At 43.6% G+C, this 288358-nt stretch overlaps 2 protein-coding genes and 2 long non-coding RNA genes across 7 annotated transcripts; 3 read left to right on the forward strand and 1 right to left on the reverse strand.

Annotated features, from left to right (window-relative positions):
* Positions 1-21629: 21629 nt before the first annotated feature.
* SLC27A6 (solute carrier family 27 member 6) lies at positions 21630-82299 on the forward strand. 2 transcript variants are annotated; one of them, XM_053291791.1, is made up of 10 exons: positions 21631-22650; positions 28744-28950; positions 33703-33861; positions 35359-35483; positions 54717-54911; positions 64277-64367; positions 68002-68200; positions 72915-73012; positions 76998-77128; positions 79370-82299. In XM_053291791.1, the coding sequence occupies exons 1-10, from the start codon at positions 22167-22169 to the stop codon at positions 79544-79546; spliced, it is 1866 nt and encodes a 621-aa protein (XP_053147766.1). In that variant the 5' UTR covers positions 21631-22166; the 3' UTR covers positions 79547-82299. The 2 variants fall into 2 exon arrangements, with proteins under 2 accessions (XP_053147767.1, XP_053147766.1); XM_053291792.1 differs by lacking the exon at positions 33703-33861 and having other exon boundaries at positions 21630-22650.
* Positions 60932-98086, reverse strand: LOC128343191 (uncharacterized). 3 transcript variants are annotated; one of them, XR_008315377.1, is made up of 6 exons: positions 97728-98086; positions 77090-77297; positions 74260-74372; positions 67966-68058; positions 63069-63188; positions 60932-61932 (listed from the first exon to the last, which is right to left on the reverse strand). It is a non-coding gene; the product is annotated as an uncharacterized LOC128343191 (long non-coding RNA). The 3 variants fall into 3 exon arrangements; XR_008315379.1 differs by lacking the exon at positions 97728-98086 and adding an exon at positions 97613-97714; XR_008315378.1 differs by lacking the exon at positions 97728-98086 and adding an exon at positions 80777-80875 and having other exon boundaries at positions 60933-61932.
* Positions 98087-98105: 19 nt separating this feature from the next.
* On the forward strand, positions 98106-115767 carry ISOC1 (isochorismatase domain containing 1). The gene is made up of 5 exons (XM_053291794.1): positions 98106-98754; positions 105504-105623; positions 105734-105937; positions 106271-106387; positions 114057-115767. Exons 1-5 carry the CDS (start codon positions 98299-98301, stop codon positions 114201-114203), a joined length of 1044 nt encoding a protein of 347 aa, XP_053147769.1. The 5' UTR covers positions 98106-98298; the 3' UTR covers positions 114204-115767.
* Positions 115768-117594: 1827 nt separating this feature from the next.
* On the forward strand, positions 117595-157032 carry LOC128347385 (uncharacterized). The gene is made up of 4 exons (XR_008317543.1): positions 117595-117841; positions 153774-153834; positions 155044-155571; positions 156836-157032. It is a non-coding gene; the product is annotated as an uncharacterized LOC128347385 (long non-coding RNA).
* Positions 157033-288358: the final 131326 nt, after the last annotated feature.

Consider the following 288358-nt stretch of genomic DNA (forward strand, 5'->3'; position numbering starts at 1 on the left):
AAGACAGTTTAGAACATCTTCCATTTAGAACATCTCAAATTGGCCCAGTTCTTCAGCTGCTAAACCTGAAAAGCTCAATTCCAGAGAGGGTATATGGTCATCAGTATCTTCCGCCATGAAGACAGATGCAAAGAACTCAGCTTCTCTTCAATCTCATTACTAAGCTTCTAGTATTGTAATTTTAAATAGGTTCCATGCTTTCTGGAGTGACTTGACCCTCCTGACTTTCCCTTTCAACTTCCTTTTTAACAGTACCCTCATTTTTGAGAAGTTTCCTCTTCTGAAATCCAACACATCTGGATTGACAATTCAACACTTCCTTGACAATTCAACACCTGAGTGTATCCTGAAATGGATCATACTATGGTCACTGCTACTCAATAGTTCTGCAGATCTGACATCTCACATCAGGTCCTGGGCACCACTCAGGATTAAGTCCAAGGTCACCATCTCTCTTGTTGGTTCTGCAACTAACTGTTCTAAGGCATAGTTCCAAATGTCTAGAAATTTGTCCTCTTTTTCATTACCTGAATATGAATTTACCCAGTCTATGTGTAGGTAGTTGAAATCACCCATTATTACTGCCCTATCTCTTTGATGCCTCTCTTATTTGCTTCTCCAACTCCAGTTCACTCTTAGCAATAATGGTCCATAATAGAAGGCCTTATTTCATATTAAGCTTGTACTATATTTGAACTTTGATGAAAATAAAGGCCCATATATAATTCTCAGAAAATCCATACAGAAAAGATAAAACATATTGACCAACATATAGAGCCAGGATTCATCGGTGCAGCAAGAGAGCAGAGCAAGCTATCAGAACTTTGCGACTAAGTTCTGAAAGTTGGGAGTTTCCACTTATCAAGTTTGGAAAGTTGCACATCCCAGTGTGGAAGGTAGGGGACAATTTCTGATACACTCTCCTTCCCCTGGAAATCCTGTGAGCCACTCCTAAAATGTTGCTGAGCATTGCACGGCCCTTCCTGGGGAAGGAAAGGGCACAAAAAATTGCTGCTTACCTGCTGTACCAGTGCATAGAGTTGGAAGGTTCTGTTAGGCTGCTCTCTTGCTGCACTGGTGCATTCTTGCTCTGTATATTGGCCATTTACTCTAGCATCCAAATCCTCCTACCATGTCCTTTCTTGTTCTTGAAGGAAGGATGATCATGTAGGTTATCTGCTGGGCCAAAAATAGTGTATATTTCTTTAATGGCTCTAGAACAGAGAAATATCTTATGGAAGCAATTTCTCACATCCTGGTGCTGTAGCAGTTCCCCTGGCTTCCTCCCCTGGCAATAATGCAGATAAAAATATGCATCTGCATTAGTCTAAGAGTGGGAAGCAGAGTGCAGGCAGCTAGACTGCTAGAGCATTAGCATCGGTAAAAACATTTCAACCAAATTAGATCCAAGTCATGTATTAATACTTTGGCCATTTCCTAATGGTTCAAATGAGTCCTGTATCACAGGATAAATAATGAATCACGTTCCTGATCAATGTTATTTGTTAATATCTAAGAGGTTTACTTAAGATACAGATTTCACCATATTATCAAGACTTAGTTGTCATGACAAAAGTTATAGTTAACAAGTTGTTCTAGCAAGAACTAATCAGCCTACTTTCCTTTCACTGTCTCTACAACTGGACTAAATATGGTTCAAATTGAGGTCTACAAGTTGCACCTCAAAAAGTTCATGCAACCACCATCTTGGATCGGTGTGGATGACATCATCACAAACTATGCCATTGAGGTGTCCCTGTGTATCACTCACTGTAACTGTACCCAATTTGAAGCAAATTGGTTAGACAGTCCACAGATTTGAACCTCAGATGTCCACATGTCCACCATCTTAGATTGGTGTGGATGACATCATCACAAACAATGCCGTTGAGGCATCCCTATGTGTCCCTACAGCTGCAGCAAATTTGGTTCAAACTGGTTAAGCGGTTCACTTGTGCCTCAAATGTTTATACATCCACCATCTTGAATCGGCATGGATGACATCATCACAAGCTGTGCCATTGAGGTGTCCATGTGTGTCACTCACTGCAACTGTACCGAATTTGGTTCAAATAAGTTAGGCAGTCCACAAATTAGCCCGCTTGCACCTCAGATGTTCATGTGGCCGCCATCTTGAATTGGAGTGAATGACATCATCACACACCATCCCTATGTGTCCCTAAAGCTGTAGCAAATTTGGTTCAAACAGGTTAAGCAACTCACAAGTTAGCCCACTTACGCCTCAAAAGCATCCACCATCTTGGATTGGGGTGGATGAGATCATCTTAAACTATGCCATTGAAGTGTCCCCGTGTGTCACTCACCTCAGCTGTATCAAATTTCATTCAAACAGGTTAGGCAGTCCACAAATTAGCCCACTTGTGCCTCAGATGTTCATGCGACCTCCACCTTGATTTGGAATGTATGACATCAACACACACCATGCCATTTGGGCATCCCTATGTGTCCCTTCAGCTGTAGCAAATTTGGTTCAAATCAGTTAAGCGGTTCACGAGTCAGCCCAATTGCGCCTCAAATGTTTACACATCTGCCATCTTGGATCGGGGTGGATGACATCATCACAATCTATGCTGTTGAGGTGTCCCTATGTGTCCCTACAATTGTAACCACCTTGGTTCATATTGGGCCAGGTATCTCGTAAAGTTGATGGGGCAGACACGTGGATGCACACACACACACACACACACACACACACACACACACACACACCCCAGGATGATCTCATAAGCCTACTGGAAAGTAGGCTAAAAATAGTACACAAAAAAAGCAATGACAATGCAAAAGAGAACTAGAATCATGTATCATCATTCAGCTACATCAGGGAGTGTTTGTCTAGGGACTTTTGGGAGAAGACTGTGATCAGCTGGAACCTATTGGAGCTTGTCCTTGTTCTCTTGCCTCCTAGGCAAAGGCATATATAACCTGTAGTTGCCAAGGCATGCCTTGGCATGCAACTCAGCATCGTGCCAAGTGCATTGCTAAGTGTGCCCTTGGCGATGCACTTGGAGTACTGGAGGCTTGATCCTTTTTGGGTTTTTTTCCTTTTTAATATTTACTCTGCTTAATTCCTATCATAAACAGCAGTAGTTCAATGAGGCTCTTGTTGGAAGTGAAGGATTATGTGCTGTCTCTCGTCTCAATGACATAGGAGGAGAGACTAGTGAGTCAGAGGGATAGAGGGTCAAAACATTGGTCATCCCTTCTCTACTGCTCTGACACTATCCCTTTGATATGTAGATTGCTAATCTTAGAGACTTCCTTCCTTCCAGCCACTTCCTTCCTCTTCCCTTCTCTTCCCTTCCTTCTGCCTTGCAGCATGCAAGCTCCTCTCCCCTGCACCATGTGTGCAGAGATGCAGAATCCATCTGCATCCAGCTAGCTAGCTAGATTAGAGATCCTAACTCCTCACTTTCCCATCTAGAATGGAGCTCTCTAATAAATATCATTTATATTGATTTGAAACTATGAACTCGCTCCAAGTAACTTTATTCTCAGCATACACGCATGCCTAACTAAATTCTGCTGTGTTATGTCTCTGTGCACTCTGCTAAAATGAAAAAGCGTTTCTCTTACCAGAGAGAATTCCCAACAGCTCTGAGGGAACCTAATTAAGGAATACAACTCTGAAGATTGTTAGAGCTATGAACTCTAGGATAATAATATCACTATCTCCTGTCTGTCGCTACCGATCATGCTCTGAAAGTATTTGAAAGAAAATTATCAAAAAGTTCAATATTTTGTTTTATGAGTTTTGATTTATATGCATATTGGTGTGATATAACTATAGCTTAAGGTTATTATGGTGGAAACTGGATCTCAGAAAAACAGATAAAAGTTGAATTCCACCTCATTTGATCACAAATCTATATTAGATTTCTGTTTACCTCTGGAAAAAAGGAAACTGGATAATTACTATACCTCCAAGAATATTGAATCTAGGAACTGTAACTCCTCTTAGCTTAGATGGCTATCCTCAGTTGATTAGCTAAGAAAGTGCCAGACAACAGGGGAAGCTGGCAGCTTCTCAGAATGACAAGCAGATAGGTAGTTGGTCAATGGACCCAGCTTTTTAAAAGTAATTTAATATTCTCTGATGTTTTGAGTCAAATAAGTACATCTCAATCTATTCTAACCCTCAAACAACTGCATAGTCCTATGGATAATTCTCTACCTGTTGATAATGAAAGGCTTACAGATATGTTTCTGCGGAATCAGTGCTTTCTTTCAGTACAGGTCTATAAGAAGATATTTAACAGACTGGATTCATTAGGAGAGGAAATATCAAGGCCAACATGAATATGATGCTAGATCGTAGTGAAGCAGGAATACTTACAGTTGCTCCCTCTACTGAGACCTTTGATAATGACTTAAATAACTTCCCTTTGGATTTTGGACATGGACATGCTAATAGTTCAACTCTTAATCTACAGATACCGAGGGCAATCAAATGAAATCATATCAGACCGGGAGATGCATAGGGAACAGCATAAGCCAAAAGTTAAGGCTATAGTTTGAAGGAACTCCTTAAATAGTGTAGATCTGACATTCTAAGACCCTGACCTGATTATTATAGATGCGTGGCATGAATCCTCCCCAGATGAGAACAATAAAATAGACTCAATGATAGGATTGGTAGGGGAAAGAGACGAGGATTCCCTTAAGGGGGAGTTAACACAAAGTTATGAAGACCAGGAGCCTGATATTGCATTGGAGAAAACTGGTCCTCTATTGGGCTCTCCCCTTTGTATTTCAATATTTAATTGGCCACTGAAAAGGCTAAATGGCTTTTGGAGAACTAGAACTGAAGTCCAGAGAGCCATATTGGCCAAGGTTGGGAAAACTTGGGATGATAAATGAGACCTGAAATGTTCCTATCCTGCTAACTCCAGGAAATCTAAGGATATTGTAGAGTTGTTTCCCCCACCCCCAATACAGACTGTATATGTGCCTTTTGGAGCCTGTTACATCCTTGTCGGCTTCCAGTTAGTCTGCTTACATGGTTTTCTTCACTTTGTGAAATGTCAGCCCATGCTCCCCGCAGATGAGCAGTGAGTTTGCCTTGGGCAGTCGGATCAGCTGCCCACACCATTACCAGCTCCGTGACGGAGCCAGTAGAGGCGGTGGCAATTGGGGGCCACCTGGCACCTGGAAGTCTGAGAATGCATTGCATGAGTGTGCGGGGCATTCTGGGGAGACCCCAAAGGCAGGGAGGCTTGCTGTAGCCTCCTGGTCAGGGTTTCTTCGTGAGTCGCCAGTGTGGAGCTGCATCACGCTATCTCATGATCAGGAAAATGGGATTAGCAGAGCATTCGCTCTGCTAACCTCGTTTAACGGGGGTGGGGTACTTAGTGAGGTTTGCTGCCGGGAACTGCACGGCTCTTATTGCAGCACACGACCACAGGAAAGTGGGCTGGGCTCCTTTAGCCTGCTTTGCTGCAGTCATGAGAATAGCCTCTATATATTTTTTTCATAGGAATTTATTATCTCAGATAGTATGTTATAATATCCTAGATAGACCAGAAAGTGATCATCTACCTGTAACTCTGTCCTTCCCCCTATCATGCCCTCATTTACATAGGAACATAGGAAGCTGCCATATATTGAGTCAGACCATAGGTCCATCTAGCTCAGTACTGTCTACACAGATTGGCAGCGGCTTCTCCAAGGTTACAGACAGGAATCTCTCTCAATCCTATCTTGGAGATGCCAGGGAGGGAACTTTGGACCTTCTGCTCTTCTCAGAGTGGCTCCATTCCCTAAGGGGAATATCTTACAGTGCTCACACATCAAGTCTCCCATTCATATGCAATCAGGGCAGACTCTGCTTAGGTAAGGGGACAAGCCATGCTTGCTGCTACAAGACCAGCTCTCCTATCTCTTTGCAGACTTTTCCAATGGATATCACAGAGGGTACCATTTTTAGTAGACCACCTTAAGTGGTGCAGCAGGAAAATGTTTGACTAGCAAGCAGAAGGTTATCGGTTCGAATTTCCACTGGTACTATATTGGGCAGAAGCAATATAGGAAGAAGCTGAAAGGCATAATCTCATACTGCCTGGGACAAGGCAATGGTAAACCCCTCCTGTATTCTACCAAAGAAAACCACAGGGCTCTGTGGGCACCAGGAATTGAAATTGACTTGACGGCAGTAGGGATGTGCGAAACGATTTGGGTACAAAATGATTTGTATCCTAATCTGACTGATTCGGGTGATTTGTAGACAAAACAAATCACTCCTGTCCTCAGTTGCCCAGATTTGGGTACAAAACAAATCACCCTTAATTTGGATATGAAAAATTCAGAGACTTGGACCTCCATTTTGTGGCCAGACTGGGTTGGGTGGTAGTTCCAAATGGGTGGAAGCTACCACCCACATTTCAAAGAAATTGGCCAAAGGGGTTATTTTTAAATAATTTTTGAAGTTTACGCATCTTTAAGCTTTTCACCATAGGGAATGATGGGGATTTCAGCAGCCCCATAACTCCACTTGTGGGGTACCAGGGTGGCCCAGAGAGTGTGGTGGTATAGTACACATAAGGTGCCAACCACCCTCAAACCCTCAAGACCATGGGGCACTGGGTTCTGTTGTTTCTGACCCAGAGCAGGGGGAGCAGGCTGAAGCTCTGGCTGGCTCAACGGAGCCAGAGCTGACAGGCTTGCAGGCCCCTCTGCCTCCCTCCCTCCCTCCTCCTGATGTTCCTCCGAGGCCGCTGAATGCGAGGTGCCTGTCCCAGATTCCCGAGAGTGACATTTGGCCACAGTACAGGCTCAGAAGGAGGAACACCGTAGGTCAGAGAGGCTAGCCAGGAAGAACAGGTGTCCCAGCTCTGGCCCAGCCATATCTCCTTGATAAGACCCAGCTGCAGTGATGGGTGGGACTCTCAGCACTCTGCCTATTTAGAGCAGCCTGGAAGCTGGGTCCGTGCTGGAAACAACATCTGTAGTGACCAGCCCTACCATGAACATCCTTGACTCTGTTTTGTGTGTACCCCAATCCTGTGGACTTCCCAGTTTAGACCTCTGGCAACGTTTGTGACTCTCCGATCGTCTGGTGTTGACTCCTGTCTACGTCTGACTTTCTGTTCCTGTCTCTCCTTTCCAGCTCTCCATTCCCCTCTGAAAAGAGTGGCTTTTGCAGCTGCTGGGCAGTCGGCCAAGGCAGGTCATTACAGCTCCCCTCAAAAAATACATAAATGTGAAAGAAAGGCATTTTATGTCAATAAGGGAAGCTTTCACATCTTTGTCTCAGCTAACAAAATAATTGTTGTTCAAAGCGGCTCAATTATTGTTCAATTAACCTTCAGTAAGAATAGCCCCACCTTTTTCTTTCGTCCTTCCACCTCCCAGGGCACACTCTGACACCTCACGTTACTACCACCGTCACCCCAGCTGCTGTTTGGGCTTTACACATCATACGATCCATCAGTACCTTTCCTAGTGGGGGGAAACAGGAACATGCAATGCTGGGGAGATGGTGGTGGTGATGGTTGGGCCAGCAAGTGAATTAGCTAGTTGTTGCTGCTCAAGCAGCAGTGCCAGCATCAATGGGTCACAGAATGTACAAAGCTGGAACAGCAGCAGTCACAGAACATCTCTAGGAGGGCGAGGAAAGAAAGAAAAAAGGGGTGGAAGCCATTTCCCAGTGGGGAAAGAACACGCAGCCCAGAACTTCCTCTTCTCCATGTAGCAGCAACAAGCCTGGCTGTTCACATGGCCACTTCTTTGCTCCCTCTCAGCTAGCAAGTGTGTGATCTCCTTCCACTCTAAAGCTGGGTCTGTTAATACATCTTGCCCAGTGCTATCCACTACAGCAGGGGTGCACAACTCAAATGTCCCAGTGGGCTAGAAACAACCATGATGACGTATGGGGGCCTGAAGTCAATTTTCAGTGCATCAATCATTGCAGTAAAATTAATTATGAAGATAAATATTAAAGCAATTACTAGGTAGTTGTGGGTCCTTATCTTCCCCACACCAGGGGTCCACAATTTTAACCGAGGATAGTGGCCAGAAAATAAACCCTGTCCTTGCTCAGTCAGTGGGTACCTGACTGTTCCAGCCCCACACAAATGCCAAATTTTGGGGCTCCTGCTGTTGCAGGCTACCTGAGCCATCAAAAATGCCCCCGCAGGCCAGAACTGGCCCCCGGACCTTATGTTGTGCAGAGCTGCCCTGCAGCAAGGAGCCCTCATGCCTACAAAAATAAATAACTAATAAAAAAAATACATTAGCTGTTGCTGTTGAAATCTGACTGCTTCTTGCAATACTTCTCCATGCAAACAGAGAAGGAGGGCCATTTGCTTATGTGATGAAACTGCTGGACATGATGAAGCTGGAGCCAGGAGGACTCAGACAAAGAAAAGAGGAGGCAGGAAGAAGGGCAGTGTTAACAGTATAGAGGAGGGGGGCGGTGACAGTGGACTCTTGCCTAGGGGAATGGCTATGAAGCAATAATTCAGCCAATTTTCTCTCTAGGTGCCACAGTTAAATGATCAGGTGCCATGGTTCCTGGGATTTGTCCCCTCTCCAGGTTAGAAGCTTAAATACCTTTCTAATGTGACAGAGCTACACAATTTCAGCCCTCCAACTGTTGTTGGACTACAGTTCCCATCATTCCCAACCACAGTAGTAGCCAATAGTCTGGGGTGATGGGAGATGCAGTCCAACACCTGCAGAAAGGTTGACATTCTATAATCCTGTAATATGGAATATATACAAGTTCAGACAGATAATTTTAAAAAACAACATTTTTCTTAAACTTATGTATCTATCACACACACACACACACACACACACACACACACACACACACACACACAATACAAGTAAAACCAATAAAATTTGCAAAAAATAAAATACAAATTAAACCGGATCAGTCAGCAGCAGATTGTCATACAGCCCCAAAAAGTTACAGGAAAGACAGTTTTGTCCATTTTCAGAAAGTAGCCAATGACGGGGCAAAGAGCACTTCCTATGGGCTAGATTTTGTAGGGGAAGAATGGCAGTTCAGTCCTCAAATAGCAAAGCAAAACCAGTTTGGTGAGATAGCAGCAAAGCAAGAGGTCTTGAGACAGTTCTTTAGTATTTATTTTTTATTTAAAGAAAAGGTTACAAACAAATGTGAAAACCCTGCAGCTTAATTTCAGCTGTAGCTCACAGCTGAAGAGAGAGAACAAAACAAACAGCCATCTTTGAAGGACAAAATGGAGGCTAACACTGGAAGAACAAAGAGGGGAAGAGTCAAGCACTTTTATCCATGACACTAACCCCGCCCCACAGTGGTCACTATGAGAGCTGGTGCTGCCAGGGTCATAGCTCCAACAGATTTCACATTGTTGTACTAGGAAGGCACTGGTCTTAGTGAAAGCCAGCCAGTCTGGCATCTGTTAAATGGAACTCTGAGCATGGCCTCCCTGGTACAAGTGTGGGGTAGTATTGTATATAGGAAACATTCCCGGATATACTCCAGACTCAGACTATAAATTTAAGTATTTATAGGTCAAAGCCACAACTTTGAATTGAGCCTGGAAACATACTGAAAGTCAGTACAGTTGTTGGAAAACAAATGCAATATGTTCTCACTAGCTTGTCCCAGACAAAATACGGGCAACAGTCTGTGGCATTCTATCTAGTAGTTCTTTATGTTTTGTTGATTGGAACTTTGTCCCAGTGGGGATACTGTAGAGAGTGTGTGGGGTGGATCAGAAAGAAAAGGGAGGGAAAGGAGAAGGAGAAAATGGAGTTGTTCCTGGAATAGTCTTAGTTAAACAAGCATAAGATTACTTTGTGTTTATGAGGGAAATAGCTATAAAACACAGTCATAATGGGCAGCCCTATGTAGGGTGCATTAAAAAACACTACCAAGGCATGAATGGCTATCACCAAGCCACTGGAAACAATTTTAGATTTTCCTGTTAACAGTTTTGTAATGTTCTTGCACTGCTCCCAATATTTTCAGTATGGCTTGTGCAGGAGAACTTCCCAGTAGATTGTACTCATAAAGCACTATTATTCAAATGCCCCTCAATATAGCTTTTCAAATATGTAAACAGTATAATTATTTTTAAAAATAACTATAGGATGAAGGAGACATGGAAGGTTTATATGGGGTGGGGGGAATCCTCAAACATAGGGTTATTAACTCATATTGATGTAATGAATCTGTACTAGGTATATGGAAGTGTCCAGACAAAGAATGGACCAGGATTTCCTATGAATGTAGCACATTTTGAAATACAAGTACTTTTACAAAAGCAGTTTTATATGTTAAGTGTGTGTCAATTTTTCAACATCTTGACTATTTTGCTCTGGAATTTTTCCTTGAGAGTAACACATCAAGTGACTCTTGGCATAAAAGACACCGTGGACCATGATAATTCATGAACAATACAAATAAAGTTATTATACCAATTCCAAGTGAAATTCTTTGGCAAGCAAGCATATTTTCAAAATAAGAATGTAGCTATTTATTCATAATGTAACGCTAATCCCTCAAAAATGCATACAATTGCTCTATTGTTTATGCTATCTTCATTATTCCCTTGTGATTCTCATTTCCTTGTGGCTAGAATTAAAAGGTATCTATAACATTTTAATCCACCCATATCCCAAAACTACTAGAAATGTGCAAAGTAAGTGGAACTTAGAATAAGGACTAAAAAAAGAATTCTCTGCATTTTAAAGTGATAAAAAGAGAGCTTGGATTTTTCTAAGCAAGGAGCTACACGCAGTTGTAAAGTTTTGCCTCTGATTTGGTAGAGCTGAAGCTAATCAAAAATCTGCCCCTCATTAATGAACATACCCTTTAAGATCTGCCATCTTGCAGCCTGACCCTATGTATGTCTACCCAGAAATGAATCCTGCTTAGTCCAATGAGATTTTCTACCACATGTTTGCATAGTCAAAAATATGTTGTAAGTCTAACAGTCAGGGCAAACAATTTATGAATCGTGGTCAGTACCTCTAACACTAACTACTAAAGTGTCAAACAAAATTCTATTTGGTGGATTTGGACTTGCAAATAATAATAATGTGTTCAAATGGCTGCTGGTCAACCAAAAGATACCACAGCCTACCTGTTTGTTTGTTTATTAAAGATTTCTTATATACCGCCTCCTCCAAAGACTCTAGGTAGTGAACAACAATACCAATAACAACAACAACAAACAACAACAACAACAACAACAAATAATAATAATAATAATAATAATAGTAATAATAATAATAATAATACTAAGGGCAAACGCCTGGCAAAACAAGTGGGTCTGTAGAAGGGCTTTAAAAGCAGTCAAGGAGGGGGCTGAATGAGTTGGGGGGAGGGGGGAGTGTTCCAAAGAAGAGGGGCAGCCACTGAGAAGGCCCTCCTGCGGGTCCGGGCACCACACACTACACCAGGGCCTGGGACACTAAGGAGGGCCAGCTGAGAAGACCTCACAGGCTTTGATACAACTGACTGAGAGAGGTGATCCCAGAAATATACAGGTGCTAAGCCCATAAGGCTTTTGTAGGTGAGAAGCAGCCCTTTGAATTGGATCCGGAAGTGAACAGGCAACCAGTGCAGTCAGTGACTGCAAAAGAGGTGTGACATTATCAAATCTACGGCCATCCATGAGGAGGCGGGCTGCTGCATTCTGGACTAGTTGAAGCTTCTGAATCATTTTCAAAGGCAACCCTAGGTAGAGCGCATTACAGTAATCCAAAGAGAGGTAACAAAGGCATGAGTTACTGTTGGCAGGGCCTGCTGGTCGAGAAAGGGCAGAAACTGATGAACCAGCCGAAGCTGGGCAAAGACACCCGTGGCCATGGCCTCCACCTGCTGTTCAAGCAGGAGCTGCGAGTACAGAAGGATCCCCAGATCACAAACCGTCTCTCTCAAGTGAAGCGTAACCCCATCAAGAGATAAACTCACACATGGCAATTGGCCAGATCGCAGACTGAACAAGAGCAATTCGGTCTTGGTGGTTGATACTGTCTGGTGGGGTGAATGCCCATTGTGATTTTTGACAAGGTCTACACCCCTAGAGATGGAAAATAGGTGAAAGCATTACCGTACTTTCAGTTTTGAGTATGTAATCATGCTTTTATTGTCCTGACCATTGGGCCTGCAGCAAACAAATTTGCAGTGGTGTTTTAAAAGCTATTAAGTTTTAAAAACACAAAAGCTATTATCAAATTTTATGGACAGTCTCAGAGGAATGAACATGAAAATTGGTATGTATGTCCTCTAACAACTACTCTATGGAGAGAGTACAACAATTTGTTCATTGTTACCCTAACCCTGTTCCTAACCTCTTCATTTGTACAAAAATGACTGCAGTTTTACCCTAGTCATTTGGGAGTAGGGATAAAAAGGGGTGATAACACAGAGAAAGCTGTAAATGCAACAATGCTATCACCTATATCGCATCTCTAGTGAGGTGATTTTTGTCCAAAATCAATATGATCACTCGTACCAATGGCCAAAAATTGAGGGCCTGGTAATGGAGCAAGCCACAACCCTTCTACAAAATCTACATTCCAGTACTGCATTTAAGGCAATAAATGGTATTCCAGGAAAAGGGTATAGGTTGCTAACTTCTGAGCTTTGCAGTCCAGCCAAAATCATACATGTTGGACTAGTTCAACATGATGCAATAAGCCACAAACCTCCTAAAAAAATCCACATTCTGTTTCCTGATCCAGGTGATAAACTGGGTAATAAAAATAAATAAGTTGCTTCTTTGTGGCCTTTGTGCAGGCACATGTATGCGTTCTGTTGGCACAGAGAAATTTCAGAACCTTCTGAACCTTAAGCCCACATATTTGACATGAAAATTCCCGCCTCTTAAAATGTATGTTCTAATGATCATATTCTAAGAGCAAGAACTGCATTTTCCCAATTTGCTTAACTCCTCAGCACACTCTATTCCTTGTTTGTTCCATTTTTAGTCACCTCTGCTCAAGATGTGAAACTTGGCCCTACGGTTCCAGAATTAGACATTCTAATAAGCAACAAATCAGTACCTTCAGCTTTTGCAGACTATGCTTCCAAAGCAATGGTGAAATTGATTAGAGTGACCATAACCATAACTCCATAATGAAGAACTGCTTGCTTGCTATTATTTGCCTCAGATGGACAAGATTGTAAAATGGCCCTGCCTGCCACACCTGCTCCCGGTGCTCACATGTAGTCTCCCATTCAAATGTAAACCAGGGAGGACCCTTCTTAGCAAAGGGGGCAATTCATGCTTGCTACCACAAGACCAGCTCTCCTCCACTGTGGGTTCCAAAGGAAGCTTATTTTCCAAGCTTAACTGTTTTTGTCAGGGCCGTAGCATGGCGGGATATTTAAGAAAACACACAAAAAAACAATATTCGGGGGTAAGAGAACCTCTGTAGGGGGGTAATAATCCTTGCCTATCTTACCAGCTGGCAGCAAGGATGGCAAGACAATGTATGGGCAACCTTTTGGACCCTTTAAAGCAGGGGTTGGCAACTTTGGCCCGCCAGCTGCTGTGGAACTACAACTCCCATCATCCCCAGCCACTGTGGCTGAGGAGGATGGGAGTTGTAGTTCTACAACAGCTGGAGAGCCAAGGTTGCCTACCCCTGCTCTAAAGCAGAAACAACTTGAGCTGGTCTTGTGGTAGCAAGCATGACTTGTCCCCATAGCTAAGCAGGGTATGCCCTGGTTGCATATGAATGGGAGACTTGATGTGTGAGCACAGCAAGATATTCCCCTCAGTGGATGAAGCCGTTCTGAGAAGAGCAGAAGGTTTCAAGTTCCCTCCCTGGCTTCTCCAAGATAGGGCTGAGAGAGATTCCTGCCTGCAACCTTCGAGAAGCTGCTGCCAGTCTGTGAAGACAATACTAAGCTAGATAGACCAATGGTCTGACTCAGTATATGGCAGTTTTCTATTTTCCTAACTTATATTTCTATTTAAGGGACAGCTAAAGCTTGCTGTTTCTCTTTCTAGCCCAGTCCCACAAAATGGTGCATTTATTTTGTAACACATGGTTCATGGCTGAGTTCCTGGATGTTTCAATAAATGGCAGGACTGATACTGAAAATAAATGTTTAAACATTCCTTGTAAATGAATAAAATAAAACAAAGGGCTGCTAATAAGTTGAACCTAAGTTTCAGGGAACCTTCTGCAGTCGATGTCTCAGCAGTAGTTAGAATTCTCTCGCCTTCCTGCTTGGCATGATTTCACCCTCTTCTGGAAAGCTAACCAAGGGGCTGTGCATCAACTAGGGTGGCAAACTTTACATTTTATATATATCTATATCTATATATCTATATCTATATCTATATATCTTTATTTTCCCTCTTTGAGCTGGAGCCTGCCTGATTCTCTCCTCCTCTGCCCAGCCCTGATAATGGATCTACCTATTATCTTTACACAACATCATGATCACCCCCTCTATTTCCACTTATTACTGACTCTGAGCTGCGCATCATGTGATTTGTCAGGCAAACTCCTCTCAGAACTTTCTGTTGGCAGAGGCTGGATTTAATTGCTTGGTTTGCTGTCTGAAAGCAAAGCCGGATGCACGCTGGCTGACCTAAACAGCTGATGGGAGTGGGGAGAGCGAAGGAAACGTCTAGCAACAGGCTGCTTAGCTTGCAGAGCTAAGCAGCAGCAGAATAGGGTGACTCATGGGCAAGGGGGAGAATGGCCTTGGGGGCCCCTGGGGGCCCCTCAGAGCTGTTGGGCCAGGGGACATTTGTCCTCCCTTGTCCAATGGACCCCACCCCCATGCAGCAAGCAGTGTCCTTTTTTTAACCCACAGCATCTTTAGAATTCATGCTTAAGGTGCATGAGTGGATTGAGGGTAGCACAGGTGGCATTTGTACTGGGGTCTCCTATTTAATGTTTCATTGAAACAATCGGAAACAAATTTGTTTCATTGAAACAATTGGGTCAACTGGAGTCATCTCTGTGTTGTTTGGGGCTCGAAACAACCCTATTGGATATTTAACAAGTGAGTGAAAATGTACTTTTTCAATTTCTGCTAATCAGTTGTTGCTGTGGAGCAGAAACGTTTCGGTGGGCGGTGAACAGTAGCTTTAAGAATGAGGCATGCAGGTCTTTACCTGCTCCTTCGCCACCCCAATTCATGCACATCCTCTCTAATAAAACACTTGGTGTCCGTGCCTCCCTGGGCTGTTCTGGGCATGCGCGAAGCGCATGCCCAGAACAGAGCAGGGAGACACGACCGCCAGCACCCGGCGGCCATCTTGGGCGGCCAGAAGCGGCCGCCCCAAGTAGCCGGGTAAGTGGTGGCGGGGGACACTGGCCGAGGCGGCGGCAGAGCCGCCGCCTCACCCAGAGGACGCGGCACGGCCAAGGCCTGGCCGCGCCGCCGAAGCCGGGCGGGGGGAAGAGGCAGTGGGGGAAGCCGGCCGAGGTGGCAGCAGAGCCACCGCCGAGGCCTGGCGCCGCCGTTGGAGCCAGGCGGGAGGGAGGAAAAAATGCTGCCGCGGCCGACGCCGCCAACCTACCACCCTCCCTCCCAACTGCTGGGCCCACCTTACCCCGGCCCGTGTCAGTCGGGCGCAGATAGACCTTAAATTCAGAGGCAGAGAGAAGCTCGCAAGCAGAGCTCCTCTCTGTGCAAAGCCTCTTCCCGAAATGGCGTTTTGGGTGCAAAGGACGCCTACTGCATCCTTTACGTCCATGCTGCCAGTTCCGGCACAGCCTTTGCACAGAGAGGAACTCTATTTGCAAGCTCCTCTCTGCCTCTGAAATTAAGGATTATCTTCGCCCGACTGACATGGGCCGGGGTAAGGTGGACTCGGCAGTTGGGAGGGAGGGTGGTAGGTCGGCGGCAGCGGCTGCATTTTTAAAAAGGATTTCTAAGGCCTCCGCTCCACCCCCGGTCCTGGCCTCAGAAAAGTTAAAAACAAACAAACAAACAAAAAAAACCCTAAAATGCGTGAGAGAAAGCTAGCGCCCATTATCATAACGGGCTTAAAAATACTAGTGCCTAATAATCATGGCAAAACAGTTGCATTCCTTTTAAATATACAAATGAGTGGCTAGCCTGTCAGATTATAAGCATCTCTCTGTTCTAGAACAGAAATTTGTAGTGGATGGAGGCAATTTGAAATCAAGCAATCCAACAACAAAGCAAGTATTTCAGCATCTCTAAATGCCCAATTATTTAACTTCCTTTCTTTGGCTTTGACAAGGCTTAGTTCTAGAGACATTAGGGGAAGATATACTACCTTGCCTGGTGAAAACCGCTTTGTGATCTTTGGTTGAAAAGCGGTATAGAAGAAGAAGAAGAAGAAGAAGAAGAAGAAGAAGAAGAAGAAGAAGAAGAAGAAGAAGAAGAAGAATCTTCACCCTGGAAATTGACCAGGGTGAATTTTCAATTAAATAGAAAACAGGCAAATTGATAACAGTAAGACAATTTTCATTTTGGGAATAATCTAGAAAAGCTAAAGCAAAAACAAAAATGTAGATTCTGCCAAGTTTAAGAAAATAAACTCATAATAAAAATTGTGATGTAAGGACTCATAATAAAAATTGTGATGTAAGGAACATAACTTGTTTAGAAAAAGGGAAGTGAAAAACTTGAGGTATTAACATCACCAATACAGAGGTGAGTGCTTTATTGCTCAAGAAAGCAGCCACTTGGTTTCTTTCCTATGGAATGAGAGACAACACCATCACAACATGCTTCATTAGCAGGAAATGTGTATCACTGGACTTTTTGTTATAAGGTTTCTTAAACTGACTGAAAACCATGCATTTCAAGTCAAGCCATTGTTCGGATATTGGTTCACTTGTTGATTTTTAATGATTTTTTAAAAAGTTTCTAAAGCTATTTAAAAGTATCATAACTGCTTGCTTCATGGCAAAAAGTTACAATAAATTTTGAGTTTAATCTCCCACTCTATCCATCTTTTGAGCAAAATTTAAAGGAAACTGCTCCTTGTCTTGTTATAAAAGGAGTAGTACCTCAGTGTTAGCAGCCTATAGTTACAGTTACCCCTGCTAACTTGGCAAAGAGGCACTTTTTAACGTGGTGATTCTCTTTATTTAGCAGGGGGAAAGTAACTGGCCCTATCCACTGCCAGCACAGTACCTCCAGTGACTGTTGCTGGTGCTTATGTTTCTTTTTGGGTTGTGAGCCCTCTGGGGACAGGGATCCCTCTTATTTATTTATTATTTCTCTGTGTAAACCACCCTAAGCCATTTTTGGAAGGTGGTATAGAAATAGAAAAAATAATAAATAAATAAATAAATAACTCCAGAATGACTGGGCATAAAGTTCCCAAAATTCATATGGGAATAACACATGATGGTAGCATGTGTGGAAGCTCAAGGACATCAGTCCACTCATTGCTTTTTAATGAATGATTTAAGAAGCCTTAAAAATATTTAAAATTAATTAAAACTCAACAGGTAGCCTGATCTTCTTGAACATCCACATATTTAATGCTATAATCTTGTAGGAACACCAAGTGGAATTTCAGAGCTTTCTGTCCAGCCATTCAGAAAGTGTGTTTGTTTGTTTATTTGTTTGTTTATTTAAAGATTAAATATATCGCCCAATCCACAGACTCAGGGTGGTGTACAAGGCAAGAACAGCATCCGAGATTTGAAAAAGAGAGAGGAGGGGGGGCAAATGCCCGGTGGAAAAGAAATGTCTTCAATAAGATCTTAAAGGCTGAAAGGGAGGAAGCAGACTGAATCTGGGGGTGGGGGTGAAAGAGAATTCCAAAGTGAAGGGGCAGCAACAGAGAAAGCCCGTCCATGGGCCCTAGTACTATGAGACTATGGTCTCTGAGACCAGGGACCGAAAGAAGGGCAACGGGAGAAGATCTCACAGGATGGGACAGAACTGGCCAGGAGAGGCGGTCCTGAAGGTAAGCAGGTGCTAAGCCCTGTAGCGTTTTAAAGGTGAGAACCAGCACTTTGAATTTGACCAGGAAGCAAATTCTGAATTGATTTTAATGGTATTTTAATGCAAACTACCCTGAGCCTTTTGGAAGGGTGGTATAAATTTTTTATAAATAAGTAAGTAAGTAAAAGTAAGTAAGTAAGTAAGTAAGTAACTAAATAGGTAACCAATGCAGCGACTGCAAGAGAGGTGTCACATTATCATAAGTTATTGTTTTATTTGAGTTTCCCATTGATCCCTATGGGGAAGTTACAATTTAAATCAGAAAATTAGGTGTGGTTCCCCCTAATGGTGTCCAGAAAGAGAGGGGGAACAGGTATAAGGGGTCAGAAGCCCCCTTGTCACCTAGGCTGTCGCATGTGATGTAACCCATGTGACAAGTCCCATGTGACCCAGGCTGTCGCCACTCCTGCCCGCATTGCACCCTAAGTGGGCACTTAGCTACTTAGCAGGCAGGCCAGTCCTGAGTATGACTATCAGTAGCTTGAAGGGTAGCAGGGCTGATTTTAGGTTCAGTTATACTATTAACAAATCTGACAGTCCAATTCTATGCAAGTATATTCAGAAGACAGTGTCCATAACGTGGCTTCCTACCATATATATGCAATAGGAATTGCTGTAAAATAATGCTGAATAGCAATGGCAGTGTTACTATATATATATTTTTAAAAAGATAATGCTTTTCAAACTTCTAAACTACATCAACATATCCATCTTGTCAGCTTCAGGCTTCCAGAGTGTACCTTCTGCATCCTTCTACACAAAGATGATTTCCCTGATATCATAGGGAAGCGAGAACATTGAGGACCCATGGCCTAGCAGTTGGGTGTAAAACCTGTGGTTCCCAACCTGGGGGCCTCCAGATGTTGCTGAACTACAACCCTTATGACCCCCAGCTACAATTTATTGTAGGTGGGGATGATGTAGTTCAGCAACATTTGGAGGTTCCCCAAGTTGGGAACCACTGGTGTATAGACCATTACCAACATACTAAACCCAACTGCCTACACTAACCAAGCACTTAGCTATCTGACTAAAACAGATACCTTCTGGGTCATTTGAATAAAATATCAGATATCTGAGAGAAGAAAAATATATGAGGCATCCTGGTTTTAAGTTGTTAGCATTTATGACTTGTGTAGAGGCTTGACATCACTTTTTCATACAGTTGAAGATGGTTAAGAAGGCGAATCAATTCATCCTATGTTTATTTGTGGTGTAACAGGTTTTTTAAAATTTGTTTCAAAGACCTGCAAAATTCATTTGACCAGAGGTGACAGTGGAGAAAAAAGAAACACATACATCCACTACTGGAAGCTAGGGATGTGTCCGGAACCAGCAGAGGCCGGTTCGATGGTTGGGGTGGGATAACTTTAAGGGCAGGGGATGTTGGGGTGCACACCCCTCCCTCTGCTTCCCCCATGCCCAGTGCTCACTTGAAAACTGGTCTGGCGGGGCGGCAGCATACCTCCCTGCCACCCTGTCTGCTCTTCGGACTGGAAGTAGGCGGAAGTAGCTCGCGTGCATGCGCATGTCGGATTAATGTTTTTGAACTTTGGTGCTGGAGAAGACTTTTGAGGATACCATGGATAGCCAGCAAAGCAAACAAATGGATCACAGAACAAATCAATCCAGACTGTTCAGTCGAGGCACAAATGACCAGGCTCAAACTATCATACTTCGGACACATTATGCAAAACCATCAGCTCCCTTGAGAAGTCTATAATGGAAAAGTGGAAGGAAAGAGAAGAAGAGGATGGCCAGCAGCAAGGTGGATGGACTTGATTACTCAAAGACATTGAAGAGGTGGATATAGCTTCTGCCTTTTAGGATTGACCATCAACAGTAAAGGATCCAGAGGTCAAGAAATTCGCCACAGACTAACACTTGGTAGGGCTGCAATGAAGGCCTTGGAAAGGATATTTAGATGCCCTGATGTGTCTATACCTACAAAAATTAGAATCATCCCAAGTCTATGGTTTTTCCCATGAGACTCTATGGATGGGAAAGCTGGACTTTGAAGAAGCAAGATAGAAAAACTATTGATGCTTTTGAACTTTGGTGCTGGAGAAAACTTTTGAGGATACCATGGACAGCCAGCAAAACAAACAAATAGATGATAGAACAAACCTATCCATAATTCTCACTCAAGGCACAAATGACCAGGCTCAAACTGTCATACTTCGGACACATTATGTGTAGACCCAGCTCCCTTGAGAAGTCCATAATGCTGGGAAAAGTTGAAGAAAAGAGGAGGGACCAGGTGTGGAGCCTGACCGCCAGTGGCTCGTGTGCAGCCGCAGCGGTGGCCCAGCTGACCCCACCCCCCGCATCTGATGTCAGACCCCCACAGTTGACGTCAGATGTGAGGGGTGTGGTCTGACTCCCAAACGGAGCCTTGAGGCTCTGCATGGCCCCTTCGGGAGCTAAACTAAGGCTGGCACTATTTTTGTAGCACAGCCAGGAGCACCTCTTCCCTGCAGGGAAGAGCCGCTCCTGGCTGTGCTGCAAAAGCAGCGCCAGCCTTTTGGCTCCCGAAGGGGCTGCGCAGCCCCTTTGGGAGCTAAACTAAGGCTGGCGCAGCATTTGCAGCGCAGCCACACCGCAAACACAGCAGCTACTTAGGCTGGCACTGCATTCTAAGAGTAGCCAGGAGCAGCCATTTAACTCCCGAACAGGGGCTAAAACAGCACCCCCGTGTCTGATGTCAGACGTGGGGTGCCTGTCGGGGCCATGAGGTGTGGCCCCTGATTGAGCACGGCCCGGGTTCTTTAAACCCATCGCCCAATGGTAGCTCCACCCCTAAAGAGGATGACCAGCAGCAAGGTGGATGGGCTCGATTATGACAGCAGTGAATGCACCAGTGAGAGAACTTAAAGGCCAAGTTGAAGACAGACCATCATGGAAAGAATCTATGTGGTCACTAAGAGTCAACCTTGACTTGATGGCACTTAATTGATCCATCAAAATTGAGTTAGTGCTACTGAATTGTGAGATATTTACTGTGTATTTTTGAATTATAATTGTATGTCATATTGAGAGGCTTTAAAAAATATTAATAAAATGTGCCAGTCAGCCTTGAAGCAGTTGAAAGTTTTAGAAAAAGTTGTGTTGCAATTTCCTACCAGGAACTAGGAACATCATTATTGATGAGGAGATGATGCTCCAGGGATGAGTCCTGCGAGATCGTCTGTTTGTTCTCCCTTAGACGATCTAAGGGTGTTGTAAAAGGAAGCTGGATTTTTACTTTTTGCCTCTGACTTATGTACTGGCCGTATGGACAAGAGCACATGTCCCGCTCCCAAGCCTTAATGTGGCACTATTCAGGGGGCGAGGGTGGATGGGGCAGGAAGGAATGCGACGAGAGGCAGCTTTTTTGCACGTCGCCTCAGGTGCTCAAAAACTTTGGATTACTCCGGCATGCATGATGAAAACGTTCTTTGAGAAGCTGTAGCAGTGCCAGAAAGTTGGAACGTCTAGTTAAAAGTTAAACAAAGGCCCTCTGGCGACCGGCAAAGGAACAACGGAGGAACAACACGCCTTGCTGGGGGGCTGCGAGGTCGCTCATTCCAGGGGCCGCTCTGAATTCCCAGAGGGTTGAGCTGTCCCCTCCCTTACCGAGGCGGGAGGCGGGCGGTATCCCGTAGCGTAGCAACAGGAACCAACCCTGGGGGCTGACCGCCTCGGGCGAGAGGCGGAGCGAAGCCAGGCAGTCCAATTTGACGCCTTATGCAAGGTCTGAAATAAGGAGGACGCGCGCATACTGCCTACATAACCTCGTTTCCACGTATTCATAGTCCAGGCAGGCAGGGCTTTTCCTGAAAGTGCTCAGTTTCTCTGCTAGCGGGACGAAGGAGCGGAGAAGTCGTTTCCTGCTGGGTGGCTTCAAGAAGGGAAAAAAAGGCTCGCTCTGTTGCTTTGCGGAGAGAAACGAGTCTCTTCTAGCTTGGGCACAGCGAACCCTGGGCTGTTAGACGCCTCACCTGCTCCCCTGGGCACAGAGGTCTCCTCTCCTGCAGCCTGTTGCCTTCCTTTGAGCGGCGTTCTGTGCTCCTTCGGGACTCTTTTGCGCGCTCTCTCCCGCTTTCCCGCCGCTTTGGTGCTTTGCATTTGTTTGGGCTCCTTTGCGATGCTTCTAGCCGGCTTGTTTTGACTGGCTTCTTCCCGCCTCAGGAGAGGCGGAGGGCGTGCGGATTGTTGGCTGGAGAGTTGCCACAGTGACCAACTCGGTTTTGCCCCAGCTGACCCAATGTTACCCTCTTGGGTAGCGGGACTGGCAGCTGGACTCGTCGTCTCCCTGCATCTCCTCCAGAAACTCCTCTTCCCTTACTTTTGGCTTGACCTGAAGTACTTGCTGAAAGTGGTCAAGTATGGGCTGACGGTGGAAGTCTACAGGCTGCGGGGCAGGATTTGCACCGTGCTGGATAGGTTTGTGTATCTGGCGGAGAGGCAGCCTGACAAGCCGTTCATCGTCTATGAAGGGAAGGTTCACACCTACCGGGCTGTGGACAGGAGGAGTAACAGGATAGCCCAACTTTTCCTCAAGGAAGGGACACTGAAAAGGGGAGACACCGTAGCTCTGCTGATGAGCAATGAGCCTGATTTCATCCACGTCTGGTTTGGACTGGCCAAGATAGGTTGTGTGGTGGCTTTTCTCAATTTCAACATCCGCTCCGGGTCCCTCTTGCATTGTATCAGCAGCTGCGCGCCCAAGATGCTGGTAGTGGGAGCAGGTACAGTATAGACCGGCGTTTGGCATCTCCCTTCTCTTGTCGTTCTCCATTCCTTCTTTTCACGTGTCCTGCAGCGTATACAGAGACTCTATCAATTCAGATGACAGATCACTGTAGCATGTTTGAAATACTCTCAAATGAAAAAAGCTCTCTGAACATAGAAAATAAGCCTAAGGAGAAGCTTAGGGTGAAGCCTTCTAATTGGCAGTCCAATTACTGTATATATGTGCAGATTTTTTTAAGTGTGATGAAGCATGTGATTTGCCCTCCTCTTGCAGTCTGAAGTACAGTTCTAAAAAACCTACCTCTTGATTCTATCCAATGTATGAACATCGCCGGGGGTGGGCATTCTGAATTAGAAACATTCAAGACCACATTCTGCTAGATACTGGATACGACATATTAGATTTATTCAGATGTTATGTTGTATGTGTGTACAGATGTCTGCACACTCATACATGTTTATCTGTGGATGACTCTACTTGCATTCATTTTGAAAGTGAACCTGGTTGCATGAAAGTGAACCTGCTGTACCTATGTTTGATATAATGTGTGAAGAACTGTACCTGTGTACAGGTCTTTACCTCTATGCACTGTACCCTTGTACAAGTGTAGAACATTAAGTGTGAATAAGGCTATGACATTTCTCATACTGTAAGGGGTTTAGGGCCCATTAATTAAATCACTGATGTAATTATTTATGCTTAAGTCTAGAAATGAAGCAGGTAAAGATAAATAGGCAAAATTTCCCTACATCTGATTCTAATCCATATTGTTGATTGTAAACATGGAGCAGCAAGTGATGGTTTGTTTTACCTGTCAGAGCAAACTATGCGTAACTTAACCAGGTATGTGTTCTCTGTATTCCCAAATAAGGTAATGTAAATGCAAATGTAATGTGAATGAAGGGGGGCATTTGTAAAAGTGAAGTGTGCGGTAGTTTGAATGTGGGTTGACTGATGTTGCAATGCAGAAGGGACACTGATTATTCTCTGATGCCTTCAACCATCTCTTTAGGATTGCAGCTCTTAACCCATTCCACTTGCCACAAATGGGAAATTTGGTGCTCATACCTCCCAAGGGTTCTTAAGCAGGCCCCTTATAATGTTTGCAGAATCCTCAATATACTTGCCTCTACACCCAACTTCCTGCTTGATGGAAAACCTCCAAGTATTTCGGAATATGACCAGCAAATGATATGCTAGCTTTTATTGATGAACTTACTTGTTTAAGAACTACATTATGTGCAGATTATGCAAAATGTTTTATCTTGACTCACATTGACCAGGGCCATAGCAAGCTTGGAGTGGGCCCTGGCACAAAAAGTCAAGATGGCCCCCCGCCCCTGCTTCTTCAGAGAAGCATGGGGGGGGGATAAAGAGCAAGCTGTCACCCACTTAGTGGCCCCCCTCCCTCAGGTGCCCACATGTCTGTCCTTACCCTCCCGACCATGTTCAGTTATAGCTCCGTCCCTGATGTTGAGTATTTTATATGGTCAGGCTTCCTTGTAATAACTATTGTCACATGAATAACATATTCCTGAACCATCCTCTAGCTATTTAGTAATCCTAGACAATTAGTTTAGTAATACCAAAGACTTCTATAAATCAGTCACCAGTCAAAGCTCTTCAGAAGATGGGTATAGTATTTCACATATCCTGAACATAGTGTCTCAGGTCACTGCAAAGACTAATTTCTTGCATGCACTTCTGTTCCCAAAACTTTCTATACCCCACACATCATGAATCCCATATGTTATTTGCTACATGTGGTAAACACACATTTTGTCATAAATTTAGTCACTGCTGGTATGTTTCCCAGCACCTATATCGGGCAGCTTCAGGTAGATGCTGAAAGGCACCATCTCATGGCAATGGTAAACCCCTCCTGTATTCTACCAAGGACAACCACAGGACTCTGTGGTCACCAGGAGTTGACACCGACTTGACAGCACACTTTTACCTTTAGAAAGTAACAACTGATGGTGCTTTCCAGCTACTTGATGAGCTTCAGGTTCCTATTTGAAAATGGACGATAGAAGAAATTTCTTCTTGTGCAGAGTGGTTTCTTATTGATTGGGCTTAACCACTTTTTGCTTAATAACATTAAGCAAAAAGTGGTTATTAGATAGTCCAACGTTTGTTTCTAATTCTGAAAGCCTGCTATGAAGAAGATGATGGACTCAAATATGGAGAGAATGTATTTTTTAAAATCATCAAATATTCTGATTTGAAAAATGCAATTCAGTAAATATTAGATCTAAACAGGAAGAACTGAAAACTTCTGTAGGACTCCTGCCCGCAGACTTCCAGCAGCATCTGGTGGGCCACTGTGTGAAACAGGATTCTGGACTAGATGAGCCTTGGGCCTGATCCAGCAGGGCTGTTCTTATGTTCTTATGACTAATGTTGGGTGAGTTGCACTATAAACAAGTGCAATTCACCCAACATTAGACATCTGGACTTATATTTGAATAAACTATTCTTTTAGTATGTTACAATTTAATATTTCAAGTTTAAAACCTCAGTTCTTCCTTTTGAAAGTTGCATTAGCCCGCATATTACCAGCTGAACGTGACTGTCTTAAATTAAAGATTGGTGGGAAGAAGATCTTTCATTGAGGAAATTCATATTGCAAAAATAAGAAGCTGAATGAATAATTTCTAATGTGTGTTGAAATCAAGCAAGAGGAATTTTATTTAACAAAGTCAAATATTCTTTAAACAGTTAAGTATCTAAACAGTTTATGAAATAATGAAGTACTAGCTTAACCCGCGCAGAGCATCTGTGCACTACTTGATTGCTCCCCTCACCCCCTGCCACAGCCCCTCTCACCTTAGAGATCTCCTCCTCCTCCTCCTCCTCCTCCTCCTCCTCCTCCTCCTCCTCCTCCTCCTCCTCCATCCCTTTACTCTATCCCTCTCCCCACTCTTGGTCGCAGCTGCAGCATTGCTGGTGCCTATTGGCCACGCTGCAGCCCCCTATCCCCATAGACCTCCCCACCCTCCCCGTGCCTGCTCCTCCCCACAGGAGCAACAGCAGCAGTTGATGAGGCTCTTCCTCGCCTCCGCTGCCACCACCATGGATGTTCGTTCCCCTGAGACAACTGACAGGCCCGGGCTCGTCCCTTGCCTGCCTGCCTCCCTCTGCCAATGGCCCAAACAGCAGCAGCACTTGACTGGGCCCTTCCTTGCTGCTGCTGGCATGGCTGCTCATTCCCCTCAGGCTGCTGACAGGTTCGGGGCCCATACCTCGCCCTTCCTTCTTTATCTGTTCCCCTCCCTTTCTCTTTCTTTCTCTATCCTCCACTCGCTTTCCCCCTCTGTCTGTCTCCCCTTCCTCTCTCACTCTCACTCTCTCTCCCTTCCTGAGTTAACAGATCTTGTTCATCTTGTTTCCTCATCTAATTCACACAAAGGGCAGCCTCCTTCTCCTGAAGGGGCTCTTTCCTCCCTCATGACCCTTCTCTTGCAGACCCCTTCCCACTATTCTCTCTCTCTCTCTATATATATATATATCTCCATATATATATCCTCTACAATCAAGAACATCTTCCAACCAGCAACATTTGCATTCCAACTGACTATTAGGGATGTGCGAACCGGTTCAGATCCAAACCGGGGGCGGTTCGGAGGTTTGGATCCGAACCGAACCGAGGGTGGTTCGGTTCGGACTGGTTCGGATTGGTTCGGACACCTGAAAGTTGGTGGGATGGTAGCTGGAACCCAGGGGTACCTGTCACCCAAACCCCAAAGCAATCGGACACTCGTACGATTTTTAATGAATTTTTGAAAATTATTTTTATTTTTCTCATAGTATATAATGGGACTCGAACCAGGCCATTATTCCTTATTGTGGAGCACCCATGGGTGCCACCAACCATGCAAACCCTGAAGCAATCAGACACCCCTGTGATTTTTTATGAATATTTGAAATATTTTTAATTATTTTTCTCATAGAGTATAATGGGACCTGAACCAGTCCCTATCCCCTATTGTGGAGCACCTATGGGCACAAAAGCAGGGTGGGTGGTAGACAGACAGGGCTACCTACCCCCCCCCCCCAAATCCCAAGGTGATTAGACACTCCTCTGATTATTGGTGAATTGTTAAAGTATTTTTGAATTCCTCATAGAGAATAATTAGGATTGCAGCAAATGTATAGCTTCACGTCGGGGGGAAAGGGGTGTCATAGAGTGGAGTGTGGTGGGTGGTAGTTCCTAGGGTGGGCAAGGAAGCTACCTGAATTATTTGAAAGGAATTGGGCAAAGGGGTGATTTTTAAGTGATTTTTGAAGTTTACGCGTCTTTAAGGTTTTTCTCCATAAAGAAGCATGGAGGTGTCAGCAAATGCATAGCTTCACGTCGGGGGCAAAGGGGTGTCGTAGAGTGGAGTGTGGTGGGTGGTAGTTCCTAGGGTGGGCAAGGAAGCTACCTGAATTTTTTCAAAGGATTTGGGCAGAGGGCTGATTTTTGGTTAATTGTTGAAGTTTACGCGACTTTAAGGTTTTTCCTCATAATAAGTTATAATGGAGCTTTCAGCAGCCCCATAAGTGCAGTTGGGGGTGCTGGGGTGGCCCAGAGCGAGTGGTGGTGTAGTGCACATAGGGTGCCAACCACCCCCATGGCTTTCTAACCCATGGGGTACAGTGTTCTCTTGTTTCTGAGGTATTGAGTGTGGATTCTATGATAGCAAATGAGATTTTCAATGAGACACCATGAATCCACTCTAATATGCTATAATATGGGTGACAGGTACCCCTGGGTGCCAGCTACCATCCTACCAATTTTCAGGTGTCCGAACTGGTCCGAACTGGTTCAGATCCGAACCGAACCAGGGGGTGGTTCGGACAAAACCAAAACCGAACCACCCCCACCTGGTTCGGACCCGGTTCGGATCCGAACCGAACCGGGCGAACCGGTTTTGTGCACATCCCTACTGACTATAACCATCACAGGCTCCTCCTTGCTATCTGCATATGGAATCCCCACTGCCCAATCACCATGGTGCTTCTGCTCTCACAGGCTCCTCCTTCCTTATCTGCATATGTGTTTAATTTAGTTTAAAGTATTTACGGTCATTGACCAAAGGACCTATCTCTATATAGAATCCCCACTGCCCAATCAGGTGCTTTTGCTCACGAACTCTCATGAGAACTGCCAGACACAGGATTAGCTATGGGTATGCTTTAGGGAATTAAATATATAGATGGTATAGAAATATAATCATTGGCTGACATTCAGATTAAGTTTCTCTCTCTAACTATTTTTTAAAAAATTAAATTGGTTGATTATCAATTTTAAATGTCTTCATTGCCCAGGGCCCCTCCTAGGATGAAGGACAGTACAAGAATTTAAATAAAGAATACAACTGAAGAGTTATTTTAAAATATTGCTTATTTTCACTAGGACTTTTCCTAGCAGATTTAGTCAGGATGTCAGCCACTGGCTTCAGAGGCCTGATAAAACGTCAGTGAAATCTGGGGCTATTCTTTCAAGAGAATTCTGTCAAGAATTCTGTCAAGAGAAAAAAACAGCTGTAAACTGCTTTTGTATGAACTGATACACTAGCTGGTGTACTGTATAATAAATATCTGGAAGATTTCTGAAAAACCAGTTTGCACTAAATATTTAGAATCAATATAATTGCTTACAGTTTTATTGCACACATAGATTACTGGTTCTGTGTGTGTGTGTGTGTGTGTGTGTGTGTGTGTGTGTGTAGGTTCTGCTTCTTCATCACACTCTTGTGCAACCCAGAAATGGAATCCAAGGTGGGGCCACACAATTCAAAGGATGGGGCTTTGAAGATGAAGCTGGGCTTTTGTTCTCAGTGGCTCCATTTGATCTGTTGTAAGAGGATTGTTAAACTAAGAAGATTGTTAAAGTAACATTGCCAGGATTGCCCAAAGTAAAAGGACATATGGAATGCGGGGGCAAAATATATCCCTTGTCCCATGCAATATGTAGCCCCCTTTTCCCCATGAGAATGAAAGCCATTTTACTAGTGTGATGCGATTGCAAAATATGCATCATTTGAGTCAATATTTGAGTCAATAATTGCATTTAATATATTACAACATTATTTTTCTTAAGATATGCTTGGGACTTTAGAAGAAATTCTTCCCAGCCTCCAAGAAAATATTAAGGTTTGGGTGATGACGAGAAAATCTGCTTTGCCCTACGTTGATACTATGTTAGACAAGCTGGAAGTTGCCCCTGATGATCCTGTACCAGTTCATCTCTGTATTGCAAATAACTTAAAGGACCCTCTGCTCTACATTTTTACCTCAGGAACAACAGGTACAACATTTTGTAAAATAACACAGGTATGGAATGTGTAGTCAATTTGTAATGAAGAACTGACTTTTTTTCCTTGTTAATGATTATGTAAATACACTGCAAACTATGTATTAAGGTCTGAAAACACTGCTTGGAAAGGCTGCAAGAAAGGCGTAACTTGTTTCAAAGGATAGTTGCACACTGGATTCTTCTGACTGTGATCTAAATAGTAGCAGCCTTGTCCTTTTGTCCAGATGGCCAGAGTATTATACTTGAATAAACAACTACTAAATTATTACTTTCACTAACTTTGAACACTGCAAGAAAAAACAAGCAAAGTATATTTTCTTATCATGTAACATCATGCTCTCGATTTAGACTTCCTAAGTTATACATATATATCTTTCTAATGTTATACCACTCTTCCCTGCCCAAGTTAACTGAGCCAACAGGTCATTGTAAAGAAAGAAAATAGGATTAAGTTACTAACTAGCCTTTTAGTTTTGAAACAGATGGCTACGTTTATTACAATTGGTACAGATGCTAAGAAGTTAAGATCTTTATGTATTTGTTTTGCAATACTTATTAGAGGACATGAAACAAAGCCTAATATAGTTAAGTATTTCTCATTCAACTCTAAGTCAATGCTTTTTTTAAAAACAGTCCACTCCCACTACATTGTTTATTATTTCTTATATTTTAAATAATGTATAAAATTTGATAGTTTTCTATTTTTGTTTTTAAAACATTTAAGCGACACTATCTGCCCTTGCCTTATATACTGTTTAAAAGCAAAAGTTGTTTGCTTTTTCAAAGGTATAGGAATGGAAGCCTTTGTGTAAATAGATTTCTTCTTCTTCACAGTGTTCTTTGCTTTGAAAATCTCTTCGTTTTTTTCCTTCTAGAATTCCCTAATAAGTGTTAGATATGTAGAGCACATTCATAGGAAGGGTATTATTTAAAATCAGTGGGATACTTATATTAGGTGTGCTTAAATGTGGGCATGCTGGAATTTTTCTTGATGATTCCCATAGTATTCTACACATTCCAAAGAGAGTATTTTGAATACTTAAATTTATTTAAAACTCAACAGAACATCAAGAAATGTAAGCAACTGATCAAAGTAAAAGGAAGAAATATGATGTTATCCTCTATCTGCCATGTTCATTAATTTAAATGAATGCAGATTTAAAATTATCCTTGTCTAACATTAAGATTGAAAGTGAAAAAGGCCTCAATTAGCAAAAAAGAAAAGAAAAAGGGGAAAAAAAGTCTGAGCCAGTAATGTGGATTATGATTTTTCAGTTTTGTTTGTCTTAGGGTAAACAATGGATTCACAGCAGGGGCGTAAACTTTGAGGAGGGGGTGGAGCTCAAGCTCCCCCCCCCCTCCGCCCCATGGGGGTCGCATCAGCAAGCTTTCATGCTGTCAAATTCATCAGTCAGCCCTGTCTTCTCTTTGTAGCAACTCAGCAAGCTCTTACAAGGCAGGTTGCTTGTTTTGTTTGATAAGACAAACAATAAGGCAATGATAAGATAGAGAGGAGGAAGGCAGAGGGTCATACTGCCTGTGAAGAAACAATGGCGAGATAGCCTGGGGGAAGGGAAAGAAAGATTAACAGAACTGGTAGAATCCATAAGAACAGTCCTGCTGGATCAGGCCCAAGGCCTATCTAGTCTAGCACCCTATTTCACACAGTGGCCCACCAGATGCCTCTGAGAAGCCCACAAGCAAGAGGTGAGGGCATGATTTCTCTTGCTGTTGCTTCTGAAACTGGTAATTAGAGACATCTTGCCTCTGAGACTGGAGGTGGCCTATAGCCACCAGACTAGCCCATTGATAGACCTGTCCTCCATGAATTGTCCAGGCCCCTTTTAAAACCATCCAAACTGGTGGCCATCACCACATTCTGTGGCCGATAATTCCATAGATTAATTATGCACGGTGTAAAGTACTTCCTTTTGTCAGGCCTAAATTTCTTGGCTTTCAGTTTTATGGGATGACCCCTGGTTCTAGTGTTGTGAGAGAGGAGAAAAACTTCTCTATGTCTGCTATCTCTACTCCGTGCAGAAGGTTCCAAGTTCCCTCCCTGGCATTTCCAAGATAGGGCTTAGAAAGACTCCTACCTGCAAACTTGGAGAAGCAGCTGCCAGTCTGTGTAGACATTAGATAATACCGAGCTAGATAAACCAATGGTATGACTTGGTATATTGCAGCTTCCTGTGTTCCTATCATGTCTCCGCATAATAACTTCTTTTCCAAACTAAAAAGTACCAGATGCTGTAGCCTTGCCTCATAAGGAAGCTGCCCTTGGCCCCTAATCATCTTGTTTGTTGTCTTCTGCACTTTTTCTGGTTCTACAATGTCCTTCTTAAGATACGGTGACTGTATGTAGAACTGTACGCAGTATTCCAAATATGGCTGCACCATAGGGCGTTATAATATTAGGGCGTTATAATATTAGCATTTTTATTTTCAACCCCCTTCCTAATGATCCCTAGCATAGAATTTGCCTCTCCATTTACCAGTTTGGGGACCTCAACTGCAGACCTGCACTGCAAGCAGAAGGACAGTTCTTCTTTGCTTGAGAATGGTTGGATTGGATAATTTCTTTACTGCAGCTGAATTTTTAGTGTTGGAAACTAAAAACTAGTGTTGGAGGGATTCCAGTACTAGACATGTGGATTAACTGAGATAGTTTAGTCTACATGTTCCCCTTCCCTGATCCACAGCAAGCAAGGCACAGCTATAGGGAGGAGGCCTGGAGGAAGCTTACACTTTGGAGGATTGACTGGCTGCCTGTAAGTTTGAGCTTCCCTGCTAGCTAGCTTGTTTGTGTTTGTGTGGAGGGGGAATGCAAGCCCTTGCTTTCTGCCCCTCTTTCTCCTTTCTCCCTACCCCTTGCTTTCTGCCCCATTTTCTGCTTCCCCCTCCCTGTTTTCTCTCCCCTTTCTGCCTTTTGCCCTTGCTTTCTTCCCTTTCTGGCTGCTGCTGCCTCTTCACTTTCTTGATTCTTCTTTTTGCTCCTGCTTTCTGCTTTCCCCTGCCCTACTTTCCTCCATGTCAGTGGGCTTGGATAAATACCCTCACATGGAGGAAAGTGGGGCAGCGAAATCCTGTCTCGGTGACTGGGCTCTCTGCTATTCCTGGACCCAGTGCCCACTACTACCTGCAACTGTATGAGATTTAGGAGATGCCCCCATTGCAATTCCATCTATAAAGATCAACGTTATGTATATTATTAGCTCTGATGGATGACATTGCAATTTGTCTATGAATAAGTGCATCCTAGTTGAAAGGAGTATAGGAGCCTATAAAATAGTGTGTTTAAAAACAACAACACAGCAAACATGCAGGATCACACTGAAGTGAAGGCTAGTTTGAACCATGTAGCATATAGAATTGAGGTGAGTCTCACGATCGGTGAGACTCGCCAAAATGAGGTCAGCGGACGATCACCCGCGGAGCCCTGGGCGGCCGGATAGGGCGCCCACATGACTGTCAGCTCCGTCATGGAGCCGGTGTGGGTTGTGGGGATCAGGGGCCATGGGGCCCCCAGAAGTTCCAGGATGCCCTGTGCAAGTACACAGGGCATCCTGGAGAGACCCCCAGGGCCAGGAGGCTTGTTTCAGCCTCCCGGCAGGGGTCTCCTCATATGTTGCTGCGGTGCGGAACTGTGCCGCTGCAATACACGATAAAAAAGAGGGGGTGAGTGGAGCGCTCGCTCTGCTAACCTTGTCTAAGGGGAGGGGTAAGTTAGCGGGTTACCTGCCTTGGAGAAACCGGGCTCACCTGCGAGCCCACTTGTTCTCACGTTCTGCCGAAATCGGGCTAGCCTCCCTTAGCCCAATTTTGGCCGATCTTGAGACTAGCCTCGTTGTCTCAAATTTATAGATTTAAATTCAGCCAAAGAAAGCAACATTCTCCTCATCAGGGTAGCCAGGGAAAGAGAAGCTCTTCCTGCAAAGTCTTTTCAAACATGTTTATATGGCCCAAACTACATGGGAAGCAGGGGCATATCGACAACTGTACAGCGGGGGGAGGGGGAATGTCCCTGAGCCCTGAGGGAGGGAGGGGGCCCTGCTGGCTGGGTGACAGCTTGCTGTCAGTGTGGGGGGTGGGGGCCTCTTCACTTCTTGTCTCAGGGCCCATTCCAACCTTGCTACTCCCCTGATGGGAAGTTTTTGGTCTGGGAGATTTGTGTTTAGAGTTTCTTACTTTTCTCCCCTTTTATTCAAATGGAGCTATATGGGGAGCTTGGGCAGCAGCAAGAAGGATGTGGTGTTTAAAAGAGGGTTGCCCTGTGCTGTGTTTCTAATCTGAATTTGCCCCAAAGCTGCTACTAAGCATCTCAGGAAACAATACAGATGATTACATATTTAGATTGTGAAAATAGAATGGGGTGAAGGCTTAAATAACTCCTCCTCCCCACTGCTGCCTGAGCAAGTCCACAGCTGCATCCAAGTAAAGGTGAATCTACCAGGAGATCCTATCATGAATGTAACATGTCATGTCATGTGGAGGCTGAACTGTTGCCGTGGCTAATGATTTGCATGACCAGGAGGGAAAAATTTTTAGTTTCTTACTGCTTTGAATAATTTATTATCTGGATACACTGACAGAGTGGGTTTCAGTAGGAATGACTGGCATTTGCACTTATGATGTTATGTAATAATAATAAAATTGGCGGGGGTGGGAATTAGATATTTATATCAATTAAACCATTTTGACCTGCATTTAAAGTAAATGTGTGTGTATGTATTTCTGTTTCAGGTTTACCAAAGGCTGCAGTTATCAGTCAAATGCAGGTCCTAAAAGGGGCTGCTGGATTATGGGCATTTGGTGCTACTTCTGATGATGTAATTTATATAACCCTCCCTCTTTATCACAGTGCAGCTTCTCTCCTTGGCATTGGTGGATGTATTGAACTGGGTATGACAATCTTTAACAGTACTGATGGAAAGTGTGTATTGTGGAAATACATTAGGAGGTGCAGAGCAAGTGTTCCAGAAGGCGATAAATGGTCAGATTCTATGCTGAAATACTGAGAATCAGTGGTGTGGTTGCAAATTCAGAAGTGCAGGTGCTCTCCATGACAGCCCCCATAGCCACACCCACCCCAGTGACCAAACCCCCACTTAGATTATTTGGGGCTGTTAAATTGACAAGAAGTCAAGGATAGTTTCTAATCCTACAGAATTTGAACCTCATGTGGTTATTCACCCAGAACAGCAGTCTGAATTGTCACTCATGAAGAATACTCTTTGTAACAGAAGACAGGAAGAATGGCAATAAAATCAGTTGTAGTTCAATATTCAGTTATGTGACAAACTGTTGGACTGTAAAGAGCAGCATATTATTTCCATTTAGAAAGCAAGGGGCTTTGCATCCATGCTGAGACAGACCCTGGAGTTAAAAAAGGTGCTGGGACTGTATCCCCATCCATCCCTTCAGCACTGCACCCCTGCTTTGAATGAGCAACAACCTCTCCACAATAATAATGATTATAGCACTGGGAAATGTCCTGCTAATGTAAGCCACTTTTCAAATCCAATTACGCTCTTTTTCTGGGGTACCTGCTAAATTTAGCACATACACTGGACATTCTGGTTGGCACCCTGATTAATGAAGGCAGTGCTTTAGGATGGTCTGCGGGGATGCGCTGGGAGCCCTTGCACAATCCCCCCAATCCTCCATTACTCATGTTATTGTACTAGAGGGTTAATACTTGCAAATGCTGTTCATGTTCTGAAAGCTTTTGATGGTCACATCCGGGATGTATAAATTTCTGAGTTGTGCCAGCAGTGGGGTTTCATTTATGCCAGGAAGGCAGCTCATGCTGGTTGAAGGGCTTTAGTCATGACCAGGAGCTTGTGGGAGACTGAAAGCTTTGTCTCAAAGACTGTCTTTGAGTGTCTTTCTACAGAACTGCAGAGATTCCTTCTAATTCCAGTAATGACCATGGTGGCCAACTGGGTTGTTGGATACATAGACCAGTGTGTACAGACCTAGTAAGCACTGTCAGTTCCTGGGATACAACCTTATTTCTTACACACACACACTCACTCTCTCTCTCTCTCTCTCTCTCTCTCTCTCTCTCTCTCTCTCTCTCTCTCTAAGGGCTAAAATGACCACTCCAGTTTGACTTGCTCTCCCTACATCAAGGACTGCTTCATGGGCTACCAACAATATGGACCCGTTTATCTTAGAGCTATACCCACATAACCCAGTTTGTATGGGGAAGGAACAATGGTTAGATTCCAGATACAGACTCTGTGTGCATGTGCAGTGTATATATCAGAAAAGTCCAAATTCAAATATGTGCAGTATACTAGACCTAGATAAGATTGCCTTAACAGTTACAGTATAGAGAATCACACAGAGTAATGAACATTAATCCTTAAAGTATGGTTTTATTTCCCGCCCAAGGTGCAACCTGTGTGTTACGAAAGAAATTTTCTGCTAGTCAATTTTGGAGTGACTGCAACAAATACGATGTTACAGTTATTCAGTATATTGGGGAACTGTGCCGCTACCTTTGCAAGCAACCTGTGGTAAGTGCAATACAAATATTAGTGCTAAATTTTGCTGTTTGCTCTAATTATCGCTAACTTCTTCAGATTGATTAAAAAGTGAATGTGATCATATATTAAAAAGAAGTCATGTCATACTCCTGTTCTCTATAGTTTCTTCATGAGAACTCATGCTTAGAAATGGAACATGTGCCATCAGGGGGTTCCAGCAGCAATTAACCATTTAAAATATTCAATTCTATAACATCAGTTCTTGTGCTGGCCTGTGTGTCATCTCATGAAAATACAGATGTTTACCTCTTTGCCCATCTGCTCCCAGTGTTACATTCCTTTCTACATCTATCCATAAACCTTGTTCCCCTAGATACAGCCCATCACCTGTACCATTCTTTCCAACAAAAATGAAATAATATAGGGCAAGTACTATTATTACTGCCTTCATGCTGTAGTTGTCTTCATTGCTGATCCCAAACTATAGGGGAAGAGAATTGGTGCTGAAAGCCAAAGGCTGATGTCCTGGCTAATGCTGTGCATGTCACCAAAGGAAGCATGTATGCAGTGGTTGTATTCCCAGTGTTTCTTAAGGGATAGCTCAATCTCTCTGAAACTATAAGTGTATTTTATTGAATCACTGCTATAACTTGTGCTTACATGGCAAAGAGGTTATCATGGGATGCTGTCTCTAGTTTTGTCAGTCACTTCTGCCTTTTGTTACAAGAAGCACTGATGCAGATTCACTCATCTCAGCTGACATCCAGACTAATGAAGCATGCATACAGTGGAGCATGCAAGCACTGTAGGTGTTCATGTGAAGGGGGCAATTTTTGCTGATCTCCCTTTCCTGCAGAAGCAAAACATGTCCCTGACAGTTGAGCAGCCCTCAGTTGTGGGTTGCAGAGTTCTCCTAGAGGGAGGGGAGATTAGTGAAAATTGTACCACACCAGCACATGAGTGTCCAAACTGCTGAAGCAGGAACACAACTGCTGCACCTGTCTTCCTTTGGCTGCACATTTTAATCAGGATTTTGGTCAACAGAAAGTGTGGGTGTATATCATCTAAGTTATGAGTGATCACATGTGAGACTTTCACATAGCTCTTTACTGCTAACATGGTTAGCAAGTTAAGATGGGAACCCAAACTTACAATTTTATAATTTTTGGTACATAAGTGAATTTGCAGACATCTTCTCTTGAACCAAAGATATTTTAATTATAGAATATACATTTTTAAAAAATGAAATGCACTGAATTATGTTTCATTTAGCATTAATTTGTATGTAATTTTTAGACACTTAATAGGATAATTATATGCATATATTGTAAATGATTGGGGAAACTACACCTGTTAAATTTCTGCCTAGTTCTTTACTATCACACTCCAGACTACTTATTTCCACCATGAATACACAGAGGATTGATCAAGCAGTCCTCTGTCAGTCAGAAATTAATTAGCTGGATATAGGGATGTGCAAAACATTTTAATGTCAAATTTTTTCAAGTTGCAATGAGGCCTTTTGAGTGTTTCAAGCTCGAAACTGCTCTCTAAATAAAGAGCCTGTTTCAAGCTCAGAACAAAACAATCCTGTTTCGATTGATATGATTCAAGCATCATTTTGGAGGCCTGTTTTTCCCTTGCTGATTGGTTTTCTGGCACTGGCTTCCAATTGGCTTGTGATCTCCTTGCTTCCTTGGCTGACTTGTTATCCTACAAATCAAGTGTTGTCATGGGCAACTGTGCCCCCATTGGCTGGAGGGAGACAGAGGGGAATACAAATGGATGGAGTTTCAAAATGTATTCAAAGGGACTGGAAGCAGAAAGAGCTCTTAAACTGTGCCTCTCTTGAAGAGGATACATCAGGAGGAGAGGAGCGAAGAATCAAGGAAGGTTTGGTTTTGTGGCTTTCTCAGCACCAAGTATAATATGCTGTGCTATTGCTGCTATAAGTATCTGATTTTGCTGGATCTCAGATTGACAAAAGCAGAATGGGTGCCTGCCTTACTTGAATTGTGGTTTGTTTTGTTTGTGAAATAGTTTTGTGGTGAGAAATGGACTCGTGAGTATGTGTGTGCGTAGAGAGAAAGAGAGAGCGAGAGCTGCTTCTTGGTGATTGCAGTGATGAGCTCCATGTCTGGCCTTGAAACTAAGTTATGCTTCACTCACTGCTCCGATCTGCTCAACAATCTGAATTGCAAGGTGAACTCAGTTAAAATGTCTGAGCTTATGTCTATGCTTGCTGCTAAGTAAGGATGAGGCTCTGGCAGCTGTTCAGCATTAAGAACTAACATAAGGAGTCATAATTATGTGTGAGAGAGCAGCTTGTGCCAATGATGTTACTGCAGCACAGGCACTGTGGCTGGCAGTGGATTCTAGGTCAGTGATTCTCTTTTGGCCATTTTTGGACTGTGTTTGAAATGTGTATTCTGTGTTAGGAGAGACAGAGTCCCTTTTACTGTGTGCTTCTGCAGTGTATTTCAAGGCAAGTTTGCAAAATTTATTACAAATTGCAATGCAAAACTTGTGTGCAGTGCACTCTGTGAGTGCAGCTTGTTCCGGCCATAGGGAACAATGGGGAAACTCAGAACACCCCATTGTTCCCCATGGGTAGCTCCCAGGGACATCAAAGTGGGTTGGATGATAGGGTATGATGGGTGATACCTATCACCCAAGCCACAAAAGAAATGGGCAAGGGTCCCAGTTTCCAGGCTGTGGGATACTTGGTTGATTTTTAATGATTTTTTTTTTAGTTTTTACTGATTTTGAACATTTCTGCCATAGGAAACAATGGGGATTCAAAGTTGCCATATCCTAACCCGAAAATGGATATCCAGCTTTCTTTCCTGTTTTTTTTTTTTAAAAGCTAAGCTCTAGCCCTTGTAGAAGTGGAGTTATGGAGCAAAATGTGCAGTCATTATTTGTTGTTTGGATTCTTTGGTGTATAATAACTTTTCCTCATAATGAATCCCTATGAGGATTCATTGCATACCTTCATTTTTTCTGTTCATTTTGACTGTCACTGGACAGTACCAACTGCCATGTGTCAACTGCACACACCCACACAGTGGAGTACTGTTTATTTTTTAGGTATCTATGAAGTGTTTTGATTCTTTGGTGTCTTCATTACACACCCTCATTTCTTCTGTTAATTTTGGCCCCACTGCTTTGCAGGTGGGGAATTAGTGGCATCCCATGTGCCAACTACCATGCAAACCACAAGCTACTGGGTACTCAGTTTATCTTTTAAGAATTTCTGAAGTGTTTAGATTCTTTGGTGTGTAATGAATCCTCATAGGGATTCATTATGAGGAAAGGTTATTGGACACTAAAGAGCCTAAACACTTGAAAAAAAATCCTAGAATATAAACTGAGTAGTACCCCACTGACTTGAAGGTGGGAGTGGGGTGTAATTGTCACATGGCAGTTCACAGTTGGCACTGTCGAAAAGACAGTCAAAATAAATAGAAGAAATGAAAGTGTGCAATGAATCCTCATAGGGATTCATTGAGGGGAAGTTATTATACACTAAACAATCCAAACACTTGAAAAATAGTGACCAGACATTTTGCTCCATAACTCCACTTCTACAAGGGCTAGAGTTTAGCTTTTTTTAAAAAAAATCAAAGCTGGGAATCTGGGGTAATTAATAGGTGGGATCCAAATCTCGAATCAATTCAAATCAAATCAGGCGTGATTTGATTTGGACCCATATTTAGCCAATGGACCACACGCGTGATTTGTCTTGTCTCCAAATCACCCAAATCAGCTAGATTTGGGTACAAATCGATTTGTGCCCAAATCAGTTTGCACATCCCTATCTGTCTCTATGCATCCATGAACATTTACTTGGAAATAAGCCCTATTAAACAGAGTAGGACTTGCTTCTATGAGCCCCTGGTGGTGTAGTGGTAAAACTGCTGCCCTGTAACCAGAAGGTTACAAGTTCGATCCTGACCAGGGGCTCAAGGTTGACTCAGCCTTCCATCCTTCCGAGGTCGGTAAAATGAGTACCCAGAATGTTGGGGGCAATATGCTAAATCATTGTAAACTGCTTAGAGAGCTCTGGCTATAGAGTGGTATATAAATTTAAGTGCTATTGCTATTGCTATTGCTATTCTATGAACACGAATACGACTAATATTTATATACAGTTTTTCCACAAAAGTTCTCAAAGCAGTTTACATAGGTATAAATAAATAAACAGCTTCCTGTCTAAAAGGGGCTCTCAATCTTAAAAGTAAACATGCATATGAATATACAGTGAGGGAAATAAGTATTTGATCCCCTGCTGATTTTGTCCGTTTGCCCTCTGACACAGAAATGACCAGGCTATAATTGGAATGGTAGGTTTATTGTAGCTGTGAGAGACAGAATAACAACAAACAAACCCTCAAAAGCCCAGTGCCCAAAAGTCAGCGATGGATTTGCATTGTAGTGAGGGAAATAAGTATTCGATCCCCTACCAACCAGCAAGATTTCAGGCTCCCAGGTGTCTTTTCACTATATGCAGGTAACGAGCTGAGATGAGGAACACCCTCTGTAAGGGAGTGCTCCTAATCCCAGCTTGTTACAGTACCTGTATAAAAGACACCTGTCCATAGAAGCAAGCAATCACTCAGCTTCCAAACTCACCACCATGCCCAAGACCAAAGAGCTGTCGAAGGATGTCAGGGACAAGGTTGTAGACCTGCACAAGGCTGGACTGGGCCACAAGACTATCACCAAGCAGCTTAGTGAGAAGGTGACTACAGTTGGCACTGTACTCGCAAATGGAAGAAACACAAAATAACACACAAAAATAACACACAAAAACACACAAAAACTCGCAAATGGAAGAAACACAAAATAACTGTCAATCTCCCTCGGTCTGGGGCTCCATGCAAGATCTCACCTCATGGAGTTGCAATGATCATGAGAACGGTGACAAAGCAGCCCAGAACTACACAGGGGGAACTTGTCAATGATCTCAGGGCAGCTGGAACCATAGTCACCAAGAAAACAATTGGTAACACATTACGCCGTGAAGGACTGAAATCTTGCAGTGCCCGCAAGGTCCCTCTGCTCAAGGCAGCACATGTACAGGCCCGTCTGCAGTTTGCCAATGCACATCTGAATGATCCAGAGGAGAACTGGGCGAAAGTGTTGTGGTCAGATGAGACCAAAATCAAGCTCTTTGGCATCACTCAACTCGCCGTGTGTGGAGGAGGAGGAATGCTGCCTATGAGCCCAAGAACACCATCCCCACCATCAAACATGGAGGTGGACACATTATGCTTTGGGGGTGTTTTTCTGCTAAGGGGACAGGACACCTTCACCGCATCGAAGGGACGATGGACGGGACCATGTATCGTCAGATCTTGGGTGAGCATCACCTCCTTCCCTCAGCCAGGGCATTGAGAATGGGTCGTGGATGGGTATTCCAGCATGACAATGACCCAAAACACACAGCCAAGGCAACAAAGGAGTGGCTCAAGAAGAAGCACATGAAGGTCCTGGAGTGGCCCAGCCAGTCTCCAGACCTTAATCCCATAGAAAATCTGTGGAGGGAGCTGAAGGTTCGGGTTGCCAAACATCAGCCTCGAAACCTTTTTGACTTGGAGAGGATCTGCAAAGAGGAGTGGGACAACATCCCTCCTGGGTTGTGTGCAAACCTGGTGGCCAACTACAAGAAACGTCTGACCTCTGTGATTGCCAACAAGGGTTTTGCCACCAAGTACTAAGACATCTTTTGTGAAGGGATCGAATACTTATTTCCCTCACTACAATGCAAATCCATCGCTGACTTTTGGGCACTGGGCTTTTGAGGGTTTGTTTGTTGTTATTCTGTCTCTCACAGCTACAATAAACCTACCATTCCAATTATAGCCTGGTCATTTCTGTGTCAGAGGGCAAACGGACAAAATCAGCAGGGGATCAAATACTTATTTCCCTCACTGTATGTATGTGTGTGTGTGTATAAATGTACTGTCCTGAAAGTCAAAAGGAGTTAAATTTGCTTTACTCTGGCTGGATCATGTGAGCCCAGAGTTTTTAGAATGCAGTAAATATTAATTACTCTAGTGTGGAACTTTCGTCTGTCAAATAGTCGTTAAAGACATAGAAACGCTACCAGAAATTCAATAAGTGACTGACATACTGTGCAATGTTCAGTATGTGTTATAATGTAACATTTGTGCATTTGCCCAAGTGTGCTCTTGCATGAACACAAAAACTGCAGACGGAGTTGCACAATGGTACATCCATTGGAAATCATGGCTGTACTATTGTTCAACTCTGCACAATGTTTATGTTTGTGCAAGAGGACACTTGGGCAATTGCATGCATGTTGCAATGCACATGGAACTTTGCACAATATGCCAGCCAGTGGATTTATACAGGTGGACATTGTGACTTGTGATCTTGACACCCACAGTTTTGCATATCTGTGGCTAGGCAATGGGTACACGACCTCAGTATATGTGGGTTTTTTAAAAATGGGTTAAAAATCCATATGCTCATGGTTCCTAGATGGCTGTAAATGACTTCTAGAGTTATTTCCAACCACCATTTTGCACTATAAGCCATTTTGTGGTTCTTTTGTTCTTTTTTTTAAAACGCCTCTTTTTTTGCAGAAAATTGGCTGATTTGGGGGGTGTGGGGGCATTGCTGGACAACTAGAGATATGGAAAGCATGGTACGGTGCTTTTTTGCTCCTATTTCTGCCTTTTTTTGCCCTCCAGGAACCCAGTCACCCAATTCCCATTCATTCTCTCTCGTTATCTGCGGTTTTGTTATCTGTGGTTGTAGGGCAGAATGGAACCCCTGAGGATAATGAGGTCCACCTGCAGTGCAGAGTTCAAGCACATGTGTGAGGCATAATTAGGATAGACTTGCCTGAAATATGCATTCTTTTAGGGGGGAAACTAATTGATCTGCACTGTCACAGGAAATAAATGTTTTATTTGAAGCAGCCATTCAGCTGTTTCAGCTATAGCTGTTTCAGCTACTTCAGTATGAGTTTAACCATTCTTTCAAAGAGGCTCTTCTCATGATTAGGGGGTTTGCTTAGCCCGCTTAGCCCGCTCTCCCTGCAGACGAGCAGCAGTCTGCTCTGGGCGGCCACAGCAGGCGCCCACACAACTCCCAGCTCCATCACGGAGCCTGCCGGGGCTGGGGAGTTTGGGGGCCGCATGGCCCCCAGAAGCTTCAGCATGCTCTGCACGAGCATGCAGTGCATGATGGAGAGACCCCTGACCCGGGAGGCTGATTTCCAGCCTCCCGGTTGGGGGTCTGCTTATGAGTTACTGCGGCACGGAGCCACACTGCAGCAACACATGAGTAAAAAAACTGGGTTTGCAGAGCGCTTGCTCTGCAAACCTGGTTTAAGGACAGGGGTTATTTAGCGGGTTACCCGCTTAGGAACCACCGGGCTCACAGCTGAGCCTGGTGGTTCACACAATGGGAGGAAAACGGACTAGCAGAGGCTAGCCCGATTTCCTCCCATCATGTGAATAGCCTAAATGCTGTTGTTAGCCTATTAAAGCCTATATGAAAGCTTGGCAGCTGCCTCCATTATCTCACAGTATAGCAGCAGTAAGAAGACTTCCTGGACTGTCTAGCTTTTCTTTGCCAGTAGTGGGAAACCACTTTTAGAAAGTCAATGACAGAAACATTCACTGGTGCAAAATGTATTCTTTATTCAAATATCGCAATTCATATTAAGCAGAAAGCCAACAGAAGCCACTACTTAAAACAATTACACTAGTGTAAGAACTATACAAGTAGTATAAATAGTTTGTCAGCTGTCCACAAATTATTTAAAGAAGTTATTCACATGAGCAAGCAAAACTGGGCTAAGGGAGCCCAGCCCAGTTTTGTTTGCTTGCGTGAACTACTGGGATCACGCCCGATCCTGGTGGCTACACGGTGGCAAACCCACCTAAGTAGCCTTCAGCTTAAATGAGGTTAAGGGAGCAAGCGCTCCCTTACCCTCATTTTTAAAATTGCGTGTCTGCTGCAGATGCTTGCAGCTGCGGTGGGCATACTCGGGGGGTAAGGGGGCTCCCAGTAATGTACCATGCACTTGCACGGGGCATTATTAGGGCTCGAGGGGGTGGGGCACTTTGTGGCGGTGCTTCCCTGCTCCCAACCCCCAGAGTGGCCAAGTGAGGCATGGGCGGATGGCAGGAGAGCCGCTGCTCATCTGGGTGGGCGATCTACCCGCCCAGAGAACAATTACTGTTTATCTGCAGGGAAGTTAAGGCTAACCCTTCTTCCCCCCAGTTAGCCCCAAAGGTCTTCCCAGTGATTGTGAGAAGAGCTTCAAAGAATAGTGTCTTCTTTTCAGGTCTTAGGACAAAAATGAGAAATTTTGAATATTCCAGCTGTCTAGGTTTCTAGCCTAAGAAAGCAGATTTGGATTTGTCCCAAACTATTACAAGAATGTAAATTTATCTCTTGAAATTAGATGCTATAAGAACTTGACTTGTGCTGAATAGGTATAAATCTCTAAACTCAGGGCCCTCCGTCAAATATATTTTGAGACTATTCCAGCTATTTGAAATGTTTGCTTGCTTGCTTTGTTATTGCTTCTAAAAATAAATGTTGATGTTTAAGTGCATTGTAACACTTGGTTTTAAAGAAACAAAATTCCACTCTAAAATAATTATTAAGGTACTACACGTAGCTTCGAGTGTTATTTTTTTTAAATTATTGCCTGATTTCCAAGGTTTTTAGCTGTTTAATTGGTTTTATTGTGTTTTAATAGTTTGATTTTAATTGTTAACTTGTTTTAATTGTTTTTATTGTACTGTAAACCGCCCTGACCCATTTTGGAAGGGTGGTATATAAATCTAATACATAAATAAATTAAACATTTTGTAAACTTTGTATGTCACCTTAAGTGGCGCAGCGGGGAAATAAATAAATAATAAAATGCTTGAATAACAAGTAGAAGGTTGCCAGTTTCTTATCCCCACTGGTACTATATCGGGCAGCAGCGATATAGGAAGATGCTAAAAGGCATCATCTCTCACTGTGCGGGAGGAGGCAATGGTAAACCCCTGCTGTATTCTACCAAAAGAAAACCACAGGGCTCTGTGGGCGCCAGGAGTTGAAATCGACTTCATGGCACACTTTACCTTTACTTTAAACTTTGTATAGGCTAATTTTTATCCTTTCACAGGAAGTACATATGGGTAGTTTACCCAGAAGTAAGTCCAACTGAATTCATAGGTCTTACTCTCAAGTTTGTATAGGATTGCTGCTTAAAATTTGATTCTAAAAACACTTCCTTAATCTATAGCTGCAGATGACACAGATTTGAAATACATATCCATCATTGATTGATTAAGTGCTGTGTCAAGTCAACCACACAGATAGATTCTCTTTGCGACCACATAGATAGATTCTCTCCAGGATGATCTGTCTTCAACTTGGCCTTTAAGCTCTCTCAGTGGTGCATTCATTGCTGTCATAATCGAGTCCATCCACCTTGCTGCTGGTCATCCTCTTCTCTTTACTTCAACTTTCCCCAGCATTATGGATTTTCAAGGGAGCTGGATCTTCACATAATGTGTCTGAACTATGATAGTTTGAGCCTGGTCATTTGTGCCTTGAGTGAAAATTCTGGATTGATATGTTCTATGCCCCTGGTGGCACAGTGGTAAAACTGCCGCCCTGTAACCAGAAGGTTACAAGTTTGATCCTGACCAGGGGCTCAAGGTTGACTCAGCCTTCCATCCTTCCGAGGTCGGTAAAATGAGTACCCAGAATGTTGGGGGCAATATGCTAAATCATTGTAAACCGCTTAGAGAGCTCCGGCTATAGAGCGGCATATAAATGTAAGTGCTATTGCTATTGCTATTGCTATGATGCATTTGTTTGTTTTCCTGGCTGTCCATGGTATCTTCAAAAGTCTTCTCCAGCAGCAGAGTTCAAAAGCGTCAATGCTTTTTCTGTCTTGCTTCTTCAAAGTCCAGTTTTCACATCCATAGAATGTCACGGGGGAAACCATTGTCCGGACGATTCTAATCTTTGTAGGTGTAGACATGTCACGGCATCTAAATATCCCTTCCAAGGCCTTCATTGCAACCGTACCCAGTGCTGGTTTGTGGCCTATTTCTTGACTGCTGGATCCTTTACTGTTGTTGGTTGATCCTAAAAGGCAGAAGCTATCCACCACTTCAGGTTTTCAGAACGGATGCTTTAAAATAGAGCTGGGGTCAAAAACAGAAGGGTGTTTTTTGGATGTTTCTACTACTGAGCCCTTGATGCCTCCACTACCTGCGTCTTTTTTTTCCAGTGGAGGCATATTGGTGACTGCAAAGGATGGTCTGTCTAGACCTGTTTGCAGAACAGGCAGATACTCTGTCTTTAACTTGTTTCTGTTGTAACAGAGTTGTTGATTGAACCAACACAGCTAATCAACAAAAAAAATATAATTTCATGTAAATATTAAATAGGATTTTCAGTGTGGAAAATATTGTATAGTCTATGGTTGAAGACATTCATAGTATGAAAATGTGGCCTTGCTGCACCTTTGTCAACTGTCCTGCAAACAAAGTTTTTCACTGAAAGAAAAAATACACATCAGGAAAACAAATGCTGTTCCAGCTATCAATTTTGCCCTTATCTGCTTATTTGCCTACCTGCTTCTCTGGGGAAGTTAACAAAGCTCCATTCCTGAGATGGAATAAAGGTATACTTCTTCCTTTCTTTGAAGCCCTTTACAAAGTGAGAGGATTGTGCCTCCCCACTCCATGTACCACTCTCAAGGAGAGCCTAATTTCTTATTTAGTGTAAGACTCCAAAGAGCGTCCTCCCATCTTAAATACCCAGCTTCAGGTTGCTTTACCTTTCTCCATCTAGAGGAGGAAGAGCCAGCAGCAGGAGTAACTAGCAAGTTGGGGGCAGGGGATCAAGCTATACAGCTGAGCCAGCATTTGATTCATTGGAAGGCATGTCTGCCTTTTCAGTTGCAGAGTCAGATTATGACATTGTGGGGCCCTAAATTAGGTCAAGAGTAAGAAACTCGTTACCATTAAAATAAAAACTGACAAAAGGAAGCTAATACAAATTTACCCTTAAGTTCACCTAATGGACTTAGGTCAAGTAGATTTTAAGATCTACTGGACCCAGATCCATATGATGATCATTTTCAAATGCTAGTCATGTTAAGCATGGCTAGTGTGTGAAGCACAAACAGCAAAGGCACTAAACACAGTTGTGCATACCTACATGTAGCTTAAAAGAACATACTAGTGATTAAGAAAAGAAATAAAAACAGGAGCAAAGAGCAGAGATGCACCTAGGTAATTCTGGAGCCTGGACCTAAAGGTCTTTGGAGCCCCCCCACCACCACCCTGCACATGTTAAGCATCATCCCCCTACACACACTGTGACATACACACAGTATTAACATGTGGGTTCTTGAGGGCACAGACAGCAACTGAATGTATGAAACAAGTATATGTATAAGTATAAACAAGTTTTATAAGAATATAAAATAAGTATATTTATATAAATATGCATTAGTGGAAACATTTCAACACACAACTTTACATATTCCCATCCCACATATTTATTTCCCCCCTCCCCCCTCTGTCTCTAAAACACCCATCGCAGGTCACAATCACACTCAGCTGCCAGTTGCAGTGCAGGCCGGCGGCATGGCACAGCAGCCACACCACTCAGGACAGACTAAAGAGGATTTGGGGGCCCCCAGGGGGTGGGGTGACCCTAGACTTTGGCCCCAAAGATCAGGGGTAAGAGCACCTCTGGCAAAGAGGCACTAAACAGTTGAGTGTATTGAACCATAAACAAAAGATGGCAGCCTTCTGACTATTAGCAGCCAAGAGGAATGCTATGCTTGATGTCACCTCTAGAATTAGTCCCATATGAACTTGGCAAGATTGCTTCATGACATTGCTGTCTCCAACCTCATATTTCTCTCACTTATATTAGCAGTGCAATTATGTATTTGAATAAGTTATGAAGGCATGGTCAGAATTTTACCAGTAGCAGTTGGCCAACAAAGCTGTTTTTTTAATGTTTTAAGAAGGCCTGGGGTGGATTAAGCCTTTTGCTTCCCATAGTCCCTTTCTGGGTGCCTATGGGCGATGGCTTCAGCAAGTGTGTGTGGGTGTGTGAGAGGAAAGTCCTCCCCATTTACCTTTTAAAATGCCACTGTGTGTTGCCGGTGGGATGGGGCAGCAGCGGCTGCAGTGGGGAGGATGGTGGTGAGGAGAGGGGAAAGTTCCCCCTTTTAGCAGTGCCTGCTCCTGTGTGGAGGGAGAGGGCAGTGCGGGAGAGCTCCTTCCAGCTCCCCTCCTCCCTCTGAAATGACTGCACACCCTGGCTGCAGTTCGTTATGGGCCTTTCGGAGAATGTGATTCTAAAAATGGGAGAGAGACCCCATCCCTCCATGCAGCAGTGGACATTGCTAAAAGGGGGAACTTTCCTCTCACCCCCACCACCACTCTCCCCACTGCAGCCGCTGCCGCTGCATCCCACCTGCATCACATAGGTAATGGCATTTTAAAGGTAAATGAGTGGGACTTTCAGTTTGCCCCCCGACACTCGCTGCAGCCACCGCCACTTCCAGAGAGGTGCAGCAAAATTTGAGGAGTAGCAAAATGCCGCTCCTCAATTTTTGCTGCTGTAGGCAAGTGCCTCTTGTGCCTCTCCTTAAATCCGCCACTGGGAAAGCCTCTCATATTGCGAGGCCTTAAGCTTAGTTAGCTTATGCCTTATTCTTAATTGACAACATTCTATCTTATACACAACCCTTACATTGAAACTCTCTTTTCCTTTCAGTGAGCATGCATAGACATCAGACATGCTTATTGCAGTTCAGTCAAAGCAGGGCTGTGGCAGTTAGTGAAAGCATTTGATGAACTGTGCATGACTTATTCCTTTTCTTGCACGACTCTAAAGAGTTAAGTGTTGTTTGTTTGATGAGCTGTGCAGTCCTGATGAATATATCATTGTTTGAACAAGGGGCAGCCACATCTTTGTAAATATGTCTTCAGACCTATGACTTTGCTTTAGTTTTAAGAGTGAACTTTCACAACCAAATGCAACAGAAATGCTACAAAGGTTAAATATGATAAGCTTTCAGCCACGTAAACACCTAAACTGAAGAAAAATGACTACTCTTTAGAGATGAAGGTGGTGTGATAGAGCCACTTTTGCGCTTCCATTGGGCACTACCACTCACCACAACCCACTCTGGGCCACCCTGGTGCCCCCCCCCAGGGGAGTTATAACTAAGGCTGCTGAAATCCCCATTATTCCCTATGGGGAAAAGCTTAAAGACGTGTAAACTTCAAAAATCATTTTAAAATCACCCCTTTGCCAAATTTCTTTGAAATCTGGGTAGTAGCTTCCATCCATTGGGCACTACCACACACCCCACTCATTTGCCCCCAGGACACCTTTTTTTGCCCTGAATCGATTCAGATTTAGAAAATTTGGGTACAAATTGAATCTGGGGTGATTTGGGGGGCAGATTCAGACCCAAAACATATCGGAGGTGATTCAATTTGGGTACAAATCAAAATGAAAAAATTGATTCATGCACATCCCTACCAGAGATGCAAGGTTTGGGGAGTATAAAAATATGTTAAATAAAATAAAATAAAATATTCCAGCAAGTAAATAATCCATTAGGAGGGAGTGCTGCAACAATCGCTCCCACCACTACCCACTGTTCCTCATGGGCTGTGAGACAAGAAAGAAGCACAGCTAGTTTCCAACTTCTGTGTGTCCCTGAAGGGTTTCTTCCATTGTTGTAGAACTGAAGGTAATGTCAGCCAGAGTTTTTACCATTGTCCCTTAGCTAGCTAATGTTAGTTGTGGTGACTGAATTCTACTGAAAGCAATAAACCTGAGTTTGTTTTCACTAACATTTTCCATTGGTTATAATGAGACTTACAGCCTATACATGTTTACTCAGTATGCATGTTTATTTAAAACTAAGTCCCACTATGTTCAACAGAATGTGCTCCCAGTTAAGTGTGTATAGACGTGCAGCCTTAGTCAGAATTATATTTATCCAGATCAGGGCCATTGTCTCTGAAACTGAGCAGAGAAGGAGTTTGTCTTTGTTTTTTCTTGTTCGCACATCTCAAACAGTGTAGTTTTTGCTTATTTATCTCCAAATAATGCACTAAAATAACTTGTTTTAAGCATTTACTATATTAAAAAAATTAGATGCCTTGCTTTTATTTGCTAAACTCAAATTAACATGTCGGCCACAACACGGCAGCTACCCTTTACTGAGGTCACTGAATTCTTCAGTTATTCAAATGTAAATCATGGTAACACCAAACTAAACATAAAAACAAAGAGACTTTTATTTTGACCTTTTGTTCAGCAATGAACAAAGAAGGAGTGGGGGAAGCCCATCTCATCTGAATGGCTCATTCATAGGAATACAAAAATTGAAACTCTTTAGTGGCCAATACAGGTAAACTTTGTTTCCATTTATACTTTCCATGAACAAAAGAAAGCTTTGTTGACTGCAATATCCTACACAAGGAACCTGATTAGTTCAAAGTAGCTGTTGCATTTTTTTCAGCTTTCATAGCTTATGAAAATCACAGTTATTGTCACAAATCTGGTACAAAGTAATCCTAAACTAATTGAAGCAAATCTCAAAGCAGAAAATAATCTGAGGCCAGAGCTAACGAGTCAGATCTGTTATAAAGACTGTAGATTGAAGAAACGTGTTTGAAGCATCAGGAAATCTCAGTAAACATCTTAAAAGACACCTTGGTAACATCACAGAAATCTCATACAAATTTGAGAGCTAAGCAATCTGCAATGTGGTCCATCCAGGTCAGTTTTGTCTTCACTGACGGGCAACTGCTCTCCAGCATTCAGGAAAGAGTCTTTTCAATCCCTATCTGAATATACCAGAAAGGAATCTGCATGCAAAGCTTGTGCTCTACTACTAAGCTACAGCCCTTCTGCTACTATTAATACATACTGTAATGGCATCACCTTCAGCAGTTATGATGGGCCAAGTGAGAGGTAAAAGCTGGCTTTGACACAGATGAATGCTCTGAAGCACATGCAGTACATTATGGCAAAAAAGATAAGGGAGATATTGGACTATTCAATTCACATTTAGCAGAGTATGCAAAAGTGAACAATCACTGAGACTGCTTACTATACCAAGGAAATGGTATAGTAAGCCAATATCCACAAGTAAATTATGATCGATTCTAGATATCTTTCAGTCCAAGCAGGCCCCCCATCAACCATTATGAATTCTTGGGACATAACAGCCTTTGGTGTGCAGGTGTTACTCCCAGAGTAGGACTTTAGTGCCAGGTCCTTAAATCTCAGGGCCATATCTGGTATGAGCATCATATTAAAGCACTAGTTTAGAAGTAGTTTTGCTGAAAACGAATATTTGGGGAGCAAATTCATCTATCAATCAATTCTATACTACTAGACCAAAATGAGTGTTTTGTTAGGGGAAATAATCAATACTATTGATTTCTTTTGTATGAACCTATTACATAAGAGCTACAGTATGAGTATAAAAAGAATCAGGGGAAGGGGGTTAAGAGTGCATTGAGGATCATTGCTTCAACCACTAATGTAGCTTTCAAATGTTTAGAACTCATACTACATTTACTATGAAATTTCAATGGTAATACTGAACTGTCAGACTGTGTTAAAGGTTGCAGAGAAAAGCCACCATGGCCCATGGTGTGTGTATTATTGATTCTACCTTCACCTCTGATAAGCATTTAAGAATTTCTGAAGTTTGTGTGTCTTTAAGCTTTTTCCCCATAGGGAATAATGGGGATTTCAGCAGCCCCGTAATTCCACTGGGGGGACACCAGGGTGGCCCAGAGCATGGTGTGGTGTAGTGCACATAGGGTGGCAGCCACCCCCAAAACGACAAGCCCATGGGGCACTGGGTTTTGTTGTTACTGAAGTGTTCTGAGAGTAGATTCTCTGGTAGGAAATGAGAGTGAATTTAATGACAAACATTGAATCCACTCTTATTTCCTACCAGAGAATCTACTTCCAGAACACCTCAGAAACAACAAAACCCAGTGCCCCATGAGCCCATGAGGTTTTGGGGTGGTTGGCATCCTATGTGCACTGCACCACCACTCTCTCTGGGCCACCCTGGTGCCTTCCAAGAGGAATTATGGGGCTTCTGAAATCCCCATTATTCCCTATGGGAAAACGCTTAAAGAAGCACCAACTCAAAAATTCTCTAAAAAATCATCCCTTTGGCCAATTTCTTTGAAATTTGGGTGGTAGCTTCCTCTCATTGGGCGCTACCACCCAACCCACTTTGGTGGGTTGGGTGGTAGGTCCAAATCCCTGATGGAGGTCCGAATCCCTGAATTTTTCGGGTCCCAATCTGGGGTGTGTGTGTGTTTTGTACCCAAATCTCAACAACTGAGGACAGGGGTGATTTGTGGCCAGATTCGGGTACAAATCATTTTGTACCCAAATTGTTTCACATATCCCTGGTCTCTGGGCAGTTTACAACAAAGTAAAAACAGAAGAAGTTAAAACATTACCATTTAATTTTTTAAGAATATATATTTTAAAACAGTGTTAAAACTATTAAAACTGTATTTAGTTAAAAGCCTGGGTGAACAGATGCATCTTTAAAGACTTTTTAAAAGCTGTCAGAGATGGGGAGGCTCTCATTTCAGCAGGGAGCATGTTCCAAAGCCTCGGGGCAACAGCGGAGAAGGCCTGTCCCTGGGAAGCCACCAGATGAGCCGGTGGCAACTGCAGACAGACCTCTCTTGATGATCTCAATGGGCGGTGGGCTTCATGACGAAGAAGACGTTCTCTTAAATATCCAGGGCCCAAGCCATTTAGTGCTTTATAGGTAATAACCAGTACCTTGTATTTTGGCCAGAAAGTTATCGGCAGCCAGTGTAGCTCTTTCAATACAGGAGTAATATGATCTCTCCAAGATGACCCAGGGTGCTGCATTCTGAAGCAGCTGTTGTTTCCGGACTACATACCTTGGTAAGTAATCTTCAAGGTCTCTCCAGAAATGATTTATGAGCAGGTGTAGATGACACCATAGGCCCTTTTTGCATAGTTCATATTGTATGAGTTCATATTGTATGAACTGGACTTTTTATCAGAAAAGTTGCCCCTCTTCAAAGGTAGAAAAAAGATAGGGGAAAACATGTGGAGTGGCCTCCTTCCTCTGTCAGCATGGTTGCTGTATGTTGACAAGATTGTCTACTTCACTTTGTTTTATTTTCTATTTTACTTGGCACAATTAGAGACTGCATATATTGTGTAAAGAAAGCCCTCCTCAGACATTTAAAAAGGTACATTGTATTTGCCTACAGTATCCTGAGAGTGTAGCCGAAGCCCTGTCCTGTCACTGACTTTTCAAAAAGGGCCACCCACCTGCACTGTCCATGATTGCTTCATATGTCTGAAAGAGCAAACCAAGGAGATTGATTATTATTTCCTACCAGAGGAATTTGGTAGGAAAAATTGGTAGGAATTTGGAGATTGATTATTATTTCCTACCAGATCAGAAGACTGGAGCACCATGATCAAAAGACTGGAGCACTTACAGTGTTTACCTTTTCAGACAAATGGCATAAGGTGGATAGTGCAAGGTGAGGCTTTTTGAGTGCGTTGGTTGTGCGGGGCTTCTGGACATGTTTTTGGGATGCAGCATTCCTTTTTTCTTTTAATGTCTGAAGAGAGCTAAGGGATGATAGACAAATGAAACTCATTTTTAAATGGGGGATACCAGCAAAGGGCAGCCACGTCTCTGTAAACATCAGCCTTCAGACCTATGACTTTGCTATAGTTTTAAGAATGGACTTTGCTATAGTTTTAAGAATGGACTTTCACGGTCAAATGCAGCAGAAATGCTACAAAGGTTAAATTTTGATAAGCTTTCAGCCAGGTAAACACCTAGGTTGAAGACAGATGACTACTCGTTAGAGATGAAAGCAGTATGATAGAGCCACTTTTGCACATGCTGTATACATACATTTCTTTTGCCTCACTATCATCTTTGGTCAAAGAGATTTTTGAAATACTGAAAAACATCTATCAAACATGCTTATCAGAAGTGAAGATAGAATCAATAATATGCACACCATGAAACATGCTAGCTTTACCACCTTTAATCTCCCCCTCCTCAATGTTGTTTGTCTCTAGCATCAGGGCCAAACCAGACATTATATTAAGCCCATTACTGGGGTGAAAGTCCTTGATTTTTACAATTTAAATAGCAGCCATGAGAGAGGGTCTAATCAGGATTGGGACTATGTCATGGGGAAGGGCCTTTAGCCCTTTGGTCCTGCTATGGTCCTGATTAGGATTGGGGTCACCACTGCTGTTGTTTCCCCTGGGAATGAAGTTCTCTTTGATACCAATAAGAGCTTCTCTTGTGTGGAAAATGACAGCTGTTGGGGGCCTGATCAAAATCATGACCATGGTAGAGGCAAAGAGTTAAAGCCCTCTCCTTATACCTATTGCTGATCTCTGTTGTGGCTGCTATGTAAGTTGTAATCATCAAACATGACAGCCCCCAGCATGGGTTTAATGTAACGAGCCTTTCTCACGATCAGGGAGAAAGGACTCCATGCTGCAGGGGAGGAAGCCTTAAAATGCTTACCCTCCCATGCAGACTATGCTTGTCTTCTGGATGGGCACATGAATTGCTCGCTCAGACATTTGCCGGTTGCTACTGACAGCTGGGAGGTTTGGGGGCCATGAGACCCCTGGAACTCCCAAATGCACCCCATGAATGCACGGTGCATTATGGGGAGCTTCCCAACACAGGCCAGGAGGGCGGCACTGACACATGATCACTTAGTCAGGGGCAAGAGCATGCTCATGCCCTTTACCCTGGCTGACAGCTGGAACTCCCTACAGGGTTTGCCGCCATGCCACTGCCAGGAGCCGCACAGTTCTCACGCGGTTCTCATGCTCCTGGCAGTTCTCACACACAGGCAAAACTGGGATGGGCTTCCCAATGTGTAGCTTCACCTTCACATTGGGGTATGAATTATATTTATTATTTATTTTCTGTGTAAAGCACTATGAAAACTTTTCTTGAAAAGTGATATATAAACGTAGTAGTATTAGTAAGTGGATGGAGAAAGAAGGATGTAGACTGGATTCCATTATGCAAAAATAGTAAGCATGGATGCTCAAGGCTTGGGGAAATGTTTAACAAGTTTAAAACCTCTACTGTAGGCTCAAAAGTGGTTTTTAAGCATTTGCTTGTTGTTTTAAAATATCTTTTAGAAAGAGGGAGAAAAGGATCACAAAGTTCGCCTTGCTGTTGGAAATGGAGTAAGAACTGATGTCTGGAAGGAATTTTTACATCGATTTGGTGACATCAAGATATGCGAATTTTATGGTGCAACAGAAGGAAACATCTGTTTCATGAATCATATAAGCAAAATTGGATCTGTGGGCCGAACCAATTTCTTTTATAAGGTGACTATTTACATGTATGATGGGGTGACAGATTAACTTACTTATAGTGCAGTTGTCTAATCAGCTAATCTAGCATTTGAATAACTCACCAGGAAACTGCTGCTACCTCACAACCCGATCAAGTGCTAAATGTTCTAAACTAGTTATTACCAGTTAATAAATTGTTAGACAATATAAGTTACTCTTGCAAGATATTATTTGAACTTGCTTGTGCACTTGAAGCTTTGCCTCATCATGCTTCTCAATCCAATTCCTTCGTGACCAAGGTCTATGTGTTTGCCATTTTATTCTGCTTTTTTATAAAACAAAAATGTTTTGAGCAGGAATGCTTCATGAAAAAACTTGGTTTGGAGATCGCACAACAGTGTTGTATACCTTCTTCATCTTGCTTGTAAGAAAGTGGGTATCAAGTAGCTGAGCCATGGGCAGCAGTCTCTAGGGAGCATGTGCCAGGTCTGGGACAGGAGCTTACTAGAGACCATGCCAGACAGACAGGCAGGTTGCCACTCAGTCACCAGAGGGTCAGACAGAAGTCAGGAGTCAGGAACTCATCAAAGGTCATAGCCAAGTAGTCACCAGGAGCCAGAGGGCCAGGCAGAGGTTAGGAAGAAGCCAGGGATCACATATCAGGAACAAGACAAAACAAGAGGTCCTTGATACCAAGACAAGCCTTAGCCAGGAAGAGTTTTATACTTGCTGCTACAGAGAGAGGCCAATGAGTAGTTTCCTATGGTGGGCCTTGCTCAGGGCTTCAAGAGTCTAGGATTCTGCTTGCAATGTTAGCAGGCTGCCATAAGAGCCAGTGAGCTGCAGGACTGCAGAACAGGTAGGGCATGACACTGGGAGTTTGTTTACAAATGTGTCTACTTCTGGATGTTCACACTTCTCTGAAATGCCTCTCAGCCAGAGTCTGGCTAGGCCCTTCACTCGCCTGCCCCCTTCTCCCCTCTTCCCACCGGCCAGCCATTCTTGTTGCCCCACCAGTTGTCCGGCCATTCCTCCTCCTCCAGCTGCTGCTGCTGCTTGTTCTGCCATGACAGCCAGCTCCTGGGCCTTACTGCCACCTCCACTGCTAATCCTGCTTCCCACCACTCATTCCCATCCACCCCCGTCACATGCCAGCTGGTGGGAATGGTCCAGCTCATACTCAACCCCAGCTGGCTCCTGGGGTGGTTTGGGGCCTTCTGCTTCCTGCTGCCCCCAGAGCTTGCTGGGAATGGTGGACATGCATGTGGGGGGGGGGGAGAGCAGCAGTGGGGAGTGGAAGCAGCAGCGCTGACAGGACCTAGGAGCCAGCTGCTGCAGGCAGTGAGAGTGACAGTGCAGGCAGGGTTAAGTGGGCGGGGAGGGGGAGTAAAAGACAGGCATCAGGTAAGCGGGAGGGGGGAGCCTGTGTTCAAGCCCATTGCTCACCGGGGTTTATTGTGTGTCAGTTGCCAAAGGATGAAACAGCACAGCAGCATGACTCCTATGGGGAGTACTACAGACAGCTTATAGAAAGAGGCTTTTGTGTGGGAACCTAAACACAGAGTTCTCAGTACTTCTTTCTATGCTGTAATGATTAACAGTCAATACCGTGGTCCTACTGTGCTGGCAGCTGCCAATCCAGGGCTAAGGCCAGTGTAACATGGTCATAATCATATGTAATTCCATCAGCAAAGTAAGAGGCACGACATCCACAAAATCAAGTTTTGTAGGAACACCAACAGCCTCTCCCACAGAGTCCTTGGCAACCTGCCACCACCCACTAATCAGAACAATGGTAGCTGATGCTGCCTCCGTATTACTCATGCATGGAAGGCACCAACAAACAAACAACTGGAATAACATTACCCAGTCCAGTCCATCCTGTTCACACGCAATATTCAAACAGGCTGCCAGGAAGCATCCAAAGCACCTCTGCCAACACAAACCTCAGTGGTATAAAGGTTAGAACAGCAACTGTCACCTAAAGCCACAAGCTGCAGATTTTCCTGAGATGAGGATTCAAATCTTCTTGGAGCCCAAACTCTTTTGCCAAGGAAAAAAACCAAGCCGGACAGGAAAAGAAGGAACACTGTTTCAGTCCCAATAACCAGCCAACTCTATAGCCTTGCATGGAGATTTTTCTGATGGTGAGGAGATATAGCTCAGTGGTAGAGTGTATGCTTTGAGTGTAGAGAATGCCAGACTCAATCCCTGGCATATCTGAAGAGGACTGAGAAAGGTATCTGTTTAAAACCCTGGAGAGCCACTGCCTGTCACTGTAGACAGTACTGAACTAGATAGATCAGTGGTCTGACAGTGTCATATGTGCTAAGCCACAGGATGTTCAAAAAAAGAGTTTTGGGCTGGCTGTGGTATCAGTGCTGTCTCATAGAAAATTCTTGTGCAAGTGCATCTAACACAGCCATTTTTAATGTCTTCTGTATAATGGAAACACACATTTTGCAAGGAAGAAGAAACAGGGCAACATAGACTAGAGAAATGGACCGTACAGCAGCAAGCAAGTTATTTTTGATTGAAAAAGGGAAGACCACAAGACTAAAACCAATTTTCCTGTTCTAGAGAGTGACAACTACACAGCCCCTGCAACACACAGAAGAAGGATTCATGATAGGGTGTTGTGGTGGGGGGCGTCAGCTAACTAATAAGATAACAGTGGAGTAAGTGGGGAAGTGTGGCCCCCTGTCTGGCCATCCACACGTGTGCACAGGTGCACCCTCCTCTATGGTCCCTACAGTCAAGCCAGCTGCCCTGGGGTGGGGGAAGCAGAGGAAAGTGCCCTCTTCCACGATTTCCCACTTATCTGCATATGGCACACAGATGGAGTGGATCCAGGATTTAAAAACTTGTGTAAATGTGCTGTCCTGTTGGCCCACTCCACAGCTGTCCACACGGCTGAGGGCTGTCAGGATGTCCTCTCATGTGCATGCAAGGCTTCAGAGGGATTTGGGGAGAGGGAGGTAGTAGCAATTTCCCCCCTATTTTTTAACAAAGAGGGTTGGGGGCCCAACTAAAGTGGGAGGCCCTTGGATTTTCTGGTGGTTACGTGGGCTGGCTATTCATGTGAATAATCCCCCAGGCATTATTTTAAAAGCTGTTCTGTGACCTTTTTTATTTTAAGCACCAGCAGTCTGGTTCTTGTTGAGCCCATCCCTTTTGTACAGGCTTTGCTTATCCCAAAATGTATCCCAGAGCCTAATAAATCTAAACCCCCTTCTCCCAGCACTACCATCTCATCCAAGCATTGAGACCCCCTCAGCTCCGCCTGTCTCGCTGGCCCTGTGTGTGGAACAGGTAGCCCTTCAGAAAATGCTACCTGGGGTCCTGGATTTCAGAATGCTACCTAGCAGCCTAAATTTGAATTCCAGGACCTCTCAACTGCATTTTCCAACACAGTTGGTGCCAACATGTAACATGATGCTGGGGAGGGACATGTATGACCATGTCCCTCCCCAGCACTGTCCAACATCCTATCTAGATGCTGTGTGAAATCTGCAACCTTCAGCCCTACAGTATATCTTACCACCAAGCCTAAGTCAGTGATAGGGCCTCTACGTATATTTTTTTATGCCCACTAAAACTTGAAATTATCTGTTCTGAAAATTTGGCTCCCAAGTCCTCTTTCTGTGAACAAGAAGAAGATTCCATTCACTTTTGCAACAAAAATGTAGAAATCAGTTAACCGTAGTGCTCTCCCATATGACTTCAGCGTATGTGTGTATGTGCACATATGTGTACATACACATCACAACCATGTAGGCAGTGCTGGTTGTATAAGTCCATCCTAAATAATGAGTACTTTGGTTGGAAGGGGGATGCTATTCAGGTGATAAGGCGCATGTGATTAATCTTGCTCTTATAGTTGTGGCATTCACACATGCAGGCATGAGGGATAGCAACCATTTGCCTCGATGTGCATTTGAAAGGGGCCTGAATAAAACAGGCAATGGGCTGTATTGAAGCAGCTTCTGTTGATGAGAGGACAAAAGCTTTAATGTTTCAGAGGCCTCCTTACAAAGTGGCTCAATTTTGTGAAGCTTGAAAGACTACACACTGAAAATATGTTGGTCAAATAGAAGTTTCTTTTTTGTGCTCTCTTTCTCATATAAAGGAGTTGGAAAGAAGCTATTGATTACATCAGTAACACACTTAGCATTCTGGCAGTCTTGAGTTCCTGAAGTACTAGAAGTCTTTTGAGCATAATTACTCTTCTAGCTTTCATTTTGGACCTGTTCCCAGTAAATTCATTTTGTTGTAAGCTGTGAAGGTCTAAAAGAGACAACTAATTGCAGAGTTTGAAAGACATGGCCTAAACTTAACACAAATTGCTCCTTTGGAAGACTAAATGGAACCTGAGAAAGCCTATGCGTCTTAGACAAACATGCCTGTTGTTAAATACACTGAAGCTGTTCTCACGAGCAGCCAAGATCGAGCTAACGCAGCCAAGCCTGCACTTGGTTGCCCTTGAGAACTGCTGAGATCCATGCAGATCCCAGCAGTGCTGCAGCAACAAACCCACCTACACAGCCCGCCAAGTAGCCAAGGTTAATGGTGCAAGTGTGCCCTTAACTTGGGCTCACTGCTTGTGTACGAGCGCCGGCTGCTCCCAGCTGGTGCTGGCACAGCCCGGGGCGGTCGAGGGAGATCCCCATAACACACTGCACATTTGCGCAGTGCATTGTGGGATTCCCAGCAGCCGAGATGATGCATCTCAACTCCCACACCTTCCCCGCTGCCTGGGGCAGCAGTGGATTCATGTGCCCAGCAAAATCTTGGTAATCCTCTGTGGGGAAGGTAAGGTTATGCAGCCTTTCTCCCCACCCGCACTCCTAAATAGTCATGTGAATGGACCCACTGCTTAGTAAATGTGTACTATGTGTACTAATTGCACTATAAGTCTTTAACTCTTTTGTGGAAATAAATGGCATTATAAGTTAGAATTAATGAAACATATTTTTGAACTTCAGTTTTCAGAGTTTAAAAAGCAAGTATGCCTCTAGTCTTTTCTTAATGTGTAGGAGCCTTGAAAATGTTACTGGTGTAGCATGCCTTCAACTCATTTCTGTTCCAATGAGCTTCTTATTAACCCAGGCTTTTGGACAAGAAAGAAGGCAGTGGAAAAGCAAAATGAGCAGATTGTAAGCTGTAAAGAGCAGAAATTACCCTCAAACAAAACAAAACGTTTTCAAGTGCAATTTAATTAGAAGAAAAATTGCCATCGTCCCTCCCCACCCCCACCCCCCAGAGCAAAGCTCCTTGAGTAATCAGAGGACCTGAGTGGGAAGCTTCTTGTGGGGAGCAGTGCATAGGAGAGAGGCAAGCACTGTTGCACTTATAAAGTTTTGCAAAATGTCACACTTGCACTTTTCAAGGAGATATCCCATATGATACCTAAATCTCCATTATGATTCATTAACTTGCTTTGTGTTTTTGTACATCTACTAACTGGCTGAAAGGGAAAATGATATTTCCATCTACATAAGCCTCCACAGTCAAACTTCACACACCTGGGACTGTATTTCTTAGAAGATGACTTCTGGACAGCCTGCAGTCCTAACTGGGAAATTATTCAGTTTAGGGACCTAGAATCCAGGATTCTACATTCTTATCTAGATTGCTAGATAAAGTGTGAGGTGTGTATGCATTATTTGGAAAATGAAATATGTGATTTCTTTCAGTCCTTATGCACCACTCTGGTTTGCTTTAATTAAAAAAAAATGGCAGATTGTTCCAATTGTAATCAGGGAGAGCACACCCACTGAGTTCACTAAGTGCAAGATCAGAAAACATCTGAGTTTTAGCTTGCTTTCTGATGGAAAGAAGCTTATAAGATCACCACGTACCCATATGTGTTCAACTATGTGTTTGTGTCCCACAGGTAACTTTTTTATTTACAGTCAGATATAAACCAAATTCACAGTACATGGGAGGAATTCTAGGAAAACCCAAGGTGTTGGGGTTTTTTGGGTTTTTTTGCTGATTGTAGACACTCAATATATAGGCAACATTCCTTGTAACTCATCTGCTGAAAATTGGACAGAAACCAAATTTACAGCACACAGGAGGGGACTCCTAGGTAAGATTCACCATGTTAAAAGAATTGGAAGGCAGGTTATGCATTTAAATTGTGTCAGTTTTGAAGGTTGTTTTGCTGGTGTTAGGTAAGAACTTCTCATATGCCATAAACATTTAAAGCCTTTGCATTCCAAGCAGAGAAAAAACCCCACTCCCTTTTTTACATTCACTAAATGATTTTTTGTCCCGTCCTTTGATAGTCATATGACATGAGTTAACCAGTTTACATGAGAAGGCCATCTGTTGCAAACCACAGAAGTGGTTTCTGATGAGACAGTGCTCTATTAAAACATAAATTATGAACACTTTTGTTTATGTTGATACTGGAATGATTTTAATAACAGCATAAGGAAAAGGCATTTGAATAGCATTTGCTATGCTCCCTAAGTACCATTTTGACATTTTAAATATTTCCTGCTGAAAATCATTCCCAAGCTGCTATTTACCCCAAAAGTATTTTCTGCAGCTTGGGTTTGGGTGATATTTGATGAGAAAATGGCGCAAGATTAAAAAACTTAGGGTTAACCCTGCTCCTACATGGTCTCAATCCAGACCAGGTCCTCCACTGATGCTTTTGGAGAGAAAGGGGGTTTCTGGTTTGATTTTTAAAAAAATCTATGGGAATTATAAATAGAGGTAATGGATAGATAAACCTGCTATGTCTAAACACAAATGCTCTCATGGTCTGGTAAATGTTGTATATCTTTTAATACTGCAGAGCTAATCTGCAATGGAAACCTATTTGTCTAACTTAATATTATTATTAAATATTATTAACTATAAGTAATAGTAATTATAAATAATAATTTTTATTTATTAACTAATAATAATAATTATGGCTTGAACAAATTCAATTTACATGCAAAACATGTCCCTCTTACTCTTTAGGCTAGTGGCTGCAGCCACCCTCCCAATATCTGTTGGCATAGTTCAATCATTCTTCACTTTACTTTCCTGTAAACTAAAATAGAAATATAAGAATTATTTCCTTCATTTTTGAATTAGTTGGTTAGTCAGTTCAAATCTGGGAACATTAATTTGTGTCAGCTGGGGCTTTCCATTAATTGCAACTTAAGTTGTCATTTGAAAGAGTTGTTTTGTTTGAAAATATTAGTAGCAAGGCACTCTTCGGTGGGAGCCATATTATTATTATTTAATCATGTTAGGATCTGATTCCTTGACTTTTTAATAACTATTGAACTTCAATAAAAGAAAACAGTACAGTATTGTCCACCTGCACTATGCATGGACTTGTTGGCTGACATCCTGACTAAATTTGTCAGTATTACTACTCGGGGTTACTCTAAAGGACTACTAAATTTCGCTAGGACTTCCTCTAATAAATTTAGTCAGATCAAGCTACTTCTTTTAAAAAGAGAAGAAAGCAAGGTCTTCCTGCTGGGTGGGAGGGCTGGCGGGGAGGCAGGCTCTTACTTAACCCGCCTCCCCACACAGCCTGGGCTTGGCTGCCCATATGAATAGCCTCTGTGGCTGCTGACATCCAGATCAGCACTGCACTGGTGCATCAACACTAACCATTGTGCTGTCATGTGAGGGAGGAAGGGGTGATTTTCACTCCTCTTCCCTCTGAAGCCCGTTGTGGTTCCCAAATACATGTCCCTTAGGGCTTCACAACAGTCAGTTTCTAAGGGTTTAAATATTTTCCATATTATCATTAACACTTTTAATGCATTACATTCTCTCTACTGACAAAAGGTTACTTTTAGAAAAGGATAACGATTCTCTAACCATTCCATTTCAGTAAATGGGGCTGGGATTTGACCATGCATGTGCCCTCCTGCCCCGTCTGGTTCAGCAGGGCAACATTGACTGGGTTGTAAGGACACACCCGTGCATGTTCCTATCCTCCATGTTGAATTGGGCAAGTTTGGAGTATCATCCCAAGAGGCCAAGTGTTAAACATGAAAGCTGTGAATTGCAATCAAACCAGTAATAGGACCTGACATGATGCAGACTCTGCTAGGCAATTTTTGATCGGGTTGTATCTGATGAAATTTTTGCCCAATAAAGAGATAAAATTTGATACAATATCATTTTGAATGGTTTCCATCTGCATCAGTGGTGGGGAAAGCTTACCTAGCAGGTGAGCAGCAGGCTCTCTTTCCTTCTTCTAAGAAATCTTCAGTCCTATCAGCAGCAGCAAGTAGCAGAGTTTCAAAATGCTGCTTTTCTACCTGGCAAATGGACCACAATGCCCTAGAAAAGGAAGCAAAGTCACAACATTAAGGCTATTCCCACAACAATCACTGGAAAGTGGGCTACGGTTGCTTAGCCCGCTTTCCAGGAATCGTGGGGACCACTGGGCTCCCAGGTGAGCCTGGTGCTTCCAAGGCGGCTAGCCCACCTAATTCCCGCCCCCATTAAATGAGGTTAACAGAGCAAGCACTCCATGTAACCTCATTGTTTTGCTTGTGTGTTGCAACGGTGCACGGTGACACATGAGTAGACCCTCAACCAAAAGGCTGCAGCCAGCCTCCCGGGCTTGGGGGTCTCTCCAGGATGCCTTGTGCAGTTGCACGGGGCATCCTGGGACTTCTGGGGGCCACGTGGCCCTTGATCTCTGCAGCCCCTACCAGCTCTGTGGTGAAGTTGGCAGTCATGTGGGCAGCCTATCCAACTGCCCAGGGCTGCACTCTGATCATCTGCAGGGAGAGTGGGCTTAGCCCACTCTCCCCACAGACCCGACAGAAGCTCTTCTCATGGATCGTGAGAAGAGCTTCATTGTATCATTTCCCTGATGTGTTTTGGAAGGGGGATAACAATACCCTGTAACTATGAGGTGGCCACCTCACCCCATAAAGCACCAAGGAATGGACACACAATAGTTGCTGGGCAGAATGACAACATTTTGAAATGCTACTGCTTGCTTCAGCTAGTAGGATTGAAAAGTTCTTAGACAGAAGGAAACTGAGCCCACTGCTCACCTATCAAGTAAAGCACACCTCCACCCCCACCAGTGTTCCATTTAACAGGGATTCCCAGACGTTGTTCACTACAACTCCCAGCATCCCCAGCTGTAATGGCCCTTGGCTGGGCATTATGGAAGTTGTAGTCAACAACAACTGGGAATTCCTGAGGGAACACTGGCCCCCACCAATTTAGTGGATTGATGGGATGCATAATCAGAATCGAGTTGGATCCGACTTGATCTTGATATTTTTGTTGATGCACAACCCTATTAAACACAGTCCTTATGAATAACTAATTTAATGAGCATTATTGTATGTTACCACCAGATGTCACTGTATAAACATTACTGAGGTCATTTTCCTTTCTATTTTAAGCTCTTTTTCCCTTTTGAATTGATTAAATACAATTTTGAAAAAGAGGAGCCAATCAGAACTGAGCATGGATGGTGTGTAAGAGTTAAGAAAGGTAAGATTTTTATAATGACATGTCCTGCATTTTGATGGTACAAATTGTTTAAGCAATTCTGATGCTTAACTTAAATGAGCACTGGGGACATGCATGTTTTTAGCCACTTTAGGATGCAGTATTGGTAACTGTGGTAGAAGTAAAACACCCTGAGCTGAGAGTTCTATCTGCAGTATCAAAAAAATAGTGAAGTCCACAAAGCATAGGGGAATAGGGGCTGTGTGATTTCCCAAAGGACATGGAAAATATGCTCATTACTGGCATAAGACTCAACTTGAATCCAGCAGATTACAACATAGAACACATTTGGCTCTACGGGCGGCAATGAAGCAATTCTTTTCAGCCCCTATTGCGTCTGCAAGTTCACATCCAGCGGAGTTGTTCAGGGTTGTGAGAGGGCTAGTAAGTGCCCCTCCCAAGAATCAGAATTTGGAACCATCTATTACTCGCTGTGACATGTTTAAGGATTTTTGTGTGGATAAAATCTCTCGTATTCAGGTCAACTTGGATTTAGACCACACAATTACTGCAGTGTCTGAATCGCAGTTGTCCAGTGACTCCTCTTATGTGATCAGGCTGGATCAGTTTCACTTTGTGACTCATGAGGATGTGGACAAGATACTTGAAGCGATGTAGCCTACCACCTGTTCTCTTGACCCTTGCCTGACATGGCTAATACTATCTGGCAGGGAGGTTGTTGCAGAAGGCCTAATAGAGAGCATAAATGCTTCTCTAAGTGAGGACAGGATGTCTCCTTGTCTTAAGAAGGCAATTATTAGACCACTTCCGAAGAAGCCTGTCTTGGATTCCTCAGAGATGAGCAACTATAGGCTTGTCTCCAACCTTCTGTGGTTGGGCAAGGTGACTGAGAAGGTGGTGGCCTCCCAACTCCAGGCAGTCTTGGATGAAACTGATTATCTAGACCCATTTCAGACTGACTTTCAGGTGGGCTATGGGGTAGAAACTGCCTTGGTTGGCCTGATGGATGATCTCCAATTGGGAATTGACAAAGAAAGTGTGACTCTGTTGGTCTTTTTGGACCTCTCGGTGGCTTTTGATACTATCGACCATGGTATCCTTCTGGAATGTCTGAGGGTGTTGGGGTGGGAGACACTGCTTTGCAGTGGTTCCACTCTTACCTCTCAGGCAGATTCCAGATGGTGTCCCTCGGGGACTGTTGTTCTTCAAAAATTGAGCTTCGGTATGGTGTCCCTCAGTGCTCTGTATTGTCTCTGATATTGTTTAACATCTGCATGGAACCGCTGGGAGAGAGCATCAGGAGATTTGGTGCAGAGTGTTATCAGTATGCTGATGACACCCAAATATTTGTCTCCATGTCAACATCATCAGGAGAAGGCATAACCTGCCTAAATGCCTGCCTGGAGGCAGCGATGGGCTAGATGAGAGGTAACAAGCTGAGGCTGAATTCAGATAAGATGGAGGTACTTATTGTGCAGAGTTGGAACTTGGGAGATGATTTTGATCTGCCTATTCTGGATGGGGTCACACCTCCCCAGAAAGAACAGGTACACAGTCTGGGGGTGCTTCTGGACACAAAACTCTCCTTGGTGTCCCAGGTTGAGGCAGTGGCCAGAGGTGCCTTTTATGAGCTTCGCCTGATATGCCAGCTGCATCCATTTCTTGAGAAAAATGACCTCAGAACAGTAGTACATCTGCTGGTCACATCCAGACTTGACTACTGCAATGCACTCTGTTGGGGGCTGCCTTTGTATGTAGTCCGGAAACTGCAGTTGGTCCAGAATGCAGCAGCCAGGTTGGTCTCTGGGTCATCTTGGAGAGACCATATCACTCCTGTCTTAAAAGATTTACACAAGTTGTCGATAGGTTTATGGGCAAAATACAAGGTTTTGGTTATAACCTATAAAGCCCTAAACAGCTTGGGCCCTGGGTATTTAAGAGAAAGTCTTCTTTGCAATGAACCACACTGCTTTTAATTAGATACTGTTTTAATTGTATTTTAAATAGTTTTAATGTTTTAAATTTTAATTGTTGTAATGTTTTAATCTTTTTATCTGTTGTTTTTATTGTTTTGTTGTAAACCGCCCAGAGACTTGTGTTTTGGGCGGTATACAAATGTATTACATAATGTATTCCATAAACCATGTTTATGGTTGTACAGTGACTCAGTTGTACCACGCAGATGCCAAACATCTTAGATTTAATTTTAAGAGGTAACTAGACCTCATGGTTGCAGAAAATCATTAAAACTTTAAGAGTGCTATTGCTAAAGATGAAGGCAAAGTAAATATTCAGAAACTCACATAAATACTGACATAACTGCATGAGTGCTGTCCAGTGGCAGGATATGGGATACCAGCAAAACAGTCAGGATTTTTGTAAAAACACTGGCTGACATCCAACTGGGCATGTCTTGCAGTTGAATATGTAGTGCGAAGCAGTCATATGATTATGCACCACTCAGCCAACACTGAGTACTGGTCAGTTTTCAGGGTAGAAGATCAGAGGAGAAGTGAGATTTAAGAACATAGTGAAGCGATCCTCATAATCGCTGCAGCAGGCTACCCCCTTCTGCAGTGAGGAAGCCTGAAAGCACTTGTCTCCCTGCAGACAATTACTGCCTCCTCTCTGGGCAGCTGCATCAGCTGCTCACATGACTACAGGCTCCATCATGGAGCTGGTAGGGGCGGTGGGGATTGAGCCGGTAGGGGTGGTGGTAGGGCTGCCTGGCCCCTGGAAGTCCCAGCATGCCCTGCGTGAGTGCACAGGGCATTCTGGGGATACCCCCGAGGCTGGTAGGCTGGTTACAGCCTCCCATTCAGGGGTCTACTTGTATATTGCCACGGTGTGGAGGTGCGGCATGGTGGCACACAATCAACAGAACAAGGTTAACAGAGTGCTCGCTCCGTTAACCTCATTTAAGGGAAGGGGTTGATAGGTGGGCTAGCCGCTGGGGAAACACTAGGCTCACCCACAAGCCTGGTGATTCTCACGATGGGGGGAAACTGGGCATCGCTCCCTTAGCCTGATTTTACCCCATTGTGAGAATAGCCTCAATGTCTTCTTCACATAGTGGCCAGCATCCTAATAGTACACGTATGCAGCCAAAATAATAATGTGTGCAGCAGCATGTTTCTGCTTCTGAAGCACAGGCACCCATGTTCAGGGTGCTGATTTTTGTTGATCTCACCTTCCCCTGATAAGCTTCACCACCTGAAAATATGTCCCTGAGGGTTGTACTACCCTTAGGATTGTGTGATCATCAGGGACATATTTTTGGGTCATGAAGGACCATTCAAAGGAGGGAAGATCAGTGAAAATTGCCTCCGCTGTGTGATATCCACAGCTGCATTAGGAGAAGCCTTCCACTGCACGGGCACAACTCATCAAGCACACATGCAGCCTTAACATATCAGCCACTCTTTCCTCCTAAGAACATAAGAAAAGCCCTTCTGAATCAGGCCCAAAGACTATCTAGTTCAGCATCCTGTTTCACACAGTGACCCACTCCTCTTTTCTAACTTTGTAGATCTTTGCTTCAAAGGGGACATAGTCTGCTAATTTTTCATCTTCAGAAACATAGCGTAATACAAATTTACTTGTGCAATGTTTGACTAACTTGCATCTTTGTTTCTCTTTACAATTTTACACACAGGTGAAGCTGGCCTTCTAATATCCAAAGTCAATTCAAAGAATCCATTCTTTGGCTATGCTGGGAATAAAAGAGACACAGAAAAAAAGTTACTCTGTAATGTGTTTAAGAAGGAAGATTTTTATTTCAATACAGGAGATCTCATGGTTCAGGATGAAGAGAACTTTCTTTATTTTTGTGACAGGACAGGGGATTCATTCAGGTATAGTCAATAATAGACTTTGAATCATCTGCTCCATCTAAATATATATGCATGACTAGCACCAAGTAGGGATGTGCAAACCGGCTTGACGTTGAACAGGTTCGACGTTGAGCCGGTTCAGTTCGACGGTCCAGGGTTGAACTGAACTACCCCATTAGGTCCGACCCTGGACTGAACACCCCCCGACTGTTTTGGGGTTTGTGAACGTTTATTTATTTACTTAAAAATAAATCATACCTTTACTCCCTTCAGGAGAGTTCCTTGAGGCGGGGGGGTGTCCACGGAGGTTCCCCCTCCCCCCGCTGGCCTCAATGCAGCCTGAACTGGCCTGTTCGGCTGGCTCTTCGGCCCATTCGGACCTTCCCCCTCTGCACAGTGGCCATTTTGGAGGCCGCCATGCCTGCATAATTGGCCTCTGAGGGGCCTGGGTCATGCCTCTCAGAGGGGCCTGGGTCATGCCTCTCAGAGGCCAATCCCTCCAAAATGGCCACTGCACCGAGGGAGAAGGCCTGAATGGGCCAAAGAGCCAGCCGGTTTGGGCTGTATTGAGGCCAGCGGGGGGAGGGGGAACCTCCACAGACATCCCCCCACCGCCTCAAGGAACTCCTCCAAAGGGAGTAAAGGTACATTAAAAAATTTTTCTTTTAAGGTCTGCGAACCCCACCCCAGACCAAACCAAATTGGGGGTGGGGTTTGAGGGGCTGCCGGACCGAACTAGCCCAGTCAGGTTTGAGTCTGGTCTGGACTCGAACCGGGCCAGCTGGTTCTGTGCATATCCCTAGCACCAAGTTGTGCTGGGTCCTGGCTCATGTTCCCTGTAGCCCTTCGACAGCAACTTCTTCCCTTCCCATCAGCCAATGGGTTTTCTCCCAAATGCCCCAGAGCTGTTTACACTCACTTTTATGATCCTCTGCTGATTATACAAGAGGCCCTCTTTATTCACAAGGGTTCTGTTCCAGCCTATTGCTGTAGATACCAGAAACACGAATAAAGATATCTTAACACTATGGGATTGGAGGGGTTAGGTTCCTAAGCACACTGAGGTGTACTAAAAATCACCAGAAAAAGGAGGAGAACAGAAATAAGCACAGTACTTGTTCTCCAGTGATGTCCACAAAACCTCAAATTTTTGCCGGTTTTTGGAGGGGGGAGGGGTTAAGAAAAGAGCCACAAAATGGCTCTGTGATCCAAAATTGTGGCCTGAAATGACATCATAAATTATTTCTGGCCACTCAGGAACTGGGGTTAGGCAAAAATTGCCCTATTTTCACCCCGTGATTGCAGAAACTGGGTCTCTATGACCGATGATGGATACAAGAAACCAAGGATGAAGAACCAATGAATAAGGGTCTCCTTTATTCTAAGTTTGGGCCCAAAGACTTTTGTTTTATATTGCTTCTTTGCTGAAAACAGACATTTTCACTTATCTTGAGGGAATGTTTTACAAGGAAAGACGCTTGGATATTTCTAATTGCAAAAGGAAATATCCTTCTTTGCAAAAAGAAAATATGTTGCCTGGATGCTAAAAATCCTAAAATATATTATAGGCATACTTTGTGTTTAGGTTTACTAATTAATTAATTAATTATTATTATTATTGTTATTGTTACACACAAAGCTAGAATTGTTAATTTCATAGCATACCTTCTGTAACCTCAGTACTCAAAATTCAAATTGTAGCAAATAAAATTTGCGAATAAATAAAGCAAATAAACAATAAAATCCATATGTAGCAAATAAATGTAGCATACATAGCAAATAAAATAAAATCCATACATCTGATGGATTTTGCACCCCCCGCTAACCTCCCCTCCTCCTCCTTACTTCTAGTGAGTGGGGGAAGAGGAGAGGGGTGAACTTGCTCAGCCCTCTCCTTTCTTTGCTCTGGAGTGTACCTTCTGCAGCTTGAGTTTAAAAGGAATGTTTCCCAGAAGTATCTACACCACCCCCAAATCACTTGTTCTAGTAAGAACTAATCAGCCTGCTTTCCTTTCTCTGTCTCTACAACTGGACTAAATTTGGTTCAAATTGAGGTCCACAAGCTAAATCTCTTGCACCTCAAATGCTCATGTGTCCACCATCTTGGATCAGAGTGGATGACATCATTACAAACTACACCATTGAGGTTTCCCCATGTGCCTCTATAGTGGTAGCAAATTTGGTTCAAATTGGTTAAGCAGTTCATAAGTTAGCGCACTTGTGCCTCAAAAGCTTATCCATCCACCATCTTGAATCAGGGTAGGTGACATAAGAACATAAGAACAGCCCTGCTGGATCAGGCCCAAGGCCCATCTAGTCCAGCATCCTGTTTCGCACAGAGGCCCACCAGATGCCGCTGGAAGCCACAGGCAGGAGTTGAGGGCATGCCCTCTCTCCTGCTGTTACTCCCCCGCAACTGGTACCCAGAGGCACCCCACCCCCGAGGCTGGAGGTGGCCTACAGCCCTCCGACTAGTAGCCATCAATAGACCTCTCCTCCATGAAGTTATCCAAACCCCTCTTAAAGCCATCCAGGTTGTTGGCTGTCACCACATCTCGTGGCAGAGAATTCCACAAGTTGATTATGCTTTGTGTGAAAAAGTACTTTCGTTTGCTGGTCCTAGATTTCCTGGCAATCAATTTCATGGGATGACCCCTGGTTCTAGTGTTATGGGAGAGGGAGAAGAATTTCTCTCTATACACTTTCTCCAGAGGCTATGCCATTGAGGTGTCCCTGTGTGTCACTCACTGCAAATTTGGTTCAAACTGGTTAGACAGCCCACAAATTAGCCCGCTTGCGCCTCAGATTTTCACGTGGCTGCCACCTTGAATTGGAGTGGATGACATCATCACACACCATGCCATTAGGGCATCCCTATGTGTCCCTACAGCTGTAGCAAATTTGGTTCAAATCAGGTGGTTCACAAGTTATCCCACTTGTGCCTCAAAGGTTTACACATCTGCCCTCTTGGATCGGGGTGGATGACATCATCACAAACTATGCCATTGAGGTGTCCCTCAATGTACCCAATTTGGTTCATATTGGTCCAGGCATTGCGAAGTTGATAGCGGAGGGACACACAGAAAATCGGGTGATCTCATAAGCCTACTGGAAAGTAGGCTTAAAAGGGGGGGGGGATCACTTTCCATCCAAGGGAGAGAGAGAGAAAGGTCCTTGATTTGCACTGGTGGGATGGCTGAAGCCTCAGAAAAAGCTTCATTTCCCAGAAGTACCTGCACTACTCAGGGACCTAAGTTAAAGAAAAAGATGTCCCTTTTAAACTCAAGCCACAGAAGGCAGATGTTTGAGTGCTCCTTCTGGAGGGAAGAGGAAGTGATGCAGCCAGACCCTGCCCCAGGTAAAGGAGGGGGAGGAAGACAAAGATGAGGAGAGAGCAGTGGGAGGGGACTATGTCTTACAGACATGTTGGAGTTCTGCAATAACACAATACAACACAATAGCTGGGGGAGATTTAGACCCTCCTGACAGTGAGGGGTGGTATTGTTGTATCTTGTTGTATTGTGTCTTGCCATAATCTGACATTTTGGGCAATGCATAGGTCTAAAAGTTACAGCTGTATATGTGTGGGCTCCTCCATATGATCAGGATCTCCGATCTCAAAGGATTTCCAATCACATGGAGTTGCTGATGCACACATAGCTGTATACACATAGAACCCCTTTTACACTTGTGCTGAATGCCTGGAGACCTGGCTAGTGGACACAATCCTACTCCTACTCCGTCCTTATGAAAAGGACTAGAGAGAGTATTGTACAGGAAAGTCTAGGAGTTGTAATTTGACACAAAAGATGTGCCACCCTATGTGACATGTTCTCTCAAGTAGTACAAGTCCCAAGACCTGTTCAGGCATTCTTTTAACTATATTCAGTGTACATGGTTACAATGCCAATTGAAGTCCCACCCGCACATTTATGTGTTGTAGCCCCTCCTCCACTCAACCACTGGAATACCTTTTCTCTGAAGAGAACAATGTACTCATGGTCCGCAGGGGACAAGGCTATGTCATGAGTTGGCATTTTAAGTGAGCTTCAGTTGACATTTTAACCATGTACATTGTACATGGTTACAAGACATCTGAACGGGGCTCCAGATTTCTTTAGTTCTTGCAGCATATCCTGTGCTCAGGCAGGAGGAGCTAGCAGCATCTAGCAGCTGAATGGCAGCAGGAGGAAGGGATAAGCACCACAATAATAGTAAGAGATAGTGAGAAACTGGGAACTGTGGAAAGCAGTGCTCTTGATAGGATTTATGGGCCCCAGAGAGAACATGTGGGAGTCAATGAGTTTTACGACAAAGAATATTTATATACTACTTTTCAACCAAAGTTCCCAAAGCAGTTTACATAGATAAAAATAAATAAATAAAAAGGCTCCCTGTCCCCAAAGGACTCACAATCTAAAAAAGAAACATAAAATAGTCACCAGCAGCAGCCACTGGAGGCCTACTGTGCTGTGGATGGATAGGGCCAGTTGCTCTCTCCCTGCTAAAATAAAGAGAATTGCCAATTTTAAAAGGTGCCTCTTTGCTCAGTTAGGAGGGGATCAGAGTTAGACCACTGATCTCCAGAGTTCACAAAAGAACAGGCACTAGGTCCGAGGGACAGGGACATGTTAAAAGAGCATTTATCACTCATGTAAAAATTAGTATCAGGACCAGAACAATGCAGCTTGAGCCCTGGGCACTGTATATATTATCTGCACAAATTTTGTTTTAGATGGAAAGGAGAGAACGTTGCCACTACAGAAGTTGCTGATGTCATTGGTATGCTGGATTTTATACAGGAAGCCAATGTTTATGGGGTTTCTGTGCAGGGTAAGAAAACATATTTCTTGTTTTACTTTGTAAATATAGTCTGTGCAAAAGGTGTGTGTACATTTCACTCCTTAAAAGCAAGCTTTTTTTTAAAAAAAAGGTTGTCTGATGAAATTTGAACCTCTACCTTAAGATATAATTATGAAACTGGAAAAAACTTGGTGCCTGTAATACAGATAATTAATAATTAATTAATACATCAATTAGACTACTACCTGCTGTGGGACTTCATCCTTATTTTTCAAAGAGAAACTTCCCTGTGCTACAAAAAGGATTTCTAAAGCAGTCTTTGATGTAACCTAATTTTGGTTGTGTTGGGAGGGGGCAGAATTTATGCTTTACAAAGAAAGCAAGCCGTGCACACAGTGTGTATAAAAGAGCTTATTAGATCACAACTGCTGTTAAAATCAAACAAAATAACACAGCAGAGAGAGAGGTGTTAACATCTAAATAATTTTAAAAAGGACCATCTCCTTTTAAAATCTGTAGTTGGGAACTATACCTCAAGCCTATTTTGGCTATATGTACAGCTTATTATCTTTGTGTCTAAAAGGAAACTGTCCATATAACAGTTTTACAGGCAAGGGGCAGGGGTTGCTTTTGGCATTAGCAGTACTACACTAAGCTCCTAATGACCCAAAAGAGCACTGGATAACACTGCAGATGCAATGATGGCAGAGAAGTATGATTTCATTACTACCATTACCATGTAATGGGTTTCCATGTGGACTTTTACAAGTTTTTGGTCAGACTCAGGGTCTTTTGTATGTAACTTTCACTCTAGCTTTATTCTATTGAATCATTGTCTGTATCTCTGAGAAACTTTAGCAATTTTGTGGGGTATGGGGGTGGGTGGGGGCAGACAGCATTCTTCATATCCTTTGTTGTGTGATCTGCTTGACAGTCTGTGAAACATTAGTATATTTTCATACTATATTTATTCTAATTTGAATATGTAAAGGGAAAACCTTGTAAAAGAGGTGTGGATGGACCATGAGCGACTTGTATAGGAGTGATTTTTAGTGTAGGTGGTGATGCAGTGGAGGGCTGGCCCCACCACGGGATATAATCTTCATAACCCCTCACTTCTGCACTTTTAAATGCACTTTTCCTCTGGTTCTCACCTTGTGTACTCCTTCCCCCCTCCGAAATGGAGGCCAGTTTAATATTACAATATTCCCCCCCACCTATAATTTTGATTTACTTTTTTCAGTTTCACTCTTAAATTTTTAGGGAAAGAAGTATACCTCCAGTGGCCCACCAAAAGCTTCTTGCTTCTCTGTATTCAATGTTGCAGATAAGCAGAATCCACTCTAAACCACATCAAAGCGACATTAGGAGCACTGTTTTCTGTCTGATCCTAGATTGTGGGGATTTAAATGGTTAAAAGTCAAGCCTCCAAACTTTAAAGTTTCTATGGACAAAACCCTTGACTTCACAAGGAAAACCATGCATGAAATTTTCACCCACATGTTTTCCCTACTTCATTAAAATATCAATATTTGCGCTATACTGCTTATTCTCCCACCCCCCACCTCAGTAATTGAAAGAATGAAAGTGCAGCAATTTGTGGTCTCAACAGCAGAATAGATACTGTATATGTTTACTTGGAAGGCAGTCCCACTAAGTTCCATGAGACTTTCTTCCAGGAACGTGTGCATAGGATTGCAGTTAACTCATTAAATTGGGCAGGAGGAAAGGAGAACAATTCAGTGGAATTTCAGGAAGCAATTTATTAAGAGATCAGCAGAAATGTCCAGAAAACCAGGAGACACATCAAACATGCTTTCTTCCATTCCTAGCTGCACAGGAGTTTCAACAGAAATATGTGTGTGTGTGTGTGTGCGCGCGCGCGCGCCGAGGGATGCTACAGATGTTTAGTAAACTAGAAGTGCACAAACAGAACTGAACAATATTTAAATTAAAAAATAAATAATATCTTACTTCTACACATGATCACATTTAAGCATTGGGAGTAGTTACAGTGGAAAAGACAGGGAACAGTATTCACCAGTGTTCTTCCCCTAAGTGAGACGAGTTAGCATAGGAACTCCTATGTGTAGATACCCAGCAGTTACTCTGCATGCGGTTCATTGTGTAGGCTCAAAGAAACTCTTGAGAAAAAGACTTCCATCACTCCCAGTACATCTACAATGTAATGTGCAACATAATTGTATGAGTAGACAGTGAGGTTATTCACACGAGTGTGCAAAACTGGGCTAAGGGAGCCCAGCCCAGTTTTGCACACTCATGTGAACTACTGGATTGGGCCCAATCCCAGTGGCTACACTGAGACAAACATGCCTAAGTAGCCACCCTGTTAAATGAGGTTAAGGGAATGCACATTTGTGTAATTGTGTATCAGCCACAGCTGGCACATTTGGGGAGGGGGGAATCTCCATAATGCACAGCACACTTGCACAGTGCATTATTGGAGCTCCAGGAGACAGGGCAATGCACAGCGATGCGTCCCAGCACCCCAACCCCCGGAGCTGCCGGGAGTGCAGCCGGTCATCTAGGTGGGCAATCTGCCCACCTAGTGAAAAAAGCTTGGTCTGCAGGAAGAGTGAGTCAAACCCACTCTCCCCGCAGACCTCCACAGATATAGATGCCATTGCATCTTTTCCCAGCAAGTGGAGCTAATAGCAGCTTCTGGTAAGGAAAGGAGAGAAAAGGATTTCCTGTGGAAGAACCACTGGATCTCTCACATCTGGAATGTACTGCACTTGTTCTAATGTCAATTTCCTTCTAGTTTTAGTTTGTTATTCTAATTCAAATTGATTGGCATTCCTCACCATCAGAGCACTTGTGTGGCTTTTTAAATATTAAGAAACAAATGTCAAGCAATAGCAAGAATATCATGTTTCCAAGTATTATTATTAACACAATTTCATGAACTTTTTTCCTTCTTATTTTCTTTTATTGTGTTCTGCCCTACTCTTCAAACTCTGGATCACACAATGAGGCACAATCAAAAACCCGGTATTCTACCCAGGTTTGAGAGCTGTGTGTGCTCCCAATTTTTGGTTGTGTAGAAGCAAGGTAAGAGGAAAACCTGGGTAGATGAGATTGTGTGGAAACAAGGTAGGAGTTAAAGCTTCCCAGGTTTTTCTCCTATCTTGCACACACAGCTCCCAAACCCGGGTAGAACACAGTTTTTGATTGTGTGAATGACCTCTTCATATGTAAAGTGCATGTTTTAGCTCTAATAGAGGAGCTATTCAAATGACCTAGTGGCCAGGAGCAGGGGAAGGTTGTGCAAACAGGCGATCAGTAAAGATGCACTGGGAGCGCAGACCGTGCTACCAGATGATTGACCTGTCCCAGCTTCCAGGTATCCCACAATGCACTGAGCGTGGTGCATTAGGGGATTTACTCAAGAGATGGGTGCTCTAGGCACTCATCTCTGTGTCTCCTTAGGCTGTGTGCAGCCTGAGGAGACACACGATCACAGAGCCTGGGTTAAGAGTGTTCTATCTCCCTTAACCACGACTAACAGCCGGGTTAAAAAGCTGGGCTAGGTGGAGTTGCCCCACTGGTATCAGGCCTTATCCCAGCCGTTCTCACACACAGCCTAACCCCGGCTAGGCTTCCCTGTGTGTGAGAACAGCCTCAGCATAACCTAGCATTTTTTTGGAATCTGGAAGGTCATAAAGGAAAAAGAAAGAGAAGTTTTACATATGGCTGATACTATTGTACAGGGGTCTACAGTGCATTAGCAGCTTGGAAACTGCTGCAGAGGTGATTCACTGTGGTAGGCACAGATTTAAGTGACCAATCAAGGCTTGGGATGGGGAACTGAGAAGATAAGTTTGAACAAGTGGTCTGGAGATTTCCTTAATTACTTTTTCCAAGGTAGTGTTTTCTTTGCCAAACCAGCAACATGCCTTATTCATTTAAAATATTAGGATCATTGAATATATCACTTTTGATAACTTGAAATTTTTAATGGATAAAGTATTAATCATATTATGATTTTCCACAGGTCATGAAGGGAAAGCAGGCATGGCCTCTGTCATCTTAAAGCCTAATAAGTTCTTAGATTTGAAACAACTTTATGAACATGTGGTGACATACCTGCCCAGTTATGCTTGCCCACTATTTTTGAGACTGCAGGTAATATACGTCAAGCTCTGTACATGCATCTTCTGTCATTATGAGAAAAGCAGCTCAGTGTCCTATTATGCTATTGTTGTATCCTGTCTAGTAATATTGTATGTTTTGTTGTTGAGAGGTTTGTCCCAGTGAGGATCCTGTAGGGGCGGGGGTGGTGGTAGCGGCAGTGCTAGAATGAGAAAGGAAAAGGGAGGGAAAGGAGGAAGAGGAAAATTGAGTTGTTTCTGAATAAACTCTTAGTTAAATCTACGTAAGATTACTTTTTGTTTATGAGGGAAGCAGCTATAAAACAGCTAGGCATACTGAAAAACAGTTAAGTGATGAGTTAGAGGGAGCTATCTAATGGATATTTCAGAGATCAGTAGTACATTTAGTCCTGCTTACTATCTCCATTAACAAGCTGGAATTATATGAGATACTAATGAAAACTACAGATTATACTAAACTGGGAAGAGTTGTGTACCCCAGAAAAGATAATATAAAGAGATTAGAGAGATTAGAAGCGTGGGCTGGAAATAAAAGTAAAGCAGTAATGTAGGGATCCTCCATCTAGAATAAACAGCATATTAGAAACTGCACTAGAGCATCACGTTGTCTTGAAAGGCGAAGTTAAATTATAAGGTTGAGTCTGTAATGGTGACTTCCTGTTCAGAGGGGCAGGGATCAAGGCTTCCCAAAATGTAGGCCTCCAAATTCCTACAAGTCTCAGCTGAGATCCCTGAATCTGTGGGCTGATATATTCTGACACTGGATGGTTCCAATGGGAATGCAGACCTAGGAGATTTGGTGACAAGTCCCATAGATACCAGCAACTGAATACAGGAATTTGACAGGGATAGTGGAAACTGGTCTTCTCTGGGGTGAAATTATAATATACATATTGAGAATTGAATATTGCAAGACTTTGACCTATTCCAACCACTGATAGTTTTGAAAATCTCTATTCTGCTTGCCTAATGTACACTTGTCCTGCTGCAGTCCTGTTTTTGAATGTCAGCAAATGCATCGTTCTCTCTTTTCCCCAGCAGTATTCGCAGAGGCGTATCTAGGGAAAATAGCGCCTAGGGCAAGCACTGAAATTTCTGCCCCTGTCCAAATATCTGGCACCCATCTTTCAGATAACTTTACCATAATATCAGCTCAAAAATACAAGTCAAGCTCGTTAATCTTTTAATATTTCAAAAACTATTTAGCAGTGGACGTAATCAGACCAAAAAATGCTGGGAAACTACAAATTTCAGTATGCTGGGGCTCATGAAATACCCAAATACTATGTGGAGGTGTTTTTAGAAAACTAAACAGAAGTGCCTGTCTAATTCTCTACTATGCATTGTAGGATCACTATTACATACGTTTTAAAAATAAATGGAGAATTTGGCTTTTCCCAGATACTCTGAAAATAATTAATGGATATGCAGAGTAAACTGTGTCACTGCTTGGAGTATATTCTAGTCTTTCAGAAAGACAGTTAAAATGAGAGAAAGAGAGCAAGAAACTCCCAGCGGCCTTAATACTAAGGATTTCACACTGATTCAAAGACAAACTCACCATTAGTAGCCATATTATTAAGACATCACATTTAACTCAGTTGTCACAAGAAGCAAAGTAAGAGCAAGTGAATACAATCCTAGCTCATAAGCTTCAGCTCAGTATTCACAAGCCCTGATTCTCTGTACATAGTGCCAAATTGAATATGTGTGCAGTGACTTATATTATATAAAATTTAATAAAAATTACCTGTAGCCCTTTCAGGGGGCTTCCTAAAGGCTGGGGATGGGGTGTCTGCACCCCCCTGCTGGCCTGAGTTGTCAAACCTGATTTGTAGACTTAAAAACATAGTCAATTACAGCAGATCTGGATGCTTTGTAGAGCTACTAGTTATGAATCCTACTTCAAAGTTACTGGCTGACCTCTAGACTAATGTTGGAAAATGTTCCACACATGTAATGTAGGGTGGGGCAATTTTCACTGATCTCCCCTTCCCTCTGCAGCTCACTCTGCCTCCCAAAAATATGTTTCGGGGGGTTCTAGGACCCTCAGAAAAACATTTTGGAAGGTACAGTGGGCTACAGAGGGAAGGGGAAATGAGCTAAAAACTTTAGTAGAATTTGAGTCCATTATCACAGGCGGGTCTTAAGTAACACCATTATAGAAGTTCTAGTTAAGTAGAAAGGTCTGTTACTTACTCCACAAGTCTAATTTTCTACCATACAAAATAAAATTATTCTCTTTTGTCTGTAGGAAATAATGGAAGTTACAGGAACTTTCAAGCAACAAAAATTTCAGTTGGTGGGGGAAGGATTTAATCCATCTGCAATAAGTGATCCACTTTATTTTTTTGACAGTTCTAAAAAGTCTTATGTTTTATTAACCAAAGAACTACATGATGAGATCTTATCTGGGCAAGTGAAACTTTAATGTTTATTTATTAACAATGATGTATGCAATTTGCTGCACAAGATCAACAAAACTTTAACAAGGTTTCCTCAACTATATCAATATGGTCTACTGGGTAAGAGTGTAAAGGTAAAGTGTGCTGTCAAGTCGATTTCGAGTCTTCGACTCCTGGCGTGCACAGAGCCCTGTGGGTTTTTTTGGCAGAATACAGGAGGGGTTTACCATTGCCTCCTCAAATTTTACAGTTAATATTTTGTGGAATTACTTTCTACTCTCTTTCTCCATTTTGACCATCAGTACATTCTAATTGTTTTCTACCTCTTAGAATATAAAATATAGCTGCATATTCTTATAAACATTGGTTTTCTGGTTTTCATGTGAATACCATCCTACTTAAACATTCTTCATAGAAACAAAAGATATTTAGAGAAGAGAATAACGAAGCTACATTTTTAGAGAAGAGAATAACAAAGTGCAGCCATCTTATGCGCTTATGCTAGTTATGTTAATCCAAACAGCTCCTTATACTGGACAAAAACTGGTAACTAGTTGCAATAAGTGACAGTTGCGCTTAATCTTCCCCACACAACTATAAGTGATTGTTCATTTTAAAAAAATAAATAGATGAAAGGTGGAGAAACTAAGTTGTAACATTAATTTATGAACTATATAAGGACACACATTTCTGACATACCTAAGGATTACCACATTATTTATTTTACTGAAGCAAAGGTTTGTTATATTCTCTATTTGTTTCTAATTCAATCAATTTCCCAACTATAATGTATATATTCTATACCACATTGGTATACTTTATTCCAGTGTCCAGACTCCACTTAAACTGGATCTCTGAAATAATATTTTTCAGTTATCTTAACCAAACATGAATAATTCATATTATATTTTGGGGCAACAAAAATCACACTTATTTTTCCACAGGTGTATGGGAGAACAAACTTTTGTGTGCAATCATGTGAGAAGTTCATGTGTAGAATCATCAAGTTCTACACATGATGGGAACCTGCTGCCAATAGGAACTTCCCAATGTGTGTACATGCAGTAAAATAGGAATATAAAAGGATTGTACATCTGTGTACAAGATTTTGTTCTACCTTCATGTAGGAAAGCAGGCCCTAGATGAAGTCTTTCCTAGATATAAATCAAGACTGAAAAGTTTCTATCACTCTGCATCCTGGCACCCATTTCCATTGTCATGGAAATCCTCTGTCTGATCCTGTATCTGAGATTTACCTTGGAGTTAAATTTACCAGGGTGCTACCTGGAGAGGGGTTGTAGTTGTAGAGCACATACATTGCATGCAGATAGTCACAGGTCCATCCTTTGCACTTTCTGGTTGGGATGAGAAAGACACATTCCTGAAACCCTGGAAAACCACTGGCAGTCAACACAGAGAGTACTGAGTAAGATGGACCAGTGGTATGACTCAGTATAAGATAGCTTCATGTGTTCATATATGCAACCAACATTCACATATGGTGTGACAGAGGATACCCATGCCCAGGGTATCGAATGAGAAAATTGCTTCTTAAATATATAGAGTACACTAACCTCACTATGCATTTCTTTTTCACTTACTATATGACAGCTGCTCTGCAAGCCCTTCAGAACAAGGCATGTCATTAAAAAAAACTTAACACATTCATGAACTAATAATTTTATTGGATCACAAGTGCCTGGAGATTCTCTGTCAGTGGTGAAAAAAATGACCCTAAGATAATGCCATAATAAACTTATTGCCGTAAGTTTAAAAATAACAGTCCTGCAAATGCTCTTCTTGACTTAATCACAAGAATGGTCCTTTCTCAACATATTAATTATATTGTTTAGAAACAGAAGGCTGAATATATAAATTTATTTAAATTACAAAATATGTTAACATGTTGCTTTAATGGATAAATATTAAAGAACCAATGTTTCAGAAAATGTAACATATTTCTGTTTCAGTTTTATCTAAAATAATCACACAACTAGGATAAATTTACACCAGCTTATTTGCCAGGATATATCCCTGGATCAACTGATACAGTTCACCATTTCCAGGCAAGTTGCAAGGAAAGTACGTTTCTCTTAAAAACAGGAACATACTTCCTCTGAGATGTCTGAAGAGGAATTGTTGTAATCAATGTCTGAAGAGACACTAGCTGACCACTTGACTAAATTACTCAACAGAAGTTATCATGACTAACTTGTCCTATTAATTTAGTCAGGATGTTAGCCATTGTATAGGATAAATTCTATTGATTCAAATGAGAGAGATCTGAGCATGGACTTAACTGGCCTATTAACATGGATGGAGTTTAAAAATGCATAATTTCACCTGGAACACGTGCATACTGTTTTATTCAAATAATTGCAATTCTACTATTTGTCTACAGGTTGTTTGGTGGTGTATATTTAATGGATTACTTCTCCCTACTTGCTATGATGGTTATTCCTCTATTGCAATCCATTATGTCTACAAGTGAAAGCTAGGAGATAATCTCATTGATTTCCACTTAGTATGTGAAATAACTGCAGACACACTGCACCGGCTATAAAATACATTTGTAGCCATCTCTTCTGTAAATGCTTCATTTTCAGTCCTAATCTATTAGGGAAGTGGTGTTTCCCCCCGCCCTCGTTTTAATGGGATGGCCATTTTTACAAACATGGCAATAGGCCTGGATTACCTCAGCTCCTTTTACTTTTCAAACTGGCAGAACAATAAAAAAGGGCAGATTCTTAACAAAATACAAGCGTAGCCCTCACACTGAGCTTTGTCTGTTGTTGTTGTTGTTGTTGTTGTACATTATACCAAACAAATCAGATGAAAACATTTTTGGCTGAATACTTACTGTAAGGAATACAACCAAAATGCATGAAGACAAATGCATGAATGGAAACCTTAAATATTATAAAAACAAAGGATTGGCATGGAGGACCTCTGGGTATGCTAAATACTAAATTGACACACTGTTTAAGAGAGACACCAGTCACCAAAAGGCAATGTTTTCTGCTAATTTATGTGTCAAGCAGGATTACATACTAAAAAGGCAAATCAAGTTCAGGATCTGATATGAATCAGCAACTTGTTTTCTACACTAAATCCCTAAAGCAATTACCCTGCTGCTCCCAGTTATAATGAATTCTTGGAGACATTAAGTCTGCTGTCAAATTTAGAGTTGTGCTTTCCATATTCAAAATAATATATTTTCTTTTATGCTTGAAATTATGTATAGCATTTAGGGATGGCATAGAATTATCATAACATATAATTTCAGAAACAATTTTGAAAATTTCATCCTTTCATGTATTGGTCCAGTCCAACTGAACTCCAAAGGGAGAATCTCGTGGTTCTGTGAGGGCCCATCTTCTTCCCCCAGGGTACTCTGTTGCTGAGCATCACTAGTTAGGGGAAGTAGGTGGGTGGTGGTAGTCGTGGTGGAGTGGCTGTGGTGGTCCATAAGAGTAACATCTCCCCTTACCAGGATCCCTTGTGAGAGAACTGACTTATATTGAGTGTGTGTACCTCATTTTGGGGACTTAGATAGATTGGGAATTCTGGTGGTGTACCATCCACCCTGCTGCCTAACAGACTCCATAACTAAGCTGACGGAGCTGGTCACTGAGTTGGTGATGGAGTTGCCCAAGCTTTTGGTGCTGAGTGATTTCAGTGTCCACTGGGCCTGGCTTGTCTGGTGCTGCTGAGGAGTTCATACTGGTCATGTCAACTATGGGCCTATTCCAGTTAGTCTTAGGATCTATGCATGTTACTGGTCACATGCTGGATTTGGTCTTTTGCTCAAATCAGGGGGGTGTTCCGTGGGTGGGGTCTACTGTAGTTTCGGGTCTACTGTAGATGTGACTGACCCCTTCAGGAGTGGTGGAACTATTAGAATGGTCTGCCCAAGAAGGCTGTTGGATCCAGTAGGATTTCCAAGGGCCTTAGAGAGTTTTGGAGTTGGTTCTGCTGGTGATTCTGTCGATCCCCTGGTGGATACCTGGAACAGGGAACTTACCAGGGCAGTACACATGATTGCTTCCAAGCATCCTCTCTGACCCGCTTCAAAATCAGCTCCATGGTATACAGAAGAGCCACGGAAGCTGAAGTGGCAAAGTAGATGACTGGAGTGCCAATGGAGGAGGACTCATCTTGAATTCAATAAGACACAGCATAGAGCCCATTTGAAGGCCTATGCTGTGGCAATATGTCTAGCAAGGAAGCAATTTAATTCTGTGCATATTTCGTCTGCAAATTCTTGTCCAGCAGAAGTGTTCTGGATTGTTAGGGTTTAACTCAAGCCCCTTCTGTTTCAGAGACAATGTCTCACTGTGATGCATTCAAGGAGTTCTTTGGAGATAAAACCTCTCACATTCGGGCTGACCTGGAGTCCACTATTTCTGCATGGCAGGTTAGGGAGGTGTCCAACAATCCCTCTTGCAAGATTAGATTGGATCAGTTTCAGTTTGTGACTTCTGAGGGTGAGGACAAGTTGCTTGGAGCAGTACGGCCTACCACTTGTTCTTTGGATCGTTGCCCAACATGGCTGATTTCATAATGCAGGGAGGTTTTTGGAGCTGGTTTAATTGATATCATTAATACCTCACTGAGGGAGGGCAGGTGCCAGCTTGTTTGAAGGAGGCGGTGGTTAGACCCTTTCTTAAGAAGCCCACTCTAGCCTCTAATTATCCATCACAAGGGGATCCAGTCTCCAACCTCCCATGATTGAGTAAAATGATTGAGAGGGTGGTGGTTGACCAACTCCAGGTGACTGGAGGAAACTGATTATCTAGACCCATTCCAGACTGGCTTTAGGGCAGGCTATGGGGTTGAGATGGCCTTGGTCAGCCTGATAGATGGACTTCATCAAGGAATAGACAAAGGGAGTGTGACTCTGCTGGTTCTTTTGGATCTCTCAGCAGCTTTTGATATCATCGACCATGGTATCCTTCTGGATTGCCTGAGGGATTTGAGGATAGGAGGCACTGTTTTACAGTGGTTCTGTTCCTATTTATCAGGTAGATTTCAGATGGTGGTGCTTGGTGACAGTTACTCTTCTGAACAGGAGCTACTATATGGAGTTCCTCAGGGCTCCATTATGTCACCAGAATGAAACTACTCGGTGAGGTCATCAAGGGATTTGGAGCTAGGTGTTATCAACAGGTTGATGATACCCAAATCTATTTCTCCTTGTCATCATTATCAAATGCCTGCCTACAGGCAGTAATGGGATGGATGAGGGATAATAAACTGAAGCTGAATCCAAGCGAGACAGAGGTGCTCATTGTTGGATGTCGTAATCTGCAAGATGGGATAGAACACCTTGTTCTGGATGAGTTTACACTCCCCCAGAAAGAACAGGTTCATAGCTTGGAAGTGCTCTTGGATCTGGGTCTCACCCTGGTGCCTCAGGTTGAGGCTGTGGCCAGGAGCGCTTTTTACCAGTTCCTTGAAGAGAGTGACCTGAAAACAGTGGTACACCAGCTGGTAACCTCCAGGTTGGACTACTGCAATGCGCTCCATGTAGGCCTGCCTTTGTATGTAGTTCTGAAACTTCAGTTAGTCCAAAATGTGGCAGCCAAATTGGTCTCTGGGGTATCCTGGAGAGATTATATTATGCCTGTTCTTAAACAGTTGCACTGGCTGCTGATATGTTTCTGGGCAAAGTACAAAGTGCTGGTTATTACCTTTAAAGCCCTGGATGGCTTAGGTTTGGGTTGACTGAGAGAGCGCCTTTTCCTACATGAGCTCCATCACTCATTAAGATCATCAGGAGAGGTCCATCTTCAGGTGCCAACAGTTTATCTGCTGGCAACCTGGGGTAGGGCCTTCTCAGTTGATGCCCCTAGGTTGTGGAATGCGCTCCCTGTGGACATGAGAGGATTATCTTCCTTGGATGTCTTCAAAAGAGCCTTAAATACTCATCATTTTAGCCTGGCTTTTAAGAATACCTCGTTTTAGTTTTAATCTGGTTAAAATGTTTTCATTTTATTGTAAACCAGCCTGAGCTATTTTAGGAAGGGCAATATATAAATTGAATAAATAAATATCATAAAACACTTGTCTGTTGAAGGCTTCACAGAAACAGATTGTGGTTTGTATTTTAGTTGAAATAGGTGTTTGCATTTTCCAGACACTTTTGTCTAGTCCAGAATCCTGTTTTAAATAGTGACCAGCCAGATGCCTCTAAGAAAGATGACGAGTAGGCTTTCCTTTCCTTTTTTTTTGTCCCCAGGATTTTGTATTCAAAGTTACATTGCCTCTGCACATAGCTATGATAAACCTATTCTCCATGAATCTGACGAATCCCCTTTAAAGCTAACAAAACCAATACCACATATTTTGAGAACAAATTCCATAATTCTAGGTTTTGTTGGATGAAACTAATTATACTGTCAGTCCAGTTTACAGCCTGGTTTGGGGCTGAAAATGCCTTGGCAGTTTCATTTGAAAATGAATAGCGGCAGGTGCAGAGCGGGCCCGCCGGTGGCTCATGTGCAGCCGCAGCAGCAGCCCCTCTGACCCCACCCCCACATCTGACATCAGAGTGGGGCTAGCCATGCCCCCACGTCTGACATCAGATGTGGGGGGCGTGGTCTGGCTCCCAAATGGAGCCTTGAGGCTCCGTTCGGGAGTTGGAGTTCAACTCCTGAAGGCCGTGTGGCCCTTTCGGGAGTTAAACTAAGGCTAGCACTGTGAACGCAACACCAGCCTTTTAACTCCTGAAGGGGCCGTGTGGCAGGGAAGAGCTGCTTAGCAGGGAAGAGCCAGTCCTTAGTTTAGCTCCCAAAGGGGCCACGCAGCCCCTGCTTGGGAGCTAAACTAGACCCCCGCGTCTGACATCAGATGTGGGGGGCGTGTTGTGGCCATGAGACGCGGCCCCTGATTGGGTGCAGCCCGGGTTCTTTGAACCTGTTGGCCCAATGGTGATTCCGCCCCTGAATGACAGAATGCAACCCTGTCAGTTCTGGACCTCCAAGTGGCTTTTGATACCAGCAGCCATGATTCCTTTCTGGAGTACTTCTTAGGGATGGGTTTGACAGGTGTGGTTCTTCCTCCAAGGGAAAGTCCGGAAGTTGGTGCTGAATGACTTTTGACACATGGGGTGCCACAGGATGCACAGTCTGAAAAATCTTGTCCACATCCTCAGGAGTCACAAACTGAAAGTGATCCAGTCTGACCACATAAGTGGAGTTGCTGGATACTTCCATATCAGATTCTGCTGTAATTGTATAATCCTGGATACGAGAGATTTTTTGTCCATGAAAAACATCATTAAAAGCACCACAGCAGGTAGCAAATGGTTCTAAATTTGGATTCAACGGGGAGGGGGCTCATTTTAGCCCTCTCACAATCCTAGACAACTTGGCTGGACATGAACTTGTGGATGCAATGCAGCCAGAAAAGAATTGCTTCTTTGCCTCACATATTGCCAGAGCATAGATTTTCTGATGTGCTCTATGTCGTGACCTGTCAGATTCGAGCAATGTCTTTCTCCATTGACTCTGTAATTGTTTACCTCACTGCTTCAGCTCCCGTAATGCTTCAAAAACGGGGCTAATTTTGAAGCAAGTCAGAGAGGCAACTTAGGAGTTATTGTATCTACTACCCTAGTACATTCATTATTACAAGTTTGCACCAGAGCATTGACAGAATCATCGGCAGAGCAAATTCGAAACCCTTCCAAGCGTTCTTGCAATCTCATTGGATCCAATAACCTTCTTGAATGGACCAACCTAATAGGTTCTTTAACCCTACAGAGTTGGGTTGAGAACATGAACATGAACAGAGGTGAGCATGAACATCTGAAGCTGCCTTACACCATCAAACAATTGACTACAGTATTGTCTAATATGACTAGCAGCTGCTCTCCAGGGGCCCTTCCTATTCCTACCTGGAAATGCCAGCTATTCAAACTGGGATCTTCTCTATGCAAAATGCATGTTGATGACATCCAGTGCTAACTCTCATTTGCATCTGCTACTAGACAAGAGCAGCTTTGGCTGCTATGTATCCTTTCCCTGAGAAAGAAACATTGGACTTACCGTGAAGGGTTCTTTTTCAGCTATAGGGAGGTCATCCTCAACGATGGGTTAACATCTATCACATGCTCCAAGAGAGGGCCAGTGAAATTTTTGATAGGCTAGTCACCCAGCATGCACCTATCCCTCAAGCCCCAGTTCCGGGATTGTCGAGAAGAGAAAGACTAGAGAGATAAACAGTTATGAAAAAAGAGAGGAAAAATACCAGATAAAACTAGGTTCCTTGAGAGTCTGCGAAAAGAGCAACCCAAACTGGCAACTCCTTCCCATCCGTGGGTGGGTTGGATGATCTCCCTATAGATGAAAAAGAAGCCTTCACAATAAGTCCAATGTTTCTTTTTCCAGCTATAGGGAGGTCATCCTCAACTATGGGACATGCCCAAGTGGAAAAAATAGAAGGGAGGGGAGCAGATGGCCTAGTCCACCTGCTGCAGGGACTGTGTGAGCCATAGCCACCTGGGCTGCGTGGGACAATGGAATCTTGCCTTCTTTTAATCCTTGGTCTCCACTAAGACTGGGTCCAAGGACTCCTTGAATAATTTGCCCCCAGGAAGCAAGTAGCTGCTAGGGTAATTTTTGATTTAGAACCTTCCTGCCAATTTTTTAACCAGAAACCCCTGCAAATAGAGACTCCTGAAGCTATAGTCCTGGAAGCATGTTGCAGACAGTCCAGACTAGAGTCAGCTATTAAGGCTGCCACCTTTGTCAACTTGTTTATGCCCTGGCCCTGCTTTGTTATCTGGTGGAATGAACTGGACCAGTTCTTTGGCCCAGTGTATGGAAACTCTCATGAAGATGAAGTTTGTTTGTTGCTGCCGCCCCAATGACCATGGCTGAAGCATCATGGACCTTTTTAAGGAGGTGATCTGCCTTGTCCTCCTGGGGCTTTAGTTGTTCATCCCCTTCCTTTTTCATCAAATCCCCCAACACAAATTGGGCAACTGGCGCATCTACCAAAGGAACAGTCAAAAGTGACATGTCATCAGGTAAGTTATAAAGTTTCTTTGGGAAGGACATAACAGGCTTTAAAAAAACAGGAATCCCCTATTCAGCAAGCGTAATGTCTTTAAACAGCGAGGGGAAATGCACTGTAGCTACGGCTGCAACTGTGGACAAGATAACCTCTTTATCCAAAACTGAGAGTGTCTTGAGTTTCAGGATCTTTTGACACGTCCTCGATGGCCATCTTAGCCTTAGACAGCAAGACTTCAAAATCAGGGGTGATAAAAAGACACAATGAGTTAGGCAATGCGGGTGTGGCCTGTTCATCAGAAAGTTCACCTAATCCTCCTTACCAGATTGAGATGATTCGGAGTCTGAAGACACAGGCTTATGCTGTGGAACCACACCTGCTGGCACCACAGGCATGGGAGGTGGAAAGCACTGGCAGGAACCACAGGAATAGGTGGGGGCAGGGATGGAATGGGAGCTTCCGGTGGGGGCCGTGGCTTGGCAGGAAAAGCCCTCCATTTGGTAAGTCTGGCCCCTTCAGACGAGGATGGGGAAGTAGATGGAGATGCCCGTCTCTTATGTGCCAGCCTCCTCCTAAACCTAGAGACAAAACGTCCACTCTCTCGCAAAGTAACTGCATTTCTGGAAGGGCTGGTATCAGAAGAGGAGGAGAAGGTCAGGTGGGGAGGTCGCCTGGAGGGAGTAGGTATGGGTGGAGTGGGTACGGGTGGAGGGGCAGAAGGACCCGGTAAGGAAGGAAGTAAAGGCAAGGGAACTAGCAAAAGGGGGGACATGACCACCATACATTGCCTGGTGATGAAGTCTTTTAGTCAGTTTGAAATGTCCACTGGGATGGCTAGCGCCTGTGGAATTGCAAGAGGAATATCTGGCTGGGCAGGCATGAAAGGTGGCAATGTTGCAGGACTCACAGGTGCCACAGGCAGAATTGGGCTCCCAGAAAGAGCAACTGGCAGGATCGGGCCCTTGGGCAGCACGGCTGACAAGATCAGGCTTTTGGTGGTACAGCTGGTAGGATCAAGCCCTCAGGAAGCATTCCCTCCAAGCAATGGTTGACTTGTAGCAATGGATGACTTGTATAGTTAATGAATCGCACAGATTGATGAGCGGGAAGTCTACATTTACTTAATTAGATGTAATTGGATTGTTAAGATATTGTAAAAACCAATAAAAAATTTAAAAAGGAAAAAAGGAAACATTCCCTCCAGAGGAGTAGTCTCTGCCAGTGTGACCACGTCAGGGGCTAGCAAGCTAGACCGCTGATCCAGTATAAGTGGCTCGGTCAGAGAGCCCTGTTGGATTGGGCCCATTAGAGCAGAGGCATTCAAAATGGTCACCAGCCCCAGAGGAGACAGGAAAATGGCGGGCTTGTGTTGTCTACACACAGCCTGAGGTTTTGCCCACTACTTTTTCTTAGGAGGATCTGCCTCCTTCAAGTGCTTTTTTTTCTTCACCGCCTTTTTGTGTGGCTTAGCAGAAACGGTGGGAGAAACTACCAGAGACACCACCAGAGCTAAGGTGTCCACCTGCTCCGACTGCATAGCGACGGCTCTCCCGTGAGGTGGAGAAACCAACTGAGGTATTTTTGGCTGGGGAAGGTTTCCTAATGGGGTCTCTACCCCTGGCCTCTGACTTGGGTCCCTCAGAGATGGAACCCACCAGAAAATTCCTGAGATGGGAAGCCTCCATAACTTCCCTTAATGGTGCCTCAAATCAGAGGGAGATTCACCCAGAAAAACTCAAAGTATAGAAACAGAAAGCAATAATTTTAAAAGGCTGGATTTAAATGAAAAACAATCAATTTGAGCAAAGAAAATGACTCCCTTCCCACCCTGGCACACAGGAAAAAGGAAAGTAGAAAAGACGAAGGACTAGCCTGTAAATGTAAAATAGTAAATCACTGAGCAAGAGCTCTGGTCTGGAACACCATCTCCGGAACAAGACAAGACCAGAACTGGGGCTTGAGCGATAGCTGTATGCTGGGGATAGCTGTATGCCTATCAAAAATTTCATTGGCCCCCATCTCAGCGCATGTGATGGATGTTAACCAATCATTGAGGATGACCACCCTATAATTGGAAAAAGTGGACCAGTGTCATTCATTTCCTAGTTATATCCAGATGACATTGTTGCAAAGTGTTCTACTTGGGGCTGCCTTTCAAAAGTGTTTGGAAAATTGTTAGTTTAGAATGCTGCAGCAAGTTTATAATCTTGTATTATGTGTTCTGACCATTTCACTCAAATGTTGTTTCAGCTACACTACCAATTTGCTTCTGTACATGATATCTATTCTGTACATGATATCTTCTTTTTAACCAGTCCATTTTTAACCTTTTTTAACCAGTCACAGCTAGTATGCCAGCTATGACCCTACTGGAATAAATTGGATACTAACACTCCCTCAGTCACCCATGCTTTAGTTTAATCCAGAGGGGATTACTGCATGCATTCTGTATGGGATTGCCATTGAAGATCATTTGGAAGCTTCAGCTGTTCCAGAATGCTGCCACAAGGATGTTCATGAGTGCTAGTCACTTCACAAGTATGTGCAATTGTAGAATTAATAGTTTAATGAAATAGATATCATGTACAGAAGATATTCACATACAAACTTAGCTGGGTGGTCCATTAAACAGAGGCCCTGCTGATGGTGCCCCATCATCTGAAGTATGGTGGATCAGAATGAGAGGCAGGGCTTTCTCAACTGCAATATCTAGAATGCAGAATCCTTTCCCAAAGAGGTATGTATCTCCATGTCCACTGTTGACTTTCTGGTATTTGACCAAGAACTCTCTAGGAAAGCAGCTGGGCTTATTTAATGTGGAATTATTTGAATATTTTCTCATGGAAGGGCTGTCCTTCATTTATAAATGTTTTAATAAATGCAAAAGTTAATTTTAAGAACACAAAGGTGTCCCCAAAAAGAGAATACATCCACCCTGCCTGAAAGGATATATAATGCATAAAAATAAAAATGCATCAATGGTTTAGACAATATTACCATTCACCAGAAATTAAATAAAACAAGTATATATAGCTTAGGAGCTATCAGTGAATCAAACAATGGACCTAGCAAAGCAAATATTAGGAGATTTGCGTATAAGTTTTGTGGAAATAAACTTTCAGTTATAATACTGTATATAACTTAGAACTTGGGACACTGAAGAACTAATTTTTTTAAAAAAATCTTGTTTTGTAGAATTAGGCTTGTTGAGGAAAAATCTGACACTTCTCCAGAAAGTGCAGACAAAATGAGGATATCACTTCAGAGTTCAGCTGACAATGAGTGATGTGATAAGGAGGTTAGAGTGGTTCAGTATAGATAAGCCCAGAATAGCAAAAAATTCTGAAACTAGAAATGAATGCATGGACGAAAGGTGAGGTGAGAGGTTGCCATTTTCTCAGTAATAAGTCTGCAGGGATTCTTATTGGGTCGAGAAGTAGAATTTGATTCCAAGGACTGCCTCTCTCAATTCTCTTTCATAGATATCTCTTCTATGTTGAAAAATATTGTGTACATTCAGTAATCCAAAAACCCTTATTTTAAGATGAGAATTAAGATGCTTTGAACTTCACTTGTGTTCTAAGAAGCAAGGAAATTGCAAATTAAAGTGCTTGTCTTAACCTCTGTGTGATATAAAACGTAAAGACTTTGAACAGTGCCTTGTAGAGATGCATCAAGCACCTTTTGAATTTCTTCCTGGCTGCAACCCTCTCTAGCCTATTCTCAAGCTGAAAGGCATGGCAAAGTGCAGGGGCTTTTCTAAAGCCAGAATAATATGACATTGTAAAAACAATTTACCACTAATATGGCATGATGGAGACTAAAATGGGCACCTTAATTTGCAATTCCCAAACTTCGAGCATGAGGGAACATTTAAAACATCTTAAGTCTCATCTAACCACTAAAAACAAATAAGATGTGTTATCTGATGTAAAAAAAGATAGTTGTTTTCTAGAGTTTAAAGGATCTGCACCAGATTTCGAGGGGTGGTGTTACTTATCACTCTATTGATGTCTGCAAATGTTCAGGCAGATTGGAGAGATGTCTTTTATTTTATGACCAATAGAATGTTCAGGGCTTATAATATAATGGCAGAATGTTGAAAACTGACTATATGATGACTATACTACCACTACCATGCCAATATAATCTCTATTATTCCTGTGCATACACACAATGGGAAGCCAGGTTCCCATAAAATGTATATATGGCAGTCAAAATGCACACTTTCATTACATATGATGTACATGTACTTTCCTATACAGAAGTGATAGCCAAAGGACTTCATGAAGCAACCTCATTCCATCATTTGCGAAGTTGTCAAACCAGTCTCACTTAATCTAAACTGTTTTAAATTCAACCACTCACTTAAATGACTTGTAGGAAAGGCTGTTAAAAGAGAGGGGGGAGATTAAACTTTGGGGACAGCAAAGATGGATAAAGATATTCTATAGGGAAAAGATTTAGTGCATGTCTTCAGTGGACAAATACTGAGCTAAAATGAATGACAAGTCTTCTCCCTGGAATACACATGTATATAGGAATGCTTGCAAAGGGTTGCTGCTATGCCCACCCTTGAAATGGTGTAGTTAGTTGGAATCCTATTCTGTATGGGCCAAAAGTCTTATCTCTACATACTCACATTCTTTAATTAATACTTGCACAGGTACAAAATACCTTCTTCCTTACTGTAATCTACTGCCAGTGAAAAGACCTTGGTGAACCTGGCAACAGCTTCAGTGAGACATGTACCCATCTTCAACATCTTCACAACCCCCCCTTCTTCTATCCCAGAACATGGAACATCACAGTTCCTTGACCTACATTGCTGCTATTCCCTTTGCATATGCTCCTCTTTGTAGACCAAGTTATTTGCGCATTTTAAATATGCCAACTTCACTCCCTGATACTTTCATGAGCTGGTCAGCTTAACTGATTTGAATCAAATTTTTGAATCAGTTAAGCTTAACCACTTAACTGATTTGAATCAAATTTGCTACAGCTGTAGGGACACCTCAGTGGCGAAGATTGTGATGATGTCATCCACCCCAGTTCAAGATGGCACATGTGTTTACTTTTGAGGTACAAGTGCACTAACTTGTAGACAGTCTAACCAATCTGAACCAAATTTGGAACAGCTGTAGTGAGTGACACACAGGGACACCTCAATGGTGCAGTTTGTAATGATGACACCACCCCGATCAAGATGGCAGACACATGGATATTTGAGGCGCAAGAGATCTAACTTGTGGACCTTGATTTGCACCAAATTTAGTCCAGATGTAGAGAAAGTGAAAGGAAAGTAGGCTGATTAGTTCTTACTACTACAACTTGTTTTTAAAGTGGGAGGGAGGAGGGCATCTTGCTGCCTTGCTGGTGCCCAAATAATCAGCTATCTGAGCTGTCCACTTCATCTTGCTCATGAAAGGTCTTCCCATGGAAGTAAGTGATCTAGTCCCATCAGATTATGACACTGCCTGCTGTAATATGGAAGTAATCACAGCAGTTGCTTGGCCCATATAAGTGTTTTCTACAGATAGTACAAGAGCAGTTCATGTAATAAATTGGCCCTCAGTGGTGAGCCACTGATACTTACCCAGGTAAGTTGACCACAAGTTAAATATTCCTGCAATCCCTGTGGAAACAATATTGCTTCATTGTAAGGGGGTTCTTGGGCTGACTAACATGGATTGGATTATTCTTAAATTTACTATATCCCTATCCTCCTTCCAGGTTATGCTCTGTCTGCTCACATTCTTTCAATGAAATTTCTGCTATGATTTGCTGTTTTTATCTGACATTCTGTGTTTTATCTTGTAGCAGAACTGATGCAATATATTACATTTATACTTTTCCTAGCAAAATGTAGAATGTCATTGGGCAGGGGGTAGGGGGAGATAACAAAATGAACAAATTCAAATCTATTTGGCAAAAACAACAAAATCTATTTCACTGTTCATTTGAAATAATTTAAAAATACATGTAGCATAAACTGCAAAGCATTGAGTATTACTGTGGCTTTGATGCTAAATGACTGCTTTGTTGTCCATGGCAAATTAAGACTGATTAAACCAAACAAGCTAAATAGGATTGACATTATCACTTTTCATTTAGAAAATTGGAATCAATTCAGGATGGCTAATGCTCATACAACTGATCACTTTGTAAGCTTCTGCAGTAACACCATTAAATGACTAGATGGAGTCATGAACTCAATCAGCATTAGGATAAGCCTGGATGAATAATTAATCTCATGAATAACTGGCCACTGGATGTGGCTTTGTTTGTGGCTGTATGCATACAACTGGGTTATTGAAATAACTTTCACACACATTCCCAAGATCTTATCCCCAACCACAATATTGTAGATGATGCTTTGCCACATTTCAAAAAGGATATTATCCAGAAACCAGAAGCAACAGACTGAGATACAGCTTCATGTAACTCTGGTGCATGAGACAAAGTGCAGCAATCTCTGTAACTTGTTTAAATGGAAATGTGTATTTGATATGCAGAGGGGTTCAGAATACGTGGATATTTATTACATTAAATTATCTAGGAATATACCAGTGTGGAGCATGTGTTTGCCCACTTTTTTCCTTTCACAGGATTCTGAAAATTTCCTGAAACTTCAAGTACAATGAAAACTCCCTTATCACAAGAAAGCGAGGCAGTGGCCATCTTCATAGTTATGCCAGTGTTTGCTTTTGTAAGAGCAAGACTGGTCACAGAACATAGCAGATTGCAGTTAAACAGGCACATTTGAGGCCAAGTTGGCACAGTTGCTTCAGCTTAGAATATACATGTTCTTACTGTGAGGGGTAAATATTATTCTGGAGAATATTAACTGAATATTTTAAGTTGCTCCTGAACTAGCCCTTAATAAACGTATAAAAACTGACTATCTGTTTCACACACACAAACCGCATCCTTATTTGTAGGGATGCTATCAGGAATGTGAAGGCTCAAAATGCGCTGAGGTTTTCAAGAGATGCCAAAAATAAAATAAAATAAATAATAAATAAAAATGAAAACAAGATTTTACGGATATGTTCAGAACAGGAGGAGAGGTAAAGGAAGCTGTAGGTTGCTGGTTGATGAAGATGAAGGAATGGCATACGGTGACAGAGAGAAGGTATAGACTCATCACCTATTGTACATCTGTTCTCCCTCAAGGCAAATGTGGCCCAGCTGGATAACAGACATGCAAATAAAGAAAAGAAGAAAGTGCTCCTCAAGGTAGCTAAGAGAACACTTTGTTACCTTAAGTGAATTTTAAGTCTCCTGGTCCAGCTGAATTACATCTTTGAAGGAAGGAATTTGCAGATGTGATGCCACAGTCTGGCAATAGTCAGTTCTGTGAATACGGGAGATGTCAAGCAAACCAACCTCTTGTTTCTCCCACTTTTTGAACTTTATTGGTGCCACCAAGTATAAGTCCTTTCACCCTCTACCAAGCAGCCCAAAGTATCTCCCAACTTTCAACAGGTGCAATAAGATGGCAAGTAAGTGTGGAGTGCAGAATAGTGTGGAGGCCTTGGAGAAGCCCCCTGGAAGGGGTAAGTACATTAAAAAAAAAAAAAGATTGCAACACCCCCAGCGGGTGGGGGGGTTCAGTCTGGAGCCAAACTGAACCAGGGGAGTTCGGTTCGACACCAGAGCATTGAATTGAACAGGTTTGATGTTGAACCTGTTCGACATCGAACCTGTTCACACATCCCCATAAGGGAGTGCTCACTCCCTTAACCTCATTTTAGAGGTCAGCATGGTGTTGCTGACCACACAATGGCCTCTACGCGTATGCAGAGGCCAGGTGAATGTCAGAACAGAGGTAGCTGCTATGTGGGATGCTGCAGGGCACCACTTCTCATAGCAGCTTGCAGGTGCCAGTGGTACCACTGGTGACCACTTTTTAAAGGTACCTCTCACTGCCTGCCCCCCCACCCCCGTGCTGCCCTCACTGGCCACCACTGGAAGAACTGTTACAGTACATGTTCAGGTAGGTACCTGCAAAACTATCCTGAACTGTTCAGCTAAGTAAGTTAAACAAAGCAGAACACACTCCACTCCATCAGAGTGATTATTTTTTTCATGGAAGCATCTCTTTACAGTAGCATAAAGCACATGCATGGAAAGTAAGCATGCTTGGAAGAGAAACCAGGCAAAGAATTGTTAGGAAAAACAGCACTAAATTAATCTTCACTTTGAATTGGAACATCATAGTGGAAACAAGCTTCTAGTAAGAACTAATCTGCCTACTTTCCTTTTACTATTCCTACAACTAGACTAAATTTGGACCAAATCAGGCAGTTCACACGTGAGCCCACTTGCACCTCAAACATTAATGCATCCACCATCTTGAATTGGTTGGAAGACATCATCACAACCTATGTGTCTGAAGTGTCCCTATGTGTCCCTACAACTGTATCAAATTTGGTTCAAATCAGTTCCCCCTTGCACCTCAAGGTCCCTGGGACTTTTGCACACAACAGGCTTTACTAGGAGGCTTTACTGATAACTCGAAATTGTCCCGAAACAAATAATGGATTTTTTTACCCCAGATATAAATCGGGCTGCACTCCAATACGCTGTGAAAAACCCAAGTAGAGCTGTGTGAGCTGCTCCCTGATAACTCACAGGGACTTCAGGGTAAATCTGGCCAATATGTGAATGCAACCCCTCCATTCTGGAGAGATGCGAGTTAAAGGGCTTTAAAAGCCCTGTGTAAAAAACTTCTAGGCAGGTTTGGGGAAAACTCCTTCCTGAAACCTTGAAGAAACTGGTGCCAGTTAATATCAACAATACTGAGCTAGGTGCTGTGTTTAACTATTTATATCACATATGCTTTTTTCATGTAGGCACTAGGTGAAGACTTTCATTTTGAGATACTTTTTCTTAAACAATTTTATGATCTTTTACTGCTTCTGCCTTTGGCTCTGTATTGCTCTTGGGAAAGTAATTTCATCATCATTTTTTAAAAAGTGCCTTGATTACAAACTGGAAAGATGGAGGTAATTTTTTCTTGAAGAACCTAACAGTAGATCCACATTGAAATGTGTATATATACCTACCATTTTCTCAGTTCATTTGATGTAAACGCTTGACTGACAAAACCCATGCCGTAAGATGGCACAACGCAGCACCTTTTGGAGAACAGCACCAGATGCAGGATGCGAGGGGACTCACCCGAGGTGTGTGGTGCAGGGGAGCGGATGGGTTCAAACCCTCCGGCTCCCCAGCTCCTGAGGGCCTCCACCCCTCCTTCTTTTCTTCATTGTCTCCCTCACTCCAGGGGACCGCAGGGAAAGGAGTGGACGCGGCTCCGCTCCCCTAGCTATGCCCCTGCATGGGTGGTAGATTAGCCAGGAGAGAGAAATGAAATGAAAGGGAACATTGAGTCCTGGGGTGGGGAGTATATTTCCTTCCCAGGCCCAATTCCCCTTCAGACTGCCAGGGCTGAGCAGACTCGGTTCCCTGGGGCCGCTGCCTACTGCCGTCATAGCCCACCTGGTGCCTCCACCGCGCGGCTCCCTCGCACCAGTCAGCACAACGTGTGCGCTTTGGCGACCCCCCCCCTCCCCGCTTCCTCCTATTCTGTCAGGGGATAAAGGGAAGGCGGCTGTAGCTGGAGGGCTCCTCCGCTTGCTGCTGGTGCTGCACTGAGGCGAAGGGCGGCGGCCGCCGCGGCCCCCAGTCTCCACCTGGCAGTCTCTTCTTGACCTGGGCGGCGGGGCAGCACAGCAGGGGGCTGGATCCTATGGTGAGAAGGAGGAGCAGGAGCCGGGATTGGGGGCCGCCGGCGCTTCCCGTCTGGTCGGGAGGCGGCAGCGGTAGCAGCCGGAGGAGGAGGAGCTGCAATAGCGGCGGCGCGGAACTGGAGCGGCTGCCCGCGAACATGGCGGCGGCGGAGCCCGCGACCGCCACCAACGCCGCCCCTCCTCTCCTGCCAAGTGGCGGCGGCGGCTTGTCTTCGGGATCGGTGCCGGTGCTCTTCTGCTTCTCGGTGTTCGCCAGGCCTTCGACGGTGCCCCACGGCTCCGGCTATGAGGTGCTGATCCAGAAGTTCCTGAGCCTCTACGGCGACCAGCTTGACATGCACCGCAAGTTCGTGGTGCAGCTCTTCTCCGAGGAGTGGAGCCAGTACATCGACCTGCCCAAGGGCTTCGTGGTCGGCGAGCGCTGCAAAGTGCGCCTGGTGCCGCTGCAGATACAGGTGGGTGCGAGAGAGACACACACACTCGCTTGGGAGCAGGAGACACCTCCGAGGCAGCTGCCCAGCCAGCCCTTTCTCCCTCCCCGGGGAAAGCAAGAAAGGGAAGCCTTGCCAGTCTCTCTTCGCACACACCCCACCTCCAGTCAGGAAATCGGGAAGGTCCCTTCACACACCCATAGAGTCCTCCTAGGCTAGCGAAGAAGGATATACGAAATCTCCCGACTCCTCCCAGATTGACAAGCTGCTCCTTACCCTTCTCCAGCCAGCCAAACTGGAATGGGCATGATCCCCTTGCCTCCCACGTTCTTTCTGCAGAGATGGAAAAGGCAGCCACTTCTCACAGTAAATAGCCATCAGGAGTACTTATAGGCTGCTTTTGAATGCTTAGAGGGTGGCTTTCTGTACAGTATCCTCAGTAGACCATACAACAAACCTACAAAGTTGGACAGTTCCATTATTGCAGATGGGGAACTGAGGCCAAGACGTAGTGCCTTGCCTAATAGGAAGTTCATGGTTGAAGTTCTGGACCAGAATTTTGGGCTCACACTCTTGGCCGCAGCTAGACCAAATCTCATAAAATTCAATCCTAGCCGTGTTTATTCCTTAGTAAGCCCCATTGATTGCAGTGGACCTAATTCCATACCCGAGCCACCTAATGGTGCAGTGGGGAAGCAACCTGCCTTAGCAAGAGGCTGTTGGTTTGAATCCCCACTAGTGTGTTTCCCAGAATATGGGAAACTTCTGTATTGGGCAGCAGTGATATAGGAAGGTGCTGAAAGGCATCATCTCATACTGTGCGTGCGGGAGAAGGCAATGGTAAACCACTCCTGTATTCTACCAAGAAAACCACATGGCTCTGTGGTTGCCAGTAGTTGATACTGACTCCACAGCACAACCGTTCCTTTTCCAAATTCCAGGCAAACACTTTCACTTTTGCCTTCACTTGATATCACAACCAAGGCAGTAAGGAAGCAGGAGAAACTGAATTTACTAATCCAAAAGGGAGATTCACACAAATTGCTGTTTGTGAACGGACTTAACTCTCCTCACAAGTTATCTCTAATTATTAGTTGTTACGCTCTTTACATCAAGCTAGGACCTGGAATCTAAATGTCTCCCATCACCATCTGAAAACTACGTGGTGATGTGCTCAAATTTTGGTTCCTTCAATGAGTTTGGGGAGACTGTTTCAATTTATATATAGGTGTTGAGTGGAAATTCTGATCTATATACCAGTGCTCAGTATGGCATCTGGCACAGGTGGTACACTCAGTTAATTCAACCAGAAGAAAGTGAGAATTGGCAATTTCAGTGAAAAACATATTCACAACATTTTAAGAAAACATTTAAAATCAACTAGCGATGTGAGAAAAATCACAAAAAGACAAATGCTGAGAAATATCCAGGGCTAATGTTAGATTGTGAAAGGGAGAGTAGATTGCAGCATGTGTGTCCTAGAAAGAGAATGTGTAAGAAAAAATAACCTCGGTGTACAGAGGAGGGACAATGGCATCTTTTCAGCATCCACCAAGACACACAAGTAGGTGATTGGTACAGACAATACTTAGGAACATAAGAAGCTGCCATGTACTGAGTCAGACCATAGGTCCATCTAGCTCAGTATTGTCTACAGACTGGCATGTAGGGCTCCTCTTTCTCAATGATTAAGTTCTGGTTTTGAAGCATAATAGCAGCCGAATTCCATGTAGAGTTAAGTGTGCCAGCTCTGCATAGGATCAGGTGGTTAGATAGAAATAAGTTCTACTTAAAATCTCTTGGATCTCAATAAATGTGTTCCAAATAGAGATGCAAGCATCTTTGAACTCTCCTGTAAGTTCTAACAATATGCACTTTTGCCAGTATGTGAGTTTGAACTGAACAGAAGATTCTTTGTATCCTACCTATGTTCTATGTTTTATGACAACCATTTTTCTGTTTTTTATGACCACCTTTTTGAACTCTTTTCTCTAAATTTGTAAGATTAATATTTAACATGTATTTTTTGTCATTCGTCTTCAATTAGATATTTGGATGATTTTTTTTTGTTATACATCCCTTTTCATAGATTAGATAAAATTAATAAAAATAAATTACCAGTTGCTTTGATCCAATATGTGGTGTTCTTACTTCTAAATGTATTTACTTGGAAACAAGTCTAATTGATTTCAGTGGATCTGAAATCAGCTAAGCATATGATTTAAAATAACTGTATTACTTGACACATTTGTGTTCTGTGACACTTGCTTTAAGATTGCAGTCTTCAGCACACTTATAGCGCCCTTGAATTCAATGGGACTGACTTCTGAGTGAACAAGTTTAAGATTGCATTGCTCTTGTACTGGCTTTCAAGTATATCTGAGGGAAGCTTCATTCCATGGTTGAATAGAACTGAGCAAGGTGGGAATGAAGTGTAGCAGATGCTAATTGTGTACTGTTTAGAAATATTTTGTTTTATTAAACTCTGTGATCTAATGACCTTCATGGAAGAGCTGAACTGTATATTTTCCTACTATCTTTGGTCCCTTTTCCCTTGCAAATGATGCTGCTCAGCCATTATTTTAAAGTGGAAACTGCCTTGAATGCATTGGCAGAAGGGCAGTATATAAAAAGAATAATTAAATAATAAACATAGAGGCTATGGATCTGTGTTATGCTTCAAACATGAATTTCCCAGAATCATCCTAATATATTATAAGCAAATCATTCTGTTAAATATTTATTAATCTGTATATTTGTTCATCATCTACCTTTTAAGAAAAAAATTAGTTAGGTAATTAAGTTTAAATATCTTGCCATATCACCAAAACCTTAGCACCAGTACCTTTTTTGAAGACAGCATCAGCTATCTAGAGCAGCAATCTCAGGGGAGAGGCTGCTCTTAACAGCCACTGTCTTCCTGAGCAGCGGAATGAACAGCTCTCCCCTGCCTCCTGCTGTGCAACCCTCAGGGATGCATTTTTGGAAGGCAAAGAGTACTCAACGGAGGCAGGCGGAGCAATGAAAATCGCCCCCCTGCCTGTGTGCTCTGATGCTCAGGAAGACTCTCGCTGAGTTAAGAGCAACCTCTGTGCAGGCACATAGCTCTGGATATAAGCCACTGTGAGATAACTTAAGCTTTGATAAAAGCTACTACTCCTTGTTAGGAGACAAACTCAGTCTTCTTTTTAATTTTTTTTAATGAAAGTAAATACCAGAGCCAAAATTAATATTAAAAATACACCCTGCAGTTTCAGCCCCACCAATTAATATGTGCCTCCATGGATTAAAAATTTATTGCAGCATGATGGTGGTGGTGGTGGTGGTGATGATGATTACATTTATATCCCGCTCTTTCTCCAAGGAGCCCAGAGCGGTGTACTACATATTTGAGTTTCTCTTTCACAACAACCCTGTGAAGTAAGGTAGGCTGAGAGAGATGTGACTGGCCCAGAGTCACCCAGCTAGTTTCATGGCTGAATGGGGATTTGAACTCGGGTCTCCCCGGTCCTAGTCCAGCACATCAAACTAAAGCTTTATTTCAGTAATTTAACAATTAAACTGGGAAGACTGGATTTTCAGCCCTTGTATACAGATGTAAAGAGTTTAGAATAATGGTTTACTTTTTAAGATATCTGCTTTCTATAACAGCCTATTTATATTTGGACTTGCAAAAGAAGTATTTGGTACCACATTTTTAAAACAAGCTTGCTCTCAGTAAACTTGGAAACTAGATATCTGTAATCCATTTAATTCAGTGTATCTGTTTTGCCTCTTGCTGATGAGCTATGTCTCTGTGTGTGAGAATTCTAAAGATTGGCTTAATAATAAATAACAACTTTATATAACCACCTCATAACAAATTGTTCCCTGGGTGTCTTACAAAATAAAAATATTACTAAAGTACATATTCAACACTTAGTTTTATTGACATGGGTAGGGAAAAGTGCAAAAAACAGATTTCTTAGTAAAGTTGACATGCAAGAAAACATGAATAACAGATTAATTATTCAAATTATTTCTTTGACAACTGCATCAGCTGGACCTGGGAAAACTCTATTGCATTATTTCAAAGATAACTAGTTTGTGATACGATTCAGAAATAAGAAAAATGTGTTGGGGCAAGCTAACAACCATGACTGAATCCAGAAAGGGCTGTGCATGCACACAAATTCCTTTCAGATGTGTATAGTGTGCATTTGTGTGTGCAGATTAGTGGCATGCACAGAACCGGCGACTGCCAGTTCAAAGGTGGGTGGTGCACGATTTCCCCACCAGCACTGTGGTTTTAAACAGTCCAGTGGAGCGGCAGCATACCTCCTTGCTGCCCTGGTGTACATCGGACCAGAAGTAACAGGAAGTGGACTATTCTAAACCACAGTGCCGATGGGGGAAATGCGGAGTGGGTGAGGGTGTAAGAGCACCCTCCCTGGTCCTTAAAACTACCCCCCCTCACCTTTGAACCGGCCGAACCTCCGGACTTTTGAACCAGTTCAGAGCTTCATAAAAGGACCCCCAAACCGTTTCATGTACATCTCTAGATGACTGATTTTATCTTTTCGCAGTAGCTGTTTGCAGTTGGTGGGATACTACTTCAGAGTGTCCGTTGATCTCCTAGGAGGGGAATGCAGGGGCATGCAGGAGTAGGAAGGAGCTGACAAGCCCCTATTTTTGGATCTTTTCTGAAAATACTTTCTATTATGAAGTGCAACATAAAATCACATTTGAATTGTCAAATCTGAAACAGAAAAACACTTTATTACTAAATGTAAACTGGTAACCTCTAGATCTTAAGTTACTTAGCAATGCCCTTGTAATCTGCTGAAAACATTGTGTTCATGATCTGATTTTCATTTAGCATCTTGTATTTACTTGAATCCACAAGCTTTTTTTTGTCTATTGAGATAGTGTTCTCATTCTTGCTTGTCTAGTTTAGTCTTCAAGTGCAAACCTCTCCTCTCGGAAACCAACCATCTTTATTAATGTTGGCTGATCAAACACTAAGTTTTGCTGTGGCGATCCTGAGGCCAAGGGTTGACTGTGCTAGTCAATGTTGAAATACATTAAAATTCATGCCTAAAGAGTTACTTGACCTTTAGTCCCTTAAAATGATCTATGTAATAGTAATTGTAATTTCACACAAGACTTTTTTTTAACCCAGCTGAAGGGTTTCAGCCAATGTATATGTTTTATCCCTGTAGATATATAGCTAACACAGCACCTTTTAAAAGTGTCAATTGTCTTTATTTAGCAGGGGGAGAGCAACTGGCTCTATCAATCCCTACCACAGCATCCCTCCAGTGGCTGTTGCTGGTGTCTGTCTTTCATTTCTTTTTTAGATTGCGAGCCCTTTGGGGACAGGGAGCCATTTTATTTATGTCTATGTAAACAATTTTTGGAACTTTGGTTGAAAAGCGGTATCTAAATATTCATTGCCCTTGTCTAGCAGTCCTGGTTTCTGGCCTCCTTGGGTCCTCAGAGGTTCTTTCCATTTTAAGAATAAAGGTAAACAGCATTTTAGGAATACTGAGGGTAGACCTCCAAGCACATACACTTATCTGACAGATCTCTGTCCAATTTCTGAAAGGGGGAAAAAGAACTCTGTTCTGCAGATTTCAGTGTCATTTCAAGGAGAAGCTAACCATGATAAGTGCCTCTTAGCTAACATCTATGTCATCATCAGTGCACCTCCTCTCTCTCTGAGAGCAGTTTAGCACTGTATTTTTAGTGAATTGTTTTATTAAGGTGAAAGATGAATGTATAAATTTATATGAAGCACATTTTTAAAAATCGGAAAAAGAATAATATGCGTTGTGCAAAAAGGGTGAGTTGATGCATCTCCTTAGCATGGAAAACAGGTTGTCGATCATTCAACTTAGTGTTCTGGATGCAAGCTGTAAAACTGGGATCAATGTGTGGGTAATGAACCTACTGGGATCACCTTTGGCATGTTAACTGTCTCCACCGCTATGTAAAGGTAAAGTGTGCTGTCAAGTCAGTGTCGACTCCTGGTGACCACAGAGACCTGTGGTTGTCTTTTGGTAGAATACAGGAGGGGTTTACCATTGCCATTTCCCGTGCAGTATGAGATGATGCCTTTCAGCATCTTCCTATATCGCTGCTGCACAATAGAGGTGTTTCCCATAGTCTGGGAAACATTAGCATGGATAAAATCATACTGCTTGTCTCTTACCTTCAAGTTTTTATTTTATTTTAAAATTTGGGCTTTTAAAATGCCATTTGTAAAGTGTAATATTTTCAACGTATCTTGAAATTTGTTGTAGATCTGTTTATAAGAATTCAAGGTGTTTGACATTGCTGTATTAACCTCTCTGCTTGTCATTCCTTTCTTTAATCTCTGTCAATGCCTGCTGCTTTTTGAAAGTCAATTAGATCTTGAAATACGTTTGGATTGCACTACTGTTACCAATTTCAAATACAGCAGGTTATATGCAAGAGTTATTATATAAAGGTAGTGGCTGGGATCCAAAGAACTGCGTAACCAGTCCTGAACACATGAGTGGGATTTGGACTTCTTTCTCAAACAGCAATTCCTTATCCTACATAGCAAGTTGTCTATGAAACTGAGTGTTTGTGATACAACATGGGAGTGTGCTGTTCCAAGAAAAAGTCAAATATCTTACTGGGCACATATAGCTCCTGTCGTTTACCTAAAGTGGGTTTTTAGATCCCAGCTAATATAAAATACATTTTTGCCTTAAATATTGGCTTTTGGTACTGAATCTCTGATTTTTCTCCTCCCTCTTCCTCAGATAACTACATTGGGCAATCTCACACCTTCAAGCACTGTGTTTTTCTGTTGTGATATGCAAGAACGATTCAGACCAGCTATCAAGTATTTTGGAGATATCATCAGCGTAGGCCAGCGATTGGTAAGTACATTTAATATCTTAGTATAACAGTTGCTACTATCAAGTCTTTACTATCACTGACTCTTTTATTGCTTAAATTTTATTTTTGTATTGCTTCTTCCCATTTGCAGCTTCAGGGTGCAAGGATTTTAGGAATCCCAGTTATTGTAACAGAACAGTATCCTAAAGGTCTTGGAAGCACAGTGCAGGAAATTGACTTAACTGGAGCTAAACTTGTTGTCCCGAAAACAAAATTTTCTATGGTATTGCCTGAAGTTGAGGCTGCAATAGCAGAGATTCCTGGAGTCCGCAGTGTTGTTTTATTTGGAGTAGAAGTGAGTATTTTATTTATTGCAAGTTTATCTATTTTTCTATAGAAGTATTACTGTTTAGACAAAGCTTTAACATTATTTGTAAAACTAATTTATGAAACTTGCCTTAAACAAACATAATTATTCACATTTATGGTGCTCTTTCAGTGTCTTACTATGTGGAAAATATTAATTTTTTCAATTTATATTACTTGGCAAAAAAGTGTTCAAAGCATTTTACACAATGCAAAAAAGAAAAATAAAGAACATACAGAAGTTACAAATACTCTTGTTGTGGTGTCTTGGATATTATGTTCATGTAATTGTTAAAAATATACATTTTGTTTTTGTTCCAAGACTCATGTGTGCATCCAACAGACAGCGCTGGAATTGGTGGGCAGAGGTCTGGAAGTTCACATTGTAGCTGATGCAACCTCCTCAAGAAGTATGATGGACAGGATGTTTGCCCTAGAGGTAACTACTTTTAGACAGTCTTGCTTGTAGGATTGACTCTAGTAATTGATAGAAGAAAAGTATATGCTTTGTGTCAGATGGATTATTCCTTCATACTATGTGGAAAGATGAGAGGTAGCTGAAAGCCATCTATTCTTCTGCCAAAGAAATAACAAAACATCTCAAAGGCTTTATTTTCACTAACTGCTTTGATATCCTCTACCTAAAAGTTCAGAATATCAGGATTAAAACACACACACACACACACACACACAAACACTCGTAAGATGTGAAATATTGTTTATTTAAATGTTAAGGAAATTAACAAGGCCAGCCAGATGGTCTTCTGCAGAGAAACAATCCTTTTTTCAGATATAAAATCTTAGGGAATGATAGCTCCAGCACCCTAACGCACTGGTTGTGGGGAAACCTAAATAAAAAGTAAACTTTTCCTTTTCTGTTGGGCAGGGGGGTAGAATCCTTAAGGCTAATTGAAAGTTGATACTTGGTTAAAAGCCATTACACTGATTAAATGCAAGCTTAATGTAATCTTCTGTATAATGCTTATGATGCAAAAGGAATATATGTAACAGACAATCTTAAATGCAAACTAGCATGGTAGTACATCTCACATGTATGTTGCACCAAAATATACTTTCTACTTTGTCTTTCTCCTGATTGTGAAGGACTTAATTGAAAAATAAGTAGAACAAATAGGGTACAGGTGCCCCTCATTATCCAAGGAGTCCATACCTGCAGTTTCACATATCCATGACTGGGTCTTAGAGACCCAGATTAATTATCTGTGGGTAGAAAAAATAGGTGAATTCACCCATCCACGATCAAGTGGCCAGAAATAATCTGGAAATGACTTCCAATGCCATTTCTGGCCACCATTTTCTAGTGGAGTGGGGGAGTGCGCATTGCTGGAGACCTGGAGAATAAGGTACTGTATTATTTCTTCTTCTTCTTCTTCCTTTTGCCCACCTTGCTCTTTTGTCACCCCCCCTTTTTTTTGCTTAGGAACCTAACCCCACATTCCCATTTACTGAAGGTTTTGTTATTTGTGGTTTCCATATTTGTGCCTATAGGTGAGAATGGAACCCCTGCGAATAATGAGAGCCACGTGTAGTAATTTACCAACAGATGTATATTCTGGGACCTCCAGAATGGCTAATAATAAAGTCACTAACAAAAAGTGGTGACTCGCTTATATTTAGCACAGGGAGAACAACTGGCCCCGTTTGATCCCAAGACAGCTTCCCTCCATTAGCTGTTGCTGGCATTTACTTCTGTGTTTCTTTTTAGACTGTGAACCCTTTGTGGGATAGGAAACCTTCTTCTTCCATTCAAACCAATTTGTGACCTCTTTTGCTGAAAAGCGATCTATAAATAGTAGTAATAGTAATTAATGAAACAATAGACCACAGCAGAAAAGGAAGAAGAAAGAAATTGAACTCTTGTTGCCATTTTTAGACCTGGAGATTCTGTCTAATTAAAAAAAAAAGCAGAAAAGACAGTGCATTGATAACCACCAAATGCTAAAATTGAAGGAGAAAACTAAATGTTTTTTATAAAACATCATGCATGTACATGGCACTTTACAAAAAATGAGAGAACAATTCCCTGCCCCAAGGGGGATTGCAATCTAGATTTCACTGCAGGGTAAACAGAGGGTGTACTTCACTTTAATTATGGTAGACAATGCGGACTAAGGCATTTTGCTCAAGGCTTCATGGAAAATGCCCTGCCTAAGGCAACATACTCAGTAGGGCAGCCTGCTGATGCTAAGAAGAGCACAGTTGCAGAGTTCCCCAAAAGTGTCAGATAGTCCTGGTTTGTGGTGGAGCTAGCAGCTGTAGAGCTGAACACTGAGGGGTCAGAAATGGGGAAGGCTCAAGAAGGACGAGTACCTTGGCAGTGAGGGCAAGTAACTGGAGTTACAGGCAAGAGCGGGACTTTGTAGCATGCAAAGCTGTTATTCCAGCAGCTATCTTAGGTTCCTAGGAGATTTATAAAGGCTTCACTACAAACTCAGGGTTCGAATTGGAGTCTCCTCAGTGCAACCTTGGGTTGCGCTATGGTTGGGACCGGAGGAAACTTCAGGTCCCTGCAATTCTGGTCCCCCATTACATGCACATGTGGCCATGCACTACATCATTCATGGGCCTTCAGTCTGCCAGCCACACCACACATGTGGAAGAGTACCTTGGCAGAGTTAGGAATATTATTTCAACATGGCAAACACAGTGAATCCCACATGGCTGCAAACCCAATTTAGTAATTTAAAAGTATGCTATTCAGAAGCAATTTAGAATTATCTTGGGTATAATAGTAAACCTAAGATACAGAACCATGTTAAGTGTGCATCATCCTGTGAAAAGCTGTATATGATTTTACGAGATGGTGTATGAGATTTTAATCCATCCCTTCTGATGTGGTTAGACTCTTTAACAGGCAGACTAGACATGTGTTGGGCACAGTATAAGGTGGCGATCTCACTTTGCACTGCATCCAACACACAGCTCTAGTCTCCCTCTTGTTAGTGTGCTGATTTAGGCCAGCAATAGCCTTGGCTCCTTATTCAAACACAGTAGCAGTGACTCTGTTTCATATTCAAGAAGGAGCATTCCGGGAGCTATGAGTTAACATCTACATCCCTCCCAGACAGACCAACACCACAGTTGGGACTGAGTTTGTTTTTGTTTTGTTTTTTAAGATTGTTAGCCCCTTGGGGACATTACTATTATGTTTGTTAATGTTGCGTGCTGCTCAGAGCCCATGGGATATACCATATTGTCTGGTGGAAATGCTGTGGCGTGTATGTTCTTAAAAGTTATTTTAAGGCACCTGCAGTGTTTACACAGCTGTGGTGTAAGATTCTCCTTGCCAGAATTGATGGGCAAGGTAAGGAGGTGCGGTGGCAGCACAACAGGACCCTCCGACCAACAATAGGCTCGATGTGGTCGAGAGGGCCTGAAGAAATGGAGGTGGCAGAGTAGGAGCGGCAACAGTGTAGTTGGGCCTTCCTGGCCCTAGGTTTGCATGCTCTTCCCACCTTTCCATTTCCCATGGAGTGCCATTTACACCCCACATGGGGGCATTTTGGCCCCCTTGCTCCCCCCACCCAAAAGTGTTTGCTTGGGTGGGACTGGCCAGGTTGGGCCCACAGCAAGGCCATGGCCATATTTAGCGGCCAGTGTGGGCATCGCGGGGGCGAGTGGGCAGCAGGAGGCACCTTTAAGTGGAAATTAGAAGGTACTTACCTACCTGTATTGCAGGCCCTGAAAGCTTTTCCTAGCAGCAGCAGCGGATCAACTCCGCCACTCATCTGCAGCCACTTTTCCAAGCATTGCGTGCCCCAGCTGAGAAAGGGAAATGGAAAGGGGTGTGTGTACTTGGAGCTTTTGCTGCAGTGTTTATGCCGATGCAGTGTTTCTGATGGGATTGTAAAACATTTCAGCTATTTTTCAATGGTGCGGTGTTTACACTGATGCGGCCTTTCTACCAGAAAATACGGTAAACAAAATAAATACCTAAAAATGCTTCCAGCCCTGAAATATGCAAGAGATGAAGTTTTCTCCAGGCAAGGGGTTCTGGTAGACCCATAATAAATGTACTTAGAGTACCTCATCTGCATCAGTGCTGAAGACAAGCCCAGAGTTTCCACAACTTTATTGCATGGAAAGATTTTGCATAGAGCTTTAATTCTGATGGTAGGTTAATTTCCAGAGATATCCACACCACAGTAGGCTTCTCTCATATCTCAGTCAATCTTTATTTTGGCCTTAGACCAGCATAAAAGCAATTTTTAAAAGAGAGGGGGGAAAGGACATGAGATACAAGCAGGGAATAGGCCATACAATATGAAATATGGAACTTTAAAAGGGGAAGGTAGTAGTAAGATGAAGGTAAATTTAAGAGTTTAAATATATAATGTATAAATTGCTAAGCAAGTCTACAGCCTAGTAAGCAGTAGGCCTGGAGGGCTCAATATATAACAATACAGTATTTAAAAATAGTTTAAAAATAATTAGAATATTTAAAAGTACATAGAAGAAATTAAAAATAAGTAATTAAAAAGGGGTTGCAATAATTTATGTGAGAACATAAATTGAAACTGAATTTATGTAGGCTCAGCCCACAGTCCCTCTAGGCAGAAGCTGTCAGGGCCCTATGGATTTTGCACGCTGCAGCACAGAACTTTGCAGTATTGTGTGTGATGGTGGATCCTTCATCTGAGAGCAGCAGCAAAGTATAAAATTTACTTGAGCAACCAGGATGTCTGTGGAGTACTGGTGAGATGATCTCTATAGAAGGGTGCAGTCATCTTTATAGAAGGGGCAGAAGAGGAGAATATGTGCTGTGGTTTCCACCTGCCCTGTGTCGCAAGGACATAATCTCTCCACAAGGAGGATCTTCCTGTACCTGCCTTCTAGAATGGCTGTAGGGAGGCCATGACAACGTGCCAAAGGAAAGGCACTCCTGTGGATTGGCATGTCCAGTAGTGATGGGTATGTGACAGGAGAGAAGAGGTATCTCAGACCTTCTGGTGTGGTAAAGTTTGGGATCCTGACCAGGTCTGTTTGGCATTCTATGTCCATTTTTGGCATTCTATGTCCATTTTCCTTTGTTTAAGCACAGATTTGGCCTGGTCGTATCGCATAGCTAGTAAAAGGGGAAGGGAAAATCCCAGGCTTGACAGTTTGGTCTAAATAGCTCTTTTCCAAGAGGATAGAAAGGAGTCCTGGAAAGTCAGTGATGAAAGAGGACTCTCTCAGATCTGTAATGCTAAAAATATCAAACTGGCTGCCTTAATCCATCTTCAAAGTTGTGTTTTATAGCTTATTAAGGAGAGAAGATTTACCCAGTCATCCATCTAGGTTTTTATATATCAAGAATTGTGATATTTGATTTGAGTCAGCATATAGAATGAACCTCTGAGGCTGGAAATTGTGGTGTTCTATCAAATTCACTATGTCAGTTAACCTTTTATGATGGTAGCTGAAGAGCAGCATTGAAGCAGCAGAGCTTCTAAAAGTAAATTTCCTGTAGCCAGAGGCACTCTTAGCCCTTGATTTCGGGGCCAAAGTCCAGGGCCTCCACAGCCCCTGGGGGCCCCCAAATCTGTCTTTCCTCGGTGGTGTGGTGGGGGGGAGGGCTTTAAAGGCTCCAAAATTACCTAGGTGCACCTCTGGTTGTAGCTGGCCATTCCCCCACCCCCCACACACTTTTCTTTTGTTTGTCTGATAACTGCAGCTGAACTTACTTTAGCTGGTCAATTTTGTGTTTTGTAGTCTGACTTTCAGATTTATTTTGTCACTTATTGTGTAATTGAGATAATAAGCTTGTTTATAAATGGCAAGTACATTCCATTCCATTCCATTTCCTTGCTTTGTTTACTGAGTTCACTTGTGATAGACTTTTTCCTTCTGCTTAGAATCCAGAATAGTTGTCTTGAAGGTCAATAGTATAAAATGCACATTATATATATTTTACAATGTTTTTGCCAGTTGCAGAAGTTGATGTTACATAAATGTGCTAATTCAGAGGTTTTCAAACTTGGGTCCCCAGAAGTTGCTGGATAACAACTCCCATCATCCTCAGCTCCACCAGTGGCCTTTGGAGCTGGGGATGGTGGGAGCTGTAGTCCAACATCATCTGTGGGACTCAAATTTGAGAACCCCTGCACTAATCAAACCTGCACATAGACCCACACAATCTCTCATATTCACAATTCCAGTTTTCATGATCTGTCTGGTGTGCTCCATGTGTTTTGGCATTTATGCATTTCCAGGAGTTAATTCCTGGATCTGAAAAATATAATGTAACCTGAAAAATCTGTCATTTTAAACATGAATAGTTTTTACTCCTACAGTATTCTCTGTAGATGGCTTCTGTGTAGGCTGCTTAAGGATAAATGTAATATGCCCTACATATGTATGCAAAATCCAGCTGCATTCTATAGGGCATTTTAAAGTCAAATGTGGAAATGTTTGTACAACAAAGCACCTCATTATAACTTATAAGCTGTTTAAGGTCTGTTATAACTTACCACAATCAACCTGTAAGTCAATGCTGCAAAGCTGGTTTAGGATAAAATAAATGGTTTAATGGAGAAAGTACTTTAAGGAAGCTCATGGTGGCATGCAAGAAAAACTGGATGAGCATCCATCACAGATTATTTTCCATCTTGGGGAGTTGTCATTGCAGGGCAGTTGGATTAAGTAAAGTATTTCTCCCCAGATTTTTCTGCCTCTGTTGTGGGTATTGCAATAATGACAATGCTACTAGTGAACTATTTTCTATACTGCAGTCATTTCAATATCTGATTCACATACTTTATGGGAATAATTTAAAACTCTCAATTCCCATCTCTCTGCCCCATTCAGTTGTGCCCACTGCTACAGAATATCAGCTTCAGTGATTTTCTGGCTGAACATCCATGTTTTAATGGCTCTTGTAGGACTCACTGAATAACAAAATATTAGGAGGTCTCATTAAACTTAATTTAGAAAGTTAACTTTTTCAGACTAGTCATAGATGTGTACTTCATTTTAACCGTCATAAAACAGACATAATGCCAAACTGCTGCTTCTTATTCCTGTTTCATTACAGAAATCCATGTTTTTAGCCTACTTTCCTCAGGGAATGTAAGCTTATGAGATCACCTGGCATTCAGTGTGTGTGTGAGTCCATGTGCCCCCCCACCATCAACTTCACAATGCCTGGACCAATATGAACCAAATTAGGTACAATTGCAGGGACAAGTCAATGGCATAGTTTGTGATGATGTCATCCACCCTAGTTCAAGATGGTGGATGTGCAAAGGTTTGAGGTGCTAGTGGGCTAACTTGTGGACCGCCTAATCAATATGAACCAAATTTGCTACAGGTGTCGGAACCTATAGGAGTGGCTCAATGGTGTAGTTTGTGATGTTATGCACCCCACTTCAAGATGGTGGATGTGTAGACATTTAAGGCTGAAGTGGGCTAATGTGAGTATGGTAATTATCAATTAAGAGTATTTTGAAAGGAAAGTGGCAAATTCAATCTTACCAGAAAAACTTGTTTTTAGTTTTGATTAGCTTGTACCCCACAATCCAAGTAATGGCTGAATCTTAATAATAGTGATCTGAAGAGTTTCCATTGGGAATACATTTTTGTTATGTGACCTTTTAGTATTGTGCATTTTTTCTCTTCAACTGTTTCATCATTGTTTAGATACACTTTGTCTGATTCTAGTCCATATAAATTACACTGAAAGAGAACTTCAGTCCCAAACTCCTAATTGATGTGTCCCTCTGTTTTCTTCAAATTAACTAGATATTTAGTGACATGAACAGCAAAGACAATGGCTGACATCCTAATGAAGGTGCACATAAGAGGGGTCACACTGGGAGCCCTTGTGCACTCCCCCCGCCCTCCCCCGCCCCCCAGTAGCTGAGGAAGAGTAACATTTTTCTAATCTTACAGAGTGCTTCCAGAGTGCAGGGCGTTCTCAAAACTCTTATTACTCTTGTGCAACAGTACACATACAGCAGGGAGTTGCTCGAAGGTGCCCAATGTGTCGTTGCAATCCTGATTTAGAAGCATGCTTCATTGATCAGAATGTCAGCCAATGGTTCTATTGCCGAGAAATTACTTACCAGATAGACACCATCCTTAATTGTCTACTTCTTCTGTTTCAGCGTCTTGCTCGCACCGGGATTATTGTTACCACAAGTGAAGCTATATTGCTACAACTGATAGCTGACAAAGATCATCCCAAATTCAAGGAAATTCAGAACCTCATTAAGGCAAGTGCTCCAGAGTCGGGGCTTCTTTCCAAAGTATGAAGATTACATTCTTGCAAGAAACAGGGCAATGAAAGAAAATCTAAAGGTGTAAACACACACACACACACACACACACACACACACACACACACTGGGATAACCATAAAGCTACAGATTGATGTATTTGTGCTTGCCTTAGCAGAACTTGTTTAATTATTCTGTCCAGGTGCCAGTGTATTTTGTTAGTCACAGCTCTTAAAGCCTTTGGGTTCCATAGGATCATTTTGTGGTCAGAACACACTTTAAAAACAGATGTGCCTGTTCGTCTGTACAGTACCCACTGATTGTAACACAGCTCCAAAAAAGTGCATATTCTGTGAAACCTTTCTTGATTGTACAAATGTACTGTGGTATTGTTTCACTCTTTGTATTACTAATACAATATAACATAGATAAATGTGATATAACATATTTTAACACTCTACAATGGAATCATATTTTAAATGAAGTAGAATATATACATTTTTGGAAAAACTGCTGCTTATAATTAAACAAGCTAGAGGAACAAATACTGTAGATGCATTACTTTAGGTAGCTAAGCATAGCTTGGTTGGTTCTTGATTATTCAAGACTTCATTACTGAATGCTGTTCCACAGTCATTTTATGGGCTGACATCCAGAGCAGACTGATGCGGATGGTGCTACCCACTCACCCACCCCCATTGCTGTGGCCTTGCAGCAAAGTGCAGACGGTTTTGTACAAGTGCTCCCAAAGGTTTTGCCTGTGCTCCCAAACTGCTCCTTAGGCCAGAAACACACCACTGATGGTCAAGTGGTGCTTTCTCATCAAGGAGTGCTTCCAGAGCAGGGCAAGCTCCTCAACATATTTGCACAAGAGCATCTGCACTTCTCTCTGCGAGCCTGTAGCAGTGGGAAAGGATTAGCACTGCCTGTGTTAGGCTGCTCTGGATTTTAGCCATTGTAAAGTTATAACTGGAATGAGTCTAAAGGTTAATTGACTTTCAAATCCTAAACTACTCTGTCAACTTATTAATTAGACTGTATGAGTGATTGATGATACTGAGGTGGGAGATGTTAAATCATGTGTAGACAATTTAGAGGAAAATGTTTAAAGTGTTAAGTACTAAAATAACTTTTTTTTCTGGATATGTTGGGGGGATTTGTTTTTAATCCCTGTATGTCTAGAATTAATGAACTCCATCTGGCTTTTGCATTAGATCAAGCAAGGTTTAGGGGGAAAGCAGCTTCTTAAGTTTATGCAGTATGTATGCTGAGTAAGCTTTAAAAAGATTCTGGTGTGACGGCATTTTGAAAAGGGCATCTATAACTTGATGCAGTATTTTATAGCTGGAAGTAAATTTGAACAATAGTGCTGTTACTGCAGTGAATTTAACTCAGGTGGTATGATTAAAATTGATATATGGTTTATATGAATAAAATACTTGAGTTTTTAGGAAGATTTTGCAATAAGACCCACAGTACTAACTGGTTTTGTTTTGTTTTTTAAACAATGCATTATTGATAAGTTCTTATATGTCCCACAACCAATGACTCTAAAAGGAATTATCTTGGTCTGTTGAAATAAATGCAGATGTTTACTGTGTCTTATTGTTGTGATATAAAAGTTTGGTCTTCAGTTTCTAATTCCTTTTGTGGGCTTCTAAAATTCTTGTTTTTTCTGTGAAATTCCTATCATTGTAATGGGAAATTGGGTATACTTATCCAAATATAGTACATGGATTAAATTAACTAGCACAGTATGTGACTGGGCACAGAAAAAGAAGGGAACAAATTGAAGAAATAGTTGTCCCACATTAGTGACCTACTTTTGATTTCTTTTCTTCTATATTAATCATGGAGTCAAGCACAGCAAAGTATAAATTAACTGCGATGGGGGGCAACCCTCCTATTTCCTGATATACAGGTGGACCTCTGTATTTGCAAGGATTCCATTCACAATTACAAAACAAAAGTGAAACCGAGAATACAGAGCAATTAAGTCTATGGGTTCTCAGGGGTTAGGTTCCTGGAGGTATGGAAATCTTGTACAAAACTATCAAAAGGGGTAAAATAAAGTACCCTGCCATGCTCTGTGGGCCTCCAGTGATCCAGAAATACTCCCCAGAAGTTCAAATTACTTCTTTTTGCAGAAGAAAATATTTTTAAAAAACTAAATGAGCCACAAAATGGTTTCACTTGACAAAATGGTCAAAATGGCTTCACTTGACACCCCGACCCACAAATATGCAGATTTAACCCTCCCCCACTTTCCCCTTGCTTATGCCACGGTCGGGTGTCAGTTCCCAGACTGTGGATATGCAAAACTGCAGAAGTTGTATCCATGGGTAACAGGTTTGGCTGTATTATACCATGCTAAAGAGAACTGTAGTCAAAAATTCAATTGGTTAGTTTAAATTGTTCTCTTGGGTCCAAAGAGGTAGTGCACCCATCCTGTGCCTAGCTAGATTTTTTTTACTCTTTTTATTCTTCTTTAAACAACAAGTTATATATCACAAACTGCTTGTAAAAGTCATCTCAACTTCAGAAAAGGATTGTCATGTGACATGATTGAGAAACACAAACCAGAAGTCCTGGGGGTGCACAGTGCTAGTGGTGCTACTCTTCAGATTGGGCTAATATGTAAATTCTCTCTCTTGCTCTTCTCAGTCCTTCCCATTCCAGTCTAGTCAATTTCCCCATGAGCTTCCATGTCAGCACAGCATCTAATAGCTCAATGGATAGGTAGGTAGGTAGGTAGGTAGGTAGATAGATAGATAGATCAAAAATGTTGAACATTAGTCAGACATGACTAAGCCTCACTGAAATTAATGGGACTTCTCTCATTGCTTTCAGTGCTGCTTTGTCTTGACTAACTAGTCTCAGTTATGCCCACAGTATGTTATGAATGGTGCCTGTTGATACTTGATCAGATGTAACATTGTTTCCAAATACCCTTTTACTTCTGCTTTCAAATTCCTGTGAAAAGCCATACAAGACACTTACTTTTAGAGGGAAAAAGGTACTTAGGCCTATTGAGTCTTGTGGAATTTACATTCTGTTCATATGTCTATTTATGTAAAGCATACCCCCTTGGTTGCAGTAGAATATATTTCTAAGTAAATGTACACAATTGAAAAAGAAAAAGTACAGTTTCATTAGTTCATTTAACTAGGTGTAGGATTGCAGTGTATCATATTTACAGATGAGAGTAGCAATCAGATCAGTTTCTCCTGCTGCTTTAACAGTTTAGCTGAAGAGAATAAAAAAAAGAACCTTTATCCTTAAACTGTAACCCACAGCTCATTTACTCCAGCCCTGCTCTGCAGTGTGATTTATGAATTGGAATTGCAGTTTATTATAATCTCTCTGTCAATAATGTTCAATACCATAGTAGCAAACTTGCTTCTTTTTACTGCCAGGGAATGCCATCTCTGAAGGGATGAAAACAGCACAACCAACCAGTAGCTTCTAACCTTGGCAGGTCAGGGAGTACAGTACTTGGAACAGTTCTACCTTTAGGAATAAGAAAGCCTATCTCTTCTTCAGTCTTTGATGCTAGCAGTTCTTCTCCCTGTTGGCTCTGTCTTCCTCAAGCACTGGAATTGTGTGCAGAAGAATGAAGGTGCAGAGGAGGGCAACAAAGATGATCAGAGGGGCTAGAGCACCCTCCTTGCAAGGTAAGGCTAAAATACTTGGGGCTTTTTAGTTGAGGGGAAAAGTGACAAATGGGAGACATGATAGAGGGCTATAAAATTATACATGGTGTGGAGAGAGTGGATAGGATCTTGCAATTCTAGAACCACGGGTCATTCCATGAAACTGATTGCCAAGAAATTTAGGACTGACAAATGGAAGTATTTTTACCACACAGCACAAATCAACCTATGGAATTGTCCATTGAGGAATGTTATGATGGCCACCAGCTTGGATGACTTTAAGTGGGGCTTAAACAAATTCATGGAGGATAAGTCTGTCAATGGCTACTAGTCCTGATGGCTATAGGCTACTTCCATGTCCAGAGGCAGGATGCCTGCAAATTCCAGTTGCAAGGGAGCAGCAGCAGGAGAGGGAGCATGTTTTGATCTCCTGGTTGTGTGGCTTCCCAAGGCATCTGGTGCACCACATTGGGAAACAGGGTAATGGACTAGATGGGCATTGGGCCTGATCCAGCAAGGCTGCCCTTATTTAATTTTGAAAAAGCAATTGCTGTTCTTATTTTTCAGCTCATTAATGACACATACACAGACAAATGTTTAAAAGATAAACCACATCAACAGACCTTTTAAAATGATATAGTGAACATCAGAAGTAGGTATGGGTCTTTTGGCATGGAAAATGATTGTGGAAATCTAATTTAAGAAGACAGTTTCAATATGACAATACATATATTCTTAATGACACAAGGGCTGGTTAAAAATGTGCTATGCTAATGCTCTAAGCACTTATAGTCAGTGGCTGGCATCTACATCTTGACTACTTAAGTGCACATGTAAAGAGGGACTGTGGGAATGTGACTCTCCCCGCAATCCCACGACACATGTGCTTTTGCACAAGCAGCAGAAACATACCTACTCTGCCTATACTCCTGAAACACTCTGGAAGAGTGGAAACATGTTGATGACCATCAGCAAAGTTTCATTTCTCTTCCAGAGCACTTTTGGAGCAGGGCAGAATGGAGATGTTTCTACCACTTAACCAACTGCAAACATGTAGAAGGATTTATTTATTTGTTCGATTTTTAGACTGCCCTTACAAAATAGCTCAGGGCAGTTCACAAACATCAAAGGCCCATTAAAACAATTCAAGAGCACTGGAAGGCCAGGCTGAACAGGTAGGTCTTTAGGGCTCTCCTAAATTCCAATAAAGAATTCAAATTACGGATGTCTACAAGGAGCGCATTCCACAGTCCAGGAGAGGCTACAGAGAAGGCCCGCCTCTGGGTCGCCACCAGACGAGCTGGTAACTGGAGCCGGACCTCCTCAGATGATCTTAGCATGCAGTGGGGATCAGACCGAAGAAGGCACTCTCTAAGGTAACCTGGACCTAAGCCGTTCAGGGCTTTAAAGGTAATAACCAGCACTTTGTATTTTGCTTGGAAACATATCGGCAGCCAGTGCAGCTGTTTCAAAACAGGTGTAATATGGTCTCTCTGGGTTGCCCCGGAGACCAGCCTTGAGGCCGCATTTTGAACTAACTGAAGTTTCCAAACTACGTACAAAAGCAGCCCCACATAGAATGCATTACAGTAGTCAAGCCTGGAGGTTACCATCTGGTGCACCACTGTTCTAAGGTCATTCTCCTCTAGGAATGGATGCAGCTGTCGAATCAGCCTAAGCTGATAAAAAGCACTTCTGGCCACAGCCTCCACCTGAGATACCAGAGTGAGGCCTTGATCCAGGAGTACCCCCAAGCTGTGTACCTGCGCCTTCTGGGGGAGTGTAACTCCATCCAGCACAGGGAGATCTAACTCATCCCTCAGATTCTGAGCCCCTACAGTGAGCACCTCCGTCTTGCTTGGATTCAGCTTCAATTTGTTCTCCCTCATCCAGCCCATTACTGCCTGTAGGCAGGTATTTAGGGAATGAACCCCATTTCCTGATGAAGCAGATGAAAGAGGGAAGTAGATTTGGGTGTCATCAGCATATTGAAAACACCCAGCACCATATCTCCTGATGACCTCACCTAGCGGTTTCATGTAAATATTGAAAAGCATTGGTGATTGGTGGAGTCCCCCTGAGGGACTCCATATAACAGCTCTCGTTGAGAAGAGCAACTGTCACCAAGCTCCACCATCTGGGATCTGCCCGAGAGATAGGAGCGGAACCACTGCAGAGCAGTGCCTCCTATCCCCAACTCCGCCAGGCAACCCAGAAGGATACCATGTTCGATGGTATCGAACGCCTCCAAGAGAACCAACAGAGTCACACTCCCTCTGTCGATTCCCTGGTATAGGTCATCCATCAGGCCGACCAAGGCTGTCTCAACCCCATAGCCTGCTTTAAAGCCAGTTTGAAATGGGTCTAGATAATCAGTTTCCTCCAAAACCACCTGGAGCTGGTCGGCCATCACCCTCTCAATCACCTTGCCCAACCAAGGGAGATTAGAGATTGGCCTATAATTATCCATCACTGAGGGATCTAGGGAAGGCTTTTTAAGAAACAGTCTAATTATTGCCTCCTTCAAGCATGGAGACACCTTACCCTCCCTCAGCGATGCATTTATGATATTCACCAGGCCTCCTCAAATAATCTCCCTGCTTGATCAAATTGGCCAAGTCGGACAAGGCTCCAGAGAACAAGTGGTGGACCGCACCGCTCCAAGCAGCTTGTCCACATCCTCAGGAATCACAGATTGAAACTGATCCAACCTAATACTGCAAGAAGGATTGCTGAGTTGCTACATTAGCCCCACAGTCCCTCCGTACACATGCACTTGGGCAGTCAGGGCATCAGCCGGTCTGTCTGTGCCATGTGCATTTTTATATTTGGTTCACCCAGATCATCTACTTCCTGTAGTTTCCTGTGTGAAATACTGTGCTTTTCTTCCCTGACAGAGGCAAAATTTATAACTGAGTGTCTTATTTTACCAACTGGAAATTTCATTTTCTATCATAAAATTAACAACACTAATGTTGTTGCACAGAAGACATGCTGCTTAGATGAGCAGGGAAAACGTACATGGTGCCTTAATACCGGAAAGAACACTGGAGTGAACATGCATAATAACAAACATACTCCCAGTGCACATGCACTCGTGCTCAAACATGCAAATTTAACAAGATGGGGCTAGTTAACGTGTTTCTACACATTAGGCAACAGGGAACATTCAAGAGTGAGCAATAAATAATTCAGGAAGGAAATGAACCCCTGCTGGCTTTGAGTCACTCTCAGGTATAACTGGACAAAATAAGAGGTAAGTGGCATAGACTTACCTGAGAGTAAATCATAAATTGAACTTGTTTCTGAGTAAACATGTATAAGATTGCACTGTCAGTGAGGCATTGCCTGAAGCAATGGTATACTGGCTGAAATGCTCCACAGCATAATGCGGGCAGTATAGACAGACCAGTGTACTGTGGGGCTCTAACTCAGGAGTGGGGCTGAACAAGAGGGCTGTTCTAGTATATCTCACCCCAGGGCAATTGCAGGTTGCCAGCATACACTTAAAACAATTTCAGTGCCTAAATGTGAGGGAATGCAAAATGGAGCATTTTCTACTTTTAGTGATGCAGCACGCTGATTTTGTAAACCATTCATTAATCAGGCATCACGTTTCAGAGTCACAAATGATTAATCAATATCTTGGTTTGGAAATATGCAGTCCCTTCTCATTTAGTTTTCTACCTGAAAGTTAAATTGCAGGGAGTTATCTGAAACATTTTCACACTTCTCTGTTTCACACAGGCCTGATTCAGATGTAATGCAGCTAAAACAAGTTTTATCACTGTGTGAATGAGCTGAATTGTTCCCCTCCCTTCTGCTCACTCTCATGCAATAGGAAAGGAGTGGAAATATTTGCTTTCACTTTAGGAACAAGTTGTTCTAGTAAGAACTAATCAGCCTACTTTCCTTTCACTGTCTCTACATCTGGACTAAATTTGGTGCAAATCGAGGTTCACAAGTTAGATCTCTTGTGCCTCAAATGTTCATGTGTCTACCATCTTGGATCGAGGTGGATGTCGTCATTACAAACTGCACCATTGAGGTGTCCCTGTGTGTCATTCACTACAGCTTCCAAGCTGTGGAAGGGAGCTATGTGTGTGCTGCGTTTGCTCCCTCTGGAGTGAAGATGAAGCAACGCAATCTTTCCTGCCTCCACCTACTTACAGGGAGACGGGGAGGAGAGGGCAGGGGTGGGAAGAGGGTTCAACAGAGCTGTTAGATTTCTGACACAGCAGTTCTCAGAGGCTGATATGGCACCACCTGACAGTGTCACATGGGTCAGGTTGGAATCCAACATTTTTGAAGGTGTAGAGGCCTAGTAAAAGACTTGATGCATTAAAAACACATAGAGAGGTTATTAAGTATTGAAATCTTCATGATGTTTCATTGGGCTGGAGTGGGAAACTCCAGATAAATAGGCAGCCAAGCAGAAGAGGCAATTGATAGAGAATGCAGGCTCTAGTGATTTGGAGATGAGAAGAATAGAGTCATGTCACTGGGGAGCAGGAGGAGTGGAGGCCAAATAACATATTTAAGGATGGATATGATTTGGACAGACTTAAACAATTACAGTATGGGGAGAGAAGCAATAGTAGAAGCATCAATAGTAGTGCTGTGGTTTGAAGTACTGTGTTCTCTTTCACTTAAGAAATAACAAAGGTTTTATAAGCTGAGGAGCCCCCAAAGAGCAATTGTATTGTTTGTTCAGTTTAATAAGTACTCGGGAGAATACTGTGAAGACTCACAGACAAGAAGTGTATGACTTGCTTTACTGTAGTCCAAACCTGGTATATACTGTAGGCAGAGAGTATTTGCTTTATTTTACCTTTAACCTTATAAATGATAACATATAATGATCATAAATCAACTTGAAACACCATCAAACAAAACAAAACATCAAAAAGAAGTGGGATTTTGTTTTGATGTTTCTATTCTGTCTTGAGTTTGTTTATAAGGTAGGATATCAATTTTAAAAATAAAAGTAAGTAATTGAGCAAAATTAAGTGTATTTTGTATGCGGTTTGTATTTAATATATTGAGTACTTTTACTAATATCATGCTTAATTACTTTTATATGTATGCTGCAGTAAAACTTCAGTATAATGCTATGCTATTGATATGAGTTTGTATGGGAAATATTTACAGAGCTTTCAGTTTGGTGAAGTTCATACAGATATTTACAGTGCTTTCAGTTTGGTGCAGTTCATACAGCCAGTGGCATAATTGTACTTTTTCCATTTTTTCCATCACAATTGGCCCTTAATGTGTAACATAAATGTCTTTTAAAAGTTGCACTTGGCTGGAGTATTGAAAATGGTTGTGTGGTATACTCTGGCATTTTTGCAGAGCTCTGTGAAGTAATCCTGTGGATAAAGCGAAATCATACAAACATCTGAGAATTGTGGCAAAAAAGTCACACACAAGAATAACTGAATTTTTTTTTTAAATCAACAGCTATACCAATTTACTTGAAATTAAATACACAGAATCCTGTCTTCCTCCACTACTCTGTGTGAAATTTCTGAGTTCTCGACCCAGCCATTTCTGCAGTATGTATTTTTAGCCTACTTTCCAGTAGGCTTATGAGATCAGTTGGCATTCTTTGTGTATGTCCATGTGTGTGTGTCATCCCGCCATCAGCTTCGCAACACCTGGACCAATATGCAACAAATCAGGTACAGTTGTAGGGACACCTCAACGGCATAGTTTGTGATGATGTCATCCACCCCAATCCAAGATGGCGGATGCATAAACTTTTGAGGCAAAAGTGGTCTAACTTGTGAACTGCCTAACCAATGTGAACCAAATTTGCTACAGCTGTAGGGACAGCTCCAAACCAAATTTGCTACAGCTCCATTGAGGATTCCCCTTTACAAATTAAGGGGTGGTGGAATCCACCAAAGGGTGGCAGGGGAGTGGCAAGAAAAGTTGTCTAAGGTTCTTACCAGCCCAGCACTTACCGCTGCTTTTACCACTGAGCCCCTGGTGGCGCAGTGGTAAAACTGCCGCCCTGTAACCAGAAGGTTACAAGTTCCATCCTGACCAGGGGCTCAAGGTTGACTCAGCCTTCCATCCTTCCGAGGTCGGTAAAATGAGTACCCAGAATGTTGGGGGCAATATGCTAAATCATTGTAAACCGCTTAGAGAGCTTCGGCTATAAAGTGGTATATAAATGTAAGTGCTATTGCTATTGCTATTGCTTGCCACCCCACATCCCAATTGCTGCTTTTTATCATGGTTGCCCACATGATGGCCTGTTTTAAAGAGTGACCTGGCAGTGACTGAGAGGTACTGGGGGATGGGAAGCTGCATCGAGCAGCAGGGAGTGACAAGCCAGTAAGTATGTTAGACAACCTTTTTGCTGCTCCACCATTGCCAGTCCGCTCCCCTTCAATGTCCAGCCAGTTTGCATTGTACTGGGCTTGGTTTGGCTCAGTTATGGAATGATCCAGCCCTTGTTCAGTTTACGACTGAGCTGCTGAACAACCTGGTTTGATGTGAATTGGTTCAATATCAAACAGTTCATGCATACTCCTAGCATCCAACTAGTTCTGAGCAAGTTTTGTTCTTAATTAATATGCACCTGGGAATTTTCAAGTCACATGAGTTGACTCACACACAGCACAAGGGAACGTGCATGACTTGAGCACATGCATGGTCAGCACTGCCTGTGTCCCTGTGCACTTGTAAACGCTGATGGGGCTGCATTACAGGGCAGAGTCACTCCATTGTAAGGGTTGGAAATAATGGGTGTTGCCTCATACAGCTGTGTGCTGGCGCCCTTATGACAGAGCGGGGCTGCTGTGCAGTGCAGCCTCACAATGGTGCTTATTAATGTGCAGTGGTGGTTCTCATGCTGTCTGCATTCCCTTGCACTTTATGTGAACCGTTGTGTCCAGCCAAGTAGGTCACAATCTGGCTGGCTTCACTAGGATGAGGGACATGAATACACAATGTTTTCACTGGTTAGTAGATTCATTTCTAGAGTCTCCAGCTGATACACACTGTGTTGAAATTATATTGCTTCTGGGTGATACAATAATGGGGGAGCAGAATCCATGTTGACCCTGCTGTTGGAATGCTGTGATTATATAGCAACATCTATGGACATGTCTGGTTGTAATTCAGGTCAGCTGGATCAAGGACAAGTGACATTCGATGTAAAAGGGTCCTTGTGGTTGTTAGTTTTATATTCCACTTTTTGACCATCAGATTCTCAAAGTGGCTTACAACATTTTGAAATACATTTCAAACTATTCCCAGGGACCAAAGTAGGAAGGAGCTGGGTGCCTTTCTGCTCAATGTGCCTTCTGTGGATACATATGGAATGGCAATGCTTGGATGATGTGCTCTCTACTCCTTTCCTTTACCATGTATAATTGTAAAGCATAGTAGAGAAGCTTCTTCTCAGACCCAAAGGGAACCTAGATTGTTCTCAGGTCACTTCCAGACCTGTATACATTATATAAATCCAGGGGTGTAGCAAGATTGGACTGGACCCTGGGATAAAAAACTGGGCCCTGGGAGAATAAACTGAAACTGAATCCAGATAAGACAGAGGTACTTATTGTGCGGGGTCAGAACTCTAGAGACCATTTTGATCTGCCTGTTCTAGATGGGGTCACACTGCCCCAAAAGGAATGGGTTCGCAGTCTGGGAGTGCTTCTGGATTCACACCTCTCCCTGGTTTCTCAGGTTGAGGCAGTGGCCAGGGGTGCTTTCTATCAACTCCGGCTGATACGCCAACTGCACCCGTTTCTCGAGATCAGTGACCTCAAAACTGTGGAACATCTGCTGGTAACCTCCAGACTTGACTTTTGTAATGTGCTCTATGTGGGGCTGCCTTTGTACGTAGTCCGGAAAATTCAGTTGGTTCAGAACACGGCAGCCAGGTTGGTCTCTGGGTCATCTCGGAGAGACCATGTTACTCCTTTACTGATAGAGTTACACTGGCTGCCAATAGGTTTCCGGACAAAATATAAAGTGCTAGTTATAACTTACAAAGCCCGAAACGGCTTGGGCCCTGGGTATCTAAGAGAGCGTCTTCTTCGTTATGAGCCCCACCATCCATTGAGGTCATCTGATGAGGTCCATCTCCAGTTAACGCCAACTCGTTTGGTGGCTACACAGAGACGGGCCTTCTCGGTCGCTGCCCCAAGATTGTGGAATGCGCTCCCTGCTGAGATACGATCCTCCCCATCTCTGGCAATTTTTTAAAAAGACCTGAAAACCCATCTTTTCACCCAAGCTTTCTCAGCTTCCTAAATTGTGGAGGTTTTAATTTCTGGTTTATTTTAAAATTCAAAACCCGATTTCGGGGTTTTTAATCACTGTAATTGTTTAATTGTTGTTTTAAAATGTTTTTAAATTGTTAATTCTTATGTTGTTTTTTTAATTTGTTTTAGCTCTTTACTGTTTTAGTGGTTTGTTTTAATTGTAAACCGCTCTGAGCCATTTTGGAAGGGTGGTATACAAATCAAATAATAATAATAATAATAAGAAGAAGAAGAAGAAGAGGAGGAGGAGGAGGAGGAGGAGGAGGAGGAGGAGGAGGAGGAGGAGGAGGAGGAGGAGGTGGTGAAGAGGAGCTCCTGGCCCCTTCCTTGTCTTCAAAGAGGCAGGAGGGAGAGAATAAAAAGAAAGCTAATGCTCAGCTGCAGGACCCCCTCTCCCTCAGGGGCCCAGGGACATCTGTCCCCTCCTCCCATTCAGTTATTAGGGGTGTGCATGGAACCAGCTGGTCCAGTTTGGTTCAAGTCTGAACTGGACCCAAACTGGACTGGGCCAGTTTGTTCCAGCACCCCCTCGAAACCACCCCCGCACTTTGGTTTGGTCCGGGGGGGGGGAGTTGTGAGCTTTTAAATTTTTTTATTTTTTAAAAAAATTTCAAACTTGCCCCTTCTGGGGGAGCAGTGGAGGCCCCCCTCCCCCACCGGCCTCCCTTAGTTAAAAAAAAAACCCAGTCATTTGTCCGTTCTTCAGCCTTTCCCCCTGTCACAGCAAAAAAGCTTGCGAACCCCCTGAACTGGCCAGGGGGTGGGTGGGTGAGGGATGGGTGGTTCGGTTCAACCCTGAACAGTCGAACTGGACCAGTTCAACGTTGAACACGGGCGACGTCGAACCTGTTTGCCCATCCCTATCAATTTTAGCAATGCACCTGGACAAATCCACAAGCACTGTCATATTTTTATTTATTGATTTACAGATACCCTAGTCCCATTATTCTAGAAACATTTAGTTAGTTGCATCTCATTTTCCTACTCTTCTTAATAACTCTTTTGTCAGGCCTCTGCTGACATTTCAAAAATACTTGCAATCTTTTAATTCTAATATAAACTATTTTACCAATACAAGAGTATAGAGATCATGCACATATGCTTTTTACAACTTGTTTTTCTTTTTCTTTTTCCTAAGTGGTTTGCTAATTGCATAGAAAATGAGAGACATTATGTCTTTAAACTAGATTGTTACTATGGCTTTATTTGTAATTTATAATCTCATTAGTGGTGCTTCAATTTCAATTTCAGTTTCTAGAGGGCAATAAAAATTACGGTTGTCACTTGCAAGTATCTTAACGAATAGATATGTGCTTTTGTGTTATTTAAAACCCTCTATTTATATGTATTTGTTTAATTAGCCATATGTTTTGCATTGCTTATCCTCTTAAAGGTGAACATGGGTTCTTACATGTACAGTTGCTCTGTTGACGGCTACATGATGATCAGGGCTATACTTCATACAGTGATATTAAACTAAGCATTCCCCCAATAATGTATAATTAAGTACAGTGGTCCCTCGACTTACGTAATTAATCCATTCCGAATGCACGTTCGGAGGTCGAAATTTTCGTAAGTCGAAGAGTGCACCACGGAAGTCTGGAAACATTCGTAAGTCGAGGAAACCGCATCTAAAAATTCATAGGTCGAGTAAGCTGAATCTAAACTGGCAACTACTTCCGGTCTTTTTTGTCGCTCGTAACTCGAAAACATCGGATGTCGAGTAGTTTGTAGGTCGAGGGATTACTGTACATGATTATCAAATAAATATTGTGCAAGTAATGACTGACATCCTAGCACTGTGCTTGTGCAAGGATGCTGTGCTGGCACAAAGCTGTTAGGCTAGCTAATTTTGCTAAATCTACAGCTTGAATTCCAGACTAGGGTTCACATGTTTTACATAGTGTTTGACATGGTTGTACTAGTCCAGGGCTGCAAAACTTAGGCCCTCCTTCAGAGGCTGGACTACAACTCCCATAATCCCTGACTAATTTAATCCCTGGGAAGAAGCCTGGTGTGGCTACATTTGCTCTTATCATTAAGCCAGAGGCAGCAACAGCAGGAGGTCTCTCCTCTCTTGGTTTCATGGCATCTCCTTCCCATGCATGCTTGGAGGAAAGGAGACTCAGTGGAAGCAAAGGAGGAGAGCTCTCCTGTTGTTGCCTGCTACCAGGGCAGCATGGAGAAGCCTGGCAGCCTCCTGCATGGTGGTGATGATCTGCTCAGCAAAGAGTTGCACCTGGGCTTGGGTGGGGTGGGAATACCAAGAGGGTTATATCAGCTCTTGCTTGGGGAGGGGGAGCCGGGAGAGAGGCATTTCATCTGCTTGTCTCAGGCACATAAGCTACCTGATGGGAGGCAAGGGGAGGGGCGGAAGTGCATTCTACTGATTCTTCTGGTTGGGATACAGGGGTGTAGCTATAATTGAGCGGATGGGTTCAAAGAACCCAGGCCCCTGAGCTCCTGAGGGGCCCCTAGCTCCACCCCTCCCTATCTTCTTCATTATCTCCAAGGGGCTGCTGGAGAGAGGGGAGAACATTGGCCCCCTTTCCTCTAGCTACGCCCTTGTTGGGATAGAATACTCTAATTTCCTCTTGCATTTACAGTACATATTATGATCTTCTGTAAGCTCATTTTATTTGTCATCTACTGGGTGGGGTCCATTTTTTAAAGCAAAAGGGAGGTGTGAGTGAGTACAAAAAGTCCTATCACACCCACAGATTACCTCCCTGAAGGCTGTCCACTCGGATGCTTTTCTCCTCATCCAAACTCTGATACTGGAAGTGTGCTTGGCTGGACAAAAAGTACTTGTGGGAGGAGCTATAGAGTCCTAAGTGGCAGGATCAGGTAGGAGTCAATGCTCCTTATGTGTGCAACACTTTTGCTCTTAAAATCATTCCACTCACACCTCCTTTATGGGCAGTTCCATGTTCCAATGCACTGAATTACACCACATCTATCACATCTATTTTGACACCAAGCAAGACATACACAGAAATAGGCAAATGCAGTTATAACAGCTGTCTGATTCTATGCATGTTTATTTGAAAGTAAGTCTTGCTGATACTCTCACATAAGCATAAACAGGATCGCAGGCTACATTTTGCAAACGTTTCTTGTCCCCACCTTGCAAATCCTATAAAGTTATGGGATTTGCTAATAAATCTTTCCATTCATTTTTAGCCTACTTTCTAGTAGGCTTATGAGATCACCCGGCATCAGGCGCGTAACAATGATAGGGCAAGGGGAGACAGTTGTCTGGGGGCCCCACTGCCTGGAGGGGCACCCCAGAGGCACCTCATGCGACTCCCCATTGCCCCCTGCCCAGCCCCATAGCCTCTCAGCCACTTGCCCTCTTCGCCGTCTCTCCTGCTTGTTCTGCTGGCCGCAATGGAAGCAGCAGGCAAGCTGCAAAGAGCTCCTTTTCTCCTGCCTCTCAGCTGATCGGCGGGTGGGCGGGGCTTCCACGGAGGCCTCCGTGTAGGCCGCAGTGAAGCCTGAACTTGAGTAGGGCCCAAGCAAGCCAGGAAGGAGGAGGCAGCCAGAGTGTTCTCTGCGGCAGAAGACCCCTTGCTGCCCTGCTCAACCCAGACCAGCATTTGCCAGGTAGAGTGTGAACTCCTTTTTGTGGTTACCTTTCCCGCCCCCCCCCCCCCCCCCCATATATAGGGATCTGCTTGCCATAGGGCTTGGATATGGGGGGGGGAGGGACCGAGAAGTCTCTGAATATTTATTTTGAAACAGCTTGGAAAATTTGCTGACTTAAAAAAAACTATCTAAAAAGTCCTATAAGTGGCTTGTTTCATGGCAGAAAATTGCAAAAACTTCTGGAACAGTATTTTATTAATTTTATTCATTCATTCATTTATTTATAAATGCACTTATGTTCAAGTTGTTTTGCAACCCAGAAGGTCTGAGTGAGAACTGTGAAGCGTGTGTGGTGCTTTTATTTTATTTTTCTTGTGTGTGAACTGCTCCCCAATAACTTGCAGGGACTTCAGGGTAAATCTGGCCAACATGTGAATGCAGCACCTCCATTCCAGAGGAGAGGTGTCTTAAAGGGCTTTAAAAGCCTCCTGTGAAAAACCTCCTGGAATCAAACTTGACTGAATTGGTTCAGAATTCTGAGAAAACATACATAGGCTCACCCTGCATGGATGAAAGTCTCCTTTGCTAATCTGCAGCAAGGGGGCCATTTTAATAATTCATCTTTCTAGTGTGTTCTAGGCATTAAAAGTAATACAAATGTATAGTACTCAATGTATATCACTATATATTGTGACGTGTGTGTGTGTGTATTCAGTGAAATGTATTTGCAGGCAGCATACTTATTTTGGAATATCAGACTTAAATCCTTGGGGGCCTGGGGTGTGCGGAGGCCCTGGACTTTGGGGGGGGGCATTTTAAAATCTTGTCTCTGGGCCCACTCCAACCTTGCTACGCCCCTGCCCGGCATTCTGTGTATGTGTCTATCCTTGTGTCCATCCGTGTGTCCGTGTGTGTCCCCCCCACCTATCAACTTCGCAACACCAGAACCAATATGAACCAAACCGGGTACAGTTGTAGGGACACATAAGGATCTCAAAGGTGTAGTTTGTGATGATGTCATCCAGCCCAATCCAAGATGGCGTATGCATAGACTTTTGCAGAGCAAGTGGGTTAACTTGTAAATTGCCTAATCGATTTGAACCAAATTTGCAACAGCTATAGGGACACATAGAGATGCCCTACTGATGTGGTGTGTGATGATGTCATCCACTCCAATTCAAGATGATGGCCACATGAACATCTGAGGAGCAAGCTGGCTAATTTGTGGGCTGTCTAATCAATTTGAACCAAATTATGTACAGTTACAGTGAGTGGCACACAGGGACACCTCAATGGTGTGGTTTGTGATGATGTCATCCACCCTGATTCAAGATGGCAGACACGTAAACATTTGAGGCGCAAGTGGACTAACTTGTAAACTGCTTAACCGATTTGAACCAAATCTGGTACTACTGTAGGGACACATGGTGACACTTAAACAGCGTAGTTTATGATGATGTCATCCACCCTAATCCAAGGTAGTGGTCACATGAATGTCTGAGGTGCACGGCTAATTTGTGGACTATCTAACCCATTTGAACCAAATTAGGTACAGCTGCAGTGAGTGACACACAGGGACACCTCAATGGCATAGTTTGTGCTGATGTCATCCACACCGATTCAAGAAGGTGGATGTGTAAACTTTGGAGGCACAAGTGGGTTAACTTGAAAACCGTTTAACCTATTTGGACCAAATTTGCTGCAGCTGTAGGGACACATAGGGATACCTCAATGGCATAGTTTGTGATGATGTAATCAACTCCAATTCAAAACGGCAGACATATGAATGTTTGAGGTGTAGGTGGGCTAACTTTTGGACTGTCTAACTGATTTGAACCATATTAGGTACAGTTGGAGTGAGTGACACACAGGGACACTTCAGTGGTGTAGTTTGCAATGTTGTCATGTACCCTGATTCAATATGGTGGAACCATAAACATTTGAGGTTCAAGTGGGCACCTAGAGACATCAAGATGGTGGGCACGTATTCAAGATGGTGGGCACCTAAATTTCTAAGGTGCAAGTACACTAACAAATTTGAACCAAATTTGCTACAGCTGTATGGATACATAGGGATGCACCAATGGTGTAGTTTGTGATTATATCATCCACCCTGATCCAAGATGGTGGACGTGCGGATGTTTGAGGCACAAGTGTACTAACTTGAGGACTATCTAACTGATTTGAACCAAATTTGGTACAATTGTAGTGAGTGACACACAGGGACACCTCAATGGTGTAGTTTGTAATGATGTCATCCACCCCGATCCAAGATGACAGACACATGGACATTTGAGGTGCAAGAGATCTAACGGGTGGACCTTGATTTGAACCAAATATAGTCATGTTTTAGAGACAATGAAAGGAATGTAGGCTGATTAGTTGTAGTAGTGTGCACGGACCGGTCTGGGGCCATAAAAAAGGCCTCCGGATCGGTCTGGAATTCCGGCGGTCTGGCGGTTCGGCAGGGGCGGAGTGTGTCTTTAAGGGAAGCGGTAGTACTTCCCCCCCCCCGCTTTTCCCCCTCCGGTCCGGGACTTTCCAAAAACGTTCTTGGGGCGGCAGAGTTCCTCCCTGCCACCCCTGCCCCCTTCGTTGTCTGCAAAGGGTTAAAGTAGAAAAAGCTGGTGGCACGCATGCGCCTTTCTTCACCGCTGGCGCGCACGCACCGCATACGTCATGTATGTGGCGCGCGTGCACCAGCAGCAGAGATGAGCGCGCACCCCGCAAAGGGTGCGTGCGCACTGCCAGCTTTTTCTGCTTTAACCCTTTGCAGACAACGACTATTTACCTGAATCCAAGAGTAGTTTTATTCCAAGTTTTTTATATTAGAAATCAGGAGGTTGTCTTAAACCTCCTGTTCCTTTTGAGTAAATGCGGTTATAGCCTATATTTAACCTCTACTTCTTAAGTGGGTCATTTTTAAATTCAGAGTCCTCTACAATTAGGGTAAATGTGGTAACTGATTTTAACATAGCTTATTTGCTATACACAGTGTATATGGATTTCAATTCCATAGTGCTGTGTAAGCAACTTGAGTGCTGTGTAAGCAAAATAGACTCTTATTGCAAATTAGGAAGTATTTTCATTTGTATCAATTAATACATTTGATAAAGCAGAGGCTTTCACTTAAATAGCTTCAAAACCTAGAGCTGTGGCCCAACTGAGACATATAATGAAATTGCCCTGGAGACATGCTGACATCAGCATATGAGCTGTTTAGGAGGATTCTGCTGCTAACTGGCCTAATCAATGGTTGCACATGATCAAGCCATGAGAACAAAAGCTCCATATGTTATGTAATAACTAAGCCTGGGGGAAGGTGTAGTCTGGGGCAGGCACTGCACTAAATAGATATGCCTGTGTGGGAATGATTTTTGATGGAGCATCATAAACTTTCCATGCAGATTCTCCCCATTGTTTTGGTAATTTGAGATTTAAAAAAAACAGATAAGGTAGAGCAAAAGAAGTCAGAACAATTTGAGCATACACTGGTAGAAAAGAACTAGGCTAATTTTGTTTCTTATTTAATTTATTTAAAATATTTGTATCTGGCCTTGATGAAATGACAGGCTATCATTTTTTTTGTGTTGAAATATTACAAGGTCATGATATGGCTTTGCTACGATGATGTGTTTAGGATGTGAGCAGTCATTAATAAGCTGCTGCTCTGGGACTGGCACTATACTGAGTCAGACCATTGGTCTATCTAGTTCAGTATTGTCTTCACAGACTGGCAGTGGTTTCTCCAAGGTTGCAGGAAGGAATCTCTCTCAGCCCTATCTTGGAGATGCCAGAGAGGGAACTTGGAACCTTCTGCTCTTCCCAGAGGCTCCATCCCCTGAGGGGAATATCTTACAGTGCTCACACTTCTAGTCTCCCATTCATATAAAACCAGAGTTGACCCTGCTTAGCTAAGGGGCAAGTCATGCTTGCTACCACAAGACCAGCTCTCCTCCTTAGTTGATTGCAATGTATTTATTATTTCTTTATTTGCATTTATCTCCTGCTCTTCCTCCAAGGAGCCCAGAGTGGTGTACAGTATGTGGTTATGTTTATCCCCACAACAACCCTGATAGGTAATCTAGGCTGAGTGATAAGTGACTGGCCCAAGATCACCCAGTGAGTTTCACAGCTGAATGGAGATTTGGGCTTGGTTCTCCTCACTCCTAGTTCAGTGCTCTAACCACTATATTATGCTGACAACAAAAAGAGAGGGCATAGCTTAAGATGCTTGTAAATGTACAATACTTTGTATTTTATTGAAAGCCACTCTCTTTGGGGCAAATATGCTGTTTCAAACTCTTACAAGAGAGTTCTGTGAAGAATACTGGTTTTTTTTAAACTTGAAACAAGCTTATTTTAATATGCATTTGTCAGGATGCCATGTTACCTGGTTGCTTGTGTGGCCCTATGGATACTGGAGAAGGGTGTGGCATCCCTCCTGTGGGGCTTTTGATCCCTTCAGGGAGTGGTAGGGATGAGAAGGGTCCAGGATGGTTGAATCCCAGTGGAGTTGAAAGGGCAAGGCAGGGAGAGCTGTGGGAGACAGCTAGGTTGGGTGAGGCAGGAAAGAAGAAGCAAGGTCAGAAAAGGGGCTGGGGCTGGAAGTAGGCTTTAAGCCCTGTCAGCTCTGCACTGGGGCATTTAAAGACAAGGCAGCTGATGATGAGGGGCTGCTTCTGAGTATGGGAGCCAGAAGTTCTCTAAGAGAGGGAACTGGCTGAATGTAGCAAGCCAGGAGGAGGACTCAGGTGACAAACTAACCTCCTCCCCTGGCTGTTCCTGAGGTCAACCCTTTCTGTATGTGTATGCTTACCCAGTCATTCTGGAGTTCAAAAAGGGCTAGGAGCCCATCTCATCCCCTGGGAGTCTGACAGTATTCAAATTGCTCATTGAATGAAAGGGTTCATTAAACTGTATATTACATTTATTCAGCTATTCTGTTTTTTTGCTCTTTTTTGTGGATACAGAGTTTCCAGGCTTCTTGTACTGAATCTGTAGAGAACTGCTGAGGATGGGTAAAGAATCTTTTCAATAGTTCAGACATAACACTAAACCATGGTCTAGCACAATGTGAACAAACAGGGAATTGTGGATTCATATCCTTCCTCTCTCTTCTCCCCCTTTCTCATATGCAGAAAGAGGAGAATGAAGCCACAGTTCCACATTAGGCACCATCTGAGGAAATTGTGGTTTGTCCTAGCACAAGTCTGTCAAGAACCCAAGATTTATCTCACATTATTTTAATACACTAGACTTAGAATAAAGCACAGTTTTCAGAATTTGTATAGAACTGTTAATGGGGACTTGGTGGAACCCCAAGCTATGTTTTAGGCTTGTGTGGGGGAATTAGCTATCTTAAATGTAGTCCCACTCTCATAATAATTTTGTTCAAAGCTTTGGTCACAGAAAGACCTGAATGGAGAGCTTAAAAGTTCAAAATAAAATGATGTTTATTGAAGGCTTTTTTAGGGGTAGAGGAAGAGAAAAATAATGGTTATTACGCAATAATGTATAACCGATATGGACTAGCAATAAACCTTGGACTAAGATTTGGTTCACAGAGAGTTAATTTGAGAGTTAATTTGGCTTGAGTTTTCAAATTAGGTTCATTCAGGGCTGGCTAGAGAGAAATGAAAAAAATTGAATTTTAGGAGAAATAAGGAGAAAGGTAAGTAGAGTTTTAAGGATAGGGGTTATATACCAACTCACTCCTTACAAGAGAAATGGGTCAAAACCTTGCAGCTCAGTCTTTACTGAAAGGCTTCTCTCTCCAGGAGGTTATTCACACTTGGCTTCAGGCTTCGGGGTAAATGTTGAGCAAAGCCACTTCAAAGTACACTTGCAGCATTGAAGGAAGAAGCCCCTCCCCTCTGCTCTTGGGTTTAGTTTTCGCAAGTACATATGGCAGGCATCAGTGTTTTCCTTCCTAGCCAATTGGGGGAGGGGAGAGAGAGTTCCCTGCAGAGATAGATCTGCATTTCTGAAGAGATCATACCCCTTATCATACTAATGATTCTGTGTCAGCACCTCTTCCTGTTTGCTCCAGCGTTTTCAGAAAAAGTAGCTTAAAACAAGCATTTTTAAAATCTGGATATACCCCAAGATAAGCTAGAATTCACATCACAAAGCCTGACTTGTGTGTGGAGTGGGTCCAAGTATCTTATCAGGAGTTTGGGGTAAGTTTAGCTGGTATGTGAATGCACACACACTCTCCTGAAGGAGATTCGGGGCAGAAGTCCTGTGTGTAAAGCCTCCAGGGCAGGAAGGTGGCAACAGGGATCTAGAGACCAGGCAGAGGTCCAGGAACCAAGAATAAATCCAAAAATGAATGGGGCATTGCAGCCACAAGTGCTGGGCAGACTGGGTTAGGAAAGGTTAGAGGCCAAACGAACATATCAAAGTTTGTCTCTCATGTCTGTCAGAATATCTGTGAGTAACTAAAATGTAAACAAGCAAACTTCCAGCAACCTGAGCTAGCCTTCACATGCTCCTTAGCAAAGGAGATGACTTGTTGCTTTCTTATCACTCCTTTCTGAGAAGATCCTATCTTGACTTAATTCACTGTGCCAACATAGGGAGAATACTTGGCTTATTCTTTAAAGAATAGCTCTTGATTGAATCATGTTTGATTCAACTTCTCACCTGTTGAGTAATCAGGGGGCTATCATGTGTAGGGAGGCCCTCCTGAAGTCTTTGTGCTTTGAACTTGACCTAAGAGTTCCTTCTTCCAAGCTGCTTGCCAAAGTGACATGCCCTTTGAGTTAGCTACAGGCGAAACAAAGTGGAGATCTCACAGTCCCGTGAAATCCACACAATGGTAACTACCGGCTTGTAGTTCCAAATATAGAGGGGTGCTCCTTGGGGGAGCCCCTGAACACACTCTCATGGTAACAGAACACAGAACTGTTATATACAGAACGGAAAAGCTTTCACTCTTCTCCTTTTGCACACAAAATGGAAGAAGTGAGGGGGGACATTTTAGCCCATGGTTCTCTGGTGCTCATTCATCTAGTGCTAAATTACAGTTTAACATTATGTCTGAACCAGGCAGGCCAATGCATTTGGAATTTAAATCCGGTCATAAACTTGTAAATGTCTTTTTAATATACTGAACGACACATTAAATATCATGCTTTGGATTATCATTCCTGCACTATAATTTTTCAGTTTAGACTGCCTTAGTAACTGTTGTGGGTATAACTTTTTCAGTACATAGAAGTTCCCTCTTCCCTCTCTTCCTGGTCTTCCTGAATAAAACACAGACACTATAAAAGTGAATTCAACACCAGTTGGGCTGCTAAAGTATTAATATGCTGCACTGGCATACTTCCCTCTTCCAGCTGGAATATTTGGGAAAATGGAAAGAATACAGTAAGAAAATTAAGAAAAGGAAAGCAGTATAGTATAGAAGAAACAGTTTTTACCGTTCCCTTGCTGTCAATATTCTCTACTGTCTCATCGCTTTAAAAGCTCTTGCACATCTTTTAAACTATAAGTGCTGAGTTGCAGTCTAAGAAGGGTGGATTGGATAACTTAACAGGCAAATGTGCCTAGTTACCAAGCTCAAGTTTTAAAACCATTATTTTTTTAAAAAAAACTTTCATTTTTAAACTAGCACAGTCTAATGTAATTATGCAGCAAATTGGCCAGCAGGCGGTAGTAGTGTTAAGCAAATAAAGCGAATATGTGATTACTTTATAATATGGGACTTTATGAAATACAGAGTGATTTAACTCGTTTAGTCTGCAGTTTTAAGTCAAGTAGGCTTTGTCTTGCAGGACATCATAGCTATAGCCACATCACCTTTTTGACCACATTTTGTCCACTTTTTTGTCCATATCACATTTTTGTCCACATTGTGCCACATCACCTTTTTGTCCACATTTCATCATGTCAAAGCTTCAATTTATATTCATCGGTCAACATGTAGTGCAGGCTAATAACTGCATTTCCCATCAGCCTATGCTACTTCAGGTGTCTAAGGCAGCATCTTGTGAAGGGCAAAACTGTGCAAAGTCTTAAAGTTGCACACCTGCACTTTGGGAGTGCAACTCACACATTAGAAACAATGCAGGTTGCACTCGCAAAGTGTCAGGGTGCAGCTTTAAGAACTTGTGAAATTGTGCTCTTGCGCAAGAGGGCTTAGATGTCCTCAGCAGGGGCGTAACTATAATAGGGCAAGGGGAGACAGTTGTCTGGGGGCCCACTGCCTTGGGGGCCCACTGCCTTGGGGGCCCCCCCATAGGCAAGTCACATGACTGACTCCCCCAGCTGCGCACTCGCCCGGGCTTCCTTCAGTTGTATTCATCCTCCAAAACTAATGTGAGTGTTAAGACTTGGAGCTACTAGAACAGCATGTGTTTCTCTAGTGCCATTAAATGACTTGCATCGTCCACAATTTACAAATCTTTAAAAAAATAATTTAGGATGATGCTGTATTGTGGCACATAGGTGTTATATATATAATACACATGCATATGTATATACATAGACAAAAAAAAATCAATATGTTTTTTGTTACCACTATTCAGCCTCATTTAAGATTTCTTTACTTCATGAGCTGAGCTTCAGTGGGGAGGGGGCATTTTAAAATCTTGTCTCTGGGCCCACTCCAACCTTGCTATGCTCCTGGTCCTCAGCAACCTGGGCTGATGGGAAACACAGGCATAAATAAGCCTGTGCAACATATTTGCCACTGGCAAGAACCTTTTTAAGAATTACAGTTGCCATAAGAACTTCAAAACTCAGATCTAGAAAATCAAGGAAATGTAATTTAAGCACAAACATCTTATCTATCTATATATTTCTCCTGGGTGTGCCATGGAATGTGCGTCCTGGCAGCCCAGCTGATTGGCTGGGCACCCAGCGGCACACCCAGGAGACCAAAGGCCAGGGAGGCCAGAGGTGGTGGCTGCGGCAGCAAGCAACATCGGTGGGCATGGCCGGGGAGGCCAGAGGCGGCAGGGGGCCAGGCCATGGGGGCAAGTGGCGGTGGTGGTTGATTTCCCCTGGAGACTTCCCTTGGAGACTGGGGCAGAAGGTGGGGGTTGGGGAAGATGTAGCCAGCCCAGAGAAGGCCGGCCGCAGAAGCTGGCAAGTGGTGGCAATGGGCCACGGAGGTGGCACTTGGTGTGTTGGGCCTGGTCGCAAAGGCGCCACTCCACCCAGCGGTGGCCCAGGCTGCTGAGATGCTAGGCCCGGGCGTGGAGGCACTCTTGGCTAGCGGCGGCGGGACCGGCCACCGAGTCCAAGTGCCCATGGGAGGCTGGGGTGGGAGGGAACCGGGTGGCGGGACTTCCCTGTTCACTGCCCGGGAGGAGGAGCAGGGCCCTTTTTGGCTGCCCGCCATCAGGTAAGTAGATTAAAATTAAATGATGGGGGAGGGCAAGAGATGGGGGAGGGGGATGGGGATGGGAGGGCAAGAAGGAGGGGGAGGGCAAGAGAGAGTGGGGGAGGGGAGGGTAAGAGAGAGTGGGGCAGGAGGGCGGTCAAGAGAGAGTGGGATGGGGTAGGGGGGCATGAGAGAGGATCAGGGGGAGGGAGGGCAGGAGAGACAGGCAGGAGGGTGAGAGAGGGGGTGGGAGAGGGAGGGAGGGCAAGAGAGAGTGCGGCAGGAGAGAGGGGAAGAGGGGCAAGAGTGTGGGGCAGAAGGAAGGGGGAGGGAGAGTGGGGCAGGAGGGAGGGAAGAACAGCCAGCCCCAAAGACCACACAGATGCTCTGTGTGGGTTGGCTAGTTTGTTATAATTGTGCATTGCAGTCATTGCTGAGGTTTATTTATGATGATGTTATTGATCAGGCAGCTAAAGGCAGAAGACCTTACTGTAATGCACAACTGGAGTATGCTACAGCAAACAAAAATTGTTATCAACAAGCAAAATGCAAGGTTTTCAAACATCTAGCACATCAGATAGAAACATTTTTTAAACTTTTCCCAACAGCAAGTGCTCTTGATGCTTTATTTAAGAGGGTTTGTTTACATAAAATCCCCACTGTACCACATGCTGGAGTGGAGAGGAAAAACACTTTGCTTAGTAAACCTCTGTTGTGCTACAGTGTAGAATGTAGACAGGCTTTCCAGGACTAAATGTATAGGATTCAATCTCGTTTTCTGCAGAATTTTTGATGTATAAACAACTAGGCTTTTTGCTTAGTGTTGGGCATAACAAAAATATGTTCCATGTTATTAGCACTTTGTTTTAAAATTAAGCATTTTAAACTGACTCTGTGGCTTCTGGCTTGGTGCCTTACCACCTGACTGCTTTTCTAGTCTGAGCACAAACAGCAGATTCAACTTCACTTTTTCTCCTTTTGTTTTATCTCCATATTTCATAGAGTAAGTAGGCTGTAGATCCAAAGTGACACATGGTAAGCTGTAGAAACTGAACGCAACACACACACCAGCAGCTTGACATATGTCTATCTCCACCACACTATGCAATGGTGGGAGAGGTAGATACAAGTATTTTGCACTTTCTGTTAACACATATTACATGATGAGGAGTAATGTGGCCAGATTGAAACAAAGAGGCATTTCACTTAGGATATGTCAGATTTTTCTTAAGATTGCTGAGAATCTTTGCAGAATCTTTGCAGAATCCTTCCATCTACAGCATTGCAGAAACTAGGGCAAAGACAGATGTGACCCAGGAACACCGCTAAGGCTGCATGGCACAAAGGCCAGAGCGATAGACATGTAAGATCCAAATCACTTTGGAATTGCTACATAACTCTCAACTCTCTAAGGACACACTTTGAAGGAGAAGATGCTGGGAGCTACATGCTTTTTCATCTATCTCCCTCTCCCCTTTCCTTTTTGGCTGGGGAGGTTTGGCTGAAGGCTTTGCTCGAGGCTTCCTTTCCCACCATTTCTAGGGATGTGCACAAACTGATTTTTTGATGCAATTTGTGCCCCAAACAAATCACCCCTGATTTGTTTTGTATCCAAATATACCCCCTCCAAATCACCCCAGATTCGCTTTCTATTTCCTTCAATTTGATTTGGATTTGGACTGATTCGGACAACTTAACAAAGTCCTGGGGGCACCAAATTTGGGTGGTGGGACACCATGGTGCCACCTACCACCCAAATTTCAAGGCAATGGGGCACTTGTTTGATTTTTAATGAATTATTTTAGTTTTTTATTATTTTGAACATTTCCGCCATAGGAAACACTGGGGATTCAAAGTTGCCCTATCCTAACCCTAAAACAGATCCCCAGCTTTCATTAAAAAAAAAAAATCTAAGCTCTAGCCCTTGTAGAAGTGGAGTTATGGAGCAAAATGTGCAGTCATTTTTAAAAGTGTTTGGATTCTTTGGTGTATAATAATAACTTTTCCTCATAATGAATCCCTATGAGGATTCATTGCACACATTCATTTTTTCTGTTCATTTTGACTGTCACTGGACAGTGCCAACTGTCAAGTGTCAACTACACCCCTCTCTCCCCACACACTGGGGTACTCAGTTTATTTTAAAGGTATTTTTGAAGTGTTTAGATTCTTTGGTGTCTTCATTACACACCTTCATTTCTTCTGTCCATTTTGACCCCACTGCTTTGCAGGTGGGGGTGGGGAATTAGTGGCATCCCATGTTCCAGCTACCCCGCAACCCACAAGCCACTGGGTACTCAGTTTATATTTTAGGAGTTTTTGAGGTGTTTAGACTCTTTGGTGTGTAATGCATCCTCATAGGGATTCATTATGAGGAAAGGTTATTAGACACCAAGGAGCCTAAACACTTGGGAAAAAAATCCTAGAACATAAACTGAGTAGTACCCCACTGACTTGTGGGTGGGAGTGGGGTGTAGTTGGCACATGGCAGTTGACAGTTAGCACTGTCCAAAAGACAGTCAAAATGAATAGAAGAAATGAAGGTGTGTAATTAATCCTCATAGGGATTCGTTAAGGGAAAGTTATTATACACCAAAGAATCCAACCACTTGAAAAATAATGACCAGACATTTTGGTCCATAACTCCACTTCTACAAGGGCTAGACCTTAGCTTTTTTTAAAAAAATGAAAGCTGGGAATTTTGGAGAATTAATAGGCGGGGTTAGAATCTCGCATTGAGTCAGGCGTGAGTCGATGTGTACCCGAATCTAGCCAATGTACCACAGGGGTGATTTGTTTTGTCTCCAAATTACCCACATCAGCTAGATTTGGGTACAAATCGATTTGTCCCTGAATCAGTTTGCACATTCCTAACCCTTTTCCTCTTTGGCAGCTCCTCAGCTATACTGCCCTCCTTAATTGCTCCAATACCAGGCAGATAGTCCCATTCTGCCCTATAAGGTGAGTGGCAATCACCTGGTGGGGTTTTCTCCAACTCCTGGCCCTTAAAAAGGAGGGCAGTGCCAGGAGCACAGCTTTTGGCACAGCTTGCTGGCAGGCATGCTGCCAAATGGGGCCAGACTTTGGTGGTGGCCTTCAGACAGGGGACTGAGGGCCGGGGCCAAGATGCTGTTTTGGTCTTCTACAAAGAAGAATCCTCATTATTATTTTACTATTGTTGTCTAGTATAGGCTGGGCCTGGTACAGGTATATGTCATGAGTTGTCCAGAGATGGGGAGATGGAAAACTCTGGGACAGCTATTCCAGTGGTGATGGAACCAAAGAAGGTGTGGCACTGGTAGGTCAGCAGGTCATTATAGAAGGGAATTCAGAAATGTAATTGCTGTTTAATTGTTGTTTCCCCTTCCAGCAGGCCTACCATCTCTTTGACCTTGGAGAGCAATGCCAACAACCCACAGAACCTCACCTTATTGCTTTGTAATGCCAGGTCAGTCCAAAATAAGTCTGAGATCATCTGTGACTTGATTATTGATGAAGGAACTGACCTGGTGTGCCTTATGGAGAATTTGTCAGGAGCGGTTAGTGATCTGGATTGGTCACAGCTTCTCCCAATGGGTTACTCCATGCTGCAGCAGGTGAGGGGATGTGGGTGGGGAAGTGGGGTGGCTGTGATTTATAAGAATAACATATCCCTTACCAGGATCCCTGTCAGGGAATTGGCCTATGGTGTGTGCCTAAGTTTAGGGACCAAGGATAGACTGGGACTTCTGCTGGTGTACCAATCACCTGCTGCTCAATGGAGTCCCTGAGCTGATGGACTTGGTTACAGGGTTGGCATTGGAGTGGCCTAGGTTGTTGTTGGTGGAGGACTTTAATGTTCATTTTGGGACTGGGATGTCAGCAGTAGCTCAGAAGTCCAAAGCAACCATGACATAAGAACAGCCCTGCTGGATCAGGCCCAAGTTCTGATCGGAGTGGTGTTCCATGGGTGGGGACACCTGTCATCTCCCCATTGTCATGCACAGATTATTATCTGGTTAATGTAGGACTTGCAGCCACAAGCCACCTCTGCAGGGTGAAGGACCCATTAGGTTTGTCAACCCAAGAACGTTATTTAATCCAATAACGTTCAAGAAGCCTATTGCCCTCAACTCCTGCCCATAGGCTTCCAGCGGCATCTGGTGGGCCACTGTGTGAAACAGGATGCTGGACTAGATGGCCCACCGGTTGTCGCTGGAAGCCGACAGGCAGGAGTTGAGAGCATGCCCTCTCTCCTGCTGTTACTCCCCTGGAACTGGTACTCAGAGGCATCCTGCCTTTGAGGCCTGAGGTGGCCTATAGCCCTCCAACTAGTAGCCTTTGATAGACCTCTCCTCCATGAAGTTATAGTGAGTATGTATGTATGTATATATGTATGTATGTATGTATTTGAAACATCATCATCATCATCATCATCATCATCATCATCATCATCATCTGGCATTCACTCCCAAATGCCTGCCTATGGGCAGTAATGGTTTCTGTACTAGGGGTGTGCAATTTGGATTTTCAGTGTTTCAATTAAGATCTGAATTGAAACACCCCCATTTTGTTTTGGGGTTCAAATCTGACCCATCCAAATAACCCCAGATTTGATTCAGATCCAAATTAATGCAAATCTGAATCGATTCAGATCAAAAAATGGGTCCAAGGGCCAAAAGAGTGGGGTGGGGTGGTAGTGCCTAATGGGTGGAGGCTACCCCCCCCAATTGCAGAGGAATCGGGCAAAGGACTGATTTTTGGTGAATTTTTGAAGTTTAAGTGTCTTTGGGGCAGATATGGGGCAGAAATTGGGCATCTGGGGTAGAAGAGTGGGGTGGGGTGGTAGTGCCTAATGGGTGGAGTCTACCACCCAAATTGCAGGGGGAATGAGCAAAGTGCTGATTTTTGATGATTTGTTGAAGTTTACGAGTCTTTAAGGTTTCCCCCATAACGTATAATGGAGGGTGTATGGCTTCACTTTGGGGGGAAAGGGGTGGCTTAGAGTGGTGTGGGGTTGGTGGTAGTGCTCAAAGGGGGCAAGGAAGTTACCAGAATTTTTTCAAAGGAATTGGGCAAAGGGCTGGCTTTTGGTGATTTGTTGAAGTTTAAGTGTCTTTAAATTCCCCCCCCATAAGGTATAATAGTGGTTTCAGCAGCTCCATAAGTGCACTTGGGGGACTGGGGTGGCCCAGAGCGAGTGGTGGTGTAGTGCACATAGGGTGCCAACCACCCCCATGGGTTGCTAACCCATGGGGTACAGGATTCTGTTGTTTCTGAGGTGTTCTTCTGAGTGTGAGTTCTCTGATAGCAAATGAGAGTGGATTCATGGTGTCTCATTGAAAATTTCATTTGCTATCATAGAATCCACACTTTCTTCTCCTTTGTTGCTGGTAAAAGTTGATCACCCAACGGAAGGCCCAATGCCCCATAAGGAGAATACTGTGGGAAAGGAACCATCCCCATAGGGAAACCCTTTCTCCCCAATCTCCAAGTATCGCCCAGTAATACTTAGAGAAGGTGATACTAGATAAATATGGAGCAGTAGAAAATCCTAGCCATGATTTTAAAGGTCTATGCAGTTTTGGGAGAAGGGCAGTCTCATTTTGTAGCTCAGTATCCAGAAGATGTTGGTAAACCAGAGCCTTTGCACCCTGGAGGCCCAACTCCAACAAATAACCCTATTGACACCAGTTTGTTGAGTATCCTTTCAGACCAAGAGGGATGGGGGGAGATAGCAAGAAAGAAAGGTATTAAACCTACTGGCTGCAAATGAATCTTCAGCCAGTAGTTAATAGTAATTCTCCAAACCCTAGTTTTCACCTTGGGTAGCCCGGCCTCTTGACTCAGTACTGCATTAGCAGTACATTTGGGACTACTAAACAAAGCTCTAAGAAAACCCGATTGTGTTCTTTCTAAACGAGTGAAATTATTATAAAGGCCTAACTGGGCTCCATAGGTAAGTTGTGATAAGGATTTAGCTGTAAACAACTTGATGGCTGCTAGAATAAAGCAATTCCCTTTGGTTCTAAAGAATCTAGGGATAGCAGCAGAACTGCTTTGAGCAGAGTCTGCCACTGATTGGATATGAGCAAGTGGTATCCCATTATACTGATAAACAACGCCCAAATACTTAAAACATCACACCTGATCAATTTTATGACCATCAATCTTCCAGGATGAACTTTTTAATTTGTTGTTAAAGCACATTATTTTAGTTTTATCATAATTGATAATTAGACGCTCCTCATGACATTGATGAGCCAAAGATCTTAAGGCTCATTTGAGACCAATCCTAGTCCGTGATAAATTACTGCATCACCTGTGTACATAAGAATTAGTAACTTCTTCCCTGCTAACTTGGGAGCATGGGTATCTAATGCCTGCAGATGTTTTATAAGCGAATTGATGTAAATATTAAATAAAAAAGGAGCCAAAAGACACCCTTGCCTCACACCTTTGTGGGTAGGAATTACGTTTGACAAATGGCCCTCATGACTGAATCTTACACAAAAGCTAGTATTCTCATAGATCTTAATAATCAAAGCCAAAAGACGTTTATCAATTGAAGAGGTGGCCAATTTAGCCCATAACTGTCTCCTAGGTATAGTATTGAAAGCTGCTTTAAAATCTACGAAGGCTGCAAAAAGAGAGCCTTTTGCAGAGCGAATATATTTCTCTATTAGATGATATAAAATCAAACAATGGTCCATAGTGGATCTGCCTTGTTTAAAGCCAGCCTGTTTATCTTCCAAATACCTTTCCTCCTCTAACCAGTCACATAGTTTATGACAAAGATGTAAAGTATAAACCTTACTAATGATGTTTAAAAAGCTTATGGGTCTATAGTTAGAAGGGTCTGCCTTACAACCTTTCTTATATATGGGTACAATAATAGCTAAACCCCAATCTTGGGGAATTTGAGCTGTTCGATCAATGAGTGAACAATACAGCCAAGATTGGGGCCCACCAATCTGCATTCAGTTTTAATAGGTCAGAGGGGACAGAATCACTACAGGGTGCTTTCCCCCTCTTTAACTGCTGTATTAGAAGTTTAACTTCAGAGATAGTGACCGGCAGCCACAAGGGAGTGGAATCAAGTGAAATATTTGGCAAGTTGATTGAAGGCTGATCATTACAAAGGATGGAAAAATGCTGTTCCCAGACCTTAGCAGAAATTGTATTAGTCTTATGGTTGTACGTTAAGCCAGAGCAGGAGGACGTTAATTTCCAAAATTCCACAGAATTGTTGGACTCAACTGACTTAATAAGAGCAGAACAATTTTTATTGGCCACAGCTCTTTTTTTATTTCTTAAGAGGATTTTACATGCCTTATTACTCTCTAAGGCTCTAAGTTTTGTAGCTGGTGAAGGATTTTTTAAAATTCACTAAAGTGTCATAGCAGATCTCTTTTAGTGGCCACACAATCATTATCAAACCATTTATTAGATGAAATTTTCTGATTAGGGTGGATTAAACGAGACCTAGATAATAATGGTTGCATAAAGTCAACCATTATTATCTATAATAATATAATAGATATAAAGTCCTCATATATACCCCCGCCCCAAGAATAGTGTTATTTGAGTAATTTAAAAGTTTAACATACATCTCTTTGCCCTGGGGTGAATTTACCCATTCAGAAAAAGTATTGTTTAATTGCAAACTCCATCTGATTTTGAGTCTCCCTGGTTCAACTGATGAGTCTAAATGAGTATAAGAAGAATATCACACCAGCTGGTTTCCAACATCCCAGCAAAATGTAAGCGGCAAATGATCCCTTTCAGGCCTTTTAACAATAACAAAGTTCTTTACCATAGGAGCCAAATCTGATGAAACCATCAAATCTATAGTGGATAGTTTGGATCCATACCAGAATGACAATTTGCTGGGGTGGTCACCAGGGACAGCACCATTGAGGATAATTAAACTTAACTTGCTGGCTGCCGACATGCTTAGCATGTTGAAGCAGGCACGTTGGTGAGGTGCCACCTTTTAGGACAAGGCTTTCCCAGATTGTAGATTTTTGGACTTCTGATGAAGATTCTCACGAAACAGTTCATTACCTAGGATGTCTGTCAGCTCTACTTTCAAGATCACTGTGCTTGGACTGTGATTCCAGCGTCATCTTCAAGATTCTCATGCTTCATATTCCAGCTTCATTTGCCAGATTTTTGTGCTCAGCCTTTAGGCGAAGAGTTGCTGGGGTGCAGTGCTACACTTTGCTTGGGTTTTTTTACCACATTTCCACATAGCAACACTACCCCTGTGCACGACGAACTTCAGTGACTGTGGCTTATTGTACTTATTATATTGTATGGAGCGTATTCTGCCCTTACTACTGTATTTATCTTACTTATCACAGGGGTGCCTGTGATTTTTTGCCATTACACTTCCATACCTTCCACGTTGTGCTCAGTTTTCTAGTGCCTTGGTGTTTTCGCATGGGTTACTGTTCATAGTTTTTGGCTGCCTGTATTAAACATAAGCCAGCAAAATTCACCACAGGATTTAAAGAGCTACAGGTAGGAAAAAAGTGACCATCCTCATTAAGTCCAATCCTCGCATTAAAATCACCTCCAACTATCAGCAGGGCAGCTGGATATCTTTGGGCTAACTGGGAAACATAAGTCTCCACTTCTTTCCATTGGGTTCTAAGTTGGGTATGTGACCACTGTGGAAGCAAATAAAGGTTATTTCTATCCCTAAGGCGTATGTGGTGATGGGTGGTAATTTCAAATCTAGGCTCAGTTCTGATGACCATACCCTATACACTCAACAGAGGGCCTATCCACCCAATCCTGAGGCAGATGGGCCCCTCTTATCTGCCTTTCAAAGGACCAGAGGTCAAATTATGCAGGTCTCTGACTGAGTCTAATGACCACCAGACTTAACCTCTTCATTTTTAACGACTCACTTGAAAATGGCCATCCCACCTAGTTCACCTATCTGGCTGGCTCCAGAATGAGCCTGATCTACTACTTTATCGCTTCATGTACCCTGCTCCCTCTGGTGGAGAGATTTGAAGTTACCCCCAAATTTGACTGACCATCTTCTGATTTCATTCCTTTTAAAGCCCTTCACTCACCAGTCCGACACAGAGAATCGTTATAATTTCCCCAATTCAGATTTTGATCTATTTGGACCACTTATAAAGGTCCTAGGGGCACCAAATTTGGGTGGTGGGTAGGTCCCCATGGGTGCCACCTACCACCCAGATTTCAAGGCAATGGGGCCTTGGTTGATTTTTAATGATTTCTTTTGTTTTTACTTATTTTGTATATTTCTGTCATAGGAAATAACAGGGATTCAAAGTCCTATCCTAACCCTAACATGGATCCCCAGCTTTCATTTAAAAAAAAGAAAAGAAAAAGCTAAGCTCTGGCCCTTGTAGAAGTGGAGTTATGGACCAAAATGTGCGGTCATTTTTTTTCAAGTGTTTGGATTTAGTGGTCCCTCTAATTTTTTTCATCTCTGAGTGGAATGGATTTTGTTCTGTGCAACAGAATCAAGGCACTGTGTGTGCACATGCATTCAGAGTGGGGCTTTCCTAATTCAACCTGAGCGGGATCTAAAATTAACTGAGCATACATCAGAAAACTTGTGAGCGTGTACAAGAAAACAAAACAACCAAAAGGACAACTCCCAGGCAGTGCATGCAAAATGCATGTGTTAATTTTGTAAAAAATTAACACAAGAAAACAAAACAACCAAAAGGACAGCAAAATGAATGTGCTTTAAGTAACATTTGACAAAATGAATGAAATAATTATATATATATATTCATAATAAAATGAATAAAGAAAATTAATAGGAAAATTATAAAAATGCATGGCCCCTAGTTGATTCTGATAGAGCCCAGAAATCATGACAGCACACTGAAAATCACTAATGCTTGAACTTCCTTACCATCAGAAAATTGACTAATAAAATAAATATCATGACTTGAATGCCAAGTGGATCTTAATGTGGCATTCTGAAGGCTGGTATGAGCTTCATTTTAGGGATGACCAGCCAACTCAGGCTGAAATAAGGAATTATGTGGAGATCATCTATATCAGCAAGGAGGTTCCTTTACACCAATAGGCCAGAACAGGTCAGAGAGTTTTCTCTGACCCCATAAAGGCATCTGAGACAGGATTCTTCTTCTTCTTCTTCTTCTTCTTCTTCTTCTTCTTCTTCTTCTTCTTCTTCTTCTTCTTCTTCTTCTTCTTCTTCTTCTTCTTCTGTTATTAATTATTATTGTTGTTATTGTTATTGTTTGTTATTTAATGCTTTTCAACAAAGCTTCACAAAGTAGATTACATAGGACTGATCACGAGTTTGATCAAGGAGAAGAATGCTGCTCTTGATAGATATGAACCACCTGCCCCCCCACCTCAGCGAAACTCCTGAAAACAAATGATTCACTAAGAGGGGGAAACTGGTGGAGAACTTTCACTCATCTGTACTGCTAGTACTTCATAATAAATGTTAGACTAGTCTGCAGACAATAACATTTTTGCACATGATTTAAAATGTACAAAATCCAGATGTTCTACTTTCCAGGAAAGTCGTACTGATAAAATACTGAGCCATATCATTTCATGTTGGAGCTGGAGCCCTAGATCTTGTTTGTTTGTACATGCCAGCCAAGAGACAAACTGAAGAACTCTACAGAGAGTATGAAATGTATATGAAGTGAGAAGCTATGAAGTGATAGATTAGGTCATTTATATTGCTCACTGATAACTTTCTAATGGGCTTGACATTCTCTTGGCACACACATTCATCAATCCAAGCCCAGTCATGCCACTATAGCTCACCCTGGGCCACTTGGTGCATTGAGTTGGTCCTAAGTCTAATCTAACATTTGTTACAAACTGCAAGAAGTTTTCTTCCAGAGAAGGGAAATCTTAGGATACAAGGAGGGGGAAGGAAACCTTATATAGGAACCTTATATAGAAAGCCAGCCCATAGCCTATTGAAAAGCCAAATAACATTCTTAATACTTAGCTGTTGAATCAGAGAAAATTAATTCCATAATGAAGAAATGTCCCTGGCTAGGCCTCATGCTGTGAGGAGGGTTCTTTGTCCCTGTTGGAGATGGAGTTCCAGTGCATCAACCTTTTGCACCAACTATCCTAATGACCACTAGGGAGCATTGGAATTAGAGGTAGTTAGTGAGGGTCTCATTCATTCATTCATTCATTCGATTTCTATACCGCCCTTCCAAAAATGGCTCAGGTAATGACTTTACCTGTCCCAACTTTCCTCTGCTCTATGACCCCTGCCTTGACTCCTCAGGTACTTCTTGTAGTGCAGGGGTAGTGGCTGGGGATGGTTGGAGTGGTAGTTCAAAAACAGCTGGAAGGCCAAGGTTCCCCACCCCTGCTGTAGTGAGTCAGTCCTGTTCCTTTCCTCCTAGAGAGAAGATTGAAACATCTCTCTCTCCCCCTACCTATTCATTATATAGCTGATAGATAGGATAGAACTTTCCTATCTCAAAGATGCTTCACCAATAAACTATTTAAGTAACTTTGAACCTACAGTGATCTCCATGCATGTTACTTAAATAGCTGCAACAACTAAACTCTGCACGCTGTAACTGGAGCGGTAGCTTCCTTGGTGCTTTGCTAAATAATCACAAACCCCAACAGTCCCATCCCCTCACCAGACAGCCCCAAGATCTCCCCTGATGGTCAGGGGTTGTGATGGGGGTGGGGTCCTTGTTGCTTGGGCAGCTCCCTGCTTAAACTCTTCAGTTTGTTCGATTGGTCTTCTAGACGAGAGCTCACTGTAGCAGCTCCTTCCATGCAGCTTCGCTGGCCTTTAGCATTTGGCTGAGTGGTGATGGCGGTAGCTTGGACGAGGCCCCGGTGGGGGCCTTCCCCCCCCCCGCTCTGCAGTGAGGAGCACTGAGAGAGAGCGTGGTGCAGGACATGCTTGGAGGTCTGGATAGCATGGCAGCAAGAAGTGGCAGAGCATGGTTTGATCAGGCAGCTGCCCAGTGCTCTTGGGGAGTCACGTCCAGGGTCTTCCTGGGGCTTGGCAGTGGGTGGTCAGGACCTGCCTGGGGGCTGTAGTTGGGATCTAGAGGGCCCTTAGGCCTTGGGCAGTGTCAGGTTCAGACCTGCTGGGGAGCGGGGATCTGCGGCCTGGGAGTGGTCATCTGAGGGCCCAGCTTTTGTTGGCCTCCATTGCATGGGGCTCCTGGGCATAGGAGTGGCCTCCTAATAGTGTTACTTTCCCCCTTTCCTTTTGCATTTCTCTGTTTTTTATACCTGTTATTAGCCCTTGGTTTGCCATTGCCTTTGGGCTATATTTGTCTGGGTTCTTCTGGGCCCCCTTTTGGGAGCTGAATAGTGCCAGTTCCTTGAGGGGCTGGTGGAATTTTAGGCATGATCCTGTCAAGAGCAGAACCATGCCGCCTAAGAAAGCAAAGGAGATGATGGGGGGGCATAAAGCTTCCTAGATTACCAGCTCCTGTCTTCGTCATCAGATGAGGAGGGTGACATAGGGCAAATTAGGGCCCTTATTCAGAGGATGAAGCACCCCCCCCAAGCAGGAGGACGCTGGCCTGGGGGTGCAACCAATAGGAAACATACTAGGGATGCTGCTGGGGCAGAATTGCTAAAATCTTTATCTGATAGGCTGGCATCCTTGGAGAAGGATAATGAGACACCAATTCAATTTCTTTTGGAGCCCTCTGGTCCTGATCACCAGCCTCCAGTGGCACCACTGACTAGCAACCCTCCAGCTCCATCACCTGTGGCCCCTGTACCTGCGGATCCTGCACCAGTCAAACAACCTACGCTTACTCCTTCAGGTGACCCAGACACACTGAAGGATGGTACCGGTCAGTGGCCAATGTATCCCTGGCTGCTACTGCCTTATGGGGGCTGGGGCTTTAACCTCTTCTGGGCTATGCCTTCACAGCCTTGGGCTTCAGCAGCCATTCCAGGGATGCCTGTAGGATCCTCCACCTTACATGGGACAGCAGAACAGGTTTGGTGGGGGTTGACACCACAGAACACTACAAATATGACCATTGAGGAGAAAGGGTTTCCCTATGGGGGTGGTTCCCTTCCCACAGTATTCTCCTTATGGGGGCATTGGGCCTTCCGTTGGGTGATCACCTTTTACCAGCAACAAAGGAGAAGAAATTAAATGGGGAATATGAGGACATTTTCAGCCTTTTATTTGGGAGCCTGATGTGAAGCCTAAGGAAGGGGACTCAGGCAAAGAACACAAGGTTCCCAAGCAGAAGCCAGTCAAAAGGACCTGGAATAACTGGCTCTCTGGCTTCAGTATTTATATGGGCATCACCCATAGGGCACAGCCTGCTAGCGTTCTAGCTCTTGTAAAGTACTGGATATTACCCATAGAGCTATGATGGATTTTGCAGGGACCTCGTGGGCTAAATATGATTTTTTTTAAAAAAATCATCATATGTTATCTAAGAATCTGGCTTCTGCCACTTCAGCTAATACCAGCCAGCAGTGGGTTCAACGCCACCTGGTATGCTTAGAATTCAACAATGGGTGGTGCTGTACCAGGTCCCTGTGCAGGTTCTGCCATGCATGTATCTTTTGTGCTGCAAGGCACCCCAGCTCCACAGGGAAAAGGGGTAGAATACAGAGTTCAAGAACTGCCTGCCAAATCCTAGGAAAGGCAATCCCCCTTTCCCCATCTCTGGGGAAAGGGCCCCATCCCAATTAAGCTGGGGATGTTAAGTCAGTTGCTTCAGGCTTATCCCAATCATTTTGGGGGGAGGGGGTTAGGTTTCCTTCATCCTCCCAATGGGTGACTTTTATTGCAAACAGTCTTTTATCAGTGCTAGGTAGGGAGTGGTTCATAGGAAGATTGGTAAGAAAGTAGCAGCAGATTGAGTCCATGGCCCCTTCGATACTCCCCCTTTCCCTAACTTTCAAGTTTCTCCTTTAGGCGTGGTTGCTAAGAAGACCCCTGGTGAATTTCGCCTGATACATCATCTTTCTTATCCGAAGCAGTCTTCTGTTAATGATGGGGTCCCAGAGCACCTCTGTTTGATGTGGTACACTTCCTTCAATGAGGCAGTTAGGGTGGTGAGGGGTTGTGGCCATGGGACACTTCTAGCAAAGTGTGACATCAAGTCTTTCTTCCACCTCCTGCCCATGCACCCTCTAGACTTTGACCTGCTAAGCTTCGCCTTCAGGTGGTGGGGGGAGATCTACCTTCCAGCTTTCGGTTGTAAAGGTGACTCTGTTAATAAAGCCAAGGTTATCCCCATTCAGAACAATTGCTTCATGATGCCCTGCAATATCTTTATAAAATAAGCCTGCTGAGACTTGAGTAGATAGAGTGCTCTCACTGTAATTCATAATCACTTCAATGAATGCCCTGTAGGGATAGATACTGCTGCTCTGACTGAAAAGTTGGTCTCCCAGAGTCACATTCATCTGTCTAAACAGGGCTGCAATTAGATAATTCACTAGCCCCACAGCTGTATTCTGTGTTAGGTAGGTTCCATCCTCGATTACAATTTTACAGCATACATATAAAAGGGTGTTGTTCAAATCCAGGTAAAAATCCCCAGTCCCAGCAATGAAGAAATCCAGGGGGCAGTGTCTGTCAGAGCGGTCAGGGGTGGCACCTCAACATATAAACTTCTCTCAATACTGGTTTGCATAGTGGCAATTTGGAACAGGTCCAGTTCTGATTTTGTGCACTCTTCAGAGCTGCAGTGTATAAAAGCCATTGTAGCTTAAACAATTTCACCAACAGAGCACTTCCTTTTTCCCTTAGGCCTTCTCTCGTGTGCATCTGAGGCATCTGCTAGTTCACGGCCTTTCTTTTAAGAGGGCAGGTAGGTCCTGATAGTTGTAGACATTGTGCCTTTCATGTTCTTTTGATATACATCAGCCCTTTTCCTCCTTGTGAGGAAGAGGCCTGATCCATCTTATTCAGAACAGCTTGGGAGGCATGGCCCACCAGGTCTTTAGCAAAGCCCTGAGCTGCTGTTTTAATGTGTGGATTAATGATTTCCAATCCCTGCCTCAAAAGAGTGGCTGCTTTCTGGAAAAGGCTCTGGAATAGGCCACCAATTCCTGCCCCATATGTGATAGGGGCACCCACATAGACCTATCCTGCCTGGGCCCTATAATAGTTATTGTAAAGGGATGGGTTGCCATAACTTTTCGGAACTGGCATTTTTAAAGTTGCAGTCCTCTCTGGGGTGAAAGCTTCACAATCACCTTGTCAAAACGGAATGGCATGTTTTTGTTCTGGTCCATCTTTATCTCCGCAGTGATTATGTCAATGTAGTACTTGCTCTCAACAATATAGTGTGGCTTGTCATAAACAACATCAACACACTTAGTGTTCTTCCCTCGAAATTGAATGTTTTGCAAAAGGAGCACATGAAGGTCTCCCACTATCTGCTACACTATAATGTCTGTATAAACAAATAGTTCAATGCACTGGTTATGTCTACAGGGAAAGGGAATCCTTTGGTGGGTGTGTAAAGCACAAACAGAGGTTTGAACCCATCATCTATGTTCACAGTGGAAGGCAACATTTTGGGGGGGTGTCAGGAAGGAGTCCTAATATGTTGGCTAGTTTAGCTCCTGCAGAAAAGGTGAAAGTGTTGTTAGGACTCAAACTGAATTTTTCTAGTAACTGGGTCATAAAGCAAGAATGTTCCCCTTACGGTGCTCTAGGTGTTTGTAATTTTCTTAATATCATGCAGAAAATCTGTAATGGTGGAATAATACCCCTTTCATAAATAGAAGGTTGATTTATTTAACCCTTTGGCATATTGAAAGGGGGTATCCACTGTGATGGATACAAGGGGGTATCCAAGTGTGTGGGTACCAGTTTATTTTACTGCTCACCATCAGTAACATGAAATGCAGGATACATTGACATCCCCGTTGTGGGTGTTCTCATAGGCATGGACTTAAATAAAAGAAGGCAATGTTTTAATACTACAGGGTAAAAACAAACTATGCAAGCAAATTAAAACACATCAGGCGTACTAGATTCTCAGGCTCCTCATTTGGGGTTTGCTCTTCAGGTTTTATAAGCACACCATCATCCATGGCTTCCTCCTCCTTCCCACTGAGATGATGAAGAAAAGCATACTGTCCTGCAGTAAGATGACCTAGAGCTGCATGAAATTGGCATCTGACTATCAGACGATGATCAGTCTTCACTAGACCTGCAGCACGTATTGTCGCACTCAAAATCCTGGGGCCTGGTTGACAGAAAAGAATGGCAGCTACACTCCACATCTTCAGAAAAAGTCCATCTGAATTTTGAAAACAGTAGTCATAAAACCAATAAAACTGGGGCCTCTTCTTCACCCATTCTCCCCTGCTTACCCATGCAGCTTTTGTTTCACAGGAGCTTTTGCTTCAGAATCTGATGAACTCGTGTTTCTGGTTTTTTAGATAGTAGCTGGAGGCTCTCTGGCTTTAGTTTCCACAGCAGAAGCAGGGTTGGTGTTACAGCACCCACAATCCCATTCTTGTTCATCATGCTTGTTCACCAGGAAGGTTGTTTCTGGATCTCGAACCTGGACCTCAATAAAAATAGCCACCTGGTGAGTTTTCAGGCCTGTTGGAGGGTTGGACACTCTCTTCAATGTCATAGGCTTAATGTTCACAGGGGTGCCTAGGAGAGGAGAGCTGGTCTTGTGGTAGCAAGTATGACTTGTCCCCTTAGCTAAGCAGGGTATGCCCTGGTTGCATATGAATGAGAGACTTGATGTGCGAGCACTGTAAGATATTCCCCTCAGGGGATGGAGATGCTCTGGGAAAAGCAGAAGGTTCCAAGTTCCCTCCCTGGCTTCTCCAAGATAGGGCTGAGAGAGATTCCTTCCTGCAACCTTGAAGATGCTGCTGCCAGTCTGTGAAGACAATACTGAGCTAGATAGACCAATGGTCTGACTCAGTACATGGCAGCTTCCTATTTTCCTATCTTCCTATGTGCCTGAGGCAAAGATAGGGAAAGGTAGGTTGCAGAGGAGCCCTGGCATCTTCCAAGGTCTCTGTGGAACTGTAGAACAGCCAGATCTGAACACACAGTCACAGGGCCTGTACTTAGAGGGGTCTCTTGACCCCATTTTGGCCAATAAAGGTACACAAAATGGCTCCATTATCATGCCTGTGCCCTCAGGTCTTTCCAGGCTCTGAAAACTGTTTGTATTAGTCAAGGATGGTGGGGCATGTTCGTAGAGTGGTCACATGCCCACCTTCAGGACATGCCCGGGCATATTCTGGGGTGGGGTTGGTGGGTTGGGAGCATAACTTCCAGGGTGAGGGCACAGTTCTTGTTCTGATCATTTCTGGTGATGTAGAGCCCCCCTGACCATTTCCAGTGATGTAAGCCCCTCCTCTGACCATTAGCGGTGACATAGGCCCTTCTGACAGTCCTGCTGATGTCAGCACCCACATCTTTCAATCATGTCACCCAGGGCTTTTCTAAGGGCAGGGCAAGCAGGGCAACCAACCCAGGCCATGCTCTTTTAACTCCCATAAATTTAACTGGAAGGGCCCCCCACACTGGCTGATTTTGAGTGAGGCCCCACACCCTGTGAGGGCATGGGCATACAACACCTGTCATAACTCCAAAGCCACGTGCTTCTGTTTGTAAGCAAAAGCACATGGTTTTTGACAGCAGGTATATTTCTTAAACTACTTAGAAGCTTTGGCAGCCAAGATAACATTTATTTTTAAAAATGAGACTAGTAAAGTTGAACAAACCTGAACAGTAAGGTGAAACCTTAGCATGTTAACTAATATGAGTAAGTTTTATCACAGTCATGGACTCAGTGAAACTATTGTGATATCTCCTGTTCCAAGCAGAACGTGAAAATGTTCAAGAAAGAAAAGCATTAAGAAGAATGGGGCACCTCACATATGGCTACATTCGTTTGGGGACTGGCAACATCATTGTTGCATCATTGTGTCTGTGAGCCTTTGGTTGAACCACCTGTTTGATTTGCTCATATACATGGCTTTGTGAAGCCAGACTCACACATTGTGTATGTGTATGAATGTATGTGGACAACTTGCTGCATAGTTGCATCTGTTGCCACCCTATGGGCAACAGATGATAATATGTAATGAGAATGGAAATAAAACAGATGTTGACAATTACTCTTTTCAAAGTATGACTTTTCACAGATCTTTGAAGGAGCAGTCTTTCTGAAACAAAGACCACACATTTTAATGATGTTAGTTTGCCAGTACTGCTATTTTAAACAATGTAAAACAAAACTTAGTGGCTTTGCCGTAAAATTGTGAGTTTGTATAACCTTTGTGACATCTTGGTTAGGTAATAACTGTGGTAATATGAGGTGCCAAGAAAGAACAATTAGCAAAACCTAAACGAGGAGGCCATCCGTGGCCAATCATTCTGTTGTTTGACATACAAGAAACCCAAACAATCTAGTTCGATTTCAAAGGACAATCTTTTAAAATAAAAACAGGTAGTAAGGGGGAAAAAAATAACATTCCATTAACAAAAAAAGAAAAGAAAGATAAATCTGTTTAATCCTCAAAACTGTTCTCAAACAGCACATCCGGGATCAACTTCCTTGAAGATAGGCACGTAACTGAAAATGTTATTTCAGTAGTATAACTTGTTTCTGTAACCTCCAGCTCAGTGTTTACAACACTGTTACAACACCTACTGCCATAATTGTGCTCTCCCTCCCGAAATTTGGCATGAAGTAACTAGGTAACAAGGGTCTCAAATGTCCAGATTTTATGCAGGTCTATTGAGAAATGTTCAAGATACAGAAGTTTTGAAAACTGCCTGAAAATAAGTCAGTTTTCATATTCCCAACCTGTTTACAGCAGATAATAATTCATTCTTTTTGCTTGCCACTTTATATGGGTTAAAATTTTTATATCAACCATGGAATGTGTTCTTTTGTTGTTTTGAAAAATGCGGACCTTGAATATTGTACCATTTGCTTTACAATGCAGACCTTGACTATTAAATCATTTGGATCATAAAATTCAAACCACTTCTCTAATCTGTCTGAAATTTGGCAAATACTTGTGAGAAGTGCCACCACTTTTCTGAATTTAATGCAGATATGTTAAGAAATGATTCCAATACAGAAGTTTTAACTTACGCCAAAGAAGAAGCTGATTTTCACAGATTTATATCACAGTTCGAAGCATGTTTATGCAGGAATAAGTCCAGCTGAGTTCAAAGGAACTTCGTAAGCTTGAATTTAATCAGTAATCTTAGAGAACTCACCTTGGAAGGCAGACATATTTGTAATCTCCCGTCCAATGAAGATTTTATCCATTTTATATTTGAATGTGAGATGTACAAAGCATATCCATCCATTGTTGGCTTCAAAGATGGCATATTCTCTGCAAAATAATTGGGGGGGGGGTGTCAAAAGATACTGCAACGTTTGTCACATTTAGGACAGTGAGAAAGCAAAAATGAGAGACAAAATCACAAGGTACTATAAAGCATTTATTAAGCCCAATGCGTTTCAGACACAAAAGGCTTTCTTCAGGGGCAGCAATTTACAGAGGCTGTTCTCGTGAGCAGCCAAGACTGGGCTAAGGTAGCCAACCTCAGGCTTGGCTGCCCATGAGAACCACTGGGATCCACATGGATCCCGGTGGCACTGTAGTTGCAAACCTGCCTATGGAACTCGCCGGTTAGCCAAAGTTAAGGTCACAAGTGTGCCTCTAACTTAAGTGAACTGCTCATATGAGAGCACCAGCTGCTCCCAGCTGGCACTGGCACAGGAGTGGCTGTCACCCCTGATGGCTGTCACCAGGGGGATCCCCACAATGCACCACACACTTGCACAGAGCATTGTGGGACTTCAGGGGGGCAGGACAATGCACCCCAATATCCTCACCTCTGTGCTGTCTGGGGCAGCAGTGGACCATCTGGGTGTGCGATCCATGCGCCCAGCAACATCTGCAACAAGGTAAGATTATGCAACCTTCTACACCACCCACCCTCCCACCCTCCCAAATGGTTGTGTGAATTGGCCCATCATGTTCCAAAGAAAATTCTACAAGTAATTCTTTGTGAGAAGGCAAAGGATTACTTGTAGATTTTTCTTTAGAACACTATAAACTGCTGACCCTGAATAAATCCTTTTGTGGGTGAAAGACGTTGGGCTCAATAAATGCTTTACAGCACCTTGATCTTTTGTCTCTCATTTTGCTCTTTGGCTGGGTGCTTCCTGCTTTTTTCCATCTACATTAATGACAGCAAAATTTCTTGCTCAAGCACTAGTGCATTCTAAAGCTAAAGAAATAGCATAAGAACATCCCTGCTAGATCAAGCCCAAGGTAGGGATGTGCGGACCGGTCTGGCGGTCCAGAGGTTCGGTCTGGAGGTTTTGGGTTTTGGGATCGAACCGACCCCCCCCCCCCCCCCGTTCCATCTGGACCGGAACCAAACCTCCGGACAGGTCCACATTTTTTTTAAAAAATTAAAAAGATTTTAAATACCTGTAGCCCCTTCGAGGGGCTTCCTGTAGGCCACGGGGAGCCCCCTGTAGGCCATGGGGGGGCTTCCTGTAGGCTACGGGGAGTCCATTCCCATAGTCTGGGAAACATACCAGCAGGGATTCAAACCGGCAACCTCTGGCTTGCTAATCAAGTCATTTACCTGCTGCGCCATTAGGTGGCTTGCACTCTCTGTACTCCATGCATAATTTTATACATCTCTGTCATGTCTCCCCATAGTCTCATCTTTTCCAAACTAAAATCCCCCAGAAGTTGTAGCTTTGCCTCATAAGGAATGTGCTCCAGGCTCCTCATCATCTTGGTTGCCCTCTTCTGCAATTTTTCCAGTTCTACAATGTCCTTTTTAAGATAAAGTGACCAGAACTGCACACAGTATTCCAAATGCGGCTGCACCATAAAGGCATTGTAATATTAGCACTTTTATATTCAGTCCCCTTCCTAATGATCCCTAGCATGGAATATGCCTTTTTCACAGCTGCTGTACACTGAGTTGACACTTTCAACGAGCTGTCGACTCCCACCCCAAGATCTCTCTCCTGGTCAGTCACTGACAGCTGACAACTTCACATATACACCCCATCAATGGTTATGTGAAGTTGGGGTTTGTTTGCCTCAATGTGCTTCACTTTACACCTGCTTACATTGAACCACATCTGCCATTTTGTCAGCCACTCACCCACTTTGAAGAGTCACAATCTGTTTCGGATTTCATTACCCTAAATAGTCATTTGCATATTTGGCCACATTGCTGGTTACCCCAATTTCTAGATAGTAGTGTGCTATCAGTTTGGCCCAGGGGCGTAACTATAATAGGGCAAGGGAAGACAGTTGCCTGGGGGCCCACTGCCTTGGGGGGGCCCCCAGAGGCAAGTCACATGACTGACTCCCCCAGCCACTCACCCGCCCAGTTTTCCTTCAGATGTATTTATCCTCCGAAATTGATGTGAGTGTTAAGACCTGGAGCTACCAGAACAGCATGTCTTTCTCTAGTACCATTAAATGACTTGCATCGTCCACAATTTACAAAACCTTTTAAAAAATAATTTAGGATGATGTTCTGTGGTGGCACATAGGTGTTATATATGTATATATCTATTTCTATCTAGATCTATATCTGTATATGCTTTTTGTTACCACTATTCAGCCTCATTTAAGATTTCTTTGCTTCATGAGCTGAGCTTATGTGAGGGGGGGGCATTTTAAAATCTTGTCTCTGGGCCCACTCTGACCTTGCTATGCCTCTGGTTTGGCTGGTTTGGTTCAAATCTGAACCAGATTTTAACTGGATGGGCCTGGTCCAGTTCTCTCTCTCTCTCTCTCTCTCTCTCTCTCTCTCTCTCTCTCAATCTCAGATGCTGTTCTTGCCTTGTACACCACCCTGAGTCTGTGGATTGGGCAGTACATTAAATCTATCTATCTATCTATCTATCTATCTATCTATCTATCTATCTATCTATCAATAAATAAGGATGGGTCTGGCCTGGCCATCGAACTGGGCCAAAGCAGTTTGGAAGATATGCTTGTAAAGGCAAATCCAGGGTGGGGGACCCTTTCAGGGTAAGGGGAGGCTGGGCAGGGGCAGCAAGCAAGCAAAGTGCTTACCCGGCTGGCACAGCGGCCAGCTCTGCTGCTTGCTGCTGCTCACCCTCCAGGCGGCCCCCAGCAGCACACTCCCCACTCTTTTACTGAGCCACTAGCTTAGTGGAGGCTTGGTGCAGGCCTCCGCGCATGCATGGAGGCCATTTCTGTAGCATCCATGCATCCACAGAGGCAATTTCTATGGCCACACAAATGCCATCCACATATGTGCAGGCACCATGGAAATGGCTTCCGTGTATGCTCTGAGGCCAGAACCGAGTTGCCGCCAAGCTGGAAGCTTGGTAAAAGATGGGGGAGCATGCTGCTTGGAGCTGCCGAGAGGGTGAGCAGTGGCGAGTAGCAGCACCAGTAGCCACACCGGCCAGTGAACTTACTTATTCACTTTCCACCCCTGCCTGGCCTCCTAATTATGCCAAACCAATTCATCCAAACCAGGCCTGTTTTGGTTCAATCACAAACTGAACTGCCCCTGATTCAGTCCACAATCAAACCAATGAACCGGCTACGGTTTGTGGCAAACCGGTCTGGTATGAACAATCACCATGCACAATCCTGCTTTTAGATCATTTATGAACAAGTTAAAGAGCACTGGTTCCAGTACAGATCACTGGCGGAACCCACAGTCACAATTACTTCCTCCATTGTGAAAACTGTCCATTTATTCCTACCTTCTGCTTCCTGTCGTTCAACCAGTTACCAATCCACACATGAACCTGTTCCCTTATCTTATGACTGCTACTTTTACTCAAGAGCTTTTGGTGGGTAACTTTGTCAAAAGCTTTTTGGAAGTTCAAAGTATACTGTGTCAACCAGATCACCTCACAATGCCTGTCGACATTCTAAAAGAGCTCCAAAAGATTAGTGAGGCAAGATGTGCTCTTGCAGAAGCCAAGCTGGTTCTTCTTCAGCAAAGCCTGTTCTTTTATACATTTAACAATTTTGTCCGTAAGTATGCTTTCCATCAATTTACCCAGCACAGAAGTTAAGCTGATCAGCCTGTAATTTCCTGGATCTGCCATGGATACCTTTGTGAAAATGGGAGTTACATTAGTTACTTTCCAGTCCTCTGGTACAGAGCCTGATTGTATGGACAAGTTACATATTTTTGCTAGGAGATCAGCAATTTCTCATTTGAGTTCCTTCAGAACTCCTGGGTGGATGCCATCTGGCTCTGGCGATTTGTGAGTTTTTAGTTTTTAGTTTTTCAAGACAGTTTAGAATATCCTCTCTTGTCAGCTCAAATTGGCCCAGCTCTTCAGTCTCCAAGCCTGAGAAGCTCCATTCCAGAGCCGGTATATCGGCAGTATCCTGCACAGTGAAGACAGATACAAATAATTCATCCAGCGTCTCTGCAATCTCCTTATCCTCCACAAGAATCCCTTTGTAGTGATCAGTCACTGACCAGCCCCTCCCCTCCCCTCAAGAGTTAACCGGAAGTGAACCCTGTCCTGACTGACAGGCTGGTGAACTCCAGGGCTCAGCCAATCAGCACACCAGGTGTGTGGGACCTAGAGAGCCATGAGGAGGAATAGAAGGTTCCTTTGTTAGAAGCTAGGCTGGAGGTGAGGGAAGCTCGGGCAGAAAGGCTTAGTGAGGAGCAATGGAGTTTTGCTCCCTCATGGTCAGGAGCTAGCCTGGAGATTTCGCTCATGGAAGGACCTCTGCAGCTCCTTGAAATACAGGACGGGAGGAAACTTACTTGAATTTTCATACAGGAATTGGTGAGTTTCAAGTCAAAGGATGCCAGGACTCTGGCTTCTGGAAGTTTAGCCTAGGGAACAGTTCGTTAGATTTTGTGTAAGAAACTTACATTTCTTTCATATGTTTTGCATATGCCTGAAAGCATTCTGTTGTTGTTTACCTGTAACGTAACTAAGCTAAGCCTGTGTCCATCCAGCTAGGACTCTGTACACTTTTAAAGGTGTTTTGTGTTTTCTTACATCCACATTCTTTGCGACTGGGTAACCACTATTTTTACAGTGTGCTGCCCCAATAACATCTGGGATGCTTTTTGTATTCTTGTAACCTACTGAATATTTCTTTTACCTGTAACTATAAGCTGAGCAAGCCTCGGATGGAAGCTGTCTGTAATATTTTGAACACAGTTTTCTTCTTCTTCTTCTTCTTCTTCTTCTTCTTCTTCTTCTTCTTCTTCTTCTTCTTCTTCTTCTAAAAGCCCCTCTAAGTGGATTTTTGATTCCGAAGAAAGGGGGCTGGAAGGGGGTCTCAATCTGGTGCACACACACACCTCAGGAGCTTGGCAGCTGTTAGTTTTCTCCCCACATGTAGGTTTGCACGTGGAAGTTTTTTGTATACTTTTGCGACAGGTGCTCTTTTTGTCCCAGCGGCTGTCAAATTATTGAAGGCTAAAATACACCCTCAAATTCTTTATGGCGTGCAAATTGGGCCTTTTGATAATTTTACAATATTACAGTGAGAATGGGTCGTGGATGGGTCGTGGATGGGTATTCCAGCATGACAATGACCCAAAACACACAGCCAAGGCAACAAAGGAGTGGCTCAAGAAGAAGCACATGAAGGTCCTGGAGTGGCCCAGCCAGTCTCCAGACCGTAATCCCATAGAAAATCTGTGGAGGGAGCTGAAGGTTCGGGTTGCCAAACATCAGCCTCGAAACCTTTCTGACTTGGAGAGGATCTGCAAAGAGGAGTGGGACAACATCCCTCCTGGGTTGTGTGCAAACCTGGTGGCCAACTACAAGAAATGTCTGACCTCTGTGATTGCCAACAAGGGTTTTGCCACCAAGTACTAAGACATTTTTTGTGAAGGGATCGAATACTTATTTCCCTCACTACAATGCAAATCCATCGCTGACTTTTGGGCACTGGGCTTTTGAGGGTTTGTTTGTTGTTATTCTGTCTCTCACAGCTACAATAAACCTACCATTCCAATTATAGCCTGTTCATTTCTGTGTCAGAGGGCAAACGGACAAAATCAGCAGGGGATCAAATACTTATTTCCCTCACTGTATAAGCAGTTCAAACTAAATTCTTAAGGGCCATCCTTCAAGTCCCCAGAGGCACAGCTAACGTGGCTCTTCATAGAGAAGTTGGGGTTACCACCTTGAAAATGAAAATCTGGTTTTGTATAATCAAATTCTGGCTGCATTTGGTTTTCTTCCCAGTCAGTTTAGCGCCTTTAGTATTAATTGACAGCTTTACAACTAAATGGGAAATAGCTCTGAAAATGAAATTGCATCAACGGGGCACATCCCAAGAAAACCTTACAGAGAGGGGTTTAGATCAGGCGATATATTTTGTTAGGCAACGACTATTGGCTATAGATCTGCAGGAGGAGCGTGCTCGACTACCAAGGGGAATCTATATAGGCTCTCAAAACTTCAGCCACAAACCGGCTGAATATTTAGATCATATGTTTTTACCTAAGTTTAGAAGAGCATTGACCCTTGCTCGTTTGAATGCCCTTCCCTCTGCACTCCTAGACAGGAAATATAAATGAGTTCCATACGCATTGTGTCATTGCCCTTGTGGCTCAGGGGATATAGAGTTAGTTGTTCATGTTATTCTGTATTGTCAGTTTTATAGGGATACTCATATTAAGTTTATTGCTCCTCTCTTAAAGAATCATCCTGGCCATACGGATCAATTTTACTTGGATTTTTTGCTGTCAAATTTTAAATCTGTTACTTCTATAAATGTGGCCAAGTTTTGTTTTGTTGCATCCAAACTTCATAGAGCTTGTATTAGCAATTTGAATATTTTGTAAATTATACAATTTTAAATTAAATTATTAAATTATTAAAGTAAATTATTATTTTAAATGTTAAGCTGGTCTAACGGCTGTAATAAATTTACTTACTTACTTTTGCAGTAGAAAAAATATGAGTGTTTCCCTGGGATTTCACCCAAGCCTGGGGGGCGGGATTTAAGCTCTGTTGATAAGTAGGTCGTGGCAGCAGCCTTAGAACTACCAATATTAAAGGAAGGTTTTGGGAGAAGCCTTCGTTTGGAAAGCATGGAAGGGATGATTTTGCATTTTTCTTCCCTTCACATGGGCTTGCTCTGAGACAAAGGCTTGTAATCCTCTACTCCCTTTCATACTCTCATCATCTAAGGGTCCAACTGCCTCCCTGGCAGGTTTTATGCTTCTGATATATTTAAAGAAGTATTTATTATTCCCCTGACACTTCTGGCTATATGCTCCCCATAAAGAGCTATATAGCTATATACAGTATATAATATGCTATATAGCTCTCTTTTTGCATCCCTTGTCTTCTTGCATTTATTTTGCCAGAGTTCATGTTCCTTTCTGTTCTCGCTATCTATCTATCTATCTATCTATCTATCTATCTATCTATCTATCTATCTATCTATCTATCTATCTATTATTGTTATTAATTTATTTGATTTCTATTCCACCCTTCTAAAAATGGCTCAGGGTGGTTTACACAAAGAAATAATAAATACATAAGATGGATCCCTGTTCCCAAAGGGCTCACTATCTAAAAGAAACATAAGTTAGACACCAGCAACAGTCACTGGAGGTACTGTGCTGGGGGTGGATTGGGCCAGTTACTCTCCCCCTACTAAATAAAGAGAATCACCACGTTAAAAGTTGCCTCTTTGCCAAGTTAGCAGGGGTTACCATTTGGGCAGGACTTCCATTTTCTGAAGTAACTCTTTTTCCCCTTTTATATCTTTCCTGACTCTACTTGTTATCCACGCTGGCGTCCTCCTGAACTTGGCGTTACCTTTCCTCCTTTCTTAGTATATATTACAGTTGCTATGGTTTACTGCGGACCAGTAATCCATAGAGTTTATTATAGAGTTTTTAGCATTTCCCTACCGTCATGATTTTTGTAATTTTTTCAGTGCTTCTAAATGCTTGGTGTGTAAGGCTTGTACTCTTGTTCTATGGTGGATTTTGTACAATGACAAATTGCTATATTACAATACATGGACTACTACTAATGGAAAGAAGACATATTTCCATGTTATCTAACATGCTCTTTGTTAGACAAGAGGATGGAAACATTTACCCTGCATCTAAATTTAGTGGGAAGCACCCTCCTTATGAGGAAAATAATTTATCTAACTTGAAAGGAAGCAGTTTTGCCTTCAGTGCTGAAAATTCCCCAAGGATCCCCAGCACTCAAATCCAGAGCTGTATACCTTCTTTCTCCTCCTAGGAAAATATTGTTTTCTAAAAGTGTAGTCTTCATACCTACACACGTGTACTTGGAAGTAAACAGCCCTGTCTTTTTGGAGGTCTGTTTTTGTTAAATAGCATCCACGGGAGCCCTCCTAGGGCAAATATGAGCCATGGCATGGGGGGCATACTCTCGATTGAGACCATGAAGGAAAGGGTTAAATTGTCCCTCTCCCACAGCTACTATTTAACAAGAACAACAAACTAAACAACATATTTAAAGTCATGTCTAGATTGATCCATACCCTCAGAGGACTGAGAGAATAATGAATGGTGAAAGCAAAGAGTTGAAGAATGTAGAGATGTGCCAAAACATGATTTGGCATTTGAATCACTGGCACAATCCCTTTAAAGACGAAGGCTTCCACATTCCTTTTAACAAGGAGGAAAGCAAGTCCATACCTGATCCTCCTCCCACACACTGCCACTGCTATTATCCCAGCACTCCTACCAGATATTTTCACGCATCCAGCTGCCCCTGTGAATGACGCTGGCATGCACATGGCTTTTGTGCATTCATGATGACCATTTGCATTGTCAGCATGGTTGATCCATGGGGAATTATGGGTTGGTTCAAATCTCCATTGTTCCATATGGCAGAACCTTTTAGAAGCAGTTTGAGCATGGTTCAAGCTCGAACTTGACCAGGGTTCAGTTCAACTGAACTGGTACCTGAACCCAGTTTGAACCCAGTTCAAATTTGAACCGAACCACAAAATCCAGTTTTGTGCACACCCCTAATGTAGCAGCAATTGGCCAGTGTTCTGGAAACAAGTGTCATCTTGCTCCCTACGCCCACACATTTACTCAGATACCTTCTAGGGCATTTGCTCTTAGCTGCTATGTTATGCTTCATTAACCTGCCAAAGTGCCTGTAGCTGATTACATACATCTTTTTACTATCCACGTTGAAATAAATACCTAGAAACAATCAAGAACAGAACCCTGCAATCCTGCTTTAAGCATAAGAAATTACTTCCTTCTTCCAGAAATGTAACTGATAAGTGGATTAAGTGTACACTGATTGGGTGGCTGTTTATTTGTACTGACATACATCACCTTCTAATAGCTAACTACAGTGCTTTGACAGTTGAAATATTCTGCTTTATAGCTCATGTCAAGTAGGCAAGGAGCAAAAATAGGTGACTTTCCAGATTTAAACCGCACATGGGCAATTGTCTCTTTGAAATTATTCCATGTTCCTGAGTGTTTATATAGTAGTTGGTAAACTGTAACAGCTGGCCTGTTACAGAGCTGAACAGGATAGCTGGTCTAGACATTTAGACACATATGACAGAACCTAAATTATGTGCAGGTATATGTTGCCATTTTTAATACACAAGTCTAGCACAGTCATATATGGATTTTAGGGACTCAGAATATTAAGCCTTAAACAAAAGTTTTGTTCCATTCCTTTTTTTTTGTTCTTTGATTTACTTTTGTGTTGGCCGAGCTAAATGAATGGTGATCTGTCCTTTGATCATTCAGTGGTAGATGGCGAATTATCGTTACAACTAAAGAGCTGTATCTAATATTTGGCTCATTAGTGCTAAGCACTACCTGGATTTCAGGTAGTGGAAATTCAAACAGATGTCAAAACTCAAAATGGAGACTGAAGAAGAAAGACTTTTCATGATTGCAAAATGGATTTCCAAAACAGCCGAAACAACAAAACATTTTGTATCCGAAACAGAGACGTTTTGTTTCGGCTACAAAATTTTCTGTTTTTGTGCCCCAAAATGGCCTGTTTGGGGCACAAAACGTTTTGTATCCAAAACAAAACGCACACCCCTACCCTCAGCCTCCCGAACAGTAGCCAGAGGTCATGTGCACAACTTCGATATGTGATATCAGAATTCCATTTGTAATTCCTTTAAGGTATTTTAAAAGTGATGTGAAAGAGAAAAACATAGTTATAGAAAACTATGGTAGCAGCAAAAGCCCTATTTTCCAAATATTGCCAAGAAAAGGAAATGCCAGCAATGGAGGAGAGATTGCAGAACAAAATCACATTTTATACTCATTTGTAGAACGGCTCTGAAGAGTCATTATCTGGGATAGAGTTTCCTTCCTAAAAATCAAACAAACCAAAGAAAGCATACACAATAAAATATAAGTAGACCGTGTGTGTGTGTGTGTAGAACACAGAAGACTTAATCACAGATATTACTTGTTGTTTTATATTTTCCACAGGCTTAATTCTATTGCAGTATGAGATGACAAGTTGCTAATCCCTGGACATGTTTTTACTCCATTCCACAAATGACAACCTTCCTCTCCCCCGTCCCCACTCTCTCTCTTCATAGATCTGCTCCCTTGAGACCCTCCTCCAGTTTGTATCTGAATTTTCTGGATTTAGTATTTCTTCAAACTGACAAAGTAGAGGAATCCACAGGATATTGAACCATCTGCTATATGGCATGATTTTATCTAACCAGTCCTTTCATGTGATATATAAACTTCTTTTAAAATGCCATTAAAACATAAATGCACAGGGCTGCAATATAAGATAGTGTGTTCATATGAGAATACACATACCCCCTATAATGTTTCATCAACTCCAGATGATATGGAGCAAAATGAAAGCAAACATGATTTGGCCAATAATGAATAATTTTGAACAGCATTTTTTTCATTACTTGGAAATATTGAAGGTTTCTATCCACATAATTTTCTTCATAAAAAATTAGAATCTTCTGATCTTGCTCCCATTTAATTCTTATGACTCTCTTTTCTGTTTGTTAATGGTTTCAAAAAGATGAAAGCAAGATCAAATGATTAGCAATAAGATGTGATTTTTTTCTATCTTTCTAAGAATACTCCCCCCACCTAAGAGTTTAAAATTTTGTTTTTATATTGTTTTAAACTGATTGTTTTAAATGATTGTTTGTTAATTTTGGTTTTGTTGTTATGAACTACCCAGAGCCTCTGTATGGGTGGGTGGGTATAAAGATGTAATACATACATACATACATACATACACACACACATACATACATACATAGACTCTTCCATTTATATTATTCATTTCAAAATGGTCTTTGGAAAGCATTGTGGTAATGGGGTAGATAAAATAATTCCGTTTTTCTCTATCTAACTAAATACATGAATTGAATACTGTATCTGTGGTCAATGCAAAGGTGTTTCTACACTACTGGAAAAGTCCAGTAGGAGTAGGAGCATTCTACTTTAGTAGTGCTTGCTTTGGATAAGTATATCTTAAGATCTCCTTCCATAAGGATAATCCTGCTTAATAAGATCTGCAAAAAAATGCCTACTTTGAATTCCATCTGCCTGAAGAGTGGCAGAGTGCATTACCTTCACAGTTGCAGGCCTGTGGCTTTGAAACATCTACCTGAAGATGGCTGTCTTGAGCCCCACACATAGTAAGCAAGCATTCATATGGTAAGTGCATATCTGAAGCAACCCTAGCCACAAACAGATCTAGAAGTTATCAGACAGAATATATAGGAAGGTATTTCTATAAAGCAGATATGGTTATAAACCAGTCATATGATACAGCAAGATAGATGACAACATTTGATTGACATAGCCATTGGCATAACATATATTCTGTATGTTTGCATGCACTCTCTGAACATAGGAACATAGAAAGCTGCCATATACTGAATCAGACCATAGGTCCATCTCGCTCAGTATTGTCTACACAGACTGGCAGTGGCTTCTCCAAGGTTGCAGGCAGGAATCTCTCTCACCCCTATCTTTGAGATGCCAGGGAGGGAACATGGAAACTCGATGCTCTTCCCAAAATGGCTCCATCCCCTAAGGGGAATATCTTACAGTGCTCACACTTCTAGTCTCCCATTCATATGCAACCAGGGCAGACCCTGCTTAGCTAAGAGGACAAGTCATACTTGCTACCACAAGACCAGCTCTCTTCCCTAGGGATGTCCGAAACATTTCGGATACAAAACATTTTGTACCCAAAACAGCCAGTTTCGGGTGTTTTGTAGACAAAACAAAACACCCATTTTCCAGATCCAAAAGTTTTGTATACCAAACAAAACGTCCCTGTTTCGGCTACAAAACGTTTTGTTGTTTCGGACCTCCATTTTGTGGTGATCTCTGAGTCAGTCTCCATTTTGTGTTTGACATCTCTTTGAATTCCCCACCCTTCCAGCCTTCTGATCGGTGACCTAAATCATGGGCTGACCTGCTGACAATTCCCTCCTTGTTCTCCATTGGCTCTTTTGCTTCTTGCCACTCTTTACTGACCCCACATTGGCCAGGGGAAGGGTTGCTAACCCATGGGGTGCTGGGTTCTGTTGTTTCTGTGGTGTTCTGAGTGTAGATTCTCTGGTAGCATATAAGAGTGGATTCTTGTTTTTCACTGAAAATCTCATATACTACCAGAGAATCTACAACAAACACCTCAGAAACACAAAACCCAGTACGCCAAGGTACGCCAAGCCAATACCCAAGGGCTTGTGGGTATGGAGGTGGTTGGCACCCTATGTGCACTACACAACCCCTCGCTCTGGGCAACCCCAGTGCCACCCAAGTGGAATTATGGGGCTGCTGAAACCTCCATTATTCCCTATGGGAGAAATCTTAAAAGACACATAAACTTCAACAATTCACAAAAGATCAGCCCTTTGCCCAATGGAAAGGAGAACTGGTCTTGTGGCTGAGCATGACTTGTCTCCATAGCTAAGCAGGATCTGCCCTGGTTGCATATGAATGGGAGACTTGATGTGTGAGCACTGCAAGATATTCCCCTCAGAGGATGAAGCCACTCTGGGAAGAGCAGAAGGTTTCAAGTTCCCTCTCTGGCTTCTCCAAGATAGGGCTGAGAGAGATTCCTGCCTGCAACCTTAGAGAAGCCGCTGCCAGTCTGTGAGGACAATACTGAGCTAGATAGACCAATGGTCCGACTCAGTATATGGCAGTTTCCTATGTTCCTAATTCTTTTGAGATAATTCTGGAAGTTTCCTTGCCCCCATTGGGCACTACCACCCACCACACTCCGCTCTGGGTCATCCCTTTCCCCTTGATTTGAAGCGATACATTTGCTGGAATCCCCATTATTCCCTATGGGAAAATTCTTAAAGATGTGTAAACTTAAAAAATTCACAAAAAATCAGGCCTTTGCCTAATTCCTTTGAAATGTGGGTGGTAGCTTCCACCCATTGGACACTACCACCACCACCCACTCTTTTTGCCCTTGGACCCTTTTTAAAAATCCAAATCGATTCGGATTCAGAAAATTCGGCTACAAAACAAAACAGGGCTGATTTGGATTCGGAAAATTTGGGTACAAAACAAAACGGGGGTGTTTCGATTCGGATACAAATCGAAACAAGAAAATTCCAAAATGCACACCCCTACTCTTCCCTGAAGTATTACTAATACAGAGTTTGATTTTCTGAGGATAGCTGTCCTGTAAAAGAGTTCCTAGTCCTCATACTTGCAAAGAAAACTGAAATTCACAGAATACTTCTGCTGAATACCTTGAAAGCATTGGGGATTCCAATAGCACACACACACCCCTGGCATGAGTACCCAGAATGTTGGGGAAAATATGCTAAATCATTGTAAACCGCTTAGAGAGCTCCGGCTATAAAGCGGTATATAAATGTAAGTGCTATTTAGGGGCAAATGTTATGCCAGGCCAATCAAACTCTCAGTCCTGGACTAGACTATATATGGTACATCAGCCACAAATTGCAGTTCCCCAAATGCTTGATTAATTCCGTTCCCCCTGCTCACTTGGAACTTTAAAAACATGCAGGTTGTCATCTAGTTGGTCACAAGATAACTTTGGGGTTGATGAATGTGAATTTGACAAGCTGTACCATTACACTTTTCTGCCTTTCCCCATGTTTTCTAGTCCTGGGTCCCACAGTATCCGGATCACATTTCTACTACCATGCTCTCTACTCTGGGCAAATATTTCGAATGAATATACAATATGCATCAAGTATCAATATGCATAAGGTATCCAGATTGAGGTGTGTGGATGTGTGTGTCTAAGTGCAGTAGCTAGATTTTTTCTTTGGGGCAGAGAGTTTGTCCATATGTACTCAAAGTTGTCCAAGCAGTGCCAAGACAAGACATTTGTGTGCCCTAGGCAAAATTTGAAATTTACACTCCCCCATGAAAGTATGAAGTACCACATTTTACCTCCCCAAACTGGTTTCCAACTTCCACCCAAGACTCTCTGCCCAATTTGTCACTGACATTTGAAGCTGGGCAAAGAGTTTTGGGTGGAAGTTGGGAATAAATGTGGGAAATAGGTTGGTGGGTTCAGACAACACACCTGCCAGGAGTGTTTGATCCCCATGAACTTCCAGTTCCTGTCACGCTCCTTTTGAGTTGTTGTCTGAACCAGCACCAGATTCTACTTTCCTTTCCTGACATAAACAACATATTTAGAGCTTTCTTAAGAAGCCATTGAATCATGTATAGTAAATAAGTTTTATTACAGTCCTTAGACTAGCTTAACATTTAAAATAGTACATTTATGATTTACGAAATGCATATATTTTAAACTATGGGATGATGTTGTATTCTATCTAATCCTTTGTGTTTTGTTTTTTGGAAGTTTGTCCCAGTGAGGATCCTGTAGAGAGTGTGGGGTTGATGTCAGAAAAAAAAAAGAGAAGGAAAGAAGAACGAGAAAACAGTGTTGTTCCTGGAATAAAGTCTTCGTGAAATGTAAGATCACTTTTAGGGAAGCAGCTATAAAACAGATTAGTAAATTCCTGTTGAAAGGAGGGTGGGATCCTTGTTTCACACTGTAGCTGCCTTTTGTTCCTGTCATGGAGGGAGGAATGTTCTGATACTAAAAGTGTTTATAAAGTATAACACTTAATAGTTAAAATTGTCATTTGTTGCGCTCCTGCGTGTCCTGAACCCTAGGCAGATGCCTTGGTTGCCTACTCCTTATTCAATCTCTGTGTCCAATGAACTATTTTTTCAGTTGAGAGATCAAGGAGGACTGCTTGGAACATTCCAGAGCTACAGTATTCATAATTCTGACCTTCTACTGTACTGGCACATGCTCAGAAGCTGCCACATTTTAACATAGAATATTTAGTAGCTGCAGCTTATTTTGTTTTTTTGAGCAGTTCTATTCTTGAAAATCTCCCCCGGCATCTTATGTAAGTAGTGCAGAACTCGGTACATAAGCTGAAAACTAAAGAGGCACGTAATGGTTTCCACATGATATTGCATAAACTTCTTTCATATGTTTTCAATTTAAAGGATTATAAAACAGAAAACAAAAAAAATCAGTATATTTTCTTTTTAGAAACAGAAAATTTCAAAGGTTCTGGATGAGAACAATTTTGTGTTAATTAGATGTTCAAATCTTGGAAGTGACTTCTACAGAACAGTCTCTCATTCTTTTTATCTTTCTGACTTACAAGTTGTTTCCATTCTCTTGTCATCACCATTTTTATTTCCCAGGGCACTTTGGGGATATTATGTCAGCACTCCTTGACCTCATGGAGTGAAGCTGAAAATGTTGAATTAAGAATGTTTTTATTTCAAAATATAACCTTCCCTACCAGGAAAGATCCTTGCTTGCATGGCAAGGTGACAATGGTTCAAGGAATACAACTTCTAAAGTAATCTGCAAATGTGTGAAATAGCAACAGATCATGAATTATTTGCTCTTGTTCTGACTTAGTGTACAAATAAAATTTTCCTGCCTCTGAAACATTGACTGAATCAACAGCATCTAGCTGATTGTTTTTTAATTTTCAATTAAAAAAAAATTAGAAGGAACAAGCATTTTCAAATTACATCAGATATATAGGATCAAAAAATTGAGGATTCTCAGGCATTTCATTTCATAATAAATTATCCTCACCAGTTAATATTAAGGATGTGCAAACAGGCTCGAGGTTGAGCTGACTTGATGGTGAACTAGACAAATTCGAAGGCTTGCCCTTGAGCCGAACCAGCTACTTGAAAGATGGGGCCGGTCCAAGTTAGAGGCGAGCCACCCGCAGTTCAAAGCCCAGACTCATGAGCCAGCTCCAGGGGCATACTTGTAAAAGAGAATCTGCTAAGGATTCTTCTTTACAAGTAAAGGGTTTCACCAGTAGTAACTGAGGGGGCGATGAAAAATGCTCTTATTTACCTTTTAAAACTGCAAGCCAATGGCGGCGGTGGCCTAGTGGGGATTGAAGCGATCATGCTGGCAATTGTGGTGGGGTTGGTAGGGGATGGTGGTCATGGCGGTGGGGAGGGGGCTCCTCCATCCCCACCACCAGTCTCCCAAATCACAGGCCCAGTCATGCCTGCACCAGATCTGGGCCACTTTCGGGCCTCTTCTCAGGTGTGACTGCGGTTACGGTGAGGTCTGAACCTGTTAAGAGGCCTCAAATGGCTTCAGCCCATGCTATTTAGTGGCATGTGTCTGGGCCTGTACTCACCTATGGTCACAAACAGGAAGGACAATTTGAATTGAAACAATTTTGCTTGCACCAAAACATGACAACAACCCATCAACATTGCTAGTACGAGGCACAAGAGGCACATGCACCAACATGTTTGCTGGATGCCCCAGATCTCTTACCTTTCTGCTCCACCCCTGCCACCCTTGTTTGGATGAAACAGGAGGCTGTGGTGAGGGGAGGCACACACATGGCTGGAATTTTAAATTCCAGCTCAAGAGGTGCCCCCCCCATCACGGCATTCTGTCGAGTCTCCTCCTTGCATGTGTTTGTAATGCAAAGTGGGAGAGATGGAGCATAGCATCTTTTCCCCATTTATTCTTCTCCTCTCTCTCCCCCCTCGGCCTTTCTATTTGAGCCCAAAGGGGAAGGAGAGGCAGACCTTGTGCTGAGGTCCGTCCCTTTCAGCATGTGCAGCCCGTGCCCTTGGGCCCAGCAGCAACACAGCTGCTGGGCTCAGTGGAGCAGCTGATAGACAGCCCTCATGCTCAGAGCAATGCTGCTGCTCTGCTGTGCTTAATCGAAACGACAGCAGAGAAACTGAAGGAGGTGATTGGGACCCATCCAAGTACTGTTAAATTCTCCAACAAACAAACAAACAAACAAAGGATGACAGGATGCACACTCCCCCATCAGTTCTAAGGGTGCACCTGGGATGCTATGCAACTTCAAAGGCAGCCCTGACAGTGTAGTAACTGGACTGCTGCGGAATGCATTGAACATGCTTCTGGGCAGCAGTGCTTTAAGCACATTGCACAGCAGCCCCATTGCTGTACTGTAGGGGCTGCCTTTGAATTGCATAGCAGTCCCTGTGCATCCTTAAAGTCAATGGGGGACTGAATTTCTATCTTGCCCCTCAAACTTTTTTTTTGTGGCAGCATTTTAAACAGTGATGCATGAGGCCCACTGTTTAAAAAGCCTGCCACAAAAAAAGGTTGAAGGATTATCCTAAGGCATCACACACACAGACACACACACACCCAAATTTATGTGGCAGCAAAGCCACTGCAAGAAATTATTGTAAAGGAGAGAGAAATGTGAAAATAAAGCAAATAGGGTGGGCCAGGGACACAAGCATAACAGGATCCTACTGCAGCCCTTTCCATGATTATGTTGACTTTTTTAGGGTGGGGGGAGATGTAGTAATCTCAAGGTACTTTCTTCACATGTACATGAAAACCTGGGATGGATACACAGTAGTCATATACCATCACATCTTATGATTATTACTATATTTTTATTAAATGTTCAGTCCAAAAATAGACCTCTCAAAACAGCTAAGAACAATAAAACATAATAAAACAATTAAAACACAAAATAAAAAAGCAAGAAAATAATTTCAAAAATCAATGGTAGCAGCAGCCACAAGAAGGTTTCAATTTTCTCGAAAAGCTCCAATAAACTGGACAGGCTTAAGCATCTTCCTGAACATCAAGAGAGAACTAAATAGTCACATCTCCAGTAGAGTTCCAAGACATTTTAGTGCCTGAGCCAAGACATCCAATGCCATTGCCTTGTCCTCAGCAAGGGCTTGGTAGGAGGTGAGGTGAGGCAGTCAGAGTCTGCCAAAAAACTGTGAGTGAGTCACGCAGTGTGAAGAAATGGATTTCCCAGTAGGCCCCACAGGCCCAGGCTTAGATGCGTCATGGATGCTCATACTGAATGGGATGCCTAGGTGTTATAACTGTGGACTCAGCAAGTTGGGGAGGGGCACTGAGAGTTGCGAGGCCCAAGGGCTCTTGAGGGGAAATCTATCTCCGGTATTCTGTGTGTGTGCATGTGTGTATATCCTCACTGGGCATGTAGCTGCTATCCTTCCTCACTCCCTGCTTTCCTTCTTTGCTCCTGGAGCAGAGACACAAGGGCCAAGGCATTAAAGTGCAAAATGGATCTGGTAACTGCCTTGTGGCAGTTCAGGTTTGCCTCATGCACTCAACAACAAAAGGAGGAGGAAGAGGAAGTTGAGGCAGAAGTGGAGTTTATTGCAGCGGGAGCTTATGGAAGTTATAGTTATAGACCAACAATTGGACTACACGTCGGGAGCACCTCAAATGGAGCACCTCAGGCTGGCCACTCCTGTGATAGAATCTCTTCTCTTTTCTATGGCATCAGTAACAACTACATCAGGCAGTAGGAGGGGGGTGTGTGCCTCCAAATCTGTCATCCCTTAACTTTCTCCATGATGCAGCTTGCTTTAGGTTGCTGCATGGGCCACCCTACTACATACCTTCCTGGGTACAGACTTCCAGAACCTGTGATCATGCCGTATGAAAGGAAGGAATTTAAGTAGAGCTGGCTCCAATGATGTCAAGTTGCTTTGTATGTGTGTGAGTGTGTATGTGAAGTAAAGTGTGTCATCAAGTCGATTTCGACTCCTGGTGCCCACAGAGCTCTGTGGTTTTCTTTGGTAGAATACAGGAGAAGTTTACCATTGCCATCTCCTGTGCAGTATGATATGATACCTTTCAACATCTTCCTATATTGTTGCTGCCCAATATAGTACCATCTCGGATTCAAACCGGCAACTTCATGCTTTCTAGGCAAGCATTTCCCAACTGCGCCACTTAAGGTGATGGGGGGATATATATGAGGAAATGTTCCTTCAATTACCCTTGACCCGTGTTATTAAGGACTTTCAATTGACTTTTCAAAGATGCTTTTCAAAGGTACACTGCAATGATCCAATTTAAAGGTTGCTAAAGCATCTGTAATGGTAGAGAGATCCTTCTTATTGAGAAAAGGGTGCAACTGGAATATAAGATGTAGATGGAAAGAGAAGCTCCTGGTCAGAGGTGCCATTTGAGAATCAGAGGAAAGATGGCAGATCATGCCCCAAACTAGTCCATTGAGCTTACTAGCCTTCAATAGTAGCTGAAGTTAGAGAACTGATATTATGATGCCTTAGCTAAGAATTTATAACAAAAAGAATATTAGAAGGCTATACAAAGTGGAGAAACAGCCTAATGAGAGATCAAGATATAACTTGCAAAGAGGAGACAAAGATATAGTGCAGGTTCTGAAGCTAGAGGAGTAAGTAGGCAGGATACAACATCAACAGCAGCTACAAAGGTCTGGTGGCAATCTGCAAAAGTTTCCTGTCCAGACTAGGGAGATATTGCATATCATGTAAAAGCAGCAAAACTATGTTGATTTGCCCAAACTGCACATGTATACTTTACTGCCTTGTACAGTATATTGTAAAGATGAATAGAAGCCATTTGCTTTGTAGTTTCTAGTTGTTTCTAGTTCTAGGGATTTTTCTTTTTCTCTTTTTAAGGGGTTCATGTTTGGTTTTTAAGGGGTTCAAGTTAATGTGATACAAATATCTGCAAATTGCATGGTGAAGTTTGATGTATTATTTTTGTCTGTCTGTTATTTTTAAAACCTATTTTAAATGGTCTCAAATGGGAGTGGGGAGGACAGGGTAGGATAAGGTCCTTACTGATGGTAGACACCTCCTACCCTTGCAGGAAAATGTACAGTAGAGATGGCATGGATTCCCTTTGCAGTAGGGGCAGAATAAATATTCCCATCAGCGGACAATAGGATCTAAGAAGTCTATCTGGACTGATGGGTGTTGGTGGCAGCTAACAAAAGGAGCCAAAGAGCAAGGATATTTTGAATCTTCTCATTTGCCCAGTTTTCACTTCTCACCAACTTGTACCTCCATAATGACCATGGTGGAGAGGTGAAAATTAGGCTCAAAGCCAATGTGCCCTTTATGGTGCTTGCCTGAGCCTAGTGTTCTTTCCTCAACAGTTGCTTTGAGGATGTAGAAAAGGCTGAACCCTTTCTTCATTTCTGAAGTGACTGTGGTGGTAGTGGTGATGGTAGGGAGTTCCAAAGGAAGCTTTCTCTGAGCACAGTTGCCCCTCCAACAAAAGAACAAATGCTTCATTTTGGAAGGAAAAGAAGAGGTACAAATGCTCCAGGCGGTCTTGGAGGAAACTGATCAGCTAGACCCATTTTAAATAGGCTTTCAGGTGGGAGTCTGCCTTGGTCAGCCTGATGGATGATATCCAATTGGGAATTGACAGAGGGAGTATGACTCTGTTGGTCCTTTTGGATCTCTCAGTGGCTTTCGATACTATTGACCATAGTATCCTTCTGGAGTGTCTGAGGGGGTTGGAGGTGGGAGGCACTGCTTTGCAGTGGTTCCTCTCCTACCTCACGGGCAGATTCCAGATGGTGTCCCTTTGAGATGGTTGTTCTTCCAAATCTGAACTTTCCTATGGTGTCCTTAAGGCTCTGTATTGTCTCCGATGTTGTTTAACATCTGCATGAAACCGCAGAGAGAAATCATCAGGAAATTTGGTGCAGGTTGTTATCAATATATGATATGGGTGAGATGACACCCAAATTCACTTCTCTATGTGAACCTCATGGGGAGAAGGCATAACCTTCGTAAATGGCTGCCCGGCAGTAATGGACTGAATGAGGGATAACAAACTGAGGCTGAATCCAGATAAGGTGGAGGTACTTATTGTGTGGGGTTGGAACTTGGGAGATGATATTGATCTGCTGGTTCTGGATGGGGATCACGCTCCCCCAGAAAGAACAGGTTTGCAGTCTAGGGGTGCTTCTGCATCCAAACCTCTCCCTGGTATCCCAGGTTGAGGTGGTGGCCAGAGGTGCTTTTTATCAGCTTCAGCTTATATGCCAGCTGCATTCATTTCTTGAGATGAATGACCACAAAACGGTGCTACATATGCTGGTAACCTCTAGGCTGGATTACTGCAATGTGCTCTATGTGGAGCTGTCTTTGTAAGTAGTCTGGAAACTGCAGTTGGTCCACAATGTGGTGGCCAGTTTGGTCTCTGGATCATCTAGGAGAGACTGTATCACTCCTGTGTTAAAACAATTACACTGGCTGCTGATACATTTCTGGGCAAAATACAAGGCAGGAGTGTACGGTACATTAGGCAAGGGGAGACAGTTGTCTCCCAGCCCGCTGCCTCGAAGGGCCCCCCAAGAGTGAGGCCAGCCACACTGTGAGAGGCCTTGCACTGGCAGGCAGGATACTTTGGATGGGGGGAGAAGGTCTTTCCTGTCCCTCTCTGCTCTGCTGCCGCCCCCCCCCCCCCCCCGCTGCCTCTCCATTGCCCAGTGTGACTGCTGGTAAAGAACTGCTTGTAGCTTGCTGGGAGCAGGAAGTTCCCTGTTCCTAGCATCCTGTGGGGGATGACATCACAATGTGGACACCATCTTGAGTGCTCAGGGCTCTCAAGATGGTGTCCGCAGTGTAAGGTCATCTCCTGTGGGATGCTGGGAACAGGGAACTTCCTGTTCCCCGCTAGCTACGAGCAGATCTTTACCAGCAGCAGAGACGGTGTGGCTGTCTCTGTGTGATAGGGCCAGGCCACAGAGAGGTGGGGGTGGGGGTAGCAGCAGAACACAAGAGGGGCAGGTAAGGCCTTCCCCTCCACCATCTAAAGTGCCTGCTGGCTTCCTGACTTGTTCATTCTTTGGGAACAGACTACTGCTACATACAGAAGAACCTTTCCACCTTCAAAGGGATTTCCTCTAAATATTTTGTATCCCTGAACCATTTTTTGCAGCACAACATCCTGAGGTATAGACCAATTTGAAATTAAACCAGCTATGACAATTTATATTGACTACAAACTGAGCCAGAACCCACTTTTGGACAAGTGGTTTTTTGTTCTGCTTTTAAAAATATTTGTTTCTTTGAACCATTTTAATACAAATGTCTGACTGTGCTCCATTGTCAAGCTGCATGCATGAAAAATTGGCCAGCCCAAACACAGTAATAGTCATTAGCAAATAGAACTTTTGAATTCACTTAGTGCTTTCTTGTTGTTTTTAGAGGTAGTACAATTATTTCTATTGGGGGAAAACTGATGTTTAACTTGATTTTTTGGGAACAGGACTACCACCCATTACATGCAGTTGGTGGACAGAAGGTCTTTTGACATTCAGTTTTGCTATACAGAAACAGAATGACATGCTCACTGCCTGGCTCGCTGCTGGCCCTATCCATCTCCAGAACAGCATCCCTGCTGTTGCCACTGTTGAAAGTTCTGTATAAATATACTGTGAGGGGCCCATTTTAAAGTCTCGTCTCTGGGCCCACTCCAACCTTGGTATGCCCCGATACAAAGTACTAGGACTGGGGAGACCCAAGTTCAAATCCCCTTTCAGCCATTATACTTGCTGGGTGACTCTGGGCCAGTCACTTCTCTCTTAGCCTAATCTACTTCTGACAGGAGAAGTTGTGAGGAGAAACTTAAGTATGTAGTAAACTGCTCTGGGGTCCTTGGAGGAGGAGGAGGATATAAAATGTAAAATAACAACAACAACAACAACAACAACCTATAAAGCCCTAAACAGCTTAAGCCCTGGGTATTTAAGAGAACGTCTTCTTCACCATGAGCCCACCACCTGCTGAGATCATCTAGATAGGGGTGTGCCCGAACCAGTTTGGAGGCCATTCTGGAGGCCTCCGAACCAGTCGACATGTGACGTCTGTGGTGCACGTGTGCGGTGGCGGCAAGTGCGCACGCGTGCCACAACGGGTGCATGTGTGGAGTGTATTTGAGCTCCAGCCAGCTAACAACGGGGCCAGGGGCGGCGGGGAGGAATGCTGCCGCCCCAGAAACTTTTGCAAATATCACAGCGCCGGAGGGGGAAGAGCGGCGGCGGGGGGGGGGGGTAAGTACTACCCCTCGCCCTTAAAGCTACAACCCCCCCGTGCCCATCAGGACCGGTTCGGGGGCATGCACATCACTACATCTAGAGAGGTGTGCCTGTAGATGCCGCCAACTCATTTGGCAGCTACTCGGGAACGGGCTTTCTCTGTTGATGTCCCTGGACTTTGGAATGTGCTCCCTGTTGAAATAAGAGCCTCCCCATTTCTGGCAACTTTTTAAAAAGCACTGAATACACCTTTATTCACCCAGGCTTTTTAATTAGATTCATGGTTTAAATTTTTAATGCTGGTTTTAAATGATTCTAATGTTAATGTTTTTAATGTTTAAATGATTTTAATTGTTTAATTGTTTTAGTTTTGATTTTAACTGTTAATTGATTTTAATTGTTTTTGGAGGGACAGTATATAAATAAAATAAAATAAAATAAAATAAAATAAAATAAATAAGAAGAATAAAAACAGCCCTTTAGTGCCATTAGCCTCTTCCCTCTCCCTTCAATTCTTTATGAGTTCTCATTTGTTTGTTTTTTAAAGTATCATTTGGCAGCATTTGACATGTTCTCTTCATATGTGTGTGTCCATAGATAAGCGTCTCCTATTATTAATTTGTATGCTACATGAAAGTACGTCCCTAAGAGTTCATTGCAGTGCACAGGGTCACTTATCTGCTGAAATCCCCACACACAAAGGAGTCAGACAGGGGTGTATTTTAGCCCCTGTCTTGTTTAACATCTATATTAATTCTATAGCAACCCATATGAATGCTCCTTCTATCCACCCGCCCAAACTGGCACATAAACATATCAATTTTGCTGTATGCCGATGACATGGTTCTCCTGTAATTGGCTCCAATTGGCCTAAAGCGGGTGCGTGCACCACTCAGCTCTTTTTGTGCAGAAGAGGCTATTGAGGTAAACTACCAGAAAATTAAAGTACTGGTATTTGCCAAACGCCTTAAGCCCCATGTATGGAAAATAAATGGTTAATTAATTGAACAAGTTAAAATATTTAAATATCTTGGTATAGTTTTCCATGCTTCGGGAGGCCGTCAGGCCCATCTGATGCTATACAGAATGCCCAACAATCGGCCAACTCAATTAGATCTTTTTATTTCATGAAGGGCGCTGCATATATACCTGCTGCCATTAAACTCTTTGCGGCTAAAGTACACCCACAGCTTATGTATGGTGCACAATTGGGCCCTTTTTGCAACCTTTCACCTTTGGAGGCCATACAGACGAAATTTCTCAGATCCATATTCCAGGTCCCAAATAGTGTTTCAAATGCCGCTATTAGACAGGAGGCAGGCCTTTATACTTTGGAATCGGTTTATTGGAAATGTATTTTCCTATTCTGGTTAAAATTGAAGTTCTTACAAGTGGGATTAGTCCCTCTCACTACGACCGACTCCTTTGATTTGAAATGGAAACGGTCACTCAAAATAAAATCTCAGCTTTAGGGGATCCCACTTGAAGAACTTGCTAGGATGGGCTTTACCACAGCTATGAAGGTCATTAAACAGCGAATAATCGATATTGACCTACAGGTTGAAGCCTCTAAAATACCTAGAGGTCTGTATATAGGTAACCAGCTCTTTAATCTTAAATCCGCTGATTACCTAAGTAACATAACATTTCCTAAATTTAGGCATGCCTTGACTCTTGCACGTCTTAATGCTCTTCCAACAGCCGTTCTTAAGGGAAGGTTAAAGGGGACTCCTTACTTTTCACGCCTCTGCCCTTGTGGCTCAGGTGCTATTGAGTCTACTGCGCATTTTATTCTTTACTGTGACCTTTACAGGGATGCCCGTTTAGATTTTATTTCACCCTGATTGAAGTCTTTTCCTGTCTGTTCAGATGACTTTTATCTTGATTTACTATTGTCTAAATCTGATACTATAAGTACTAATTCTTTGGCCAATTTTTGTTATATTCCATGCAAGTTGCGTATTGCCATTTTATAATGTTTCTTCTTTTCTTTTTCTGTTCTGGTCGTTGATCGAAATAAAAGCTGACTTATTGTGTGTGTGGAAACATGGTGTGTAGTTTGGTGAGAAATACGAGGGAGAATTTCTCAGTAGTAGAAAATACTTCAAATAAAGATATGCAAGTAGCAGGCATAATTTCTCAGTGATTTATATTTATTAGAATGCACCTTGTTGAATACACAGCCACTATAATTCACAAAGAAATATAAAAACCATCATATACATCATGAATTTGAGATGCAATATAAGTACAAAAATCAGTTATCTAAAGTCCCATTTTCTGATGTTACTGAAAACAGTCCTTCCTATCATCCGTAATCTCCTACAATTATACACTTCCAGGTACTTCAATGATCATCGCAGAAGGTCTGCTTTATGCATTCACAGCAGACCCAACATTGTTTGCAGCACTGATGAAAAGCTGTGCATCTTCTTGGTGTGTGTGTGTGTGTGTGTGTGTGTGTGTGTGTGTGTGTGTGTGAATGAATATGATGGTCTATTAATGATTGATATGCTGTAGTTCTTCCTTTGCTGATGAGAACTAACAAATCACCCAAGTATGCAGATTATAGTTATGCCACAATACCAGCCTCTCTTCTTTTGTGCAAAGTGGAATGCTTGAATCAGTATTTAAAATATTGGAGCCAATATTTTGTATCCAAAAACACATTTTAACATTCAGTTCCCATTAACAGATCTTTGCAGATCTTTGTAGTAGAACATTGATCATACTGGGTCCCAGACTCTAACAAGTGTCAGTTGAAGGAGGATTTAGTTAAAGTATGCAATGTGTTAACAGATATGGTAGTAATAATGTATGAAGTGTAATATATACACATGGCATGATTTCCAGCTGTTTGGCTTCAGAATCACTCTCTGTGCAGTGAGAAAGAAAGGAAGAAAGGAAGAAAGGAAGAAAGAGAAAGAAAGAAAGAAAGAAAGAAAGAAAGAAAGAAAGAAAGAAAGAAAGAAAGAAAGAAAAGAGTGTTTGGACATTGTACTAAAAGTGGCGGTATCCATTGGTCACTCTTTTGGAACCAGTATGGAGAACTCACCTATGCATAATCTGTCCTGAGTTCTGCAAACATAAGCCAATGTATGATATGTCTGAGTAAGTGCTGGGACTAAATCTGAGGAATTGTGCTTTGTAGCTGATATGCAAAGTTTCCACACTTGGCAATGATGTCATTGTCAAAAGAATTTTGATCCACAACTTGATCAATAATGACCCATTAGAATGTTACATATTTATAAAGCAGAGTATTTCTAATTCTGATTCTAATAAAGTAAATCTACATGTAACAAAGCAAATGCAACTGTTTTCTTATGTAAATCTACAGTATGTTAATGCAGAAAATTATAGATTTTTAATGTAAATTGAAAAACCCAAATTTGTTTCCTGCATTCTGTTAAACTGAAGGCTGCTGATCCAAACACTTGATAATTGCAAATAATTCTAATTAAGTGCAATGAAACTCCTCTATATGAGTTATGATTGCAGTCTTAGAAACCCCTCTGTTCCTAATCCACTGACTTTTTAATGCTCTCTGTTTATCAGGTTTTCAAATGATGATGATGAAGAAGAAGAAGAATAAATTGATGGATAATAATGAATTGATAGTGTTGTTATATATTGTTGTCCACAAGCCTTCCCCATGGACGTCCCCAGCAGCAGTGTGAGGTCATGAGAATGACCTCAACAGCTGACAGTGTCAGAAAGCTGATGAACAGTGAGAGGTTTTTATTAAAAGGTTACAGTATTTGTAGTCCCCAGTCGGTTGGGATATGTCCCAATACTACATCCAGGTCCTTCAGTGCAAGAGATGAATCCATCACTAGGTTAATTCGGGACAACTTCCTTGAACTAGAGCCAGCATGGTGTAGTGGTTAGAGTGCTGGTCTAGGGCCAGGGAGACTCGAGTTCAAATCCCTATTCAGCCATGATACTAGCTGGGCGACTCGAGGCCAGTCACTACTCTCTCAACCTAACCTACTTCACAGGGTTGTTGTGAGGAGAAATTTAAGTATGTAATACACCGCTCTGGGCTCCTTGTAGGAAGTGAAGGATATAAAATGGAAGAAGAAGAAGAAGAAGAAGAAGAAGAAGAAGTTGTTGTTTCCACCTTGGCGTGGTTTTGGGCTTGCATGCTCTCAGGAAGGTGAGAGCTATGCCAGAGGTCCAACCATACTGGACAGGTCTCACCAGAGGAGCCAGACGAAGAGTGCCTCTCCCATCAACAATATGGTGAGACGTAACTTTAATGAATCTATACCGGATCGGTCATCGACCGGATCAACAAGGACCACGCCAGGTGCTGGAGTCCCTGGATATCTGGTGGCAAGTGGGCAACAGGACTCAGGATCTTCAGTTGAGGAACCAGGGCTGGAGACTGCAAGGTTACTGGAAGAAACATCACTTAACCGAAAAAAAAATATGAAAAATGCCAACAAGGAAATAATGATCTGCTATTACAAGTCTAGTCCAACTAGAAGAGGTTATTTAAAAAGAATGCAATAAATTTGGACAGAGAAGCATCCAGATACAGAAATAACAGAACAAAGGCTAGCAGACCAGAGAAGATTCATAATAAGAAATAAAGTATTCAAAGAAGTTGAGCTGGAAGAACTGCAAAGAGCAACACAGGCTGGTCTTCTGGTAGCAAGCATGACTTGTCCCCTTAGCTAAGCAGGGTCTGCACTGGTTGCATATGAAAGGGAGACTAGAAGTGTGAGCACTGTTAGAGATTCCCCTCAGGGGATGGAGCCACTCTGGGAAGGTTTAAAGTTCCCTCCCTGGCTTCTCCAAGATAAGGCTGAGAGAGATTCCTGCCTGCAACCTTGGAGAAGCCGCTGCCTGTCTGTGAAGACAACACTGAGCTAGATAGACCAATGGTCTGACTCAGTATATGGCAGCTTCCTATGTTCCTATGTAAGATATGGAAGAAGAATTACCACCAACTGAAGAAGTTGCTCAGGTGCAGGTGGAGGAGGTGTTGGAAATAGAGGATGCCACTGTTGCTGAACTGTTTCAAGATCAAAACCAGGCAACCTCCCCTTTGCCTTCACCTCAAAACCCCGAATGCCGTTTAACAGAAAAGCAACAAGAACTACAGCAAAAAATAACTGAGCACATGAACCAAACAACCACCAGGGTTCGACTTCCAGCTCTAAAAACAGTTGCCAAAAAACAACTTGCTCAGGCATTAAAAGATGTCAGTGCTGCACTTGCAGAAATAACAACCAATAATCTGCAAGAAACAAACCAACTAATGTACAGTGCAGCAACAATAACAACACAAGAGCTCGGATATAAGATCAGTGGACCTGTAAAAAAAGAAAGTAGAACATCACCTAAATGGAAGATTAGATTAGAAAATAAAATCGCCAGGCTTAGAACAGATGCTAGTAAATTGAAAGATATGAAAGACAAGAAGCTGAAGAATGAAAACACCAAACAGTAGCTGATCCAAAAATACCACCTAGATTCAAGGAAAACTAGGGAAGTCCTGGAAATAATAAAGCAGCAAATAACAGCAGTGTCAAAGAAGATTAGCAGATACAAAGCCAGAATTATACAACACAGGCAGAATCTCCAATTCCAGTCAAATCAGAGACGTTTCTACCAAAGCATAGAAGGAGAAACTGCAAGAAACGTAGAAACACCACATAAAGAAGAAACAGTGCAATTCTGGGGGAAATTATGGGACAATCCAATGATTATAATAAAAAAGCAGGCTGGATGAAAGAGGTCAAAAATGTAACCAACAAATGCAAGATCTAATAATAGCACCAGAATTAATAAGTGAAAGAGCAGAGAAAATTAAAAATTGGACTGCGCCAGACGACAATGAACTGCATGGCTTTTGGCCTAAATACCTAAAAAGCCTCCATAAACAACTATCAAAACAGTTCAATCACATTTTGCAAGGAGGTGATATCGAACAATGGCTAACAACTGGGAAAACTCATCTCATCATGAAAGACCCAGCAAAAGGTGCACTTCCAAGTAATTATAGACTGATAACCTGCCTGCCAACCATGTTCAAATTATTAACTGGAATAATAGCAGATGAAGTAATGCGACACTTATTAACTAACAAACAGCTTCCAGTTGAACAGAAAGGAAATTGAACACCAGAGGCACCAAAGACCAGCTGCTGATTGACAAAATGATTTTAGAAAATTGCAAGAGAAGAAAAACAAATCTAAGTGTTGAATGGATTGACTATGAGAAAGCCTTCGACTCATTGCCTCAGAAATGGATACTGAAATGTTTAGAAACAACTGGTGTCAGCAAAAACATTCAGATATTTATAAAAAAAAGCAATGAGCATGTGGAGTACACAGTTAACAATCAATGGCAAGACACTTGGACAGGTTAGCATTAGAAGAGGTATTTTCCAAGGGGACTCACTATCCCCTCTGTTGTTTGTAATCACCATGATTCCACTTTAACAAATACTAAACAAAACAGGCCTTGGATACCAAACATTTAAAACATCAAGTAAAATAAACCATCTGCTGTACATGGACGATCTGAAGTTATATGGAAAGTCCCAGTCAGAAATCGAATCACTGCTAAACACTGTCCGCATATTCAGTAGTGATATAGCAATGGAGTTTGGACTAGACAAGTGTGCTGCATTAATAATGAACAGAGGAAAAATAACAAAAACAGAAGGAATAGAATTGCCCAATGGAATCAACATCAAGAACCTGGAGTAGAAAGAGCATTACAAATACTTGGGCATTCTCCAGGCTGATAACATTGCACACACTGAAGTTAAAAGAAAAATTTGAGAGTTAGAGAGAAGAGAGAGAGTTAGAAAAATCCTATAGTCCAAAACTCAATGGCGGGAACACCATACATGCCATAAACACCTGGGCTATACCTGTTATCAGATACACTGCAGGAATAATAGACTAAATCCAGGCAGAGCTAGAGACGCTAGATCATAAGACCAGGAAAATAATGACCATCAATCATGCTCTGCACCCCCGCAGTGATGTAGATAGGCTATACGTCCCTCGCAGCTAGGTGGAAGAGGAATGCTGAAAGTCCATCAAACAGTAGAGGAGGAGAAAAGAGGCCTTGAAGAATATATCAAGGACAGTGAAGAAGATGCACTTCAAATGGTCAATAATGAGAAACTATTCAACACCAATGAAACAAAGCAGGCCTACAAGAAAGAACAAGTCAAGAACCAAGCAGAAAAATGGAAAAATAAGCCACTGCATGGTCAATATTTGCACAATATTACTGGAAAACCAGACATCACCAAGACCTGGCAATGGCTTAAGAATGGCAACCTGAAGAAAGAAACAGAGGGTTTAATACTGGCTGCACAAGAACAAGCACTAAGAATCCCCCTCCCCTTGCCTCGTGCAAGTGGGAGGGTGTTTGTCCCAGCCCGGGACTCACAAGCCCAAGAAGAAGCCTGATTGGTTGGCTGGCTCGTGGTGGGCGGGGCTTGCTGAGAGGCCGAGCGTTTCCCCGCTCTGGCCTCTCAGTCGGCTGTTTGTTTCCGATTAGGAAGGAGCTCAGTCCGGGAGCTCCTTCCTCGAAGGCCTTAGTTGGGGGGGTGCGCCCGACAAGCGGGCGAGGCGGCATTCGGCGGCGTTCCGTCGAGGGGGCCATAGTGTCAGCGGTGGCCCTGCTGGTAGGGGGGTACTCCCGGGACTGCTCCCGGCTGGGTTGCAGCTGCAGCAGCAGCGTCTTTGGGCCTCTTCAGCGCGGCGTCGGCACTCGGCTTCCTGGGCGTGGTTCTCCTTCTGGGCGTTTGCCCTTTTGGTTTGTGGGGTATTTGGGGGGTTTCCATCAGCCTGGGTGGCTGGGCAGCGGCCCCTTTTCCGTTCCCTGGAGCACTACTTTTGATGCCAACATTCTTTTATTTGTTTGGTGGGTAGCAGGTGGGTGTTTGTGCTCATCGGTGCCCTGGTGGGCCTGGCCTGGTTGAGAGTCAAAAGGCCTTTTCAAGCCTTCTCCTTGGGTGGGGGGCTCTGGTGCTTTCCTGGATAGGATTGAGTATTGTTTTTGATTCAGGACAAGGGCTTGGCTTTTGTTCTATATCCTTGCTACCTTCATTCTGTGTGTGGTTGGCGCTTTTTTTTTTTTTTTCTCCAACCCCTTTTGGAATCCCACTATTTGGAGGCAGTATGCCGGGGAAGGCCAAGGGCAAGAAAGGGGGGCGCCCTGTTAAGCAGCCCAAGAGGCCTGCTCCCCCGCAGTCCTCCTCGGAGGAGGAGGATGAGGAGATGACTCTGATACGGGGGTTAATTAATAGGATGGAAGCTTTAGAGAAAGCAAAAGCAGCCCCCTCCGACAAAGGTGCGGGTCCTTCAGGTGTGGGGGTGGTGCCTCCTCCTAAGGTCCCTCGGAGGACCAGGGGTTCTGTGAAAAGCCAGCTGCTAACTTCTCTCTCTAGTAGGCTGGCTGCGCTGGAAGAAGGGCTGAACCCTGCTGGACCGGGCCCTTCTGCTCCTGCGTTACCACTTCCTGAACCTGAGTCTCCAGTTCCGGAGTCGCCTTCACCATTGCTACCTCCGCCTGCGGCACTAGTTGTTCAGCCTCCAGTGGATACGGCTACTCCTTTGGCCCAGGGTGAGCCTGCAGCACCTACACCGCCCGGCGTCACCGGCCAGTGGCTTTGTCCCTGGCCGATGCCTGCCATGGGTGGATGGGGCCCAGCTTCTTACTGGCCCCCATATACACAACCTTGGGTGGCGGGTTCCCCGCCGGTTTTTCCTGGAGTTATTGCAGGCTTACAAGGCTCTGCGGAGCAGGTCTGGTTGGGCAACCGGCCCTCCAGCGGGTCGCTCCCACTCCCGGGGGTGGCCTCCTCTGCTGGATCTGCCACGGGGGTGCAGGCGGGTTATTATCCGATGGGGATTCTGCCGTCACCTCAGCATGCGCCCTATGGTAGCATGGGCCTCCCGTTAGGGGATCACTTACTCCCTTCTACAAAAGAAAAAATCCTTAAGGGTGAATATGTGGACATTTTTAGCTTGTTGTTCAGGGAACCTGAGGTTAAGCATAAAGAGGGGGAATCTTGTAAGGAGCACGAAGCCACCAAGAGAAAGCCGGTCGAAAAGACTTGGAATAATTGGCTTTCTGGCTTCACGATTTATATGGGGGTTATTGTCCAAGCCCAGCCCGCAAGGGGCCCTGCCCTGTTAAAATACATGGATATAATTCACAGGGCGGTCTCCGACTTTGCTGGATCTTCCTGGGTACGGTACGATGAGAGTTTTAGAATGAGGGCTGCCCTTGACCCCACATTGCCCTGGGATGCTCCGTTGCAGGAGTTGTGGCTGGTTACTATGTCTCCAGCCCGGCCCATAGAGGGAGATAGGTCTGACAGTGGGCATTTGCTTTCTAAACCATCGGGGGTTTTGCCCTCAGGGAGTCCTGGGCAACAGTGGGTTCAACCCCACCTTGTTTGCTGGGAGTTTAACTCCAATGGCAAGTGCTCCCGTTCCCCTTGTCGGTTTAAGCATGCCTGCGGGGTCTGTGGGGCGAGGCACCCCAGTTCCTCCTGCCCCAGGGCCAAGTTTGGGGGTTCCGGGGCTAAGTATAGGCAGGGGAGCAGTAAAAAGGGTGGCCCTCCTCCACCCGCTCCGAATAAAGGGTCCTAGCCCTATCAAGGTGAAGGTGCTTGAGCAGCTGTTGCTGGACTATCCTGACCAGTCAGCAGCTTCTTATTTGTTATGTGGCTTCCGGGATGGTTTCAGAATTCCCTCTTCGGCCCGGAGGGGATTAGGCAGTTCTCGCAATCTGAGATCAGTGGTTGGTAAGGAGGAAGTCGTTGTTAGGAAAATTGGTAAGGAGGTGGCTGCGGGCAGGGTGATGGGGCCTTTTGCCAGTCTCCCCTTCCCCAGCCTTAGGGTCTCCCCATTAGGGGTGGTCCCTAAAAGGGTTCCTGGTGAATTTAGGTTGATTCACCACCTTTCTTATCCCAGGGGGTCCTCAGTAAATGATGGCATCCCTGATAGCTTATGCTCTGTACGTTATACCTCATTTGATGAGGCCGTGGAAGTGGTCAGGGGTAGGGGCCCCGGGGCCCTTTTGGCGAAGTGTGATATTGAATCCGCCTTTCGCCTGTTGCCGGTACATCCAAATGACTTCGAGCTGCTGGGCTTTGCATTTGCTGGCCAATTTTATTTTGATAGGGCTTTGCCTATGGGCTGCTCGATTTCCTGCGCAGCATTCGAAACATTCAGCTCCTTTTTGGAGTGGGCAGTTAGGCGCCAGGCGGGTCTTCCCTACACGGCTCATTTTTTAGATGATTTTCTTTTTACAGGCAGGGGGAATTCGAGGGAGTGCCACCATTTACTTCGCTCCTTCATGGAGCTAACAGACCGGCTAGGTGTCCCTTTGGCACGGGATAAGACGGAGGGGCCGGTCACGTGCCTCGCCTTTTTGGGGATTGAGTTGGACACTGTTGCCGGTTGCTCCAGGCTGCCTCAGGCCAAGCTGCGGGTTTTATTGGACATGGTTAGGTCCCTTGGTCGCGCCCGTAAGGTCTCCCTTAGGGATCTCCAGGTTGTTTTGGGTCACCTCAATTTTGCCTGCAAAGTGGTGGCTCCGGGCCAGGCCTTTTTGCGCCGGTTATGCGACCTGACTGTGGGCGTTAGGGCTCCCCATCACAGAGTACGAATTACGGAGGGTGCCCGGGCCGACCTGGCTCTTTGGGAAGCATTTCTCACTGATTTTAATGGGGTGTCTTTCTGGCGGGATGTTAGACTTCTGGAAACCGACCTGCAGGTCCGCTCTGACGCTGCAGGTGGAATAGGTTTCGGGGTTTATTTCAGGGGACGTTGTTGTTCCGCCAGGTGGCCCGAGGACTGGTTCAGGCAGGGGGTTTCCCGGGACCTGACTTTCCTAGAGCTCTTTCCAATTGTGGTGGCCGTGCATATTTGGTCCGCTGAGTTTGCCAACTCCTCAGTTGTGTTTTGGTGTGACAATCTGGCAGTTGTTCAGATTGTCAATAGTCAGACTTCCCAGTCCCCGAGGGTCATGGTTTTGGTTAGGGCATTGGTATTGCAGTGTCTGCGGGCTAACATCCTTTTCCGGTCCCGCCATGTTCCGGGTATCCGGAATGACATAGCTGACGCTTTGTCTCGTTTTCAGTTAAACAGGTTCAGAGCGTTAGCGCCCGAGGCTGCCCTTCACCCGGAACCCATGCCAGCTTTTCTGTGGGAACTTGGCAGGCGGAGGCACAGCGGGCCATAGCGGCATCTCTGGCGCCTAGCACCAGAGTGAGCTACACAGCCAAGCTTGAGGCTTTCTCTCTTTTTCGAAAGACTGAAGGTTTGGCGGAGGTGTGGCCGGTCCCTGTAGAGCAACTTCAGCAGTTTTTGGTCTTCCTCCACAGGGCGGGGCGTGCGGTATCCACTTTGGGGGGCTATCTTGCCGCGTTAGCTTTTGAAGCCCAGGTTCGTGGGGTTGGTGATTCCTCCTCCGACCCGCGGGTGCGGCGCATGTTGGAGGGTTGGGCTAGGGGGGAGCCGAGGACTAGGGACCCCAGACGCCCTTTTACTCTGGAGTTGGTGGCTTCAACGCTGGGCCACCTAGTGGGGTGCTGCTCTGGCCCATGGGAGGTGTCGCTGTTTAGGGCTGCACTGTTGGTTACCTTTTTTGGGGCCTTCCGTCCAGGGGAGTTGCTTCCCCGCAGCGGGTCTTCCCCCAGGGACCGCTGCTTGCAATATTCTGATTTATCGTTCGGTGACGGGGAGGTGCATTTGCTCCTTCGTCGCTCCAAGACGGATCAGAGGGGCAGAGGCCAGACGGTTCGCCTCGCGGCGGCCGGGAATATCAATGTATGCCCCGTGGTGGCCCTGAGGCAGTACGCTGGGCTGGGCCCCTTTTCGGGGGGATGTCTTTTTACCCACAGCAATCAGACTCCTCTGACGCAGTATCAATTCTTGGCGGTGGTGAGGAAGGCTCTGTTGGCCGCGGGGGTTGCGCTCCAGGGGCTTACTCTACATTCATTTCGTATTGGTGCGGCCACCACCCTACACGTATGGGGCTTCAGGAGGTCGAAGTTCAGAGGATTGGACGTTGGAGGTCCGTGGCGGTCAGGCGTTATGTGCGCTGACAGCGGACAGGTGTGGGCTCTACTGACCTGTTGCTTTCTTTTGGCAGGTGCTGGCGGGGCGGCGGTCCCGGTCCGAGTCCTGATGTGTGGCCATTCGTTGGTCTTCTGGGCTTTCAAGCGGGCCAGCACCACCCGCTGGGGATCCCAGTTGGGTTTAGGAAGCAAGGCTTCAGTTTATTGGTTGGGCATGAGGGGCATGCTCTGGAATCAGTTGCTTCCAGCATTGAGGGAGCATTTAGATAGGTTTCCCATTCCCGACATCCTGGTTCTTCATTTAGGGGAGAATGATTTGGGCCGGCGGCCTGGCCTCGCCATCCTTCAGCAAGCCTCCTCGGATTTGTCTATTTTGCGCAGCTGGATGCCTGGCGTGCGCATAATATGGGTTAATTGGCTCCAGCGCAGGGTGTGGCGGGGTGCTCATTCTTGCCTTAGCTTGGAAAAGGCACGCAGGAAGATTTCAGCCGCAATAGGTAAAGTGGTTTTGGCGGCCGGGGGGTCTGTGGTGCGGCAGCCAGATATAGCTGCTCGCTTTCCCGAGTTATTCCGCCCTGACGGGGTCCACCTGTCTGAGAAAGGTTGTGATTTGTATCTGCATGATATCCGGGAAGTGCTTGCTGAAGGTTTGGAGGGGGTGGGGCAGGAAGGTCAAGCGAGGGCTAACCTTCCTGGGTGGCGGTAACAGTGCGGGCTGTGGGTAAGGAGGTCTAGATTTCGGTGAGCACCCTTGGACATTTTAAGGTGGATTGGTCAATTGCTTCCTTGTGGCCTGTGCGGCACGGGAAGAATTACATTGCCAAGAAACCTGCTTCAGGACTTCACCTACCTTTGGGCTGTGCGGTCCGGGGAGGTAAAGATCTAAAGCTGTCCAGATCCCCTCTTCTAAAAGGGGTGGTTGGCTTTGAAGGAATTGGGCGGGAGCTACCTGCCTCTTTCCTGAGCCAGGGTGTGTCGCCCTTGCAGGCGATGGGTAGGACGTTTTGAATCCTAGCCCACGCCTAGGTGCCCGCACTGTTTTTATGTTGGTGATTAATCACCTTGTTTCCAGTCCGCCACAAATGTTGTTATATTAATAAAGCGTGGCCCGTTTCTCCCATTAAAAAATGTCTCTGTGTCTTCTTGGGCTGGGGTCTGGGTACAATCCCCCTCCCCTTGCCTCGTGCAAGTGGGAGGGTGTTTGTCCCAGCCCGGGACTCACAAGCCCAAGAAGAAGCCTGATTGGTTGGCTGGCTCGTGGTGGGCGGGGCTTGCTGAGAGGCCGAGCGTTTCCCCGCTCTGGCCTCTCAGTCGGCTGTTTGTTTCCCCCTCCCTCCCTCCCTGTTGCAGAGCGGGTCTAGTGACTGGTCGCCTATGGGCCGAGTAGGAATTTTTTGCTCTCAACTTATTGGCTGTTGTTGGGGGTTTTTTCGCCTACTCTGTTCTGCAGTCAGTTGGTAGTTAGGTTCTAGGTTGGCCACGTTGGCGGTAACAGTGCGGGCTGTGGGTAAGGAGGTCTAGATTTCGGTGAGCACCCTTGGACATTTTAAGGTGGATTGGTCAATTGCTTCCTTGTGGCCTGTGCGGCACGGGAAGAATTACATTGCCAAGAAACCTGCTTCAGGACTTCACCTACCTTTGGGCTGTGCGGTCCGGGGAGGTAAAGATCTGAAGCTGTCCAGATCCCCTCTTCTAAAAGGGGTGGTTGGCTTTGAAGGAATTGGGCGGGAGCTACCTGCCTCTTTCCTGAGCCAGGGTGTGTCGCCCTTGCAGGCGATGGGTAGGACGTTTTGAATCCTAGCCCACGCCTAGGTGCCCGCACTGTTTTTATGTTGGTGATTAATCACCTTGTTTCCAGTCCGCCACAAATGTTGTTATATTAATAAAGCGTGGCCCGTTTCTCCCATTAAAAAATGTCTCTGTGTCTTCTTGGGCTGGGGTCTGGGTACAACAAATGCAATAAGCGCAAAAGTAGAAAAATCCACAACAAACAGCAAGTGCCGCCTTTGTAAAGAAGCAGATTAAACAGTGAACCACCTAATCAGGTGTTGTAAAAAGATCGCACAGACTGACTACAAAAAAAGGCATGACAAGGTAGCAGGGATGATACACTGGAACATCTGCAAAAAATACAAGCTACCTGTAGCCAAAAATTGGTGGGACCATAAAATTGAAAAATTGTAGAAAATGAAAATGCAAAAATATTATGGGACTTCCGACTACAAACAGACAAACATCTGCCACACAATACACCAGATATAACTGTAGTTGAGAAGAAAGAAAAACAAGTTAAAATAATCGACATAGCAATACCAGGGGATAGCAGAATAGAAGAAAAAGAAATAGAAAAAAATCACAAAATACAAAGATCTATAAATTGAAATTGAAAGGCTGTGGCAGAAAAAGACCAAAATAATCCTAGTGGTAATTGGCGCCCTGGGTGCAGTTCCAAAAGACCTTGAAGAGCACCTCAACACCATAGGGGCCACAGAAATAACCATCAGCCAATTACAAAAAGCAACTTTACTGGGAACAGCCTATATTCTGCGACGATATCTATAACAACAGCAACAACATTGACAATAAAATTCAGCCACCCCAGGTCCTTGGTAAGGACTTGATGTCTGGATAAAGCAAACCTGTCAATAACACCTGTCTGACTGTGTAAACAAGAAATAATAAATAACTATTCTTACAATAAAACCCCTGATCTATCCACTTCTACTGCTGCAGTGGTGTGCATCCCTTCTCCTCTTCCCTCCCTCCACTTCTGCTCTTCTTCTCCCTCTTTCTCTTTCGCTCTATCTCTCCTTTCTTTTCTCATCTCACCCCAACCAGTGCTGGCTCAGGTAGGGAAGGTCGGGCTGAGGGGCAGGGTGTGAGCAGGGAACTGGGAAAGATGTTTGCGAAATACAAAATGTCAAAAAACATTATTTTTTAAAAAATGTTATTTTTAAAGTCACTTTTTCCATTTATTTATTGAAATATTTGTTTTCTGTTTTTCAGGCTCAAAAGGTATTTTGACAGCACCTGACATGCAGCATTTGATAATATCTGATAGATGATTTGCAACATAATTCAGTACATTTGTATTATAAAAATAAGTCATTCATGAAATCAATTTAAAAAGCAAATTTTGAAGTCTCATCTGATTCTGAAATTCAGACAGTAAATTCCATACTCACATTTCAACATTTAACATTCAGTAATTAAAAAACCCTTTGAACTTTAAAATTATTGCAAAATTTTGTTTCTGCTTTGAAGAGGATTAAGAATAAGGTGAGAATTAGCTACATATACTTGGAATATATTTGATTTTCCTAATGGTGTGTGTCTTTGTGCGGCAAGCATCAACCAACCTTATGGCTCCTTACTTTCCAACTACATTGAATTTGAAATTGAAGGCTGTGAGAGCTGGAACAGCCGTGATGACATCACCATGTAACAATAATGAGAAATAATGTTTACCAATGTACATAAATAATGAAGCAATGAGTTTTTGTCTTCATTCTCTCTCCACTGTAAACTTGAAAGCTAACAAGGCTCTCTATGGCTTGACAAGAGCACATTTATTTACTGTTTGACTTAGAAAAATTCTGAGGTTTTATCTGTACTTGAATCTTAACTGAGAGGGGAAGAATGATGCATTAAAATGGGGTCAGCAAATGTATGAACAACATGAATAAAACCATCTGTTCTTGAGGTACACTCCATATGGGATATTGTTATTGTCCTCCTCAGAGGGGGAGTCAGCTTCGGACCCATGAGTCTATAATTGTCCATAGCTGTTAAAGAAACACTGAGCAATTTTTTAAAGTAAAAAGAGAGAGAGGGGGAAAACTTGCATTTTTGGCTACAAGGCAAAGATCTGCACAGTGGGGCAGCAGCGGGGCAGGCGTGGGGTGATGGCACTTCAGCCAGGGATGGGAGCTCCTTTCCCTGCCTCGAAAGGCAGAGAGACGCATTCCCAGCCAGTGCTGGCTTAAGCTTCTCACAAATGGGGCCCGGTGGTCATGTTTGTGAGATGCTACAGTGAGTGCTGAGTTCCCAGCCTGTCTGGGAACATGTCTCTGTGCCTTTTGATTCAGGAAAAGGTGCTCACAGCCAGGCTGGTAACCCAGCCCTGGCTGAAGTGACTTGCGAATAGGGCCATGCGGCATTGTTTCCACATATGGCCATGCCTTCTGAGTCTGGCATCAGATGCAGGGGCACGGCTAGGGTGCCTAGGGGTCGCCGGCAGCAAGTTGTACCACACCACTGGTGGCTTCCTATGTGCCTGACTTGGGGCTAACAACAATCACTACAACTTTAAAATCACATTCAAATATATACAAATTCTAGTGCTATCTACTAACATCTTTGCTTGCTGAACCGTGATTTAGCTTAATCCAATCCAAACAAAGGGGGTCTTAGTCCTGTACTGTTTGCAAAAGATGGCCTAGGTAACAGCCTGAGGCTAGAATCTAATAAAGGCCAGCTCTGACACTCTAGAGGCCAAATTTGATTATACTTGATTAATGGTCATTTTCTTTGTGACAGTATGGGAGTGAGCGCATTTTGACGTGCCCTCCATAAAAATGTGCATTGTTTAGGGCTGATCCATAGCTTTATTTCTGAGGTGGTAATGTCTACAAGGTCTATAAAGACCTTAGGGATGGAAATAAATATGGAAAAACAAGTTTTCCAAAAGATCTCTGAAATCAGAAGGAGGTTCCAACCTCGAAGTGGGATGTTAAGGGATGCCAAAGGATAGATAGTAACTGATTCAGAGAAGATCAAACAGAGGTAGAAGGAGTATACTGAAAATCTGTACAGCAGGGACATCAAAATCCAAGATATTCTAGAAGATATTCCCTACTTGCAAGAACCTCTAGTATGGGAAGATGAAGAAGCACTCCAGTCATTACCAAGTTGGAAGGCTCCAGGAATTGATGGAATAGCTATAAAAATATGGCAGGCAACAGAAGAAGAATCAGTCAAGGCTCTAACCAAATTATGCCAGCAAATTTGGAGAATGACACAGTGGCCAACAGATTGGAAGAGGTCAGTCTACATACCCATACAAAAGAAAGGAGACTTAACAGATTGTGCAAACCATCACACAATATACTTAATTTCACATGCTAGCAAAAAAATGCTCAGGATCATCCAGTATAGATTAGAGCCCCACGTGGAAAAGGAAATACCAGATGTTCAAGCTGGTTTTAGAAAAGTCCAAGGAACAAGAGATATCAATGCTGATGAATGCTGGATAATTGAGAAAGCCAAAGAATACCCAAAAGGAGTCAATATGTGCTTTATTGACTACAGAAAAGCTTTTGATTGCATCGACCATGTCAGGTTATGGAATATCTTTAGCAAAATGGGTGTCTCAGAACATCTCATTTTTCTCATGAGAAACCTATACACAGGACAGGAAGTCACAGTCCAGACAGAACATGGTGAAAGAGACTGGTTCCAGATCGGTAAAGGAATAAGACAAGGCTGTATACTTTCTCCTTTATTCAATTTATATGCTGAACATATACTGAGAGAAGCTGGACTGGAAGAAGATGAGCATGGTTTTAAAGGAAGAAACATCAATAACCTGCGCTACGCAGATGACACCACTCTGATAGCTGAGAATGCGGATGACCTGCAAACTCTAGTAATGGAAGTCAAGGAGCACAGTGAAAAAATGGGACTACGACTGAATGTCAAGAAGACTAAAATAATGACAACGGGTACAGCAACTAGACTCAGAATTGACAATATATGCATTGAAGTGGTGGATAGCTTCTGCCTTTTAGGATCAACCATCAATGGTAAAGGATCCAGGAGTCAAGAAATATGCTGCAGACTAGCACTTGGTAGGGTTGCAATGAAGGCCTTGGAAAGGATATTTAGAATTAGATGCTGTGATGTGTCTATACCTACAAAGATTAGAATCATTCGGACAATGGTTTTCCCCATGATACTCTATGCATGCAGAAGCTGGACTTTGATGAAGCAAGATAGAAAAAGTATTGGTGCTGGAGAAGACTTTTGAGGATCCCATGGACAGCCAGCAAAACTAACAAATGGATCATAGAACAAATCAATCCAGAATGTTCACTCGAGGCACAAATGACCAGGCTCAAATTATCATCAAATTATCAAATTTTGGAAACATTATGCAAAAACCCAGCTCCCTTGAGAAGTCCATAACGCTGGGAAAAAATGAAGGAAAGAAGAGGAGGACAACCAGCAGCAAAGTGGATGGACTCAATTATGACAGCAATGAATTCATCACTGAGCGACCTTAAAGGCCAAGCTGAAGACAGATCATCCTGGAGAGAAATCTATCTATGTGGTCGCTAAGAGTCGACACCGATTTGAAGGCACTTAATCAATCAATGAAATGCCCATATATGGTGGACTTTATCAAGTCTAGTAGGAAAGTTGGTGTTTTTTGGAATAACGCATAAACTTTCCAAAATTACAATTTCAGAGAAAATACAAGTTCTTAAGATATTTTCAAATTTTGGAGATTTTCAGAGGAATAGTGTCAAAATGATGTTGTAAAATCTGAGAAATAAGCACACCAAGAAAATCTTAGATGGAAGGTTGAATACTTTGTGTGCAAAATATGCTGATATAAAAATCTGCAGCCCCCTTCAGACATTCTTAAAAGCACAGATGCTGTACCAGGCACAGTACCTACATGAGTGTGTGTTATTTCTGTTTCTGTCTCACTGTGGAGACTTAAATGGCCTTCTATAATGTGCACAAATTTAAAATGGATGCTCTTCCATTTTAGACATCCACAACCTGTTCTTTCTTCACCTGCTTACAATTTGATGTGAATGATCATGCTATATTGATTCAATGCACATCTAGCGCAATGGCAGCCATGTTGTAGACTGAGCTAGCCTGCTGGGACACATGTTTGTCACGTCACTATTTTAAAGGGTGGTGTTTTGAAGATGACTTTCTAATGGGTTTGACAAGTATTTGCTTGTTCAAGATTTAACATAGATCTTAGTACTAATATACCCTACCATTGTAACAAGTACTGTTCAGGAATCTGTTATGAAAACCACACTAATCCATCAGATAAATATTGTTTAGTTCTCTAAACAATAATGTGAATAAGAACATGTGGCTGAAATAAGTAAGTGGTGTTAAAATAGCTTTCCCCCCACAAAATCCTAACCATATGAAAAATGTTATCAGTCATTTATAGTAATAGCAGATTGTTAAACTTGTTCCTTTTTGCATTGTAGATTTATATTAAAAGTTCACAAAAACTTGGCTTTAGAATGCAGATAACATTTGCAAATCATGTACAGCTGTTAGTGTACCATTGTACGTGTGTGTGTGTTCATGTATATAGTAACAGCTGGAGCTTGGCATATAATACATTTGATACAAATGATCCTGAAATCAATGGGACCCTTTCTATGATTTCACAGATGAAGCTCTGGGATCTGTCCAGTCAATATTGTATGGGGTCTTTCACAGGAAGGTTCAGCAGCCTAAAGAGCATCATGTTATGGGAAGAAATGTCTTATCTTATCTTGTGAAGTAGCAGAATGATGAAGTGGGAACATAACAGTTTTTTCTAATAATTTTCTGCCTTTGAAACCCACCATTGTCCTGAAATGTGGAAATGTGGGTCTCCCAAAAGATACTTTGAGGAGAAGGGGTAGTATATTTTATAATCTCTATATGAGTTCATGATACAAGTCGTATGACTATAGCATCACACATGACATAATTTCTGTGGATAGGTGGAAATTAACCCTTTTTCTCCATGTAAACCGAGGTTGGGTATCAATTACCTGATCACGGATATGCGGAACCGCAGATGTCGGGATCATGTATAGTGAGGTCTGCCTATATTTGGATGTCAGATGATGTGTTTTAATAGGAAAGATATTGGTACAAATAATTTGACCATTTCCTGAAAGTATATTCAGCAATGTTCCATCTCTGCCATTCCACATCAATTTGTCTTTCCTCTCTCAGGAACAATGATATGAATTGCAGACATGCCTGGGATGCAGCAGAATCAACACCACTACTGATTTGTTAAAATGTATAAGACAATGACATGAAGAATTCCTTCACAAAGTGCATAATGAAGTTTTGCAACACATCACCATACAATATGGTTAGTGGCATATGTGCACCTTGAAAAAAGCATACATATAAAAACTTCAGTTTTCATAGGCAGCATTCCTATAACTACCAGATTCTGGAGCTCAGAAACAGAGATACACATTACCATTGTGAACTCTTTTGAGACATCTGGCTGTTCATTGCTGGTAGACAGGCTGTTCAGGTGCTATTTTACCTGGGAAGGAAAACAATGTCTAACTCCCCCTCCTGCTGATGGCTTTCCCAAGTATACATTTGTCTGAAGTGGAAAGCACTGCACCTGAAGAGAATTTCTCCCACAACCTGAAATGCACTATGTTCCAGTAGCAGATTTAACCCAGTCTTATGATTAGGCAGCTTGCTTTAGACTTTTTGCTTCACTGCTGCAGGATATATTGAGCCTTTGCCTCTGATATTGTGGTCCCTACATCCTCTCTTCAGGGCCCCATCAGTTTTCATAATTATCTTGGCCTTCCTAATTCCTCTTAGCTTTCTATTAGGTTCAACAGCCCTTTGGTACCCCAATCCCTAACAAGCTCTCTTGGTTTCTACCAAACTTCATCTTTTGCAAGAAGAGATGTATTCTTATTTGTGTTCCCTTTCTACCCACTTATGTTTCAGCCTTCCCTCTGCTGAGTTTTCATATGTAGAAATACTAGGAAAGCATCTCTTTGTTGCCCTCACCAGGGAGTGTTCTCTGCAGCAGTCCTATGCATACTTATCTGGGGGAAAGCCTCATTTAACTCAACTGAAGTACATATGCATAAGATCATGGGGGAGGAGGGAGAGAGAAAACATGCCCTCCCCCCAGACAAGTAGCTCATCCATCCAATTTCCCACCCTGACCCCTATTGTAGTTACTTGCAGTTACAAGGAAAGGCACTTTTCAGATAGAGTGTTTTTCTCAACGATCAATCAATTTATATAACAGTATGGCTGCCTTCGGATGTCACAGGGAACCTGAGGCAAACTGAGGGCGAACCTTGGGTTCGCCCCATGATGTACAAATGATCAGAAGCATGGTTCCCAGACCCAAACACAGTTCCAATTCTTCCCCCAAACCTGGGAATGAACCCTCAGTTGGAATTATGTTGCACTCACCAAACTGAGTGTCCATAGCTAGACTCCATCATGACGACCAGTTTGTGCAGCTTGCGCAAACTAGATTTAAGGGGAGAAAGTTCATTCTTCTCTCCAGTGCAATTGGCTGCTACAGCTGTCCTTCTTGAATTAGAGGAAGCCTACACAGTTGCTTCCTCCCCCTTTGCAGTCTCCCAGACTGCAAATGAGGATCATCAGGGAGCGTGCAGGGAGAATGGATGGAAACTCGGTTGAACCCACAGTTTCAAGGTACTTCCAAAGGTGGCCACTATATAGTTCTCTGTGGATTCATGTCATTTAAGTTTAGGATGGGAATGCCGTGTGAAACATTCCATTATTTCTTTTTCAGAAATCTAGCATTGGCTTGCCCCTCAAATGCACTTTGTCCCTTTTATGCCCCCCAGTTTTTTTCTTTCTGGTCCTGCCACTCATTGGATTGTGCTGTAAATCAGCAAATCATTCCTGCACAAGGAACCTGTGGTTTTCAATCCGTATATAGAAATCATCTCCAGTCTCCAGTTTTCCTCTATCACCGTTGGAGGTAGGCAATATACTTTGTAAAGGAATGCATCCTATATATTTTAGAAGAGCAACTGGATTCTGTGTTAATTGACATATACTGCAATTTGCAAGCTATCAGGCTCCCAGATGGTCAATGCATTTTATTAACATTAGCATCCATTGTTTAGTGGAAACATTGGTCTGCCAAGATTAGAAATGCTAAATTATATCGCAACACAATACTTCTGGAGATTTTAAGGACAATAATTAACTTTGATATTTTCCTGCTTAGGATTAACTGCCTTATGTTAGAATGTTACATACTGATTTGAGAACACTGAGCAAATTGCTTGGACTTTGTGCGAAATCCTTCAAGTCCATGCTTTCTTTTAAGGGAGCTCCATGCAAATTTCTCATGTTAGTTTGTGAAATATCTATTTGGCCTGCCATCAGAAAATGTCAGTGTCACCTTGTACTGTCCAACTGCTTATGTAATGACTGTACTGAGGCCAACACATGGTTCCTACAAAATTAGTGAAACAGCTTTTGGCTGCCATAGTTATACAAGTGCCTTTGAACCCAGTTCCTTTCGATAACCATGATGTGTAAAGAAATTTATAGCATCTTAACATTACAAAGCTCTTGCATATACTGACAAATATTTATAGATTTCGGCTTGCATAACTGCAGTTCACACTGGTTATAGTGAAGTGTTTTGCTTCAAGTAGATGGGACAGCACTCCCTGTTCTGCCAGCAAATGCATTGCTCTTTCAGGAGGCTGTGATGCTCCTCCTTAATTCAAACTGCTATGTTACCCTTTGTGGATTTGGGTCAGAGCTTCTGAGGACACATCTTCAAGATGTGTTACAGAGGAATAAGTCCTGAATGGTGGCAAAGTTACCATTTATCAGACCCAACCATTGCCTAGGGTAACTCCTTCCAGGCAAGAACCTTGGCAATGTTCAAGGCAAAGTATGACACTCAGCTACATGAGGTTGTGAACTAAATATTCACACCTTTGTACTTCTCTGTAACACCGCTAACTTCATTTGATATGGGGAAAGAAATGCATCTTGTCATTACACACTGTCTGAGGGAATGCCAGTATAAGTTATTCAGATGTTGTAGAACAAATCAGTTGGAACAAAGAAAGGGAACTGATAGGATCTGAACCTCTGTGCAGTTCAGAGACCATAGTGAGTATAATTCAGTTCAGGCCTAAAAACATCCAGTGACCAAAGATTAGATCCCACAGGGTTGATCCAGATTCATAAATTCAGTTTGTGACATGATTGCCATCTAGAAAGGAAAACCAGGAATGCTGTGCCATATGGGAAACCATTTGTATGAAGACTCCCTCAGTTCGAGAAAATTCAATCATATCAGTACAACTCCTTGAAAAAGAGGGATGTAGATTGATATGTTGTGACAAGCTCTTTCACAGAGGACTTTTCATCACCAGGGCCTCCTCTCATTATGGATGCTAAACTGAAATGTGCCATCTGTTATTACTGCAACCAGTAAATAGCTCAGTGATTGAGATAATCTTTCAAAGTCAATATGGGTAGCTGGAATGAAGAATGAAGAACAAAGTTCTACTTTCTCCTTCACTTATTGTTTTTAATATCCATCATAATATAATTTATTCCTAAATCAGTTAAATCATAATATAATTGATTCTTTAAAACTTAGAGAAAATGTAATTGGTTAATATCTTACTTAAGTAAAAGAGGTACCTAGGTAAAAGGTATAACTTTTACCCTATCCATAGGGTAAAAATTCATAGGATTTTACCCTACCCATAAGTAAAATAGAGGAGGACCTCATTATCCACAGGGGTTCAATTCTCTGCTCCAACTGCAGAAAATGGTGAAAAAAGTGCCCTACTATGCTTTGTGGATCTGCAGCTGTCCAGCAATGCCCCCCATCCAATATCTCCCATTTTTCTGTTAAATATTATGGTATTTTTTAAAAAAGAATGAGCCACAAGATGGCTCTTTCCCTCAAAATGGTGGTTGGAAATGACCTCAGAGGTCATTTCTGGGCACCCCAAAACTGTGGATTTGCGGAAATTAACCCTCTCCTCTGTGTATACAGAGGTCAAGTGTCACTTGCTCAACTGCAGATACACAGAACCACTGATGCCGGGACTGTGTATAGCAAGGTCTAGGGATGTGCGAATAGGTTTGATTGAATAGGTTTGATATTGGACCAACACCCCCCCGCTCCACTGCCAGCCTCCACAAATGGCCAAATCACCTGGTTCGGGCAGTCTTTGGCCTGTTCCATGTCCAGCCATGCAGAGGTCAACTGGGTATGCACAGCAACCTCCAAAATAGCCACCACAATGGAGAGCAGGCCCGGGAATGTGGTCAAAGACCATCTGAACCAAGTGATTTGGCCATTAATGGAGACCGGTGGTTGTGGTGGGGTTGGTCTGATATCAAGCCATCGAATCAACCCTGTTCGCAGGTCCAGAGACCACCACCCCTCAGCCTCAGAGAAACCCCCGGAGCAACAGTGGTGAGTCGAGTTGTTTTTCATATATATATATATATATATATATATATATATATATATATATATATATATATATAAAACCCCTGCTAACTTGGCAAAGTGGCACCTTTTAACATGGTGATTCTCTTTATTTAGCGGGGGGGGGGGAGTAACTGGCCCTATCCACCCCCAGCATAGTATCTCCAGTGATATATATAATCAGGGGAGGGTTTGGGGTGCACAAAACAGAACATGCCCGGTCTGGTTTGAATCTGGTCCAGACTCAAACTGAACTGGGCAACCTGGTTTTATGCAACCCCTACCCCACAGCAAGGTCTACCTGTATTTGGATGTTACATGATGGGTTTTAAAAAGAAAGGTATTGGGCTTAATGGGAAGTCAATCAACTTTAGTACAAATACTTCATATTGAAATGGCCACATAACACACTGTAAACATCTCATATACGCTCCACACTTATAAAATAGGGTGTAATGGTTTATTTGTATTTATTCATTTGAAATATTTCAATACCACCTCTCTATTAAAATATTCAGAGTGGTTTACAAAAAAATAAAAATCTTTGTAACACAATTAACCTCCCCCCCATAAAAGCCATTTAAACAGCAGCATTAATGAAAAAATGGAGAGAGAGAGAGAGAGAGAGAGAGAGAGAGAGAATCCAAACCAAAGGCTTTTGTCTAAAGCCTAAAAGTGCTGCTGCCTGGAGAGGTATTCATGTTGCATTGTTTAGCAGGAGAACAACCATGGACCAAGCAGAACTCCCAAACACAAACATACTTTTTAAATTACATAACATTACTGGAATAAAACTCTCACCATCAGCCACAGAAGCCAGAACTACAGCAGCCCTCTCAATCCAAAAAGTATTAATTTGAACAATCATGCTCCTTGGCATGGGTAACAATTCCACAAAAAGGAATTGAAAGACCCTCACCACTTGCTTAGTTTCTTAAGATTGAGGCACCCAGGAGAGGACCACCAAAGCAGATCTTAGAATCTGGACAGGTTCCTGTGAGACATGATGGTTTATCATGGTCCAAAATGGTTTCAGAGTCAGATTTTTTTAAAAAAAATCACAAAAGGACTATGCAAAACAGGAACACTCAGAACATGAAAGTCAACATCTGCAAGTCATGATGGGCTGCTGCCTGACAGGGCTAATACTGATGAAATGCAAGCCCAGTTCAGGTGTTCAAAGAATATGATTACAGCTGCCAAGTAGCAAATCCCCCCCACACACATGTCAATAATCTCCCTCCTCTCACTGCTCACAGAAAGGGTAGCATTTGTGTGAAGAGGGAAGCCCCTTGACCATAATGGCAGGCACTTCCCTGAATGGCAGCCTGGATCTCCCTAGGCTGCTGATCATTACCTGCCATCATGGCTCTTTTGAACCTGACTTTACTTCTGGATAATCAGGTGGTAGCTATGGCCAGGAATAGCTTTGCACAGCTTCAGCTAGTATGTCAATTGCATGCCTTTCTGGAAAAGGCAGATCCGGCCAGTGCAATATGATCCTCTTAGACACATTTAGATTAGACTACTGCTATGCACTTTGCATGGCAGCTAGGCTTCTTGGTGGGGTCTGTGATCAGGAGCATGCAGCCATTCTGTTCTATCTACACTGGCTTCCAGTTTGTTTCCAGGCACAATTCAAAGTGCTGGTTACCTTTGAATCCCTAATGATTTTGGAACAGGTTATTTCAAAGAGTGTCTCTCCCCATATGAAGCTGTTTGCCAACTTCAGTCATCACTGCAGGTCCTCCTCTTCCTCCTCCTCGGGTCTGATTGGAAAGGACGTATGACAGAGCCTTCTCAGTTGTGGCCCCATTATGGAGCTCACTACCCACTGATGTGCACTTGGCCCCCATTCAATTTTTCTCAGTGCTTGATAACTCCCCCCCTTTTTGTTTCCTTTTGTGTTTGTTTTATAATAATAATGGCTTATGACTCCTTTTTAACAGTTTTATATCCCTCACACTGTTTTTGAGGGGGGTTGGCAGGTATTGTCTGTTGCTTCAAGTTGTTTTAACTTGGATTTGGTCTTGCACTTTGTCTTTTAATGGATTCTAATTCTGTCTTTAACTGATTTTTGTAAGCCTTCAGTTATAAAATAGGGTGTAACATTACAGTATATGTACCTATATAAAGAAATGAAATGAAAAGGGGAAGGGAAACAAGACTAGAGCACAAGACTCCCTATCACTATCCATTCTTCTAGATTTGGTCTTTTGCTCAGATCAGGGAGGGGTTCCATGGGTGATGACTTCTAGAGTGTCTTCACTGTCATGGATGGGCCACTATCTGGTTAAGGTTGGTTTCATGGCCACAACCCACCTCTTCAGAGGTGCAGGACCTATTAGGATGGTCTGCCCAAGAAGGCTGTTGGATCCTATAGGGTTCCAAGAGGTGAAGTTCCACCTAATGGTGCAGTGGGGAAGTAACCTGCCTAGAAAGCAGGAGGCTGTTGGCTCAAATCCCCGCTGGTGTGTTCCCCAAAATAAGGTGCACTCTTTGGTAACCTCTAGGCTTGACTACTGCAATACACTACATGGGGCTGCCTTTGTATGTAGTTGGGAAACTTCAGTTGGTTCAAAATGCAGCGGCTAGATTCGTCTCCAGGGTTTCTCTAAGAGACCTTATTATGCCTGTTTTAAAGCAACTGCATTGGCTGCCAATAGGTTTTCCGGCAAAATACAAAGTGCTGGTAGTTACTTTTAAAGCCCGAAATGGCTTAGGACCAGGCTACCTGGGAGAGCACCTCCTTCTGCATGATCCTCACCTCACATTAGTAATTCTTTATTTACGACCCAAGGTCACCAAAATATAACATAAACAAAACGTCTTCATAGCATAGAGAGATATGATTGGAAGAAGGATATATATATATATATATCAGAAAGAACTTGCTGACATAACAACACTGCAATAAAACAAAATTTGGCCACCTTAAAGGTGACATCGAAAGTTCTATCCGTAAGAAGATAAGAAACATAAAAATCTCCTGAGCAACCTGGGAAGGGTGTCATAAGAGGAGTTAGTAAGGAGCATCTTAAATCTCTATATAATGGACAGTGCAACAAAACATGTTGGATGGATTCAACTTCCCCCATACTACATGGGCATAATCTATCCTCCCTAGGAATCCTCAGGAACCTCCCCAAGAGCACCGCTGAAAGCAACATGTCATGTCTTGCTCTAAAAAAGGCCCTCTGGTAACACATCATGCTCAAAGAATTCAAATAGGCAGCAGGACCCCAACTAGAACTACTCAAACCCAACCTCATTTTAGTACAATCAAGGATTCAGATTGAATTTCAAAGTCCAAGAGTCTTTGCTTCAGGATCTACCTAGCCTAGTCATAACTTAACAAGACCAGGTAGTCCATAGACAGACCCAAGGACACAATTTTGTTCTAAATAGCCCGGGCCCAAGTGGGCTGGAATACATCAGCCAAGATAAGAGAGATCCATCCTTGAGGAAAAAATCTGACTTTAAGCCAATAGGTCAAAATAGACAACCAGGCCCAGACCTCAATCTTCAGAACATCCAACTCAAAACTTAACAATGCATTAGAGATGCATCTAGGTACTCTAAGTAGAGCACCAAGGAAGTCTTTTTGAACCACATCCATAGACTTGTATGAGGGAAAGGGACCAAGTTGTGCCCCATATAATAACTGGCTCCTAACTTTGGCTGCAAATAATTTCAAGATGGCCAAAATGATCTCACCTCCTTTAGAATAGGAAAATCTCTGGATAGCTAGAGAACTTATCTGTGCCGTAAGGTTAACTTGATCTATATGCGCCTTCCATGAAACCCGTGCTTGCAGGGTCACACCTAAATATCTATATGTATAGACCTGTTCTAACTGTTGATCCTCAATTGACTAGGTCTCCTTGCAAAAATCATAATTAGCTCTACAGTAGAGGGCCAATCTCTTCAAGGCTCGCCTCAGGCCCACTGGAGTCCTGGCTACAATAGCAGCAGCATCTGCATAAAGAAGAAGAGGAATACACACACCTGCTGCAGATGGCAAGTGTAGGCTGGAATTGGTTAGACAAGGGGCCAAATCATTAACATATAAATTAAAAAGCGAAGGGACAAGGATACATCCCTGCCTCACTCCTTTATAGGTAGATAAAGGTTGTGAAAGCTCCCCTTTAGGATGACATCTAACCCTGATATTCAAGCCTGCATGGAGCTGTTGTATTAAAAAAAGAAGCCACTTATCAATGTTTGTTTGAGCTAGCTTCTCCCAAAGCAGTCCTCCCAAAGAGTCAAACACCAATTTAAAATCAATGAAAGCCACATACAAAGCCAACCCAGGCTTATCTCCATATTTTCTAATCAGATGTCGGAGGATAAAGACCTGATCAATGGTAGATCATCCAGTTCTATACCCGGCCTGCTCATCTCCCAAAACACTCTCATCCTCCATCCAGGCATGAAGTTTGGCTAAAAGGTGCCTAGCATACAGTTTGCTGACTACACTTAGCAGTGAGATGGGCCTATAATTCGAGGGGAGATTTCTTTCCCCTTTCTTATAAATTGGCACTATAACAGCCGTACTCCACTCTTTCAGAATTTGTCCAGTGGAGTCTATACAGGTGAAAAGCCTGGCCAGCACAGGGGCCCACCATTCAATATCCAATTGAATAGCCTCCGGGTTAATACCATAATATTCTGGGGCCTTACCAGTTTTCATTTCACCTATTAATTTTTTCACCTCCAATTCCGTAACTGGTGGCCATCTCGGAACAGAGCAAAAATCAAACTTCCTAGGAGCTGAAGGGAACTCCCCGAGATTATAAAGATCACTAAAATGAGTCACCCAGTCGTTCATAGATACTATACAGCTGGCATTAAGGGAGTGAGTGCACCACTGTGCATTCACTAAGCGCCAAAACTTGGAGTCATTGGCACCTTTAGATGCCTCAAAGAGGTCCTTCCACAGGGATCTTACAGCCAATGCTTTCTTTTCCTTTAGAAGGCCTTTATACTTCCTCTTCTCAGCCAGCAACTTGGCCTTTGATATCATACTAGGTTCCTGCTGGGAAGCTCTAAAAGCTGCAACCAGGTCCTTTCTAGCCAGTCGGTAATCATGGTCGAACCACTCTCTGGAACTGGGTTTAAGAGAGGAGCTCCCTAAGCTGCCCTGACGAAAATGCTCCTGGATCTATTGTATCAGATGGTGATAATTATCTAAAACTCCAGAGCCTTCAGCTTCATCTAAAAGCTTTCCCCAACTACACCTCATCTCTTTCGAATTTAATAGGGTATGAATCGAAGCAGCCCATCTAGAATTCCAGTTCACCCGAATCCCACCCAAAGTTGGAGTACATTTAGTAAGGGAATGCTCCCAAGGTTGAATGCTCCCAGAAGGTATCTTAATCCTTAACAAAACAGGAAAATGATCACTATCGGGGTATGGAAGTACTGATAACTGCTCCACATATGGTACTAAATCACAAAAAGAGAGCCAATAGTCAATGGTAGAGAGACCCCGGCCTGCCCAAAAAGTAAATTCTGCAGGACGATCACCAGGAACTGCACCATTCAAAATGTTTAAATCAAGGCAGGTTGCCAGCTGGACAAGGCATGAACCGGTCAGGTTGCAAACCCTATCCTTAGCGAGTTGCAGGGGAAGCATAGATAATCCCCATTCCTCAGGCTGGACCTGCTTAAAATAATGATATAACATAACATCATCTTGGCCCAGTCTAGCATTAAAATCACCTCCCAAAAGTAAAGAGGCCCTGAGATACATTTCAACACAAGTCTCTATATACATTTGCAGGTTATGCCAAATAGATCTTGTATGTGAGTATCTCCACTGAGAGGGAGAATAAACATTAAACAGCAATACCTGAAAAAGGCCCAAACTGCAGGAGAACTGCCAACACCCAAGGGGCAGGAGGGGATAGGGGAATCAGTGTAACATGTAAGGAGGAGGCTACCAAAACTGCCAGACCTCCTTTTGCCCATCCCCCTTTTTCACTCGGGGTGGCCGGATTACAAACTATCCGAAAACCCTCCAGGACAATATCCCCCATTGCCCATGTCTCTTGTAAAAGGAGGATGTCCAAGCTAGAGATGAATTCATCCACAGTGCCATCATCTGACTTACAGAGCCAGCCAGCCAGCCACATTCCATGTGCAGCAAAGCAGTTCTCGAGAATCCAGTCACAGCCAATGGCTGAAGGGGGAATGCATCCTCTGCACAAGAAAACAGCCTTGTATCATTTTTAACAAGGAGACTGGATGCTGAAGTGAAGTGGAGATCTGTCAAAAAGCCCTGGAGACTGTTAGATTGAATTTGATTATTCTCCATAAGCGCCAAACTGCTAAGAGCAACTATATTCCAATCAACAACCAGGGCACCCCCATATGGCCAATTTTTAGGGGGGGGGGTTGCTTTCCCTCATGTAACCTAGGATTCAAAGGTGGGTCTTGCTTCAACCGTGACCGAAAACAATGTTCACTAATGGGAAGATCTTCCACTACCTCCCAATTTAATCAACTTGGTTGATGAGACCCTTGTTATATGCCCACTCCCTGTCACCTCCATACACGATCCCGATTAAGCGGCACCCTGACCAAGGGACTCATGGGGAGCAAGAAAGGGCAGGAGAGCCAATGTGCATCCTGGCATCATCCGAGACCACTGAACACACAGAGGCACATTCAGCATATGATCGAGTGATCCACAGATCACCTCCCATTAAGATCATCAAGAAAGGTCTGTCTTTGTATACCGCCAGCTCGTCTAGTGATGGCTTGGGAATGGGCCTTTTCTATAGTCGCACCTGAGCTGTGGAATATGCTCCCTATAGACATTTGTGGCTTAACATCTTTACCAGCCTTTAAAAGAGCCCTTAAGACACCTTTTTTTAGCCAGGCTTTTAATAATCTGTGAATGTTTTAAATTTTTTATTGCTGTTTAAAATTTTTAATTGTGGTAATCTTTGAATGTATCACATTTTAATTGTTTAATAGTTGGCTTTATTTTATTTTCATTGTATTTATTTTTGTAAACCACCTCGAGCCTTTGGAGTTGAGTGGTATTTACAATAAATAAATGAATAAATGAATGAATGAATGAATGATATGCTGTTGAGATATGAGGAGGACAGCAGCTGTAAGTAGAGATGGGGTAGAGTTCAGTCATCAAATTAATCAGCGCAGGAGCCACAATGCCTATGCATTAATTGACACTAACCTTCTGGTCTTTATTTATAAACATATAAGCATGCCTTATTTTTGCAAAAAACAAACATTTAGCAAATACTTACTTATAATGCAAAAAGGAATCAATCTGGAGCTGATAGTGCTTCATGTAACATCCTTATTGCTTATAAGAATGAGATTATTTCATTTACAGATTATTTCAGTAGTTTACTTACATGCACACTAAATGTGCACTAATTATGTCAATGTACACTAATTATGTTTGTTAAACAGAAAGGCCAGGATTCAGACAGGAAATGTCCTGGCTGTGCACTGGAACATTTTGTGATGAGCCACTCAAGTTGTAGGAGGACACAGCATTTATTGATTTGGATTTTTTAAATCCCGCTTTTAAACTGAAGATCCCAAAGTGGGTTACAATGTCATTTTTTAAAACAAAACAAAATCATACATTAAAAAATTTATCATTATCTGATGACAGGTGAGACAACAGTTGGTCTCAGCCAGGCTGACTGAGGGGACTTGACTCTCTGGCCTCTCCCTCTGCTGTATCCTGCTGGAATGGCTACACAAGGAAGCAGTTCTCAAAGAGGAGAGGAGCCAGATGCCAGTCGGCTTCAGCCAGGTTGAAGGAGAGTGCCTGCTTCTCTGGCATGTCCCTCTGCTGCCACATTGCCAACATCATGTGTTCCCTGGCCAGCATGGTTCCACAATCTTGTCCCGTCCCGGCAGCCTATTGATTCTGCCTGATTGGCTTGACTAGAAATGCTTCCAAAGCAAACAGTGGACTCTGGGATTGCTTGGTTTCCTAGTTATGCTCCTGGTATTTCTGCCTGACAGCTGCTTGTTCCTCTCATAACTTTCTGACTGATCTCTGCCTTCATCCTTGCTTCAGAACATAAATGGACTGGGATGGATTTCTTGATTCAGACCCTAGCCTGCCACTGACTCTGCCTCCAAACTGAACCTCCCGTGAACCTGCCTCACAGTTCCATCAAACTCGGATCTCTGTCTTGCGCGAACACACACCAGCTCCCTGCATACTTGGCTGCCTTTAGTCAACATTGACACAAAGCTGCACTGTTTCTTTAAAAAGTTTGAATTTTACCTTTGCCAGCATTTCTACTGACAAAGTGGATTTCCACTCCTTCACAATATCTCTGAGAGAGGAAATGCCCTGTAGAAATGTTGGCGCAAAGGAGATTCCGTGCCAAAGGAATGCATGTAGGGAGAGGATTTTTTCCCCCAAGTACTCTTTGACAGTTGCTCAGATGTATACACCAACTGAGTTACAGTGCCAGTATCAGAATCAATCCCTGATTCCATATGAAAAGCTATGCAAAAGTATTGGGTTCCATGCTCCAGTATTAGCAGTGCATGCTGGCAACTGGTACCTTAACTCACTTAACTACAAAATAAATACATCTCAAGGCATGTGATTTAATAAAACATGGGACTATTCTTCCAATAAACAGAAGTTGACTGGTTGGCTGTGTGTGTGTGTGTGTGTGTGTATAAACTGTTGGTGAAAGTTGCCTGCTGTCCATGTAGTTTTTAAGAATATCATTACCCTACAAACTGTTAAAAAACACACAACCTTTTACAGTGCTAGTAGTGTGGGTCGTGCTAGTGTTTTCCCTCCTAAGCAGCCTCATTTAAACTACCAAAAAAATAAATAAAAATCAAACTATTTCACAAATTTCTATCTTTGCCAAAAAATGTATCTTAAAATGTGTTAACCATTTGTCTGTACTCTTTACAGTGAATTGCTGTCTGTCTTTGGTTAAGAACTGGATGACTGGAGCCAAATGTCTAAAAAACACAATTTATTATTTCAGTTTTATTTAGTGAAAGATCATTTTAAGGAGAGAGAGAAAAGTGAAAGGGGATTGAGCAGAGAAGTTTTCCAAAGGGGCATTGCAAAATGGACAGTGAATGTCGTGTAAGTAATGCCGTACAATCAGGAAATAACAAATATTAAATGCAAAGCAGCCATTCGTGCCTTCAGACTCTCCAAGAATGCGAGTACAAATCCAGCTGGCATTTCAGGTAGGTTCTCCAGCCACATCTGCCTGATGCATTTGGCCATGCTGGCTGTGCTTTCTCTCTCTTTAAAACCCCAAATGCTAAGAAAAGTGCCATTCATTTATTTTAGGATTTCAAAGAACAGATAATCTACCACGTGGCAGCGGGTCCTCTTACCCACTCTCCCTGGTTTTGTAGCTGAGCCATGACTGTCATGCTTCACATTAATTGCTAGATGTACAGCCATATTTCCATTACAGGTCTGCAGTCTCTTCATTGCCGGAAAAAATGGCAAGCTACTGTATGAGTTTACTGAGATGATTTGCTTTTCCTGGAGAGTCCAACACCCTTAGGCTTCCCACTTCAAAGCAAGTGCCTTATCTTATGGTCAGTCCTGGAGGCTGTAAATTATTTGGAAGGGACAAGCTGTGGCTGACACATCCTGGCTATTGAAGCGTGCACGTTGGGAGGCTCTGCAGAGATGTGCCCAGAGCTCTTGTGAAACGCACTCAGTCCTCCTCCAATGGTGCACTGTTGTACCAGATGGCTCATACTTGCATGCACTACTCATGGTCTGGAAGCACTCTGGAAGATCAGGAATACATTGCTGACCCTCAGTGATGTGTTACCAGTCCTACAGAGTGCTTCCAGAGTGTAAGCAATGTTCTGAAGTATTAGCCCTCTGGTGCAATGAGATGCCTAGGAAGACTAGAAGGGTTGCATGAGGGCTCCTGGCAAAACCCCACAGAACCTCCTAACATTCATGCTTTGAAAGTCAGGCTGTCAGACACTGTCATTATTAATGGATTTATGTCAAGCAAACTGTATCTCTTTCCACTGTCTCTAGCATTTTCCAGTGAAGTATTTCTGTGGTAAAAGATTCTGAGCTGGTTTGGACAATACTGTCAATACCTACATAATTAGGAAAGGGATGTGCCAATCTTCTGTGACATCTTCTACAGCACATCCCTTTATCACATGGGAGAAGAGGGGCTGTTCATCTAAATCAGGCCTCCTCAACTTAGGCCCCCCCCAGCTGGTTTTGGACTACAGTTCCCATAATCCCAGCCACTGTGATCAATAGCCAGGGATTATGGGAGTTGTAGGCCAATATCTGCAAGAGGACCAAAGTTGAGCAGCCCTGATCTAAATGGTCTCTTTACACATACGCCAAATACTTGTTAGAGCCTATGTGGATGGGTCATCCAGGTGAACAAGCCCACCCCCCTCCCCGCCACACATAATAAAGGGATATGTTGGGAGGGTGCTAGGACATCTGTGGAGGATGTCACAATGGGTATCTTCTCAGTGCACCCCCTTCTTAATCCCATGTGCACAGATGGTATTATTAAAACCTGACCTCTGAATTCTTAGATTCTGTGCTAAAATATTATGATGTTTAGATTCTGTACTATTTATTAGATTCTGTGTTTTTTAAAAAAATGCATGCTTAGATGCAGCTGCATTACTCTTAAACTATGCGTTTTCCACAAACATCTACATATGAAGGAGTAGAGTTTAAAAATGTAGATCTGAAAGTTCTAATGGTGAGGGAGCAGAGAAAGCTCTTTCAAAGAAACTGAAGCCATGGAAAAGGAAAATGGAAAGATATGTTGTTGTTTTTACCGCCTTTCACAAAACATCCCAAGGGGGGGGTTTTTTACAAAAATTAAAATAAAATAAAATTTCATGAAAATCACATTTTAAACCTTAAAATCAGTTAAAGAGTAAAAACCATAGAACACACACACACATACCCCAAAAAAGACAAACAGAAGCAGGAAAGCTGAGAGACCCCGGCAGCCCCTAAGGGGTAAAAGCCTGAACAAATAAAAAGGTCTTTCCTTGTTTTTTAAAAGCAGCCCCAGATGTCACAAAGCGGACATTCACTGGGAGAACATTCTAGAGCCTGGGGCAACTATTCTTACCTGAGATGGTAAGAACAGGCTGAAATACTGACAAGGCTGGATAAACTTGTATGTCTCTCCAGATTTTTGCAATCTAGGAAATGTTGTGGTTCTTATTGCATAGTCAGTTTATAAGGACTTAGCTTTATATGAGCTTTTTTCTGTTCCTATATGATTGAGCATCATAAAAAAGCTGGTACAATTGCTAGAAAATGAGTCTGTTCGCACGAGCAGTCCTAGTTAGACTTGTGATGTGCATTTAGGGATATCTGGAGGCCAGGCTGCATTTTCCCAGCCTCCAGGGAGCAGCACGGATCGTGTTGATGTGTGAGCCGTGCAGCCCATGAAAAAAAGACAATCGTATGGCGGGGGAGGTAGGAGTGCTCCTGCCTTCCCCACCCCCAGCCCTCCCCACCGAGAGAAAAGGGTTGTGAGAACAACTGTAATATTTTCGTCTCCATCTTTATCTTCGTGCTATTGCAATTGCATCGACTGCTTGGCATGATCCCCACATTTGCTTTCCAAAAATGATTTTGAGGTAACATATAATGTGCAGCAGTGAGAACCGGTTGACTGGATTTCACACTGGTGCAAAACTGAAGAATAGCTGCTTCTATCTGACTCTTTCTGAACTGCTGAATACCCATGGGGTGTATGTGTTACTTAAGCCTGTGGCTGAGCATGGTGGGAAAACAAAAGTTAGCAACAAAGACAGGAGTCAGTACTCTGACATTAGTTTTAATTCATAAGCAAATTATATTAAATTTTTATTTATTTATTGGGTGGGGGGGGGGACTGGTGCTCCATCCCAGCTCCTTCTCATCCAGCCCTGAAGTTTCAAGAGTTAATGGTTGGTGAGGAATCAGTTTAATGTTTTCATCAACATTTACTAAGCTTGTAAGGAGGGAAAGGGATCATAGAATAGATTGTATCTGATGGTGAATGTTTGTTTATTATATGATCGTGTGTGTGCGCGCGCGCACACACACACACACTGATTAGCAGATTAACAGGTTCAGTGAGTAACTTCTACCTCCGTTCCTCAGCAGTGTTCACACACATACAGTTGTCTTCAAGTTATTTTGGGATGGTGGTGGGTAATCCTCCACACCAATAGCTTAAAGGCTTCAAACCCTTTCCCCTTCAGAAACACAAAACTGTTATATGGTCGATGAGAAAACTAAAGAGTTTTAGACACCTTTCCTCTCAGAAGCAGAAGGGGTTGTGACTGTCTTGAGGGAGTATTCTTTGAGCTGAGAAATGTACTTTTCTTTTTGTTCATCCCTCCTTGCCACTGCATTCCATTAGCTCCTCCCATGTGTTTATCTGTTAAGTGCCCTCTGAACCTACAAACATTCCATCCCATTGACTTACATGGGGACAGTTGCAGGTTTTTTTCTTCAGGTTTTTTGAACCATGATTTATCAGAGAGTCACAGCAAGTTTGCTATTACCTCCCCTGCCCCAGCACATGAAGGTGCTCTGGTTATTTGTCCATGAGGACCATAATGTTTCAGCTCTTGCGTAAATAATATATAGATGCTTTGCTTCCAGCCATTTCTATCTCTATGTAAATTGGGGTGAGGAAGAATGTTGTACAGCTAGGGACAGGAGAGCAGTGCTTAACTCTTCCCTCACCCATCCCCCTACCACGTTTTCCTCCCCACACCACCAGCCACTTTCTCTATAGTTCAAGATTTAGAACCACTTTCTAAATATGTATTTGGGCATGGACTAAGAAAAGCATTGAAGCTGATCTTCTACAAATAATACTGCTTTTGATTTGTACAGGAGAGGCCATATCAAGGCTTTAAAGACATGAGGTTAAAGTGGAACATGGATTACAGACCTATTGCCACAGAAATTAGTATGACCAAGCAACAGGTGTTTAATTTATTTACCAGACATGGTCTATGGGCACAGGATAGCATCACCTTGCTGAACCTAAGCAGGTCTTGGTCTGGTGCTGCATGTAGGAACATAGGCTGCTGCCATATACCGAGTCAGACCATGGGTCATCTAGCTCAGTATTGTCTACACAGACTGGCAGCGGCTTCTCCAAGGTTGCAGGCAGGAGTTTCTCTCAGCCCTACCTTGGAGATCAGGGAGGGAACTTGGAACTTTCTGCATTCAAGCATGCAGGTGCTCTTCTCAGATCGGCCCCATCCCCTAAGGGGGAATATCTTACAGTGCTCACATGTGGTCTCCCATTCAAATGCAACCAGGGTGGACCTGCATAACAAAGATGACAATTCATGCTGGTTACCACAAGACCAGATCTATGTCTGCTTCATTTCCATGGGGGCAGAAAATGGGATATAAATGTAAAATATGATGAATAAATCTGCATGCAAGAGGAGGGGTGACTGGTTGTTTTAGATGCATGTCTTGTTTTAGGGGAGGGGTTGCTGGGCTCTTGGAGGCATTATACCAAGAAGGCACACCTGAGGCAGGGAGGCGAGCAGGCAGGTGCAAGATAAGAGGGCTTGAACTCTGTCAACAATTCCGCCTTGCTTGGACTCTATCAGCTGCCCCCCTCTTTTTTTTGGAAGCTCCATCTCCATCTTCCAGCCCAGAAAAAGGGCAGCCGAATATTATTTGAACGGGCCGAATAAAGTGGCAAAACGGGCCACGGCGGTGATGACCGAGGCCAGTGGGGTGAAGAGGAACCTTTAATTTTAAAAAAAAAAAAAAATGGCCACCATGCATGTGCAAATGGCCTCTGCAATGCCTTTGGCCATGCCAGGCCTCACAGAGGCCATTTGTGCATGCATGGAGGTGGAGAAAATTGCCGCTGCACCAAATTAAAGAGGCCCGAACAGGCCGCGGTGGTGATGACTGAGGCCGGCGGGGGGATGGGTAACCTTCATGGAAGCCCCTCAAAGGGTCTAAAGGTTAATTTTTTTAATTTAAAAAATCACCCCCCAGCCATCGGGGGGTGGGTTCGGTCCGAGGTCAAACTGAACGGGGGCGGGGGCGGTGTTTGGTTCAACCCTGAACAGTCGAACCAAACTGGTTCAACCTCTAACAGGTTCGGGGTTGAACCTGTTTGCACATCGCTACAGTCCACTGGTAGGCAGCCGCTGAAGCTGGCCACCAAAGGGGACTGGCCTTTGGAGCCAGGCCTTCAGGGTGGGACCAGGGGGAGGTTATATTAGGGTTGGGCAGGAAGTTTGAGCTGGAGTTTGATGGTTTTCCATTTTTAGTGGGAGGTGTCAGGCCTCTCTGCAGGAATGTGTTTGGGCTTTCTTGAAAGGGATGGTGCCAGGGGTGAATCCGGAGGTTCCAGGGCAGCTATTACTGATGTAGTGGGGAATAGAAGGCTTGGCACTGGTAGAGCAGCTAGCCATTCCAGGGGAAGGGAAATCAGTAATTTAGTAACTGTTTCCACTTCCTGCTGCCCTGTCTACGCTCAGGTCTCGGGGAGCAGCTCCAACTACCCACAGAGTCTGTCCTTGCTCCTTTGCAATGCCAGGTCAGTTCAGAATAAGACCGAAATTGTCCATGATTTGATCATGGATGAGGGAGCTAACCTGGTTCGTATAACTGAGACTGGGCTGGGGGAGGCAAGTGGTCCAGTATGGGCCCAGCTTCGCCCACCAGGTTACTCTGTTGTGGAGCAGGCTAGGGGAAGGGGGGGGTGACTGGAGTGGCTGCGGTCCATAAGAATACCATCTCCCTTACCAGGGACCCTGTGAGACAGTTGACTTATATTGAGTGTGTATTTCTGAGGCTGGGAACTTGGGATAGATTGGGGATTCTGTTGGTGTACCGTCCACCCTACTGCCCAACTGGCTGCCTAACTGAGCTGATGGAGCTGTTTGCAGAGTTGGTGTTGTCTCCCAGACATTTGGTGTTGGGGGCCTTCAATACCCACTTTGGGGCTGGCTTGTCTGGTGCAGCTCAGGAGTTTATAGTGGCCATGACAAATATGGGCCTATCCCAATTAGTTTTTGAACCAAATCATGTTGCTGGTCACACACTAGAGTCAGTCTTTCGTTCACTATTTCTGCAAAATCTATGAAGGGGGTGTCCAGCAATGCCTCCTGCAGTATTAGATTGGATCAGTTTCAATCTGTAATTCATAAAGATGCTTGGGGCAGTGCGGCCTACCACTTGTTCTCTGGACCCTTGCCTTACTTGGCTGCTTCTATCTAGCAGGGAGACTGTTGGAGGTGGCCTAGTTAATATCATAAATGCATTGCTGAGGGAGGGTAGGGTACCTCCATGTTTGAAGGCGGCAATGGTTAAACCGCTTCTTATGAAGCCTTCCCTCAACCCCTTAGTGAAGGATAATTATAGGCCAATCTCAAATCTCCCTTGATTGGGCAAGGTTGGTGCCAACCAACTCCAGAGAGTTTGGGAGGAAACTGATTAACTAGACCCATTTCAAGCTGACTTTAGAGCTGGCTATGGGGATGAGGCAGCCTTGGTAGGCCTGATGGATGACCTTTACCAGGGAATCAACAGAGGGTCACTCTGCTTGTTCTTTTGGATATCTCGGCGATGTTAGAGACCATTGAACATAGTGTCATTCTGGATCGCCTGGGAGAGTTGGGGATAGGGGGAACTGCTTTGCAGTGGTTCCACTCCTCAGGTAGATTCTAGATGGTGGAGCATCCTGAGCCGCTGCCAGCAGCCACTGAGAGGAGCTCCACCAGGGAGGACGCGCCGACGCGCCCAGCCCACCCTCACTTCCAGCTCCCAGGTGACTTCCCCCCACATACAGCATGGCTGCCTTCCTTCTCCTCCTCCCATCGGGCCAGGATGGGGGAGCCGCCGGGCGGAGAGGCGCTGGAGGCCGGCTCGGTGCTGTGCCGGCTTCTCGTTCGGGTTTACCATTGGCATCAGCAGTTACCTTTTAAAACATGAGTCCCTCGGCAACAGGATCTTCCCTTCACAGAGCCGTGCGCGCACCCACCCCGTCCTGGAGGCTGCATTGCAGAGGGACAAGGGGCGGCAGGGAGGTATCCTGCCACCCCAATTACTACAATAAATACGAGCTCTGGAGGGGGGAAAGCGGCGGGAGGTAAACCCTCCCCGCCCTTAAAGGAACCCACCCCACAGTGCCGGACCGCAGCTCTGCGGTTCCGTGCACACCCCTGCTCTCAACTGCACTGCGATTTGATCAGCTTGGACCCTTCTCATCCCTACCACCCCCTGAAGGAAACAAAAGCCCCACAGGAGAGATGCAACATATTTCTCTAGACTCCACAGGGCCAAACAAGTAACCAGATAACATGGCATCATCCCGACACTTGCACTGCAACAATTATGCTGTAGTGGGTCAAAGAGAGAGAGAGAGAGAGAAAATCCAACCAAACTATCTGAATACGAAGATGCTTTGTAATGCTGAACATATGAATACAGTTGCAGATAAGCTACCATGTAGGAACACAGCCCAATGAAGGATATTGCTGTCATGTGAATAATTTCTATGTGGAGAAAAATTAATTACATGTGCATTGCCTTATGTACCATCTTTACATATTGCTGAAGTTCAAGATGCTTCCTTTGCACATGACTGTGACCATATTCTCAGTTATGGAGGAACACCAAATTGCTGCTACGTAAAGTAGCATTAACAGCAGATCAGACAGACCATTCTGTCATATTCAGAAGGATAGAATTAACAGAACAAAGCACTGGCTTCTTTCTGGTGTCCCTCTAACTGTTCTGTATGTGTGTGTTTGTGCAGGCAAAGCAGAGAAAGTAGCATAGAATTTAAAAAGATCTGAGCCCCAGCACATAGTTCAGCAAAGGTTTCCCATGTCCTTTAATCCAGCACTGCTACAGATGTTGCATGAGGTCATTTGGAGTGAGGCTAAGGTCTAAGGTATCAGCATAAAGCTGTACAGGAACAGCGTGGGCTGAAATGGGCATGTAGGAAAAACAGAGCGAGTCCTGTCAGGGAGGCATTTGAGACTAAATAAGGACAAGCAACTGTTGTTTCATGAGAGAACAATATAGACATGGAACAAACGTGAAACTGGCAAACATGGGTGAACACACTAACACTTTTGATGCTAAAGGAATGACGACATTCAAACATGGACTGATGAAATAAAACAAGAAGAATGTTATGAAGCTAAAACTGTCTTCCTTTAGGTCTGTGCAACATCAAGAACACCACAAACTATCAATAAATAAGTAATAAACAAACACCAGAATGTATGAAAGGAACAACCCCGACCCCCCCACAACCCCTAAACGCCAGGTCTATGATAACAAAGCTTTTATTTTCTGTACAAGTTGTACTAATGGAAAAGGATATTCCTTAAGAGAATATGTAATTAATTATGTAGCACATTGATCTAATCTTTGAAAGGATTAGGACAGGGATTTGATGAGATACTGCAGTGCAATTTGCAATCATGGAATGAGGCAAACTTACTGTGGTTCAAAGGAAAAGGCTGAATAATGGTATCTCCATTATTTACTGCAACAAACAAATGTGACAATGACTGCAATCCTAACCCATTTAGAGCTGATTAAGATGTTAATGCTCTTCCTATGTGAAAGCATTCCATGAAGAAAAAGATGAAACTACATGTAGATTGGCATATGTGTCTATTGGACATCTATCTTTTTCACTCCACATAGCAAAGAAGAACTAATGTGTCTACTCTACAGTCATCTCATATCACAATTTACAGTTCTTGTGCTTTTCCTGCATGCAAGTGTAGATAGAATGAGATTGGAATTGGGTGAATCACAAAACAAATCCCCCCAGTTTGAAACTCTGAACTTCATTCCAGTGTGAGCCAACCCCCACTGAATTCAGGCCCACTTCATAACAGAGTTTACCATCACCCCTGATGGGATTTTGCCATCGACATTGTCTCAGTTTTTTGTGTGGGGCATGCTTGTATATATTTGAATGTGTGAGTTCTGGCTTGTGGGTTGAGTCACTGTGTTTGTTTCTCTCCTTTTCACTTGCTGTCCTGAATTCAAATTGAGAGGTTCTCCCTCTCTCTGCATAAGAGACTGTTAGTCTGTTTATTGTTTCCTTAGCCTATGTTTTAGTTAGTAATAAATATCAAACTCTTGTACCTCAGTTAAAGTTACTTCTGGGGGTGTGTACAAAACTGGCTGGCCCGGTTTGGTTCAGGTCTGCCAGTTCAGTTTTGCTGCCTATTGAACCACCCCCAGTATGATTTGAGTTTGGGGGGGTTCATGAGCCATTTTTCACGAGTCATTATGAGTCATGACCCAGCCATACAGGGGCCCATTACACATGTGCAGCAGCCTCCAAAATGGCCAGCACAGGGGAGGAAAGGCCCAGAATGGGTTGAAGAATGCCCAGACTGGGAGGTTTCTGACATAAGAAAGGCCAGAGGGGGATGGGAAACCTCTATAGACCACCCCCAGCCTCGGAGAAGCACCCCAGAGGGGTAAGTACTATTTTTAAAACCTAAAAATGGCTTGCGAACCCCCCAAACGGTTGGAGGATTCGGTCCAGAGTTGAGACGAATTGGGTGTGTTTTGGCTTGACCCCGAACCTTCGAACTGAACCAGTCTGACGTCAGACCAGTTTGCACATCCCTAGTTGCTTCCTGTACAGTTATTTATAGAAGATAAGTAATAAGGGTGTGTGTGTAGGACATGGTTTGCAGGGCAGTCCAAATGTGTGGCCATTTGTGTGGTCAGCAACACCATGCTGACCATGCAAATGACCTATGTGCATGCAAGGATGCCAGGTGAGTGCTGCTGCCACATTGCTGTGCACAGGCTGCTGGTGAGGGGATGTAACGCAGCAGCAGGAAGCTGCCTGGAGTGGTGCTCATGCTGGTAAGGACCTGCTTACTTACTTTTAAAGGTGCTGCTTGCCTTCCCATTGGCACCACCCACACTGTCCCTTGAACCCCTGGACTGGTTAGCCAGTTGTGCCAAACTGGGCAGAGCCAGTTCATAGAACTGTGCGTCAGTTCACATTTCTCTGCAACATTGTGTTATTGGCCCAGTTATGAAGCAATAGGTTGTGAGATAAAGAGTTGGTAGGCAAGAAAACTAGACAAGATGACTACTTTTCCATCGGTGGGGAGGCATGCCACCATTGATGCCTCAATGAAACAAATGAAAGAAAATGGTCTTTCAGAGTGAAGATGTTGCTGAATAGTCTTGGACTATCTTATGTTCTGGAGGAATAAAGAACAACAGAGAATCAAGAGAAACAGTGAGAATGGGATTCTGCAAACAAGCAAGCCATGGGACACATATATCTGACTGTAAGTGGTCAGTTAATCTATCATATATAAGATAAAATACAGCAGTAGGGATGTAGGAAAGATTAAAGGACATCTTTCAACAAAGAACCATGAATACTTTTCTCTTATGCTGTGGCTGTTTAATAAAAAAATTCAGAGTGAGAGAGTCTCCAGGAGCACATATGCTCATTTTGGGGAACACTGAGAGAATTGGAGCAGTAAGATATAAATACGACAAAAGGAGCAAAAAATTGGACTTATGCTTAATACCTTGCCTAAAGAATATGAGAATATTGTCAATTTTCTACAAATTAAAGAAAATGTGACTTTGACTTTTGTGCAGGAACACTTGCAAGAGTTTAATTTGAAAAAGCAAACAGAAAGGGAGGAATCAGTTAAAAATCAAGCCTACAAAGTTGCTGATGGTATGCAATGTTTTGTATGTGGAAGCATCTTTCATCTGAGTAATGCTTGTTCTAGTAAAGAGCAAGGGAATTATTCTCAATAGAGAAAAGGAAATAAGACTAAATTCCATAAAAATGGACTTTCTAACAAACTTGTCTATGCAAAAGTGAAAGCAATGAAAAAAATGCTGAGAAAGATGAAAAATTGTGTGGAGCAAAATAAATAATCTGCAGGGTTGATACAGGTCAGACTAGAAACAAAATATATTTGGATAGTGGATCTACACAATAATGATCACTCCAATAATTTGCAAGATTTCACTGAGATAAGCATGGAACATAAATGTCCTATATATCTTGCCAATGGGCAGCAATTTTTGAAGAAGGAAAAGGGACAGTTTATCTGAAGTGTAATCTTGAAGCAAATAGAGTGAATGAAGTGTGTATTCCAGCGGCATACTAGGTCCCAAGTTTGCAAAACTGCTTGAGTGTGCAAAACTCAAGCCAAGTTTGCAAAACAGCTACAAGGTGTGGATGTAGAGTTCTTTTCAGAAGGGACTTTGGTTTATTTTCAAATGAGGAAAGCTTCTAGTGAAAGGCATGTTGAAAGATGATCAACTGTATGAAATAGATTGCAAAAGAGAGCCAGCTAATATGGCAAGTGAGTGTGTACACAAAGATTGCACGAGTTTGTGGCATTGCCAATTTGGGCATGTATTTCAAAATAAGTAAAAGAACAATTGGCAAGAAACCTACAAGTTAAACCACTCAAATTTGAAATCATATCCATTGAATGTGTTTAAGCAAAAGCAACGAGGGGCACACATTCATCAACCACAGAAAGGCAATCCAATGAGGGATTGTGGGCCCTTTCCAGAAAAGACACCAGGAAAGTGATATTTGTGGGCCCTTTCCAGAAAAGACACCAGGAAAGAATTTCTATTTCCTGACTTTCACATTTCTTGCTATATTTACACTCATCTACTCAAAGAGAAAATTGAAGTGTTGCTAAAACTTAAAGAATGTGTGGCTAGAGTGAGCAACAAATTTGGAAGAAAAGCTAAGACTTTGTACACTGATAATGGTGGGGAATATATGGGGAAAGATATTAAGCAATACTTAAAAAAAACAAGGAATTAAACATAAGAGAACAATACTTTATACTCCAGAGCAAAATGGAGTGGCGGAAAAAAAGGAACAGAACCTTGATTGAAATGTCTAGAAGTATGCTTCTTCACTTAGGTCTGGAAAACAAATACTGGGGAGAATCTGTAAGAACTGCAACTTATTTGGAGAACAGACTTCCAACTGAAACTAAAGGAGTAACACCCTTTGAACTGTGGAATGGGACAAAACCTAACTTAAAATATATGAGTATTTGGATGCAGAGCATATGCATGTATTCCTAAAGATCTAAGGGGGAAATTAGACTGCTGAAGTGAAGAAGGAATATTAATTGGTTATGCACTGAGTATCAAGAGCTACTAAATACTTGATCCTATCACAGAGACTGCTAAACTGTGCAGGCTTGCAAATTTTGATGAGAGGCAAAAGTGAAATACCAATGTGATATCTGACTGACCTGGATTTTCTATTGTGAAAAGGCTGAACAGCAACCACAGCAACAAAATGAACAAGTTATCATAGACTATGATATAGCAGAGAGACTCAAATGAGAAAAGGAGATTGAGATGGAACCAGAGAGGTCCAGTCAAGAAGGGGAGATTGAGATGGAAGCAGAGAGATCCAGTCAAGAAGAGGAGATTGCAATGGAACATGAAGTAAGACACTCAAGCAGAATTAATAAAGGGATTTCACCTAAAAGATTGCCATGCAGCCAGAGAAGAGAAAATGGCAGAATTTACAGATTGGAACAAAAGTGAAGTCATGCCAGATTCAGACTGATATATTGCTGCAATCAGGAAAAGAAAAGATCGTATCACACCATAGAATAAAATGTAGGGATTCAAGAATGAAACAATGAGAAAGGGAATGTTGGGATTTACTACATACGTTGACTCAATTCTTTGTGAGGGGTATGCTTGCATATGTTCGAATGTGTCTTACTGGCTTGGGATTGGAGTCACTGTGGCCAGATTCAGACATAACACAAAACCGGAGTTAAACAGGACAGAGGTTGAACTTCCATTACATCTGAATGTGTGCAACCTTGGTTTTATGGTAAAATCGACCTGCAGTTTGCCTCTCCAAGCTCCAGTTTGAACCTTCAGTATATAGTAAGGTAAACCTGACGGTCCATCTGCCCATGTGCACCCTTGCTTGTGCCCCAAAATGGCAGCCCCACTTTCCTGTGGTTGCTGGAAATTCAGGCAACCCTGTCCCATTATTCCCCATGGTGGCAGATCTGCATATGGCACAACACAGGCCCGAATTCAGAAATTTTGAATGTGGGTAAAGATCCATCACCACTCCCATTGTTCCCCCATCTACACTTGTGACTAGGCTCTGACACATGGAGCATTACAATCTCCTTTAGGTCCATGTAAGCCTTCCCAGGGGAGAAGGGGGTTGCAGAGCAAAGGTTCTATCCTTGACCAGAGGGAGTGGGGGCTCCATGCAATTAGGTCCCCCTTGGTTTGGAAAGCTCAGTTCATGTGCATGCAGTCCAACAGAAGATGGAGGGTGTCTAACTCAATGGTCCTCCCTGGTAGACTGACCCTCCCATGAGAATACCGGCAACAAGCTGCCAGGGGAGCAGGAATAAATTTGGCCTCTATGAGCTGCTTTGCCAGGGTGAGCCCTCATAAGAGCATCCCAGGTCATGGTGGAGCAGACCCACCCACCCCACAGGATCCTTTGCCCTGCCTCATATACATACACCCCTCATTGGAAGTAATCATGTTCCCTTCCCTTTCATGAGTAACAGGGAAAATAGTGACCCCCCCCCACAAGTTACACCCCCCACAATGGTGCTTGTGCATGACAGTCTTGTTGCAGGGCTTTTTGGAGGTGGGCAATGCAATTGCTGTCTGAAGAAGTGCTGGCATGGCATGCCATTTATAGGGTTTTAAATGCCCTTTCCATGTTAAGTGCCTACGCTTTGCTCAAAGTGCTGACACTTTGCCCACAGTTTGGTGATGCAAGCACTATGGAGCTTGCTGGGATTGGCCTTGGCGAAGCAGGAGGATGGAGGAGCTCCCCTCTCCTGAAATTGTAGGTTGCTGGACTGTTTGGATGAATGTCTGAGATGCAATTTCCAGTTTGAAATTGAAACTGCAGGTTCATCCACCTCTGGTTTCACATTACATACGAATGCAGCCAGTATTTGTCTCCTCTTCACGTGCAGTCCTTAATTCAAACTGAGAGGTTCACCCTCTCTCTTCATAAGAGACGGTTAGTCTGTCTATTGTTTTCTTAACATATATTTTAGTTATTAATAAATATCAAACTCTTGTTTCTCAGTTAAAGTTGTTTCCTGTACAGTTACTTATAGAGGATAAGTAATTACTCTGCAACACCCACAACCGCAAAACTGCCATGCCGCCATCCTTGTCTCCTTCTCCCCACCAGCTTCATGGCATATGCAGGTATGATAAGCATACAAATCATTTAGAAAATGTTGAGCTGCACAAGGCCCCAGACTGAGCTCTGTGGCATTCCACTTGATACCCAGAGGCATATCTAGGGAAAATAGCGCCTAGGGAAAGCACTGAAATTGCGCCCCCTGTCCAGGCATCTGACACCCATCTTTCAGATAACTTTAACATAATATCAGCTCAAAAATACAAGTCAGGCTCGTTAATCTTTTAATATTTCAAAAACTATTTAGCAGTGGACTTAGCCAGACCAAAAAATGCTGGGAAACTACAAATTTCAGTATGCTGGGACTCATGAAATACCCAAATACTATGTGGAGGTGTACTTGGAAAACTAAACAGAAGTGTCTGTCTAATTCTCTACTATGCATTGTAGCATCACTATTACATAAGTTTTAAAAATAAATGGAGAATTTGACTTTTCCCAGATACTCTGAAAATAATTAAAGGATATGCAGAGTAAACTGTGTCACTGCTTGGAATATATTCTAGTATTTCAGAAAGACAGTTAAAATGAGAGAAAGAGAGCAAGAAACTCCCAATGGGCCTTAATATTAAGGATTTCACACTGATTCAAAGACAAACTCACCATTAATAGCCATATTAGCAAGACATCACATTTAACTCCCTTATCACAAGAAGCAAAGTAAGAGCAAATGAATACAATCTTCGGTCATAAGCGTCAGCTCAGTATTCACAAGCCCTGATTCTCTGTACATAGTGCCAATCTGAATATGTGTACAGTGTCTTATATTATATTAATTCTTAAAAAAAAAAATTAACCTGTAGCCCCTTTGGGGGGCTTCCTAAAGTCTGGGGGGGGTTTTTTGCAAAGGTTCCCCCTCAGCCCGCTGGCCTCTAGGGCCTCACAGGTACCATTTGAGTATGTGCGGTGGCCAATTTTAAAAATAATCTTTTTTTTTTAAAGGCCACTGAAAACAAAATGGCCACCACGCATGCTCAAATGGCCTCTGCAAGGCCTGGCATGACCTAGAGCTTCACAGAGGCCATTTGAGCATGCACGGTGGCCATTTTGTTTTTGGCAGCCATTTTTTATTTTTATTTTATTTTACCAAATGGCGCCCCCCTTCAAGTGGCACCCGGGGCACGTGCCCTGCATGCCCCACCCTTGATACGCCCCTGTTGATACCTCTCTCCAAGCTGACTCTGAGCCATAAATGAACACCCACTGGATATGGTTCTTCAGCCAGCCATGAATCCACTGAATAGTAGTATTATTTAGCAAACATTTTTCCATCTTGCCAACAAGGATATCATGGAAGACATTGTTAAATGGTTTGCTGAAATCAAAATACACTATGTCCATGACACTGCTAAACTAGTAACTCTATCATAAAAAGAGATAAGATTGATCTGGAATGACTTGTTCTTTACAAACTCATGCTGGCTTCTAGTAATCACCGAAGCTGTTCTCACGTGTAGCCTAACCTGGGCTAGAGGTTCTCAGGCTGTGCGTGAGAACCACCAGGATTGCCAGCTAGCCCCATTATTCACCCCAGCTCTTAGCTGAGGTTAAGGGAGTGAGTGCTCCCTTACCCCTGGCTCATGTGTGGGCTGCTTCCAGCCCAGCCACACACACAGATGGGCACCTAGAGCACCCATCTCTTGGGAGAATCACCCCATGCAAAGTGCATGTCACGCGTTTCATTGTGAGATTCATGGAGGCCATAACAAGTGAGGAGGCCAAAACAACTGGCCAGAACAATTCACGGAGGCCAGTATAACTGGCCCAAGATCCCTCTGCCCTGCTCTGTTCTTCACAGAGCAGGGCTGCTTGTGTGGGAGGACAAAGTGCGCTCCCACCACCAGTCCCTCAATCATCTGCAGGGAAGGAAAGCTTTTGGGAGCCTTCCCCACCCCACCTCACCCCAACTGCTATCATCAATCACGAGAATCGCTCTACCATATACCAAAATTACTTTTTTGCATTGTTTACCAATGTGTATGTGTGCTTCAATAATGTGGAGGAGAAGCAAATGAGCATTAATTAATGTTCCAGCAAAGTAAACAGGTTTGAATTCCAGAATTATTTTTTAACCAAATTAACAATTACATGATGGAATGAGGAAATTCTGTTCATCCTAAGTCGTTTCCCATACTTTTTTGATAACCTCAGTAAATGGGAACCATGTGGTTGGTTTCCTTCCCATACCAGCATCACTCCATCCTTGGGGCTAAAGATGCTAGCATGAGAAGGAACCATGGCATCTATCCAAACCACACAGTTCCTCTTTACTCATGCATTTCTAGCACAATATAGGATCCAGCCATGAAACGTGGCTTCCATATCAGCTTGGTAACATAATAATAACAAGAATAATCCCTTAGGAGACTCAAATAGGGAAGCCCAATTTCTGTAGCAAATAAATATATGCTATCAAACTATGAAAATTAAGACAACAGTTTATTCAATTTCCTCTAGTTTTGCATGTTTTGAACTTTTTAGCTGAACATATTAATTGTAGTGGGTGGGATCTGTATTAAAGTAAAGCACCGCAGATATGAAAAACATTAATGTGAAGATTATGGAGATAAACTTTACATAAATTCTACAAGAGGAGCCATGGAACACTAAGTTCCCTCTTCTCAATTAGTACTTTACTCAATTATTTGGCTTTGATGCTGCCAAGTGGGACATTTGCCTATTTATCTAGTGTGCTTGGCTAATGTATTGTAAAGTGAGGCTGAACAATTAAATGCATATCACACTAGCATTATGGCAGAATTATAGTGGAATGACTATTTCCACTGGAAGATGTACCATTCATGTGAGACACTTCCCTGCTCTCAAGGATAGGTATAGCCTTTGTCATCATTGCCAGGTATTACACTACAATTATGCATGGAAATGGAAACAGACTAATATAAATTAAGACTAGCTGAAGAACTTACTCATTGAATGGCTGGAGGTTCTTCTATGTGATAGGAAAAAGTAACCCAGCTGGCTGCATCATGCCATTACTGAAGTGAGCACAATCCTGAGAAAATAAGTTCTCTTTTCCCCTTGGAATACTTCACTCTTTAGAAAAAGCAGACAGGATTAAGGCTGCCTACTAAAATAAACAATTGTTGCTATGTTGGCCCCAGAGAATGAAAGATACAAACATAAATTAGGCTGTAATCCTTTGCACACTTACTTGGGAGGCAGTCCCATTTAACACAATGAGTCTTGGTTTAAGAAAACATGCACAGGATTGCATTGAGACACAACAACTTGTATTGATTAACTTTTAACAGTGTGGGAGTAGTGAGGCAGGGAACCTCACAAGTTAACACATCAGATCAGAACAAGGCATAATGCATCACAGGAGCACGGCATAATATCAAAAATAAAACCATAATTGCCCCAGGATATATATGCTAACATATATATGCCAGGTATAAAATATATGTACGGACAGCCTGAAATGGCTGAGCGATGACTTTCTCTTCCGAACATGAAAGATGGACACCACTTTGTAGTTCTGCATCTCATGGAAACTTTGGCACCATCCTTTATCATGGATTAATGACCCGGCTGGAGAGTGAAGGCTTCCCATACAAAGCAGCAGGACCAATGTCCGGGCTTGGCATTGTTAGGCATCTGCTGAGGGCCCAGAGACCTTCAAAGGCTGATCCTCGAGGTTATCTTTGTACGCACAGTCTTCATATGGTTGTAACTGAGTGACATTTCTAGGATTCTCAAGGAGGGCAATTTGCCAAAGGGCCCCTGGAGCTGGCACTCAAAGCAGTAGTACAACTTGAGGACCAGTGTTACAGTATTTGTAGGATGCTGTAATTTGTTGTGTGTGGTCTGCATGTGATAACCATAACACAAAGCCCAGGCCAGTGTTACTGAATGAGGGGGTTACCCAGTTAAAAAAAAACAAGTGCAAAAATAATTATATCCATAGCTGAAAACTCCCCATTGTGGGGAGGAGATGGATGGGTGACTGGTATATGAGTACTGTGTATTATCCTCCCATTCTGGATATCATGTTTGTGTTTGTGCACATCCCAAAAGTTGGAGCAGGGCAGGAAGAGATGAAGGCTCGACTGATCTCCATGCTGACTCCTTTCACTGGATGCAGCGGCACCTGCAGTGGGTGTATGTGTCTGGATTGTGTTCATAGATTCCATGTTGTTGATAATATTTCTTCATGCTAATTTTGGCTAGGGTAGTATATTAAAATGAAATAAAAACAAAAAATAAAAAGACTGCAGATGCCACTTTTTAAAGAGTAGGAAAAGATTTCTGTATCAGGCAAATCTCTGTGTCAGGTTTTGGGGCAAATAGGTCTTGTAACAGGAATGCCACCATAGTCTTAAGAATGTCAGCCTCAATAAATTTTTTAAAAGTATTGATGTCGTGAAAGGCATCTGGGATTCTAAAGCAGCAGTGCATAATTTGTGGGCCATGTACTCCTGTGGATCCTCAGAATCCCAGCTCTAATTTGCTAATTTCTGGGACTCACAGATGTGTTTGCTTGCATATGTGCTGGCCAAAGCTTCTGATGTGAATCTCCATGCAGAACAGATTCCCAAGCTATATTCAAAGGCTTAAAATGAAGTGTTGCATATAAACTACCCAGAAGCTGCCAAACTCAAAATCTGACAGTAGTCTTGTCCTATAGAAATTCATTGTAAGGGGAAAACTTTATAGTACAAACCTGAACTATTTGGGTCACGCTCTGACATCCGACCATTAACCAACCATTACCTTCTAGGTAAGAGAAAAGTTCAGCATAACAACACTGGCAAATCTTTTCAATGGATTACAAAATGGCTAAGTGTCAGAGGTTGTTAAACGGCAGATCCACTGCAGCTCCACTCAAGCAGTGGGTTGGGGGGGGGTTTCGACAATCTCCCCTTCACCTGGAAGCAGACTGGACCACCCAAAGATATGTTCCCTAGGGCTGCACTGCCCTCAGGGACATATTTTTGAGTGACACAGAGTGCTTCTGGGGAAAGGGGAGATAACTGAAACTTACTTCTCCCCCACCATGCAAGCAGCATTAATCTGGGACTCTTCAGAAGCACTGCTTCTTACATTGGTGCTTCATTAGTCTGGATTTTAATGTTGTCTGATAATCTATCATCATTGACTGAAGCAGCAGCATAGGAAGGTACCAGTGGCAGGGTGCACACCGTTGCTGGTGGTCCCTAGTTGTGATGAAGGCACATGTGCTAGCACACCGGTACCCTGACCACGCCCCCTGCATCTGATGTCAGGTGAAGGGGTCATGGTTAGATGCAGAAACGGGGCTTCTCGGTCCCATTTGTGAGCCACTTCAGCCAGTGCTAGGGTTCCAACCTGGCTGGGAGTGCTTCTCTCTGCCTTGAAAGGCAGAGAGACATGCTCCCAGTCAGGCTAGGAACTGTTTCCGCATCTGACCATGCTCCCTGTATCTGATGCAGGGTGTGTGGCTGGGCTGCATGGGAATGGCGGCCCAGGTTCCTTGAACCCAGGCTCACTATGGTAGCTCCACCACTGGGTTGAAGATTTCAAAATTAAGGTGCCCAGCCTTAGTGGCCAGAGATAGTGGTTGATATGATGAGAAACATTGCTCAAAGTAGCTCCATTGAAATTAAAATGATAATTTCATAGAACTACTTTCAGTAGTTACCCTCATCATGTATACCAACGTATTATAGTTCTCAGTTGCTTTCAGTTATATAGGAGAAGCTTTTATGACCACTGCAGATCTATGGAGGAAACGCCACAGTGATGAAGTTTCTTCCACCTATGCAACTATTAAAGGCATAGGCACCGTGGCATAGGCTGGATCTGGCAATCTTGCATAATAGAAAATTGGTTCCAGTACAGGCATTCTAAAATCAGTTTTCATCATTTTACATTGTATTTATAATGAGACAAGTGTAGACTGAACCTCTGGGAACAAAATCACATTTGCTACTCAATTATCTTTTGTATCATCCTATAAACACTGCTTAACTCTCAAAGATAAGTCATAGCAACACTTGTCTCTTTTTACTAAAGGCCATGTTTCTGTTCCTGGGATGTTTTTTGGTAAGAACTCACTCGGCAGAATGTCAGAAACAGAACAGAGAAGGCCCCAAAGCATATATTCTCTTGATTTCTTTGCATAGTTCTATCTCTTGCAGACAACAGCTGGCAATTAATCACACACACAAAAAAAATCCTGGTTGTATCCAGACACATTTATATTCTAGGTGTCCTTCTGTATGCTTCAGCTGTGGATGAGGTTATGTCTGCCTTTTTATGAAATTTGCTCTATTGGCATTAAAGCATTGTACCTCCAGGTGACACGTGGAACCTAAAATTCGAATGCAATTGTTTGGTAATCATTTCTAATAAACAATGGGCAATGCTAGATTTAGGCACAAGCTAAGCATGCTACAGCTTAGGGCTTCACATTATGAGGGGACTCAATTAAAAAAATGACTAGATTTCAAGTTTTATATATTGAGCCCTTTCTCACGATCAGTGAGAAGGACTTGGCGGGTAAGTGGGGAGGAAGGTTTCATTCCCTTCCCTTCCTTGCTGATGATCCATGGAGGGTATTGGGTACATGGATCGGGCACCCAGATGATCCTCCACTACCTCCAGCAGTGTGGAGGGTTGGGGGCTGGAATGCAATGTTCCACCCCGCAAAACTCCCATAATGCACTGTGTGAGTGTGCGGTGCATTGTGTGTATCTACCAGCAGCCGGGGCTGGCATACAGTCCCAAAATGGGTCTAAGCAAGTGCTTGCTCCCTTAATCATGTTTACATTGCAGGCTCCCCAGGAAGGTTTGATGCCTCCATGGCACCTGCAGCCACTTGCCTCCTGCTGCTTCTCATGAGTAGCCAAGAGAGGGCTTGGATGCCTTAGCCTGCTCTTGGATGATCGTGAGAACAGCCTCAATATATTTTCATTTAAAGGTATTTCTCATGTAACTAGGCTTATTGTACGATAACTATTTTTGTTAGATAATGAGGTTGTTCTCATGTGCAGCCTAACCCTGGCTACAATGCCCAGCCTGGGTTAGGCTGTGAGTGAGAATCTCTGCATCGGGCCCAATTCCAGCTGGCCAGCACCGCCTGATCCTGTTGTTAAACCTGCCTCTTAAATGAGGTTAAAGGAGCAAATGCTCCCTTAACCTGATTTCCTTGTTTGTGTGCCAGTGCCAGCTGCTTTCAGCTGGTGCTGAAGCACTGATGGGCACTTTCCCATAGTTGGGGAAATACCCACAATACACCACACACTTGCATGGTGCATTGTGGGATATGCAAGGGCCAGGATGACACATCCTGGCTCCTACAATGCTGCACTGTCAGGGGCAGTGGCTGAGCATCTGGGTGCACAATCCATATTTCCAGCACCACAGGACAATTGTCTGTGGGGGACGTAAGCCCACCCACCTGGCCACCTTCATGTCTGAGTGTGAGAAGGCCCTGCTAGTTTTTTGTTGCATCTAAGCCAAACAAAAACAAAGCTTTATTATTATTTCTATTTTCATTGTCATTTTTGTTAGAATAAAGATTATTTTTGTAATGCAATAGGACCTTTCAAGTTTGACATAGCTTAGGGCCTCGGCATGTCACAATCCGGCCCTGACAATGGGGATAATTAAAGCAAAAATAGAGAGGATAGAATAGACTTGCCCCTTGTTTTCTGACAAGACTCCTATTAACTTTCACACAACACTTAAAATTCAATACATGAAGTTTTACCTGGTATGATCACAAGGTGATAGGAAGCATCATCTGTTGAATTTCTTTCTGTCATGTTGCTTATAGAAGATACAAGACTGGCAGGGGAAAAAAGGGAACAACTATATATACTAAGGCCAGCTTCAAAAGACACTTGCACAAACAAAGCTGCAGCTCACTGCCTATATCAGAGGAAACAACTGTTTTAGTTAGCATTGCGGCAAAAGACAATCGCCCACAATTTCACTTTACAAACGTTTGTAGTAGTCTGTGGGTCTTGGCTCTTGACCTAGTTTTTTCTTCAGAGTATCTGTAGAATGGTAATTCTAATCTGAGGCAGGAAAGTTGGTCTCTGATCTTGAGCCAAAAAAGTCTTGAATAAGCTCAAACATGTTGTCAGACTTATCACATAGCATGTACTGCAGCAAGACAGGTTGTAGACCGATTAGAGTAATACCGGATAGGAGTGAAGAGAAGGAGGCAGAAGGAACAAGAAACTGTGTGGAGTTGTTGTTGTTGTTTTTTAAAGTATTTTTGCTATTTTCTTTAAGATTTATTCATGAAGATTTACATACAACTTATTCCACAGCGGATGGTCTGGCTTCAGTTACTGCTGAACAGTGGTATGAAAATGCATTGAGTGAATGAATTCCTTGATTCAGTTGTGAGCATTTAAAAGCAAAACAAGATGTCATGTTAACCATGGCATTCCCTTTGCATGCATGTCTTTCCAAGTGTAGATAGGAGTCATAGTGGAAGATTAGGACTGTAACCAAGGCAAGAAGGGGAGAGGGGTTTTTAACCCTTTACTTCTGCACTACAGTTCTGCTTAAAATTGCTCCACCGCTTCTTGCTTCAGACACTGGTGCCAATTGGTGCCAAGCCAACTCTAAATACGTTGGATGCAACATTCTAATGTGGTAGTCACGTTTTTCACATGGCTGGGTACATTGTTATTTGGCAATGCACATAGCCAAGTATGAAAGGGAAAATGCATTCTTACACACAATGTTCATGCATCAAGGGGCTGTGGTCAATTGGTGTGTTCACCACATGCCCCTGAGTGTTTGCAGATGCACAGTTTCCTTTCACATTTTAGGAACGTTCCTTTAGGAATGCGCTACCTACTTTGCAAATACAGTGATCAGACAAACATAAGCTAAAGCCCTTCCAACTAAGTGTCTTGGAACTAGACTGTTCTAGTGAAATAATTTGGGAAAGCATTGCTACATCGTTTCCCTGGGCAGAACTTCTTGCCTTTAACTGCTCTATGACAGAAATATCAGAGGTGCAATTTGTCCCATTACTGCATCTCTCTGCTGAGGGGGGAAAGATGAACTTATAGAATTTTTCTATGTCATTTCGTTGTATGCACAGAGGGTCTCCAAGAAAAAGTTGTATGGAGCATCAGGTGACTGGCTACTAGCATAGAACTCTACGTCTACCCTGCAGGAAAGTCGAATTTGGGATACAGGGAAGCTTTAGTTGTCTCCCGACATCACTAGCAGTGGGAGCAGCATACGGTGCTCTGGCATATCGGTGTTTAGATGTTTTATGCTGAGCTTCAGACTACCTTCTTACCCAGCTTTCCAATAAGGGAAACTAACAGTTTCACTTTACTGATTTTTTTCCTCTTCAGGTGACTGCAGAGCTCAAACTCCTCCTTCCAGAAGATCCATGACTATTACAGGTCTGTTCTTAAGTTGGCAAAAGCCAGAGGCACAGCCCCTGGAGATTTCAGTCCATGTGCCACGACTGCTTGATAGGAAAATGACTTCAGAGTCTTTCAAGGAACTGCCGCCACTGTGTTTCATTAGCAAAGCATGTGCTGACATTAGATTAGAGATAGTGGCTTATATACTGTGAAGCCAGCGAGATCACCTGCCTCTTGAGTGCCCAGCTGGCTGTGTGGTATGTAAACCAAGATCTTTATTTTTGTTCCATTTAAACCAGGGGTGGCCCACTTGAGACTTTCCAGCTTTTATTAGATTACAACTCCCATCATCCCCATCTGTAATAGATTATAGCTGTGGGTGATGGGAGTTGTAATCCAACAGCAGCTCGAAAGCCTCAGGTTGGCTCCTGACCAAAACAAATACAAGTCTGCTCTCTGAAAGCTGCAGTGAGGGACTGGCTCCTCCCTGAATCTTCCTGATCCCAAGCTTCTTGTTCCCTTCCCCAGCAACTTCTCCCTCTGGATCCCGAGTCTCTCCATTTGATTCTGTTAATATGTTACTGAACTAACTGAGATGGAGGGAGAGCTTTAGTGTTTGGACAAGGGTTGCAACTCTTTTTTCTTGGACAGACGTTCTGTGTCTTTAACAGATCCAAGATAGAAATACAACAGTGGCCCCTCTACACATTGCAGAAGAAACAGATATATTGCAGTATCCAAAAAGGCGCAGTAAAAAGTAGAACCTTTTAGTATGGAGATAATGAGGGCTGAGCTCCAATGTATAGGGGAAAATCCAAATCATGTATGGAGGGCACTTCAATGTCTTGCATGAATTTCAAAGTAAATCCCCCTGATGTATAAATGCAAAAAAACCTTCCTGTGGTGATGCGAAGTAAAATCGCAGTCTGGAAATGGGCCAGGTGCTATTTGTCTCATTAAGCCATCTCCCTGATAGAAGAAAGATAAGCTTAGGAGTGGCAGGATGAAGTTACTTCCCTTCCCTGTTTCACAAGCCATTCTCAGTCTTTTGAGGGCGAATGCTCAGACTTGGGAGAGCTTGAGACCCTTAAAGGTTAAAATTCTAATCTGGGATAACAATCTGTTCAGCTTCTCAATGCCTAATATGACGGTGAGGCTATTTACACGACCATTCGAAAGTGGACTAAGGTAGCCCAGCCTGCTTTCGAGCAGTCATGAGAACTGCCAGGAGCCATGTGGCTCACAGCGGTTAGCCCACTTAATCCCGCCCCCCCATGAGGTTAGTGGAGTGAGCGCTCCACTAACACCATTTTGGTGGTCATGAAACCCCTGCTAACTTGGCAAAGAGGCACCTCTGAACATGGTGATTTTCTTCATTTAGCAGCGGGAGAGTAACTGGCCCTATCCACCCCAGCACAGTACTTCCAGTGACTGTTGCTGCTGTCTGTCTTGTGTTTCTTTTAGATTGTGAGCCCTTTGGGGACAGGGTTCCATCTTATTTATTTATTGGGGCTAGTCTCACGATCTGCAAAAATTGGGCTAGGAGAGCCTAGCCCGATTTTTGCAGATCATAAGTACCAGTGGGCTCGCAGGCGAGCCCGGTGTTTTACGAGCAGGTAACCCGCTGAAGTAACCCTCCCTAAAGCCTGGGTTTGCAAAGTGAGCACTTTTTTCTGAGGTGTGAATTCTCATTCTATCATAGCAAATGAGATTTTTTTCAATTAAACAACTCTCATGACCCCACTTTCACTTTTTCACACTTTCCTTTACTATGAATAATATGAGGAAGTAATCAATTTAGCACACTTCACCTTATGAAGACAAACCTCATACAAATAAATTCACCATAATTCACCCCCTGCCCAATCACTCTTAAATTGGGGGTGGGTGGTAGCCTCCAGCCATTAGGCACTATCTACCAGCCCACCCCACTCCTTTGGGGCAGATCCACTTTCTGCCCCTAATCTGCCCCAAAGACACCCAAACTTCAAAAAATCTCAAAAAATCAGCCCTCTGCCCAATCCCCCTGAAATTGGGGTGGTAGCCTCCACCCATTAGGCACTACCACTCCACCCCACTATTTTGGGGCAGATCCACTTTCTGCCCCCAAACTGCTCCAAAGTCACTAAAACTTCAAAAATTCTCAAAAAATCATCCCTTTGTCCAAACCCCCTGAAATTGGGGTGGTAGCCTCCACCCATTAGGCACTACCACCCCACCCCACCATTCTGCCCCAGGCCCCACTTTCTGCCCCAATATGCCCCAATCTGCCCCAAAGACATGAAATTTTCAGAAATTTACCAAAAATCAGCCCTTTGCCCAATCCCCCTGAAATTGGGGTGGTAGCCTCCACCCATTAGGCACTACCACCCCACCCCACTCCTTTTGCCCAGATCCCATGCTATGCCCCCGAACTGCCCCAAAGTCACTAAAACTTTAAAAAATTGCCAAAAATCAACCGTGAACCGAATCACCTGAATTTTTCATGCCCGAAATTCGGGTGATTCGGCGCGTGCCTGAAAAATATCGGGGGACATCGGGGGTGATTCGGTTCAGCCCCGAATCACCCGAAATTGTTCATTTTGGGCACAGATCGTTCTGTGCCCGAAATTTTTTGCACATCCCTAATTATTTCTCTTTGTAAACTGCCCTGAACCATTTTTGGAAGGGTGGTATAGAAACCGAATTTATTATTGTTGTTGTTGTTGTTGTTATTAATGAATAGCCATTGCTAAGCTCTGCACCATGGCAACTCACGAGCCCCCAACAAGCCTCCTGCCCTCAGGGGTCTCCCCTTGTGTGAGGCATTCTGGAATTTCCAGGGGCTGGGCAGCCTTCAATCCCCACCACCCTTACTGGCTCCGTGATGGAGCCAGAAATCATGTGGGCAGCTGATCTGGTCGCCCAGGGGCAAGCTCTCTGCTCATCTGCAGAGCCCGGTTCAGTTCTACGCATGGATTGTGTGCAGATCTTCAGTGTGTTGTACTTCTTTGGGCAACAGCAGTACCTTGGGCATTCTTGCAAGTATATTTTCAGTTTAAAATAGGCCCTGGATAAAACACACCACAAGGGTTTGTTTTTTTTTAGACACCTCATGGTTCATCTAAGAACAGATAGGCCTGTTTCCCTTTCTTTGGAAAGGGAAAGTCAAAATGTGGAAACATATTTGAATTGGGAGGATGAAAGCAAGGAAGGAAAGAGAAGGTGAAATGATAGTTTTGCATGCAGCCAATAAAATATAATGTGAGCTTTTAAAATAAGTAAGTAAATAAAATAAAATTAGAAAAATAAAAATGCTCTGTTGATTAGTTTAGAAAAAGTTGTGGCTTGAAAATGAAATGGAGAATTTGGGATGTGATGTATTGCTGTTGGCATGCTTGAACTTCCCAAAGTCTCCAGCTCAGGGCCAGACTGATTAAAACTCTGTGTTCCCTATGGTAGAATCTAACACCAGGCCAAACCAATGTGGTTGAACTTGGTTTCCAAAGTAGAAAGACCAGACAGAGTTTAGGTGACTCTGGCTCTGAAATGCCACTTCAGTAGTATAAACATAGATTTTAAAAAACAAAACAAAACACCCTCTGATTCAGATAGCTATCAATTACTCCTAGAATATAACCATGAACATATTTTTATTCCAGGGGTATTCAGTGTTCCCCAGTTCAGATGATATGTCCAAACCAGCTCCACTCACACATGGTTATGAATGTGCATGAACATGTCCTGCTCTTCCTTCTGGTGCACTGTTCCCTTGCTCTTACTCACATGGGGAATGATGTTCATCTGAACCCACCCTCCCATATAATCTAAATTAGACCATGTTTAGGAGAAGGGGATCAGTACATAGGAAGGGGAGCAAGATGTCATCACATGTAGACAGGGCTGGCTGGGACTTTTTGTCCAATATGGTCCATATTGTTGACAATCTTCCAGTATTCTTTGGCTATTCGGGCAATTTAATATGAAAACAAATTCATGCACTGTATTCACATTTGTGTTATCTCTTTGAAATTCATATGTTGATATATTTATATGGCCATATGGACCCTAAAGAGATCCATAAATAGGTTTGGTGACTATTGTGCACATGCTAATGATATCATTGATCACCATATTTGGCATCAAATATGGCACAAATAACCATTGCCTTCCTCAAATTGGCTAGTGACTCCCATGATTCCATTGAGCTTTGTTCTTCCTTACTCCAGTACTGGGTTATATCATTCTATTGTATGAATGAATAACAGATCTCTTCAGGCACCATAGTGTGGGGACACTTGTTCACGGCCACAGTCTCTGGAAAGACCCTTGATTCTGTGAAGCTGTTATTCACAGGGGTGTATCTAGGGTGGGGCAGGCAGGGCACGTGCCCTGGACGCCACTTGAAGGGGGGCGCCATTAAAAAATTTTTTTTTAAAAAAAGGCCAACAAAAACAAAATGGCCACCGCAATGCTCTAATGGCCTCTGTGAGGCCCTAGGCCATGCCAGGTCTTGCAGAGGCCATTTGAGCATGCATGGTGGCCATTTTGTTTCCAGATGCCATTTTTTAAAATTATTTTACAAAATGGCCACTGCACATGCTCAAATGGTCCCTGCGAGGCCCTAGAGGCCAGCGGGTGAGGGGGAACCTTTGCAGACCCCCCCCCACAGCCTTTAGGAAGCTCCCCAAAGAGGCTACAGGTTAAAAAAGTTTAAAAAATTAATATAATATAAGTCACTGTACACATATTCAGACTGGCACTATGTACAGAGAATCAGGGCTTGTGAATACTGAGCTGAAGCTTATGAGCTAGGATTGTATTCATTTGCTCTTACTTTGCTTCTTATGATAAGTTAGTTAAATGTGATATCAATAATATTAAAGGTGAGTTTGTCTTTGAATCAGTGTGAAATCCTTAGTATTAAGGCCCACTGGGAGTTTCTTGCTCTCTTTCTCTCATTTGAACTGACTTTCTGAAATAGTAGAATATATTCCAAGCAGTGATACAGTTTACTCTGCATATCCTTTATTTTCAGAGTATCTGGGAAAGGTCAAATTCTCCATTTATTTTTAAAACTTATTTAATAGTGATGCTACAATGCATAGTAGAGAATTAGACAGGCACTTCTGTTTAGTTTTCCAAGTACACCTCCGCATAGTATTTGGGTATTTCATGAGTCCCAGCATACTGAAATTTGTAGTTTTCCAGCATTTTTTGGTTTGGCTACGTCCACTGCTAAATAGTTTTTGAAATATTAAAATATTAATGAGCTTGACTTGTATTTTTGAGCTGATATTATGGTAAAGTTATCTCAAAGATGGGTGTCAGATGTTTGGACAGGGGGTGCAATTTCAGAGCTTGCCCTAGGTGCTATTTTCCCTAGATACGCCTCTGGTTATTCAGACTTGGTACGGCTACCCAAAAGCATCTGGCTGACAATTGTTAGAAACAGGATGCTTGTCTAGATGTAGTCTTGGTCTCATCCTGCAGGGCTCTTCTTGTCCTCATACAAAGTGATGAATGTAACTGTACTTGGTAATTCGCAGCACCCATCCCAATATGACATTCATTCATTCATTCATTCATTCATTCATTCATTCATTTGGTTTTTATACCACCTCAGCCAGATGGCTCTAGGTAGTTTACAAATATAAAAACAAATAAAAAGAAATAAATAACTCATTAAAACAAAATTAAAACCAGTTTAAAATCATTTCAGTAATCACTAAAAGCCAGTCTAAAAAGAAATGTTTTTAGAGCTTTTTAAAAGGCTGCTAAAATTCCTAAACCTCTAATATCCATAGGGAAAGCACTCCAGAGGTTAGGAGCAGCTACAGAGAAGGCTCGATCCCAAGTTGCCACCAGCCAAGCTGATGGGAGCCGGAGCCAGACCTCTCCTGATGACCTTCATGTGGGGTGGGGATCATATTAAATAAGGCACTCTCCCAGGTAACCCGATCCTAAGCCATTTAGGGCTTTAAAGATAATTACCAGCACTTTGTATTTGCCCAGAAACATATCGGCAGCCAGTGCTGCTGTTTTAAAACAGACATTATATAGTCTCTCTGAGAAAACTCAGAGACCAATCTGGCTGCTGCATTTTGAACTAACTGAAGTTTCCGCATAACATACAAAGGCAGCCCCACATAGACTGTGTTGCAGTAGCCAAGCTAGAAGTTACCAGTGAGTGCACCATAGTTTTGAGATGTGACCTCTAAAAACAGAATAAAAACAATTAAACATTCAAACAGCTAAAAACCCTGGAAAAGCAGGGCAATTTAAAATAATGTAAAACAGTTTACAGCAGATTACAAACCCTGAAAAGCCAGGATAGGTTTTAAGGGCTCTCCTGAAAGACAGTAATGAACTCAGATTGTCAATTCGGCTGAAGCTGATAGAAAGTACTCCTGGCCATGGCCTCCACCTGAGATACCAGGGTAAGGCCTGGGTCTAGGAGTACTCCCAAGCTGTGCACCTGCTCCTTCTGGGGGAGTGTAACCCCATCCAGCACAAGATGATCTAACTCACCCCTCTTATTCTGAGCCCCCACAATGAGCACCTCCGTCTTGCTTGGATTCAGCTTCAATTTGTTATCCCTCATCCAGCCCATTACTGCGTGTAGGCAGGCATTTAGAGAATGAGTACCATTTCCTGAAGATGAAAAGGAGAAGTAATTTGGGTGTCATCAGCATACTGATAACACCCAGCACCAAACCCCCTGATGACCTCACCTAGCGGTTTCATGTAGATATTGAAAAGCATCGGTGACAGAATGGAGCCCTGAGGAACTCCATATAACAGCTCCTGCTTTGAGGAGCAACTGTTACCAAACTCCACCATCTGGAATCTACCCGGGAGATAGGAGCGGAACAACTGCAAAGCAGTTCCCCCTATCCCCAACTCCCCCAGGCGATCCAGAAGGATACCATGGTCGATGGTACTGAATACCACCAAGAGATCCAGAAGAACCAGCAGAGTCATACTCCCTCTGTCAGTTCCCCAGTAAAGGTGATCCATCAGACCGGCCAAGGCTGTTTCAACCCCATAGCCAGCTATAAAGCCAGTTTGAAATGGGTGTAGACTTTGATTAACTACTTGAATTTGATTAACTACATTTAACATATTTTATTCTATGCCACCCAGTGAATACATGGCTTCTGTTTCCCAGGTCAAAAGCCTGCTCCAATAATAACCCTACACTATCTGATGCTCAAACCAAATATTATATTTCAGCTACATGATGGCTGATATTCAGACATTTGCTCTGTAGTGTGGCATAGATGAGGTTTGTTGGGGCTAAGAGAGAGAAAAAGCCACTGCTATGGCACTGCTGCTCCATTCATCTCTTGGCTTTATATGAGAGCAGCGATTCATGGATTTTACTCCCTATAAATACTATCCATTCAAAGGTTAAGATAAAATGAAATGTAGCAGTATGGATTACTCAACCCAAATTTCTCTTACTTATAAAATGGTTAGAATTTGCCCTCATGCCGACCCTTCTGATAAAATCCTCACCATTGTATTAACCACTCCTTATCTTGCCTATTGAAGTTACCTCTTTTATAGTGTTCATAAATTCCTGTTATCTTAATTTGAGAGGCTCCAAAGGGATGTGCCTAGCTATTTTCTTTCTGGCCATATCAGCAAGATCTTTCAGAACATTTCTCTTTCTAGCATGTCAGTCTTCAAATTCACCTCTAAATGGCCCTTCTGGCTTCAACAATGTTCCTTGGATTTATTCCAGTTCATTGCTTTGAACTCTTCCCTAGTAAGTCATCAATGCACCTGCTAACTTGACTTCCACAGCTCCCCCATGCCCCTACCATTATCTCAAGACTCTCTGCAGTTTATGCTCTCAATTTAATTACACACCACCTACATGAAACACTTTTTAACCAAGGACTTAATAATGCCAAATCTCTTTCTTACTGATTTTGGCAGACAAATAAGGAAGTGTTGTTATGGGATTTTAAGTAGTGAATACAAAATACCACAATCTCATTCAAATGTCTTGCAGTCAAATGATGCTTGTCTACGTTAGGAGTTTTTCATGAGAACATAAGAACAGCCCCTCTGGATCACGCCAAAGGTCCACCCAGACCAGCATCCTGTTTCATACAGTGGCCCACCAGATGCCCCTGAGACGCCCACTGACAAGAGGTGAAGGCATGCCCTCTCTCCTGCTGTTGCTCCCCTGCAATTGGTATTTAGAGGCATCTTGCCTCTGAGGCTGGAGGTGGCCTATAACACCAGACTAGTAGCCATTGATAGAACTATCCTCCATGAATTTGTCTAAGCTCCTTTTAAAGCCATCCAAGCTAGAGGCCATCACTACATCCCATGGCAGAAAATTCCATAGATTAATTATGTGTGGCGTGTATTGTACTTCCTTTTGTTGGTCCTAAATGTTCCCAGCCTTGAATTTCATGAGATGACCCCTGGTTCTAGTGTTGTGAGACAGGGGAAAAAATTGCTTTCTGTCCTCTCTCTCTACTCTATGGATAATTTTAAACACCTCTATCTTGTCTTACCGTATTCACCTCTTTTCCAAACCAAGTCCCAGATGCTGTAGCCTTGTTTCATAAAGAATGTGCTCCAGGCCCTTTATCATCTTGGTTGCCCTCTTCTTCACCTTTTCCAGTTCTACAATGTCCTTCTTAAGATATTGTGACCAGAAATGTATGCAATACTCCAAATCTGGCCTCACCATAGATTTGTATAAGGGCATTATAATATTAGCAGTTTTATTTTCGATACCCTTCCTAATGATCCCAAACATGGAATATGCCTTTTTCACAGTTGCCATGCACTGAGTCAACACTTTCAATGAGCTATCCACCACAACCCCAAGATCTCTTTCCTGGTCAGACACCCACAGCTCAGACCCCATCAGTTTATATGTGACGTTGGGGTGTGGGTTTTTTTGCCCCAATCTGCATCACTTTACACTTGCTTACATTGAAGCACATTTTCCATTCTGTTGCCCACTCACCCTGTTTGGAGAGATCTGTTTGGAGCTCTTCACAATTGGTTGTGGATTTCACTACCCTAAATAGTTTACTGTTGTCTGCAAATCCCCATTCAACCATGATACTAGCTGGGTGACTCTGGGCCAGTCACTTTTCTCTCAGCCTGACCTACTTCACAGGGTTGTTGTGAGGAGAAACCTAAGTATGTAGTACACCGCTCTGGGCTCCTTGGAGGAAGAGTGGGATATAAATATAAATAAATCCGTATTATTTATTTAATATTTCTCTATGTAAACTGCCCTGAGCCACTTTTGGAAGGGTGGTATAGAAATAATAAATAAATAAATAAATAAATAAATAAATAAATAAATAAATGTAAATAATAATAAAATTGGCCACTCCGCTACTTACCCCAACTTCTAGATCATTTATGAATAAATTAAAGAGCACTGGTCCCAGTACAGCTCTTTGGGGGACCCCAATCCTTACTTCTCACAGTTGTGAAAACTGTGCATGTATTCCTTTTCTCTGTTTCCTGCCCTTCAACTAGTTAACAATCTACAATGGAACCTGTCCCCTTATTCATGATTGCTAAATTTACTCAAGAGCCTTTGGGGAACTTTGCCAAACACTTTTCGAAGTCCACTAATGGTTGGTTTTTCATTTTCACTGAAGTATGCTACATTGCATATTTTAATTGTTTCTGTGGCAAGATGTAAAATCCTGTATCCTTGGCAGCCTATGGAATAGCCAACAAGCATTCCTTCCTCATATCTACTGTTGAGTTTGGTCCTTTTGACTTTTGGTATATATGTGTATGCTTTAGATCCAAACACTTATATGACTCAAAGTGGACTTGTTGCCATGCCATAACTCATGTGGTGTTGTTCCAGTCACCTTTGTTGGCAATCTGTTTTGCAGTAAGTAGCAGTCATCACTGCCTCTCCCCAAATTTTAGTAGCCAAACCAGCATCTACAAGCATGCATCTCATCATTTCCATAAGAGAATGGTTCTTTTTCCCCACCACTCTATTCTGCTCTGGAGTATAAGGACCAGTCTTTTGGTGTCCAATGCCCTCCTCCTTTAGGAGTCTTATGACATCATTCCCAGAGTATTCACCACCATTGTCAGTGTGAAGGATTTGTGGCTTTCTCCCCAACTTGTTGCTCACTCTTGTAACATATTATGTTAGTCTTTCTAATATCTGTCCCTTTTCACTTAGCAGGTATTTATATGTGTAGCTAGAATAGTAATCAATGAAAGTAAGAACATATTTATTCCCTCCTGATGTATTAACTTTCATAGGTCCACAAACATCACTGTGAATCAGGTCCAAAGGATGCTGTGTTTTTCTTTCTTTGTGTGGAGGAAAAGCAGGTTGTATTGCCTTTGCTCTTCTACAGCATGCACACTTTGATTCAGTGCTGCAAGGGGCTATTTTTAGACCCTTTACCAAATCCAGCTTTTCAGCCTTACTTAACATTTTGGCATTTCTATGGCCTGACCTTCTGTGCCACAAATTCAGACATCCTTTGTGCGTGCATTCCCTCACAGTTTTGGCCTTTTCAGTCACACATTCTACTTCAAACAATCCATTCTCTTGTAAAGCTGCTTTCACAAGCAATTCCTGTTTATGAGTACTGAAACAGTGCCTTCCTTTAAATTCTACTTCGTAGCCTCTTTCTGTAGCATATTTTACAGACACCAGATGTTTATAGAGTAGGCACATACAAAGCTTCTTTAATTGTTAATCTAATGGTTTCTCCTTTCTCCAGTTTGTGGAGCAACTGCAAGTTGCCTCTCAATGCCAATACCCCAATGTCAATACCTCTCAATACTCAGTGAGGCGAATCTCGTGATTGGTGAGACTCACTGGAGGGGGTTCTGCGAGGAGAGTGGGCTTAGCTCGTTCTCCCTGCAGACGATCCAGGCTGCAGCCCTGGGTGGCCAGATCAGCCGCCCAAACAACTACCGGCTCCATCACGAAGCCAGTGGGGGCTGTGGGGATTGGGGCCTGCACGGCCCCCAGAAGTTCCAGGATGCCCCACACGAGTGTGCAAGGCATCCTGAAGAGACCCCCAGGGGGCTGGGAAGCTTGTTTCTGCCTCCTGGCGGGGGTTTCCTCATGTGTTGCCGCAGCATGGAGCCGCACCATGGCAACACACAATCGAAAAGATGGGGTTAGCAGAGCACTCGCTGCACTAACCTTGTCTAAGGAGAGGGTTAGTTAATCGGGTTACCTGCTTTGAGGACACCGGGCTTGCCTGCAAGCCCGGTGGTTCTCACGCTCGCCAAAAAGCGTGCTAGGCTCCATTAGCCTGCTTTTTGGCAATCGTGAGAATCGCCTCAAAACCTCTCAATACCAGTTGCAAGGAAGCAACAGCAGGAGAGAGGGCATGCACATTCCTCTTTCCTGTGGGCTCTCCAGAGGCATCTGGTGGGTCACTGTGTGAAACTGGAAGCTGGACTAGATGGGCCTTGTGCCTGATCCAGCAGGGCTGTTCTTATGTTCTTATGTAACTATGCAGATCCTTTCCCTTCTGCATCCATCAGTTTTCCTTCTGCCAAATATATAGGGATTTTACAACTTGTATCTAGGTTTATAAATCTCTCCCTTTCTCTAATCAGGTTGCTTGTAGCTTCCAAAACTTCACTGTTCTTGAAAAGTATATCCTTTGCTTATTAGTTTTAGTTCCTGATTGCTTGCACACTCTGTATTCCTCAGATAATTCACTCTCCCTGCAACTTTGTTTTGCTTGCCTTTTGTCCGCAAACTCTTTATTCTTGGGACATTTATTCTGCAAGTGTTTTGGGCTTCCACAAATAATGCATTTCTTATTTCTTTGCAAGGTTCTAAATGCATTTTCTTCACTTTCCTTTGGTTGCTTTTCATCTGGAACCTAGCCAAAAGGTAGGAGCAGAACCACTGCAAAGCCATGCCACCCACTCCCAACCTTTTTAGGTGCCCCATAAGGATACCATGGTCGATAATATTGAAAGATCAAGTTTTCCATCATGAGAAACAATATTTTGTCTAGTAACATACAAGCTGGATTTATTGGAATCTCAGAACAATGACTTTCAGTATGACCCTATTCATATTTACTTGGAAGTAAGTCCCACTTTCTTCCATGGGACATATTTCCAACTAAGTGTGCATAGAATTGTGACCAAGGGGTGATTCACATGACTGCATAGGTGGGCAGGTGGGTGGAGGGGGGAAGGCAGAGTTCAACCTACCTTCTCCCAGATGTTTCTTTGGCATGCAAGCTATGCGCCCACATGACCTGCACTGCTGGGAGCATTGTGGTTCAACAGAGGCTAGGACTCATTTTCCCGGCCTCTGAATATCCCACAAGGCACTGTGCAACAAGGATGATGCCTTGGGGGATTCCCCCATCAGATGGGTGCTCTGGCACCCAGCTCTGTGTCTCTTCAGTCTGTGTGGAGCCTGAGGAAATACACAATCCCAGCAGCCGGGTTAAGGGAGCGCTTGCTCCCTTAAACTTGGCTAAGTGCCAAGCTTGGGAGTGGGGTTAGGCTGGGTGGGAGTACTGGATACTCACAGGCTAAGCTGCTCATGAAAACAGTCTCCATAACTTTCAAACACGTGCTCATGCTTGGTATCCTTGCACATGTATAGGAAGAGTCTCACGTATAAAGAGAAATACTGCAGTGCATGTGGGGTGCATGACCAGAAGTTTTGGATCGTGCTCCTAGGTTGTATAAAGTCTCTATTTAGTTGCAAACCAATATGTTTTCAATTGTTAAAAGTTGCCAGCTGTGTTCTTGCTTGTTTGAGAACCTTATGAATTTCAAAAGAGGAAACTTGATTTAAATTGGGTCTTTTTCTTCATGATTTAAATCCATCCATCCTGCAGACAAGCCTTCAAACACATGAAAGGTACAGAAAGCAAACCACTCAGGGCCTGAATGTTTTGTTTTGTAACTCACCAGAGCTTCCCAAGAACTGATGCTCCATTTCAGCAATTCCAATTCACACATGAAGGGTGAATTTAAACATGCAGCCTAACCCAGGCTAGAGCAGCCATCCTGGGCCAGGCTGCACATGTGAAACACTAGGATCGAGCCTGATCCTGGTGATGATCCTGTGCCAAGCCCAAGTTTCTAACCTATTGTTTAGCTGAGGTTAACCGAACCTATGCTTCACTTAAGCTAGATAGACCAATGGTCTGACTCAGTATATGGCAGCTTCCTATGTTCCTAACCTTAGCTGTCAATTGTCTGAGCGACTGCCACCAGATTAAACAGCTTCCCCCAGATCCATTGTCATTTCCTGCAGCAAGCCAGTGGGGAAGGAGCATCTGCACCAGAGAAGAAGCATCTTCACTGCTCTACCCTGGCATGTGGGAAGGGGGAAGGCCTCCCACTCCTAGCATCTACCTCCACTGCACCATCACTTGTGTGGGTGCACAGTGCAGTGCAGGGGAGGAAAGCGGCTGGTCATCCATCAGGGAAGGCAAGCAAGCTTCTGCTTCCCTCACAGCCTGCCCACCCTCCTCAGAAAAGTTGTGTGCATGACCTCATGGTTACCTGAGTGACCATGATTATATCTCTTCTTCTGTAGTACCATATTCTCTCTCACTGCAGCTGGGGAGATACAGATGAAAATTTTGTACCATTTTAGCCTATGTACACTGGCTGAAATCCTGACTAAATTATCTAGTAGTACTAACTCTGGTGTACTAAGGACTACTAAGGCTGCATTCACACAATCATGGCAATCCTGGTTAAACAGTTAACCAGGATCACTGAGCCCTGTGCAACTGATTGCAAGAACCCAAAATTTCTGGGCAATCCTGGTCAAACTGCTGTGACCAGGATTAAACTGCATTTAACCAGGGTATCTATATAGATAGAATTATCTGTTGTAGTTAAATGTGGTTAATCACAGCAGTTTGATCACGATTGGCCAGAAATTCTGGCTTCTTGCTGGCTAACTCTTTAACAAGTATTGTGTGAACACAGCTTAAATTTTGATAGGACTTCCTCTAGTTAATTAGTTAGGTAGGCAGGCAGTCGTTGAACAATAAATTGTGGATGGGGCTGATGGGAATTGTAATTCAACAACAGCTGGAGTGCCAAAGGTTGGCTACCCATGCTACAGTCACTGTTCTCACTTTTATGTAGTTTACTCCTTTCAGTTTTTTAAAGAGACAAGCTGATAATCTCCATAAGCATTCCCCAACTACCTTTTCATTTGCTTACCAGTTATCGGAAACCATTAATAAAAAGCACAATTACTCTGTTACTAAATGCTATTTTGATTTGCAGCTTTAACACTAAACCAAGATACAGAAAACATTAATTGACAACCAAGAACCATGCTTGGCAACATTCCCCCCACCCCCGCATAAACATTCTTTGCATATACCCAAACTGACTTTGCACATGTTTTGGTTTTAGACAGAGATTAGTGGTGATCAGTACTATTGCCATGTAGCTCATATGAAATCAACACATCTGAATTAGCATGTGCAAATTATGAAGAAGAAATTTTCCCAATCCCAAGCAGCAGATTTCTGCAGATAATGTGTCTGTTGATTTGAACTTCAACTAGTCACATTTGTATGGAGATTCTTTGTATATGAGCAATTATTCTCTTTATTTGGGCCCTGGATGTGTTTTATGCATACTGCTTCTACTAACAGAACACTACAAACTGTGAGATTTTTACTGTTCAAATTCTGTGACTGCTTAGGCTTTCTTGTATTCTTTGATTGTAGTCATGTTGCATCATGGTTTTCTATGTTTGCATTCTGGAAATCATGGATGCTGTAGCCTGGCTACAGGGTCCAAGAGACCACTCTGGCAAAGCCCCACACTCTCCTCAAGTGCTACATTTGACTGAAAAGATAAGTGCTGTACTCTCAAGGACTCATGGAAAGCATGGGGCGGGGCTGCAGAGTGTGTTAGTACCATATGTGTTTGGGGACATAGCTTGCCAGCATGTCTCTGTGCATTTACACTTTTCATAACGAACAAGGCTGAAAATGAAGAATACACATTCACAGTTTCAAACTGACATTGGTGGAAGGGTTATTGAAGAATTCAGTGTGATTCTGAATCCTGAAGGCAGCCTAATGCAAATGGGTTAGCTTTGGTAACTGTGGTCGTAACAGAAACAAACTTTTGGAACTTAATCTACATTTTGCAGAACATGTTGGCAACCCTAATATGAGCTATGGCAAAAACAAACAAACAAAAAACACCTTAATGTGGTCATGCACTGATTTGTCTTTGAACTCAACTGTCCATCATCAGGGGCGTAGCAAGGTTGTAGTGGGCACAGAGACAAGATTTTAAAATGGGCCCCCACCTCACTGAAGCTCAGCTCATGAAGTAAAGACATCTTAAATGAGGCTGAATAGTGGTAACAAAAAGCATTAAAAAGGTTTTGTAAATCGTGAACAATGCAAGTCATTTAATGGTACTAGAGAAAGACATGCTGTTCTGGTAGCTCCAGGTCTTAACACTCACATCAATTTCGGAGGATGAATACAACTGAAGGAAGCCCAGGCGGGTGTGCAGCTGGGGAGTCAGTCATGTGATTTGCCTCGCCCCCCCTCAGGCAGTTGGCCCTCAGACAACTGTCTCCCCTTGCCCTATTATAGTTACGCCCCAGTCCGGCTTGCAGTTTTGGTGGTATCAGCATATCTGGTATTAGGGAGATGTACTTTATTTTATTACTGTGACAAACTGTAACAGATTGCATCAGTCTACAACATGCTATGACTTGTGTTAGTCTATACATTACATTAAATCTGGAATTGCAACCCTTGACATAAAGTAAAGTGATTACTTATTTTTGTGTATTCTCTAGTTCTGCTATTTGTGTGCATTTTTACAGTACAGTCTATGCTGCCAAAGCATATTATTAACAATTGAGTAGAAACTCTCATATGATTTAACTTAAAGAGCTGCATTGTAAAGGCTAATTTAAAGCATTAAAGATGCTACAGTCCAGGAAACTCTGCTTATGAAACACCCAGGTTTTTCAGTGAGGTACAAAACATCATATATCACTGTAAAAACCCACAGGCCTTCTAGTAGAAAGTAATGGAGAGGAGCCAGAACAGAAAACAGGGACAAGTCTGGAATATTTCAAAGACTTAGCAAGTGACAGATGAGTGCTAGAGTAGCAAGGAAAAGAGTTGTGGACTTTAAAAAATAGATGAGAATGAAAGTCCTGAGTATCTAGAGGACAAACTTCAAATCTACTTTGGATGACAGCTTTAGTAATTGGCTCCACTCTTGCCCATTGTTCAGTTTCCTTTAAAATACAGCAAGGTCACACTAACCTGTAGTCTTCACATCTGACACTGGTGCATCTCACACAGCTTGGCAGTGTTCTACAATTACTGCTTCCAATTCATTCTCTCTCTATCTCCAATCCTTAACATTCTTAACATGTATATTTGAAAGGAAGCAATGTTTATTTCAATGGCTCTTACTTCCAAATAGCTACTTCTACCATGAGGCATTTTCAGGACATTCATTCAGTACACTTCAAATATATGGAACATGTAGCTCCTGAGATTTTACCCATCCATCTAGGTGGCAGAAATGAATGTGGAAAAATGTCTCCAAAATGGAAATTATCTTCACATGTCAAGGTTTTCAGGCTTCCTCCCAAGGAGAAACTGAAATTCTCTCTGAATTTAGGGGTTCCTCCCTAGGAGATATTTTGGAAAAAATTTCTCAGATCATTTCTCTACATCCAAGTCACACATGTCACTGTGCAAGAAATTCTGTGCTGCAATGTACTACATTTTCTTTGGGACGTTCTGACATCCAGACTAAATTACACATGACTGACTTTCCCCATTAATTTCAATGGGATTAAAGGTAAAGTATGCCGTTGAGTCAGTGTCGACTCCTGGTGACCACAGAGGATACTCTGGTAAGTAACCACAGAGGGATTACTCATTAGTAATTTAGTCTTGATGTCAGCCAGTGTCTTCCACTTCAATAGGTGATACTCGGTATCAATCAATATCAATATGTGATACTTTCCTCATTGTTACACTGACATGCTGTAAAAAGTTGATTCCTGTATAACATGTAATTAATAAACGCAGAAAACCACTGTCCATTTAAAAAAAAAAAGGCAACCCCTACCCGAAAGCATGAACTTAGTTTAGTCACAATCAAACTGCAAAAATCTATAATATGAGAATCAAATGTGATGGCTGAATGGCATAAAGCTTGTTCTACTGAACTATGTACCACTGTCACTACTACACTGCTTACATTCATAGACCACTTTATCTATTCTTCCACACACCTCCTATCTAAAATAAAAAAATGAGAAGTTGGTTAAAATGTCTAAAGAATATGTCCATGGGAAATTAATCACCTTGTCTCAACCTTAAATGAGAAGACCTGCTATATCAGAGAAGATACAGCCATTTTGAAAACGGTGGTATAAAAATCAAATAAATAAATAAATAAATAATAAGATGAGAGCAAAGTGTTATCTACTGTGCTGGCACCTCTACCTGTAATATTGGTTGGTCTCACAGTCAACCAATCTAATATTGGTTGGTCTCACAGTCATGTCTATCTATCTATTGTATTTCTATACTGCCTGCTATAGACATCTCCAAGCAGTGCTGTATCTATCCATCATATTCATTTTCAATTAAGATTCAAAATTTACAAGGACTGCACAGTCTTTGCTAGCTTCCAGTAGTCATAATGCATATTTAGCCTACTTTCCTTAAGGAAAGTAAGCTTATGAGATTACCCAGCTGTGTGTGTGTGTGTGTGTGTCCCTATCAACTTTGCAATGCCTGGACCAATATGAACCAAATTGGGCACAGTTGTAGGGATACCTCAATGGCATAGTTTGTGATGATGTCATCCATCCCAGTTCAAGATGGCAGATGTGTGAATGTTTAAGGCTGAAGTGGGCTAACTTGTGAGGATGGTAATTATCAGTCAAGATGATAATTGCAGGGGATTATTAGACCTATTAGAATGGTCTGCCTGAGAAGGCTGTTGGATCTAGTAGGACTCCAAAGGGCCTTGGAGGGTTTTGAATTGGTTCTGCCGATGATTGATTCTGTCAATGCCCTGGTGAATACTTGGAACAGGGAACTTACCAGCACAGTAGACACAACCACTCCTAAGCGTCCTCTCCGGCCTGCTTCAAAATTAGCTCCCTGTTATACAGAAGAGCTACAGGAACTGAAGTGGCAAGGTAGATGAGTGGAGTGCAAATGGATGAGGACTCATCTTGAATTCAATAAGACACAGCATAGAGCCCATTTGAAGGCCTATGCTGTAGCAATACATGCAGCAAAGCAGCAATTTTATTCTCCATGTTTTGTGTCTGCACGTTCTTGTCAAGCAGAGCTGTTCTGGATTGTTAGGGGTTTAACTCAAGCCTGTTTCAAATCTGGAAACAATGAATTTAAATGAGTTTTTTGCAGATGAAACGGCTTGCATTTGAGCTGATCTGGACTCCAATATTTCTGCAGGGCCAGTTAAGGAAGTGTCCAGCAATCCTTCTTGTGAGATTAGATTGGATCAGTTTCGGTTTGTGACTCCTGAGTATGTGGACAAGCTGCTTGGAGTGGTATGGCCTATCACCTGTTCTTTGGATCATTGCTCAATATGGCTGATTTCATCTTGCAGGGAGATTGTTGGAATTGGTCTAGTTGATATTAATACCTCACTGAGGGAGGGCAGGATGGCACCTTGTTTGAAGAAGGCAGTAGTTAGACCCCTTTTTAAGAAGCTCGCTCTGAATCTCCTGGTGATGGATAATTATAGGCCAGTCTCCAACCTCCCATGGTTTTGTAAGATGATTGAGAGGGTGGTGGCTGACCAGTTCCAAGCAGTCTTGGAGGAAATTGATTATCTATATCCATTTCAAACTAGCTTTGCAGTGGGCTATGGTGTTGAAACAGCCTTGGTCAGGCTGATAGATTACTTTAACCAGGGAATTGATGGAGGTTGTGACTCTGCTGGTTCTTTTGAATCTCTCAGCAGCTTTCAGTATCATAGAACATGGCATCCTTCTGGATCACCTGAGGGATTTGGGGATAGGAGGCACTGTTTTACAGTGGTTCCACTCCTATGACTCAAGTATATTTCAGATGGTGGCACTTGATGATAGTTGCTCTTCAAAATGGGAGCTACTATATAGAGTCCCTCTGGGCTTCATTCTGTCACCAATGCTTTTTAACATCTACTGTACATGAAACCACTGTGGGAGGTCATCAGGGGTTTGGTGCTGGGTGTTATCAATTTGCTGATGACACCCAAATCTATTTCTCCTTGTTATCAATATCAGGAAATGGCATTAGCCTCTTAAATGCCTGACTACAAGCAGTAATAGGCTGGATGAGGGATAATAAACTGAAGCTAAACCCAAGCAAGATGGAAGGGCTCATTGCTGGGGGTCATAATCTGCAAGACGGGATAGAACGTCCTGTTCTAGATGAGGTTACTCCCCCAGAAAGAACAGGTTTACAGCTTGGGAGTGCTCTTGGACCCATGGCTCATCCTGGTGCCTCAGGTTGAGGCTGTGGCCAGGAGTGCTTTTTACCAGCTGTGATTGATTTGACAACTTCACCCATTCTTTGAGGAGAATGACCTGAAAACAATAGTACATCAGCTGGTAGCCTCCAGGCTGGACTACTGCAAAGTGCTCTATGTAGGGGTGCCTTTGTACACAGTTCTGAAACTTCAGTTAGTTCAAAATGCAGCAGCCAGATTGGTCTCTGAGGTATCCCAGAGAGACCACATTATACCTGTTCTTAAACAGCTGTACTGGTTGGCTGCTGATATGTTTCTGGGCAAATACAATGTGCTGGTTATTACCTTTAAAGCCCTGAATTCCTTAGGCCTGGGTTATCAGAGAAAGTGCCTTTCTCTACAACACACATGTCAAACACAAGGCCCGTGGGCCAAATTTGGCCTGCCTGGCCGTTTTATGTGGCCCGCGGTGACTGTGCCACAAGTGCCTGACTGTGCCATCCAAGTGCCTGACTGCGCTGCCTCAGTACCCATCTGCAGGCAGAAGGACCCAGTCCCAGAAAGCTAGGTAGGAGCAGGGCGCTCCACACAAGTGCCTGACTGCACTGCAGGCAGAAGGATCCAGTCCCAGTGTAAAAGCTAGGTTGGAGCAAGGCGCTCCACACAAGTGCCTGACCACGCCACAGGCAGAAGGACTGAGTCCCAAACAGTGAGCTAAGTTGCTTCTAATCAGAATATGATTAATGCACGAGGATGGCGTGTGATATGGTGTCTCAGGGTGAGGAAGGATCTATACTTCTACTACTAAGTATCTTAATTAAAAATTTGGCCCGCGACTTAGCCTGTATTTTAGATTTCGGCCCCTTATGTGATTGAGTTTGACACCCCTGCTCTACAATATCTCCACCGCTCATTGAGATAATCAGGAGGGGTCCATCTTTGGGTGCGACCGGTTCATCTGGTAAGACCTGCATCTGGACTTCTCAGTTATTGCCCCTAGGTTGTGGAATGTGCTCCCCATTGATATGAGAGGATTATTTTACATGCGGTTTGATGTAAGCAAGTGTAAAATTGATGCACACTGGGGCAAAAAACACTAACTTCACATATACACTGATGGGATCTGAGCTGTCAGTGACTGACCAGGAGAGAGATATTGGGGTGATGGTGCACAGCTCATTGGAAGTTTCATGTCAGTGGAAAAGTGTCATCTCAGCAGCTGTGAAAAAACCTAATTCCATGCTAGAAATCATTAGCAGGGAGATTAAAAATAAAAAAGCTAATCTTATAATGCCCTTATACAAATATATGGTGTGGCCACATCTGGAGTCCTGCATACAGCTTTGGTCACCGTATCTGAAGAAGGATATTGTAGAATTGGAAAAGGTGCAGAAGAGGGCAGCCAAAATGATCAGGGGCCTGGGGTACCTTTCTTATGAGGCTAGGCTACAGCATCTGGGGCTCTTTACTGTGGAAAAGAGGCAACTAAGGGAAGACATGATTGAAGTGTATAAAATTATGCATGGAGTGGAGAGGGTAGACAGAGAGAAAGTTTTCTTTCTCACACACAACACTAGAACCAATGGTCACCCCATGAAACTGATGATTGGGAAATTTAGGACCGAGGATTAATGGCTTTAAGGATTAATGGTTTTACAGTCAAGTTTCTAAAGACATGGGCAGGTTAGATTCCCTTTGAAAAGAACAAAAGTTTCTTCCTTAAAATTAATGGTGGCTGTTGAGTCTTCAAAAACAACATGCTTGGTTGTCCAGGGGAGCTTTGTAGCCAGGTAAATCAATAAGTCAATACGACCCTGGCTCATATTCAAAGGTTAACTCAAAATTGACCTAATCTTGTATATAGAGCTTCAGTTGAGTATGCAGCCTTTATAAGGGAGAATGCTTAATACTGAGGCACTTCACATGATGAGTGTGAAGAGCCAGATGGGGTTTGTGCGGGGAGAGTGGGCTTAGCTCACTCACCCCGCACACAAGCAGTCGTTCGTTGCTGGGCATCTGCATCAGCTGCCCAGGTGACCGGTTGCTCTAGTCGGGTGCTCCCGTGCCTGGCCGTGGCTCTGTTTGCAGCTCCAGGAGTGCTGCCGTACGGCCCCCCAAGCCCCCAAACCCCGTGAGTGTGTGGTGCCTTCCAGCCCCCCAAACACGATTGTGTGGTGCCTTTCTAGGGTCCCCTTCCCCCATGTCTCCCTCCCCTCTCCTCCACCACTACAAGCAGCAGCTGACACGCGATCAAAAAAACGAAGTTAATGGAGCGCTCGCTCTATTAACCTCATTTGGAGGTAGGGTTTCTTAGGCAGGCTAGCTGCCATAGAACCACCAGGCTCACCCACAAGCTCGGTGGCTCTCACAATTGCTCAAAACCAGGCTGGGCTCCTATAGCCCAGTTTTGAGCAATCGTGTGAATAGCTTCATTATCTGCTTCTTTTCTAAAATCAAAGTAGCCACACTCTTGCCTTTAAGTGGCTCACTGTATAATTTCTCCTTAGTGTCCAGCACTGCTTCTTGATCTGAGCACAGTTTTCTCATTCCCCATATGCTAATGGTCTCCTTTGCACACTTAGTGAATGCATGCATTGGGGTGGGAGGGATCCGAATTTTCCTTTTCCTAGTTTAAATAATATTTATTTATAACATGGATCCTGTCTTTCCTCCAAAAGATACAGGTTGGAAATATTATACCATTTTATTCTCACAACAACTCTGTGAGATAGGGTGAGGTAAGATCTATTTACTTGCTTAAGACCACACAATGAGCCTAGGTCTCCCTAGTCCAAGTATAACTCCCTGAGGCCATTCACACAATCAAAACCTGTATTCCACCCAGGTTTGGAAGCAGTGTGTGCTCCCAATTTTCAGTTGTGTGGAAGAATAGTAGGAGGAAAAACCTGGGTAGAAGTCATTATGTGGAAGAAAGGTAGGAGGAAAACCTGGTTAGCTTTTCCTCCTACCTTGCTTCCACACAATCACGTCTACCCAGGTTTCCTCTTATCTTGCTTCCACACAACTGAAAATTGGGAGCACACACAGCTCCCAAAGCTGTGCAGAACACAGTTTTTGACTGTGTGAATAACCTCCTTGAGGCGGGTCTCATGATCAGTGATACCTGCTTTGTCCAAGTTAGCGGGGAGAGTGGGCTAAGCTCACTCTCCCTGCAGACGAGCAAGGCGGCAGCCCTGGGTGGCCGGATCGACTGCCCACATGACTGCCGGCTCTGTGACGGAGCCGGTGGGGGCTGGGAGGATCGGGGGCCACGTGGCACCCAGAACCTTCAGTATGCCCTGTGCGAGCACGCAGGGCATACTGGAGAGACCCCCGAGGCGGGAGGCTGCTTTTAAGCTTCTTGGTCAGGGGTCTCCTCATGAGTAGCTGCGGCGTGGAGCCGCACCGCAGCTACTCAGAATCCAAAAAACAGGGTTTGTGGAGCGCTCGCTCTGCAAACCCAGTTTAAGGGGCAGGTTACTTGAGCGGGTTACCCGCTCAGGAGCCACCGGGCTCGCAGCCGAGCCCGGTGGTTCACACAATAGCACGCAATCGGCCTAGCGGAGGCTAGCCCAATTTCATCCCATCATGTGAATAGCCTCCTTGTCTAGTATGCTAGTCAGGGGTGGCTTAAAGGGTTAGCCAGTTTGGGCACAGTCCTGAAGGCCCACACATATTCAAGGGCCATTGTTACATACCATGGTCCATCGTTGCCCACCATAAACCAGGGCCCAATGGCTTACTGGGTGCTGATGGGCAGCAGCAGCAGCAGACGTTCCTCCTCAAGTGCTGTAACCCACAATCAAAGAAGCAGTACTGGAGGTTGGTCTGTCCATTTTCCCTTTAGCTTTCTAATGCAGCGGGCCACCATTGTGGTGCAGTGGGGGCCCAGTGCATACAGGCCCGCTCCCCTTCTGATGTTGCCTAGCCACCTGGAAAAGCTAACCAAGGAGTGGATGGATAGTTCTCCTTTAGCACCATCACTATTGTGGTGCCAAAGGAAGAGTGCTGGTCCACTGTTCTTTTAGCTGTCCTAGGCAGGTAATGTTTCACCAGCTGCTTATATCTGGTACTGTAAGTTCTTTAGTTTATTTAGTTTTTATAGTTCTCAGTTTTTAGCTTTTTATTAATAACATTTAATATGAAACTATTTTTTTTTAATGTTATTTTAAATGTGGTTTTAGCCTGGTCTTTTAACTTATTTTACTGTATCAATTTTTTATTTTACTTTGTATTTATTTTATTAATGTTGTGGGCCACACCAAGCAGTAATGTACTTGAGGGGCGGGGTATAAAGGAAGGAAGGAAGGAAGGCAGGCAGGCAGGCAGGCAGGAAGGCACCACAGCGGTGTTAATTTGCATGTGTGCATGCCTGCACCATAGGGAAGCATAGACCCAACATGCCATTGGAGGCCTAATGCAGGCTGCATCTCAGATCTCCCTGGGAACCTAGTTCCACCCTGACATTAGCTCTCTAATATTTGTAACAAAGCTGTGGTTGATTTAATTTGGGGGGAGCGGCTTTTGCAATTATTTTGTTATAGTATTGTAATTTTGTGGTTCATGCATAAGAAAATTGAGTTCTCTGGGTTAGTTGTAATTGGCTTCACAGAACACATGATATTGCTTTTGTTTTTTGTATATTCCTTGAAACATAAAGAGGTTTTGCAAAAAAAATTATAACCTCAGAAGGTTTTAGGAAGTGGAAGCAGTTTAAAGACATGTAGCATCTAATCAGGATTAGGGGATTCTGGAAAATGCTTAAACCTCTTCTTTCTGGACCACACAGGACTTTCTAGAGGTCCTATCCTCAACTAAATGAGGCTACTGTCAGATCTAATTTAATTTTAATTTAATTGTCTCTATTCACAGTGACACAAAGTAAAACCATGTGCATGAATAGCCTTAGATCAGAATACTATGACCAAATGTTTGTCTGGTTCATTAAATTGCCTCCAAGCCATAGATTATAGAAAGCCTAGGTAATTTATAATGAAGTGTCTTGTGCTGTTAGCAAATGTTTTGCATTTGGTAGTCTGCATATTTCTCCCCCCATAGTGGTCACAGGCACAAAGTAATTGCATGTACATATGCTCTCTCCAATGGGAAGGAGGCAGATATCCTATCATTTACTTGATCATTTACTGATGTGTTCTAAATTTTGCTACATGTGTTACTGTCAATCATTTGCTCCCTCCTGACATATAACATTCAGGTAACAATGAACAAATAAAATGGATCAGCTCTATATGGCTTAAATGAGTTCATCTTTATATTTAAGTGACTATTTAGTGGGAAGTTATTATGTTGTAGTCTTTGTGATCAAAAACAACCAATAACCTGTGTGAATTCAAAAATTATCTACGAAACATGAAAACTTAAAGAATAATCAATAGAATAAATGACGTAGTATTCTAAATGTACATATAATCAATAATGGTTCATATATCCAAATACTGAGGAATGTGCCACAAGCCATCTACAAATTCTGCACGTAAAAGATGTTCCATTCATAGTAAACATGCATATTTCAAGAGGAAATCATACAGGTGCAATTTCCACTGTATGGACTAAATAACAATGTCCATTCTCCTATATGCAATGAGGTAAACACTTCTCAAACTTCATCTGAAGCTCATGGAGATGATCTTTGGTGCAAGTCATATAATTAGTCTTTGAAAAACTGACCAGATTCCAGCGATTTTCACTGAAGCTTCTTCATGAAGGACTTATATGCTCTTTAATTGTTCTTTATGGTAACATTTTACCTGTAAAATATAAGTCCTTCATGAAGAAGCTTCAGTGAAAATTGCTGTCTATAGAAATTCCACTCTGGGTAGATGCACACAAAGAAAACATCTATAGATTTAATTCTTTTTTATAAACACCTTTTAACACCTTCTGGGACCAGGCGCCAGAAATCTGGGAACAAGAGATGATGCCCATTTGCAAGCTCAGAGATGCAGATTTGCTTTGGGCAAAATAGAACATCCCATCCCCAAGATAGCAGCTAACAGAAGATGGGATTCAGATCTCTCTGGACTGAGCTAATATCCTGAACTAATATCAATAATTAAAAGACAGTATCCAGAAGGTAACAGCAAATTGTCATCTTTTGGGGATCCAGGAAGGATGAAGATATTTTGAATAGACTCTATGGAGATCAAAGGAAGGAACAACTATAAAGAATGAGGCTCACTGGAGAGAGATCTAACAATCTTTGCCTAACAAGCAATACTTGTTCAAGAGCCATCCCAGAGTTTGCTGCTAAAGCCGTGGGGCAACAAGCAGGAACTCTTTCCATGGACAGGACCTGTCTGTGACTTCTGCTGTGCATTGAGAAGTCAATACTTCTCCAGCCATGGTGCTCACACTCTCCACCTCGCTATGAGCAAACTACCACCAGCCTGCTTGACTGCTAGAAGTTTGCATCACTCCCAAGCTCCTGTTCTACAGCTCCAGCATCTCTTCTGCAGCTGAAGCCTCACCACTCTCAAGCCTCTGACCCTGGTAATATGCTGCTTCCACAAGCCTTGGATCCCTCCATCCTTCCCCCGTCTTCTCCTCCCTCTTCCCTCTACTAATTCCTGTTCTCCCCAAACAATGCCCTCCCTCGACCTTCCTTACCCCCCCCCCACACACACACTCTCTGTCTACATCTGAATTATATTAGGCTCTAGGAAGATTTCACACACAAACACATATGATAGTTAGGAACACTGGGTTAATGTCGTTGCAAGCTATGATTGAAATATTGATAGTAGTTTGTTTTCTGCTCAGATTGATGCTGTTATTCTTTATATTCAATAAAGCCCAATGAATCATTTAGAAGCGTTTTTGATCTTCTTTCTACCTTGGCAACCAGAATATACATGGTCACTGTATAAAAGAACTGGTCACTTTGTGACACTGGCGAAGCCAGCCTAATTTCATATGCTAGCTCCGGAGCATATCTAGTATACAAATCAGGCTTGGTTCACAACAATCCAGCCACTCAAGGCTGCCTTCTGATTGTTTGTGGGGAGAGCGGGCTAAGCCTGCTCTCCCCACAAACCCCCTCATGGTGCTTCTCACTGATCGTGAGAATCGCCTCTCCCTCCCTCCCTCCCTCATTTATATTCCACTTTTCCTCTGAGGAGCTCAGAGCGGTATATATGGTTATTTTTATCCTCACAACGACCCTATGAGGTAGGATAGGCTGAGAGATACATGACTGGCCCAGAGTCACCCCATGTGTTTCATGGGTGAGTGGAGATTCAAACTCGGATCTTCCCATTACAGCTCATCATGGAGCTTTCAACAGTCAGGGAATTACTGGCATGGAGGAACATTCAAACATGTGCATTCCTCACTCAGGAATGCAGCTGTCCTGAGCCCACTCAGTCATCCCATTTGGTAACTATCAGGATTTCCATAAAGGGTATTTGAACAGACTCACATGCACAATTTGTTACAGAGGATCTAAATGCCACATGGTTTTTATAGCATTTTCATATTTACTGTGAGTATATTTTGATTTTAGAATCATGAGTCTGGAAGGTGCATCCAGGGTCATGATGTGTCCAACCACCTGCAGTATGGCAGGATTCCTTTGACTTAAATTATTTCTGACACTGTTTATCCAGCCTCTCCCTAAAAGCCTCCAGAGAACTTCCTAGACAACTTGTTCCATTGCTCAGCTGTTCTTACAGATTTTCCTAATATTCAGTCACAATCCGGGCTGCTGCTCTTGACGTTCCCTCAGTGGCAGTGGAGAACAGCTGTCTTTTTTTTTTTTTAATATAAAAGTTTTGGTTTTTTGTTTTGTTTTTTAGTATTCCAAACTGCTTGCATTTTTTTTGGCTGGAACTTCAGGTTACCCGAAACATGTGGCTGCCACTGAAAACAGCAGCCATATATCACATTCTCCCCTCTTTCTCTGTAACGTTTTTACCTCATGTCATGACACCAGAATGCTATGAACTTTCCATCCAATTACGTGTGTGGGGGGAGGTGGGGGGGAGTGAATGGTGTTGCAGTATTATGACGTGTATAAAGCAATCTAAACATTATCGAGAAGAGGGAGACAATACTGCTGTGTCCCAATATTCTAATATCTTATCATATCTTCATTATGGTGGCTGACATGTTACACAGCCTTACAAGAGCAGAGCTTTGTCCTCACAAGGAGTGAGTAGACTAGCTGCCCTGCAGGCTTGTCTCACAAGGCAGTGCAGTGTGTGCACAGAGGAGGGTGCAGATCCCATTGCTCCTGATCTCTCCCCACTTTCCATTCAGTTGTAGAAATATATCCCTGAGAGCCAAGCATTTGTCCTTATGCCTGATATAGACTGATATGAGGGCAGCAGGATCTATGGGGTCTGCAGCATTAGCTTCGTGCACTGAGCATTTTCTTATACCAGAGAGTGGGGAAATCTACTACTACTACTTTCTACTTTCCCTGGGATGCTCAACTGTCCTCAGCTTTTTCTGGGATGCTCAACCCTGTTCATATTACAATTATGGGGGATAATAATTACATAGAAAGGGGAAGTGGGATTATGTCCTTTTGACCTCTTCTCCCATCCTTCATGATTTATTTATTTATTTAATTCAATTTATATATTGCCCTTCCTAAACTGACTCAGGGTGGTTTACATTAAAAACACACACCACATAACACAATTATATACTTCTTTAAAATAAAAAAAACATACATTAAAATTAAACCTAAAACTAGATATCATTAAAAGACTGGCGAAAAAGATGGGTCTTCCTTAAGTCTCTCCTGAAGGCCTCCAAGAAAGACAATCCCGATGATCTTAATGAGTGGTGGAGATCATGTAGGGAAAGGCACTCTCTCAGTCAACCCAGACCTAAGCCATTTAGGGCTTTAAAGGTAAAAACCAGCACTTTGTACTTTGCCTGGAAACATAGCAGTAGCCTGAGCAACTGTTTAAGAACAGGGATACCCCAGAAACCAATCTGGCTGCTGCATTTTGAACTAACTGAAGTTTCAGAACTATGTACAAAGGCAGCCCTACATAGAGCACTCTGCAGTAGTCCAAACTGGAGGTTACCAGCTGGTGTACCACTGTTTTCAGGTCATTCTCCTCAAGGAACAGGCAGAGTTGTTGAATCAATTGCAGCTGGGAAAAAGTGCTCCAGGCCACAGCCTCAACCTGAAGCACCAGGTTGAGCACTCTCAAGCTATGAATCTGTTCTTTCTTGGGGAGGGCAATCTCACCCAGAACAGGAATATCTATTCCTTCTTGCACTGCACATGCATAGGCTTTATGCATGCATGGTAGGTGCTGTATATGCAGTTTGTACACTAAAAAGATGCAGAGTACAGACTGCATGGAAAGCTGTATATATACACTCAACAGGCACATGCATTGGCTTTGTGCAGAATACCCAATCAATGGAGGGCAGTGACACAACCGTTTCCCCTCCCCTCCATACAGTGATTATCCTCAAAATTGTCTTCTGCATGAGGATGATCATGCTTTCAGTTATTCACTAAAACACCCAGCTGAATGTGGGAAGCTGCTGTCTGAATGTGTTCTAATGGTGTAGAAACTTCAGGCTAGTTTCTGGCATTATTATTTTTTTCATTGTCATACATTCTCAGAGAGGCAAAATACATGTTTGGAAGTATCACATGGTACAGCCTTTCCTAGGAAGTACCATGGGAAGAGAGCTGGTCTTGTGGTAGCAAGCATGAATTGTCCCCTTTGCTAAGCAGGGTCCACTCTGGTTTGCATTTGAATGGGAGACTACATGTGTGAACATTGTAAGAGACTCCCCTTAGGGGATGGGGCCTCTCTGGGAAGAGCACCTGTATGCTTGCATACAGACATTCCCGGTTCCCACCCTGGCATCTCTGAGATAGGGTAAGGAGAGACTCCTGCTTGCAACCTTGGATAAGCCACTGCCAGTCTGTGTAGACAACCCTGAGCTAGATGGACTAATGGTCTGATTCGGTGTAAGGCAGATTCCTATGTTCCTATGAAGTGAGAAGGTGGAGGAAGCAAATGTTTCTGCCTCGAGAGAAAGCTGGTTTCAAGTGTCAGATTTGGAAGTCTCACCACTGTGTGAGATCCCCCTGTCTAGAAGCATTCCTTAAGGTCCACTCCAGACTACTACCCCAAGTTCTCTCTGAGTGAATGTAAGGATAGATGAGACTTAATAGATATATTCCCCTAATCTGCAATCTCAAATTGCATGCAAACTCCTAGAACGGGGTTGCTTGTGTCCTGCTTCTCCAGTCATGAGAAGAACCAGCAGAATACTCACAGCTCCAATATTTTAAAAGCTTTGTGTATGCGGAAAGCTAGCATGTCAAGAAGAAGGGTTCTAGTCTGGCCTTTTGCCTGATGTGCTCCTTTTCTGTGTGCAAGACATTGTTAGCCACTTATAAGCTGTGAAGTTGTACACTTCTGAAAGGAATAAACCACATGATATTTTTGTCTTTATAGTTTTACCCAAATCAAGATCAACCATTTCCTAGGTTGGTAGTGTTGGATGATTTGAGGTTTATATTGGCTTTGTGACAATGGCATTAGACCTCTTTATAAAGCTAGTCTGCCTGCTAGGAAAGTCTATGGCTGAGACATAGATGATATAAGGCAGACATGGTTTCCACTGCAATTTCTTAGATTTCTGGCATAAACGATTCATTGCCATAAATGTATGTTTTCTGTCCAAGTTCCTCCACCACGTGCCCTAATCTCCTTGACATTTTGCCCAATATATTATGAGCTCAGGCTACTATTTCTTTCCTTTGTACAAGCCAATAATATAAATGCAAGAGCAAATGGTATAAACCTCAATGGAAAACACATATCTGTTTCACTTGTATTATTAGTTGCCAGGTGGGAATAAACAGATTTTGTCTATTTGAAGAGCTCATTAGCTTCTTGGAAGAAAGAACACGAAAGCAAATAGAAACTTTTTAACCTTGAAAATCTTCTGAGACGTGAAAGCAGAGATTTCATTTAATATTTTTGGGAACCTCTATTAACCTTGGCTATGGCAAAGCTCTGTGAGCTGTTCTTCAGCCCACACAGCTTTAGATGCTCACTGTTAATTTGAAGTGCATCCATTAGAATCCAAACCATTGGTTTGCATTGCTTTCCAAACCAACACCCCTCTGAAGTTTGGACACAGATGGGTGTTGGTTTGGAAAGCAACAACATGAAATTCAACTTGATGAACTCTCGATTAGATCATCCCTTTCTACTCTTCCTTGCCGTTTTGTGTTGTCTGTTCACCTTTGACAGCTAAAATGCTTTGTTTGCTCAATATGCCTGTATCCTAGTCTGCAAATGCACAATTGGAATATTGTTCATGGCCATCATTGGTCATCATGCTAATAGGCAAGAGCAAAATGACAGAATTTATAGGTTGTGGAGGAACTTGGGGGTGGGTGTGAGAGAGAGGGAGAGGAAGAGGGAGAGGGGGGAGAGAGGGAGAGAGATGGTTCCTTAGTACAACAATATCTCCATTTCCATTGTGTTACTTTTCCTAGCTTTTCAATGATATGAGAGAAAATAATGCTGTCTATTCAGAGACACTGCTCAGATGAAGGCTGAGCCCAGCTCCTACCTGTAATCAACTTGTCAACTTTGCATTTTAAAGGAGCAGCCTATTTATTTTGCCCTATAGAAGTCAAGTCAACATAAAGCACTGAGAAACAAGCCCACTCCATTTCCTTTTCTCCACTCAACTGAGAAACAAGCCCACTCCATATATTTTCCTAGATGTGCAATAGCTCTGCCACTGAATGTCTGGGAACTATGTCATGCTTTATACATCTAGAAGAAGATATGTGAAGGCTCAGATCTGGAAATGCCCTGGTGTGTTCTGGAAGTCTTTCCTATAATCTCTGGGGGACTTTTGTAGGTATTTGGTATGGAAGGAAATTCACTTTCAACCTAAGAGACACTTTCGTGTATTTATATGTTTCAAGACTAAGCCCTGCATTGAAAATTGGTGCTAGGTGTGAGTCCCTACACAAGTTAAGCCCTGGATCTGTGTGCTTTGTTCTTTTCAACACTGAACTCCCAAATCATTTAACAGTGAATGTCTTGAAATCTGGCCCTGGACAAGATGTGTTAGAACACTCAGAAGCATGCTGTGAGATGCATTTGCACAGCATTTTGAGGGTAAAGTTGCTCACATTCCCCAAGAGTTAGGCTCTACAGCTGGTGCAGTGTCATTGGGAAACTTGTCCAGAGTACCACCTGGTTCAGTTTTTCTGGAAGAGTTTCAATTATTGATGCCTGAGGATGTGCACAAGGTGTCCAGTCAAGTTTGGCCAACCACACATATGCTTCACCCATGCCATTCATGGCTTATTCAATCTAGTAGGGAGGGGAATTTTATCTGGGTCCAGCAGGTTATAAATGCCTCATTGAGGTAGGGAGTAGTCCCAGCTTTGCTGAAGAAAGCTATTGTTTGGCCACTCCTAAAGAAACCTAGTTTGTGGTGCTGAAGGATTACTGCTCAACCCTTTGGCAGTTGGACTTTGAGGATCCTCAGGATTCCATTCTTTCCCCTATGCTGTTTAACATCTATATGAAAAACCACTGGAAGAGGTCATCCAGAGATTTGGCCTGAGGTGTCATCAGTAGGCGGATGACACTCAGTTGTATCTCTCCTTTTCATCAGACGCAAGTGAGGCAGTGATTGTCCTGAATCAGTGCCTGGATGCAGTAATGGACAAGATGAGAGTGAACAAGTTGAGACTCAGTCCAGACAAGACAGAAGTACTGTTGGTTGGTGGTTCCTCTGCCCATATGAATGATGTTCAGCCTGTTCTAGATGGGGTCACACTCCCCCTGAAGGGCCAGGTTCACAGTCTAGGGGTGTTCATTGATCCATTGTCGCTAGAGGCTCAAGTGGGCTCTGTGGCTTGGAGTGCCTTTTATCAACTTTGGCAGATATGCCAACTGCAACCATATCTGGATAGATATAGCTTGGCATTATAAAAGAGTAAAGCTACCACAGCCATGAGAGAGCAGTAGTTAAGAGGCATTGGAGAACATAATATTTCAGAAACTACAGGTCTCTACGATTACAAGAGAATAATAAGAGAATGAGTAATAAACATTGCAGCTTTAAGTAGATCAAGAAGACTATAGACCACAGATCTGTATTATTCGTTTTGATGATAATTGAAGTTATATGAAACAGAGTATTAGCACTACCTGTTTTGCAGTCATTAGAACTTGCAGCCGTTCTCATTATTCATCAGCTCTTGCAGTCATTAGAAACTGCAGCCCTTCACATCCTCCATCAATTCTGCAGTCGTTTCCAACATTGCACATCCAGTAAATTGTACCTTTGGGCATTTACATCCATCTGTCAAGAGATATATATATTTTTTAAAAGATTTAAACATATTATTGTACATTGTCAGTTTATTACAGATTTTGTAATATACTGCAACATGTTTTACAAAGATTGAAAGATGTTATACTGAGATATTATATATACATTACAATATTTGCATAGGAATATCTGATTTTATCATTTTTGCTCGAGCGATAGCTTGGCCACAGTTACTCATGCTCTGGTAACTTCTTGCTTTGATTACTGCAATGTGTTGTACACTGGCTGCCTTTGAAAATGGTCCAGAAACTGCAGTTGCTATGAAATAGGGCCGCAAGATTATTGAGGGAGTGGGCACTTTGATCATATTACTCCAGTGTTCCGTCAGCTGCATTGGCTCCCAGTAGGGGTATGCATGGAACCGGCTGCCCTGGTTCAGTTTGAGTCTGGACTGGACTCGAACCAGATTGGCCAAGTTCGGTCTGGCCCCCATTGAACCCCCCTGGTCCGGTCCAGTATGGGAGGGGTTCGCGATTTTTAAAAAATAAAATAAAATAAAATAAATACCTGTAGCCCCTTCAGGGGGCTTCCTGTAGGCTGCAGGATGTGTGTGTGTGTGGTCAGCAAAGGTTCCTCCCCCCACCTCCAGCCTCTGAAATCACCACTGCAGCTGGGTAAATGGACTATTTTCGGCCCATTTTGGCCTCCGCAACTGCGCGTGGTGGCCATTTTCTCCACTGCTGCACATGCATAAATGGCCTCTGTGAGGCCTGGCATGTGCAGCATGCACAGAGGCCATTTTGGAAAAAACAAAATGGCCACTGTGCATGGGCAAATGACCTCCGCAAGGCCGTGGGCCATGCCAGGCCTCGCAGAGGCCATTTACGCATGCGTGGAGACGGCCACAATGACCACCGTGCGCAGTTATGGAGTCCCAAATGGGCCCAAAATAGTCCATTTACCTGGCCTCAGAGGTAAATCAGAGGTGATTTCAGAGGCTGGTGGGGGAGGGGGAACCTTTGCAGACCCCCCCTCCATGGCCTGCAGGAAGCCCCCCACAGGTATTTTTTATTATTATTTCTTGTTTACACAGTCAGACAGGTGTTATTGACTGGTTTGTTTTATCCAGACATCGAGTCCTTCCCAAGGACCTGGGATGGTTGAATTTTATCATCAATACTGTTGGTTATTATAGATATCGTCACAAAATATAGGCTGTTCCCAATAAAGCTGCTTTTTGTAATTGGCTGATGGTGATTTCTGTGGCCCCTATGGTGTTGAGTAGGGATGTGCATAAAACCGGTTCTCCCGGTTCGGTTCGGGTCCGAACCGGGTCCGGACCGGACCGGGGTGGTTCGGTTTTGGTTTTGCCAGACCACCCCCCCGGTCCGGTCCGGTTTCGAACCGGTTCGGATCCGAACCGAACTGGTTCGGATCACAAAAAGTGGCTGGTTTTGAAGGGGACATTGTGTTCTACCTGCCACCCAAATTTCAAGTCGATTGGACCTTCCTCTGATTTTTTACAAATTTTTTTCAAAAAATAAATTTTTGCCCATAACTCACAATGTGGAGCCCTTAGGGGCAAAAAAGCTGGGGTGGGTGGTAGCCACCCATGGGTGTCCTCCACCCCAAAAATCCCAAGGCAATTGGTGGCTCCTAGTATTATTGGTGAATTTCTGAAGAAAATTTTTTTTCCATTGGCTAGAATGGGGGTTTGGGGCTGCCCCAGACCCACCTCTGTGGGGTGGCAGCACCCCCAAAGTGGGTCCGGGGCCATGGCAAAAATGCCCTCAGTCCCTCCCAGCAATCCCCGTAGAGATAGGAGTGATGGTTCTGTTGTTTTTCTGAGGTATTCTGAGTGTAGATTCTATGATAGCTTATGAGATTTCCAATGAGACACCATGAATCCACTCTCATTTGCTATCACAGAATCCACACTCACTCAGAACACCTCAGAAAAACAACAGAACCATCACTCCTATCTCTACGGGGATTGCTGGGAGGGACTGAGGGCATTTTTGCCATGGCCCCGGACCCACTTTGGCGGTGCTGCCACCCCACAGAGGCGGGTCTGGGGCAGCCCCGAACCCCCATTCTAGCCAATGGAAAAAAAATTTTTCTTCAGAAATTCACCAATAATACTAGGAGCAACCCAACAATTGCCACCCCATCTTTTTGGCGCCTCTCTCTGGGCGCCCTAACACGTAACACCTAGTCAGTCCATCTTAATGCCTACCTACTACCACCACTCCTATCCAAGCAAGTAAGAGGAGGACACTCAGAGAGACAACACCCACTCTCTGATCTAACAAAAAGGCCACTGCTGTGCTGCCTGCCAGCACAGCAGCAGCAGCGGAGCAGCACACTAAGCACAAGAGCAGCACACACAGAGAAGAAGCAGGAGGCGGAGCAGCAGAGCAGCAGACCTGCCGCTCTGCATGATGGGTGACGTGATGCCCAAAGAAACCACCGCCTCACTCAGTGCCTGCCACTGACTAGGCCCGACAGACAGAAGCCAGCCAACCTGCTCTGCTCTGCTCTGCTCTGATGCTCCCCATGGATGATGCACACACACCCTACATCTGCATCCCAATGACCAGACCAGACCAGACCAAGTGCGCAGAGTCAGCACAGGCCAGCAGCCACCAGCCCAGCAACAACAACAGCTACTACTGCTACCACCACAACCAGTGTTGCCGCTACAATAACATTCCCAGTCCAGTCACGCGCGCCACAGCCTGAGCCTAGCACACAGCCAACAGCTGCTGCCAGCCAGTGCCTGGCAAGCCCAGCCAACATGAGGAGGAGAGAGCTAACAAGTAGACGGCGCACGCACATCACCAACCCATCACGACGGCGCAACTGCAAGGGGAGAGGGCACAATTACAGGCAGGAGGAGGAGGAGGAGGAGGAGGAGGAGGAGGAGGCGGGCGAGGCAATCCTAGCACAGATTTGAAAGTTTAAAATCCACCAGGACATCTTCTAGAATCTAGACTTCTGTTTTTTCTACCACCAGCTGTAGTGTCTAGTTAGTCAGTGTGCTGTGCAGCTGAGCTGAGCTGAGCTGAGCTGCATGTGAGGAAGGGTGATTGTAGCTAGTTCTTTAGTTTCAGCAGACTGAGCATTGAGCATGGGCAGTGGCCTTGGGAAGCAACACAATTACACGACACTCACCTGCTGCTGCTGGTTCTAGAAGTTGCCTCTTCTCATCTTCACCTCTTCGTGTGTGTGTGTGTGTGTGTGTGTGTGCAGTGAGTGCATGCCTTTTGCCTTGCTGGAAAGAAATGCTTCTCTGGTCCACCACCACATATCTGCTCAAGGACACAGAGGCCCAAGGCAGAGGTGGTGGCACCAGTGTGAGTGCATGTGTGCTGGTGGTGTTTGCCACCACAGGTGTTTTGTGTGTGTATGTGTGCGCTGCTAGCTAGGAGGGGGGAGGGAGGCAGGGAGGGAGGCTGGGAGGCAGGGGGGAGGAAAGGGGAGGGGGAGAGGGATGTAGAGGGGATTGAAGGGGGGAGGGTCCGGCTCAGAGTTGGTCAGCCACATATTTGTGCACACACGTGCTCACGTGTGTGCTTCGGTGGGAGAGACCAGACTCTCATCATCTGCCAGACCGGGGTTGGGGGCAGGTGAGGCGGTGGTGGGCTGGAAGGGAGGGAGGATGGAAGGTGGTGAAGAGGAAGGGGAGAGGATGAGAGGGGAAGGATGGAGGGAGGCATGGGGGGGAGGAAAAAAAACATGTAGACAGACACACACCACACTACACACAGAAAGCATCCACACACAGAGACAGTGCTAGGCATCCATTCACACAGACAGACAGACAGACAGACACACAACAGGAAGAGACAGACTGAGCCTGCACCACACACACACACACAGACCCAATTCCCCCCCTGCACAGTTATCAATCAATATGTTGTGTTGGCAGCCAGTTCATTGCTATTCTGATGGTTTTGGGTTTTTTGCCATCAGCCAACATCAACAGTGACCACAATCAAGATGAACATAAGATGATAATAATTCATTCGTTTCATTTCAAAAAATCACCCAATCATTTTCTCCATGTAAACCAAGCCCCCCACACATGATTTCTGGTGACATTTTCAATAAAATCAATTCATTTGGCATTCATCATTTTGTTCTCCCTTTGTCACCTTTTTTTCTTTCTTTTGCATAATTTTGAGGCTTGATTTTGACATGGGGTTTTTAAAGAAAAAATTATTTACATGTTTATTTACATACAGTATTTACATATCTACACTGCATTTTTGAACGTATACCCGCCGCTGCCGCTAAGTCTAGTACTCCGTGGGCTGTGCTACTTTGGGGGGGTGTGCCGTGCCCACGCCAGGTCCCCAAATGCTGACAGGTGGATAGATAAAGGGCCTGTGCTGGTCAGCATTGGGTTTCTTTTTAGGTGGGCGTGGGCATTGTAAACATCTGGCCAGTCGCAGCACTACAACTACTACTACAACTGCATCTCTGTGTGGGCACACTACACGCTGCGACTGGCTGGCACGGCTCAGCATCTGTCACGTCAGCTCAGCTAGAGGTGGAAGGGGGGAGGGTAGGGATAAGCACAGAGTTCGAGCCAGGCAGGTGACCAACCATGGGGCAACCCACGGTAATCACTCGCCCGTCTCAAACTGCAGCTTGGGGTAGCCCAACAGGGGGAGGTTCACCTTAAGGAAGACCAGCTGCTCCACCAGACCAGGGTCCAAGCGGGAGCGAGAGGGTGTCACCACGTCCCCGGCACGTGAAAACACCCGCTCGCTCTGGACACTGGTTGGGGGGCAGGAGAGGAGGCGCACAGCCACCACCGCCAGGTCCGGCCAGACTTGGCGGCGGCTCGCCCAGAACTGTGCGCAGTCCACGCCGTCTCCCTCCACAGGCTCCTCCAAGTACTGCGCAACGCATTGCTCAGCACTGGAGGGGGGCCTGGCAGGTCGAGCCTCCCGCATACCAGGCATGGCGCCATAGCAGAACCGCTGAAACCACTGGGCGGATCTCGAGTCGGTAGCAAATGGCTGCTGCGATGGCGCCGCCTGGGATGCCGCGCTGCTGGACTGGGAAGAGGGAGGGGAAGGGGAAGCTGACGCCTGCTGGCCGCCCATGCTGCTGCTGGGTGCGGGTTGGGCCGCGAGGGCTGCCCCCGCACCACTACCAACACCCTGGTCTCTGCGGGCCCTAGCGGCCTCCTCCTCCCTAACCTTCTCGACCAGGATGCCCTTCCACCTGGGCAAGTCGTCGGCACTCACGGCATTGCCCTTGAGGGCTGGGTGACAGAGACAAGCGAGGACATACTCCTCCCTGTCTCCCAGCACATCAACGAGCCGCTTGTCAACCCCAGACCTCAGCCTCCCAGCCAGAGCACGACCCTCTGGCGTGGTCAGAGAGATATGGAGTCCACCCATCAGCTTCTCGAGACCAACAGCTGTGGGCAGCGCCTGGCTCAAGGGAGTGGTGTCGCCACACAAGCCCTTCGTGGCAAGCTGGAAGGGCTCGAGTGCCGACACCGCCTCGGACATCTGCTTCCACTCTGCGTTCGAGAAGTCGCAGACATCCAAGGACTCGTCCCTCGCCAGGGCGACAAGGGCTCTCTCCTGCTCCAACAGGCGCTGGAACAGGAGGAAGGTGGAGTTCCACCGCGTCTCCACATCCGTAGGGATGAGATGGCGAGGAAGGCCAAGGTCATCCTGCTTCTGGCGAAGCAGTCTCCTGGACTTCTCGCTGCGGTGGAAGTGGGCGGCCAGCTTGCGGGACTTATCCACAAGCGTGGCCGTGGCAGCAACAGCACCTGCGATGGGGCGGGCCCCCTTCTCCTGGGACGCCCTCAGCTCCTTAAGGCCAAGGGCGTCCCTGACGGTCAGATGGAGCGTGTGTGCCATACACCGTATGTTCACACAGTCCATGACTGTCTCGACAGCGGCGGTAACGTTGGCTCCATTGTCGGTGACAATGAAGCCGCGGGAGAGGTGTGGACACCCGCCAATCCACTCCTCTATCTGGCGGTCGAGTACGGCCGCCACCTCCTCCGCGGTGTGCCTCGTGTCCATCGTCTCCACGTGCAGGACGGCCCACCTGTGCCGTAGTGCATCGGGAGCCGCGCCGGACCCGGAAGCATCGCCCGCGGAGGTCCCCTCACTCTCCGGTCCCCACCAGTGGGCAGTGAGGGCCAGGAAAGAAGCGTGCATCCCACTGACACTGGTCCAGAGGTCAGTCGTGAAATGCACGCTTGTCCCGGCCGGAGCTGCACGCAGCTCGGCCGACACGAGCTCCCTGCACCGGCGGTACAGGGAGGGGACCACGTTCCGGCTGAACGTCGTCCTTGAGGGGATGACGTATTCGGGAGCCAGGTATTGGAGAATCCGGCGGAAGCCGTTGTTCTCGACCACCTGAAACGGCTGGTCATCGGTGGAAATCATCTCCCCTATGAGGCGGGTGAGGTGATGATGGTCCACGCGAACAATACGCTGGCTGCCCGAGGACTGCGTCCACCGCTGGACGGGCAGTGTAGCCTGCCTGCTGGCTGGCACACTGCCGCTGCCCGCCCTAGTGGCAGATGCACAAGGCGCACTAGCGCTGCCAGCCTGTCCCCTGAGACCTGGGTGGTGACGCTCTAGGTGTCTCCACATAGGCGTCGTACCCAGGTGCGCAGGGTCCCTTCCACGGCTGACAAGCATCCTGCAGTGGACACAGTGGGCGTGGAATGGGTCATCTTGAGGGACCTCAAAATGCACCCATGCACCACTGCCCTTGGCTTCCTGCGCCCTGGGCGCCGTCCTAGGCCGTTTCTCGCAGGGTGGCTGCAGTCCTAGGGGGGGGGGGCGGCCGCCGCTGCCTGCCCACTGCTGCCACCCAACCCGCCCCTTCCGCCCTCCACAGCGGAGGAAGGGCCCGGCTCAACTGGCATCGGAGAGGCAGGCCTCTCCTCCACCACCTCGCCAGACCGCTCCCCACCAGAGTGTCGGGCTTCACGAGGGGGGGCCCCACTGAGCGGCGAAAGGATAGGGGGAAGGGGCCCCAGAGGGAGGGAGAACCTGGCTGCATCGCTGCCAGCCGCCCTCTACCTGCTCTTCCAACTCCACAGTCTCCTCCACCTCAACAACTGGCGGTAGCTCAGCAGCACCTGGTGCCGCCGGCGAGGAGGGACCCGCCACAGCCCTAACAGTGCCTCTGCCTCTGCCGCGATTGGCGGCAGCAGGCGTGGGGAACTGAATCCTGCGCACCAAAGATGGGGCCGGAGCAAAGAATTCTCCAATGGGGAGAACTGGGGTGTCCTCAGGCTCCCCGCGTCCTCTCCCTCCCCGTGCCGCAGGCGCACCCCGCACCTGGCCTCTCCCACCTCTGCCTGCCAGCCTTGAGCGAGCCCTGCCCGCCACACGGCGCTCAGACATGCTGCTAGGTCAGAAGGAGGGAGACTTTAGGAGGAAGGCCAGACAGGGTCAAAAAAATAATTTGGAGGGGCTTAGGGGCCAAAAAAAAGGCAGCTGATTTGGAGGCGGCAGGGGGGGAAGTTTGTTTTCAAAAAAGGAAGCCAATTGGGGGGAAAGGAAGACTTTTTGATAGGGGGGGGGGAAGCCAATCGAAGTGAGGGGGAGGGTGTCCTTTTTGAATTTGGGAGTCAACCACCAAGCCAATTGGGGAGATGGGTCTGGGAGGGGTTTTTTTTAGAAAAATAGGGGGTTAAAGGGTGGAACCCCGGTGTGGGAGGGTGGCACGGGCAGTTGGGTGGAGTAGTTGTGGTGTGGGTGGCAAGTTTTTAGCTTTTGGGGGGGGGAGAGTGGATGGGGGGAGGGCACAGCACCTACCGGGGGTGGGGGAGGGATGCAGTCAACGCTTGGGAACCTGCAGATCAAAGGAGGAAACCCTTATTTAGTGAACTGGAACACAAAGTGTGGGTTCTGGGGGGTGGTTCTCAAGTAATGCTCCTGTGGGGGGAGCATCAAACTCAATGCAGCCTATTTAGTGACTCTAAATTGCACACAACCAAAACCAGAACCCAGTCACACCAACACAGAGGTTGAACCCACCCACTCTGTGACTCTGCCTGCCCAATGCCATGGCAAGCAAGCAGCAGCAAACACTTGATGGCAGCCTCATGGATTGAACATCATGATCATCAATGATACGTGTGTATTGGCCCAGCATGTAGTGGCAGCATCAGAGCCCAGCCAGGACCCCACTCAGACTGCCCCAGAGGCAAGGAAGCACTCTGGCATGGCATGGGCCCAGCATGTAGTGGCAGCATCGCATCAGAACCCTGGACCCCACTCAGACTGCCCCAGAGGCAAGGAAGCACTCTGGAAGGCACCTGTTCAAAAACCACCTGCAAGACGCATGCAATGCAACGCAACACACAGCAGCAATTTCTTTACTGGGCATGGGCATGAAGACACAAGTTTTACAACAGTACATCTCCTCTCCAAGGTTCCCTCCCTCCTCCCCACACCCAAATGCATTTCAGAATAGGGGTGTCCCTATTTAAAACCGCCAGCTAGGGAGAGAAAGGGGCAACAAAAGGTGCACAATCGCACACGCACTAACCCCTCTTCTTCCGGTCCTTCTCCTGCCGCTCACTGCTGGTCACGGATTCGCCGACGCCAGCCAGCCACCCTGGGCTGAGACACAGCAGGGCGGCCGCACGAGGCACACAGGCAACCGGGGTAGTTCAACAACGATGGAGGGGCAGAAGTGAGGAGACAACACTATTTGTGTCGCTCAACTCACCCCCAAGCAGAGACAAAATCAACCAAAAACTATCAAAAGAAAAAAAAACCGATGGCAGCCGCCAGGTGGGTAGGCTACTGTGTGTGGCTGCAGCTGTGGGAGAGGAGGTGGAAAGTGAAGGGGAGCAGAGAGAGAAAAGACTAAGAGAGAGAGAAAAGAGGGGGGGCAGGGACAAAGAGAAAGAGAGGAGAGAGAGAGAAAAGAAAGAGAGAGAGAGGAGAAAGAGAGATGATAGAGAGAAAGAGGAGAGAGGAGAAGCGCAGCGCAGCAGGGAGGGGGGATTCAGGTGTGGGGGGAGGACACAGCAGTAGCAGCGGTCCAAAGAGGTGGGGGGAGCAGAGAGGGTGTGTGTGGTTGGGGGCTAGTGTGTGGCAGGGGGCCTGGGGTAAGTGGAGAGAGTCGGGGGCAAGGAGGAAAAGAGGTGGGGTGGGGGGAGCAGAGAGGGTGTGTGTGGTTGGGGGCTAGTGTGTGGCAGGGGGCCTGGGGTAAGTGGAGAGAGTCGGGGGCAAGGAGAAAAAGAGGTGGGGTGGGGGGAGCAGAGAGGGTGTGTGTGGTTGGGGCTAGTGTGTGGCAGGGGGCCTGGGGTAAGTGGAGAGAGTCAGGGGCAAGGAGGAAAAGAGGTGGGGTGGGGGGAGCAGAGAGGGTGTGTGTGGTTGGGGGCTAGTGTGTGGCAGGGGGCCTGGGGTAAGTGGAGAGAGTCAGGGGCAAGGAGGAAAAGAAGTGGGGTGGGGGGAGCAGAGAGGGTGTGTGTGGTTGGGGCTAGTGTGTGGCAGGGGGCCTGGGGTAAGTGGAGAGAGTCGGGGGCAAGGAGGAAAAGAGGTGGGGTGGGGGGAGCAGAGAGGGTGTGTGTGGTTGGGGGCTAGTGTGTGGCAGGGGGCCTGGGGTAAGTGGAGAGAGTCGGGGGCAAGGAGGAAAAGAGGTGGGGTGGGGGGAGCAGAGAGGGTGTGTGTGGTTGGGGGCTAGTGTGTGGCAGGGGGCCTGGGGTGAGTGGAGAGAGTCAGGGGCAAGGAGAAAAAGAGGTGGGGTGGGGGGAGCAGAGAGGGTGTGTGTGGTTGGGGGCTAGTGTGTGGCAGAGGGGTGTTGGGGGGAAGGGGAGGGGGCAACAACAAACAGCAAAGGAGAAACTGGAACAACTCGGGCAGCAGCAGCGATTAGGCTGGATGGGGTGGTTGGGGGAGGAGCTGGGCCTGGGCTAGGGTAGGGTCTGGGAGGAGGGAGGGTGGGGGGGGCAGGCAGGGGGGGGAGGAGGAGGAGGAGGGTAGCAAAATATATAAAGCAATATATATCAAGAGAACACAAGCCAGAAGTTTAAAAAAAAATTAAAAGAATGACTATAACCAGCAGAAAAAACTTGGGGGTGGGGGTGTGGGGAGGGGGAACCAAACACAGACTCTGAGGGGGGCCACTAAGTGAACAGAGACAATGAAACCACAATTGCTGCAAATTAATAATAGCAAATGAATAAGTGGAACCAAGCAAAGAAAACTGGACTCGGTTTGGCAGCAGCAAACTTGGGAGAAGGCTGGATGGGGTGGGGTTGGGGTGGGGTGTGGTTGGACTTGGAGGGGCAAGTTTGGAGCAGGGAACCAAAACTGATTATATGGGACAACAAGAAACAACAACAGAATCCTCTGGGGGTGGGGGGGAGGGATTCAGGGAACCAACTCGCAGGGCAGCAGCAGTCAGCAGAAACAAACAAAATGGTACAATTTAAGCAAAACCAGCAAGCAATATATAACTGAAACCAATGCAATGCAATGTGAAAATCAAAAAGTTGGACAACAAGGCAGGACAAAGAGCAATAATTAATGGAAGAAGATTTAAAGCAATGAGGATGCAGTGGGTGGGAGTGGGGGAGGGGGAGGGTAGGCCCAAAGGATGAGAAGGGAAAGGGGGGGGGAGGGGGGGAGAAAAGCAGACAGACAAGGAACAGGGAAAATTGGGGGAAATTAAGAAGAAAGTAAAGTGAAGTAACACACAGTATACAGACAAGAGACAGACAGAGAGAGGAGACACAAAGAGAGTCACAAAGGGCAGGTGGACAAAGGATTAGACAGAGCACACACAGAGAGACACAGGACACAGTCAGGACTCACAGAGACACCAGAGCAGCCAGCAAAGGGCAAGCAGGTCTCAGAGATGATCCCACAACTGCAGCCAAGAGAAGTTTCCAGAGAAGAGGCTTGGGTTTATATAGGTTTGAAATTCCCTCCTTTGGGAGCCCCCACCTTTGCACTCCCCCCACGGCCAACAGGGTGCCAGCTCTCAACAGTGCAACAGCCAAGCAGCCTACCAGACCAAAGGACTCATTCTGGCCAATCAAGGATCAATAGCGCAGCCAATACAATGCCTGGAAATAGCATCACAAAATGGATGCAAGGAGGAGCAAAAGTTTCGGGAAGGAGACACAAAATGGAGGACACACTTGGAACTTTAAAGAGACACTCCAGAGACTCAATTTCATTCCCGAACCGGTTCGGGAAACCCGAGCCGGTTCGGTACCGAACCGGCTCGAATTCGGTCCGGCTCGGTCCCCGGAAGGGCCCGATTCGGTCCGGGATCGAGCCGCCGGATCCGGACCGGTTCGGACGAACCGGTCCGGATCCGAACCGAACCGCACATCCCTAGTGTTGAGGTGCTATAACTGCTCCTTTGTGACTAATGAGCCACAACACCTGTTGTAATCATATGATATAAAAAGACTCTGTCGACACCACAGGGATTATACGAGTTGGTATTTGGTAGGATCTTTTGAATTCAAAAGCCACCTTATAGTGCAGTGACACTATTGAAGCATACAAATGTAAGTGAATGTGTTTTGACTTCTGTTATTCCCTGGGTTGACATATACCAATGACAAATGTTGTATATTAACAAAAAATTTTTTATTAAATATTCAGCTTCTTTTCTCCTGACGAAGCCCTGCCATTGCAGGAGGAAACAGGTCTACAGCCTAGGACACCTGTCGAGAACACAAACAGGAATACGTATTGAAAGAACATGAACAGAAATACCTATTGAGAAAATAAATATAATTCAACACCTGTATACAAAAAAGGATTGAAAATAAGAGCGAATATACCCAGCATTACATCTCATCCTTCATGGGACACCCCCTTGGATGTTATCTTTGGATTACACGCTCGAATTCATTTTCTGGGCTCTGATTTTTCAACTATTTATCCCGGAACAATGACTCTAATTGACTATTGTTTTGTATTGGTGTATGCACCCATGTTTATATAGGGACTGTGGTGGATTCTTCCATTGTTTGACCCATTTAGTGTTATTATCTTTTAATGCCTGAGCAAGTTGTTTTTTGGCAACTCTTTTTAGAGCTGGAAGTCGAACCCTGGTGGTTGTTTGGTTCATGTGCTCAGTTATTTTTTGCTTTAGTTCTTGTTGCTTTTCTGTTAAACGGCATTCGGTCTTTTGAGGTGAAGGCAAAGGTGAGGTTGCCTGGTTTTGATTTTGAAACAGTTCAGCAACCGTGGCATCCTCGATTTCCAACACCTCCTCCACCTGCGCCTGAGCAACTTCTTCAATTGGTGATAATTCTTCTTCCATATCTTGAGCCTGTGTTGCTCTTTGCAGTTCTTCCAGCTCAACTCCTGTGAATACTTTATTTCTTATAATGAGTCTTCTCTGGTCTGCTAGCCTTTGTTCTGTTATTTCTGTGTCTGGATGCTTCTCTTTCCAAATTTGGTACATTCTTTTTAAATAACCTCTTCTAGTTGGACTAGACTTGTAATAGCAGATCATTATTTCCTTTTTGGCATTTTTCGTATATTTTTTTCGGTTAAGCGACGTTTCTTCCAGTAACTTTGCTGTCTCCAGCCCTGGTTGCTCAACTGAAGATCCTGAGTCCTGTTGCCTACTTGCCACCAGATGTCCAGGAACTATAGAATCTGGCACGGTCCTTGTTGACCCGGGCAACGACCGATCTGGTATAGATTTATTAAAGTTACGTCTCACCATATTGTTGATGGGAGAGGCACTCTTTGTCTGGCTCCTCTGTTGAGACCTGTCCAGTATGGTTGGACCTCTGGCATAGCTCTCACCTTCATCAGAGCACACAAGCCCCACAACCATGCCAAGGTAGTGCCTCACTGGGGGTTGTTGTTGTTGTTGTTATTGTTATTATTTTTTTAAAAAAAAATCACAGACTTGTCCGGAGGTTTGGTTCCAGTCCGGACAGAAACGGGTTGTGTGTGTTTTGGTTCGACCCTGAACGCCCAAAGCTCTGGACCGAACCTCTGAAACCCCGAACCTCCGGACCGGTCTGCACATCCCTAGCTCCAAGTCTTTTTCCCGGCCCAATTCAAAGTGCTAGTTTTAAAGTCCTAAATGGCTTGCTTTTCCTGAGAAAGTGCCTTGCCCCTTATGTCCCAACTTGGACCTTAAGATCTTCTTTGGAGGCCCTGTTCCCAGTGCCCCTGCCAAATGAGGTGAGGTGGGTGGCTTTGGTGTGTTGTGATTTGATGTGTTGTATGCGGTTTTATTGGAAGTTGTGTTGTGTTGTGAGCTGCCCAGAGAGCAATTTGTTACAGGGTGGCTAACAAATAAATGTTATTATTATTTAAGAACCAATCTTCTGCTGGTAATCTTAATACAATATGTTCTCACTGCACATTCTTTTCATTTTGTTTAAATCAAATTAATATCCACAATAATGAGTTGTGAATACAAAAGAACGTGATTTTTATGCTCTTGAGACAGAATATCTATTTTTCTACACTGACTGAGATACCATTCCATTTGAATTCTTAGTACAATAAGAAAGAAACTGAGAATGAACGGTATGAACGGCTCAAGCAGTTGTTAAAAGGCACAGATTTTATTCCTAAATATAGCACATGTAAGCTTGGAAGTGAACCTAAGAATATAAGAACAGCCCTGCTGGATTAAGCCTATGGCCCATCTAGTCCAGCATCCTGTTCCACACAGTGGCCCACTAGATGCCTCTGGGAAGCCCACAGGCAAGAACTGAGGGCATGCCCTCTCTCTTCCTGTTGCTCCTCTGCAACTAGAGGCATCTTGCCTCTTAGGCTAGAGATGGCCTATAGCCTTCAGACTAGTAGCCATTGATAGACTTGTCCTCCATGAATTTATCTAAGCCCTTCTTAAAGCCATCCAGGTTGGTGGCTGTCACCACATCTTGTGTCCTTTTTGAGGCATGGTGACCAGAATTGTATGCAGTACTCTAAATGTGGCCACACCATAGATTTCCTTAAGAGGATTATAATATTAGCACTTTTATACTCAGTTCCCTTCCTAATGATCCCTAGTATGGAATTCACCTTTTTCACAGCTGCTGCACACTGAATTGACACTTTCAATGAGCTGCTCAAATTTTGCCAGTCCTCAAATTTCGCCACACCTCTCTGGAGGCAGTGGCTGCAGCAAGGCGGGGTGAGGGGAAATTCCCCCCTTTTGTTTTCTAAAAAATGCCACTGCATGGTGGGATGGGGGCAGGGGAGGCTGCAGTAGTGGCTGTGAGGGTAAAGTTCCCCCTTTTATCTTTAAAACTACACCACTACACGGAGGGTGGAGCGGCAGGGGAAGTGAGAAGGAATTCCTTCCAGCTCCCCTCCTCCCTCCCAAATGATTGCATGGCCCTTCTTCAGCGCTTTATGGGCCTTTCTCCACAGACATGTGAGATAAATAGATTTCTAAAGTGGTTCACGGCAGTTTACACTAAAATAAAAAATGCATAACAATTAAAATCAACAACCATTTAAAAGCAGACCAAAATTATAATTAAAACTAAATATCATTAAAAGCCAGGCTCAAAAGATGGGTCTTTAAGGCTCTCCTGAAGGTCTCCAAGGAGCTCTTTGAATTCAGTGCTGCTGAATTCATTCAGATTAGGTGTGTGCATGGAACTGGTTTGGCCATTTCAGTTTTGTGTCTGGCCAAACTGGGTCTGTTCTGGTTCAACCATCAAACCGAGCTGAACTGGTTCAGGAGATATACTTGTAAGGGGGAATCCAGTGGGGATTCCCCTTAACAAGTGAAGTGGTATTCCCAAAGAGGCAGTGGGGAGAGGGGGAAAAAGCTGCTTGCTTACCTTGGCTGCTTGCTGCCGCTTGCCCTCCTGGTGCGGCAAGTGCTCTTCCCCCCTTTACCAAGCCACCAGCTTGGCAGCAGCTCAGTAAAGGTACCACTCACCCTTGCCATGCTGGGAGGTTGAGCAGTGGTGAGAAGCTGGGGTAAGAAAGAATCTTTTTCTCCCTCTTGCTGCTGCCGCCTTGGGAATGCCCCTTACCATCCTGAACTGGTATGCCCAAACCATTTTGAACCAGACTGAACCTTCAAACCAGCCCAGGTTTGAGGTGAACTGGTTCAAGATGAGCCCTTTGTGTACACCTCCAAAAAATACACAATTTAGGGTGGAATTTTTGTAAAGTGGAGCCATCTCCACTTACATCACATCTCAGTTCATCAGATATGTTTTTAAAAATAGAGTTACAAAAGTCAATGTTGAGCCTCGTCATCTTTAACTTGCGTACTCTTTGTGACCCTCCCTTGAAGCTAATCTCCACTCATACCCTCCACAGCCGTTAATCATAACCCTGTGATTGCTATGTATGTCCAGAGGGAATGCCATTCCTTCTTGGAAAATATAGCTTAATATCTTGCACACAAACAAAGTCAGATTGTGTTTGATTATTCCATTGTGGCATTTACACACTCATGGTTATGACGCTAACCTCGTTTAAGGGGAGGGGGATTTAATGTGGCTAGCTGCCAGGAGCCACACGGCTCCTGTTGTAGCATACGATCGCTCAAAAGTGGGCTGGGCTCCCTTAGCCCACTTTTGGGCGATTGTGGGAATAGCCTCCATGACTCACATGACATGGCTTAGGAGTCCACCAAAACCCAACCCCTTGGCAAGGCTGTGTGGTCCACAATTCAATAGGAAGTCACCCAAAGGAATCTAAGCACGCACTTGGCAACAAAGCTTAATGGCCTGTCAACTACAGCACCGCTAAATGAGCTGCAGCAGTGCTGCACTTTAAAATAAATGATTATGAAAACATTAGTTGCTGATACAACAGCTTTTGTCAGATTAGATCCCTCGCCTCCAGCCTCATTCCTAGTCCCTTCCTGTGTCCTGCAGACCTGCTTAACCAGTTACTTGCCAGATCAGTGAATCCTATATAATCTGTGCATTCCAAGGACACTGTTTAACCTTTAATTCACAGAGTTTCTTGCTGGATCTTGTCTGCCTTCAGTTGTCCAGCCATCCAAATTCCATTCAATCTGACTATATGAACCATGGGCTCTTTGCCAGATACATGCACTGAATTCCCTGAAGAGCCAGGGCTGATGTTCAGTTGTGTGAATTAGCTTTAAAACATCTCTTTAAGAAAGTATACACTATACCTAATCCTAACCACATCTATTGTCGTATATTCCAACATCAATGAACACAGCATACAATTGCTTCTAACACTCAGTTATGTTTATTTGTCTTTCAAAGGAAATATATCTACATGTAATGCAGTGTGATTCTCAGTGAATTTCCCCTGAGTCCTTTTTGGGGGTGGTGGTGTGGTGGTGGTGTGGTGTCAGCTTATTTAGTTACAGAATTCTGAAACAAAATGAAATAAAAGAAAATGTAAACTGCATTCATTCCAATAAGAAAAAGGAAAAGGAAATACACAATTAAGGGTGGAATTTTTGTAACTCTCCACTTACATCACATCTCAGTTCATCAGATATGTTTTGAAATATAGAGTTAACAAAAGTCAATGTTGAGCCTTGTCATCTTTTGCTTGCGTACTCTTTGTGACCCTCCCTTGAAGCTAATCTCCACTCATACCCTCCACAGCCATTAATCATAACCCTGTGATTGCTATGTATATCCAGAGGGAATGCCATTCCTTCTTGGAAAATATAGCTTAATATCTTGCAAACAAAGTCAGATTGTGTTTGATTATTCCATCGTGGCATTTATACACTCATGGTTATGGTAACAAATAAGTTAAATATGTGTCAAATATTGATATCTTTATATGCATGTAGCATCTTTGTTATACATCTATAATATATAATAATATAATATAATATAATATAATATAATATAATATACATCTCTAATATACATCTATAATATATGTAAAAATAAGTTTTAATAGAACCACTGGCACTCTGCACTCTCTGTCTCTCGCATGATTGTAGAGAATAAGTTTAACTGCTGTGACCTGAGCGAACAACATTAACATAGCAGTCAATTGCTGCTGTACATGCTGATCATGTGTTATTTAGGTCTTAGGCACATTTCTAGAACACTTGTTCCAAGGCAAGTCATTTATTTTTCAGTGACATATGTGTCATCATTATAATGGGATATGTATTACAGAACACTGACACACTTAAAATAATTCTAAGGCTGTAATGCTATGCACAGTTCCTTAGGGAAAAGCATAACTGTTCAATGGGACTTTCTTTCAAATAAAAATGCATAGAATCAGGCAGCACAGGTACAGGCTTGTGCACTTTTTCCTGGAAGTAAACCCTATTGACTTACTGTTGAGT

Source organism: Hemicordylus capensis, chromosome 2 (assembly GCF_027244095.1).
Source record: "Hemicordylus capensis ecotype Gifberg chromosome 2, rHemCap1.1.pri, whole genome shotgun sequence".
In the NCBI taxonomy this organism is placed as follows: Eukaryota; Metazoa; Chordata; class Lepidosauria; order Squamata; family Cordylidae; genus Hemicordylus; species Hemicordylus capensis.

Bases quoted from the DNA above. Each gene is read 5' to 3' on its own strand.
- ISOC1 (XM_053291794.1), top strand. From the start codon at position 98,299: ATGGTGAGAAGGAGGAGCAGGAGCCGGGATTGGGGGCCGCCGGCGCTT. The intron at 105,938-106,270 runs GTGAGTATTTTA...TTTTGTTCCAAG, and splicing joins TTGTTTTATTTGGAGTAGAA to ACTCATGTGTGCATCCAACA. The intron at 106,388-114,056 runs GTAACTACTTTT...CTTCTGTTTCAG, and splicing joins ACAGGATGTTTGCCCTAGAG to CGTCTTGCTCGCACCGGGAT.
- SLC27A6 (XM_053291791.1), top strand. From the start codon at position 22,167: ATGTTACCCTCTTGGGTAGCGGGACTGGCAGCTGGACTCGTCGTCTCC. The intron at 33,862-35,358 runs GTATGACAATCT...TTCCCGCCCAAG, and splicing joins TGGTGGATGTATTGAACTGG to GTGCAACCTGTGTGTTACGA. The intron at 73,013-76,997 runs GTAAGAAAACAT...GATTTTCCACAG, and splicing joins TTATGGGGTTTCTGTGCAGG to GTCATGAAGGGAAAGCAGGC.